This window comes from Schistocerca cancellata, chromosome 1 (assembly GCF_023864275.1).
Source record: "Schistocerca cancellata isolate TAMUIC-IGC-003103 chromosome 1, iqSchCanc2.1, whole genome shotgun sequence".
Lineage (NCBI taxonomy): Eukaryota > Metazoa > Arthropoda > Insecta > Orthoptera > Acrididae > Schistocerca > Schistocerca cancellata.
The window spans coordinates 657,755,036-658,043,393 of NC_064626.1; the positions used below are offsets into that span (position 1 = coordinate 657,755,036).

At 43.9% G+C, this 288,358-nt stretch overlaps 1 protein-coding gene and 1 pseudogene across 1 annotated transcript; both read left to right on the top strand.

The window, feature by feature from the left end:
- The first annotated feature begins 8,111 nt into the window (after nt 1-8,111).
- On the top strand, nt 8,112-217,824 carry LOC126092202 (sodium/calcium exchanger 3-like). The gene is made up of 3 exons (XM_049907729.1): nt 8,112-9,188; nt 203,484-203,882; nt 217,465-217,824. The coding sequence occupies exons 1-3, from the start codon at nt 8,112-8,114 to the stop codon at nt 217,822-217,824; spliced, it is 1,836 nt and encodes a 611-aa protein (XP_049763686.1).
- A 13,462-nt stretch (nt 217,825-231,286) lies between these two features.
- Nucleotides 231,287-231,404, top strand: LOC126105608 (5S ribosomal RNA; annotated as a pseudogene).
- Nucleotides 231,405-288,358: the final 56,954 nt, after the last annotated feature.

Here is a 288,358-nt window from a genome sequence, read left to right on the forward strand (position 1 = left end):
GGTTATGTTCTATCCAATGATCATCTCCCATTAATATTAACCAGAGGAATTTTACCCAATAACCCTTCTTCAGCATGTGAGCGGAAGAACTCCCTTTGTATAAACCGACGATGGCCCACGAATGGTAGCCAGAAGAATTTTACCTAGTAAACTCACTTCTTCCGCATAAACGCCAGAAAAATCACCTTTATGTGGAATGCGACACTAAAAATTGTAGAGCACTTGCCCGCGAAAGGCAAAGGTCCTGAGTTCGAGTCTCGGTCCGGCACACAGTTTTAATCTGCGAGGAAGTTTCATATCTGCGCACACTCCGCTGCGGAGTGAAAATCTCATCCTGGAAACATCCCCCAGGCTGTGGCTAAGCCATGTCTCCGCAATATCCTTTCTTCCAGGAGTGCTAGTTCTGCAAGGTTCGCAGGACAGCTTCTGTGTAGTTTGGAAAGTAGGAGACGAGGTACTGGCGGAAGTAAAACTGTCAGGACGGGGCGTGAGTCGTTCTTGGATAGCTCAGATGGTAGAGCACTTGCCCGCGAAAGCAAAGGTCCCGAGTTCGAGTCTTGGTCCGGCACACAGTTTTAATCTTCCAGGAAGTTTCTTATCAGCGCACACTCCGCTGCAGAGTGAATATCTCATTCTCAATGCGACACTGCCTTACTGCATCCTTCCGATCTAATCACCCCTTCGCCGCCGCAAACAATACCAACTTCTGTTTCTTTCATCCCACTGGAGGTGTGCTCCAAGCTTCCGTCCTCTCTCTTCTGACTTTTCTGTCGATATGACTAACCGCCTCCATCAGTCCGCCTCCTTCAATTTGCTTACAGTATCACTTACGTTGCCCTGTACCATATACTACAGAAATCCCTACGATCTCCTCAGGTCCACCTCAGCGTGTTTATCTTCTGATGTAACCAATGGTTCCTCAAGATCAGTCTTTTCAAACCCAAGGAATAATTGTATGACCAGCCACCTGCATCTTCCATCTCCATGACTTCTAACTCATCATCTACAACCGTCCTATTTAATTAACTAATACACTAAAATACCCCGAACTAACGCTTGACGGCCGCCTAACATGGAAACTCCATGAACAAATTATTCAACATAAAGTCCACACTAGACTAAAACTACTAACCAGCCGAACTTGGGGATTACTGTGACCCATCCCTTCATGTGCAAATATTGCATGGACATCCGTCCCTCATACGTTGAAAGCTTACCTCTCCCTCCCCTTCCTGATACTATGGCCATGCGCACGCATCAAACTCACTTGTCCTTTCCGTCTCCCCACTACCCACCGTAAAACCTGTCTTCATTTCCAGATACCACTCAGTGGCTCATATACTTACATTCACATCGCCCCCCCCCCCTCCCTCCTCGCATCGCCCAAAAGGACGGCCAACATTTAATCTCCCCACAATGTTTCTAACCTGCGCAGGTCTTTCAGCTTTTTCAGTTTGTTAGTAAAACTGCAGTACCCCTCTGTAAAGAAAGTCGCCATTCTTTTGAAAGTCTCTTAAGTTGAAACGTCCCCTTAGAACAATTTTAGAATTACTGTGCCGATAAACCTCTTACATTATTTGCTTTTCAAACAGCTGAGCAAAACTGAACGTACTCAAACATTCACTAAGGTGACACACAATATTTTTAGCGCAACGCAATCTGACTTTCAAAAATCCCTACAAAAGAATGGCCCTGACTAACATTAACCTATACCTTTCACAAATCACTTACCTCACCAAAAATCTTGGTTACTCGAACTACTGCAATACAGCGAGCGCCACTACTGCCAGCTAAATAAAAGATTCAAACTACGGAAGTCACTAACTACTGATAGGCATAGTTAGCAAATGAAAGATTTTGATAGAGAACAAACAATGTATTTACCTCAGTAGTGTTCAAAAGTCATAATGTATATAGCAGTTCATGATATCCAGTATTACAAATTTCAAAACTCCATCTCTCTCCTCACATCCACCACTGCTGGCGGCTCACCTCCAACTGCGCAACGCTACGCGCTGTTCACATCCAGCTGCCCAACACTACAATGGCAGACAACAATGCAATCTAACCACAGACTGCAGACAGCACAGCCAGTGATTTTCATACAGAGCGCTACGTGGAGTTACCAATAAGACAGCCAGTGATTTTCATACAGAGCGCTACGTGGCGTTACCAATAAGAAAACCTAAACAGCCTACTTACAAAGTGTCTGGTTTGTCTTTTTATCTTTTCCTGTTAGACTGTTCACTTCTTTTCTCAATTTTAAATGAAGAATACAACGTTGTATTTTATGAAAATAGCATCATAAAATCGTATCTGTACAGGTTTTTTAAAAAGTTTTTAAATTTTGAATCCACAAATCTTGTAATTTTTTCATTTTTAGTTTGTAAAAGCTTTGGCTGAAGAGCGGTATATTGTACGGCTGCCAGCCCACCTACCACCCATATACGACGAGGGGTATGAAATAATAATAAACAAAATAAGGTGTTAGACAATGTCACAGTTTATCACCTTTACTGTTTAACTGCGTTATAGAAAAAATTATAAGCATAGGCAATTTGGAGCTAAAAAATCACAAATCTGCATCAGTAATTCTATGAAGGGAAACTAATGGAATCAAGATAAACTACCTGGGTTTTCCGGATGATTTTGCAACACTTTCAGAAAATCTGGCGGACACCGCGATTTAAATAAATCTTCTTTAAGAAGTGGCAAATAGAACTGGTCTCAAAATTTCAGTTGCGAAAACAACGTTGAGGGCAAACGCACATAAACAAAACAAAAAAATTGCAAAATCCATAGAAACACAAACAGATAAAATAGAGCGAGTAAGTAAATTTAAATATCTTGGAAAAACTTTGCAACGGAATGGGCTAGAGAAAACTGCGGTAGATGTACGTGTTAACAAAATGGAGAGCACATTTGGCTTGCCAAAGAACATTTACAGAAGACAGTGTATATCTAGAAAAGAAACTAAAACACTATACCACTTTGGTACGACCAGAATGTTTATAGGGATTGAATGCCTGACGATGAACTACAAGCCAGACAGAATAGATGTATTGAAAGACGTGTTATTAGATCAATAACGCCTGCAGTACAAGCTACAGATGGCTGGAAAGTGAGAATAAATTAGAAGATCTACAAAAATATGAAGAACATATCAGAAGCAACGGATAAAAAAAAAGGTTTATATTTTTTGGACGTCTCTACCGAATGAATGAGAACACGTGAACGAAACAGATATTCCTGTATTTCTTGAAGAAGAAATCGACAGTAGGATGGATTATGGAAATAAGAAAAGAAATAGAGAGAAACAACATCAAAGAATCTGTAATAAGAGATGGACATATCTTTAAGAACTAAATTTTTAATTTACAAGGCTTTCGATGCGCAAGAAACGAGAAATGGGGAACAACCTGGACCCAGGAAAGGAATGGACATGAGGAGAAAATGGAGGAGTACTGGAAAGTAGAAAGCAACAATGAAAAAAGAAGAACTGAATTTGTTACGTGTACGTAGTTGATCAATATGAAAAAAATAAACAAAAAAATAAAAAGAAAAATCTTTGACGGCGTTTGGCTAACAGTGAACACCTGAAGATCCTGAAGAAAATACTGAGAGAGTGGTTCAAATGGTTCAAATGGCTCTGAGCACTATGGGACTTAACATCTATGGTCATCAGTCCCCTAGAACTTAGAACTACTTAAACCTAACTAACCTAAGGACAGCACACAACACCCAGCCATCACGAGGCAGAGAAAATCCCTGACCCCGCCGGGAATCGAACCCGGGAACCCGGGCGTGGGAAGCGAGAACGCTACAGCACGACCACGAGATGCGGGCTGAGAGAGTGGTCGAAATTTCGATCGAGTAGAAAAAATTGAAGAAGGACATGGTGTGGCCCTAGAAACCTGGAAGATTTTGCATTTATAAAATTTGTAGTTTACTTAATACAATGAAACATTTCATTTTTGTGTGCAATATTTTCCCATGAATACAGCTTGTTTAAGTAATACTTTACAATAACGTTTCACTTTCATTTAAACTACATACAAAATTATAATAACTCTCCCGATACCAAGGTGAGGATATTTTGTGCCCATCTTTTGAAAATAGTGTAATCTAGTCAGTTACTTTCTGCTTTAAAATTTTGAAACAGAATATCTATTTTTAATTAATTCTTCTACCAGATTCCATAAATACGTCAATTTTTAAAAGTAAACTTAACTCGAAAATTTCAGTTTCGGGATGTTACTTGCGCATCATCTCTTTGAAACGTATACGTCAATAGGTATTTAAATCTATGTTCTGAATAAGGCTGAGCAACGTTTAGCAAATTTTGCATATTTAGTAATTTTTCTGTTTTGTGCATAAAATACACCCCAGTCGGTTGTACACGTTATTGAAAGTACGTTGGTATTTCTAAGAGTGTGCTGAAAGAGATTTTCAAGTTCTGGAAACAGTTACGAGTTAGTATTTCTTTAAAAAGTATGTTTTCAATATAAGTCATGAACAATTAACGTATTTTGTTTATTTTTCAATTTTTTATGGTGGGCACAAGCTTTATGAAAAATGCGTTGGTACTGATGGGGTTAAGTTTGTTAAATCTACCTAGAAAAAAATTGCACGAAATTAGTTATACGAGGAAAAGGGTACAGTGCAGGTTTGTAGTTCCAGCAGGAGCCGGGTTCGATTCCCGGAGGGGTCAGGGATTTTCACCTGCCTCGAGATAACTGGATGTTTGTGTTGTCCTCATCATTTCATCATCAGTCATGAAAGTGGCGTGATTGGGCTGAGCAGAGGTTGGGAATTTGTACGGGCGCTGATAACCGCGCAGTTGAGCGCCCCACAACCCATACATCATCATCATCACCATCATACAGCAGGAGGGCAGGACCTATTGATGGAAAAATCCTGTCGGTTCAGACCGATAACGGTATTGTAGCTCTCAATTACCGGTATTTTTAGGTATTTGTTCAGCCTCAGTCATAACAGGTGTTTTTATTATCTACTAAAGACCGGGTAGAAGAACCAAAATATCAATTAGACATAGCAGCGGTGCTATCTATTTTTGTTTTTAAATAAACCTTTCTTCAATAAGGAGTAATTTTTATTCGTAAAATTTCCATTGCTTCGAAATATTGCGTTATAATAGAAAATGGGGTAAGCTATCAGTGCTATTTTAATAATAACGCAGATAGAAACGAGCAACAAACACGTGCCATAAGAATCGGTACAGAACTGTGGATGGATGGAGAGGGTTGTATGGGCGCACAACGGCAAGGTCTTCAGCGCCCGCTCAGTAAAGATTGAGACGGGTGTCAAGAAGAGACTCAGAACACTAAGATAAAAGAGAACGTAAAACACAGGTAAGAAGCTTGGAAAAATATGTACCCACCCACACCGAAGCGTGGGACGAAGCATGCCGTCAGCAGTAAAACATGGACAACACGGGAAGAAAGTGATAGAGGGAGATAACACAATATAGCAGATGGAAGTGGCTGGCTGACCGCAAGGAAAAAAGTGAGGAGCCAGCCACTTTGCAATACACTAAAGCCTCCAGCCTAAAAGTTTAGGCCAGAGTCCAGACACATCACAAAACTTTAAAACCCTAGACAAACACGTCTCATCATTAGCTAAAACGCAAGACAGATCCCCATCAACTTGTGCTTCTGCCCTTGCATCACGGTACAGGATTGCTGAGATAATACCGCAACCGATTACCAACTATTAGACGGTACGCGTATACATCCAGTACGTCAGACCTGTTCCATCTGGTCTATGTGGTATTTTCTCTCTGACATCATCGGACATCAGTCTTATTACAGAAAGACACAATCCCCAGTCTACAAGTATTTTACGAAGTTCTATATCAATGAATAACAACGTTACATTTGCGTTCAAAGATTAAAAACGTGAGGAGCGACAACAAAAATGCGACATCACGTGAGGAGGAAACTTAAAACTTCACAATTTATTCATAGTTTACGATACAAACAGAGAGCCTGTGTCTACATAATATGCCGTTATCTGTTTATAGCCCGTAAAATGTACAAGTTGAGGCGAGAAATAGTTCTTCAACCTCAACAACTCACTATTCGTGCCCAAACAGTAGTATGTTTCATGGTTAAGACATGATTATTGAGCTGAATTTCAAACAATTTGAATCACAGGCCTTCTTTTTTTTTAGTATTCAACCACTTACCATTTTTCGAAGTTGTTGTGGTCTTCAGTCCAGAGACTGGTTCCATGCAGCTCTCCATGCTACTCTATCCTCTGCAAGCATCTTCATCTCCCAGTACCTACTGCAACCTACATCCTTCTGAATTTGTTTAGTGTATTCATCTCTTGGTCTCCCGCTACAATTTTTACCCTCCACGTTTACCTCCAGTACTAAATTGGTGATCCCTTGATGTCACAGATAATGCCCCATCAACCGATCCCTTCTTCTAGTCAAGTTGTGCCACAAACTTCTCTCCAATTCTATTCAATACCTCCACATTAGTTATGTGATCTACCCATCTAATCTTCAGCATTCTTCTGTAACACGACATTTCCAAAGCTTCTGTTATCTTCTTGTGTAAACTATTTATCGTCCACGTTTCACTTCCACACATGGCTACACTCCATACAAATATTTTCAGAAACGACTTCCTGACACTTAAATCTATACTCGATGTTAACAAATTTCTCTTCTTCAGAAACGCTTTCCTTGCCATTGCCAGTCTACATTTTATAGCCTCTGTACTTCGACCATCATCAGTTATTTTGGTCCCCATATAGCAAAACTCCTTTACTACTTTAACCGTCTCATTTCCAAATCTAATTCCCGCAGCATCACCCGATTTAATTCGACTACACTCCATTATCCCCGTTTTGCTTTTGTTGATGTTCGTCTTGTGTCCTCCGTTCAACACATTGTCCATTACGTTCAACTGCTCTTCCAGGTCCTTTGCTGTCTCAGACAATTACAATGTCATCGGCGAACGTCAAAGATTTTATTTCTTCTCCATGGACTTTAATACGTACTCCGAAATTTTTTTTTGTTTCCTTCATTGCTTGCGCAATATACAGATTGAATAACATGAGGGATAGGCTACAACCCTGTCTCACTCCCTTCCCAACCACTGCTTGCCTTTCATGTCCCTCGACTCTAATAACTGCCATCCGGTTTCTGTACAAATTCTAAATAGCCTTTCGCTCCCTGTATTTTACCCCTGCCACTTTCAGAATTTGAAACAGATCATTCTAGTCAACACTGTCAAAAGCTTTCTATAAGTCTACAAATGCTAGAAACGTAGGTTTGCCTTTCCTTAATCTAGCTTCTAAGATAAGTCGTAGGGTCAGTATTGCCTCACGTGTTCCAATATTTCTACGGAATCCAAACTGATCTTCCCCGAGGTCGGCTTCTACGAGATTTTCCATTCGTCTGTAAAGAATTCGCTTTAGTATTTTGCAGCCGTGACATATTAAACTGATAGTTCGGTAATTTTCACGTTTGTCAACACCTGCTTTCTTTGGGATTGGAATTATTATATTCTTCTTGAAGTCTAAGGGTATTTCGCCTGTCTCATACATCTTGCTCAACACTGACTATTCGTGCGCAAATAGTCGTATATTACTCTCGGTTAAGATATGATTTTTGAGCTGAATTTCAAACAATTTGAACGACAGGCCGATCTTTTCTTCCTTTCTTTTTTTTTAACGTATTCAACCACTTACCATTTTCCGATATAAGCACCGAACTCTCGACTGATTAAGTTTTCTTTTGTTTGCCTGTATTTTTTAATATTTTGGTTCTATGTATCTTGAAACTGAGTGAGACAGGATTTTTCAGCCTTTGTTCCCTTTCTACGTCCATTACAGGAAATAATAGGAATAAACCGGGAAGATCGGTTATTTTATAGAGCTGTTTTTTTTTTTTTTTTTTTTGAGCGGTTCTAACAATTAAGTTAAACTGGCGTTGAAAAAAAGACCGATATAACCGCAAACCAGTTGTTTCAGCGGTAATAACCATCCCAAGCAGTATCGCGTGGATACGGTACGGGTCTGTAGTATGGTCGGGACGAGGTAGCGGCGCGGTGCGCCCCCGCCCGCCGCCTGGACCTATGGCACGGCGGGCGCGCTGGTCCGGCCGGTGCGCGGCGCGCATGCGCGGCCGCCTCGGGCGGGCTCGGCGCGCCGTCCCGGGCGGCAGTGTGGGTCCGGCGGCGATGGCGAGCTGCTGGTGCGCCGCGGCCGCGCTGTGCGCGCTGCTCCCGCTGCCGCTGGCCGGCGCGTCGCACGGCGACGGCGACGCCGGCGACAACGCCACCGCGTGCCAGCCGGGCCTGCTGCTGCCCGTCTGGATGCCGCAGGACAACCTCAGCGCCGGCGACCGTGTCGCCCGCGGCCTCGTCTACTTCTTCGCCCTGCTCTACCTCTTCATCGGCGTCTCCATCATCAGCGACCGCTTCATGGCGGCCATCGAGGTCATCACGTCGCAGGAGAAGGAGATCACGGTGCGCAAAAAGTCGGGCGAGACGCAGATCCTGGTGGTGCGCGTGTGGAACGAGACCGTCGCCAACCTGACGCTGATGGCGCTCGGCTCCTCCGCGCCCGAGATCCTCCTCTCCATCATCGAGATCTACGCCAAGAACTTCAACGCGGGAGACCTCGGCCCCGGCACCATCGTGGGCAGCGCCGCCTACAACCTGTTCGTCATCATCGCCATCTGCGTCTGCGTCATCCCCGACGGCGAGGTGCGCAAGATCAAGCACCTGCGCGTCTTCTTCGTCACCGCCACGTGGTCGGTGTTCGCGTACATCTGGCTCTACGTCATCCTGTCGGTGTCGTCGTACGGCGTCGTGGACGTCTGGGAGGGCCTGCTCACGTTCATGTTCTTCCCGGCGACGGTGATCACGGCGTACATCGCCGACCGCCGGCTGCTCATCTACAAGTACCTGCATAAGGGCTACCGCATGAACCGGCGCGGCGTCATCGTCGAGTCGGAGGCGGGCGACGTCGAGATGAGCAAGGTGAACCACGTGGACGGCGCGCTGCGCTCGCTCGAGGAGGCGGCCGCCAGCGAGGAGGTGCGCGAGTTCGAGCAGTCGCGCCGCGAGTACATCCAGACGCTGCGCGACCTGCGCAAGCGTTACCCCGCCATGGACCTCGACCAGCTCGAGCTGATGGCCCAGGAGGAGGTGTGTAGCCGCCGCCGCCGCGCTGCGCCTGCCCTGCCTAACACACCGGCTGCGATCTGGCCGCCGAGCAGCTCACACTGTCCCCTCGTTCTAACACACTGGAATCGCAAGCGAAAAAAAACCGAGCATCCTCTGACTGCAATGAGTCACAACCCGCAAAAAATTCCTGCGTGTAATAAATCTGAGGGGATACGGAATGGAGCGACCACACAACCCCAACAGACTTCCGTTCGTAAGTAGGATACTAGGAAAACGCAATCAATGTACAAAGGACATTGCTTACACACCCTCGTGTGAACCATCCTAGAATACCACTGAAGAGTATGGAACCCTTGCCAAGCAAAACGAGGGATTACTTTTGAATACATTATGGGAGTAGCAGTGATCAATGAGTTACAAATATTTACTATTAAAAACAGTCTTGATCACGATTTATTTATTAAGGTGAACGGTTTCGACCACTACTGTGGTCATCTTCAGACCATTGAGTAGGAACCTCTTTCTGCTGGAGAATCACTCCAGCAGAAAGAGGTTCCTACTCAATGGTCTGAACATGATCACAGTAGTGGTCGAAACCGGTCACCTGAATAAATAAATCGTGATCAAGACTGTTTTTAATAGTAAATAAAACGAGGGATATTAAACGTACAAAACGAATGGCACCAAGAATGTTTATAGGTTTGTTCGATTAGAGGAGACAGTTATGGAGATCTTGGAAAAACTGAACAGATAGACATTTTAAGATGCGTGCAAAACATGCAACGTATGCTTATAAAGTTTCAACAACCAACATTAACTGAAATTTCTCATAATCAAGTGTCGGAAGGTACGATCTGTATTTGCTTTTAAGAAAATTTTAATAGCCAAGATAGCATTCGATATTATTCATTCCTGATGACTGGTTTCAACCGCTAAGACGGTCACCTCATGATCTTCAAAAAACTTCTTGTCACACGCCCTGTTCCATTGTGACACTATTACCCACGCCATGTTGTCAGTACAGTGGATAGTTCAAAATGGTTCAAGTGGCTCTCAGAACTATGGGACTTAACTTCTGAGGACATCAGTCCCCTAGAACTTAGAACTACTTAAACCTAACTAACCTAAGGACACCACACACATCCATGCCCGAGGCAGGATTCGAACATGCGACAGTAGCGGTCGCGCGGCTCCAGACTGTAGCGGCTAGAATGTTCGGTCACCACGGCCGGCACAGTGGATAGTATGTAGCACATTGCGAACAGGTTTGTTAAAAACAAAAACTGGTTCCGCACAAATAAAAGTAATACGCTTAAAAAGCACCTTGTGTCACTAGCGATGTCCACACACAAAACATTCCACAGTTGCTTGTTACATGTTGAGCTGTGTAGCTGTGCACATTTCTCAACTGCTGCTCGTTTCAGCATCTAACAAGCGTCAGTGAAATTTTATGTGTATTACATTCCTAACTTTATTTGTGACAAATCTGTTTTTACTTTTGACATACCTGCCTGGAATGTGCTACATACTATCAGCTAGTGTCAGCTTGGCATGTGTTATATAGTCACAGTGGAACAGGACGTATACCAACAAGTTTTCTCAAGATCAGAAAATGACGATCTTAACTATTGAAAGTGGTCATCAATAACAAATAATATTGAATACGATCTTGGCTATTAAAATTATCTTCAGACGAACATTAAGTTACGACTATAAGAATATACTGCAACGCACGACCTATCACTCCAGTAGCGATCGTGAAGACAATAACAGCGGGCACGTTTCTTACGTGATTGGAACGAAGGAAGCACGGAAAATTAGGGCTTAGCGTCCCATCGACATCGAGATCATTAGAGACCGAGTTCATTACTGACGGAGTACAAGTTCGGATTATGATAGGGTGGGGGAGCAAATCGGCCGTGCCCTTTCAAAGGAACCATTCCGACTTTTGCATGGAGAGTTTTAAGGAAATCACGGAAAACTTAAATCTGGATGGCCGGAAGCGGATCTGAACCGTCGTCCTCCCGAATGCGAGTCCAGCATGTTAATCACTCGCCGTCTCATTCAGTTTGCGTGCTTGGAATGGGAGAAATTCTAATAACTGTTACAATCAGAAGCAACCTCTACTCTAAATCTGATTGTCTGTTATAGAGTATAGATGTAGTTTTTGGATCAGTACTCTACATAAACTCTACGGATTGTAGCCGAAGGTTCGCATACCACCACCACCACCACCACTACTTCCCCTTTCTGTTTCCATTCATTTACTTTCTGTAGACAGTGCTGCACACTTTCGCTCTACATAAAGAGCTGCCACACTGAATAACCAGACGTTGTTGAAATGTACATTTATTCTCAGACAATCGGTTTCGATCAAACGACCATCCAATGCTCTACATATTATGCATGAAATGTATAACAAACATTATATGATGAACCATTCTACAGAACATACTCGAGGATTAGCACTGAATCAAGATGAATGAAGGCTGCTTGGCATCAAATACATAATGTTTTATAGGTGTAGCATATAAATGAAACAGTTAAAAACTAAGATACGCATAAGGACTTTTCAAAGCATTGAATACATGTGTATACACATTATAGATATACACATAACACGAGTACCTGTTACGTATACATCTTACATCAGTCACCAAGTGCGAAAACCGATAGTCCATTGCAGTGTTCGGTATACTCCCTGGTCAAAAGAACTCGATCAGCTGATGTATGTTTTAATTAGGACTACAGCGACAGTACATGTAAGTTAGCATAGCCAGAGGCTTGTGAGCAATACGGCAGTATTGCTAATTGCTACAAACATCAGCTGATTCAGTTGCTTGTTTATGAAGCAACTGCGGCCAGTCTGTATGCTTAACACTTCCGTGGACTGTCGCTTACAGTGCTTGGTCACAGATGAAAACTTCTACCAGTTATGCGTATATGTGACAGATACTCGTGTTAGAGCTTGTCTATCTGGAACATGCATACCCATTTTTACTACGTTTTTTAATATCTTCAAGTATATTTCACTTTTAATTATTTTACTTTGATGCTGCACCTAAAGGCAATTACGTTTTTGACGCCAAAGAACCTTCCCTCAGCTTGATGTAGTATTAAATCGACAGCATCTTATGTACAATGGTTCATCATCACTATTTTGCGATTTAGTGTTTCTTGTACATTTGATGTAAGTGTAGGTGACTTGAAGGTGGTAGTTTGACCGAAATTTGTAGTATGTGATTACATGTGTATTACAAAAGCTTCTGGTTGTTTCGCGACGTGAATCATAACTGCCGGCGCTTCTACGTATAAATCCCAATCTCCCCCGTTTTCGTGCCAAGGTTATCACTCTAACTGTACGCGAATGTGAAATTGTGCACTTTGCTAAACGTAAAAATATTCAGGACTTTGGCTAAAAGATTAGTGAATCACAGATGTTTCATGAAGACCATGGGTAACAGTGTGTGGTTATATGAAATGGAATGATCACAATGGCTCAGTCGCAGGTGGATTTCCAATTGTTAGTAGGTGACTAGCGCTCTGAGGTCGGTCGACAAACTTGGAAGGTAAAAATCTGTACACACCCTGCTGGAATGCTACACACGTGGATAGAATGCAAATCACATCGGACTAACAGAGGTCGCAGCGCATATACTGAGCAGACCAGGCCGAATGATCAATGGATTGTATACCACGCGATAGACTGTAGTAGTAATACTCAAAAAGCCCAATTAACACTCCTCAGAAGAATAACACCTTATATATTGTGTAAATTTGTCTTGTGTAAAATTGTCTGCCGTTTGCACGGCAGACAATTTACCGTGGAGTAAAAAACAAAAAATTGCATTTGGAAGCACAGAAGTACTCTTTCTTCCCAAGTGCCATCCTTAAAATTGGACGGGAGAAAGCGCTAACATACTTTCACCGCGAATGTAAATGTAGATTCCTTTTGTCGTATGTGCTAGGAAATGTGTTTCTTCAATCGATACGAAAAGACAACTCTTGAAAATGTGGGAATAATATTTCTACACCTTGCCGGTAATGTTTTCCATTGCAGTTATATTATCAGGCGAGTGGACGCAGTGGTTAATTCAACGGACGTTAGTCGCGGAGGAGTGAATTCGCATTCCCCGTACAAGTCTGCTATTTTTTGCTTTATGAGATACATATATTTTTCTTTCAATTGTGTTGTTTATTCCGACAGTTGAGAGAAAAATATATGTTGCGTAATAAATAAAGTAGCAGCTGAAAGCCGAATTTTGTAGGCGGAAGAAAACCAAAGACGTTAGTTTAGACTTTCCGTGGTTTCTACAAACCGCTTCACACATACACCGGAATGGTTCTTAAAGGTCTACGGTTTATTATTTCCCACGCATTGCTTGAGTTATTTTTGTTGTCATATAACTGTATCAGAGGCGTAGTGTCTTTCTTAAGCTATTCATTAATTATAATGGCTCTGTTGTTCTGGGATGGTAAGGACGAAATTCAGCTATGAAAATTAACCACCATGGTTTTCGTCTGGAGTGATTAAGGTAATTACAAAAAACCTAAAAATGAACGTCTGGAAGGGAAGTTGAACTGCAGTCCCCCGAAATCAATTCCCATGCCTTATCCACAGTACTACCTCCCTCGGTGCATTCCCCGTTTTGTCCAGTGGTTTAATTCTGACGACCTCCTTGTAGACGTGGCACGAAACGATATCCTCCTTTCCAACCGTTTCAAGAACATTTCCACGGCGGTTTGGGAACCATTAAGGAAACTCGTGACGAACTGTGCCGCTCTTCTTTGATTCTTCTCCACCTCTTGCACTTATTTGGCTTGCGAAAGGTCTAACAATGTAGAAAATATTTATTAGTCTAGCCGTGAATTCTTCAAGGCACCTCTTTACAGACAATTCATGTTTATTTAGGATCCTTCCAGCCAAATTCAATTTATTATTTGCCTTTCAGAATAGGTTTATGAGATCGTCCCACAGCAAATCGTTCCGGGCTGATATTTCTAGGATTTGACGTTCGAATCTGAATCCAGTGACATTTCACTGATCATGTGGTCAAATGACATTCGGTCTTTTCGTTTGTTTACGCAAGCTACCTTGAATTTATTTGTATCCAGGTTCATCTGAGAATCTGTGAAGCAAACGCATCATCCTATCACTAGTAATTTTCGTAATGATTTTCTAACATCTTGACTTGCCATGTATACAAATGTTGTCTGCGACAGAGATGTATACATATTATATACGAACTGATAATTCTCTAAATACCTACCGTCACCGATTGGGAATAAAGAATAAATGAGCACAAGTAGTAACGTCAATAGCCACTACTGCACTGCCTACTCATGACGTGTATACACACACAAACATGCCATCAGTGGTGGTTTTTACTGCACCTCTTTCAACTCACATGCGGACGCGTTGCCTGGGAGAATATTTCACAGGAATCCTCACTTTTTACTCGTTTCATTGTCCGTACTTTTTATTTGTACCAGTGCACATTTTCCACGTAATTCACACATTTAAAACTGTACAACGTTCACAGTGCTGTGTCGTCTATTTGCTATTCTTTTCCCTCTAAAAAATGCAGACGTCAACAAAACACTAAGCAGCGGAAAACTGATGCAGTATTTAAACGCGTGAATCATGTGGGCAATGTATAGTGCTGGAAATAAAATAAAAAAGAAGTAATTAGCAAGAATACCGATGAAGGAAAGTAAGTATTCCTGGGAAACCAGCACGCAGTTCACACACATTCACATGTAAGCTTAAATAGACAAGGATCCGCCACTCTCGCCGATGCTTAACTTAATAGCACGATATGAACGTGGTGCCATAAAAACGTTTTCATTATCTGTGCGCAGAGTGTCAGCGTTAATAAGATATCTATAAAGCGACTACTGGTAACATGGCCACAAAAAGTGAGAAAGATTTTTAGTTTAAGACGCGTTAGAAAGGTGACAGGTTCCGGCAGCACGAAAACTTTTTTTCCGATTACCAAAGAAAATTGCAGGGAACCTGGATCAATCACGCAACGTATTAACCGAAGAGCTTTTCTTTAGATGCATAACGTACGTGACGTCGAAAGAATTTTTCATTAGCAGAACAAAAGTTTCGTATTCGATCCATCTTTTAATGAGAAATAAGTTCACCGAAATTTCTTATCTATACATAAAAACAGAATGACCGGACGGATTGGTTCATCGTCTCCCAGCACTAACCGCTAAGAATAGAAACTTGAAATTTGCAGAGACGCCGTTTAAGAAGTGATTTTGCGAAATTACACCCACAATGGGGTGAGATAGAGGATGAAAGGTTTTATGAAAATATATCGCTATTAAGGCAATATTGAAGCTAGACCAACGAAAATTGGTATTTGGTTTCTCGGTTAGGAACAAAGAAATCCATGTTTCAGTATTTTTGGGAATTTAGCCCTTATGAGGGTGAAATAGTGGGTGAAAGCTTTTTCGCTAATAAATCATTATTAAAGAGCTACTAATGTATTTTTAAAAAGTATACCAACGAAAACTGATATGTGTCTTCGTGGTTGGAAATGAAAATTATGGGTTTCAGTGCTTTTGGAAGGTGAAATGTTTTATGAAAATATTTCACTGCGAAAGCATTTCTAAAGCTAAATCTATGAAAATTGGTAATTGGCTTCTCGGTCAGAAACAAAAAAATATTTGTTTCACTGTTTTTGGAAATTCAGCTCATAAGGGCTGAAATAAGGTGAAACTGATTCAATGAAACATTATCGACCAGCCCAAATTCCTAAGGATTTGAAATTTGGGGCAGGTTTAGATCTTATACTGTAGGCATCGTCTAAGAAGGGACGAAAATGTTTAAGAAAATATTTCGTGATATTAACAAAATTAAAAGCGAAATCTATGATGACTGGTACTTCACTTCTAGGTTAGAAGTAAAGAAATATATGTTAGGCGATAAAAGTTTCTATGGAAATACCGCCACAAGAACGCAAAAGGCGTGATTAACAAAAACCTTGAACTCCAGTGCTAGAATCGTTTTCGGGTCAGAAGTACATTTGGTTCAGACTATGCTTCTATGGCCTTAATTGACGCACTGGAAACATAAAAAATCGATGAAAAAAAGTGACTGTGCATACCATACAATCTACGCGAGCGAAGCAGCAGGCGCTAAGCTGGTACTTTATAGAAATGATGCTCACCCTAAAGTCACATTAAATGTAACATTGTAACATACGATGCGACCTTCCTGTACTCTGTTTGGTATACGGTGATATGAAGTAACAAACGACGCATTAACTCTACTAGAGAACGACACCGGAAGGAACTGTTTGTGGCTTTGTCGCTGGGACCATCCTACTTCTGTCTGAATGATTTATGGAAACAAAAAAAGATTTGAATCACGGTGATGGGACGGGAATCAAAATGCCACCACTTTCGAATATTGTTACTACTCGGAATTCTCTTAGTGAGAACGAGTACCTATTCCTGATGACCTTTGCACAGAATGGAAACAACAGATCGTTTACTCAGTGTATGACAAAGTATGATGACGCCCTTCAGCGAATGTTTGCAAGCAGCACTTGTGAATCGTGACAGAAAGTGTACTTTGCCTGAAGAATACAGATGCTTTAGTACTGTAGGCACTACTGGAGGGAGAGAATGTTTAATCCAGGATAAATAACATCACTTCCCACTGGGAAAATCACAGATGCGCGGCCATTTTAATGTTGATTTGGCGATTCACTTATTAGAAAGAGATTTCATGCAACCACACGGTATTTTCCACAGTTAAAAAAATCACATCGTGTCTACATCAAATTTGTACATTGGTGATTTCTCAGTACACTACAGTATGTAGTTGCGTATCTTAGAAATTTAGGTTACATTTGCTATCACCAGCGGTTTGAAACTTTTACTGCGGAAGGGGCCTAACTCACAATTAAGAGAAATCAAAGGAACTGTAATTTGTATTTTAATAACTGTTTCCTATATTTTCTCACCAAAATAAACAGTTTAAGTGACAACTGTTTCTGCAACAGTTTTGCTGTGCACGTTTCGCATGTGATAATAATAACTTTCGTATACAATTAGTTTGTAGAAAAATTACTGCAATAAATAAGAAACTAGAGTGGAATTTAGTAGGCTTGAGACAGATTTTAATGACATTACCACTGGACTGTCAAGAGTAAAACGAGCCGTACTATCCATTTAGAAAAAGTCATCAACTCAACTTCGGGCCTGTAACTCATAAATTCAACCGAGAAATGAAGGCAGTGGTACGTTGGTAAAAAGTCAAGTGAAGGAATCGCTTTATCTCCTAATCTCGATAGAGATGTAGATTTCCCCTACTCTTTCATCTTTCTACTTTCTTCATTCTAAATTTTTCAAACGAGAAGAAAGAAAGGTTTGTTCAATGTGTTAAATACGGAATTTTGAGAGTATGCGACAAGTCTTAGATTCGTGTACCTCGAAACAGAAGTAACTGATTTTTCACACTGAGTAGTAAACTGTATTTCCTAGATTTTAAGTATACTGATAACACCCTTAAACGAGTACGTTAGAGCAATTAAAATGTTCCGAAATCTGCCGCTAAACTTCAACCTACGCTTAACAGGCAGAACAGTCTTCGAAGTATTAGCTCATTCTTACTACTTTCAGCAACACAATGACCTTAAGCATACAGAGGAAATTGTTCGCCTGTGCTTGCTGTACCGTACTCCTCTTGTTCCCACGTCTCCATTACAGGTTGCAGATCTTAATCCACGCGAGCATCTTTGAAGTACGCTTGACAGAATGGTCAGAAAATGTGAAGTACAAAGTAAGACTGTTCTGAAACAATGTCTTCACCATGAATAGCAAAATGTTTCCTCAGAGACTCCCAAAACAGGTTCAGTTCATCCCAAAGAGGTTAACGGAAGTGATACAAAGAAGAGTAATGCCCAAAAAGTGCTAACGTAATTATTATATTTATTTAAGTTGTAATTTTATATGTAGGTACGATTACTTTTTATCACTGTGTGACGCCAGACGGTTGTTGTTGTTGTGGTCTTGGTACAGAATATTTAATTGCATTTTGCAGGAGGCTAATTAGATAGTCGTTTGTATGTATATATTAGGAAGGAAAACCTATACGGTTAGTTCACCAAATAACATGCCTGGTTGTAGTCTTTAGTTCTAATAAATACATTTATTCTACATGAACCATGAATACTTTTTTCTATGACTACATTTGTCGTACATTGATATAAATTTGCAGGTAAATTCTGTGCTCTATGTGAACATTGTCAAAAAATGTGTTAGGAGCTGAGTTACTGGACGTGAACAACGAAAATATGGTAAGCGACAAACGAATTTCCTTTTATTGATTTCTGATGAGTGTCAGCGAGCAAAAATTTCGTTAAGGTTTGAAATGAAGTGCACTCATTCTCAAAGACTGTACGGGTAGTCTGAATAGTCCGCGTGCCAGAGTTACCGTGTGACTCATGACGTATACACTGCATCTAACTGTAATACATGACTTATTGTGTTAAACTTTCAATGTAAGATTACACCTCTTCATGAGTAGCTTACGATAGAATTTTAAATTTTGAAATTCGATCAATAACTATACGAAATACTGAAAATCAAATTTTTGTTGCCCCTGGGGACTTTCAGGAAGGCAACTCGCAATTGGAATCGTGCCCTGGCTTAGGCATTATAGTGATATATGAGGTGTGACAATAAAGTAATGAGACTGATTTTCTTTGCAAGATGTGGCAACCCTGCAGGCTTGCTTAGGCACAATATCTTTGACCTTGGTCTATAAATTGCTTCTAGTCCAAGCGGCACATCGATGCAACTGCTCAGTCGTGAGTTGAGTTGTAGTAACTTAACATGTGTTTGTGTCTCTCGTCACGGAAATGGAACCGCATATTATTGCGCAATGGTATGCCATTTCTTTTTGCGTTAAGTTGGGTCAAAACGCGACGACAGCTTAAGGTAAGCTTCAGAAGGCTTTTGGAGAGGAGGTTATGTCAAGAGCTCAAGTTTTTCGTTGGCATAAAATGTTTAGTGAAGGAAGAACGAATGGACGACCATCAACCTCACGGACGGATGTCAACTTGGCCAGGGTGCGTGAACTCATACGATCTGATAGAGATTATCCGTGAAAATGACTGCAGAAGAAGTGAACATCAATCGAGAAACGGTTCATCTAATAATAACTAAAGATCTTGGTACGAGAAAGATTTGTGCTAAAATGGTCCCCAAAAATCTCTCATACTGCTCTGTCAGTACAGCAATTTTTAACCTCAAAACAAATTTCAGTACTACCACAGCCACATTATTCACCAGAAATCACTCTGTGCGACTTTTATATATTTCCAAGAGTCAAAACGGCCGTCAAGGGACACCATTTTCAAACAACGCAAGATGTCCAAACAGTTGTGACGAGGGTCTTGGAGTATATAACAGAAAATGAGTTCCAGAAATGTTACCATCAATGGCAGAAGCGCTGGAAAAAGTGTGTGCAATTAGAAGGAAACTACTTTGGAGGAGACAACACTAAACTCGACTAAAACGGTAAGCTACATTTTTTTTCACATCAGTCTCATTACTTTATTGTCGCACCTCGTAGATGGGTTAGTGATTGACTATGAAGACCATCAGTTGCTTTAATAGTGAGCAGGAAAAAGTTAGCAAGAAGAAAGAATGTGTATTGAAAAACGGACGAGAAGAGTGAACAGTAGGGGAACGTTAACAGGAGGTCGGTGCGGTGTGAAAGCCCGGGTGATTTGCGGGTGACGTGAGCTACGGCGTTTCGTGCCAGTTGGCTGCTAGCGGCTCACTGCGCCCCCCCCCCCCCCCCCCCCCGTAACCGCCGCACACATACATACACTGGAGAGGCACGTCCGCTCTCCACCGCTGCTCTTACTGCTCTACTCTGCTCTACTGTACTGCAGCCTGGCGCACTTCCTTCCACTGCCATGTCCACAGACTTTTTTCTCACGATTTATTCGTCGCCTTTCCCCCAACTACTGAAATTTTCACAAGGATACTTACGAGGAAACCTCCCCATCACACCCCCTTCAGATTTAGTTATAAGTTGGCACAGTAGATAGGCCTTGAAAAACTGAACACAGACGAAACGAGAAAACAGGAAGAAGTTGTGCGGAACTACGAAAAGAATAAGCAAAATATACAAAATGAGTAGTCAATGCGCAAGATAGGCAACATCAAGAATAATGGGAGCTCAGGAGCGCCGTGGTCCCGTGGTTAGCGTGAGCAGATGTGGAACGAGAGGTCCTTGGTTCAAGTCTTCCCTCGAGTGAAAATTTTATTTTCTTTATTTTCGCAAAGTTATGATCTGTCCGTTCATTCACTGTAATAAGTTTAGTGTCTGTGTTTTGCGACCGCACTGCAAAACCGTGCGATTAGTAGACGAAAGGACGTGCCTCTTCAATGGGAACCGAAAACTTTGATCGCAAGGTCATAGGTCAACCGATTCCTCCACAGGAAAACGTGTCTGATATATTCTATACGACACTGGTAACGGCATGTGCGTCACATGACAGGAATATGTTGTCGACCCACCTAACTTGTACACTTGGCGAATGGGTAAAAAGATTCTTCTACCTTGCCCGATTTAGGTTTTCTTGTGGATGTGATAATAACTCCCAAAAAGTGATGAAAACATAAGACTTTTTCACATAAACTGCATATCTTGCGCATGGACTACTCAGTTTGTATATTTTGCCTATTTTTTTCATAGTTCCACACAACTCCTTCCTGTTTTCTCGTTTGGTCTGTGTTCAGCTTTTCAAGTCTGAGGGAGATGCGGTTGGGAGTTAATCTTGTTAGGATACACTATTTCGTCTGTCACTGAAGGGGACCCGGTGGTAGTACAGAAGCACAACAACTACTCGCAGGTTCGTTGTACGAACTATTTTTGATCCATAACTACTAGCGGTTGTAGTAAGATTTTATTTATCACCTCCAAAAATGTTTCTATGGACGCAGTTCCCCCCAGACTCTCCACCACAGACTTCTAGTAAAAAACGTACGGATGAAATCACATCAAGTGTACCGTATTAACTCGCAATTTGGTTATCAGTCTGTTGAACACAACTGCTACAGAGAGCAGCCTCACAGTTACAGAATACATAAATCACGGGTGTGGACTGTCACTGGCTAGCCTACTGTATACTAGATGGGCGAGCTACTTAACCTCTCTGCCCGTTTTTATTTCCTTATCGAGGTTACTGTAACCCTTGCATTAGGTTTGGCTTGGTTCTGGACTTTGTAAGCTTTTTGGATTCCTTTCTACACGAGCTTTCCGAGCACACTTACGAGCCATATGAGGCGAGATCTTCCATTATTTTTTAATTTTTAATTTACCGATTTTCACGTATATTCCGACGAATATTTTTATTATCTCATTTTGGGTCCTAGTAACGCACTGAAAGCTCTTCAGAATGATAGCCGAATCAGTGTCATAGCTAACGGCGTTTCCACGAAACACTAATGTATACTGAAGCGCCAAAGAAAGTGGTATAGGCATGCGTGTTCAAACACAGGGATATGTAAACAGGCAGAATACGGCGCTGCGGTCGGCAACGCCTATATAAGACAGCAAGTGTCTGGCGCAGTTGTTACATCGGCTACTGCTGCTACAATGGCAGGTTATCAAGATTTAAATTAGTTTCAACGTGGTGTTATAGTCGGTGCACGAGTGATGGAGCACAGCATCTCCGACGTAAAGATGAACTCCGCGTTTTCCCGTACGAAATCCGGGAATCCGGTAAAACATCAACTCTCCGACATCGCTGCGGCCGGAAAAAGAACCTGCAAGACCGGGACCAACGACAATTGAACAGAATCGTTAAACGTGACAGAAGTACAACTCTTCCGCTAATTACTGCAGATTTAAATGCTGGGCCATCAACAAGTGTCAGCGTGCGAACCATCCAACGAACATCATCGATATGGACTTTCAGAGCCGAAGATCCATTCCTGTACCCTTGATGACTGCACGACATAAAGCTTTACGCCTTGGCTCGGCCCGTCAACACTGACATTGGACTGTTGATGACTGAAAACATGTTCCCTGGTCGAAGGAGTTTCGTTTAAAATTGTATCGAGTGGATGGACGTGTATGGGTATAGAGACAACCTCATAATTCCATGGACCTTGCATGTTAGCAGTGGCTGTTCAAGCTGATGGAGACTCTGTAATGGTGTGGGGCATGTGCAGATGGAGTGATATGAGGTTTGTGATACGTCTAGATACGATTCTGAGGTGACACGTACGTAAGCATCCTGTCTGGTCACCTGCATCCATTCATGTCCATTGTGCATTACGACAATTCCAGCTGTACAGGGCAACACTCCTCACGTCCATAATTGTTACAGAGCGGCTCCAGGAACGCGCTTCTGACTTTAAACACTTCCGCTGGCCAAAAGACTCCCAAGATATGAACATTATTGAGCATATCTGTGATCCTTGCAACGTGCTGTTAAGGAGAGATCTCCAGCCTCTCCTACTTTTACGGATTTATGGACAACTGTGCAGGATTCATGGTGTTGATTTACTCCAACACAACTTCAGAAGTTAGTTGAGTCCATGCCACGTCGTGTTGCGGCACTTCTGCGCGCTCGCGGGAGCTCCACACGAATGTTAGGCACGTGTACCAGTTTCTTTGGCTCTTCAGTGTATAATTTTACAGGAATTTCACTCTAACAGTAACGCGCACATATAGACATGGTCTGTCCGTTGTGGTCTCAACTAATGTTTACGAATTATTAGCCTCGTAGTTATTAGCAATTCAAATTAACAGGATCTTCTCACATAAGGAAGTTGGATCGGCGGGCGAATAGAAGTTTCACGCCGGAATCAAGCTGCAACTGCGAGACTTGGTGTTATTCTTCCTACACAAAAAAAAAAAAAAATAATAATAATAATAATGTTCAGATGGCTCTGTGGGACTTAACCAGGCCCCTAGATTTAGAACAACTTAAACCTAAGGACATCACACACACCCATGGCCGAGGCAGGATTCGAACCTGCGATCGTAGCTGCATCGCGGTACCGGGCTGAAGCGCCTAAAACTGCTCGGTCAGAGCGGGCGTCTCTTCTTATACATATTTAACCTCAATGTGATACATTTTTCTCATCGATGGGTGAGGTGGCAGAGCTCTTGTTTGTGGTTCCGCGTTTTTGCAGTTCAGGAAACGTTCCATTTTCAATATACATGCCATGCAATGGTTTATTCAACAAGGAAAGAGAAGGAAGTCATTGCATACCTCGTGAAGGAGTGAGGGAAAATTGGATCACCTATACAGGGTGTCCCAGGGGAAAAGGTGAGGGGCTCTAAAATGCATATTTTAAGAGCTACGATCATTTCTTCATCTTCAAAAGAAATCTCTTTTACTGCAAGCTCTTTGCTTTCCATATTTTGGGAAGATGTAGTATGTGTTGTGACCAGACTAAATTACCTTCGTCCGGCCGTAACCACGAGTCCAGTTGTTTAATTGCTTTGGGAGAAGGTTCGTGAAACTAGAACCCATGATATATTTGTTCACTTCATTACATAAATGGGTAAAATATTTATTTGACTTTGACATAGCTTTTTGTCACAGGATCGCTCGATGATTTACAACTATCAGTGAGTATAAAAGCATCATATGATGCACAGATTTTTATTTTCTTATTCGTGGTAAGTTCGTATGGGACTAAACTGCTGAGGTCATCGGTCCCTAAGCTTACACACTCTACTTAGTCTAACTTAAACACGCTGAGGACAACACACACACCCACGCCAAAGGGAGGATTCGAACCTCCGCCGGGGGTAGCCGCGCGGACCATGACAAGGTGCCCCTGACTTCTCGGCTACCCCTCGCTGCGATGCACAGATTATCAAATTTTTCTCTCTCAGTATAAAATAAATCATTTACTAAAGTTCATTTCATTATATATGTTACATGTCACTGTTTTAAACGACGATGTTGACTGTTGTAGCTGGAGTCTCGAACAGGGCTGAGCTGTTTCACACTCGACACTATTTTGACCTCAATATGAGAGCGCTACTTTGCTGAGAGGTAGGTGTGGTCTTCTGTAGAGCCTCCCATTGGTTGTTGCGGGCTTCAGCGAGTCCTCGCTGAACTCTGTGGTATCGATTCGTGTTGCCGACTTTGATGTGGCACCGCGATCATTGGACGGTACTACAGTACGGACCAAAACATAAAAAAATACTAGTGAACGTGGGCTCTAAATCGATTATCTTAAGAGCTATGAGCACTTGTTGAGTAGAAGAGATGTGTTTTACATTACGGAAGATGAACAAGTGCTCTTAGCTCTTAAGATATGCGCTTTCGAGCCTATGTTTACTGGACATTAGTTTCTCGTTTTGCTCCCTGCTACCACCTCTCAAAATATGGAAAGTAAAGAATTTGCAGGAGAGGAGATTTGTTTCATATTATCGAAGATGTGTAAGTGCGCAGAGCTCTTTAGATACAAAGTTCAGTGCCCATGTTCATTAGACAGTTTTGTTTCGAATTGTCGTTACTACTATACTCGTGAATTCCAAGCATTTCTGCAGGGACACCCTGTAAGAACAGAAGGTATGGCTGCATCCCTTGCAGATTGAGCCGAGCTACAGTGGCGGAGCTACATTTTGACCACCTTCCTTTTTTTAATATCGACAAGATATTCCTGTATCATGCTCCAGCGACAGTTTTCCACTTACGAGTGTAATCTGTAAGGACAACAATCGCAAGAATCACTCAGCATCACCTTGCCTCATGATCAGTCTTGGCCTTTTTCAGCCATGGTGATTTCACAGCTCGCCTTCGGCCCTTTGTCTGGAGGTCATGGTGATATACCCAGCACTCGTCTACGGTGATTAAGTTCCCAAATAAATCACCAGGATTGGCTTGATACTTTTCACTACTAACGAGATTAGGCGTGGTCTCGAATGGGTGTGTATTAGCGTTCGTGGAACCCAGCGTGCGGCGACAGTGTCATGCTCAAAACGTCGTGCAAGATGTTGAAGACTGATTTTCACTTTTTCACCCTTTCGCCTCTACTACGATAAGCCGGTCATAGTGCACTTAGTTCTCCGTTTCTTATGTGATCCCTGGTTCTGAACAGAGAGTTACGTTGACACTAAGATTGCTGTCAACTGCGCGAAGAGTGCATCCTCGAGTTGAGGTGTCCTGGTCCTTCTAGGCCTCCCACAGTCGTGAGTAATAGACTTAAACGTCCCATACTCCCTAAAACGACAATCAGTCGGGGGCACCGTCGTCGTGGAAATTTCTTCCTATCAAAAGAGTGTCAGCATAAGCAATGAAGTGAGTCACGTGTCAGTATTACCTTCTTTCTTTTTGAATATCAGACACACTGTCTGTCAATCTAAGAACAACAACCTATGAAGAGAAACAGAAAATGAGCCCTGACATGGAAATAAAGCCTCTCCGGTCTACCGTCCATTTAACACATTTTCTTGCTATAAGTGTGGGGAACGTATCTTGATAGTTTGGCCATATCTTCTTGTTACACCCCATATTCAATACGTGCTTTGTACAAATTCACGATTTTTAAGATTCAAGTAAGTATTTTATTTTTGGTCAAATATGTTAAAGTATGTAAGTATTGCAACATTCGCAAACAATGGCTAGAATTAATCAAAACTGGAAAGACGTGCTGAAGGGTGTTCCAGCATTCAAAGATTAAGATCTGAGGGAGATTGTGCACATGTACGCCAGGCATGGCTGTCAGGTGTTTGGCCGGAAAAGTTATTCGTGCGCGAATCTCACTGAGTAAAGTGGAAGCCGCTGTGATCTACAGAACTCAAAGGGAGCTGTCTCAGAACGGGATTAAGAGTTCAAACGCTGCAGTATGATCTTCATCGCAAAGTGGGTTTGTCATACTCCGCTTATCACCACAATCTGGGCTTGCTGCAAGGGCAGGAAGTCTCCATACATTCTCGAAACAGTACAGATAATTTCATTTAAAGGCGATCGACGATTAACTGCCACACAAAATTTACGACTGGTAATTACAGTGGTCCCCTGCAATAAAAGACGATCCCCACTGAATTCATCTACTAATCTTTAAACACGTAAACGCTCCTACGTCCCTGTCATTCACAGTGATGTAATCGGAGCCGAGTCTTGAACATTTTTCCACACAAGCGACTTATCATTTGGTGGCCGCCCTTGCCACTTTCCCTTCGTATACTTCCACTAATCACTAATGTTATACGGATTGTATACAGATCATGCACTTGGGCACTCCTGACGATCCTCGTACGCTAGCACCCAGAGCGGCACGTATCTTCATACAGGGTGTTTCAAAAATGACCGGTATATTTGAAACGGCAATAAAAACTAAACGAGCAGTGATAGAAATACACCGTTTGTTGCAATATGCTTGGGACAACAGTACATTTTCAGGCGGACAAACTTTCTAAATTACAGTAGTTACAATTTTCAACAACAGATGGCGCTGCAAGTGATGTGAAAGATACAGAAGACAACGCAGTCTGTGGGTGCGCCATTCTGTACGTCGTCTTTCTGCTGTAAGCGTGTGCTGTTCACAACGTGCAAGTGTGCTGTAGACAACATGGTTTATTCCTTAGAACAGAGGATTTTTCTGGTGTTGGAATTCCAACGCCTAGAACACAGTGTTGTTTCAAGAAGACGAAGTTTTCAAAGGAGGTTTAATGTAACCAAAGGACCGAAAAGCGATACAATAAAGGATCTCTTTGAAAAATTTCAACGGACTGGGAACATGACGGATGAACGTGCTGGAAAGGTAGGGCGACCGCGTACGGCAACCACAGAGGGCAACGCGCAGCTAGTGCAGCAGGTGATCCAACAGCGGCCTCGGGTTTCCGTTCGCCGTGTTGCAGCTGCGGTCCAAATGACGCCAACGTCCACGTATCGTCTCATACGCCAGAGTTTACACCTCTATCCATACAAAATTCAAACGCGGCAACCCCTCAGCGCCGCTACCATTGCTGCACGAGAGACATTCGCTAACGATATAGTGCACAGGATTGATGACGGCGATATGCATGTGGGCAGCATTTGGTTTACTGACGAAGCTTATTTTTACCTGGACGGCTTCGTCAATAAACAGAACTGGCGCATATGGGGAACCGAAAAGCCCCATGTTGCAGTCCCATCGTCCCTGCATCCTCAAAAAGTATTGGTCTGGGCCGCAATTTCTTCCAAAGGAATCATTGGCCCATTTTTCAGATCCGAAACGATTACTGCATCACGCTATCTGGACATTCTTCGTGAATTTGTGGCGGTACAAACTGCCTTAGACGACACTGCGAACACCTCGTAGTTTATGCAAGATGGTGCCCGGCCACATCGCACGGCCGACGTCTTTAATTTCCTGAATGAATATTTCGATGATCGTGTGATTGCTTTGGGCTATCCGAAACATACAGGAGGCGGCGTGGATTGGCCTCCCTATTCGCCAGACATGAACCCCTGTGACTTCTTTCTGTGGGGACACTTGAAAGACCAGGTGTACCGCCAGAATCCAGAAACAATTGAACAGCTGAAGCAGTACATCTCATCTGCATGTGAAGCCATTCCGCAAGACACGTTGTCAAAGGTTTCGGGTAATTTCAATCAGAGACTACGCCATATTATTGCTACGCATGGTGGATATGTGGAAAATATCGTACTATAGAGTTTCCCAGACCGCAGCGCCATCTGTTGTTGAAAATTGTAACTACTGTAATTTCGAAAGTTTGTCTGCCTGAAAATGTACTGTTGTCCCAAGCATATTGCAACAAACGGTGTATTTCTATCGCTGCTCGTTTAGTTTTTATTGCCGTTTCAAATATACCGGTCATTTTTGAAACACCCTGTACGTCCTGTATAGAAGTCTCTCAGCTTGCCGACCAAAGCGGCGCCTTCTGTCTTAAACCGGCCCTACAGGTAGTTCACGATGAAAATCAAATTATTCTTCGTATTGGTTTAGTGCGGATCTGCTTATAAATGTACGAGGTGCCTTCAAGAAGTAATGCAACGCTTTTTTTTCTGAAAGCAGGTTCGTTTTATTCAGGATTACAATATACCATATTATTCACCACTAATTTGGCTACAAAACTCTATTTTTCAACATAATCTCAGTTCAATGCGACGGCCTTACGTCACCTTACTGGAAGGGCCTGCACGCGCACGTGGTACCACTCCACTGGTCGACATCAGAGTCAAGGTCTTGCTGCATCAATAACGTCCCTATCATCCACGTACTGCAGAGTGCATCCTTCATTGGGCCAAACAGAAGGAAGTCGGAAGGCGCGAGATCCGGGATGTAGACTGAATGAGGAAGTCCTATGAAATATGGTGAGCTCCTCTTAGGTACGCAGACTTTTGTGAGACCTTGCGTTCTCATGGAGAAGGAATAGTTTGTTTCCATTTTTATAGCGACGAACACGCTGAAGTCGTTCCTTCAGTTTAATGAGGGTAGCGCGGCGTGAGTCACAGTTGTGTGCGGTCGGTCGGCACGTGGGATGTCCGACAGCTTTGCGGGACCTTATTATGGTTCAGATGGCTCTGAGAACTATGTGACTTAACTTATAAGGTCATCAGTCCCCTAGACTTAGAACTACTTAAACCTAACTAACCTAAGGACATCACACACATCCATACCCGAGGCAGGATTCGAACCTGCGACCGTAGCAGTCGCGCGGTTTAAGACTGTAGCGCCTAGAACCGCTCGGCCACCCCGGCCGGCGGACCTTATTGTGATGATGCCAGATACCTCACCCAACCATTCACCGTGATATCACTGCCAAGTTTCAGTAGACATTCTGCAAGTGCCTATGTATATATGTAATACTCTGGTTTTCCGCCAAAAGAAACTCTGCTTCGAAAGGAACTTCGTTAAAGAATACATTTTGAAGGTTACGTTTGGCGCTGCCACATACCGAAATTTCATAAACTTATTGGGGATGCAGCGGGAATATTCCACTATGTCCCACAAAAAATTCTGCATTCTTTCAACCTAAATTGCCAGAGGAAAAATGTGTTACATTAATTGTTGAACACCCCTCGCAGTAAAGTCATCTATGGGTTATTCCGCATACCGTTGTCCTTGCTAATAAAGGGTATTCCCACGAACTGTGTAAGCTGACATCTGGTGCCAGAAATGTACTTCCATGTAACGCAAAAAGTTCTCCATTTCACATCCACTAAGTAAGCTTTATTAGAGGGTGGTAGAAAACAGTCTGGAAAGTTTATAATGGTACTATAGGGTAGGTTGTGTTGTGAAATAAATGTTAAGAAAGAAATTCAATCGTGCGCTGTTTCCGAGTTAATTAGCATTGTAGTTAGCCTATCAGGTTCAAACGGCCGGTCAGATAGAATAAATGTCAGCTGTTTTCGAATATTACTACCGTGCCATGTCTAATTTTTATATCAGTCTCTTGTTCGGTTTTAACAAACCAAACGAAGAAGCTATCCCGACATGTTAACTCAGCAGGCTTTAATTTCTAACGTGAAAACCATTAGTTACTCTGCGTGCTTGCTGCGGTAAAGGTTGTCTCTGCAAAAAACGACGCTCCGCGTGCCAGAAAAGATGCCTAGCAACTTGATTGTAAGGCTTACTGACTAGCCCATACGAAGCCAAAAAGTACAAGTGCCAAAGACGCTGTGCTCTTAAAAGGCGTGTGAGGAAACACTGAACAAACAAGGGTTGTCTACAGTGACGAACATTTTCCGGCTATAGCACGAAGTAACCGCCATCTTGGTCTCATAGCCAAAACGCACACCGTGTTCTCTCTCTCTCTCTCTCTCTCTCTGTCTCTCTCTGCCTGCGTGCGTTCGGTTTCGGTCGTATGGGTCTTAAACACGCCCTGACTCGGCTATCGCCGCAGGACAGGCTGCAGCGCGAGATGTCAGTCAACACCACATTAGCAACTCAATACACCAGTGACGACGTTCACATCTCATTTGTAGGCCTTCCTTGTTTCTAGAAATGAATTCCAACGCTATGCTGATTCATTCCATCAGTTACGCTTGCAGCACACGGTGCTGATCCATCGATATGGAGTGCTGCCGCCGTCCGTTTGCTCTAGTCCAGCGTCAGGCCAAGATACTGGACAGAGAAGAGAGAGAGAAAAGAGAAAGAGTGTGAAACACTCATACACACACACACACACACACACACACACACACATACTCACAGGCGTCACTGGTGTATTGAGTTGCTAATGTGTTGTTTACAGACGTCTCGCGCTTCAGCCTGTCCTGCGGCGATAGCCGAGTCAGGTCCTGTTTAAGACCCATGCGACCCTAGCCGCTGCCTGGGGCTGCAAGCTGAGAGGGGTGCCCAAGTGCAAGAAAATGGTTCAAATGGCTCTGAGCACTATAGGACTTAACATCTATGGTCATCAGTCGCCTAGAACTTAGAACTACTTAAACCTAACTAACCTAAGGGCATCACACAACACCCAGCCATCACGAGGCAGAGAAAATCCCTGACCCCGCCGGGAATCGAACCCGGGAACCCGGGCGTGGGAAGCGAGAACGCTGCCGCACGACCACGAGATGCGGGCCCAAGTGCAAGATTTGTATACAGTGCGTATCACAATTAGGAACTAAGACTGAAACGGGTGAAAGTGTACCAGAGAGAGGGAGGGAGGGGAGCCAATGAGAAGACAGTTGAGTGGAAAAGTGTCCCCGAATAGGCCCTAAGCGGCGTACGTCTAACACGATGCCTTCGAGGAGGAGGATGATATTAGTGTTTAACGTCCCGTCGACAACGAGGTCATTAGAGACGGAGCGCAAGCTCGGGTGAGGGAAGGATGGGGAAGGAAATCGGCCGTGCCCTTTCAAAGGAACCATCCCGGCATTTGCCTGAAGCGATTTAGGGAAATCACGGAAAACCTAAATCAGGATGGCCGGAGACGGGATTGAACCGTCTTCCTCCCGAATGCGAGTCCAGTGTGCTAACCACTGCGCCACCTCGCTCTGTAACACGATGCCTTGGCTACCCAGTCTACTTCATTGCGCCCTTGAGCTAGACAGTGAACTTACTCCAAATGTAATGTCGCAGGACACAACACGTGTTCTCGGTTGTTACGTTTTGAGTGGAAACTTAACAGCAGGGAGGTTTCATTGTCCAGGCACTGGCTCTTCTTCGGACAAGTACTCCCGCTCTACTTAAGCAGGGCTTTGCCTGTATACGTACGGAGGGCTGGCCTTTGTGACCGAGTGGTTCTAGGTGCTTCAGTCCGGAACCGAGCGACTGCTGCGGTCGCAGGTTCGAATCCTGCCTCCGGTATGGATGTGTGTGATGTCCTTAGGTTAGTTAGGTTTAAGTAGTTCTAAGTTCTAGGGGACTGATGACCTCAGATGTTAAGTCTCAGTCCCATAGTGCTCAGAGCCATTTGAACCATTGAACGTACGAGGGAACGTGCGAGATTTCTTCCAAGGACGGATTACCTGTCCTAAACGTTCGGCTGACGTAGGGCCTATCGAAGTCGTTTTAGATGTGACTGGTCACCAGAGCAATAATTCAGAAGTTGTCACTGATGGTTTGTACATTCGGTCACAAACCACGTCAGGGAATTTCCTCAAGCACACACTGGTTCACCTTTTATTGCACGCTGTGGTAGGCTATCCCTGTCACATGTCGGAGCTCCATATCATAGCGAATATTCATAGTCTGATGTCACAGTTCCATAATGTAATTTGTTTCTTCAGATACACGTAATCATGTGAAAGATAATTTATTTCAGTGACATACATCCTTCTTGGTGGTACAGTTCTCAGAACTGTTACGGTCTACCAGATAATGTCAAAAACCAAAACAAAAGATGAATATTATGTGCGTAGCGGTGTTACCTTTATCCTTTGTAAAACGAATTACAGCGAGTTTAATTCACTTTCATACATATGTGCGGAACACATGTGTCCAAATAAGTGCAAAAATCGACTTGTGAAACAAATATGAGATATTAGAAATCAGTACTATCTATGGCTGATTTGTAAACAGCTCATTATTAATTTCTGCCTGCTTAAAAAAAAGTAGTCAGTTTTGGAATGAATCATCCTAGACTGTTTTACACATATTTCAATATACATCTATGATGCCGAATGTGTTCAAATGGTTCAAATGGCTCTGAGCACTATGGGACTTAACATCTGTGGTCATCAGTCCCCTAGAACTTAGAACTACTTAAACCTAACTAACCTAAGGACATCACACACATCCATGCCCGAGGCAGGATTCGAACCTGCGACCGTAGCAGTCGCGCGGGATGCCGAATTGAATGAATCATTAAAATGAAGTCGTTGTTCTAATCGCCAAAGTACGTGTATATTGAAATACGCGTAAAACCTTCAGCGTTGAAAATATCGGAAGGAAAGACTACAGAGGTTATTACGTATTCACCGCAGCAAGCATACCACTCTCGACAACGTGAGATTTCCGAAGTGGCGAAAGAAACGAATTACGAGATTGTCACACGTTTTTACAAAGCTACTCTTTACTTTGACGGGTGGACGGGGTATTCCTTACCTAAATATGTAAAAGGAAGTTTTCAGGTTATCAACAAATGGTATGACAGAATTGCAACACAGTGACGTAGTGCTTGCTGTTTAGACGTAACTTCATGCTTCCCTTACTACAGCCGCAACTCAATCAGGAGAGAAGCCGGCCGGTGTGGCCGAGCGGTTCTAGGCGCTTCAGTTTGGAACCGCGCAACCACTACGGTCGCAGGTTCGAATCCTGCCTCGGGCATGGATGCGTGTGATGTCCTTAGGTTAGTTAGGTTCAAGTACTTCTAAGTTATAGGGGACTGTTGACCTCAGATGAAAAGTCCCATAGTGCTCAGAGCCATTTGATTCGATCAGAAAAAAGAGCGACCGTATGAAATGAAGTACCTTCCACCAACCTCTGAACGCTTGCCGGCTGATTTTTATAAATGCAGAAACATGAGTAATACGTACTTGTGTCGTGTTGCGATTTTGAAAGCTCATCTATGAGTAAGTTCAAGTTAGTTTGACAAGTGACAGTACAGGTAGAAGGCTCAGCCACCTTTCACACCTTACAATAGCGGAAACTCTTCTATGGAATAGTTCTCAAAAAGAAACTTTCTCAGTTAGTTTTCTAGTTTTACTCTGCTATCTTTAGACTTTTACATTGCTTGGCGAGTGATCAAAAATTTTGGTTGTTGCATTAATGTAGAGTAATGGATGCAATTTTTTCTTCAGGTATTGCAGTTATGAACAGCATTGTTCCTTTTGAACTGCAGTATAAGAATTATTACTTCCCTATTGTCACCTATGGTGGAGAAACATGGACAATGAAAGAAAGGGAGTGGAGCAGACTGCAAGCAGGGGAAATGAAATTTCTCAGAGCAGTTAAGGGAAAAACAAGAATGGACAGAGTAAGGAATGTAGAGATTAGAAAGGACTCAAACAAGAAAGTATGAGAGAAGAAATTGAAAGAAAGAGATTAAGATGGTATGGGCATGTTAAGAGGATGCATGGACAGAGACTCCCCAAAATTATGGAAGAATTAAAGATGGATGGGAAACGACCTAGAGGGCGCCCAAGAACACGGTGGAAAATGGGAGTGAGAATATCTGTTGAAAGGAGAGGTGTGACCTGGCAGCAAGTAGAGGAAGAAAAGTGGTGGGAGGACCGAGCCAAATGGAGAGGACTCGTCAGCACCCAGACCCGGCAGTAGCTGGAGCGGGATTCGGATATAGATAGATAGATAGATAGATTTTTTTACAAAAAACTTCATGAGGGAATAAATATACTGTGAAGCAGTAATCAAAATGCCTAGCTCTTTAAACAGAGTTATGCAAGGTAATTCTATGTGAGTACCACGTAATATTCTTTCAGTACGTTCTTCAGCTATAAACATATCTTAGAGATGAGCTACTCCAGGACATTTTTACATACGCCGTTACTGAATGAAAATATGCAAAATGTATTAGCTTACTGATTTGTCTCGCCGCAAAATTTTCAACTACTCTAAGTGCAAATGTGGCTGAACTGTGTTGTTTTATGTGCATGAAAATATACTTCCTCGAGTTCAAATTCTCATCAATGCGGACACTTAAAATTTTGAAATTTCCGCCATACAGTATTTATTATTTCATCACCATGTGTTACACTTATCATTGGTGTGTACCTCCAGATATGCAGAACTGAAGATGTTGTGTCATTTGAAACTGGGAGTTACATCATTCACTGAAATCAGTCGACGATACTTTCAAGAACACTGTTCACAATTTCTTCTGTTGCTGTGTGTTTTCTTGGATTGATGACAGTGATAGTATCATCCTCAAAAAGAACTAATTCTGCTTTTATCAACGTAATCGGAATATATATATGAGGAACTGGAGTGGACCTAAAATTGAGCAATAGGGAACCCCATAAATGATTTATCCCGAGTCAGAAGAATGTACTCTGATTATATTCGTTGAATTTATAGGTACAATCTCCTGCACTATTTTGATTATATATGACATTATCCATTGGTTGGCCATTGCAATGAGTTTCATAAAACCTCAGTTTATTTAGAGTACTATTGTGATTTGCAGTGTCAAATGCGTTAGATAGCTCGCAGAAAATACTAAGCAGTGCTGTTTTGTTATTTAAGGCTTGTAAAATTTGGTAAGTGAACGAGGAAATTGTATTCTCAGTTGAGCAACTCTTCTGAAATCCAAACTGTGAATTCTGAGGATAATATTGTTGCTCAGATGAGATACTATTCTAGGATACGTCATTTTCTCAGACAGTTTGGAAAGTGAAGTCAGTAGTGAAATAGGTTCGTAGTTATTAATATTGCTCTATCATTTTTCTTATGGAGTAATTTAACAGCGGCATATTTCAATCTCTCTGGAAGAATGTATTTCATATTTTGGATACGACAAGGCTTATTATATTTCAACAAATCCTTAGTACTGAGTTGGAAACACCATCAGATCCAGATGAACTTTTATTTTTGAGACGATTTCGAAATGTGATGTTATGGAAGAATGTTGCAGAGTAGATGAACAGATGGAACAACAAATTAGGAGGTACTGAATCGAAGTAACGGGAAAAAAATGGTGCAGCCTGACTAAAAGAAAGATAGGACACATCCTGAGCCATCAAGGAACTTTCAGTTTGGTAATGGAGGGAAGAGAGAGAGAGAGAGAGAGAGAGAGAGAGAGAGAGAGAGAGAGTGGACTGCAGGAAGCAGGTTCAAATGGGTTAAGGCGGGGGTAGTTACACAGTGATGAAGAGACTTGCACAGGACAGACCAGCATTAGAGCTGCATCGAAGCAGACAAGGACACAAAAAGAGCAGCTCCTTTCTTACTTAAAAATACGTCGGACTGCTTGTAAGTAGTCAGTATGCGAATTGGATGTGAAAAATTTTCTTCTGGGATACCGTTTTACATAATATGCTTTCAGCGTAATGTCACTCCAGCAGCAATACGCAATAGATTGTCGATTACAATAATAGGTTTCAAGAGATCAGTATTGAATAATAAATAACATTACTTCAACTGTTACTCAGTGACCATTACAATTTCTTTAAGTGAGGAATTGGTATCTCTCTTACCTTTGAATGGGCTGACAAACTCCAAACAATTATCATTCATGTCTTCTGATATTTTACAAACCAATTACTTTCAATTCGTCTCGAAAAACCTGATATTAGACGCAGTTGTCAGCAACAAGAGATTTGTTTTTTGCCGCATCACTGCATTAGTATGCCTGAAAATAAAATTATTTAACCATTACCTCTTGCTAATCATAGTAATTCAAAGATTCATCGACTCTGCACAGTTACAATTGATGTGGTCCGAGTTAAGGACTTTATTTCACTTAGATTGCTACTTTAATGAAAGTTGTAATGTCGCTAGGAATACAGTGGGAAGTCAGGATGGTGCATGGAGATGGTACAGATGACGACTGTTTAGTCAAGACGGGGCAGAGATAAAAGTCACAGTTTATAAGATGAACTGTCAATATGATTGTAACACATATCAGAATACTAATGACACATGGATAAATATATTTGTAGCATTAATTACACTTATAAAGAAACAAAGAAGATAATTTGTAAACAAGCACTTTAATAATTTTAGTTCGTCACTGATCAGTGAACATTTCCGGTTCCTACCACGAAAACAAATTACGTATTCACCTGATGCGGTGTATTGTCAAAAGGACACATCACGAACTACGTGTTTTAAATTCTGTTCTTGAGTATGGCTATAGTCATAAAGTGTTTTTTTTTCTTTTCTCAAAGAAAATTATCATTCGAATACTAGAATTTATTCGAGGTAAAAAGAGCATTGGGCAGACCAGCGTTTTTCAACTGCCGCGTAGTGAGATTTTTAATGTAGTCTAATCTTTCGCAGAAAAAAACACCTAGAATATAAAAAAATTATGACCAGATCGTTACTTGGAGTAATAAATTTGTAAAATATGCATCTTATAGACGTTCGATAATTTAAAAGAGGGTTGTATGTACTTTGTGTGTTTACTTTCTTCGCATTTACGAAAGCAATCACGTGTAGGGGTGTCACGAAAGTTTAAAACGTACTTTAGAGTTCTCCAAAGAGAAAAAAAGGTCTACTGGTCTATTTTCATAAACGTGTTCACTGATACGTATCCGGCCAGAGTGGCCGAGCGGTTCTAGGCGCTACAGTCTGAAAACGAGCGACCGCTACAGTCGCAGGTTCGAATCCTGCCTCGGGCATGGATGTGTGTGATGTCCTTAGGTTAGTTAGGTTTAAGTAGTTCTAAGTTCTAGGGGACTGATGAACTCCGAAGTTAAGTCCCATAGTGCTCAGAGCCATAGAAACTGATACGTTCTGCAAATAATACGAGTATTTATTATCTTGTTACTTTTTATGTCAGATTTCACAAGATATTCCTTTTACATGTGGTCTGCCAATAAACTAATTTCGGAGATAATATTTTACAAATAATATTGTTGAAACTACGGGTCAGTGTTTGCTCACACAATGAGTCCGAAAGAAATTTTGAAGTATCTCCTCATTCATTTTTCACACGCATAAAGCATCTCTCCGTTCATCTAATGTATCCACGGAAAAAATAATCTGGAAACTATTAACATTAACTGTCCCATTAACGCAGGAGACATTCGTCCATGAAAACAGTCATAGCGCAGCGTGATCGTCAGGGAAAACCATGTGGAACAAAACCAGGTCAATTGGGAGCGCGCTTAAGGTATTTAAAGCATCTCTTTTTTTTGTATTTTTTCTCAATTTCCAATGAATGTTCAGAACCAAATTGTCGCCAGAGTCCTGATTTCGGCCCATAATGACCATCGTCGCATGTGCCAATAAAATGGAAGCAAAATGCAACTGTAGAACAGCACACGTCTTACAAACAGTGAATAGTAAAAAAATGAAAATGTACTCATTTCACGTGAATCGAAAACATGAGCTAAAAAATGTGATGAAACGCACCAAAATGAAACAGAAGAATCCTTGTATTATCTGAATACGGTTAAGCCAAAATGGTGTCTTCTTGATATATGATCAAAAGTTAACTAGATATCGTCTAACAAGTATAATATCGCAGAGCAGGCAATGCCACAGCGCCGGGAGATTCATAATATAAACGGCGCTGCTGAAGCCTGTTGCGAGTGCTAGACACGAACAGTTTATGCTCACATTGAGAAGTATCGGATCTCCATCTCGGCTGGATGATTTTACGCTCATTTATTCCTTGAGGCAGCACCTTTTCGCAGTGATTTGTTTCGTGAGAATCAACCACAATACATGTCTTCACTGTTCACACTCAAGAAGACCGTTCCCTTTTTGACAGACCGGGGTTTTTGCATTGTGAAACTTGTACCCTGACCTTCAAACATCACTTCTTCTTTTCGTAAGACGGTGATGAGAAAAACATGTTTTCTGGCGTATAAAAATGCAATTCACATAGCTAGTTTACCATTTACGGATTATGTTGAGCATTTCTTGTGCCACGGGATGTGGCGCTCTCTCTTTTCCAGGAGCACCCAAACACAATAAAGGTTACGCACTATGACGTTTTGGTAGTGTAGACAGCTCTATGAACTCCGTGGTAAAACAAGGACAAGTGTCATCAGAGAATCAACTATGATACTACGTCAGTTAAAATTTATTTTTCGAACCGAAGCTAAAATGTGTCATCGAGCCACTTGAAAATATATTAAAATCTCTGAAGGAGTGCGTAGACTGAAGGACAAAGAACGTAGAAATTTTGAAATGCATGCCACACTTGTTTCTTCATTAGCTAAAATAAAGTACTGTCCCAAGTTGAAAAAGAACTGATTAGTTGCTCGCTTTTGGGACACACAGCGAGATCTCCGAAGTGTCTGAAGACAGCCGAACGATGAGGATAATACTCCACAAGCGCTGATTTAATGTCCTTTGTTGATGGAAACTATATAAAAAATCACCACTTATCTTTCATTTCCTGCGAGATCTGTTGATGCCGACTCATCGAGAGCTACTACAATTGTGAATCGAGTCGGAGCTATTGAGTGCCCGATGCGTATGGGTAGTTTCCTGCACGCACAGAACAAGTTAGGACATGTAAATCCACAACTAGATGCTCTTGAACTTTCCATGTATTTCCATGTATTTGTTTCTGTTGTTCCACAAACTGGGTAATCGATTTCTCATGTCTCAGAATCCATATAATAGGCAATAACCTACAGAAGTCGAGACAACGACTCTCATTTTCCAAGCATAAATCATCCACATTTCTTCAGAACCGCTTCTGTGTTCGGTTAAGTCCACGAACAAAATACCATAAAAAACGTTAATTTCTTTATTGAAAGTAGTAACTTTTGCACCAGAAAATCGTTTTGGTTCGCTGCACACTGTTTTCCGTTGTTGTAATTTGTAATTAGCCTCCGTTTTCATTTCAGTCATTGAAAGAACCGATTACACTCTCTACCTACGCTAGAGCAACAACCTTTGGAATGCTCTTCGGGAAACTATGATATCGGCGCGCATGACAGGGCCGCATTACGTTCTCCTAATGGCGTCCGTGTTTCTTTTACTTTCCGTGACTGCGGATATCGACTGCAACTTTCATCTGATACAAATCTCCGTTCCAATACGGATTATAATCGTGTAGTGAACTAACATTACCATTCAAGTCAAATTAGTTTCTGCATTGTTCTTACTTAAAAAGAGTACTTTGATTTTAATTTGCCTGCACGCCAAATTAAAGTGGCTGTTTTTCTGATAAAGGAATTTTTAGATCATGGCTGCATTTTTTTAGATTACTTCCATGGTAGAACTGCTAACGATACTATTAAATGCCCTATTCTCATCTTTGTAACAAATTTTGACAAACTGTCTCCTGCAACACTGTATGTAATTTCTTTCCAATGAATCATTACATACAAGGACTGAGTTTGCAACGTTTCGTCTCGATTCGGATTGCTCTGTCAATTTTCTAAAAACCTGTTTGTTCCCCTACGTTAGTGAAAGTTGTCTTGAAGCAGGTGGTTGAAAAATTGTTACAACCCGCGTTTTTCTTACTAGTGCAAAACCAACATTAGCCGAATGCTTGGATGCTTTCTCCAATAAGGCACGGAAAATTATCCCTTCTCAACCGAGAAAATCATAAATTGATCTTCGACCTAATGACCTTGATATCGACGAACCAGTGATCACTAAAGAACTTTTTTTTACCCAGCGTCTATATAAAGCAAAGGATATCACATTGATCTGCTACACAACTTCAGAAAACATCATTAGTTTCGAGATTTCCTACATTGTTCAGTGTAAATTATTCGAATATTTCTTCTCTTATATATTAATAAAATGTCGATAGCGTATTGAAAACAGTCGGAACTTCAAATACACTCCTGGAAATTGAAATAAGAACACCGTGAATTCATTGTCCCAGGAAGGGGAAACTTTATTGACACATTCCTGGGGTCAGATACATCACATGATCACACTGACAGAACCACAGGCACATAGACACAGGCAACAGAGCATGCACAATGTCGGCACTAGTACAGTGTATATCCACCTTTCGCAGCAATGCAGGCTGCTATTCTCCCATGGAGACGATCGTAGAGATGCTGGATGTAGTCCTGTGGAACGGCTTGCCATGCCATTTCCACCTGGCGCCTCAGTTGGACCAGCGTTCGTGCTGGACGTGCAGACCGCGTGAGACGACGCTTCATCCAGTCCCAAACATGCTCAATGGGGGACAGATCCGGAGATCTTGCTGGCCAGGGTAGTTGACTTACACCTTCTAGAGCACGTTGGGTGGCACGGGATACATGCGGACGTGCATTGTCCTGTTGGAACAGCAAGTTCCCTTGCCGGTCTAGGAATGGTAGAACGATGGGTTCGATGACGGTTTGGATGTACCGTGCACTATTCAGTGTCCCCTCGACGATCACCAGTGGTGTACGGCCAGTGTAGGAGATCGCTCCCCCCACCATGATGCCGGGTGTTGGCCCTGTGTGCCTCGGTCGTATGCAGTCCTGATTGTGGCGCTCACCTGCACGGCGCCGAACACGCATACGACCATCATTGGCACCAAGGCAGAAGCGACTCTCATCGCTGAAGACGACACGTCTCCATTCGTTCCTCCATTCACGCCTGTCGCGACACCACTGGAGGCGGGCTGCACGATGTTGGGGCGTGAGCGGAAGACGGCCTAAAGGTGTGCGGGACCGTAGCCCAGCTTCATGGAGACGGTTGTTAATGGTCCTCGCCGATACCCCAGGAGCAACAGTGTCCCTAATTTGCTGGGAAGTGGCGGTGCGGTCCCCTACGGCACTGCGTAGGATCCTACGGTCTTGGCGTGCATCCGTGCGTCGCTGCGGTCCGGTCCCAGGTCGACGGGCACGTGCACCTTCCACCGACCACTGGCGACAACATCGATGTACTGTGGAGACCTCACGCCCCACGTGTTGAGCAATTCGGCGGTACGTCCACCCGGCCTCCCGCATGCCCACTATACGCCCTCGCTCAAAGTCCGTCAACTGCACATACGGCTCACGTCCACGCTGTCGCGGCATGCTACCAGTGTTAAAGACTGCGATGGAGCTCCGTATGCCACGGCAAACTGGCTGACACTGACGGCGGCGGTGCACAAATGCTGCGCAGCTAGCGCCATTCGACGGCCAACACCGCGGTTCCTGGTGTGTCCGCTGTGCCGTGCGTGTGATCATTGCTTGTACAGCCCTCTCGCAGTGTCCGGAGCAAGTATGGTGAGTCTGACACACCGGTGTCAATGTGTTCTTTTTTCCATTTCCAGGAGTGTATATTGTAATAAAATGTTAAAAAGGATTAGACATCGCTTGACGGAAGGGAACCATGTCTTATGGAAATCAGGATCAAGATTTCATCTATTGCATCATGCACATTGAAGAGTTTGGGTATTCTTTGTCCTCAAGTCTTCGCTTACATTGCTGGAAAGAATAACTAGCAATATAGTATAGAATACTAACTACCCACAGCTAATACTACAAAAATTATTGGAAATCTAGTGAAATTATTTTCATTTGTAGCCTTAAAAATTATTTTTGTCACTAATCACGGAACATCAAAAACCTCGTTTCCCAGTCCTCGTTCATTTTTTAATTGTAGAAACAGGAAAATGACTTCTGTGGTCAGATCTAGTAGCCACCCGTCTATTCAATTACAATGTTGTGTTGCGCCAGATGTACAAGAAAAGAGATAATACAGGAAACTGACAGTACTTACGTCTGCTTTGTTTTTTAGGACGTAATTTGTTGAGACAGACTGATTTGTAACGTAGCCCGAGTTGGAGTAATGTGACATAGTGATCCGTAGCGTAGCCCGAGGTATATTAAGGGTGACATATTGGTTATGAGTTGGCAAATGCAATGTCATTAGAATACGAGTGAATGTAGTAATTGTTATGGATTGTACTTTATGTGTGTTAGATTTCGATGAGTAGTGTATGTCCATCATTTTAATGACTTTATCGGTCAAAGCGAAGGAATGACATCAGCAGACTCAATATTTTCACTGGAAGAGGCTCAGGAGGAAGAATATGATTAACTAACAGTCAATATCGATGTCATTACAGCTAACGCACAAGCTCAGATCGGACAAAAGTTAGGAAAAGAATATTATGTGACCTCATTTAAGGAATCATCCCACCGTTCACCGGAAGAAATTTAGAGAAACTCACAAAAATTGTACATCACAATGCCTGTAAGAGTATTTAAAAACCTGTCCCTCCAGAAACAGAGAACACCGTTTCAGCTCCTCTGCTAAATCTCGCGGTACGTACCCAAACAACCTTGATAAAACAACTATGCAAACGTGAAAGGTACTCGCAGTAGGGCACACTGGACTCGCATTCGGGAGGACGACGATTCAAACCCGTGTCCGGCCATTCTAATTTAGATTTTCCGTGATTTTCCTAAATCGCTTCAGGCAAATACCGGGACGGTTCTTTCGAAAGGGCACGGCCGATTTCCTTCCCTATCCTTCCCTAATCCGAGCTTGTGCTCCGTCTCTAATGACCTCGTTGTCGACGGGACGTTAAACACTAATCTCCTCCTCCTCCAATCTCAGTGGAAAATATCAAAAACCGTCAGCAGTGTAATAGAACAACGAGAGTAAAAATTTGTGCCTGACCGGGATTCGAACCCGAATTTCTCGTAATCGCTAGCGGTCGCCTTACCATTAAGCTATCCGAGCACGATTCGCGACCACAACCAAACTTCATGCATGCATGTCCAAGGGAAAATTGCATCGTAATTCGAAATAACACGGACACTGCAATATCGTAACTGTCTAAACGCTCTGATAGCGTGGTAAATGATTCATGCTAATTATATCTCGCGACGTGCTGCCATACTAATGGCCCTAGTTGATCAGTTTTAATTACGTATGTGACATTTTCACTGAGAACTACAGCACTATAGACGTGTTTTATATATGAGACGTACAGGAGATCAACATGGCAACATTTGATGTCGCATATTTTGATAATCAGACGGTGAAAATATGTTAGGTTTTTGAAAATGTTTTAATGATAAAGTTGTACTGTAATGCTGAAAGTAAACCAAACACTGACAGTTTCAGACTGAATGGAATCATTTTAAGAAAGTTCTTAACAACCGTGGAACCAGACTGAGAGAAAATGATTTCCACAGTAAACTGCTAGGAACGTGTAACGTGACGAACCCTTCATAAAATATGTGGACGGCTGATTACGTTACCGTCTTGATAGCTAAACTAGCTTCAGTTAGATCCTAACCTACAATTCGGCGTTAGTTCGGGGAACAGTAGCATATAACAGTGTATTAGCGTATTTGTAACTTTATTAATAAATATGAGAATCTTCGAAGGGCAGTCTCAATTGGGATTAAGATACGTCGCGGTGTAATAAAAGTATAAAATATCGTATAGAACAAATTTAGATCAAAATTGGAGCATATGATTCCTCTGGTGAACGCAACTAAGTCTTAAAACTGAAATGCACATCTCTTTAAAATTGCACTAAGGCGTCGGATTTGCAATCTGGAAGGCAAGAAAGCTTTCATTCCAATTTTCTTTCGGCTTGCTGCTTGAAATTAAATGAAAACGAAAGCGGCTGCTTCTGCCCTTACAGCAATTAGCATAACTTAGTACCGGGCGATTACCGTGCAGCCGCCCCCAGGGGTGAGATGAATGGCGACCGGAGAAATCACGACGCCCCCGCGCCGTGTCGCCTTCCTCCGCTGCCAGCTTTCATCCGCTTTCCGCAGTGGAGGGAAAATGGTGCGGCGGCGCGTCGCGCTGCGCTGACTAATTAGCAGAGCGCAAATTAAAAAGCTCCGCGACCCACCGTCTAAGTCTAGGTTCCGGCAAACTTTTTTCTGCCTGTAATCAGGAATAAAGTTTATGTAAGCGTGCTGCCCTGCATGCCGACAGACACAAACGGAGACGGCCGTTTCCAGAAGTAGCCCCCAGCTGTTACGCCATAAGCTGGGGCGAGTTAATCCGCGCTGGTTTTGCGTAACAGCGGCTTAGAGAGCGCCAGCCGCTACAAAAAGACAGCCTAGCAGGAAAGGTCGGAAGATCCCTCGGACTGACAGAAGAACACCTGCGGCAACGACACACGTGTTTCGTGGTGTCTGAGTAGGAAACATCAACAACCAAACAACTTAAGACCGAACTTCCAGCACGCTGGAATAAGTGTAGGTCAGCAGATTCTGTTAATTAGTACACCGAGAAACCGACTAAAGTTACAAAACCATGTCAAAATAATATACGTGTTATCAGGTGCAATTGAACAATTCCACTGCATACAGATATCTGTATATGCTGTAACTGTTCATTTGCGCTTCATAATACGCAAATATGTTTACATGGTTTTTATATTTTTGGAAATACCACTTTGACTATCTGGCTTGAAAATGGGTCAAGGCCTGAAACTACACATCGAGTAAATAAAAAAGTGGAATTTGTTAATTTGGCTACTTTTCCGTTGTACTGATCTTAATTTAAGGAGAAAAAAGGCAGATTTGACAGATATCAGCTCTAGTAATCGATCTCGCGCGAAAAGTTGGACCATAATTCTGATAGTACACAGTTATTGTAAGCGTACACCTTTAAAAATGCACGCACATCAATTATCACTCGCTCCGCCTCAGTGCAGCAACGAAACTCCCGAGTTGGAAGTGCTGTAGAGTGGAGTGAGTAACAGATTGATGTTCATAAAGTCAATGAACGAAGAGAAGATAACGCGGCGCCACCAGGCGCGGTACAGAGTGACGTTCAAATCGCAACTTCTAACCGCCGAAGGACGAGACGACCCGGAAGTGGTAGCTAGTAAGCGGCTATTCGACTAACTTTTATACAAGGGAAACGAAAGTGTACGAAAGTCATAGATAGGTTCACGAATGAAGTCGTGCTATACACACTGTGGTCAGAGACCGTTTGGAAATCTTGTAGAGGTGTCGTAGGGTAGGTTGTGCTGAGAAGTAATTGTTAAGAAGAAAATTCTATACCTTGCACCGGTTCTGTGCTGTTCAAGTTAGCCTACCAGGCGGTTGCGCACGCAAATTCAAGCGGCGCGCCAGAGGAGGTGTGCACCAGATGTGTTCTTCGTTTGGATTCCTAAAACCGTAACACGTGGGCGATACAAAAATTGAACATGGGGCGGCAGTAAGGATCGAACCCGAGCGAAAGGCTGAGCAGTGTCGTACGCTGTCATCTGCGCTACGAGAACAAAAAATGGTTCAAATGGCTCTGAGCACTATGGGACTTAATATCTATGGTCATCAGTCCCCTAGAACTTAGAACTACTTAAACCTAACTAATCTAAGGACATCACACAACACCCAGTCATCACGAGGCAGAGAAAATCCCTGACCCCGCCGGGAATCGAACCCGGGAACCCGGGCGTGGGAAGCGAGAACGCTACCGCACGACCACGAGATGCGGACTACGAGAACAACTGACACTAATTCTATCTGGCGGCCTGTTTGAACTTGAGCGCTCAACGGCCTGATAGGCTATCTTGAGAACTATATATCTCAGAAATGCCAAAGTATCGAATTCTTTTCTTAATAATTCTTTCTCAGCACCACCTACCTGCGACTCCCTTAGAAGCTTTTCGCACTGGTTCTGTCCACTCAGCACTGAGAAAGCTAGAAGGCTGACGTCCGATATTTCTTTGCGAGAGGATGACGACTACGATAACGAGGCTGCCCTTTCACCACATCCACATTCGTCGTGCAGCGCCATTGATGCAACAGGACAGGAAAAACGACAAAGTATGTGATTTTGGAGCTTGCTGTTGAGCGAGTGACAAGCAACTGTTGCGCGCTACTGTTTAATAGCTTTAAATTCAGAAGGTCAAATTTGCGTACTTTCAGAATGACGGCCCGAATTTTCAAGCGTGATCTATTTCTGGACCCAATTTCTTGCAAGTGTGCTGTTTTTTCCTAAGAGGTCAAGTTTGTGGTATTTTCTTGTGAGTAGCAAACGCAGGATAATTCGACAGTTGTTCTCAAGTAGCGTTGAAGTATGATCTCTACAAGGGTACATAGCAGTAATGAATCAACATTCCACTCATGACATTGAGACAGCAAATATTTTTCTGGACCTGGACTCGAACTAACGAAGGAGATATGGCTTCGGTAGATGAATTTGGTTTTGACTCATGGGATTCAGTTTCTTGACATTTCAGAGACACTTTACCTTTCATGTTAGTTTATTAACCAATGTTTGTAAAAATGGAATCGTTTTCATTAAAATGTTGTTGATGTTGTTTGGCGGGCGTCAGAGCGTCATGAAACCCCAGACTGCCCCCCACCTCCTCCCACACCCCTTGGATCCGCACTTGAGAAGTACTTGACTGCTGTGATTCTAGAGATGTACCGAAAGCGAGTAATCAGCCAGAATTTAAATGCTCATATGGCATTATTGGTCGGAAACCCGCATATGGGATTGTTTGGGTGCGTACTGTAAGTCTATGTACTGTACACTACTGGCCATTAAAATTGCTACGCCACGAAGATGACGGGCTACAGACGCGAAATTTAACCGACAGGAAGACAATGCGTTGATGTGCAAATGATTAGCTTTTCAGAGCATTCACACAATGTTGGCGCCGGTGGCGACACGTACAACGTGCTGACATGAGGAAAGTTTCCAACCGATTTCTCATACACAAACAGCAGTTGACCGGCGTTGCCTGGTGAAGCGTTGTTGTGATGCCTCGTGTAATGAGGAGAAATGCGTACCATCACGTTTCCAACTTTGATAAAGGTCGGACTGTAGCCTATCGCCACATTGCTGCTCTCGTTGGCCGAGATCGAATGACTGTATGACATGACAATATGAGATCGGTGGGTTCAGGGAGGTAATACGGAACACAGTGCTGGATCCCAACGGCCTCATATCACTAGCAGTCGAGATGACAGGCATCTTATCCGCACGGCTGTAGCGGATCGTGCAGCCACGTCTCGATCCCTGAGTCAATAGATGGGGACGTTTGCAAGACAATAACCATCTGCACAAACAGTTCGTCGACGTTTTCAGCAGCATGCACTATCAGCTCGGAGACCATGGCTGTGGTTACCCTGACGCTGCATCACAGGAGCGCCTGCGTTGATGTACTCATCAACGAACCTGGGTGCACAAATCGCAAAACGACATATTTTCGGATGAATCCAGGTTGTGTTTACGGCATCACGATGGTCGCATTCGTGTTTGGCATCATCGCGGTGAACGCACATTGGAAGCGTGTATTCGTCATCGCCATACTGGCGTATCACCCGGCGTGATGGTATGGGGTGCCATTGGTTGCACGTCTCGTCACTTCTTGTTCGCACTGACGGCACTTTGAACAGTGGACGTTACATTTAAGATGTGTTACGACCCGTGGCTCTACCCTTCATTCGATCCCTGCGAACCCATACATTTCAGCAGGATAATGCACGACCGCATGTTGCAGGTCCCGTACGGGCCTTTCTGGATACAGAAAATGTTCGACCGCTGGCCTGGCCAGCACATTTTCCAGATCTCTCACCAATTGAAAACGTCTGGTCAATGTTGACCGAGCAACTGATTCGTCACAATACGCCAGTCATTACTCCTGATGAACTGTGGTATCATGTTGAAGCTGCGTGTTGTACCTGTACACGCCATCCAAGCTCTGTCTGACTCAATGCCCAGGCATATCAAGGGCGTTATTACGGCCGGAGGTGGTTGTTCTAGGTACTGATTTCTCAGGATCTATGCACCCAGATTGCTTGAAAATGTAATTACCTGTCAGTTCTAGTATAATATATTTTTCCAATGAACACCCGTTAATGATCTGCATTTCTTCTTGGTGTAGCAATTTTAATGGCCAGTAGTGTATTTGTTGCCACCTCGGCGACTTGCGCGACCAGCCCCTCCCACCGGAGGTTCGAGTCCTCTCTCGGTATGGGTGTGTGTGTTGTTCTTAGCATAAGTTAGTTTAAGTAGTGTGTAAGTCTAGGGACCGATGACCTCAGCAGTTTGGTCCCTTAGGAATTCACACACATCTGAACATTTGAACTGGGGCGACGGTGAAGATGAGATGAAATGATGAAGACAAGACAGTCACCCAGTTCCTGAGCGAAGAAAATCTCCAAAGTGGCTGCGAATTCTACAGCTACATCTACATCTATATAGAGAACTCTGCAAATCACATTTAAGTGCCTGGCAGAGGGTTCATCGAACCACCTCCACAATTCTCTATTATTCCAATCTCGTATAGCGGGCGGAAAGAATGAAGACCTATATCTTTCCGTACGAGCTCTGATTTTCCTTATTTTCTTATCATTATCGTTTCTCCCAATGCAGGTCGGCGTCAACAAAATATTTTCGCATTCGGAGGAGAAAGCTGTAGATTGGAATTTTGTGAGAAGCTGCCTCCGCAACGAAAAACGTATTTGTTTTAATGATGTCCATCCCAATTCTGTATCATTTCAGTGACACTCTCTCCCTTATTTCGCGGCAATACTAAACGTGCTGCCCTTATCTGAACTGTTTCGATGTACTGCGTCAATCCTGTCTGGTAAGAATCCCACACCACGCAGCGGTATTCTAAAAGAGTACGGACAAGCATGGTGTAGGTAGTCTCTTTGGTAGGCTTGTTACATTTTCTAAGTGTCCTGCGAATAAAACGCAGTCTCTGGTCAGCCTTCCTTCCTCACAACATTTTCTGTGTGTTCCTCCCAGTTTAAGTTGTTCGTAATAGTAATTCCTAGGTATTTAGCTGAATTTACGGCCTTTAGATTTGAATGATTTATCGTAATATCGAAGTTTAACGGATTCCTTTTAGCACTCATGTCGATGAACTCATACTTTTCCTTATTTACGGTCAATTGCCAATTTTCGCACCATACACGTATCTTTTCTAAACCGTTTTGCAATTTGTTTTGATCTTCTGATGACTTTACTAATCTATAAAGGACAGCGTCATCTGCAAACAACTTAAGATGGATGCTCACATTGCCTCCCAAATCGTTTATGTAGATAAGGAACAGCAAAGGGCCTATAACACTACCTTGGGGAAGTCGATGACTTTCTTAGTTACTACGAAGTGTGACCCCTCTTACAGGAAATAATGAATCCAGTCACATAACTTGGATAACATTCAATAAGCATCCAATTTCACCACAAGCCGCTTGTGTGATACAGTGTCAAAAGCCTTCCGGAAATACGGAATCAATTTGAAATCCCTTGTGGATAACACTCAGCACTTCGTGCGAGAAAAGAGCTAGTTGTGTTTCACAAGAATGATGTTTTCTAAATCCGTGTTGACTGTGTGTCAATAGACCGTTTTCTTCGAGGTAATGCATAATGTTCGAACACAGTATATGTTCCAAAATTCTGCTGTATACCTACGTTAATGATAAGGGCCTGCAATTTAGTTGAATACTGCTACTACCTTTCTTGAATATAAGTGTGACCTGTGCAACTTTCCAGCTTTTGGGTACAGATTGTTTCGTCCAGAAAAGGGGTGTATGTGGTTGGTAAGTATAGAGCTGTTGCATACTCTGAAAGGAATCTAACTGGTATACATTGTGGATCGGAAGACATGCTTTTATTAAGTGATTTAAGTTGCTTCAGGACTTCGAGGACATCTATTTCTACGTTACTCATGTTTGCAGCTGTTCTTGATTCGAATTCTGGAATATTTACTTGGTCTTATTTTGTGAAGCATTTCGGAAGGCCACGTTTATTAGCTCTGCTTTGGCAGCACTGTGTTCGATAGTATCTCCATTGCTATCATGCATAGAAGGCATTGATTGTGTCTTGCCGCCAGCATACTTCACATACGATCAGAATCTCTTTGGATTTTCTGCCAAGTTTCGAGACAAACTTTCGTTGTGGAAACTATTATAAGCATCTCCCATTGAAGTCCGCGCTAAATTTCGAGCTTCTGCACAAAGTCGCCATTCTTGAAAATTTAGCTTCTGTTTAAATTTGGCATGTTTTTCTGCAACAGTTGTTTCTGCAACAGTTTTGTAACCCGTTTTGTGTAGAAAGGAGGATCAGCTCCGTCGTTTGTTAATTTATTTGGTATAAATCTTCCAACTACTGCTGATACTATTTCTTGGAATTCAAGCCACCTCTGGCCTACACTTCTGAAAGGAGCGGAGACGTCTCTCGGGAAGACAATTGAAACCACCCTCACTCCCCTTCCCACCTGCCCCTCCCCATCAGATCTAGACCACGAGCTACGGAATAATCCCCTCAATCTGAATGCATGGGAGAACAGCAGGAATTGTGTTTTAAGATTTCCCTATAGTTCTTTAAAATATAGACCAGATAAGTATACAGACATTCTTACTGATACGAGAGAGACGAAATATGTGTACGATGAAGGCTTTGTGTTTAACAAATATAACTACAAATATTTTTTCGTAATATCTTTGCAAAATTGCCGGGAACTGCCCTGTCTGTAACCCAGGATACATTTTGTTTTATGAGAGACTTTAAGACTAAACCAATATTAGTAATGAAAATTCAAGTTTCAAACAGATAATTGTAATAATATTTCACTTGAGTGTGGATCTCAAGATAGCATTTTAGTTCATAGGGGAATGACAAATAACAATTAGTAATGTAAAGTATTTTTGCATCAGTCCCATCACCGTAGTTTGGCAGGAGGATGATGGTGAAAGCCCTTGTGCATGAAGAAGTCCTTCAGCCTCTGAATCATTGTTAAGGAAGGCCAAGCTGTCATCAATTTAGGCATAGCTGACGCCTGAAACGCCGTTATAAGAATCCATAAAAGAAGTTTTAAATCGAAGTTTTCTAGGAAATTTCTTTTCCTCGTCGACTTGTCACTCTTAGCCACCTCGTCATTCTTGACTGTAGATGGATTTTTCTTCTTGGACACCCTTTTAGCCGCGATGTTGCCATTCTTGCCTTTAGATTGATTTTTCTTCTTACCGGCTATTTCAGCCGCGATTCTTTCTTTGATAGGACCGTCTGTTAGAAAAGCAGTAGACATTATTTTTGGCAACGGTTGGGTTGCTGTCGTGATTCGCCTTTGAGGAAAGGACAAATATATTTTGGAGTGATGTGTATTTATTCATTTTGTACAGAAACTGTTTCTTTGAGAATGGAAAGTAATGGTGAGTTAGGTGGGGCGAATTGTCATGCGAAATTAACACCACACAGTGCCAGACACCAAAAACAAAATATTATGGTCTACGTAGGGGAAAATTCGGCTAAAAACTCTTCGAAAATTACGATCATCAGAGGGTGAATTCGATTTACAGGTTTATTAAAACGAAAAACTTTACTCACCCATCACAGAGACGATGTAAGAGGGGTTCTTCCTTCGTGACACTACCAAGCCGACTGATGTTACGGCTGATTGGCTCCAGTAAATACACTCCCCACTAGCACGGTGTCAGTGCTCTAGCTACATGGTGGCAGCAAACACAAACTTTGTAGGCAACTGGCCCCTTAACACAACTAACCCCAGTATCCCGAAAAACATATCACACAAAAACGTATCGATAAACAAGTAGACAGCAGACTTCACAATCGTGTAGGACAATCATTACGAAACATTTCGGTGTATCTTCCTTCTTGTGCTACATCAGTTAGAGTGTGAGCTTCACTTCCTAAAACTTTGAAATACAGGATGGTTCTAATTCAACGTTCGCTACTTGAGCCAGTGGATGAGCAAACCTATTTACCGTACGCGTACCCCACTCTATAGTGATGAGTTCAGACTGCGCCGCAGGATCTGTGTTGTTAATAGTCTTAGTGTCATGATTTGCCATTAGGAGCCGGCACTGTTGGGCGACGTATAGCTGAAACGCGAGCATTAGTGTGCATTACAGTTGCATACAGTCAACATGGATCTGGACATGGTGAGCATGGCTTTACTCGTAAAACGGTATCAAAAGAACAGCTATAGCGCCGCTGCTCTTCTCCGGCGTCGACATACACTCCTGGAAATTGAAATAAGAACACCGTGAATTCATTGTCCCAGGAAGGGGAAACTTTATTGACACATTCCTGGGGTCAGATACAACCACATGATCACACTGACAGAACCACAGACACATAGACACAGGCAACAGAGCATGCACAATGTCGGCACTAGTACAGTGTATATTCACCTTTCGCAGCAATGCAGGCTGCTATCCTCCCATGGAGACGATCGTAGAGATGCTGGATGTAGTCCTGTGGAACGGCTTGCCATGCCATTTCCAGCTGGCGCCTCAGTTGGACCAGCGTTCGTGCTGGACGTGCAGACCGCGTGAGACGGTCCCTCCATTCACGCCTGTCGCGACCCCACTGGAGGCGGGCTACACGATGTTGGGGCGTGAGCGGAAGACGGCCTAACGGTGTGCGGGACCGTAGCCCAGCTTCATGGAGACGGTTGCGAATGGTCCTCGCCGATACCCCAGGAGTAACAGTGTCCCTAATTTGCTGGGAAGTGGCGGTGCGGTCCCCTACGGCACTGCGTAGGATCCTACGGTCTTGGCGTGCATCCGTGCGTCGCTGCGGTCCGGTCCCAGGTCGACGGGCACGTGCACCTTCCGCCGACCACTGGCGACAACATCGATGTACTGTGGAGACCTCACGCCCCACGTGTTGAGCAATTCGGCGGTACGTCCACCCGGCCTCCCGCATGCCCACTATACGCCCTCGCTCAAAGTCCGTCAACTGCACATACGGTTCACGTCCACGCTGTCGCGGCATGCTACCAGTGTTAAAGACTGCGATGGAGCTCCGTATGCCACGGCAAACTGGCTGACACTGACGGCGGCGGTGCACAAATGCTGCGCAGCTAGCGCCATTCGACGGCCAACACCGCGGTTCCTGGTGTGTCCGCTGTGCCGTGCGTGTGATCATTGCTTGTACAGCCCTCTCGCAGTGTCCGGAGCAAGTATGGTGGGTCTGACACACCGGTGTCAATGTGTTCTTTTTTCCATTTTCAGGAGTGTATTAAAGGGATACGGAGAGGTCCTCTTTCGGCACTAGGGTTCATGAACCTGATTCGGAACTTCGAATTAACGGGCAATTTGAAAACTGCTGCTGGGAGAGGCTGATGGCCAATTACATCGCATATTTTGCAGAAGTTACCTTCGTATCCCGCCTGGAAGGCGGCGCGTGGGTCTGCTCCTGTAAACTGAAGAGTAGGCCGAACGTAGGAAGTGAGTTGGAGCAGGAAAAGATAAAACACATCGGTACTCCTTGTCAAATTATAGATGTTTACTATAGGCAAAAACAAGTCTATAAATCGTTACATAACTCTGCACAGATGAGCGTAGCCTTAGACCCGTCATAAGTAGTACATAGTCTCAATAGCAAGCCAACACCCTCGGAAGCTGAAGTGATGTTTCTAGGCCCGTCTGCTCTTGCTCAAACGGGCAGAATCAGAGGCGGCGCTCGTAGAACTCAACTGCGCCGGCTAGAGGGCGCTGTCGTCGGTGTCTCGTAGTGCCAACTTATGAACTAGCACCTACGCCGTGGTATCGTTGCTATCGACACCACAGTTATATTGCCAAGACTGATGATACTGCACGCAGTGAGCGATCTTCAAGCAGTGAGCGAGCTGTGTCACGATAGCTGAGAATCCCATGGCTCACCGTTCGGAAAGTGCTATGAATAATCTTTAGTGCAGTTCCAGGAGGTCGTGAATGCAGGTAGCCATTACATTCAGCAACGTTTGTAACCAGGAACGTCAACATGGTACGTAGTTGACAATTTTCACTTACTCATGTGGAAATGAAAGTCTATTTCTTTCAATGGTTTATTTTCTATTTCTGTTGCGCATCTCTTTGTCCTACGATCACTCTGTTTTCATGGGGACCCTCTGAAGTAGCGCAAGTTTAACTGTAACCACCCTGTACTTCATGATTGTTCTTCATTTACTCTCGGTTTGCTAATAATTAGTAAAAACAAAAAAAGAAAACTCATTCGCTAGCCTACACTGAAGCTACAACAGCCATGGGATACCTCCTAATATCGCGTCGGTCTTTCTTTTGCGCGGCGTAGTCCAGCAACTTGACGTGGCATGGGCTCAACAAGTCGTTGGAAGTCCCCTGCAGAAATACTGAGTCATGCTGCAATTGTGAAAGTGCTGCCGGTACTGGATTTTGTGCACGAAATAATTTATGTCACATAAACGTTCGATAGCTAGCAGTACAATTCGCTCGAATTTTTCGCAGTGTTCTTCAGACCAATCGCGAACAAATATTGTGCCCCAGTCACACGGCGCAGTGACATCCATCAAAACTACATCGGTGTTTCTACATCTACATCTACATTTATACTCCGCAAGCCACCCAACGGTGTGTGGCGGAGGGCACTTTACGTGCCACTGTCATTACCTCCCTTTCCTGTTCCAGTCGCGTATGGTTCGCGGGAAGAACGACTGTCTGAAAGCCTCTGTGCGCGCTCTAATCTCTCTAATTTTACATTCGTGATCTCCTCGGGAGGTATAAGTAGGGGGAAGCAATATATTCGATACCCCATCCAGAAACGCACCCTCTCGAAACCTGGCGAGCAAGCTACACCGCGATGCAGAGCGCCTCTTGGGAACATGAATTACATAAGTGGCTGCAAACGGTCTCCAAGTAGCCGAATATAACCATTTCCACTCAATGATTGGTCCAGGTGGACCAGAGGATCCAGTCCATTCCATGTAAACACAGCCCGCACCATTATGCAGCCACCACCAGCTTGCACAGTCTCTTTTTGACGACTTGGCCTATATCGATGATGTTTCGTTGAATGGTTCGCAAGCTGGCCCTTGTTGATGTCCCAGCACTGAAATCCGCTGCCCTTTTGCGCAAGGGTTGAACTTCTGCCAAGTTGAACGATTCTCTTCAGTCGTCGTTGGTCCCGTCCTTGCAGGACCTTCTTCCGGCCGCAGCGATCTCGGAGATTTGATGTTTTACCGGATTCCTGATATTCACGGTACACTCGTGAAATGGTCATAGGGGAATATCCCCACTTCATCGCTGCCTCGGAGATACTGAGGCCTATCGCTCGAGCGCCGACTGTAGCACCACGTTCAAACTCAGTTAAATCTTGATAACCTGCCGTTGTAGCAGCAGTAACTGATCTAACAACTGCTCCAGACACTTGTCTTATATAGGCGTCGCCGACCGCAGAGCCGTATTCTTCCTTTTACATACACTACTGGCCATTAAAATTGATACACCAAGAAGAAATACAGATGATAAACTGGTATTCATTGGACAAATATATTATACTAGAACTCACATGTGATTAGATTTTCACGCAATTTGGGTGCATAGATCCTGAGAAAACAGTACCCAGAACAACCACCTCTGGCCGTAATAACGGCCTTGATACGCCTGGCCATTGATTCAAACAGATCTTGGATGGCCTGTACAGGTACAGCTGCCCTTGCAGCTTCAACACGATACTGCAGTTCATCAAGAGTAGTGACTGGCTTATTGTGACGAGCCAGTTGCTCGCCCACCATTGACCAGACGTTTTCAGTTGGTGAGAGATCTGCAGAATGTGCTGGCCAGGGCAGCAGTCGAACATTTTCTGTATCCAGAAAGGCCCGTACAGGACCTGCAACATGCGGTCGTGGATTATCCTACTGAAATGTAGGGTTTCGCAGGGATCGAATGAAGGGTAGAGCCACGGGCCGTCAATGCGAACAAGAGGTGACCGAGACGTGTAACAAATGGCTACCCATACCACCACGCCGGGTGATATGCCAGTATGGCGATGACGAATACACGCTTCCAATGTGCATTCACCGCTATGTCGCCAAACACGGATGCGACCATCATGATGCTGTAAACAGAACCTGGATTGATCCGAAAAAATGACGTTTGGCCATTCGTGGACCCAGGTTCGTCGCCGAGTACACCATCGCAGGCGCTCCTGCCTGTGATGCAGCGTCACTCAAGGGTAACCGCAGTCATGGTTTCCGAGCTGATAGTCCATGCTGCTGAAAACGTCGTCGAACTGTTTGTGGAGATGGTTTTTGTCTTGCAAAACTCCCCGTCTGTTGAGTCAGGGATCGAGACGAGCTGCACGATCCGTTACAGCCATGCGGAGGAGATGCCAGTCATCTCGACTGCTAGTGATACGAGGCCGTTAGGGTCGATCACGGCGTTCCGTATTACCCTCCTGACCACACCGATTCCATATTCTGCTAACAGTCATTGTATGTCGACCAACGCGAGCAACAATGTCACGATACGATAAACCGCAATCGCGATAGCCTACAATCTAACCTTTACCAAAGTAGGAAACGTGACGGCACGCATTTCTCCTCCTTACACGAGGCATCACAACAACGTTTCACCACGCAGCGCCGGTCAAGTGCTGTTTGTGTATAAGAAATCGGTCGGAAACTTTCCTTATGTCAGCACGTTGTAGGTGTCGCCACCGGCGCCAACCTTGTGTGAATGCTCTGAAAAGATAATCATTTGCATATGACAGCATCTTCTTCCTGTCGGTCAAATTTCACGTCTGTAGCATGTCATCTTCGTGGTGTAGCAATTTTAATGGCCAGTAGTGTAACTGCTCCAGACACGTCTTATATAGGCGTTGCCGAACGCAGCGCCATATTCTTCCTGTTTACATATCTCTGTATTTGAATGCGCATGCCTATACCGGTTTCTCTGGCGCTTCAACGTATATGGTGCACGAAACTGTAGGTGGCGACAACACCTTTAGATGTTATTTGTTCGCACTACGTTGGCAGTCTTTTGAATTTTTTTGAACTTGGAAAAGCAGAAGGCAGGTTTAGTGTCCGATCTAAATACAGACCGCTGTCAGTCTGTTTGATCGTAATTGGGGAGTGTGCCGCTACGTGGAGGAGCAGGTCGCATCAAAGCGGCGGCAGCCTTGGCCGGCGCTCCCCTGCCCGGCCCGGCGCGGCCCGCCGTGCCTCTCCCCAGGAGTCAGATTTAGACGCCTGCAAATACCGGCCGCGGTCTGGATGCGCCGCGCGGTCGTCGGCTCTGAGAGACGGCGCGCAGTGCGTGCGGCGCAGCCCGGTGCGAAATGTCAGAGATGACGCACTGCGCGGCCAGCGGGGCCCTGGGCCCTCACTGCGGCCACCCGCCCCCGAGGAGTCGGAGGCGCCAGCGAAGCCACGGACTGGCATTCCGGCGCACATCCGCCACGCTCCTTTACTGCTGTTACTTATGGTGAAAGTGTCCTGTGTCTCAGCGTCATTTTCTCGGTTATAATGACGTTCTCCGTGCTTTGAGATGGTTCAAATGGCTCTGAGCACTATGGGACTTAACTTCTGAGGTCATCAGTCCCCTAGAACTTACAACTACTTAAACCTAACGACATCACACACATCCATTCCCGAGGCAGGATTCGAACCTGCGACCCTAGCGGTCGCGCGGTTCCATACTGTAGCGCCTAGAACCGTTCGGCCACCCCGGCCGGCTTCGTTCTGTATTGCGGACGAAATTATGATAGTGTTCGTCTATTACCAAGTGAGCTCAAAAAATTACAGCAATTTACTAATTTTGCGTCTTGTGCTACTGCCGAGATTTTCCGTTGTTGTGTTGGTGAAAATGTCTGAAAAGTCATTATACGGTATTTGATTGTCGACGATATAAAGTGAATAAACAGTCTGGACAAAAAGAGAATAGAAGCTTTCGAAATGAGGTGCTACAGAAGTATGTTGAAGATTAGATCGGTAGGTCACGTAACTAATGAGGAGGTAGAGAACACAATTGGGGGGACAAGAAATTTGCGGCATAAATTCACCAAAAGAAGGGAGACATCAAGCGATCACCAATTAAGTATTGGAAGCAAATGTGTGTCGTAAAAATCGTAGACGGACACCAAGAGATGAATAGTATAAGCAGATTCAGGACGATACAGTTTGCAGTATTTATTCGGAGACGAAGAGGCTCGCACAGGATACAGTAGTAAATACTATGGAGAGCTGCAACAAACCTGTCTTCAGACTGAAGACCACAACAACGACAACAATGTAGAGAGATAATTTTACTACCGGTAAGCCAGTTATATGTACAGCGTTTAACAATCAATTCCCGAATGGAACAAGTAAATTAAATAAAACCATCGTTTCCACGGGGAATGGTTTAACTCTCTTAGGTAATGGCTTTCAAAGACTTCTATCTGAAATACGCCTCCGTGGTACTGACAAGGGTGTGACTGACTCAATAATTAAATCTCTGAAGACTAAGGACTCTCATGGATTTGATGGCACGTCTAGCAAGTTACTAAAGCAATGTCGTGCGTATATTAGCCCAGCATCGTGATACTCAATGTCAGTAAAAAGTGACTGAAACAGTTACGGTTACTTCAGAAAAGATAATTAGAGATACGAAAGAACGAAAAATATGTGGAGATACCGGTTAGGCCTCGACACAACCACCATAATTTGTGGCGTCGGTGTATGTATCTACATCCCAGGGCTGATTGCCAATCAGATGTGATATGTCATCCTGGAAGGTATGTCGCACACTTTTTATGAGGCTTAGTGTAGCTACGTTGTCGACAATGTAGACTGAAACAGCTATCATCACATCAAGCCGCCCCCTCTCGCTCCTTCTCCATTCTCCTTCCCTCTTCCCTCCTTTCTCCTGCCCAGTCTCTACACGTTCACACTCACACACACACACACACACACACACACACACACACACAAACACATACGGTCAGTGGCTGACAGCATGATGTTTCCAGTTCCATGGGCACATCTTTCTGACATGTTTGGACCAACATCAGAATGGGCTACATTATCTAGAGGGTGTATCTTATGACTCCCACACCTACATGTTCAGGGATGGCCCTGTATGTGACAGTCTGTAATGTCTCTTGCAGCGGTCTCTCCGCGATATTTTCAGAATTTTTTTTATAAATTATATAACTCAGTACATATCTCGAAATATCTCTTCTTATCTTACCGATTCCTAAACTGTAATATACGATGATTATCAATGCAAAGTAGTTTCAAGCCGTATTATTCCTTGGAGCGTGCATTTACTCCATGGAATAGCTTCTCTGCTATCTATGTTTTCTCTTATAAAAAGAACGATTGAGATCTTGCCGACTAGCCGTGAAAGAACGAAGATGTATATGTATGTATTGTTGAGCTAGTCGCCATCTTGATGAGATTCTGTATGAGAAGGAATTTAATACATGAACTAAACTAAAGTAAGTGTGTTCGCGTATTATTTAACTGATTATTATTGACAGTATCTGCTTACTACGCTGTGTTGCACGGAATCAGTGGGGAACGTCTGATTTACACTGGACAAACCTGCCGTTTCGTACCCTCAAGATATCCAGTTCATTACTTTCAATAAATGGGCTAACACGGTCTTACCAGCAGATCTCCGGTCTTCCCCATGTGATCACCGAAAGTTAATAATTATTAGAAATGTTTTTAGGAGATCGACTGACAATTTTCGTGGCACCGAGATTTCTAAATTGCTTCACTGCCTTATGGAATTTAAGTTAAGCTCAATTTAATCAGGATAGAATAGTATTGAACTGTGTGAATATGATAAGCCTGCTTTGAGAATGAAAATTCCCTTAATATACGCATGTTTTTTACTATCCTGATCAGTGAAGCTAAATCAGGCGGTGTGAGAGAGGTTTTTAAATTTCAGATCCCACAAAAAATATTAAAATTACCGTATGCTACGTGGTTGTCACTCTCCTAGGGTCACCCCAATCACATCCGGCGATGACTGACACGAAGACATATTATACTCTCATCAATAAACGAGACTTTATGGCATCCATTCCTCCAGCTGTGGCTTTCACTCCATAGTCGGGGACGCCAGCAGGTTGATTAGACGTCAGAGGAGTCCTTGAGATTGAAGGAAAATGTCCCTGACTCTTAGTGCTATACATTAGTTCTCATTTGTTCTGCTCTAGTCATACGATCATCAGTAGCTGTAGATATGGATTCGAAAATAAACTATCAATCAGTTGTCGGAAGTTTATTTATTTAAACTTCACCTAGGTTTTAATACTACTATATTTTCTTCGGAAGTACACGATGTACGAGGTGCATTGAAGTTCTAAGGCCTCCGATTTTTTTTCTAATTAACTACTCACCCGAAACCGATGAAACTGACGTTACTTCTCGACGTAATCGCACTGCAGACGTACACATTTTTCACAACGCTGACGCCATGATTCCATGGCAGCGGCGAAGGCTTCTTTAGGGGTCTGTTTTGACGACTGGAAAATCGCTGAGGCAATAGCAGCACGGCTGGTGAATGTGCGGCCACGGAGAGTGTCTTTCATTGTTGGAAAAAGCCAAAAGTCACTACGAGCCAGGTCAGGTGAGTAGGGAGCATGAGGAATCACTTCAAAGTTGTTATCACGAAGAAACTGTTGCGTAACGTTAGCTCGATGTGCGGGTGCATTGTCTTGGTGAAACAGCATACGCGCAGCCCTTCCCGGACGTTTTTGTTGCAGTGCAGGAAGGAATTTGTTCTTCAAAACATTTTCGTAGGATGCATCTGTTACCGTAGTGCCCTTTGGAACGCAATGGGTAAGGATTACGCCCTCGCTGTCCCAGAACATGGACACCATCATTTTTTCAGCACTGGCGGTTACCCGAAATTTTTTTGGTGGCGATGAATCTGTGTGCTTCCATTGAGCTGACTGGCGCTTTGTTTCTGGATTGAAAAATGGCATCCACGTCTCATCCATTGTCACAACCGACGAAAAGAAAGTCCCATTCATGCTGTCGTTGCGCGTCTACATTGCTTGGCAGCTTGCCACACGGGCAGCCGTGTGGTCGTCCGTCAGCATTCGTGGCACCCACCTGGATGACACTTTTCGCATTTTCAGGTCGTCATGCAGGATTGTGTGCACAGAACCCACAGAAATGCCAACTCTGGAGGCGATCTGTTCAACAGTCATTCGGCGATTCCCCAAAACAATTCTCTCCACTTTCTCGATCATGTCGTCAGACCGGCTTGTGTGAGCCCGAGGTTGTTTCGGTTTGTTGTCACACGATGCTCTGCCTTCATTAAACTGTCGCACCCACGAACGCACTTTCGACACATCCATAACTCCATCACCACATGTCTCCTTCAACTGTCGATAAATTTAATTGGTTTCACACCACGCAAATTCAGAAAACGAATGATTGCACGCTGTTCAAGTAAGGAAAACGTCGCCATTTTAAGTATTTAAAACAGTTCTCATTCTCGCCGCTGGCGGTAAAATTCCATCTGCCGTACGGTGCTGCCATCTCTGGGAAGTATTGACAATGAACGCGGCCTCATTTTAAAACAATGCCCATGTTTCTATCTCTTTCCAGTCCGGAGAAAAAAAATCGGAGGCCTTAGAACTTGAATGCACCTCGTAAATTGATTACAGTTGAATCCTGCCTTGACATCAAATTTGTGGTCTAGGAAGCCTGCCTTCTCGGATCACTAGACAATATTCAAACAAATCGTATTAATGAGTTTTATTACGAAATGAACAATGACAATACTTAACTTTGACAATAGCACAGAAGTATCGCAAACAAAGGGCGACATGCAAATAAGAAATCTCTTCACTATATACAGTTCCTAATACAAGCGAAGTAACACAGTTGATCTTCTAGCCGGCCGGGGTGGCTGAGCGGTTCTAGGCGCTGCAGTCCGGAACCGCGCGACTGCTACGGTCGCAGGTTCGAATCCTGCCTCGGGCATGGATGTGTGTGATGTCCTTAGGTTAGTTAGGTTTAAGTAGTTCTAAGTTCTAGGTGACTGATGACCTCAGCAGTTAAGTCCCCTAGTGCTCAGAGCCATTTGAACCATTTTTGATCTTCTATTCAGGTCGCAAGCGATGAAGCTTCTGTATAAATGGACCACGGCCTGTCGGGCGCGGCGCTTATGTTGTCTTTGCATAGAGACCGCTGCTGCCACGTTGTCGTCCTGGAGAGGGGTTGGTCAGGGTGCAGTTGGCTGACGTCTTCTTCGCAGCCCCCTCTCCTTTGTCGTTCCCGACTGGCGTGCCGGTGCTTGACTTTTGACCATAATAGTTATACTGATTGAAACATGTTACATGAATCACAAGATATACAGCGCATGTCACGCGCAGTCTTTAAAATTAAATGTCTGTTAAAACTACAAGGGTAAACTACATATGGCTGTTGAAGGCAGACATGAATGATTGCTAAGACAGTCCAGGCATGAAACTGTGGGCCTCAGCTGTCCGAATCAAATGTGCGTATCTTCTTCGGACCACCGCCACCAGCACACATTCCTGCTGTGTCTTAATGTTCATTGTGTTTTATAGGGCAGTCTTGAAGCGTATTTGACTTTTTGCAAGAAATGGAAGCTATATTAAGAATGGCACTTTTAAGAAGTTCATTGGGCACAGTAATTGTGAAACGCGTAGCTGAATTCCTTTTCTGAGCCGATGATGGTCGGATTTATGACAGAAATCGATCGTCTTTAACAAAAATAGAAACTGTAGCTGTGTACTACACAACGTAGATTTAAGCTTCGTCAAATTTATTCAGCACTGTCTACATAAAATATAAATTTATGTGCTAGGTCTTCTGAAGGTATTTGTATGGAGTGGACGATAAGCGATTCAGACACAAAGAAAACAGAAGCTAAATGAGGTACTACAGAAGAATGATGAAAACTTGCTAGGAAAGTCGACTAACTAATGAGGTACTATTGAATCTAAGTGGGGAAAAATATGCCATATTTGCCGCTTTCATATTCAGTGAGCTTCATGTCTTCCCCCCCCCCCCCCCCCCCCCAACCCAACAAGCCCCAGGAACCCCCCCCCCCCCTCCCAGCCCCGGCAATCAGGCGACGACCAAGGCAAACTTCGCCGGCTGGTGACAGTCTCCATTCATATTTACCAAATATACCCCCAGATAGGAAATGAACGTCATCTTGAAAAATCTTCATTTACCGCCACAATTTTTGCTTCAAGCTTCCCTCCACCGCAAAACTACTTCTCAGAATGTTCCCAGTCAACTTACACTGAAGCGCCAAAGAAAATGTTATAGGCATGCGTATTCAAATACAGACATATGTAAACAGGCAGAATACGGCGCCGCGGTGGTCAACGCCTGTATAAGACAACAAATGTCTGGCGCATTTGTTAGATCGGTTACAGCCGCTGCAATGACAGGTTTATCAAGATTTAAGTGAGTTTGAAGGTGGTGTTATAGTCGGCGCACGAGCGATGGGACACAGCATCTCCGAGGCAGCGATGACATGGGGATTTTTCCGGACGACCAGTTCACCAGTTTACCGTGAATATCAAGAATGCAGTAAAACATCAAATCTCTGACATCTTTGCGACCGGAAAAGGATCTTAAACGTGGCAGAAATGCAACCCTTCCTCAAATTGCTGCAGATTTCAATGCTGGGTCATCAACAATTGTCGGCATGCGAACCATTCAAAGAAACTTCATCGATATGGGCTTTCGGACCCTTAGGTCCATTCGTTTAGCCTTTATGACTGCACGACACAAAGCTTTACGCCTCTCCTGGAACCGTCAACACCGAGATTGGACTGTTGATAACTGGAAACATGTTGCCTGGTCGGACGAGTCCAGTCTCATGAAACCATAGACCTTGCATGTCAGCCGGCGGCTGTTCAAGTTGGTATATGCTCTGCAATGGTATGGCGCGTGTGCAGTTGGAGTGATATGGGACCCCTGATGCGTCTAGATACGACTGGTATGGGTGACGCGTGCTTAAGCATCCTGTCTGATCCCCTTCATCCGTTCATGTCCATTGTGCATTCCGATGGACTTGGGCAATTCCAGCAGGACAATGTGACACCTCATACTTCCAGAATTGTTACACAGTGGCTCCAGGAACACTCTTATGAGTTTAAACACTTCCGCTGGCCACCAAATTCCCCAGACATGTTCATTACTGAACACATGTGAGATGCGTTGCAACGTACCATTCCACCGCCTCGTACTCTTACGGATTTAAGAACAGCCCTGTAGGAATCACGTCGTCAGTTGCCTCCAGCACTTGTTCAGATATTAGTCGAGTCCATGCCACGTCGTGTTGTGACACTTCTGCGTGTTCGCGGGGGCCGTACACGATATTAGGCAGGTGTACCAGTTTCTTTCGGTCTTCTGTGTATTTCTTCTTCTTATCAATTTGTGACCTGAAGCTCTTTTATCCCCAGTTCTGTTCACCATCTCTTGATTAGATACTCCTTCGACCCACCCTGTCTTCAACGTTCTTGCATACACCACATCTTAAAACCCCGCCGACCGGAGTGGCCGAGCGGTTCTAGGCGCTACAGTCTGGAACTGCGCGACCGGTACGGTCGCAGGTTCGAATCCTGCCTCGGGCATGGATGTGTGTGATGTCTTTAGGTTAGTTAGGTTTAACTATTTCTAAGTTCTAGGGGACTGATGACCTCAGCAGTTAAGTCCCATAGTGCTCAGAGCCATTTTTTCTTAAAACCCCCTATTCACTTCTCTTAACTGTTTAACGTTCACGTTTCACTCTCATGTAAGCACGCACTCGAGACAAATATATTCAGAAGACTTTTCTGACACTTAACTTCCATTCCCCTTCTTGTACTTCCGTTGACGTTCATGTTACAATCTGTTGCGACCCGCGTGCTGTGATCATATTGTGAACTTGAGATCGCCTTTTGTCTTAAATAAAAAAATATTTTGTGAGATTTTGGCTGTTAAATGATTTTTCACACATAAACAGATCTCCCTTCAGTATTCTTGGAAAGAGTTATAGGTGTCTTCCGTGCTGCAATTGGCACTTGTGCGTAAGCGAGCGTGCCGCCAAGGAGGGGTGATACCTCGTCAGTGAGACATGATGTCACTCCTGAATGTCAGTGCCATGGCTGCCTGCTGTGCTGGTACCAGCACAGGGGCGAAGGGGGCGGTGCCCACCCACACGCTCTGTGACGACCCAGTGCACTTCCACCTCAGCGCTCTCGAGGACAGTCGGTCGCACGCTGAAGTTGAGACAGTCGATTGTGCTCTAGGATGACTAGTGTCGTGAAGATCAGGCACTGGTAATCAACCATGGATCGACCAAGACGGCAGCACATGCTCACGAATCAACTAGGCTGCTGTGTGGACCAGCCGCGCTTTTTCGTTGTGTAGGTGGCAGCTTCCGGATAATCTGCAATGACCCTTAGTGGAGGATGGCTGACCACACACCACTCATGCCATCCGCGATGACCCAGTGGACATCAGTGCGTAACATAACTGTGTTATGCATCAGGCTAGCCGCATTTCGGTGCTGAAGTCGGCAAACTGGTAGCAGGCTGGCTATCATCGATCAGCTTTTCACAGTTTCACTGAAACTCAATAAATTGTCATTCTCTCTGGTTCTAGCAACAGGGAAAGTATGGCAGGACGATTGAATGTTTTCTTGAGCTGCGCGGGTCTCGCCCGACCTCGGTTCTTTCTGCCTGCGGCTGCTTTTGTAGTGGCGCTCGGGCGGTGATATTGTGTAGCGTTATATCACAGTGCTTTGTTATGTAGCACAGCAACGCCCTTCCTCTGTTGCGTTGGTTGTGTGATTTGTTGACCCACCGATGGGCACATCAGTCCAGCGATAACCTACTCTGCTCTGAACTCACCTGGCAGAATTTTTAAATATTTGCACATGTACAATAAAATCAATCTGCTACTCAACACTTCTTTCCAAGACACTATCCAGTCCGTACAATTATCTAGTTCTTTGCCGTCTCTGGCAGAAGTACAGTGTTATTGGCAAACCTTAAAGCTTTTAAAGTTATCACCCTTCTCGTCCTCCTCCTCCTCTTCCTCGTCCTCCTCTTCCTCATACTCCTCCCCAGCTCAATTTGGCACTATAGTCAGGGTGACCTCACGCACTGTGACCTCCATCTTTCTTGTGGCTGACGGGGAAGTATCTGGAAACATGATCCCGCAATTTCGTTTATTTCCATCGAGTTTTTAAAGTGTTATGTTACTTCGTCTCCCTCCTCCTTAAGTTTCGCAAAGCAACGTAGTTACCGAAACTTCCTGGAAGATTAAAACTGTGTGCTGGACCGAGACTCGAACTCGGGACCTTTGCCTTTCGCGGGCAAGTGCTATATCAACTGAGCTACCCTAGCACGACTCACGTGTCGTCCTCACAGCTTCAATTCAGCCAGTACCTCGTCTCCTACCTTCCAAACTTTACAGAAGCTCTCCTGCGAACCTAGCAGAACCAGCACTCCTGAAAGAAAGGATATTGCGCAGACATGGCTTAGCCACAGCCTTGAGGATGTTTCCAAAATGAGATTTTCACTCTGCAGCGGAGTGCGCGCTGATATGAAACTTCCTGGCAGATTAAAACTGTGTACCGGACCGAGACTCGAACTCGTGTCCTTTGCCTAAAGGTGTGAGGACGGGGCGTGAGTCGTGCTAGGTTAGCTCAGTTGGTAGAGCTCTTGCCCGCGAAAGGCAGAGTTCCCGAGTTCGAGTCTCGGTCCGGCACACAGTTTTAATCTGCAGGAAGTTTCATATCAGCGCACACTCCGCTGCAGACTGACAATCTCATTCTGGAATGTAGTTACCGTTTTCATTACTTTTCATTATGTGTAGTTACCGTTTTCATTACGTTTCCATTATGTGGAAAGGAGGGCCAGTATTACATGATAGCTGTGTTTCGAACACTGACTGACATTGCTGCATTTGTGGAAGCTTGTTTTGACTGTAAGAACGATTTAAGCGTGGCGTATCCTTGGAGACGGTTACCGGGCGCCTACTGGCCGCGCGCCAGAGGAACGCGCCAGCAGGTACTGTCCAGCGAGCGACACATTGGTCACCCCCGCCGGCCGCTGTCCCGCCTGGTTGCATAACACTGGAATCGATGGCATCGTTTTGCGGCTTACCTCTGTTCCCTGCAGGCGACGCGTTTACAACACTGTTTTTGGTCACTGACAATTCTGTGAAATTCACAACATTCACGCTACGTTTAACAGAGGCACAGTCGGTCTGTTACGCACCTGAAATACGGATTTGTTTCTTGTTTCGTTAGCTCATGCAAAGAGCACCGCTCATGCATATTCACCGTGTGTATATTACACGGTGAAACTTCGCCACAGTGTGAATAGCTCTTCAGATAAACTTTCTCGGTCACCGAGCACAATTTCTTGTGCAGTCGCACGTGACAGTGTCACCTTTTTCTCGCGTCACGTACGAGCGTACATGGACTTCTTTCGGTCTGACTGAAAGAACGCGTTTACGTCAATGAGATTTAGTGTTTATTATTCTTTTACATGTTTTACATCGCCGCGTGGGATTAGCCGAGCGGTCTAGGGCGCTGCAGTCATGGACTGTGCGGCTGGTCCCGGCGGAGGTTCGAGTCCTCCCTCGGGCATGAGTGTGTGTGTTTGTCCTTATGATAATTTAGGTTAAGTGCTGTGTAAGCTTAGGGACTGATGACCTTAGCAGTTCAGTTCCATAAGATTTCACACACATTTGAACATTTTTGTTTTACATTAACGTAAAGTAACTGTCAGAGCTATCGAAGGAATGGTTTGAATCATGCTGTTTCTTAAAAATGTTATTGTGCATGCAAATATAGTTACCGAGTTTCCCGCCAGATAACACGGTGTAAGTCCCACAATATTCCATCGACACAACTGTTCGACATCTTCAGGTGGTGGCAGGTACCTTCATCAACTGCTCACAATAGCGTGGCGATATCGAAATTTATCGGGCCAGAAACTAGAATTGCGCATGCGCGGGGAGCAGCTTACACTTGGATGGGAGTGGCGCTTATACTGTCATGTACCGGAAGCCGAAAAGGGGCCTTCTGCACGTGGGCTGTGGGCAATGACTGCGGTGCCAGGCGCTCCTGTAGTTGAAAGCTGTAATAACTCGCTGCAATACACTATCTGGAGACATACATTGGGGTATCTTGTTTCTCCTCTTTTAAGTTAGTGGCAGCTAGTGCTAAATTCCAGGCAGTGCATAGCTGAAATCGGGTATCCCTTTTGGTAAGATTGTGCGTCTTATGGATATGTATGGCCTGCTTAAAAACATAATCGTACAATGATGATACTGGGGATAGAACTTCCGTGTTGTCGTAGGACATGCATTCTCCTTTATTCAGACAATACTCCACTATCGCTGATTTATCAGGCAGTCCCAGGCATGTACATCGAAAGTGTTCAACACAACATTCTTCCACACTGTGACATGTCTGCTCAGTATGAGATTTGATACACTGCAATGTCAGTTTACATATGCCACGTCTTCTAAGACCAAAATCCTCTTTGACCGAACGCTACTGGTGGACGAAAAAAGCACTTGAACTTGTTTCTCTTGAGGATTCCTTCTATTCTTGAAGGCATAGGGCAAGAAAGCCAGTGCAGTGGATGCCTGAGCATATTCATTCATTTATTTATTTATTTCTTTATTTTACCTGATTTAATAAGGGTCATTACGCCCTCTCCTACATGTGACCAGAGTTTCATACATACAGTACCATGATTACATCATAGTTACACAAGAAACAGCAGTTTTAACATGACAAATTGCATTAAAATGAATTGAGTGTATATGGCGGCTGTATGAGTATAAAATAATGACTATAATATATTGAAGTTAATAATAGCAGTACCTGTAATACCACTACTGCTGCTGCCACTGATAGTAGTAATAGTAATATTATTACTAATAATAATAACAATAATAACACCAACAATGACAATTGCAAATATATAAAGAATTTATAGGTGTACTAAATAAATGTTTCTTGATATAGTGAGATGTGGGGAAGGGAAATTCGAGAAGATTGCACCAGTTAAGAATCCTCGGAAATGAGAAAGATCTGATGGGAAAGAAGGCTGTAAAGAGTAACGAGTGCGTACAGGGATAATGGCAATCATTGTTGTTGATTTGCTCGATACGTCATTAAATGCCTTCTGAAGCTGGATATGTTATTTATTGCTCTAATATAATGATGGAGGTCATTCCTGAGCCGGGTTGCTGCTCATGAGAAGAATTTCGCGAAAATGGCTTAGCGATGGAATGGGACAGAAGGGATTTTGCTCAGATGGGAACGGGGTTTTCTGCCATATTTTTCAGACAAAAGCATTTACAACCTTACATTGAACACGCTTTGCTCGGTACGTATTGCGTATCTGTTTATCAGAACAACAGTTCTTTTGGAGCACTGTTATTGATAGTTGCAGCTCACCTGGCGGGTTTTCGGAATCTGAGACCACGTGTGCTATATGTACCAGGAAACGTAAGGCTCTTCCATGTTGTGCAAGACAACGACAGCTTTCGGCCTGCAAATATAACTCTATATGCAAAAAGGTTGGAATTTAAAGAGATGGGACTTGGATAAACTGACAGAACCGGGGTTTGTAGAGAGCTTCAGGGAAAGCATTAGGGAACGATTGACAAGAATGGGGGAAAGAAATACAGTAGGTGAAGAATGGGTAGATTTGAGAGATCAAATAGTGAAGAAAGCAGAGGATCAAGTAGGTAAAAAGACGAAGGCTAGTAGAAATCCTTGGGTAACAGAAGAAATACTTTATTTAATTGATGAAAGGATAAAATTCAAAAATGCAGTAAATGAAGAAGGCAAAAAGGAATACCAACGTCTCAAAAATGAGATCGACAGGAAGTGCAAAATGGCTAAGCAGGGATGCCTAGAAGACAAACGTAAGGATGTAGAAGCATATATCACTATGGGTAAGATACATACTGCCTACAGGAAAATTAAAGAGACCTTTGGAGAAAAGAGAACCAGTTGCATGAATATCAACAGCTCAGATGGAAACATAGTTATAAGCAACGAAGAGAAAGCAGAAGGGTGGAAGGAGTGTATAGAGGGTCCATACAAGGCAACTGTACTTAAGGATAATATTATAGAAATTGAAGAGCATGTAGATGAAGATGAAATGGGAGATATGACACAGCGTCAAGATTTTGACAGAGCACTGAAAGACCTAAGTCGAAACAAGGCCAAGGAGTAGACAACTTTCCATTAGAACTCTACCATCTTGTGAGAAAGATGTATGAGACAGGCGAATTACCTTCAGGCTTCAAGAAGGATATAATTATTCTAATCCCCAAAGAAAGCAGGAGTTGACAGGTGTGAAAATAACCGATCTATCAGTTTAATAAGTCAAGACTGCAAAATACTAGCACGAATTCTTTACAGATGTATGGAAAAACTGGTAGAAGCCGACCTCGGGAAGGATCAGTTTGGAACACGTGAGACAATACTGACCCCAAGACTTATCTTCAAAGATAGATTAAGGAAAGGTAAAGCTACGTTTCTGGCGTTTGTAGACTTAGAGAAAACTTTTGACAATGTTGACTGGAATACTCTCTTTCAAATTCTGAATGTGGTAGGGGGCAAATACAGGGAGTGAAAGACTATTTAAAACTTTTACAGAAACCAGATGCTAAGTATAAGAGTCGAGGGGCATGAAAGGGAAGTTGCGGTTGTGAAGGGAGTGAGACAGGGTTGTAGCCTATCCCCGATGTTATTCAATCTGTATATTAAGCAAGCAGTACAGGAAACAAAAGAAAAATTCGGAGTAGGAATTAAAATCCATCGAGAAGGAGTATAAACTTTGAGGTACGCCGACGGCATTGTAATTCTGTCAGAGACAGCAAAGGACTTGGAAGAGCAGTTGAACGGAATGGACAGTGTTTCGAAAGGACGATATAAGATGGATATCAACAAAAGCAAAAAGAAAATCATGGAATGTAGTCGAATTAAATGGGGTGATGCTGCGGGAATTAGATTAGGAAATCAGACACTTAAAGCAGTAAAGGAGTTTTGCTATTTGGGGAGCAAAATAACTGATGATGGTCGAAGTAGAGAGGGTATAAAATGTAGACTGGCTATGACAAGAAAAGCGTTTCTGTAGAAGAGAAATTTGTTAACATCGAGTGTAGATTTAAATGTCAGGAAGTCGTTTTTGAAAGTATTTGTGTGGAGTGTAGCCATGTATGGAAGTGAAACATGGACGATAAATGGTTTAGACAAGAAGAGAATAGAAGCTTTCGAAATGTGGTACTACAGAAGAATGCTGAAGATTAGATGGGTAGACCAAATAACTAATGAGGAGGTCCAGAATAAAATTGGGGAGAAGAGAAATTTGTGGCACAACTTGACTAGAAGAAGGAATCCGTTGGTAGGACATGTTCTGAGGCCCCAAGGGATCACCAATTTAGTATTGGATGGCAGTATGGAGGGTAAAAATCGTAGAGTGAGAGCAAGAGACGAATACACAAAGCAGATTCAGAAGGATGTAGGTTGCAGTAGGTACTGGAAGATGAAGAAGGTAGCACAGGATAGAGTAGCATGGAGAGCTGCATCAAACCAGTCTCTGTACTAAAAACCACAACAACAACAACATGAATCGGTTTCCAGCAGACTCTACATCCCAACGTTCCTTTGGCTTTTATTCTAACCATGTCATCAAGGAATGCTAAGCTGACATCTTCAATAGCGTTTGAATATCCGGATGGAGCGAGTTCAAATGTTGGGGCACAAACATTACGGGTCGCTAATGAGCGCCGCTTCCATTCAGCTGTGAGCGTCTCCCCACACATGCGTAGTTCCTGGACAGTTGAAAATGTGTGCCCCGACCGGGACTGTCCACATCGAGGTATATCAACAACACCTGTCGGCAGCTGAGGGTTTCAGTTAGTCATCATTTATTCCAGGGAAAAGCTGCACGGTCATCAACAGTATTCTGTTCTTTCGAGAACAGTTACTGTCTTCACATATATAGGTAAAGGCTTCCCAGCCATTGACCTTCGTCTGTGCGAATGCGCACAGGTTGTCCAAACTCTTACGGGAATCGCCAAAGCGTGAGCGAGTAATGAGTGTCTATAAGGTACATTGCATATTTAGAATTGTGGACAGTTGGCAATGTGAGTCTCACGGGAAGCGTGCAAGGGATAAGTCCCTGCAGTCGCGCTATTCATCTGTGTCCTCGGTGGCTCAGATGGATAGAGCGTCTGCCATGTAAGCAGATCACGGGTTCGAGTCCCGGTCGGGGCACACATTTTAAACTGTCCACATCGAGGTATATCAACAACACCTGTCGGCAGCTGAGGGTTTCAGTTAGTCATCATACACATTATCCATGCTGCTTAACTATACGACAGCTACCGCATAGAGCTACAACATTTAATTTACTTCGGAGTTATGACATGTATTCTAGGACTGTCAGTAGCAATTTCTATGCGACTAACTGTAATAAAATGGCGTCATTAAGTCAACATTATGAAACATTATATTAACGACTGATGACTAGGTCCGACCACGTGTAACGGTTATCTTTAGATGTGATTGTTTACCGCTGGCAATAAGTCAAAATCTTCTGGTAAAGTCTATCACCCTGGAGTTTCACGATAAAGAAATTCTAACACTTTGTAGTAGAATCGAGAAGAGAATATCCCTGACAACTAGCAGTCATTCGCTAGACACTCGATCCTTACATTTAGAATTATTTTCACCAACAACCCCCTCCCCCTTGCTTTCATATTATCAGTGCACACGTCGCTTTAAGTTAGGTATTGCAAGTACTTGACTGTAGAATAATTTTCACGTTAGTAAAAACAGAATTACAGAACTTCCTGGTCGTCAATACAAACGAATAACTTGTTTCTCCCAATAATTCAATAGCCTTTATTTCTCACTGAGTCCAACACATCTCACTCCGTCGTACCGGGATTGTTACCCAAAAGCCGGCCCTTGTGTCCGTGCGGTTCTAGGCGCTACAGTCTGGAACCGCGCGACCGCTACGGTCGCAGGTTCGAATCCTGCCTTGGGCATGGGTGTGTGTGATATCCTTAGGTTAGTTAGGTTTAAGTAGTTCTAAGTTCTAGGGGACTGATGACCTCAGAAGTTAAGTCCCATAGTGCTCAGAGCCATTTGAACCATTCGTTACCCAAAATCTTAAGCACATTTTAACTCTTTAATGTATTTCTATCTTTTTCCTGTCTCGTCACAGTTTTTCATGTTTCTTTCATTATAGTTACCACAGTATAAATGGATAATCTACTCACATGCGTCGCTGTCAGTTACTACATTTATTAAGTAAAATTTGGAATTTTTATGCTGTAAAAAGGGAAGTGCATGGCCTGACATAAGAGAGAGGTGGAGACCGACACAGTAAACTGGCCAGGATAATTAAAAATGAGAAACTACTTCTATGATTTAATCTAACATTTTGGCATAAAAAGAGAATAACCGGTCGGTAACGACTGGCGTGAACATTTATTTAGCCGACCCTGAAACATTTGAAGTAGAATGTATCACCTTCAAAACAGTTTCTCTTGAGAATTTTCACTGCCGAACGAACACTATAAAAATATGACAACTATTTCTTAACAGGTTCGGTCCTCACTTGCACCTTTAGTATCAACGTTGGCAATGTAATGTCGCCCTGGGATCAGCATCTCCGGATGTTTTTCTTACCCTCAGGGATGCTGCTGAGGTGAAATATTTCTGCACTTCCGCAGATAATACGCAATGTCTACAGTCTACTATATGATATAAGGAAACATTTTGTGATGAATCGGGGATTGATACCCGGAGCGTGTCTGGACACACAATCAGTGCCACACAACAACAAAAAAGGGACTGGCATTGTGGCTATGTTATCAGTGCAGCACGCAGTGACACAGTTCCTGAACTTCACAGGTGCGACAGGTAGGATTAACTCCAACAGTGCCGCTAGAGGGAGTGGTAGGACGGGGTTGGGCTGTGAGCGGTTTTCGACCCTTAATAAAACAATTTTTCTTTTAGTTAAACAAGTTTTAAACATTTATTTGGTCACGAATACAATAAGTTTAAGTAAATTTCAGTATAGTTACACTTGCCAGAAAGAGAACTAATTCACCATTAAATAACAAGTCAATCTGTAGGAGATTAATAGTGTTGTTGTTGATGTTGTGGTCCTCAGTCCTGAGACTAGTTTGATGCAGCTCTCCATGCTACCTTATCCTGTGCAAGTTTCATCATCTTCCAGTACCTACTGCAACCTACATCCTTCTGAATCTGCTTAGTGTATTCATCTCTTGGTCTCCCTTACGATTTTTACCTCCACGCTGCCCTCCAATGCTAAATTTGTGATCCCTTGGTGCCTCAGAACATGTCCTACCAACCGATTCATTCTTCTAGTCAAGTTGTGCCACAAATTTCTCTTCTCCCTAATTTTATTCTGGACTTCCTCACTAGTTATGTGATCTACCCATCTAATCTTCAGCATTTTTCTGTAGCACCACATTTCGAAAGCTTCTATTCTCTTCTTGTCTAAACTATTTATCGTTCATGTTTTACTTCCATACATGGCTACACTCCACACAAATACTTCCAGAAACGACTTCCTGACACTTAAATCTATACTCGATGTTAGCAAATTTCTCTTCTTCAGAAACGCTTTCCTTGCCATTGCCAGTCTACACTTTATATCTTTCTACTTCGACCATCATCAGTTATTTTGCTCCCCAAATAGCAAAACTCCTTTACTACTTTAAGTGTCTCATTCCCTAATCTAATTCCCTCAGCATCACCCGACTTAATTCCACTACATTCCATTATCCTCGTTTTGCTTTTGTTTATGTTCATCTTATATCCTCCTTTCAAGACACTGTCCATTCCGTTCAACTGCTCTTCCAAGTCCTTTGCTGTCTCTGACAGATTTACAATGTCATCGGCGAACCTCAAAGTTTTAATTTCTTCTCCGTGGATTTTAATACCTACTCGGAATTTTTCTTTTGTTTCCTTTACTGCTTGCTCAACATACAGATTGAATAACGTTGGGGAGAGGCTACAACCCTGTCTCACTCCCTTCCCAACCGCCACTTCCCTTTCGTGCCCCTCGACCCTTATAACTGCCATCTGGTTTCTGTACAAATTGTAAATAGCCTTTCGCTCCCTGTATTTCACCCCTGCCACCTTTAGAATTTGAAAGAGAGTGTTCCATTCAACATTGCCAAAAGCTTTCTCTAAGTCTACAAATGCTAGAAACGTAGGTTTGCCTTTCCTTAATCTTTCTTCTAAGATAAGTCGTAAGGTCAGTATTGCCTCACGTGTTCCAATATTTCTACGGAATCCAAACTGATCTCCAGAATGAGATTTTCACTATGCAGCGGAGTGTGCGCTGATATGAAACTTCCTGGCAGATTAAAACTGTGTGCCCGATCGAGACTCGAACTCGGGACCTTTGCCTTTCGCGGGGAAGTGCTCTACCATCTGAGCTACCGAAGCACGACTCACGCGCGGTACTCACAGCTCTACTTCTGCCAGTATCTCGTCTCCTACCTTCCAAACTTTACAGAAGCTCTCCTGCGAACCATGCAGAACTAGCACTCCTGAAAGAAAGGATATAGCGGAGACATGGCTTAGCCACAGCCTGGGGGATGTTTCCAGAATGAGATTTTCACTCTGCAGCGGAGTGTGCGCTGATATGAAACTTCTGTAAAGTTTGGAAGGTAGGAGACGAGACACTGGCAGAAGTAGAGCTGTTTGTATCAGGCGTGAGACGTGCTTCGGTAGCTCAGATGGTAGAGCACTTGCCCGCGAAAGGCAAAGGTCCCGATTGCGAGTCTCGGTCGGGCACACAGTTTTAATCTGCCAGGAAGTTCCAAACTGATCTTCCCCGATGTCGGCTTCAACCAGTTTTTACATTCGTCTGTAAAGAATTCGTGTTAGTATATTGCAGCTGTGACTCATTCAACTGATAGTTCGGTAATTTTCACATCTGTCAACACCTGCTTTCTTTGGGATTGGAATTATTATATTCTTCTTGAAGTCTGAGGGTACTTCGCCTGTCTCATACATCTTGCTCACCAGATGGTAGAGTTTTGTCAGGACTGGCTCTCCCGAGGCCGTCAGTAGTTCTAATGGAATGTTGTCTACTCCCGGGGCCTTGTTTCGACTCAGGTCTTTCAGTACTCTGTCAAACTCTTCACGCAGTACCGTATCTCCCATTTCCTCTTCATCTACATTCTCTTCCATTTCTATAACATTGTCCTCAAGTACATCGCCCTTGTATAGACCCTCTATATACTGCTCCCATCTTTCTGCTTTCCCTTCTTTGGTTAGAACTGGATTTCCATCTGAGCTCTTGATGTTCATACAAGTGGTTCTCTTTTCTCCAAAGGTCTCTTTAATTTTCCTGTAGGCAGTATCTATCTTACCCCTAGTGAGATAAGCCTCTACATCCTTACATTTGTCCTCTAGCCATCCCTGCTTAGCCATTTTGCACTTCCTGTCCATCTCATTTTGAGACGTTGGTATTCCTTTTTGCCTGCTTCAGTTACTGCATTTTTATATTTTCTCCTTTCATCAATTAAATTCAATATTTCTTCTGTTACTCAAGGATTTCTACTAGCCCTCGTGTTTTTACCTACTTGATCCTCTGCTGCCTTCACTACTTCATCCCTCAGAGCTACCCATTCTTCTTCTACTGTACTTCTTTCCCCCACTGCTGTCAATTGTTCCATTATGCTCTCCCTGAAACTGTGCACAACCTCTGGTTCTTTCAGTTTATCCAGGTCCCATCTCCTTAAATTCCCACCTTTTTGCAGTTTCTTCAATTTTAATCTGCCGTTCATAACCAATAGATTGTGGTCAGAGTCCACATCTGCCCCTGGAAATGTCTTACAATTTAAAACCTGGTTCCTAAATCTCTGTCTTACTATTATATAATCTATCTGATGCCTTTTAGTATCTCCGGGATTCTTCCATGTATACAACCTTCTTTTATGATTCTTGAACCAAATGTTAGCTATGATTAAGTTAGGCTCTGTGCAAAATTCTACCAGACGGCTTCCTCTTTCATTTCTTACACCCAATCCATATTCACCTACTATGTTTCCTTCTCTCCTTTTTCCTACACTCGAATTCCAGTCACCCATGACTATTAATTTTTCGTCTTTCTTCACTATCTGAACAATTTCTTTTATCTCTTCATACATTTCATCAATTTCTTCATCATCTGCAGAGCTAGTTGGCATATAAACTTGTAAACTGTAGTAGGCGTGGGCTTCGTGTCCATCTTGGCCACAATAATGCGTTCACTACGCTGTTTGTAGTAGCTTACCCGCATTCCTATTTTTTTATGCATTATTAAACCTACTCCTGCATTACGTCTATTTGATTTTGTATTTATAACCCTGTATTCACCTGACCAAAAGTCTTGTTCCTCCTGCCACCGAACTTCACTAATTCCCACTATATCTAACTTTAACCTATCCATTTCCCTTTTTAAATTTTCTAACCTACCTGCCCGATTAAGGGATCTGATATTCCACGCTCCGATCCGTAGAACGCCAGTTTTCTTTCTCCTGATAACAACGTCCTCTTGAGTAGTCCCCGCCCGGAGATCCGAATGGGGGACTATTTTACCTCCGGAATATTTTACCCAAGAGGACGCCATCATCATTTAACCATACAGTAAAGCTGCATGCCCTCGGGAAAAATTACGGCTGTAGTTTCCCCTTGCTTTCAGAGTTTAATAGAACAAGCTATAAAAATAACCTGATACTGAAGAAATCTTTGAAACCAATAGACGATACGTGAAGTACCAATGCTGCTTTGCCATTAAAATCAATTAAAATTAAATCCACAGTAACAAATAACTCAGTAATACCTTTTAAGCTTGTCAATATAATTTCCAAAAGACTGTATAAGAGATGCAGCTGAAACTGTCTGCGCAAGGAAATTACAAAACAGTACCATCACATTAGCACAAACTTCACCAAACACGAAACGAATAAATATTCCGTAATAGACGAGCTTGATAGCCGCGGGGTCTTAGGCGTCCTGACACGGTTCTCGTGGCTCCCCCCGTCGGAGGTTCGAGTCCTCCCTCGGGCATGGGTGTGTGTGTTGCTCTAAGCGTAATTTAGTTTAACTTAGATTAAGTAGCTTAGAGACCTATGACCTCACCTGCAGTTTGGTCTCATAAGATCTTGCCACAAATTTCCAATTTCCAATTCCATAATAATTTGTTCACACATGGCTCAGTAATTTTAATCAGACACGGAAACAATTGCACAAGGAGTAGATTCTACCCAAAATTTTAAAATGAAACACGGAGTTATCTTAAAAGGCGATAGAAACGTCTAACAAATTAGCCACTGAGCTAGAAAACCTTCCACAAAATTTAAGTGAAGTCTGGCAGTTAAATAAGGCCAGAAGCAATTTCTTTTTTTTTTAAAAAAAAAAAAACCACAACGGCTGAATGCCTGAATTACAAGTGGGGAAGGCAGATACACATTAACAAATACTAAGATATTTTCTTCTTGACAATCAAAACAAGTTATAATAACGGCTGAAGGCCTTATTAAGAAAAAATTGCAAATTATTGGTCGGCTGAAGGCCACAAACAATGTTACACACGATCAACGGCTGAAGGCCTGATTAAGAAGGTTGAAAATTATTCGTGGGCTGAAGGCCACGAGCCATTTCATAATACACAAGAGCTGAAGGCCTGAATTACTGATAATTTGGACAATTGCACTTTAAAAATACTAAAACCGTTTCTAATAATCTTAATAACTTGTAGCAAGCCATATTGCGGCTGAAGGCCTCACTAAATCAGGATTGAAAATTATTTGCCGGCTGAAGGCCTCAAGCAATGTTACAAACAATTAACGGCTGAAGGCCGGAATTACAAGTGGGGAAGGCAATAACATGTTAAAACATTATAATAAATGTTAAACAATTATGACAACTTTTGCAAACAAGACGGAGTGATCCACAGACATTGCTCCCTGGATCGCCCTGAGGAAGGTGACTACAGCTGTGTAAGCTGTAAGACAGGCAGCCGGGTATTTTACTCACCTAACAGGATGGTAACTCAGACTAGGGGTAGCTTAAGCGCCGACCGACCAACTAACCAATCCGCCTAAGTTCCAATTCCAATGACCGGTACAACGATGGAATATTTTTAGGCAAGGGCGAAGAGATGGACAGTACCATTCTTCAGAAACACACCCAAGGCCGAAGGAAACGCTAGAACCAAGGTAGACCTCCCAAAAACATATGCACAGTATAATTCAAGAAGCTGTCGAACAACACGCCGTGACGGACAGCATAAACACGACGAGGAAAGGTACGCTGCCGGAAAAGTACGCTAACCTCCACGGCAGGTAACTGGGGCGTTAGCGGCCACAAAGCAGAAAATACCGCTGGTTGCACTTCACTAATAAGAATAATACTAAATCCAAACACTGGACCACGCATTCGGGAGGACGACGGCTCAATCCCATGACCGGCCGTCCTGGTTTAGGTTTTCCGTGATTTCCCTAAATCGCTCCAGGCAAATGCCGGGATGGTTCTTTTGACAGGGCACGGCCGCCTTCCTTCCCCGTCCTACCCTGATCCGATGAGACTGAAGACCTCGCAGTTTGGTCTCTTCCCCCAAACAACCCCAACCCAACCAACTAAATCCAAACTAACATCTAGGAGTAGAAGGAGGCTAATAGCTTCCGCCAACCTGAGAAACTCCACTTGTTGCAGCTGGTCTCATCGACCCTGGGAGCAGCAACACTCAAACAACAGTGGGATATCAAACAGTGGACGTTTCAGTACTGGACACGATTCACTCAACTTCAAACATCCTGGCCTGCCCACACGCTGCGGACCTCCTCGCTGCTCCGTCCAAAGCCAAACTGATCTCCGTTCGCCACTCCTCCTCAAATCCAGTACGCAGACAGCATTAAAATAACCGCTATTCAAAACCACGAGATACACACGGATCCGGGAAAACAATTCCACCAACAACTCACAATACTAAAACCAGGCACTGTGAAACAACACGGACGAATTATAATTCGGCACAAATACAGAGAAGCCAGAAGCGATCGGAAGACCAAATGCACGTCATCCGCTGCGACGACCGACCGAACGACCGACCAACCAACCAACGGTCGTCTCCACTCAAGTCAGGCACGAGAAGGATCCCAGTATAAATCGCCGACTGACAACTTATTGCCATGAGGCCACTTCGACGGGCGGACACACACACACACACACACACACACACACACACACACACAAGTGAAAGTTACACTACTCCAATGTCACGGTCCATTCAACTAAAAATTCGCTGAATCCGGTTCTTGACGTGGTCGTGCACTCTCGCGACCACATCCTTCCGTCGGACAGTGCATGCGTGTCGCCAGCGGTTGGGCGAATACTGGCTGTCCGGCCCTCACTGCTGCTCCGTCCCAACTCCACTCGCTCGAAACACGACGACCCGGAAATACTAGAGGCCGCTCCAAAGATGGTACCACAGTCCGCACTATCGATAAGTGCTACTGCTGCCACTCACGGACAGACAAGGCGAGCGAACGTAGTGGCGCCAGTGAACACACTAAGAAAACGAGACGCTTCTATCGCTATTACAAGATGCCAAGTTATGAACGGCATCAACGCTAGCCGCACACGGCTGACATCAGATACAGGATAACGACTCCCACACCCTGCGGAAATAACAATATCCCAAAGGGTTTACAATCTTTCTTAACAAATGAGTTCTTTCTAGTTTTCGTTACATTATTAATTTCGATTATTATTTCACAAATGAATCCAGAAATAAATACAGTAAACAGTACAGGATTACGTAATTAATAACATAAATTTTACTTATGTAAAAAATTACGTAAAAAATTCTGGAGTGTAATTAGCAGTCTTCGAAAGGGAGGTAAGAAGGAAATGACAAGTATTTTGGACAGGTCAGGAAAACTGCTGGTGAATCCTGTGGATTCCTTGGGAAGATGGAGGGAATATTTTGAAGAGTTGCTCAATGTAGGTGAAAATGCGATCAGTAATGTTTCAGATTTCGAGGTAGAATGGGATAGGAACGATGATGGAAATAGGGTCACATTTGAGAAAGTGGAAAAAATGGTCAATAGATTGCAGTGCAATAAAGCGACTGGGGTGGATGAAATTAAGTCAGAACTCATCAAATACAGTGCAATGTCAGGTCTTAAATGGCTACACAGGATAATTGAAATGGCCTGGGAGTCGGGACAGGTTCCATCAGACTGGACAAAAGCAGCAATCACACCAATCTTTAAACATGGAAACAGAAAAGATTGTAACAACTACAGAGGTATCTCTTTAATCAGCGTTGTGGGTAAAATCTTCTCAGGTATTGTTGAAAGGAAAGTGCGAGTATTAGTTGAGGACCAATTGGATGAAAATCAGTGTGGGTTTAGGCCTCTTAGAGGTTGTCAGGACCAGATCTTTAGCTTACGGCAAATATTGGAGAAGTGTTATGAGTGGAACAGGGAATTGTATCTATGCTTTATAGATCTAGAAAAGGCATATTACCGGGTTCCTAGGAGGAAGTTATTGTCTGTTCTACAAGATTATGGAATACGAGGCAAACTTTTGCAAGCAATTAAATGTCTTTACATGAATAGTCAGGCAGCAGTTAGAGTTGACGGTAAATTGAGTTCATGGTTCAGAGTAGTTTCAGGGGTAAGACAAGGCTGCAACCTGTCTCCACTGTTGTTCATATTATTCATGGATCATATGTTGAAAACAATAGACTGGCTGGGTGAGATTAAGATATGTGAACACAAAATAAGCAGTCTTGCATATGCGGATGACTTAGTTGTGATGGCAGATTCGGTTGAAAGTTTGCAAAGTAATATTTCAGAGCTAGATCAGAAATGTAAGGACTATGGTATGAAGATTAGCATCTCCAAAACGAAAGTAATGTCAGTGGGAAAGAAATATAAACGGATTGAGTGCCAAATAGGAGGAACAAAGTTAGAACAGGTGGACGGTTTCAAGTACTTAGGATGCATATTCTCACGGGATGGCAACATAGTGAAAGAACTGGAAGCGAGGTGTAGCAAAGCTAATGTAGTGAGCGCTCAGCTACGATCTACTCTCTTCTGCAAGAAGGAAGTCAGTACCAAGACTAAGTTATCTGTGCACCGTACAATCTTTCGACCAACTTTGTTGTATGGGAGCGAAAGCTGGGTGGATTCAGGTTACCTTATCAACAAGGTTGAGGTTACGAATATGAAAGTAGCTAGGATGATTGCAGATACTAGTAGATGGGAACAATGGCAGGAGGGTGTTCACAATGAGGAAATCAAAGAAAAACTGGGAATTAACTCTATAGATGTAGTAGTCAGGGTGAACAGGCTTAGATGGTGGGGTCATGTTACACGCATGGGAGAAGCAAGGTTACCCAAGAGACTCATGGATTCAGCAGTGGAGGGTAGGAGGAGTCGGGACAGACCGAGGAGAAGGTACCTGGATTCGGTTAAGAATGATTTTGAAGTAATAGGTTTAACATCAGAAGAGGCATCAATGTTAGCACTGAATAGGGGATCATGGAGGAACTGTATAAGGGGGGCTTTGCTCCAGACTGAACGCTGAAAGGCATAATCAGTCTTAAATGATGATGATGATGATGATGATAAAAAAATCGTAATTTCAAACGTTTCTAAAAAATATTTTTAACTGTCCATTCAGTACTAGTACTTCATCTACTACATCCATACTCCGCAAGCCACCTGACGGTGTGTGGCGGTGTGTGGCGATTATAACAGCGAAACTAAAATTTTTTATAAAGTAAGAAGAAATAAAAACTCTGAGTTTCGCCGATGACATTGGAATTCTGTCAGAGACAGCGAAGGACTTGGAAGAGCAGTTTAACGCAATGGATAGTACCTTGAAAGGAGGATATAAGATGAACATCAACAAAAGCAAAACGAGGATAATGGAATGTAGTCGTGTTAACTCGGGCGATGCTGAGGGAATTAGATTAGGAAATGAGACACTTAAAGTAGTAAAGGAGTTTTGCTATTTGGGGAGCAAAATAACTGATGATGGTCGAAGTAGAGAGGATATAAAATGTAGACTGGCAATGGCAAGGAAAGCGTTTCTGAAGAAGAGAAATTTGTTAAAATTGAGTATAGATTTAAGTGTCAGGAAGTCGTTTCTGAAAGTATTTGTATGGAGTGTAGCCATGTATGGAAGTGAAACATGGACGATAAATAGTTTGGACAAGAAGAGAATGGTGCTACAGAAGAATGCTGAAGATTAGAATGGTAGATCACATCACTAATGAGGAGGTATTGAATAGGATTGGGGAGAAGAGGAGTTTGTGGCACAACTTGACTAGAAGAAGGGATCGGATGGTAGGACATGTTCTGAGGCATCAAGAGATCACCAATTTAGTATTGGAGGGCAGCATGGAGGGTAAAAATCGTAGAGGGAGACCAAGAGACGAATAAACTAAGCACATTCAGAAGGATGTAGATTGCAGTAGTTACTCAGAGATGAAGAAGCTGGCACAGGATAGAGTAGCATGGAGAGCTGCATCAAACCTGTTTCAGGACTGAAGACCACAACTACAACATTTCCTTTTCATAAATTTTAGCTTGAAATATAACATACTGTGTATAAAATTATATGAAAGTTCCAGAAAAGCATCTGTGATAATACTGACCTGTCCAAAATTCGAAAAAATAGTACTGCTATCGACAGTTACTGTTGAGTAAAAGTAATGGTAGAGGAGGATGTCACGTGAGAGGAGGATGTCGAGTTACAGGTTTCATTCTCATTATACTTACCAACCAGTAGACCCATTCGCTAAAGAACAAATACCTATGTTATAAAAACAGCAAGCTCAGCACAAGCAGACAATGAACCAACAAAACCCACTAAAATAGCAATAACTGTTGTGAGTGAATCAGTGTGTTGTCTAATAAACCCGCCACACACACTTTCTTCTTGAATGTCACATCGTCAGATGATGTGAACCTGACTGAAAGCCGCCTACCACATTATCTTTTAGATCCTTCTCGTGTAAAGTGGATATGAATTGTCAGTGGTGTCAACGAAGACGCAACGTGAGTGAATGTTACTGAGTAACTGTATTATGGTTCGCAATGAGAATGAATTTTGCCGAGTAATCATAGTACTACAGAAATGCGAGGTAGAGATGTACGTCGCGAGTCGCGGTATCTACTGAAAAGCATGTATGTTAAACACAAGAGACTTCATATGTCAGTCTGCACATTTCGACAAACTGTCGCGACCTCTCAGCGCACATTTGTCTCCACGCCATAAAATGGCATTGGTGTTTTGATACGCATGAGTACGATTGTCCTTACGGAACGAATTTGGCACTCTTACGAGCTTGTATAGGTGTAGATGGTGGTCACACGTCAGGTTAGTGGTCAGAGACCTCCAAAGGCTCCATTTTATGCAAGGAGATAGTTTATAGTTAAATACAACTTCATGCGCCATTTCCACTATTTCCTTATCTTTTTTTTTCCTTTAGTTTTTATTTGAACAGCGGAGACTGTGCACGTAGACGTAGAGAAGGAATCTGAGAAGAACTTTCACTACGACCCAAAGAGCCATAGCTTATACGTTCTGTCATTGTAAAATGCCAGGACAGAAAACTAGCAAATGCCAGGTACCCAAAATCTCTTAGGAGGGCGATGCTGAGCATCAGGGTAAGGAGACATCTGGAGTATACGTGACTCATATACTCCATTTTCTATCAGAACAGAAACTGAAAACTGTTTATCACTGAACAGTAGCAAAACACCACCTTTCCATCACCAACTGTTAAGAAATTTCACACCAATAATTATTTATAAACGATCTCTAACACCAGAATCCGGAAACAGTTACACTACCATATACGCATCGTTTCATGCAGTGCTGAAGTATGGTAAGTTAGTGAAAAATGTCAGTACCGTATACATAAACTATTTCCATTCTATTAGACACAGAGTTATTGATAAACAACGAGATGTAACTCATAACAGACAAAATCAGAAATACTATCACACGATTCGAGACCACTAACCTGTTGATGGCACGGATATGGCCGAGAAGGAAAATGCAGAGAAACGACACGTTATGGTTGAGCACAGGATAGTATGAGCACAATATAGTGGGAACGTTTTGGCAATTACAATCGTTTACTACATTGGACACTTTCTAAAATTTCATTTGGATGATAGGGATACTGCTAAATGGATCACCTATGACTATGAACGGCTCCTAATGATTTGTGAATGCTGCTCAGATGGTCCTCCACTGGTACAACACTATCCCTGCAGTCAATCAAGCAGGACGTATGTAAAGATCCCTAACTCGACAATGTAAAATATACGATGACTGTTTAACTAAACCCAGGAATTAAGCATACATGATGGATCGAATATGCCTTCAGGGCACCATAAGCATCAGTACACTGGCAGAGGGTTACACTACCGAGAAACGACAGAATTACCGAGGTCGACGCAACGTACAGGCACAGGGGAAATACAACAGTGGATAAGCATCGGGGTTGTCACAAAGACAAGTTGGTTGGGCAAACAAAACTTGTTCCTAATGTCTAATTTGTTCCTAAGACCTTGGTTTTATAGAAGGGACTATTGCACTTCTGGGATTAGCATAACAACGGAATGCTCTACAGTATGAACAATGAAACAAGCGTTAAGCAAAAGTCAGTGAAGCACTTCCTCAGGTACGGGAAAAAAGTCTTAAAGGTCTACTCTTTTCTGCATCCTTAAGTGCATTGCAACATTTAAAAAGATTTTGCATTTGATTATTCGTTAGATTATTCCTAAACTTATGTCGTCTATGTTGGACTGTGCCTAGGTAGCTGTGTTTTTTTTTTTTCTCAACTAGAAGAGCATCCATCACTGGCTTCTGCTCGAAACAGAACTGTTCACTGCCAACAGAGATTGCGTTACCCCTCTGCTGCCAGCTGGAGGGTCATGAGGACTGGACAATCATTGTAGCACACATATAGGAAACAGAGGTGTATTTATCCACGAACTTAACTATCTATGTGCACCGCGTAACAAAGTGAAAAGAAGAACACAAGTGCAGTATGGGAAGCGTCAGCTGTGAGTACCTCCCAGAAAATATCCGAATGATATGTTATATGTTGGCAGTATTGCGCTATTTAGTTTAGCTTTCTGTTCCTAGGGAAATTCGGTGTGTGGCATTCAAGAGGAACAGTGGTCAGAAAATAGTAGTCTAAACTGGTAGGCAAACATTGATCTATCAGTCAATAAAGTTTATTACAGTCGGAACTTGCATGAATATTTCTGTGGCTATAGTGGCTTCAGTTACTCATCAATGAGTCTTTGCGTTTGTCTGCGTCAGAATATGGGAGTGGTTTTATTCACGCGAGCCTTCTGTCTGCTACGAGTAGACTTCTGCTTGTTGTCTGAATATACACTCCTGGAAATTGAAATAAGAACACCGTGAATTCATTGTCCCAGGAAGGGGAAACTTTATTGACACATTCCTGGGGTCAGATACATCACATGATCACACTTACAGAACCACAGGCACATAGACACAGGCAACAGAGCATGCACAATGTCGGCACTAGTACAGTGTATATCCACCTTTCGCAGCAATGCAGGCTGCTATTCTCCCATGGAGACGATCGTAGAGATGCTGGATGTAGTCCTGTGGAACGGCTTGTCATGCCATTTCCACCTGGCGCCTCAGTTGGACCAGCGTTCGTGCTGGACGTGCAGACCGCGTGAGACGACGCTTCATCCAGTCCCAAACATGCTCAATGGGGGACAGATCCGGAGATCTTGCTGGCCAGGGTAGTTGACTTACACCTTCTAGAGCACGTTGGGTGGCACGGGATACATGCGGACGTGCATTGTCCTGTTGGAACAGCAAGTTCCTTTGCCGGTCTAGGAATGGTAGAACGATGGGTTCGATGACGGTTTGGATGTACTGTGCACTATTCAGTGTCCCCTCGACGATCACCAGTGGTGTACGGCCAGTGTAGGAGATCGCTCCCCACAGCATGATGCCGGGTGTTGGCCCTGTGTGCCTCGGTCGTATGCAGTCCTGATTGTGGCGCTCACCTGCACGGCGCCAAACACGCATACGACCATCATTGGCACCAAGGCAGAAGCGACTCTCATCGCTGAAGACGACACGTCTCCATTCGTCCCTCCATTCACGCCTGTCGCGACACCACTGGAGGCGGGCTGCACGATGTTGGGGCGTGAGCGGAAGACGGCCTAACGGTGTGCGGGACCGTAGCCCAGCTTCATGGAGACGGTTGCGAATGGTCCTCGCCGATACCCCAGGAGCAACAGTGTCCCTAATTTAATGGGAAGTGGCGGTTCGGTCCCCTACGGCACTGCGTAGGATCCTACGGTCTTGGCGTGCACCCGTGCGTCGCTGCGGTCCGGTCCCAGGTCGACGGGCACGTGCACCTTCCGCCGACCACTGGCGACAACATCGATGTACTGTGGAGACCTCACGCCCCACGTGTTGAGCAATTCGGCAGTACGTCCACCCGGCCTCCCGCATGCCCACTATACGCCCTCGCTCAAAGTCCGTCAACTGCACATACGGTTCACGTCCACGCTGTCGCGGCATGCTACCAGTGTTAAAGACTGCGATGGAGCTCCGTATGCCACGGCAAACTGGCTGACACTGACGGCGGCGGTGCACAAATGCTGCGCAGCTAGCGCCATTCGACGGCCAACACCGCGGTTCCTGGTGTGTCCGCTGTGCCGTGCGTGTGATCATTGCTTGTACAGCCCTCTCGCAGTGTCCGGAGCAAGTATGGTGGATCTGACACACCGGTGTCAATGTGTTCTTTTTTCCATTTCCAGGAGTGTAAGAGATGCGCTTCAGATGTGTTGCGTGCTGTTGACTCGTAGGCGCTAAAGTTTTAGGCAGTTTATATTTGCTGATACTGAAAGAATTACTTATTCTTAGTGTCTTGCCTGTTTGATGTACGGAACGGTCACTATGTTCAAACAATCCATTTCTAATCTCAAACTTCCGCTAAAGAGCCTGTAAACAACAATGGTCGACATATTTTGCGATACTACTCAGTTTCCGTTTACGTCAATGTAGCGATTTATTACTCTCTAGCTCCGCCGAATAGAGCAAGTACGCTTACGTCAAATAAAACAAAAACTATCGGCATTTCACACGAAGACCTAATCTTAATATATTCATACTGATTGCAACAAAAATTTTTGATACGTTTCCGTATTCTTAGTGAAACTTTCTGCTTGGACTGCAATGATGAAATAGAACGATCTAGTGCAGAGCTAAGTAAGGTAATCAAACATCCACTGTTATCCGTCACCCGGTAACTTACTAAATTCTGTAACACAGATTCCGTTGTTAGATTGGAGCAGCTGCTTTCTGCCAAGAAGCAAGCAGTGAAGCATAAATATGAGAAATGACATCAAATAACTACTAAGTCTTACCAGAAAGAAGTAATTTCAAATCTGTGTTCGTATGGCAGATGATACTTTCACAGTTCAGTGCGAACATCAGACAGAGAAATATCAACAGCTTCGGGCAGACGCAGGAAGGCGGAAATCCTCCTATGAAGCTATCTTCCAACCGACACTTCCTCCAGAATGCAGAACGCTGTTTACTGTCTGTGCATCCGAAGCCTTCATTTTTCATCTTAGGATTTTGTCTCTCGTGCACCATGCTACTTACTTTTTTCCAATTACTATACACCATGCTTGTGAAAAACGTCATTTGAAACTTCGTAACTATCGATACGTAGAATTCATTAAATGCCAGGATTCCCCAGAAAGTAATGCACCGCATTTTTTTTTCTTAGCCGTAAACAATGCTACGAATGCGAAACGTTACGTTATTTGAAGCGTCCTTAGTGAGCACGCCGAGTTTCCGTCACTTCCGACAGATAGTGTAGCTGCAGCACAGTTTCAAAATGGCGTCTGTAGGTGATGTACGCCACAAGCAACATGCCGCCACTGAACTTCTCACTGCAGAGAAAGAAACGGTGGGGAATATTCACAAACGCTTGTGCAAAGTCTCTGGCGCATCTGCTGACGAGAAATAGTTAGCCGCTGGTTACGGAGGGTGAGGTCAACAGAAGACGTATCGGCGGAGCTGCACGATTTGCAGCGGTCGGGAAGACCATCCTCCGCTGTCACACATAAGACACCTTACCTAGCCCCCTCGGACTTATACTTGTTTTGGACCATTAAAGGATGCCATTCATGAAAGACCTTTTGAGGAGGATGAGGAAGTGATTCACACAGTGAAGCACTGGCTCCTCCAGCAGCACAGGATTGGTACCGACAGAGCATACATGCCCATGTTTCGCACTGGAGGAAGGCCATAGAACGATAGAACGGGATAGAGATTGCGTGGAAAAATAGGGTGCGTAGATAAAACACCATTCTTTCGTGTGTGTTATTCTCATTATGTTCACTAAACAATTGTTGAAGAAAAAAATGCATTACTTTCTGGGAAACCCTCGTACATTATTCACTTTCTGAATTTATCTGAATGAAAATCAGTGAACCTATCGAAATACCAGAATATGCTATAAGTGCGCGCGCACACACACCCACACACAAAATCACGTAGAGATTGGGGAAGGCTGGAGAGAGAGAGAGAGAGAGAGAGAGAGAGAGAGAGAGAGAGAGAGAGAGATAGAGAAAGATAGAGAGAGAGAGAGAAAGAAAGAGAGGGAGAGATAGAGAGAGAGAAAGAGGGAGAGAGAGAAAGAGACAGAGAGACGTGCACACTTTGTGTGCAATTATTTTTACACCTCATCCTTCGTACACAAAGCCCTCTAATAGGACCTATATGCACAATTTTCTTATAGAACACAGTTCCCTCCTCATTCATATTAAAATTTTTATCTTCATGTCAACTGGCGCCATTTCGGTTGCATGCGTTCTCGATATTTCAGATGTGTAACTGTATCTTGTCGGTGACTAGAGAATACGTCTAGAGTCTAGTCGAAGTATGTAAGCAAGATCACTGGGGAGCTTCCCTCGCGATAAGCAAAAATTGAGACTTGTCGTTTGTGGCGACAGCAGGGCCGCAGAGAACCAGCTTACTTGCCTCGAGTAGAACCCACGAGGCCGCCGAGCTTCCGTCCGAGCAGTGAATCACCATCGACGGTGTCACATGATTGCACTCCGCGAAGCCGAACGGAGTGGCCGTGCGGTTCTAGGTGCTACAGTCTGGAGCCGAGCGACCTCTACGGTCGCAGGTTCGAATCCTGCCTTAGGCATGGATGTGTGTGATGTCATTAGGTCAGTTCGATTTAAGTAGTTCTAAGTTATAGGGGACTGATGACCTCAGAAGTTAAGTCCCATAGTGCTCAGAGCCATTTGAACCATTTGAACACTCCGCGAAACTCTGCGGATCCAAAGACAAGAAAGCAGACAACGATTGGTAGAGGTTCGTGCTGACCTCAAGCCCAAATGTAACGCATCCATAGGAAGCCATTGTCATAGGAAGTTGGTCCCGAGCAGAGCTTTGCGTCTACATTAGAATTTTTTGTTTTTTGACTCTTTTACAACTGTGAGTTCGCAGCGTATTTCTTCTTCCAAAAACACATTTTATATAATGATCGCAACGATATAACAACATGGATTGAGACTTATTGTATAAGTTGTAAAGACAATGTTCATCCCACGTATAAACCAGAAATAGATAACAGAGAGGTAAGTGATACTTGTACACTACGCATTCTGCACCACAAAACGACTGGTGACTTGTCGCAGCTGTAGATCGTATTGATAACTAACTGAAATCATTTTCTGTAAACTGAAGGTGAAGGGGATAGAAAGGAAAGGGAAGGAGCTATTAATATCAACTGCATCAGAACTTCTTGCGGAATCGGCGGCGACGGGTGAAAACACGTGTCGGACCGAGATTCGAACCCGGGACCTGGTGCTTACGAGGCAGTAGCGTTAACCACAGCGCCACCCACACACAGTGCTGACCGCCTTTGAGCACAATACCTCGCCTCCCGGCCGACCCGCTCTCCCACCCAGAGCCATCTACCCACAGTCCCCATCCATGTCCTCCATGCTTGGTACTTACAAATTACCGCAGCAGGTCGAACGTAATTCTGCATCTGCATTGAAGGAGGTGGATTCATTGCCCGTCAAGGCGAATCAGTTATATGAATGCGTGTTGTCTGTTCTTTCGGACATGTTTGGAAGCCCAGACACCACGCATTCATGTAATATGTGAATTCAGCTTCACTGATATGAGGGAAATGAGGCAACCAGTTTTGGAGATAGTTGTGTAAAATGTTATTACACATTTGCAACCACATGTTACTAACGATGAAGCCGGCCGAAGTGGCCGGGCGGTTCTCGGCGCTACAGTCTGGAACCGCGCGACCGCTACGGTCGCAGGTTCGAATCCTGCCTCGGGCATGGATGTGTGTGATGTCCTTAGGTTAGTTAGGTTTAAGTAGTTCTAAATTCTAGGGGACTGATGACCTCAGTAGTTAAGTCCCATAGTGCTCAAAGCCATTTGAACCATTTGACGATGAATCGTGTTTTTACCTACATTGTCACACTACTTTCAAACCCTCTAAATAGCGATTGAGAAAGCAGACGAAACATCTACAGTAAATCAGAGATGAACCTTCGTAACGAATCCAATGGGAAGGAGACTATCCATTTCATAACATGCAACTGAAATAAATGACCGGGGATAAACACAGGAGATAATTTCAAACACAGTGTAACGTCTCCTTTCCGATACTCTTTGAGAAAACGTTCACAATCTATGTATTTTACTTTTTGTTGATGCTGCTGACTGATGCAGTTTTAGAACTGTAACAGCCGAGATGTGTACCCTTTGAAAGCATCTCAGGTTGCAAAACAGGGAAAGAATAGATATTCACATGTCGTAAGGTGCGCTTCAGCCGTTTGTTGTTGGTGATTTAAACGACAGAGAAACGAGGTATCACAGAGTTACAGGTAAACACACAGGTACCTTTTGCCGTCTTTGATGTGAACACTGACGCAAACTTAAAGTGAGGCTTCCAACCGTTTCCTGCGAAATATTCATCTCAAATAGTTTATTACTCACCGCTAACAGATCTGTTACGTATGTCTGTATTTTGTAGCGGATTTGAACTAATCACAAAAAAAATCTCTAGGTAATTTAACAGTGGATGGTTAATGTGTAGACGGGCATCAGATATATTCCCTTTCGGAATGTGTTTTATCTATGTTGGGTTAAGTATTAGATGGGTTCCCATGCCTTTTCCAAGACCGAGCTTATACACAATTTTGTCTCAAATACTCTACACGCCGTGTACCAGAGTGCTCATTTTGTATATGGTTCAGCGAGGTTTTTCTCTTCCATAGTTAGGCAAGGTACCCACCACTCAGACTGCTGCCACAGTTCACCGGTTGGTGAAAATTTCTTCAGCAGTTCAGACATGTCTCTCTCAGTAACTTAAATAAAGTAATGACACACACCAGCTCAGCTTCAGAAAATCATTGTCTTGTCAGCTTAAACAAATTTAAATTATATCATTTTCCTGTTGTCTATATGCATAAAAATTAATATCTCTTTGTTCAAAATTGTGTAACTCTCGAAGTCCTTGCCCGATTTCTGTGAAATTTTGACAATGTTCCATTCTAATACATACATATTTTTAGGTAGCTATTTCTTAAGGAGAAATGAAAAAAATTGTTACCAAAAATCCCAAACTGTACCTTTCCGATTTACTTCAAATTTTATGCGATACTGTAATAAACGTTTAGGCACATCTGGACTATGTACTTATTTATACACAAATACATTTACAAATTATACAATAGTGAAACGTTGTTAGCAAACAGGAAAGTTCTGTTTATTGCTTATAGGTTTGTGATTAAAATACAATAAAAATGAACAAAGCTCAATGTTAAAGGGGGGGGGGGGGGAGAGGAGATGAGCAGAGGGATGGGAGGAAGTGGACATAGAAAACTGGATGGAAGAGGTGGACAGAGATAGAGAGTAGGAGCAGACAGAGAGAGGGAGAGGAAGAAAAGATGGACATAGAAAAGGGGGGGGGGGACGTGAAGGACTGAGAGAGGGGACAGGAAGCGATGGGGAGACTGAAGGGAGCGGAGAAGACGGACAGAGAGGGGAGGAGAAGGAGATGGAAAGGGAGTTGGGAAGACGGACACAGACAGGGGAGAGAAGAATATTGGGATGTATATGCAAGTTCCGTACATCTCACAAACGCGTGCTTTCTCTTCTCCTTCTTTTCCATTTAAGCAGGCTGAACAACAGGAGGCGTGGCCGGGTACAACTCGTCATTAATGAAATTTAAAAAATAACATCATAGTTATTTCAATTGGCATGCGAAAATCCCTCATTTACTCGATCTTGCTGTAGCATTAGTGTAAATGGGTTATTGCCAGTACTTTGGTGAACGAAAGCAGTCTTCACAAATGTTCCCCGTATGAGTCAATGCACTCGCCCTGATATGGATGGTTAAGCGTCATGGAGTAAATTGCAGGAGACGTCGAGAGCGTTCGAAATTCGAAGGCGAAGGTGAGGCTTATTGTCTCTCTAAACTTAAGTGCGCCTATTTGATGCTATAAGCAAACGAACGGATGCACGTGAACCGATGACAGAAGGTGGCTGATATACCTAGGGTCTCATTTCATCACCCACACGAGACTGAGTCCACCACCAGCTCGAACAGCGAATATGCATTGCGTCAATTGGCTGTCACATTTTAGTATCCTGCCATCCCTATTCATCTTCTTTAACTTACGTTTTACCACATTTAGGAGAAGAAACGGTGCAGGGTAGTAATACTTGTTATCATGCCGCTCCCGGTACTCGGGGAGGTAAGTCTGCCTCGGATTTAAAACTTTCTCACAAGTGAACTTGAGATTTACCGTAGGTGCAGAAAGAGGAAGTAGCCAAATTACGTCTCCGGTGACAGTGGTGACGTCAGCAAGCAATGCCGAAACACAGTGTAACAATGCCGAGCCCATACAGAAACGGTAAAATGGAAGGAAGAAGAAGAAGAAGAAGAAGAGGAAGAACGAAAACACTTCGAGCGTGCATATCGGTAGACGACAGTCAATTGAGGTGGCCGCTACTTCGGAACAAAAGGAATCAAATCATCCAGCGCTAAAAGAGAGAACGCGCCTTTGCACATGTACCCAAGTTATTTTCGCAAGTTCTACTGGGTCCGCCGATAGACCAGTCATTTAACACTCTGAGCCACTGCGTTCGCCGCGGCAACACAACAGATATCTCTCCTTCAGCTGTTCACGCGTGTGTTTTGACTGGCAGCTCGGCAATAATATGCAAAGAAACCATCTCCACTACAGCCTGTAAACTTCTGGAGTAACTGAAAATACGTAATTCATAACGTGCCATATCGTATTAAGTACTATACGATTCATAGTCTGGTAACGTGTGGGGTACGCATTCAGCTACTTACCCTCGTTAGCCGTTATTCCGCCTGACCCAGATATCTCGTACGTGCTCTTGCTGTAGACATCATGTGTGAAATGTGGCTGTTCCTTCTCTAAGCAGGTAACAGTCGATAGTTCAAAGAAAATACATGATTACATTTAAAATTTATAAGTGCCCACTGTTTCTTGAATATGCAAAACATCTGAATATTGGTAGTTACATACTGCACAAAAGAATTAGGGGGAAACGACTTCGGGGTCAGCAATTTTTCATTGAGCAACAATTGAAGACTGGGTGGATCTGCAGTCAAGTCTTCGAAGGAAGCGTCTGAGTTACGAATTCACGATATCCAGAAATATATGGCCGTAGTATGGCAATATCGATTATTTTCTAGAGGTGCAAACGGGGCCTGAAGATGGCATAATGAATTGCCGAAACTGGTGGCGAAAATAAAGTAAAATAACGTCTCAATTGCACATCTGTTTGGTGAATCTCATTGTTAAACATAATTACATCCTTTTTCGTTTAAATAATAAGGTTTGGAATGTCGGATAGGTATCGAATCGAAAACAAAGTAGAAATGATCATTCATCCCGTCATCCATCATCCTGGTTGCCTTTCATTGGACTTTGAGAGCTTCAGTCATGAGCGTTAATCACTGCCCGACTCTGTGGCATGCTTCATATGGAGAGGTCACCCTGTGGTATCCGTCCCCATTCTTTAGTGAGAGCCCATGACAATTCTTGGAGAGCCTGTGGTGAAACAGAACGACCACGAAGATGTCCGCCAAGCAGGTCCCACATATGCACCATGGGACTTGGATCGGACCATTACATCAATGTGCAGGCTTCGCAAGACATCCCTGCTGACGTCTGCCACATGGGGCCTGGGAATTCAGGGGCGTCACCGTATGCGGCATTAACCGCATGGTCCAACACGACTTGTTCGATGTACTGCCTGGCGGTAAGGTGACCATGGACAAAGACAAGATCGATATGGCTGTCAACACTGAGCCCCCGCACCCACTCCACAATGTCAGAGAACCTTGGAAATCTGATGCACATTTCCCATCTACCGTTCACCACGGGTCTCCGCACATGAACACAGCCGTCATCTGGTGTCAGAGGATATCTGGACTTATCTTTGAATAACAAGTTTCGCAAGTGACAAATTTACCAGTTGACGTGGGAACGGTAGAACTGAAGGAGAGCACCAAGATGTCGTGTCAAACGGCTACTAGAACAAGACGTCTGAGTCGTACAGTCCTTTCTCGTAACCTATACATTGCAGTCTGATCGGACACCGTTACACCAGTGGACTTTCTGAGATCTTCTTGCTGTGCTTTGGCGGTATCCGTGCGACAGCACAACTCGGATATCGTCTGGCATCGTCTTCACGTGGGGTTGTAACGCATCGGCGACTGTGTCCACCTCTCCTTGTGTACCGATCTATCTCCCTCCACCACCTATGGATGGGAGATGGAGAGATATTGACATCTGTAGCAACACGGCGTAAGGTCCATTCTTTTGGGACCTAACACACCGCTCTTGCAACTTGCATTACAGTAAAGGTGTCGCATTGCGTGTGTTCGGTTGAATACGACGTTCACAAATGATAACTCCCATTTGTGTACGTCATTATAGGACACTGTGTCACCGATACTCACTTCATTCTGAGATGTCACCTGACACTGTCATGCATAATACAGCCAACAGATGGCAAATGATTGTAGTCGTTGCATACATTTAAAATAATGATCTCAAACCATTCAGTAATACTATAGGTACCGTCTATCAAAACAGATTTATCATACCGTTGAATTACGTGCTCTCGTAACTATTTTGAACAGTGTATTTTGGTGAGACAGTTTATTGTCCTGTATGCGTGAATTTTTCATAGCCAGGAGCTTGTTATTGAATAAATATGGTGCTTAGCGTCCTTTAACTTCCTCTGAGCGCCACGCTGCCCGAAGTATCAAATATATTAATTGAATTTACCCCAGGGTTTTTTTAACATTTTCCGTGAGGTCAGTGAGCACAGGAGGAAGGTTGGTGTGCTGGTACTCTCATTGGGGAAAAATTTAATGAACTATATTGGTGCTTAAAGGACATCACAAGACATTTATCTATAAAGTGAAGCGTATTGCTGAACTCATTGGACATGTAATACGTATAAAATCTTTATAATATGGTTCAATTCCAGCAAACTGTATTAACCATCACTGCTGAGCGGGGATTGGATTGGGTCGGGTACGCATCGTGGACGCGCACATGATCACATGCAAAGACTCAAACACTCACAGAAAACCAAAGACACCATTTTCTTGCAAAACTTGAGTCGTTAAAACTGGCTTATGCATCGCAGCTGAAATAGTCACGAAAATCAACCAGAAGTACGCTGCATGAGCCAGGTAAAGAACAAGTACTGCCTCATCTGAATTTAGTTAACTTATAGCAAAATTATCATTCGAGCGAATCCTACAACGCTACTAAAAAAAGACTTTACAGTTATAGAAACATCTTAACTCGGAAAATCAGACCTAACTCCCATCCAAAATCGCCGTCTCATTGCGCACATGAACGGTACTCACCGCAGACAAGCGCAGCGACTGTTCTGTGACTGACTGATTCAGAAGAAAATCTAACCTTCGTCGCCTCCGTGCACATACACTGAAAAAAAAATGGAGGGGCGGACTCACCAGCCAATAACGGAATTTTTCAGTTGTACCAATCAGAATACATGAGGGATGACACCTGGTTCCTCGTACTCCCAAGTTTTCCGTCTTTTCAACGTCTAAAATTTAAACAAATGCGCCCCTCGCACGTGTCTGAAGGACACACTCCCGAGGGTACCCGGCATCAAAACCCACAGAGGTAACGTTCCTCCTGGGTGACGCCTCAAGCCAGGTTTGAATGATTAACTGAATTGCCCTGTGTCAGGCCTCTGCTAGGAAACTGTGCCAAAGGAAGTCCACCTGATTTCACCAAGGGGCATGAATTTGCAATTACACCCGTATTCGCACAATACAGCAATCATCCATGCTTAGGACAAATTCTTACTGACATATGGTGTGCTGAATATGAAATGTGATGAAAATGAAGACAAAAGACCTACAGTTTCGGTTCTCTGCGTGACCTTCCTTCCAGGTATAGAAAAAGTGAGAAAAGGCACAGGCAGAGGAAAGACACTCTGCAGAACTTGATAAAACACGAAACTGAATGAAAGATGGACTGACTGGCGCTTTTCACACCGTTTAATGAAACGAGAGCAGCCATCTAAAGTGCCAACAAACGACAGGTAGCAGACTGAGCTCGTATAACCAGTGCAGAGCTTCTAAATGTGTCGCCAATTCGTAGAATTCAAAACACAATGGGTACTCTACCACATATAAATCTTTATTTGTTCCTATCGGAAACAAAGATACAATCGTGCTTCCAGTTCTTCGTGGTCATTCTTTGGTAAGTGTAGCCAGGGAGCTGCTTAGGTGACTACCAGGCTACAGATCCAAAGATTCGAGATTCAGTCCCCAGTAGAACTGTAAAGCTGGCGTGGGCTACCGTAGACTGTCATAAATAAATGTACACCACGGTAGTTATCCTGATAGCTTTGGTCAGTTAAGGTAGAATATCTGTACATTAAGTGTGTTGCATATATAACAAGGCGCTGCGTCATAATAACGTTAGGTTACTTTACGTTTGCGATCACTGTCTCACTAGATTCCTCTATAAACCTGTCTCGAAACTGAGTGAGGTTATATAAAGGGTCGCGTAACCTACGGAATGTTTCTGTTCTACATAGTTGTCCTCCTGTCGAAATAAACGGTATTGATAGCAAAATTGGAATTTTTGATATTTAATTAAGGTTCTATTCAAAAATTGTAGACTTGTAAAGAGAAAAGGGATGTAACAGAAAAAAATACAGAGTTATCATACACCGCTAGAAAACGCAATTTCTCCAATAAAAAAAGTATCCATAAAACAGAAATCTATCAAACATCTTTTCAGTACTATGCCGAACTTATATAAAATATGTTTATGTTATGCAGAAACAACTTTCTCTTTATCAGTAATAACAGGAAACTCTAGCCTTTGGCCCTGATGAAGAATTTTCTATTGAGATCAAGATAAAACAAAGCTGTGTACATTCTTTACGTTTGTGTTAGCAAACTGTACTTGCATCAAACGTAATTGCTTTGCTAACATAAGAGTGCAGAAGTTACACAATGAAGTAATTTTTATTACTTACAAAACACAATTTACACTCTGTAAGGAAAGGAGTAACACTGAATGATACGCGCTTGCCGGCCGAAGTGGCCGTGCGGTTAAAGGCGCTGCCGTCTGGAACCGCAAGACCTCTACGGTCGCAGGTTCGAATCCTGCCTCGGGCATGGATGTTTGTGATGTCCTTAGGTTAGTTAGGTTTAACTAGTTCTAAGTTCTAGGGGACTTATGACCTCAGCAGTTGAGTCCCATAGTGCTCAGAGCCATTTGAACCATTTGATACGCGCTTCTAATTATTGAGCAAAACAGACAACCAACCAAACAAACAAACAAAAACAAAACAAAACAAAAAAAAACACATAGAGAAGTCGTCGGCTCCCAGTTTCTCTCTTACAAATTCATTTATGTTCCTTTCTTTACTAATTCTACCAATACTACCGATAACGTATCATTTACAACGTCATTTACGTATTGTACTAAACTACCAAATCATAATTTTGGTAGAGTGTAACTCTAGTCCCCAGTCATTCGTAAGTTTTCTCTGTCACTTATCGCTTCTTTCACCTCCGGGAATCAGTTTGAAAAATGGAAAATAGCAAGTTGTGAAGGAATACCGAGGTCACATTAGACTGTAGGTCCCCCTGTAGCTGGCTGCATAAGACTGCTGACAAGTTGGAGGGAGGCAACTGTATACCACGTCCAATAGCACCATGCCTAATATAGGATTTTGATAGGGGAGAGTCGGTTAAAACAGGGTACTTAATAAACAAAGTGGCATATGTAATGAACTACGCGTACCAATCTGTTGAGTTTTTAATGACTAATTGTCCAATTTGTCTACTTACGATTAGACATGAAAAACATACATTTAAAACAAATGCCTCATCACAGACTAGTTGGATAAAACCGGGTACTACATTACAATGAAAATTAAAAAAAAGTCTCCATTTACAAACCCTTACAATCACTTCATGTACAAAAATCACAATTATATGGTTCATCATCATCATCATTAATGCCGCTCCACTGTTCATGAGCCCATTCACTACACATACAACACTTCACCCAGCCGTCTTCAGACTTGGAATTGGAGAAAAGCTCATTACAATAATGCAAGCTGTATTGTTATCTTCTCCTTCCTCTTATGACGATGTGCTATACTCCCATACTTTTCGAAATTACTTTACTTTGTTCTGTCCAACATTTCTGACCTCAGTAGGCCTAGAACTGTTAGAATGAGCACCCATTTCAAGTTTCCTTTTGGGAGTCTTCCCCTTTTTCATAGAAGACTTTAATTCTTCCTTATAAGGTGAACGTGTAAGAACGGCTGTCTTTCCTCTTCTTCTGTCAGATACTTGTTCCTTTCTTTCAGCTATCGGCACTGCTTTTATGCCGTTCGGAGAGACGCGGAAAGCTGAAGTTGAAGGTTTAGGCCTATCCGACTGGGAAGACCCTGGTGTGGTTGGAAAATATGTTTCTCTGTTTAATGACTCTGAAGTAGGTTCCGAAGATGACTCTGAAGTAGGTTCCGAAGGCGGGACATCACCTTTCTCCAACGGTGGGCCAGTTTCTGTTGTTTCAGCAGGCTGATACATCCAATCAGGGAAAATATCTGCATTCAGTGGGAAGATTCCAGTTTTACGGAATGCATTTACAGCAGTCTCAGTAGAAGCAGTTTTCATGAATGCTGTCCCATACAGCCCTGCAACTTTATTGATGGTTATCACTCGTCCAGGATGACAGTGAAGACTCTTTCGAACCTCTTGAGAGTAATAATTACTCAGTGGGGTCATGAACGCAACATCGAGGGGCTGCATTCGGTTGGTGAGATCAACATAATTTTCTCTAGACATATCAGTAAGTTCAATATTCTTTGAGTGTGTTGAGTGACCATCCAAGAGCAGAAGAACAGAATTCTCTGAAGTTGGTTTAGAAAATTCAACAAATCGTTGAAACCACTTCAGGAAAATTTCTTTCTGCATCCATCCGCCAGGGTGATACACCGCAGTAGATCCTGGCGGAGCATTATCCAGCAGCTCGGGTTTGGCTCTTCGTGTAGGGAACACAAACATTGTGGGCATATAAATTTCAGAAGCGCTTATACAGGCTACAGCAATCACTAAGATGCCTCTCTCCGCAGAAAACAAACCACCAACTTGACGTTTTCCCTCAAGGCAAGTACCTTTGATTGCTTATTAGGGACTGTTGATATTCCTGCCTCATCCAATTATAGCGTCTATCGGCTGTGAAGCTGTACCTATTATAAAGTTCTAACAGCAAACCAACAAACCAAAGAACTGCAATCTGCTTTTCATTAACAGGATATATTCAGCCAGTTCATTTTCCTGCTCCTGATTAAGTACAGGTTTGTAGCAGCTACACCTAAAACAACAACAACAACAATAATAATAATAATAATAATAATAATAATAACTGCAGCAATTTAATTAATTTCTTCTAAAATAGTAAATAGGCCTACCTTTCTTTTGTAGCATCCTCTAAACACATTCCACTCTGGGCCTATTTTACACGTGCTTCCAGAGTACTCTGACGGAGCCCGAAGGACTCTGATGCTTTCGAATAGCCCAGTGTTTGGGCAAAAAGTGCCGCTACAGCTTCTTTTATACTATCTTGACTCCATGACTGTCTGTCAGTTTTCCTTTTATAAGGCGCCATAATTGTGGCTAATTTAAGTTATATCCTGTGAATAATAATAATAACAAATTTTCTAATAGAACAAACTAAATGAACAATTTGAAACTCGCAAAGGGCGATTCTTAAATCAGTTCGATAAAACGGGGTACTACCCGTTTTATCAAACTTAGTGGCACCCTGTTTTATCCGACAACGCTATGTTAAGAACAAGTTGATTTCAACAGCCCTTGAGCCGGACAAACATTTTCAAACATTTAACAATCATTAGTGCACAAAACGTTTAACTTATATCATACGTACTTTACAGTCTTCAAAATAGAGTCTTGCAAATATAACCGCACAACTGACAGTCGAATATTACGACATAAACTGTAAAACTATATTTTCTCACCGAGTGAACTCACGGTTGCTTCCAACAGAGTACATCTGCTCCCAGAATGAAGGTCATCGAGTGGGAAAGAGGTTACTATGTTTACCGGGAGTTGGCAGCACATATTAGATGAGAAAAGTACGATACCCTGTTTCATCAGAGTACCCTGTTTTATCAGCCTCTCCCCTTCTGAACCAAACGTGTGACTGTGGAAACACTTTACTATAACAACCACTGTAATAGAAAAAACCCAGTGATTTATTCCGCGTCTCTCACTGCACATGAACTGAAAGCCAGCGATCATGCAGTATAGCTTAAGTTCAACTCTAGCAAAACTACAGGTCAGTAGTTTTGGGACAGTACATAAATGACGTTTTAAATGGTAGGCTTACTGATAATATCGGTTGCATTGGTAGGGAAACAAACATGAATGAGTGTGTGAGAGAGAGGAACTGGGAGCTGACTACTTCTCTTTGTCTTTTGTTTGTTTTGCACGTAATTAGAATTGCACATCATTCGGTGTTAGTCCATTGTGTACGGTATATCATTACAAAACATAAATTACATTTTATAAGTAAAGAAGTCACCTACTTCCGTCGCTTCTCTTCTTTTATGTAAACGAAAAATTTACATTCGATGTAAGAACATTTTACATGCACAAAAACAAAAAATCTATGTACTTATTGAAGCTTTTCTGTACACAGTAGAATGTTCCTCATCATGATCAAAGGCAAGAGCTTCCTGTTATAGCTGATAAGTCCGAAAATTATTTAGCAATAACAGAAATATGTTTTCTATAAACTCGACGAATTATTGAAGCGATGTTGATGTTGTGGTCTTCAGTCCAGAGACTGGTTTGATGTAGCTCTCCATGCTGCTCTATCCTGTGCAAGATTCTTTATCTCCCAGTACCTACTGCAACCTACATCCTTCTGAATCTGTTTAGTGTATTCATCTCTTGGTCTCTCTCTACGATTTTTACTCTTCACGCTGCCCTCCAATACTAAATTGGTGATCCCTTGATGCCTCAGAATAGGCCCTACTAACCAATCCCTTCTTCTAGTCAAGTTGTGCCACAAATTTCTCTTCTCTCCAATTCTATTCAATACCTCCTCATTAGTTATGTGACCTACCCATCTAATCTTCAGCATTCTTCTGTAGCACCACATTTCGAAAGCTTAGATTCTCTTCTTGTCTAAACTATTTATCGTCCACGTTTCACTTCCATACATGGCTACACTACATACAAATACTTTCAGAAACGACTTCCTGACACTTAAATCTATACTCGATGTTAACAAATTTCTCTTCTTCAGAAATGCTTTCCTTGCCATTGCCAGTCTACATTCTATATCCTCTCTCCTTCGACCATCATCAGTTATTTTGCTCCCCAAATAGCAAAACTCCTTTACTACTTTAAGTGTCTCATTTCCTAATCTAATTCCTGCTGCATCACCCGAATTAATTCGACTACATTCCATTATTCTCGTTTGCTTTTGTTGATGTTCATATTATATCCTCCTTTCAAAACCCTGTCCATTCCGTTCAGCTGCTCTTACAGGTCCGTTGCTGTTTCTGACAGAATTACAATGTCATCGGCGGACCAGAAAGTTTTTATTTCTTCTCCATGGATTTTAGTGCCTACTCCGAATTTTTCTTTTGTTTCCTTTACTTCTTGTTCAGTATACAGATTGAATAACATCAGAGACAGGCTACAACCCTGTCTCACACCCTTCCTAACCACTGCTTCCCTTTCCTGCCCCTCGACTCTTATAACTGCCATCAGGTTTCCGTACAAATAGTAAATAGCTTTTCGCTCCCTGTATTTTAGCCCTGCCACCTTCAGAATTTGTAGAGAGTATTCCAGTCAACATTGTCAAAAGCTTTCTCTAAGTTTACAACTGCTAGAAACGTAGGTTTGCCTTTCCTTAATCTATTTTCTAAGATAAGTCGTAGGGTCAGTATTTCCTCACGTGTTCCAACATTTCTACGGAATCCAAATTGATCTTCCCCGAGGTTGGCTTCGACCAATTTTTCCATTCGTCTGTAAACAATTCGTGTCAGTATTTTGCAGCAGTGGCTTATTAAACTGATAGTTCCGTAATTTTCACATCTGTAAACACCTGATTCCTTTGGGATTAGAATTATTATATTCTTCTTGAAGTCAGAGGCTATTTCGCCTGTCTCATACATCTTGCTCACCAGGTAGAGAGTTGTTGGGCCTGGGTCTCCCAAGGCTGTCAGTAGTTCTAATGGAATGTTGTCTACTCCAGGGGCCTTGTTTCAACTTAGGTCTTTCAGGGCTCTCTCAAATTCTTCGCGTAGTATCATATCTCCTATATCATCTTCATCTACATTCTCTTCCATTTCTATAATATTGACCTCAAGAACATCGCCCTTGTATAGACCCTCTATATACCCCTTCCATCATTCTGCTTTCCCTTCTTTGCTTAGAATTGGGTTTCCATCTGAGCTCTTGATATTCATGCAAGTGGTTCTCTTTTCCCAAAGGTCTCTTTAATTTTCTTAGTGATATGTTTCTCTACATCCTTACACTTGTCCTCTAGCCATCCCCGCTTAGCCATTTTGCACTTCCTGTCGATCTCATTTTTGAGACGTTTGTATTCCTTTTTGCCTCCTTCATTTACTGCATTTTTACGTTTTCTCCTTTTATCAATTAAATTCAATATCTCTTCTGTTACCCAAGGATTTCTATTAGCCCTCGTCTTTTTATTTACTTGATCCTCTGCTACCTTGACTATTTCGTCTCTCAAAGCTACCCATTCATCTTCTACTGTATTTCTTTCCTCCATTCCTGTCAATTGTTCCCTTATGCTCTTCCTGAAACTCTGTAAAACCTCTGGTTTAGTCAGTTTATCCAGGTCCCATCTCCTTAAATACCCACCTTTTTGCAGTTTCTTCAGTTTTAATCTACAGTTCGTAACCAATCGATTGTGGTCAGAGTCTACATCTGCCCCTGGAAACATCTTAAAATTTAAAACCTGGTTCCTAAATCTCTGTCTTACCATTATATAATCTATCTGACATCTTCCAGTATCTCCAGGCTTCTTCCATGTATAAAACATTCTTTTATGATTCTTGAACCAAGAAGATGAATTCATGCTCTGTGCAAAATTGTTCAAATTTTCAAATGTGTGTGAAATCTTACGGGACTCAACTGCTAAGGTCATCAGTCCCTAAGCTTACACACTACTTAACCTACATTATCCTAAGGACAAACACGCACACCCGTGCCAGAAGGAGAGCTCGGAACTCCGCCGGGACCAGCTGCACAGTCCATGACGGCAGCGCCTAAGACCGCTCGGCTAATCCCACGCGGCTGCAAAATTCTACCAGGCGGCCTCCTCTTTCATTCCCCCCCCCCCCCCCAATCCATATTCACCTACTACATTCCCTTCTCTCCCTTTTGCTGCTATCGAATTCCAGTCACCCATGACTATTAAATTTTCGTCTCCCTTCACGATCTGAATAATTTCTTTTATCTCATTATGAGATACATTTTTCTTTCGCCTTTTTTATTTTAACTTGTTTTTAAGAAATTGCGTTTTACGGCGCTTTGTGATACTCTGTATAATTTTCTTATTTTTACTACAATATCCCCCTGTTTCACGATGCAAATCAACAGTTTTCGAATAAAACCTGAATCAAACAATGACAGTTTCAATTTTGTTATAAATACTGTTCATTTTTAAGTAAAGGATAGGAGGCTAAGTTATATATTCATACTCAGTTTCTAGACTCATTTCTGGTTTCAATGTGAATCTAGTAAGACACTGATCGCATGCAAAAAAAAAAAGCAATGTAAATGAGGTAATGCCGGATTATGTATGCAACGTTCCTAACATATAGGTAACATGATTACGATTTTAACTAACCAAAGGTACTAGGAAAACTACCGTTGTTTATGCTTGCTTACGATAGTGTACGGTAGCAAAGGTAGTTTTACAAGGTAAATGGCTCTGAGCACTAAGGGACTTAACATCTGAGGTCATCAGTCCCCTAGAAGTTAGAACTACTTAAACCTACCTAACCTAAGGAGATCACACACATCCATGCCCGAGGCAGGATTCGAACCTGCGACCGTAGTGTTTACGCGGTTCCAGACTGTAGCGCCTAGAACCGCTCGGCCACTCCGGCCGGTTTTTTACAAGGTAAGTAAAGTCTACTGCTGTGGCAAATTTCCGATGAACAGCTGTTTGAACAGGGAATGCCGGAGAGCACTTTTTTCACTTGCTGACAGACGTAGGAAGAAAAATGAATGCATTGCGGCGTAAACGTCACAAGTCACAACCTCGAACGACCGGATGTTGTGCTCATAAGCGTTTCCCACGTTGAAAAGTCGTCAACACGTCATATGCTAACAAATGACAGAGCCTACTGCAGCCGTTAGATTGCCGTTTCCTGCTGTTGACGTCAGGCTTGGCAGATCCGCTGTGGTTGCTTCCGAAACACGACGAAGCGCATCCTCCGTAACAACGACGCAGGTATGTGCAGAACGCGACGTCACCGGAATTAATGGCCCGAGGGCGCATCTCCGGCGCTGGCGGCAGCGGAGCGGCTTATGAGGCGCGGGCTGCGGCCGTCACCGCGAATTAACGACGTCGCGTCGCCGGGAAGCGCTGCGCCCGAGTAATGGGCCGCGCCATCATAGCCGCCCCCGGCAGCGGCGCCGAGACGCTATAAATTCCCGGCGACCGCGCGGGGCGAGCGCCCAGCCGACGGGACGGCTCACTCTGCTGGCGGCGAGCGCAGTCAGTCGGTGTAACAGTGCCCTGTACGGCGGCAGTCTTCGGCCATCTCTTGCTATCCACGTCGATCGCTCTCGCTATCTTTCACGCGCGGTACAGCTCTCGCCGATAGCGTGTCAACAGGCACACGGGTCCATCCATGCGACTAAGGAAACATGACACTGCCCTGTACCACAGTCCAGTGGTAGGCTTAAAAAAGGCCATACGCACGCACCAACCGACCGACCGACCTACAATCTTGACGTGTGTAGACATCTCCGACCGACCGACGAACATTCTTTGTCGGGATGTCGGGCGGCCAGGACAACTCTTCATCTGAATCCACCCCGCCAACAGTCTACCCAACAAACTTTGCCTTGTGCAGCGCTCTTGTGCCCATCGTGCGACAAATCTTCGTCTCTTGTCAGTGCGCGAGGGATTAAATGCTGTTCTAATATGCATGACAGGGTGCAAGGTAGACACAACATTATACCTTCCTTTTTCAAGGCCCCGACCAATTGGCCAACCACCCCTGCCGAGGTGGTCTGTGGCAACACTTTCGCGTTTGTGGTGTACGATTTTACGGCGGTCAGGTCCATGGTCGGGGTGTGACTGCTCCACTGGCGCACCGCTATCTGCCGCCCCGCACTTCGTCCTTTGCCTTCTGTTCTGGCGTATTAAAAGCTGCTAAGCGACTGGACGCAGGTAGGGTCCACCATACAAACGCAGTGTGTCCACGAACAGTCAGACGGGTTCGTGACCCACTCAGCACGGGTGTTTGGCTGACTCCGCGGCCTGTGAACTAGTTTCTGGAGAACTTTAAAGACCGCAGACGCACGTGGGATACGCCCTGCAATTTAAATGCAAGAAGTGAATCAGATTCACCTTTTTTTAATATATCTATGATGTTTTAGTGTGACACAGAGGAAACAGAAGTCTGTCGATCTTCTATATTTCTGTTTTAGGTTTTCCGATACTTATCGGAAATGAAATCTGAAAACCGAAATATTGACATTAAACGGGCGTTAGTTCATAAATATACTTCCTTTATTCTAGTAAGTGTTGAGTTACAAAAAGTTGTTTCAAATGGCTCTGAGCACTATGGGACTCAACTTCTGAGGTCATCAGTCGCCTAGAACTTAGAACTACTTAAACCTAACTAACCTAAGGACATCACACACATCCATGCCCGAGGCAGGATTCTAACCTGCGACCGTAGCGGTCGCGCGGTTCTAGACTGTAGCGCCTAGAACCGCTCGGTCACCCCGGCCGGCTGTGTTGAGTCTTTATGCAAACCCGGTGCTATGAAAAGCAAAGTGTGGCATTTTTCTTACAAGTCTAACAGTTGACAAATGCTTCATGTTTTATGTATCTGTTGTTGTATTTATCACATGATGTACTCCACCATCCTGTGTACTCTTTCTTCTTCGAATCTGAAATGAGCGTCTTAAACTTGCAGGTAATCTTTTATGCTTCATACACGAATTCAGTTACTCCGCAAAGTATTCGTCTAATACATGATTGAATGATTTAAGGGTGTACAAAGGATGGAAAATTGGCGGATTGAAATAAAGCAGGGACAAGGATGTCTTTATTGATCAGTGAAAATGAGAATACAATAAAGAGACACAGGTTACTATGTACATAAACATAGTTAATCACTCAGAATTACAGAAAGGCAATGTAAGACGCAAAATAAGTTTTCGTCTACAGTACTTAAAATCACACTTTGTACATCGAACGTAGTTGATAGTACTTAGCAGTGCCTCCTTTCCTCTTTATAATCACTTGCTTTCTTCTTGGAATGGATTTCACCAGTGATTCTGTTGTTTGCTCTGTAATTTTACGCCATTCCTCTTATAGAGCGGTCTGTAGATAATTTCTACTGGATATCTGACGATTCCTGATAGTTTTGTTGAGTAAATACTACATATTCTCGATAGGATTAATGTCTGGGTATTGTGGTGGTGTCTGCACCCAGTGAAGCGCGAAATACAACATCCACAACTTTGTATCTAGAGCCGTATGTTTTGGATCATTATCTTGTGTAAAAATATAATCCCCATTAAGACCCATATGGTTCACACTACCGGATAGATGTGTTTTTAGGACATTTATGTAGGTCTTGTGGTCCATAACGCCATCAGTGAGACACAAATCCTCCACACTTGTTGCACTGCTGCACCCCCAGACAAGAACTGAACCTCCTCCATGTTTAACTCCAAGTTCACACTTCTCATTTCTCCACACTGTTACGCACCCTTTAGACTTAAACAGCTCAAATCGACCCTCGTCAGTAAATTCAACCTTCTTCCAGAAATCAGAGTCATGTTATTTATCCACCCTCACAAATGCAAGTCACTTTCTTCTGTTGATTTTACTGATGTACGGTTTTCTATGGGCTGTTCGGTCTCCATATCCATGAAGCATATTTCTTACAGTCTGTCCTGAAAAAGTTCTTCCTGTACGCATATGAAAAGTAGTAGCAAGGTATGGAACGCTCAGTTTTGGATTTTTGATGACTTCTCGAAGTAGCTGTCGTCTCTCCATCTTGGACAGAACTGCAGGACGACTGCTTCGTGATTTGTTTTCGTACTTTTTGCTCTGATTAAACCCGTATATAATACTCTTCACTGTACTGGTATGTCTACCGACGGTTTCTCCGAGTTCTTGAACACATTTTCCTTGTCGAAACAACCTGACGCATATTTCTCTCTCTTCCTATGTAGTTTCGCAAAGTTTTCGGCCCATATTACGTAAATATCACTCGACAGCTTTCAGACCGGAGAGACAACTATTCAATGTGCTGGATGGAACACAACTGCGTAACGAACATGAGACGGCGTGTGTCAGTGTGGCCCAATACCACAGGCATTGCTTAGTAGACGAATACTTGTTTGGCGTCCATTACGGCAGGATTTTACACAGCGTGTGTTTGGTCACAAATTAAGCGACGTATGAACCATAAAGAGCGTTTTATTTCCAAGTGTAGAAATCAACCAATGTAAGGAAATAGCTATTATTCATTTCGCAGCTAAATTTTTCTGACTGTGCGTATTATAGTCTATGCACTACGGTCGGACGAATAATTTGTGCAGTCACTGTAAATACATTTTGTTTTATTTATTTTCCTTTGCCGTGGTGTGTTTACTCAGTCAACTGTAAATCACGTTGATGATTTCAGTAATAATTTTAGTTAATAATTGTGGGGACGCAATAGCACTGAATTAGAGGTTCTCTTAACTTCTGCCAGTGAATACAAATCACAATGTAGTAGCTAACAGCCTCCCTAAGCAGATTACAGCCTCTCTCATGACTGTATTATTTCTCGTTAAGACTGATCTGATAATTTACTGTCAAATAAGCACAACTTCTGTGCCCTCTCGATTTCTTTTCTCGTAGTATTGATCTGTAAGAATTGTTATGTAATCTATGTAAATGAAAGTCTCTTACTACACCAGTAAATCGTTAATCGTATCTGCGCAGCATGTACTATACATGTCAGCTAAAGATAATTGCAGCCTACTCATTGAAAATCATTTCAATAAAGACATGTTGCTGTTCAATAGTACATCCTCTTACGTGACAGTCTTTGCCATTCCACTTTCGCAACAACTTCGTTAGAAAGAAGCCTGTTGCCACATCTTTGCACTGGCGTTTATCCTCACCATGGCAACCAGGCAACCACTAGTTTGCCTATCGACTTTGCAACAACTTCAGTGGAAAGAAGCCTGCTGCCTCATCTTTAGAACGGCGTCCAACTTCACCATGGCAACCAGTGGTTCCAAATGGTTCACTAACAGGCCTTGAGAGGGCAACCCATGTACTGGCAAGACGAAATTCATTTATCCTACATATTTGAATATTTTTAACGCTTCTTAATTGACAACAGCCGTTAAATAAGCTAAATTTAGTGTGTGTTTATTTTTCTTTCTTGACAATGTTCTTTTAACTAAGAAATTTTACATTGTTATTCGACCTATAACCTATTGGTTAATATTGACATCATTCCGTCAGAAGTGGGTGGAGCCTCCATTATATATAGTAAGACGTGTACTGGTTTACGCCAGTAGTGATTCTCCAGCAGAAGGAGGTTCTTACTCATTGATAATTCATCGTTTTATAGCTTTATAACTTTATGTATTTTCTTTAATGTATGTAGCCCTCTAATTAAAGCTTTGTATACGGCTTGTAGGTCTGAAGATGATCACAGTAGAGGTCGAAACCGGTCACCGCAATAAATAAATTGTGATCAAGACTGTTTTTGGTAGTAAATATTTGTAACACATCGATCACTTATCACTCCCGTAATGTATACAGAAGTAATTGATTTGATAATGTTCAGAAGCTTCGAAATGCATGATTCATCCATTTTCAGATAGTTACGTAACCATCGGATCGCAGCTGCATAAGTAAGACAACGTGCATCAATTTCTTTCCTTGCATTAGCCACTTCTCTGCCAAGAACATTCTCTCGGCTTTTTTGGCCTTGTTGCCTCTGTATCAGCCAAGGCAAACCTCCGTTTTGTTTCTGCGAAAAAACAAACACAACGAACTTTATCAAAAATGGCTCTGACCACTATGGGACTCAACTGCTGGGGTCATTAGTCCCCTAGAACTTAGAACTAGTTAAACCGAACTAACCTAAGGACATCACAAACATCCATGCCCGAGGCAGGATTCGAACCTGCGACCGTAGCGGTCTTGCGGTTCCAGATTGAAGCGCCTTTAACCGCACGGCCAACGAACTTTATCAAAACTTAACAACAGGCCGGTGATATAATCGCAGAGTGAAGTCGGTCGGGACAGTTGTAGGTTGTTTATAACTACTGCACCACGATGAACTTCTGAAACTTTTCTTTCTGTGCTGTAACTTAACTCATGAAGGCTTCTGCTGCTGATACGTCATTATGTGACGTTTAATTATAACAGGTCGTACCAAGAATGACAAGTGGTGTACTTTCGTAACACGCAATTTATGATACGAAAACAGTGAAGTAGGAAAATGCTTTAGCCACCAGTATGACGTTTATTGTCATTTTGTTATAACAAATCCTATTAATGACTACGCGTTTTCGAGAGATCCTCAATCGGCTGGTCTTTTGTAACGGCATTTATTCGTGAGACATAACTTATTATACAGGCTGAGCATTAATAAAACGATGAACTGTAGTTCGATTTCATGACTGGATTTAGAGGAAAAAAGTCCTATGAACATGTGTCCGGATATGGACGATGCGCATACAATGACAACATATCGTCCTGGAGCATGGTACGGAACTGTGCCGCTTTCAAGTGACAAAAAATGTTCGAAGTGGCCTCCATTGGATTGCACATGGTAGGGGTAGTAGCGGTTGTCATGGCAGGATACACATAACCGTACTTTGGCTTACACTATGTTCACGAGCAACTTGCCTGTAACTTGTACTAAGGTTCGTCTCAACAATATCCTGTAGAACCCGGTCATCCAAAACTAGTGTCAGTCGCTCGGCCGATGAAGTAGTGCCTGTGTAGGGCCCTTAAGCCGCGTCCACACCGGACACGCTGCTGCGCCGCGCAGCCTTGCAGCGTCCACAAACGCGGGGCGCAGAGCGGCGCGGAGCAGCGCAGAACTCCGCAGACTGGAGCAGGCTGTTCGCATGTGCGCAGCAGTATTGCGCTCTGCGCGCGCGACCATCAACAGCAACGGAAAACGTGAAAAGCCGTCCAAATAGAGCCACGCACGAACGAACCATTTTCTTTGATTACAAACACACCTCGGAACTAGTTCGTTGTTGCGCTGATCAGCGCGGTTTGACGTCCACACCGGCTGCGCCGCACTGCGCTGAACCCATCTTCTTGGTTCGGCGTGGTGCAGCGCGGCACGACCGGATTGGAGGCGGCTGCAGAGGACGAGCTTCGAGGAGCTGACACTAAATTTACAAGATCCGGGGAATGAGGTCCACGAGAAAGACACGTCGCGGCGCGTTCATCACAGCACGTGACACTGCCAGTAGCCGTCTCCTGGTGGGAGCGAGTAACTATTTCAGATTAGTTTAATAATTCTTAACTGCTCGTTTAAATGCATGTAAGCTCTCGATAGCACTCGAAAAGAAGCTTAGTGGGTATTTTTTCATTGACATATCGATTTGCTGTAGGTCTTATATGAAAAACGAGCGTTAGTACAGTATGGTGGACGAGGTGGCTAGTGCGACGTCACAAGTTCGTTGCGGGGCCCTATAGTTTAACATCCCAGAGTTATTCATAGGATACAAATGAGCTACTGCTTTATTTCGCCTGCTTTATTTCGCCTGTTAAAGTGGCTACTCATGCTTTCCAGTAACGTACCAATAACTGAAAATAGTTTTCAGGGTTTTAAAAATAAACTTATGTTATTGACACTCCTTGAGCCGGCCTCGGGCATGGATGTGTGATATGTCCTTAGGTTAGTTAGGTTTAATTATTTCTGACTTCTGGGCGACTGATGACCACAGAAGTTAAGGCGCATAGTGCTCAGAGCCATTTTTGAACACTTCTTGATGAACACTTTTGAATATATGCGTTATTAGATTCCGGGCTGGCTGGTTTAAACTCGTTTTGTGATTTTAAATCAGCAAGTCGTCTCACTCTCGGGGCTGATGGATACGTATTAGCAAAAAAAATTGGTACATCTTTTCCAGTAAGTTACGGAATTAATTCTTCAGAAAACTTTAACCTCTCCCTTATCCGCAGACCAGTCGACATGAATGCAGAAGTTTATACAATTATACACAACACTGCTCTGCTCTGTGGTTAACGTATCCTGCAGTAATGAAATATGTGTGACCTCAATTTCTCTCTGACTGAAAAGAATGTTATTGTTCTGAACGTCATGTTCGCCACACGTGTCGTGCACTTAACTATCACGAAAGTCGATAGAGGCCTCTTTCCGTCTTCGATACAGCATGTGACGTCAAAATTACGTCACGTGTCTCTCAGACGGGTCCCAGGTTCGAATCCTGCCTGGGGCATGGATATGTGTGATGTCCTTCCGTTAGTTAGGTTTAAGTAGTTCTAAGTTCTAGGGGACTGATGACCATAAATGTTAAGTCCCATAATGCTCAGAGCCATTTGAACCATTAACAATATCAACAAACTGTAGGGTCGGATTCCTGACTGGAAATAGTGGAAAAAAGGTCCTATGAACATGTGTGCGTGCAATGACAACAAATCGTCCTAGAGCACGGTACGGAACTGCGTCGCATTGACGTCACAATAAATGTTCGAAGTGGCCTCCATTGGATTGCACATGGTAGGGGTAGTAGCGGTTGTCGTGCCAGGAAACACATAACCGTACTTTGGCTTACACTATGTTCGCGAGCAACTTGCCTGTAACTTTTACTAAGGTTCGTCTCAACGATATCTTATAGAACCCGCTCATCCAAAACTGGTGTACCCACAGGCCAACGCCTCTCTGCACGTTCGCTTGTCTGAAAGCACCCATGATCACACAAATGCCTAAAAAGGACTTGAAAAAAAAATGGTTCAAATGGCTCTGAGCACTATGGGACTCAACTGCTGTGGTCATAAGTCCCCTAGAACGTAGAACTACTTAAACCTAACTAACCTAAGGACAGCACACAACACCCAGCCATCACGAGGCAGAGAAAATCCCTGACCCCGCCGGGAATCGAACCCGGGAACCCGGGCGTGGGAAGCGAGAACGCTACCGCACGACCACGAGATGCGGGCAAAAAGGACTTGAAGTGTTGTGTGATGTGGTTGGTGTCTGTGAAGGTAATTGTGTAGCTGTGCTGCCCCTCACGCATTCCTATCTGCTTGGCCATACACAACTCGGCTTGTTCTAGACATTAAAACAGCAACATTCTGTAGCTTACAGTACGCTGCGTCAATCACAAAGCCTGCAACACACAACGAATATAAGACACGTTGTCAGAGGAACTGTCATTCGTCAGCGCCATCTATTTAGCAACGGTGCGTTTCTGGGTGCATGTTCACGGGACATTTTTCCCTCTACTTCCAGTCTGGAATCTGCCCCTGCAGTTTGTCGGTTTCATTAATGCTCACCCTACATGATACGCGCCAAATAAGAGATTCAGGTTAGAACTACGAAATACAATATGGCTTCTTCCAAGCACCCCGCATCGAAAAGTCACGAAAGTTCATAGCATAACCTTACAGCATGTGACGTCAAAACAATGTCACGCCGCGCGGGATTAGCCGAGCGGTCTTCGGCGCTGCAGTCATGGCCTGTGCGGCTGGTCCCGGCGGAGGTTCGAGTCCTCCCTCGGGCATGGGAGTGTGTGTTTGTCCTTAGGATAATTTAGGTTAAGTAGTGTGTGAGCTTAGGGACTGATGACCTTAGCAGTTACGTCCCATAAGATTTCACACACATTTGAACATTTTGAATAATGTCACGTGTGCCGAAAGTCTTACGACTTTTGTGTTACCCGCTTCGACACTGCGCAAACACGCAAGTCCGCGGCCGATGCGCACCCGCGTGAGTTCCTCGCGGGTACTCAAGCTGTCCAGGCGGCTCTTTAAGCGAGGTAGTGTCGGTCATCTTCGGCAACTTCCGCCGAGCTGTGCAAAGTTAATTCGTCCTCTCTTTCGCACACCGCAGCTGAACGAACACCACGTAGATTGGACATGCGCTCACAGCAGTCGAGTATTCATCTAGTTGGTGTCTGACGTACTGAAGTCGACCTCCACAGTTGGCACAGCACACTCCGCAGCTGGTGCGCTACAGGCACGTCGCCGATCCGAGTGGTGTTGGCTGTGGCTTACGACGAAGACGCGAACAGAGTTGTCGTAGCTGGGCTGAAGTTGCCGGAGATGACCGGCTCTACCTTGCCTAATGGAACAGCAGCCTGCGCGACTTTTATGGCAACATGGAATTCACGTGGTTGCGCGTACTCTGCACTGCATTTGTCATGCAACTGACCTTAAGCTGGGTGTTCCCAGCAGCCGGTATTTTTTACCGCGTGAACAAGACAGAGAGTTTTCCGTCGGCGGGGAGCCAAAGCTTGAAACAGGTGGCGCTTTCGTTTACCAGCAAAGCTAACAAATGGTTCAAATGGCTCAGAGCACTATGGGACTTAACATCTGAGGTCATCAGTCCCCTAGAACTTAGAACTACTTAAACCTAACTAACCTAAGGACATCACACACATCCATGCCGGACCGAAGCGCCTAGAACCGCTTGGCCAACGCGGCCGGCTGATAGAGTTCCCCACAGTCGTTTAATGAACAAAGTACGAGCATATGGACTATCAGACCAATTGTGTGATTGGATTGAAGAGTTCCTAGATAACAGAACGCAGCATGTCATTCTCAAGAGAGAAGACTTCCGAAGTAACAGTGATTCCAGGTGTGACGCAGGGGAGTGTGGTAGGACTGTTGCTATTCACAATATATATAAATGACCTTGTGGATGACATCGGATGTTGACTGAGGGTTTTTGCGGATGATGCTGTGGTATATCAAGAGGTTGTAACAATGGAAAATTGTACTGAAATGCAGGAGGATCTGCAGCGAATTGACGCATGGTGCAGGGAATGGCAATTGAATCTCAATGTACACAAGTGTAATGTGCTGCGAATACATAGAAAGAAACATCCCATATCATTTAGATACAGTATAGCAGGTCAGCAACTGGAAGCAGTTAATCCATAAATTATCTGTGAGTACGAATTAGGAGTGATTTAAAATGGAATGATCATATAAAGTTGATCGTCAGTAAAGCAGATGCCAGACTGAGATTATTGGAAGAATCCTAAGGAAATGCAATCTGAAAACAAGGGAAGTAGGTTACAGTACGCCTCTTCGCTCACTGCGTGAATACTGCTCAGCAGTGTGGGATCCGTACCAGATAGGGTTGATAGAAGACATAGGAAGATCCAACGGAGAGCAGCGCGCTTCGTTTCCGGATCATTTACTAATCGCTAAAGCGTTACGGAGGTGATAGATAAACTCCAGTGGAAGACTCTGCAGGAGAGGCACTCAGTAGATCGGTACGGGCTTTTGTTGAAGTTTCGAGAACATACCTTCACCGAGGAGGCAAGCAGTATATTGCTCCCTACTACGTATATCTCGCGAAGAGACCATGAGGATAAAATCAGAGAGATTAGAGCCCACACAGAGGCATATCGACAATCTTTCTTTCCACGAAAACTACGAGACTGGAATAGAAGGGAGAACCGATAGAGGTACTCTAGGTACCCTCCGCCACACACCGTCAGGTGGCTTGCGGAGTATGGATGTAGATGTAGTGCCTGTCTCCGGCGGGCGTTTCGAATTTGCGAGCGCACTGCTATTTCTGCGGAAAAATTCAGTCAGATCCCATTACACCGACAAAGAAACGAAATTTCCGAATCGTTACAGCCGGCCGCGGTGGTCTAGCGGTTCTGGCGCTGCAGTCCGGAACCGCGGGACTGCTACGGTCGCAGGTTCGAATCCTGCCTCGGGCATGGGTGTGTGTGATGTCCTTAGGTTAGTTAGGTTTAAGTAGTTCTAAGTTCTAGGGGACTTATGACCTAAGATGTTGAGTCCCATAGTGCTCAGAGCCATTTGAACCATTTGAACCGAATCGTTACAGAGATGGAAGTGTTGAAGCAACAGCGTCTGTGCTATTCTAGTCACCGACCGTGAATCAACTTGGCTTTCGTCAGCGGCGCTCCTCACACCCACCACTAACACGCCTACAACGCCTCGTAGTGAAGCCACTCGAACAACTTACTTTGTCACTCAAGGACTCGGTGTTTCATAAATGATTTTATTAACAAGCAGTACTAATAGAACAAAAAATACAGAACAAGACAATAGGTTCCATAGTGTATTTGCTATATAACTCACAGGAATTTATGAAAACTGTTTTGTAATTACACGTAGCTCGTTTTTTGCTGCACGTTAAGGACTTGTAAAACTTCCACTTTTTCGTTGAATTTCTTACAAATAATGAAAATTTATTAATTAAACCATAATAAAATAGCCTTCACACAAACTACTTCCCAGGCAGCACGGGTGGACTGAATAGTTAATGCACTTGCAGTTACCTTTTCTGGGAAACGAAAGCACTACCTTTTTCAAGCTTTGGGTCCCCGCCTAAAATTCTGTCTTGTTCACGTGGTAAAAAATACCGGATGTTAGGAAAACCCGGCTTAATGTTAGCTGCACCACAATGCAGTGCGGCGCCGAGTCCCGTGTTGCCATAGAAGCCGCGTAGGCTGCTGTTCCATTAGCCAAGGTAGAGCCGGTCATCTCCGGCAACTTCTGCCCAACTACGGCAACTCTATTTGCGTTTTCACCGAGTCAGCACCACTCGGATCGTCGAAACGCCCGATTAGTTTATTTCCGATACATAAGCATAATAGTGCGACCTCCAGACCAGATAAGAGAAAACGCAGATCACAGCGAACTGTAAGTAACTATTTATTTACATAAAAACGCAATGTGAAATGTTTGATAATCTGAAGATAAAAAAACTGTATCGTTATAGGACCCACTGAAGATGCCTTACAGCAAGAAAAATGCGAAACGCGTCTGCGAAAGCTCGTGGTCGTGCGGTAGCGTTCTCGCTTCTCGCGTCCGGGTTCCCGGGTTCGATTCCCGGCGGGGTGAGGGATTTTCTCTGCCTCGTGATGACTGGGTGTTGTGTGCTGTCCTTAGGTTAGTTAGGTTTAAGTAGTTCTAAGTTCTAGGGGACTGATGACCATAGATGTGAAGTCCCATAGTGCTCAGAGCCATTTGAACCATTTGGAATCGTCTGCGAAAAATAAATTACGGTGAAGCAGGAAAATGCGGTTTTATTTACAAAACGATATCTCTCTTTCTCTTTCACTGCCAATTTCTCTCTCCCACCGTCACTGACTCCCTTCCCTTTCTCTCCCACTGGCACTGTCTCCTCTCTCTTCCACTGTCTTCGTCTCTCTACTACTCTCTTGCAGCACAAAAAGCACGAATATTTTGCATACCAAAAGTTTTGGTGAGGAAGGCGGAATGAGGATTGAGACAGCTGGTCCCGCACGATTGTCAGAGTTTTTTTTACGAAAGAACACGTTCGCTTTTTTGTGCTGCGACAGGAGTATTTTTTCGCTGGTCCCCTTCTGTTTCCTGCGACAGTAGGGTGTCTGCTTATATAAAACGAATTATGTAGGTCAATAAAGTATAGGTAGTTTATTTATATACTTCGACCTATACATACTTTCACACACATATATATAATAAATAAGTATGCATAACACAAGGTTACCACAAAATCGTTTCCTTTACTTTTTTCTAGGTACTTCGCTCATCGACCGCAACTCATCGAAAACGCCCATTTAAGACTTCTATCATAAAAGAGTAAAAATGTTATTAGAAATATTTTACTGAATTTCTAGTATTTCCAGTTTTACTTAATATTTTTAGCCTTCATTTTAAGTTCTTTTGAGGTAAGTTAAGACCGTTTGTCGCCCATTTTTTGTCACCGCAGTACCACTCTGGATATGTATGTACAAGCTTGTGAAGTTTCCATTGTACAGTGACAGCGCATCATAAAGTTTTAATGGTGAAAAATGGTGACTATGAACATAGTTTTATCAGCTCAGAAACGTTTCGAGGAACTTAGATCCGTTGCCAAGTGTTCACTACGTCTGATAAAACTACGTTTACTCCTGAGATCGAATATTACGTGTATATTTTTCGTGCAGAACTACGGTAACTTTGAACATATGGATCTCAGTAACGAATAATGATCTCAAAAAAAAGTTTCATTGTTATCTGAGATCGTCATCTAAGAACATATGATAAAAATTTCGGCGATTTTTCTTAAATAGAAATTACACGAGTGGCCATCCTCACAACTGATAGTTTTGGTGTCCAAAATTCATGATTTTTCGGGTATATCTTGATAACGGATACAAATTTTAGAAAACGGGAAGATGGAATTCCCAGACGAATGTCTGAAGACTGCATGGTTAAGTGGTTAAAATTCGCTTGTTTGCATTTTGGAATTCGCGTGACGCGTCGCTTCCTCCTCTTGTCACGGCCGCGTCTGCATATTCACCACTTCTGTGCTAGAGAGGAAAGAGTGTACAAACCGCCATTACAAGTGGTTCTTCATACGGTAAAAATCAGTAACTTTAATATTTTTAAAAAAGATACTTCCAGTGGTCCTTAACAGCTTCAATTTTGACAATGCGTTCCTTTAGGTGTATTTTTCCTGCATGAAAAATTTCAGGGCAGGGTTTGACATGTCGGGATGGACCGTTCCTTTAATAGATCGGAAATAGCATCTACTATGGGCCTGTTGCTTCTGAATACTTGCGTCTCTTCTGCTATTTCTACGTTATTTTGTATCTGTCTCTAACTATGATGTTACCAGTTTTAAGGTGGTATCAAACACACTAATTCTCATTAATTATCTAATACTTATTTATCTACTTTTTTATATACTGAAATTGTAATACTTCCTTTCCCTTCTCTTGGTATCCTGACTTTGTTCACGATACTGTTAAATGAAGTAGGAAGCTATTGATATGGGGAGGAAGTTGGATTCTTCGTTTCTATCCATTTCTATACTTTAATTCGTCGGCATTGTTTATGAAACCATTTAACAAAAGCTGGTTGATTTCAGTGCTTCGCATTAGGATACCACAAATGCCTGGAAAAGTGACCAAATGAAGTGTGTGCCTGGGGTTGGTGACAGAAGTGTGGCGTATTGTTCTTAACTGTGGAACAAATTGGGTTACTCTTATAATCGTGTCAAAGCACAAAAAGAATATTATTTCTTGCTTATTTTTAACACTGCTCACTAACCGACAGAAAGATGTTTGTTGGTAACTGCTAGGGGAAAAGGAAAAGCAGCATACTGATAAGGCTGCAGATTCGGATGTAATAAATAATTATGACTGCAATCAAAATGAAATTGAGGTAAGCGGAATATTTAACCAGGTGAAAGGATGGTAGATGGACTCAGAAATTTCTTTTCTGTGAGACCTGAGTTTCTACAGGCGCATAAAATCTTCAAATCACGTATGGGAATGTAGCCACGTGACGTCTTCGACAACCGCCGATATTTCGACAGGTTAACTCCCCGTCATTTTCTACGTACAACTGCAACGAAAGAGCGCTGTACAACGAAAACTGAAAACCTCGGTCGGCGCGCGAGACCAAGAAGCATAGTACGGTACATGCAGAAACAGATCTACATCTACATCTACATGACTACTCTGCAATTCACATTTAAATGCTTGGCAGAGGGTTCATCGAACCACAATCATACTATCTCTCTACCATTCCACTCCCGAACAGCGCGCGGGAAAAATGAACACCTAAACTTTCTGTTCGAGCTCTTATTTCTCTTATTTTATTTTGATGATCATTCCTACCTATGTAGGTTGGGCTCAACAAAATATTTTCGCATTCGGAAGAGAAAGTTGGTGACTGAAATTTCGTAAATAGATCTCGCCGCGACGAAAAACGTCTTTGCTTTAATGACTTCCATCCCAACTCGCGTATCATATCTGCCACACTCTCTCCCCTATTACGTGATAATAGAAAACGAGCTGCCCTTTTTTTGCACCCTTTCGATATCCTCCGTCAATCCCACCTGGTAAGGATCCCACACCGCGCAGCAATATTCTAACAGAGGACGAACGAGTGTAGTGTAAGCTGTCTCTTTAGTGGACTTGTTGCATCTTCTAAGTGTCCTGCCAATGAAACGCAACCTTTGACTCGCCTTCCCACAGTATTATCTATGTGGTCTTTCCAACTGAAGTTGTTCGTGATTTTGACACCCAGGTACTTAGTTGAATTGACAGCCTTGAGAATTGTACTATTTATCGAGTAATCGAATTCCAACGGATTTCTTTTGGAACTCATGTGGATCACCTCACACTTTTCGTTATTTAGCGTCAACTGCCACCTGCCACACCATATAGCAATCTTTTCTAAATCGCTTTGCAGCTGATGCTGGTCTTCGGATGACCATACTAGACGGTAAATTACAGCATCATCTGCGAACAACGGTCACACGGATCGTAAAAAACTAATGCCACCACACAACCGAGAATGATCAACATCAAAAGTTATCGACAGAGTAGCATTAATTCCGTTTCTCTGTTGTTTGTCCAGGAAGAGAGCAATATTCGAAGCACACTTTAAGCAAAAACCGCCGTCTCTATTTACAGGCTCCCTTGTTAATTTAATCTCAACTGCTTCTTTAATAATTCTATCCTGTAGCCGAAAGTGCGCGCGAGGATCTGAATATTGCTATATCCCATAGGATGATCGGTACCAATGAAACGTTGTGCAATAGATTTGCTCGGCTATTGTAATCGTGCACCATACACAGGTCTCCTCGGTCCTGGTGGTCTGCCCAGCGCATGACGTGCCACAGCTGCATGGGGTACGGTAGACGCCCGCCTTAAGCAAACCAAGATCGTACTGTACTGGCCCCAAAAAAAACCTAAACTTAGTTGGTGATCTAAAAAATACTTCTCACCGTGTTTCCGCAGAACACGTCCGCATATAATGGATCTTAGTCGGCGAAGCCCCGTCTATAAAGTGTTTAAATTTCCTTGCACAGCCCGTTTGTGCGTTGAAAATGACGGGGTGGTCACCTGTAGAAACATAGGCGATTGTCGAAGACGTCATTCGTCTGCATTCCCAGACGTCTGTAGAACAGTTCTTTTCCAAGAGAACAGAAAATACAAAGACCATGGCATCTTGAAAGGTTGGGCTGATGACATTAGAAAACAGGCAGTATCAGCAACGCGTATATCTAAAGACCGTAATGCATGAGAAAATCTAGAGATATCCTTTATCCGACAATGGGTGTATTCATACCAAATACTGTAGCATACGGTAAGTCATATCAGTGGCTTACGGTACCTCAAGTAGTTCCACAATGCTATGTTTCTCTTTCACAAACACACTTGCCGTAATCGTACTACATATACAAAAAATAATGATCACCACTGGCTTTCGATTGCACCTCACAACCGAAGGGAACTGTACTCATGATAAAGTAAAATCCTCTTATTGTTAAAAGCTTTAATTCCATAGATCACAAAAGATTAAGGTCTGTTGTAACGTGGAAATACTGCTGAGTTGCTACAATTCCTGGCTTGTGCCGCCTAGGAGTGAGACTACAGCTGAACATGCCCCTGATGTGCAAACCAGATCTAAATCTGATGACCTACACCATGAGCAGACCGCTCCCTTGAGCTCAAGTGCAGTGTTAGGAAATAAGTCATGTAACCGACACTAATAAGCATCTGAATTTAAAGAGGGTTGGCCCAATTAAACATGAAATATGGATAGCATAATTAACATAGATATAATAAACGGGTTTCATCCAACTACGAAATAAAACCAAAGGTTACAATTACACATTATTTATTACCAAGGTGCATTAACTAGACTCCACTCACTGTATCCAGTCATCACAGAGATAAAAAAATTAATAATAAAGTACACAAAGTTTCAAATTAATTATAGAAAAACACGTAAGACCTTGGCGCAGGTGGGTAAACTGGAAATGAAATTATACAAGTAGCTGTGCCGGCCGGGGTGGGGTGTCCGAGCGGTTCTACGCGCTACAGTCTACAACCGCGCGACGGCTACGGTCGCAGGTTCGAATCCTGCCTCGGGCATGGATGTGTGTGATGTCCTTAGGTTAGGTAGGTTTAAGTAGTTCTAAGTTCTAGGGGACTGATGACCTCAGAAGTTAAGTCCCATAGTGCTCAGGGCCCCTTTTCAACAAGTAGCTGTGCACACGTAAACCCGAAATGACTGCGCAATTAGTCAACAGATTAAAGAAAAGAAACAGAAAAATACATGCAAGCACCAACAGCCATGCCTAAGTGCCTGTTGAGTTTAACTGGTTGGCTGCGTGATTTCATTTACAGAACTATGAACCTAACTCAAAACAAAAAGCTTTATGGTCTCCTCCTCAAGATTCACGAAAATGCAGCTCATGCTTACTATCGCTCTAAAACTCAGGTGCCAAGGAAGGCTGCAGTGATAGCTGAGAGTTACAGGTTCAGCACCCACATCTGTGATCAACGCTACGACCAAATCCTTCGTCTCTGCATTTTTAAGATGAAGTGTTGATTCTCTGCAGCTCTGAACCGGAGTATTCCCCCTATAGAGATCAGACATGGAGAACCTGTCTGGTTTCCTTGACAAAAATCTTCCTGGTTCTGCCAACAGCAGATTCTCTTTACCCACTCATTGTAGACCTTATGAGTTCTGATCAATGAAGAGTTTATAACAATAACAACAATTTTCCTTCTCTTAAAGAAACTGCAGTGATTAATGAGCAATACACATTTCTCTCTTAGAGAGGGACAGAAAGCAGAACTACTCCCTCACGATGAGACTGGTTCCACGTTTCAGCCAATGATAGGGGCTGCACGTATGCACTCGCGAAACTCCCTCCCCGCTACGAAAATAATTTTAGTAAACCATTCTGGGACTTATGTGAATGTAGGCTTTCCTGGTGTATACTGCTGATGAAATCTTCTCGGGCTTCCATCCGGGTAGCTGCGTCGAAAATCCGCGACGTTTCGATGAGTGTGATTCTGAGTCATGAGTCTTCTGGCGAAGATGATGAGAATGACACTCAGCGAAACCTCACGGATTTTCGATGCAGCTACTCGGATGGAAGCCCAAGAAGATTTCATCAGCATTCTGGGACAGCCTTAGAAAATTTCAGCTCCTGCTGACCTCCTTTAAGTCCCGCAGATTCTTCTCGCTCTGAGTGCATCATGTTTCCTATCCCCTGGCAGATTTGTATCTTCTTCCAAAGCAGTCTTAAGTCGGCTTTTCACAATGGGAGTTAATAGCCTGGCGAATGCTACCTTAAGGCCTCTGTAAGCTTTATATCCGTACGTGGGACATTGTCTCTGACAACACCTGTCTGTCTAGAGTGCCAGGTCTGGCGCCCGGGTTTTCATCTTGGAACACATTTATGGCTCTTTTGCCGTAGGACCCTTGTGTTCTTCACTTTCGCACAGTCAGCCAGCGAGCCGAACTTACAGAAAAACGTCACATGCATCTTTCACTGAATAGAAATGAAACTGAGAAGTACTTGTAATCATTGGTGTTCGTTTAATTTATACTCACATTTTCATGTGTCACTAGTAATTTGAATTCATTTGGTAGTCTAATACGGGTAATGTTTTATTAGTTAAAAATGTCCTTTAACATCGGCATTGGCAAGTGTTATATCTAGGAGTATATGCCGTTGCTATTTACATTAAATGTATCCGCATTTGCGCATACGGACAACCATCAGTCGTATAACAAAATGATGACAGTGAAAATTTGTGCCAGATCGGTACTCGAACCCGCACCTTCCGCTTATTGCCAGCTGTCACCTTATCATTAGGCTATCTGAGCAGGACTCATGGTTGGACCCAGACTTCCGTATGTCGTCAACCATGTGACTACAACCTGCACTCGTACAATCTTTATGTATGTCCTCGTTCAGGGATAACATTTTAATTGAAAGTCACGTACTCGGCGTCAGCGGATAAATACGATATTGCAGTGCCAGTGTTGTTCAAAAGTACGATTCAATGGTCCTTCGGACATTCATGCTCATCCGAAGTAACAGGCACTGCGGTGAGTACAGCCATTATGAAATACATGAAATGTAATCGCAGTTGTGAATACGGACTGTGTAACGGAATGATGACAATGCAAATTTGTGTCGGACCAGGACTCGACCCCGGATTTACTTCTTATCGAGAGCGGTCGCCTTACCATTTGGCTATCCGAGCAGGACTCACGGCCAGACCCAAAATTCATCTATCATGTGTCTACTACTTGCATTCGTGCGTTTATTATGTATACTCCTGCACAGGGCAGAAATTTAATTCTAAGTCACTAGCTCGGTGTCGGGGGACAAATACGGTATGCCAGTGCTAAATGGTTCAAATGGCTCTGAGCACTATGGGACTTAACATCTATGGTCATCAGTCCCCTAGAACTTCTTAAACCTAACTAACCTAACGACAGCACACAACACCCAGTCATCACGAGGCAGAGAAAATCCCTGACCCCGCCGGGAATCGAACCCGGGAACCCGCGCGTGGGAAGCGAGAACGCTACCGCACGACCACGAGCTGCGGACTATTGCATTGCCTGAGTTGTTCAGAAGTACCGCTGAACAACAGAGGCGCTGCAGTATCCCATTTCTTTTTAACCGCAAGCTGACGTTAGTAAGAGTGAACAAACTCACAAGTCTCATCGCTTCGAAAAGCTAGTCACTAAATCGTCTCTTGAATAACGAAATCTGACAGTAGCAGACGTTCACTGCCAGGTATAAGAAAGTTAGAGGGAGGGGGCTAGGCGTTAATAATTGTTCGGAAGATGGGTATGAATCTTCGATTGATGACTTGAGAATTAATATGATGAAACCCGATGTGAGTGTTAAGCGAGACTGAGAAATTAGGTCAAGAGCCAGAGATGCCATTTACAGCGATGTTTCGTTTCATGGTGATATTTGTGTTCGACTTAACGCAATTCTGAGTTATAATGTATACGTGTTGTCATCGTAATCATAGAGAAAAATAAAATGTTTTCACATACTAGACCAGTTTCAAAACAGTGGAGGTAGATACGTCGTTAGGAATCCGATGTACGTGTGTGTACAACATGCAGCACTGGAGCTGATGCACTTCTCGTTGCAGTAAACCTTCGTTCCGCATCAGTTTCTGCCTTCACTACCCCAGTGGTACTTCGAGATATCCACTGTGCTGTATTATGAAAGCTGCATGCCAGAGAACGTATACCGTCAACATGTCAGGCGGAATGCGGTCACAGATGTTCACTTCGTTCCAGGGAGTTCTTGAAACTGTTAACAAGTACTTTATAACTACATCTATGTCCCAAAAATAACCTTACGGCAGAGAGTACTTTGTGCACCGCTGTCACTTCCCCCCTACCTTGCTCCTGTCTCGAACGGTCAGCGAGAAGAACGATTCTTGGTAAACCCCCACGTCAGTTCGATTCTTTTTAATCTTACCTCCGTCGTCTTCTCACGAGATATATATAGGAGGAGGCAATTTATCGGCTGATTCTTTTAGGAACTTACGCCCTCGGAATTTTTGCAGTTCACCACATCGTGATGCACAACGCCACTCGGGTAGCGCTTTCGACTGGAGTTGGATGAGTAGGGCCGTGACGCTTTCGCTCTTACTAAATGAATATGTGAGGAAACGCGCTGCTCTCCTTTGGACCTTCTCTGTTTCCTCTATAACCCCTATCTGGCACTGATCCCAGACTGACGAGCAATATTCAAACGTTGGTTGAACGAAGTTTTTGCAAGTTACCTCCTTCATGGACGGAATACACTTTGCTTATCTTAACTCCCTAGTGCAGTTACAGCTGTCTTACTAAACTAAACTGCGTCAGAACATGCCTCTGAAGGCCCAACTGTATCGACGGTACCGCCGTATCATCCTCTGTCAATGGGCGTCACTGGTTGCGGATATGGATGTACGAGGGCCGTTCAGAAAGTAACCTCCGGTTGATTTAAAAAAATACACCAAGTTAAATAAAAATATTTTAATATATACATCTTACAACTACATCTTTGCACTATTTTTCTACATAGTCTCCATAGCGATTGAGGCACTTATCGTATCTCTTCACAAGCTTTGAAATTCCTTCTGCATAAAAATCACCCGCTTGTGCCTGGAGCCAGCCTGTGACCGCATCTTTGAGCTCTTCGTCGTCATCAAACCGCTGTGACCCGAGCCATTTCTTCAAATGCATGAAGAGGTGATAATCACTTGGCGCCAGGTCTGGGCTGTAAGGTGGATGGTTGATAACGTCCCACTTGAAGGACTCAAGAAGGGCCGTTGTTCTGCGAGCAGAGTGAGGACGGGCGTTATCGTGCAAAAAAACGATACCGGAAGTCAGCATACCACGGCGTTTGTTCTGTATAGCCCGTCGTAACTTTTTTATTGTTTCACAGTACACGTCTTGATTAATGGTCGTACCACGTTCCATGAATTCAACCAACAACACCCCTTTGGCATCCCAAAACACCGTTGCCATCAGTTATCTGGCAGAAACATCTTGCGAGGCTTTTCTCGGTTTGGTAGGCGAATTTGAATGTGCCCACATCTTTGATTGTTCTTTTGTCTCAGGGTTCACGTACTTAATCCAGGTTTCGTCACCGGTCACGATTCTGTTTAACAATGGTTCTCCTTCGTCCTCATAACGTGACAGAAAGTCTAATGCAGAGGCCATTCTTTGAGTTTTCTGGTGGTCGGTAAGAATTTTGGGCACCCATCGTGCACAGAACTTACGGTAACCCAATCTTGCTGTCACTATCTCGTACAAGAGAGTCTTGGAAATCTGTGGAAAACCAGTAGACAACTTCGACATTGAGAAACGTCGATTTTCACGAACTTTTGCATCAACTGTCTGAACGAGTTCGTCAGTCACCAATGATGGTCTACCACTCCTCTCTTCATCACGAACGTTTTCTCGTCCACTTTTAAATAAACGTACCCATTCACGGACAACTCCTTCACTCATAACTCTCGGTCCGTACACGGCACAAAGCTCACGATGAATAGCTGCTGCAGAATATCCTTTGGCTGTAAAAAACCTTATGACAGCACGCACTTCACATTTGGCGGGGTTTTCTATTGCAGCACACATTTCAAACTGCCACAAAAACTAAACTAGCGCAGGTACGACGTTCACTCGACCACGGCTTGATGCCGACTGACCTGTTGAGTGCGTGAACGCACAGATGGCGTCGCTACTCCCCCCACAACCCGCACTGTGACCGATCGGAGGTTACTTTCTGAACCGCCCTCGTATATGAGGTCATCATACCGTTGTTACTTTTCAGTCAAGTAGCTCCTCAACTGGCCTCACAATGGCTGAGTTCACTCCCTCCCCTTGCGAACAGCAATGTCACTCATCCAAGTGCTAGCCAAGCCCAACAGCGCTTAACTTCGGTGAACTGACGGGAACTGATGTTACCACTGCGCCAAGGCCGTTGGCCAATTACAGCCACGTAGCACATAAGATTTTCACACGCACACATTCCTTTCACTCCAGAGAACTTTCTTTGATATCCAACGCTCGATGGTCAGTCAAATTGGTGTTTATTAGATTCCAGAAATAGTCATGAAAATTTTTGCAGACCACGACGCACGCGTTGTGTCTCTCCAGCAGTGGCTATGGAACGAATATTCACTGCAGCATCTCTCCTGTCCAGCCGTATGATGAAGTGAAAAACAGAACTAAGTGGAGGATTCAGTGAAGGCATACCCCTAGTTATGATATTGTTAAGAAAACTGAAGTTTTTTGTCACAAGAAGTTCTCCAGCACAGAAGCAGCAACCATTCCCTGCATAAGAGTCGTTAAATGCAATATGCTGCCACGAATTATCGTTTCAGATACAAGTGACAGAGCCTTCGGTCACTCCAATAGCGAGTCGAGGTATTGTTAAGACAGCAAATAAACAATGTTTTCAGCCTTCAGTTGCAAGGTAATTTTATTCGTTTACCTAGGTTTCGATTCCAGTAATGGAATCTTCTTCAGAACCTATAAATTAAACCACATATGGACATATATTACTCACTAAAATGCATTATCAGTCTAATGATTGAATAATGAAGAAATTGTGATACTTACAACAATGAAATTATTTTGTGAGCCAAACACTGGCCATGTCACAGATTAAAAATTAAAACATTAAAGACGCATAATCATAAGATTGTGTCAGTCAAAATTAAAACCATTAGGGCGAACGTAGACGGAGCTGCGCCGGCCATAAATCAGGACCACACGTAAGCGGCTCGAAAACTAGGCGTCGTGAGCCGTTACGCGGCGAGGCTCGGCCGCGGCCAAGCGCATGCGCAAGCGCAAGCGCGAGAGACAAACTGTCTCAAAATTACTTAGAGCAAATATACATATAAACAAAATGTAACTGAAAATGTTACTGGAATCGAAACCTAGGTAAACGAATAAAATTACCTTGCAACTGAAGGCTGAAAACATTGTTTATTTGCTGTACATTTCACAGTTGCTGACACGCTGCAATATGTTAAAGATTTGTATTGTTAAGAGCCGTTGAGTCTTCACACATTTGCTTTGTCCTTTTCGCCTATTGCATTGTTAGCGGTCATGCTCCATATCTTAGTAGCTTTTACACATTTACTTGGATTAGCAATACTTGCCCATCTCTCTCATAACAGCAACTCGGGAACAATTAACGCAACGTGCTTAGAAATAGCAATCATCACCTCTAGCGGTGACCATGCATCTTCCTTCTTCCCGTTCTAACCCAGTACGCATTCATGAAACATGATGTGCTTTATGAATAAGGTGGTAGTCAGACACAATTACAGTTCGTGCCTATACATCAATTAGCGCCCTTATTTTTTTATTGTGAGAAAAAGCAACAAAATGCACTAAAATTTATGCTGTTTCACACGGCAGAAAATACCGATTATTTTTTATGTATGACATTAACGCCGCCTTAGGAGATGCTAGATGGAAAATATGTTATTTATGCAGATGTGTTGTTATGCATATTTTCTTCAGGGTGACTTTAAAAGTTAACTAGATGCAGACCATTAGAGAAAAGGATCAAGATTTTGCCCTTAGAATAATTTAAACATTCCGAAGTCATCTTACTGAAAACTATTCTCTTCACAATTGCCAGTTGCTTAGGGAATACTTTGGCGTTCAACTCGTGTATGTGGAAAAAGTACTTCAGTGGAAGGAATGAAATACGAAAGCAAGGAGCTTATTTCAGGTTAACTTACAAATAGTAGTCTAATGGATGAGAGTTTGCAGAACGAACCAGTTATTCAAAAATTCCTTTGCGATATAACTATTTGAAATGAAAAAACATTGATCAAATTATTTCGGAGTCCTTTCTCGGAATGTGATGACGTAGCGTCATGTGTAGCCCCAGTCAAGGAAATACGGATTCGTTTATACTTTTGCCATATATTCCAGCGTGTATATTCTCTCTGAACTGTCATGTAAAACATTACTTTCTCCAGGTGGATCCAGTTTCCTCTACAAAAAAATACATCGCCAATATAATTCGTGAATGGCATATAATAGCGGAAAACAAGTACAAAAGATATCTCAAAGGAAGTCGTTGTTTGCTAGCATCTGTATCTGTTGATCTCGTGTGGCTAAAGCTTCCCATAATTATTTATGCTAATTTCTCCACCGCTGCTATCCTTCATGTGCCCGTGCTAGGCATTTATCTGATGTGCTTCACACATGTGCTTCAAGATCAATATTTTGGTTACCAACTGTTTGCCACTGCCTGTCACTCCTTTTTATACGGATCTATTCCGTGAAGCCCTTTGTGTACGCGATGGAGTGTTTTCTTGCCTGAAATGCGCCTACCAGGAAAACCATCCCAAGACAGTTATTATTCTGCAGGATTTCACCTGGCAGGCAGATGTATTACAGACATATCTACCATATGGTAATTTGAAGCAGCTGTGCATTCAAGTGTAAAGCATAACATAATTCTACCTGATCTGAGAACAAACTGATACATGGCACGCACAGTATCTGCTCAGAAACTCAAACGATGTTGAGCATTGTACGTGCAGATTCCCTACATTCAGTACACTGGAAGTATGAATTCAGGCACAAATTTTCTTGTTTTGTTAAATACACCATGCATTTCGGACCTTGTGGTCCATCATCTGCTGTAACTTGTCTTAATACATGATTCATTTTTACTCTTGGATGAGGTGAAAAGCATATTCCTGTCACAAAAAGATTTCATGTTAGGTTATGAATGTCGCATGTCAAACGCGGAAAATATGTTTGAAACAGTGGAAAAAACGAACTGTGTAAACTTACCACATAATCCAACAAAAGCGTTCTTAACTTTTCAGTACTACCACGCATTCTTTTATCCATCTTGTTCTTGCATATCACTTCACTCAACAGGCACATTTGCATACACACGTTTGTAAACACTTCGCAAATTTTTTTATACATGGTATGATCAAAGATGAATTTATTCGTAGTACTAGAGATCTAATTACTAAACAATTGACGTATGCAGGGAATTACTTTAGAATAGGTGTTTAAAATTTGTGAAATAACTGCGGCTTGCGAAATCTGTTTGTTCATTTAACACACACTCTGATTTTTTTTTTATTTTTTGAAGGTATATCTCCATTTGTTCTAGCACATTTAGGGTATAACCATTGCCCTCAATGTGTAATACTACGAAATTGTTTTATAGACTGCTAATGACATGTTTCGTTTCCAACATAAGTTGTGCAATAACTGATTTTTCGAAGTGGTTCAACCTGAAAGCATATACGAGTTCTTGGGAACGGGTTTTGAAATTACTGCCTGCTTTCCTTATATGGTAGGCAAGATAACTGGGGGATGATACCTGTACACTCCACTGTTGTTGTATGTTTGTGTATTTGATTTTATGTTATAGACAAATAAGTTTCCTAATTTTTGTTAGTTGAAAATCCAGCTGTTCCATCTGATATATTTTTTTAAATGTTAGCGGTTTTGTGTGATATGGGACTCAGGTATAGGATAAGGGCAAATACTTTCTCCTTTTTCACAATGTGGCCATTTGTTGTCTTGCTTTTGTCGGATGCGATGCTGGCTTGTATTTGTAAGTTCCGCTGGACCTGTGTGTCACATTAGATCTCTGTCAACCATTCCGACACATTATGTCACATGCTTGGAGAGGGGGTAAACATTATTCCGCAAACTTTACCGTTCTAGCTATTCCCATTTTTGAAATATAAGCCTACGTGACAAAATTGTAAGGGTCGTTTTGGAACATTCTACACTTTATTTATTTAACCTCATGAGGTCTTCGATTCCAACAACATCACGTTAAAAATAACGGCACATCCATACAGAAGGAAGGCTTTTAAACATAATTTTAACTGTACTGAGAACAATTCGGCTGAGTTTGTGTGTGGCAATTTTATGATAAAAGGCTGTCCTATCGCCAGAGACAGTGTAATTAAGGGATGCAAGCTTCTAATTTAATTACATGTAAAAAGTTAATTTAATTTATAGTATGTTAAATGAGTGTTAGGCCTTGTATTCTGCACAAAAATAGGATCATGAGGCGACGTTCAACGTCGCGGTGGGCCATGGTTATAATGTTTTTGCTGATCAATGTATGAGCTAAATTATATGCTAGTGATATGAAGAATTTCTTTTACTGCATCGAAAATGAATAAATTTAAAAAACAAACACGATGTACAGAGTATGTACACAATCATAATAAAGTAAATAAAGAAAGAAAATATTGGGGACTAGATTGGGAGGCATAGTGTGGAAGTAATTGGAGAAATGTAAGAATTTAATTAAGTTTAGAGGAGGAGCCTTATTGGGCTAATAAGTCAGGGCTGTCAGCCAGATGATTATTGATTTTCAGGGCTTCTAAGAGTGAGGTACACCAACTTACTTGCCATGATTGTACTAATTATTGTAATTGTTAGTCGGGGAGAGACATAGCAACGGGATGTTGCAGAATTCCACATTTCCACATTTGTTGAGCATGTACTGCACGAGTATCATAGCTACCTGCCTCGGCCGCATGTCCTCCACGTAGCAAACATAGCTCAAGAACTCAATCTGTTGGAACCCTGGATATCAATCAACATGATTCATAACTCAGAAAAAATTAAGAAAAAGATTTTTATTTAATTGATTGTACCATTACATTTCTAATGCGCATATTACAACATAATTTCCTAAAGCAGTCTGTGAGATCCCAGAGAAAAATAGTGAGTTGTGATCATTTCAAATGTTACTGAAAATACATTTTCATTGCTGTAAGTAGGCGATATGGCTTCTAACATTCCTGCATTCGTGGCGATCGCTATAGACAACTTAGTTCGTTAACGAGAGCGTGCTGAACTGTAGCGCCTCCGAATTTTTTATGCTGGTCTCGATATCGGTTGAGGTGTTACATGTCATGCGTATTACTCAGTCGACTTTCCCTCTTCTTTCACGTAAGTTGCAACCCTCTGCCGGTAGATGGCTCCTAATTATAGCGTGTAACGTGGCGGTGTGTAACGCAACTCTGTCGGTGCGTGAGAGGCACTCTGGAAACAGAGCATCAATTCGAAGAAGTTTTTCACGTCTGGAGCGCCGTCTCCTTCAGCACGAAAATACCAGACCACACTTGAGCGCTGCGACATCTGCAACAATACAACGCCTTGGGTCCACTATCACCGATCATTCTCGATACATCTCGACTTCTTCCACTCTGATTTTCATCTGTTCCCAAAACTTAGAGAACACCTTCTGGGGCTTTACTTTGATAGTGATAGGGCGATGTTAGCGGGGGTAAGCTTGCGGTTCCGTCAAAGAAGGCAACCATTCTACAGCAACAGAATCAAGAAACTAGTCTCTCGTCAGGGGAAATGTGTTCGTAGGCAGCGTGACTATGTTTAGAAATAAATACGTAGACACAAATAATAACGATGTTAAGTATTAATAATGTTTGGTTTACTTTGAAACTTTAAGACTTGTCATTTTAAAAAGTTCAGCAAGCCCCCATACATCTGTGGTTCTCTCCCGTCCTATAGCGTGATACGGACGTGCTCCATTTCCATTTGCATTGAGTATCCAACTAGCCTGCCACCCCCACCCCCCCACCGCCCCCATCGTGATTCTGGCGCCACAGTACAACGGAGCACAGTGGTACCGCCGTCACTGCGCGCCACTTGTGGCCGAGCTACGGCGAGGGATCCCCGTGCGCTGACAGCACTGCGTCTACAGCCCGCTGTTTACTGCTGGCGTCTTGCGGTGACGTCTACCAGTTCCGCGACATGCCCATCAATCACTCACGCACCCGTCTGCGCCACGGAGCACGTTTTGTACCGCCCGGAGAGCGATCTGACGCAGGCAGCCGTAGTCTCAAAATACGGCGCTTTTTGCAGCTGTGCGGTATTTGTTTATGACATACATAAATAATTGATGGTTACAATGTTTGTGGCTATACATTGTTTGTATCTTCACAATACAATATCCTTCAGACACATTATCACTGACGATAACAGCTGAGGTAACATTACGAAATAGGTTCACATACTGAGACTATACTTAACGTTAGCTGTTAGCGACACATGAAAATATGTGTCGGACCGGGACTTGAAACTTAATTTCCTGCTTATCGCTTCGACTATCCGAGCAAGCCTCCGGGACCGATCCAGACTTTCGTATATAATGCAGTCACGACCATTATGCACTCACAAATCGTGGTCCCATACAAGCAGACAAATTTTATATGGTCACTCTTGTCTGTCGTGGGATGGATACATCATCAGTGGCTATAATGTCCGTGTTTGCCGGCCGGAGTGGCCGTGCGGTTCTAGGCGCTACAGACTGGAACCGCGAGACGCTACGGTCGCAGGTTCGAATCCTGCCTCGGGCAAGGATGTGTGTGATCTCCTTAGATTAGTTAGGTTTAAGTAGTTCTAAGTTCTAGGGGACTGATGACCACAGATGTTAAGTCCCATGGTGCTCAGAGCCATTTTGAACCCGATGACCAGCGCACACGTGTTTGAAGACGCTCCGGACTGCGGCAGGATATCATTACTATCGCCCGCCATACGGTCAGACAACCAGGAGCGATGGTCTGCAGTGCCATTTTTTTTCATAGCAGTATACCTGTAGTTGTCATCCGCGGCACCCTTACAGCACAGCGGTACGTCGACGACATTCTACGCCCCGTTTTATTGGCCTACGTAGGAAGCGACCCTGGGTTTACACTACAGCCAGGTTACCCGCCGGCACACAGCGTCACTTTCTACTGCTTGTCTTCGGCCTTGTCAGACCCTACCTTGGCCAGCGAGTTCACCGGATCTCCCCTTAATTGAGAACATCTGGAGCATTATGGGGAGACGATTTAAAGCGTCGATTGAACAAAATTGAGCACGGTATCCCTCAAGAGGACATCCAACTTCTTTGTCAATCAATCCCAGGCCGAATAACTGCTTGCATAGGGACCAGAGATGGACCAACGTGCTAGTAACGTGTTCAATTTGTGAAGTTCTTTCCCTTAAATATATCATCCAGGTTTTCTGAAATTATAATCATTTCTTTGTCTGCACATGTACATCATACCTACCGATTGCCGTCCCATTCGGATAATTCCTTCATCGTGCGTCTCTTTTTCTAAGTCTAATAACAATAAACAAACATAAATATTTCATTGATCCTCTCTTGCTGAAACCTGTCTTCCAATCCAGCTAAGTCAGACGGAATTGGGGAATTTTACAACGCTAAGTATAGAGTGACAGTTACTGTACTGTATGAAAAAATAGATAAATTATTTATAAACTACGGCATGCACACACTTTATTCAACATGTAAACGTCACTACAGATATTCGGGTTTAGGTTGTGACATGTTCGATATCCGTGCCATCATTGGCGAATATCGAAATTCTGCATGACCCGCTAGAGTGTCAGAACATCGCTGCAATCGATGAGCCCCTGAATGACTGTTTCCAGCTCAGAAGTAGTTTTCAGGTTAATAGTGTACACCTTGCCTTTAATGTAGCTCGACAAAAAGGAGTTAGATGAGTTCAGATCCGGAGAATATGGCGGCCAATCGAAGCCCATGCCAATTGCCTCTGAGTGTTCCAGAGCCAGAATGCGGTCCCCAAAGTGCTCCTCCAGGACATCAAAAACTCTCCTGCATCGATAGGGTAGAGCTCCGTCTTGCACGAACCACATCTAGCTGAAATCAGGGTCACTATGGATAATGGGGATGAAATCATCTTCCAAAACCTTCACGTACCGTTCGTCAGTCACCATGCCATAATGGAATACCTCACCGGTTATTCCGTGATTGGACATTGCACACCAAACAGTCGCCCATTGAGGGAGAAGAGGCTTCCTGATTTCGAAATGCAGGTTCTCAGTCCCCCAAATTCGGCAATTTTGCTAACTGACGAACCAATCAAAATGGTTCAAATGGCTCTGAGCACTATGGGACTCAACTTCTGAGATCATAAGTCCCCTAGAACTAAGAACTAATTAAACCTAACTAACCTAAGGACATCACACACGTCCATGCCCGAGGCAGGATTCGAACCTGCGACCGTAGCGGTCGCGCGATTCCGGACTACGAACCTATCCAAATGAAAGTGAGCTTCATCGCTGAACCCAACCATATTCACATTCTAATTCCCATCACACTCAGCGGCCAACGCTACAGTTTGAACGTCCTAACGGAAACCGTTCAGACCTTATGAAGATTTTATTCCATTTACTTCAATAACTGTTACCCTGTATTTGCCTACATATGGGATTGTCATCATGTGATCTGTTACGATCGTTTGTAGCATCGGAAGTTTCTCTGATATCTTTTGTCACCTCACATTCAACCCTTTGGTCAGCCTAACGAAAGGTTTGTATGCATATTCTGTACTCCATGATCACTTTATACCTTCGTCCTTACCATGGTTCAAAATCGATTCTAGTGCAGATGAAATAAATGTTTTGACAACAGTCAAAGAATCAGCTGTGAGAGACGTCTATCCACGGAACATAATTCACCTGTCCGCTTCTATCTTGACCCTGGTCGCACCGATGATCTTGGAATCAAAGGCTAAGGGTAAATGGTTGTGTTTTACCTGAAGATATCTTCAATTGTTTCTTTATTTGCTTACAGTACTTGCCGATTCTGCTACCTCACTAGCCACTTCAGTTCTTGTCCTACTTTTGTAAACGATCTTGATCGTTCCAACGCATCGATATGTTTTCTTTGTGAATACTATTACAGCCATCTCTCATACGTTACAAGCTTGAAACTGCAGGGCGTACACATGATGACGGTACATTCAGAATCCACTGTCACGTCTATCAAAGCAGTCAATTCCGTTACCACTTTTTTCTGAAGTACCGATGGTAGTGCTAGACCACGGTGGCAGACTGCCTGAAGCTAATGCATAATTTTTTGGTACTACGCCCTTAATATATCTCCATAATCCATTGACGTACCAAAACACTATGACCATCCTCTTAATAACGGGTTGGTCCACCTTTCCAACGAAATACTACTTAGATTCTGCGTAGCGTGGATTCTTCAAGTCCTAGGTAGGTTTCTGGAAGTATATGGCGTCGGAGATCTACGCACAGGTCAAGCAATTTCCGAAAATTTCATGCCGGTGTTTTGCGGGATTGTAGCTGGATCCAGATAGCGTCCCCGATGCGCTCCATAGGATGCAGATCAGACGGATTTGGTGGCAAAGACATAAACAGGGTTTCACGACTCTGGTCTTGTGATGCAGTCAGTTATCCACCTGAAAGTCGCCATCCCCTTTGGGGGAGACATAAAGCGTGACGAGATGCAAAAATCCGAAATAATGTTCACGAAGGTCCCATGGACGCCAAAGGAATGTCCCATATAATATAATGGTGCACCCATCGGTCATGGCGCAATGCATGTTTCGAGCTACCAGGCGCTTGAGTTATGGCGTATCGGGACACTACTATCGACCTGGTGTAACAAGAAACGTGATTTATGCGACTAGGCAACACGTTTCCATTGATCCACGGACCAATCTCGATTACTCCGTGTTCACTGCAATCGTAAATCACGATGTCGTTGGGTCATAAGGGGAACACGAGGGGTAGTCTGCTGCGGAGCGTCAGGTTCAGCAACCCCTCTTGTATGTGTTCCGAAACAATTGCGCCGGCACCAGCAATGTAATCCACCGTCATATTTACCAGAGATCACTCGTCCTGTTTTACAGAGCGGGAAAACTTCCAGCCTCTATGTTCCGTGACGGGGCATGGACTCTGTCACCTTGTCACCTACATGTGATTTTATCTTCCGTCATACACTTTCCATATACGGTCACAACACTGTCACTTGAACTATCGACCAGCCTCACCGTTTCCGAGATACTCTTTTTAAGGCGCTGTGTGATAAGAATTTGCCTTTTGTCAAAGTCACTTGTGTCATTCGACTTCCCCGTGTGTGTCGCGAGAATGATTCCCATTCGTTTCTGCTCCGCTTATACAGGATGAATCACCTAAACCTTGGACCGTAAATATTGTGGAAATGGAAGTGCTGTTGATGTGCGGTTTTCACAGAGCAGATTGGTAGATAGGGGCTCGTATTCTTAGCCAATAAGCAGATTGCAATAATACTTCGAAAATATACCTTTTCTGCAAACATGAACTTCTTAAAATTAAGTAATGCCTATTGACCTTAAGGAACTGGATTTGGGTAACTTGGTGTTTGTTGCAGCATTCTGGTGCGAGTCGTTTTCGAGATGTACACATGTCAAAAGTTTTGCTTCGCCTCAGTTCCTAGAGTTCCGTAACCTGTACGTAAAAATGGAATAGAGATCAATATAAACATCATTTCTGCTTATGAAAACCACACATTGCATGTTGTACCATCATACAGCGATACCTTCAGAGGTGATGGTCCACATTCCTCTTGCATTGATACATGCCTGTATTCGTTGTGGCGTACTATCCACAAGTTCATCAAGGCACTTTTGGTCCTGATTGTCCCACTCCTCAATTGATTGGTTGGTGGGTCACGTCGTCCATAAACAGCCATTTTCAATATATCCCAGGCATGTTAGATAGAGTTCATGTCTGGAGAACTTTCTGGCCACTCTACTCGAGCGATGTGGTTATCCTGAAGGAAGTCATTCACAAGATGTGCACGACGGGGGCGGGAATTGTCGACCATGAAGACGAATTCCTCGCCAATATGCTGCCGATACGATTGCACTATCGCTCGGAGGATGGCATTCACGTATCGTACAGCCGTTACGGTGCCTTCCATGACTACCAGCGGCGTACGTCGGCCCCACATAATGCCACCCCAAAACAGCAGGGAACCTCTAGACCTTGTTGCACTCGCTGGACAATGTGTCCAAGGCGTTCAGCCTGACCGGGTTGCCTCCAAACACGTCTCCGACGATTGTCTGGTTGAAGGCACATGCGACACTCATCGGTAAAGACAATGTGATGCCAATCCTGAGCCGTCCACTCGGCATGTTGTTGGGCTCATCTGTACAGCGCTGCAGGGTGTCGTGGTTGCAAAGATGGACCTCGCCATGGACGTCGGGAGTGAAGTTGCGCATCGTGCAGCATATTGCGCACATTTTGAGTCGTAACACGACGTCCTGTGGCTGCACGAAAAGCATTATTCAACATGGTGGCGTTGCTGTCAGGGTTCGTCCGAGCCATAAACCGTAGGTAGCGGTCATCCACTGCAGTAGTAGCTCTTGCGCGGCCTAAGCGTGGCATGTTATCGACAGTTCCTGTCTCTCTGTATCTCCAACATGTCCGAACAATATCGCTTTCGTTCTCTCCGAGACGCCTGGACAGTTTCCTTGTTGAGAGCCCTTCCTGGCACAAAGTAACAATTCGGCGCTGACCGTGTACCTCCTTCTTGGTGGAATAATGACTGGAACTGATCGGCTGACGGACCCCCTCCGTCTAATAGGCGCTGCTCATGCATGGTTGTTTACGTCTTTCGGCAGGTTTAGTGACAACTCTGAACAGTCAAAAGGACTGCGTCTGTGATACAATATCCACAGTCAACGTCTATCTTCAGAAGTTCTGGGAACCGGAATGATGCAAAACATTATTTGATGTGTGTAGTATTGCGAAAAGTTTCTACGCCGACACTTGCTTGTGCCATTCGGCCTCTGTTATTTCCAGGTATGATGTTGTTATTTTTGTTTAAAGGGAACTTGCATGTTCCTTGAGTGCATTGCGACTTGACAGTCACCCTTTGTGTGTGTCATTACATGCAATAGCTTGTGAGTGAACTATGGGATTTACTAGTGCAGAAAAAGCAGGCGTGGTCATGGCGTGTGGAGAAGCCAGAAAAATGCAGCTCGTTCTTGTACGGTGTAGGCGGCAAGATATCCCAATAGACGTGAACCATCTCGGCAATTATTTATCAACCTCTTCAACAAGTAACGTGAAAGTGGTAGTGTAACACGTGCACAACGTAACAGAAGGAAACAAGTGACGGCTGTTCTTGCTGCAGTTGATCCGCACGTTAGCTCCATCGCAGTCGCACGAGGATGTGGCATGAGTCAGGCAAGTGTCCTAGACATTCTCCATCGACATAGATTCCATCCCTATCACGTCTTTCTCCATCAAGGGGCTGCATGAAAGCAATCTTGATAATCGTGTTAACTTCTGCACATGGGCATTAAGATAGGTTATTTCAGATGTATCATGCATCTTGTTTAGTGACAAGGCCACATTTACCAATCATAACTAGGTTAACCGCCGAAATATGCACATTCTACCTTTGACAGTTCCCTTTGGCTTCGTCAGGTGGGACGCCAGCAACCTTGTTGTGTAAACGTGTGTTGTTGGAGAGTAAACCATCATCCCGTAGATCCGCGTTTCATAGTCGGAACACTGAATGCGCACAAGCATCGCAGCCTCCTAACAGACCATCTTCTAAGGACGCCAGAGGACTTTCCTCTGCAGACTAGGAGGGACCTGTGATACTATTATGATGGCTGTCCAGTACATAGTGCACGAACTACCATAGCTTATCTTCATGAATTGTTTCCAAATCGTTGGATTGGACGCCGAGGATCTATACCATGATCGGCCTGTTCCCTGGATTTGACGCCTGCAGCCGTTTTTTCTCTGAGGAAAGCTGAAAGAAGCTGTCTACAATGGCATACCAACTACACCCGACGATATACAACGACGTATTACTGCAGTTTGCTGGTAAATCTCCGCTGAAATGATAGCACGCGTGCAGCAGTTGTTCCATATCAGACTGGAAGTGCGTATTTCCCCTGCTGGTGGTAATTTTGTACACAACCTGAGATGTTTAGTTGTTTCGTTACGGGTCAGACTCCATATAACTAGTGTACGCACTTGTTTTGCTCTTTAGTGTACTCCACAGTAGGTATGGTTCAAAGTGTCATTGTGGGAACTTTTCAAAATACGATATCTCGTAAACGACATGCACTAGAATCTTGCAACAAACACCAATGGGATTCTAGTTTACCCTACTTTTAGTTTGTTATTGTTAGAAGGCATTGTTCTATTTTAAAAGTTATTTTTTTGCATAAAAAATACACTTTCTAATAATTATTTCAGTTTGCTGATTGACAAATAATAATAGCCCCTTGACTACCAATCCGTTCTGTGAGAACCGCACGTCAAAAACACTTACCATTTCCGAAATATTTTAGGTGCAAGATTTTGGTGATTTACACTGTATACTTTCCTTACCGCGTAACGTACCCACAACACCACCACGGTGGAATTCAATCTCCCGATGGGTAGCGGGAATAAGGTTTTGGCACATTAGTATAGACTAGAAGTTCATTGCACGTGCCACAAGTTTTTCTTTAGGCTTGGTGGAGTACAATCCGTCCTTATTATGTGTGATTCACATTTTTGGAGGTATTTTACGGGTTAATTATTTCCGTTGCAGTCATTAGGTTCGAATACAATTCAGAGTTCTCACAACGGTTAATTTTTACCATTCGTGTTAGTTCCTTTTCGCAGCGCATTTCGTTATTTTCACTACTCTGGTTCAAGGAAAACTTACCTCAAATTTCTTCCCATCATCCTGGACATTATTAAACGTACCGGGTAGGGCACGGGAGTGGCTCTCCACCAAAGAATCGGATAGCTTCAGCGGGTGCTTTCGGATGCATTATACGGCCTTTAATCATGTAACTATCCCTTTTTTCTGAAGTAATCTGGTAATGAGCTTCAGATTACAGTTTTCATAGTGCCCAAAGATAAGTCATACAAAAATTGCAATATATTCTGAAGAATATAGTCGTGAAAACGAATTATTTTCTCCCACATTCTAGTGGAAGTCACGAATAAATTTCTACTATACCATGTGTCGGATGCAAAGAATAAAACGAGAAACATCCATGAAAAACCCTAGATTGATCCAGAAGAGATGAAAGAGGCCTCTCTTGTTTTCAGTCTGGGCTGAATTTCCCCATCTCCAGTTTCAGACAGCGATACAATGATGGATTTTCGGCAAGAATGTCTTCTGTAATTCGGCAAACATCCTGCAGAAACTAGAGTAAGAAGTCCTACCTTCATGATTGTAAATGTGTCACTACTGTTGTACTTCCGGAAACTAATAAAAGAAGCTAACAAGTAGAAACTGATCTATGGACATAAGCCTCCTCCTGTTAATGGATGAAGATTTCAAGTGAAGGAAGTCCAAGATCATGTACACCAGTGACACAATGTCAGTCACAGGAGGATGGACAGTTATAGTTTAACGCACCATTGACATGAGGTTATCGCGGTCTGAGTTGATTAATTAGCTCATACTTTTACAAGGATGGGAAGGAAATCATCTGTGACGGAATTGAAGCAATTATCACTTCGCTAACTTGATTTGGCAAGTGTTTGAAACCCATTCCTCCTAGATTCGCATACAGTTGTGTCGTCTTCCTCGTAGACTTGTCTTGCTAGGCACAACACCTCAAGTTAGTTCAACGAACAAGCTGGCACAGTTGCTACGACACTGATCTCGCGCTCACAGATACTGGGATTCAATCCACGTAATGCCCACCTGATTTATGTTTTTCCGTGGTGTAAGGCCAATACAGGAAAAAAGAGTACGTTGACGTTTCTTCCCCGTCTAGGCCAATCACAGCTTGCGTTGCAATCGTAATGATCTCATCGACAGAATGTCAAGCTACTTTCACGACTGGATTGCTGACGTAATGAGCGTCCTCGGGATTAACAATCGATCTGTTGGGCTAGTGTTCAGTTCTCTCCAGTCAGTTCCACAGTGGTAATGGTGCACAGGAAAACCATCATTTAGTGAACAAGTTCGCCAACGTTGGGTGTCAATCGAAAGATAATTAGGCCGGCCGGAGTGGCCGTGCGGTTCTAGGCGCTACAGTCTGGAGCCGAGCGACCGCTACGGTCGCAGGTTCGAGTCCTCCCTCGGGCATGGGTGAGTGTGTTGTTCTTAGCATAAGTTAGTTCAAGTTAGTTTAAGTAGTATGTAAGTCTAGGGACCGATGATCTCAGCAGTTTGGTCCCTTAGGAATTCACACACATTTGAACATTTTAGGGGCAGCTGGATCACACTGTATAACTACTTTTCTATGGACAGGTTCTTCATCTTCAGTAGCCTTTATCTGCTATTTTACTTCTTTGGAGCATGATCATTCTGTGAGTAAACTATTTGTTTTTCGTGAATATGAATTATTTTCACGAGGCCTGATCTTTTTGGAATTTGGCACCTGGCTTAAGGTAAACCAAAGATGCCTTGACTTGAACTAACGAAGTTTTGTTCCACATAATAAATTACTCATTTCGATCAGACGGTAGCAATACAAATGAAAGCTACATAGCAGAGCACACTTAGATTAATAGTGCAATATAGAAATAGTGGATACAGAATCAGTCGACTGAACATAAGAGATCCTGAGAAGCCAATTATAAGATCTGACCAAAATAAATATTTACTAGCAACCTGACTTAACGTCGGTTGAATGAAGATGTGAGTCAAAAGATTTAAATATCTATGTCTTACCAAAATGTGTTAGAAAACAACACTAAAAGCATTTCATTGTGACTGCTTGTGATACACTGAACTAGCACACTTCTTCAGAATCACACACAGCGTCACGTCTAACAATATCAGCCTCACAGCCTACCTCATTAGCTGTCAAAATCATGCAAAGAACGGGAAGGCGCAATGCTTGAAACAGGCAATGTTCCCTGTGATCAGAAGCAGTAGGCAAAATATATCAAATGCGACTGTTAATTGAGACAAAGGCAGTACCTCTTAACACGTCATCGTGTATTAGCGGCAGAATTAAAGTTACACCCGAACACTAAGCATCAAGTCAATGATCAAGCATGTTGAAATGAAATAGATTACGTGATTTCCATGTTATGTAATTTAAAAAGGCATTGGACGGAATAATACATAGCCTCTTAGCAACACAGAGGCACGTGACAAGTAAACCAGACATGCAAACATCAAAGCACCAAAAGCACGACGTACAACCAACGCTCACTTTACTTCCGCCAGTACTCTTTCTCCTACTTTCCAAACTTCGTAGAAGTTCTCTTGCAAACCATACAAGAGTAGCACTCTTGGAAGAAAGGATATTGCGGAGACATAGCGCATGCATGACCTCGGGATGTTTCCAGCATGAAATTATCATTCTGCAGCGGAGAGTGCTTTGATATAAAACTTCCGGACAGATTAAAACTGTGTGCCGGATCAAGAATCGATCTCGGGACTGCTTACCGCGGGAAAGTGCTCGACCGACTGAGCCACGCAACCACGACTCATAACTTGTCCTCAGTGGTTTACTTCCTGGCGAAACTTCATCTCCAACCTTCCATACTTCGGTGCACACTCCGTTGCAGAGTGAAAAACTCAAGTGTCAGTCTTGCAAAGTTAGCGGGAAAACTTCTTTGGAGTTTGGAAGGTAGAAGATGAGGTAGTGGCTTAGGTAGGGCTGGGAGACATGACCTGAGTCGTGCTTGAGTAACTCAGTCGGTAAAGCACTTTCCTGCGAAAGGTTCCTAGTTCGAGTCTCGGCCCGGTGCACAGCTTTTAATCTCCAAGGAAGTTTCATGCTTGCAGCGAAAATTGCATTTTTGGATCAAAGGACCACATTATATACTGATGAGCCAATACATTATGACTACCTGCTTAATACCTTGCTTGTCCGTTATTGGAGCAACATACATAGCTGATTTTGCGTACAAGGGGTCCGACAATTTGTTACGAGGTTTGTGGACGTATATGCCATCGGATGTCTACGCATAGGCCATGAAATTCGAGTAAATATCTGGACGCTGATTTACGTACGCGGTGATGAAGCCCATAACGACACACTTGTTTTCATAGCATTTACATCAGGCGAATTTGGTCGCTGAAACTTCAAACATGAGTTCACTATAACGCTCCTTAAACCACCGTAGCACAGTTGTGGCTCCGAGACACGGACGATTATACTGCTGAAAGATGACATTGCCAGTGAAGAAGGCATTCAATTATGAGGTGATGCAGGTGGTTCGCAGCTGTCAGCGTGTCTTCGATTACTACCACAGGTCCCACGCAAGCGCAGAAGAATGTCACCCATAGCATAATAATGCTCCCACCAGCCTGTGTGCGTCGAGCGTTGCGCGTTTCGAACCGCCGTTCACCTCGATGACGGCGATTGTAGAGACGAACATCGACCTAGTGTAGCAAAATGTGATTCATCCGAAGAGCCGACACGTTTCCATTGATCGGCTGTCGAATTCCGATTATCCCAGACCCACTGCTATCGTAATTGACGATGTCATTGGGTCAACATATGAACGCGGTGGGGCGGACTGCTGGGGAACTCAATCTTCGACAATTCACGATGAACAGTGTACTCCGAAACACTTGTGCTTGCAACAGAATAATACTCTTTAGGTAGAGATGCTACAGATCACTATCTGTCCTACTTTACAGAGCAGACAAGCCTCCGAAAACCATGTTCTGTGAAGACTCGTGGACGTCCACCCATTTAGCGCTGAGTGGTAGTTTCACTGTCTTTCTACCTCCTTCCGTAGAAACTCACAATAGAGATACTCGTTCACAGGCTCTGCGTAATATTAATCTTTCCTTTGTCGAAGTCGCTTATCTCAATGGATTTCCCCATTTGCAGCCCGTAACTTCGCATGGTGATCCCCCGTCCGTGTCTGTTCCGCTTACGTGTTTCTCTTGCAGAATCACGAGCCCGCAAAGCCACCAGGCTGTATCCAACGCCGCAGTGAGCAATGGTCATAACGTTTGGCTTATCAGTGTAAGCACTTCACAAAATGTTTAATAACCTAAACTGAATAACAAGTGGTTCAAATGGCTCTGAGCACTATGGGACTTAACATCTGAGGTCAACAGTCCCCTAGAACTTAGTACTACTTACACCTAACTAACCTAAGGACATCACACACATCCATGCCCGAGGCAGGATTCGAACCTGCGACCGGACCGGTCACGCGGTTCCAGAATGAAGCGCCTAGAACCGCTCGGCCACACCGGCCGGCACTGAATAACAGACTGAATAAGTTTACTGAACCACTTTTCGGGGTGAACGAAGGAACTGGAATCTGAACCCAAGTTCGTATCTGCGGACATCGTAAGACAATGAACTTACAATGCCACATCGAGCATGCAACCGCTCGCGGCGTTCACAGCAACTTTGCTACGTAAATCGGTAACAATCTGACCAAGAAATATAAACATCTCGCTGACACTTAATGAAATCACTTTATAAGTGGGAACTGCCTACGGATAAGCCAAATATCGCGAACGTCCTTACCAAACAGTAAACACTGCGTCCTGCTCCATTTAACATCGCACGCCTCACCTGTACGCGACGGGCCTGGCACAGTATTTCGTCAATAGCTTAACCCAGGATACGTTGCCCGGCGGGACGCTCTACGATTGGCCAGCGCTGTATCGGTACCAAAACACATGACTTCCCGTAAGCTTCAAAGACTATACTAACTAACGAAATTGCATTCGATCCTTGGTACACAATACCATCTTTGCATAGCTTCAGTACTGACTAAATCGCGAGGTAAAGTGATAAAATAATTGAAACATGAATAATCGAAAACTGAATACAGCTTTCAACTTGTAGCAGCATCGTACTTAGTAGCCTTTATCTGATATTTAATTCTGTAGCATGACCTCTTTCTAAGCAAACTACTTGTTTTTAGTGAATTTCAGTTACTTTCTCAAAATGAAATTCGTGGAAATTAGTCAAGTTGCATAAGTAACACAGAGAACAAATTAATTCCTCCAGATATTTAATACTGGATTTGAAAGGTTACATTCACGTTTTAATCATAGTGGGAAGAAGTTTTTTTGTTTTCTTTCAAATCAGTGTGAGGGTAACTGACGATTTTTAATAAATAACAACGAATCAATCTCGATTTATTTTTTCGTCCTGGGATAGCTGATTATTGCAGTAGAAATACACATATATTTGTAATGGTTCATACAGTTTTATTTTGTGGAATATTTTTAGTGTTTTGTTCTTGCAGTGTGGTACATTGACTTTTATTGTTCGTCACACCTTTCATAGAATTACTTCGCAATTTGCTCTAGGTAAATGAGACCAGAAACAAGGAAAATCACACCGAGAATTCGTATTCCAAAGGATACAGAAAAAAATTAATATGATGCCAAAATCTTCAAATTATCTGTAAAAGTAAATAAATATCAAAGTAACAGATTGTGTCTTATTTCTGAAACAGTGTGTACTCTATCCGTATTTACTAGCTTCCAAAACCCGTAAACGAATGAAGGTTAATTTGGGCACATTATATGTCACTGAACGCAAGAAACTGCCCCTCACTGACTATTGCTAGTTCGCACTTATCTACGTATTTCAGCACTTTTTAGTTGTTGGTTATAATGGGGACTCTGCAAATCTATGACTGAGACGGGAATGAGTATCATTAAAAAAATGGCTTTAACGCTGAGAAAGCTCTTAAGGCAGCTCAACACACTGTCTGAAAACTACTCGTTTCGCAGATATGTCTGTCAGGTAAATGTGATTATTATGACATTTTTAACTTCTATGATATTTATGTTAATGAACATAGAAGCTAGTATAAAAGGACTACATACTAATTAGTACAATACATTTTCTAAAATACAGAGGATGTTGTGAAAAAGTGTAGATGGTCACTTAACATGGATTTGGGGATATATTGACCGACCTGTACTTCCACTACAACTGTCGGCTACTGTTCCATTTGTGGTCAAATTTGAAGAACACAACGAAGCTTTGCCAATCCATAAATAAATAAACTGAGCCAAAGGTTTTTTAAGTGCTTTATTAAGCCTCATCAGAGTAAAAGACCTACTACGATACATGAAACAAACAGTCTGGTCCATCGTCAAAATTTTAAATATAATTTAAGGTACTAGGATGGAGTAACACACACATAACTCCAAATTTAGCTGAGCATAATACCTTAAATGTCTTCCATCTTAGACCTACATCCCCGTTTCAATACATCAGTTGCAGTTAGAATTAAAGTTACCTGTTCTTCATTTATCGAGACAATATCTGCCACTAGTGGGCAAACACACCTTATACCCAGTTTCGGGAGACAGTTGATATTGTATGTTATACCTGAATCCCTGCCTGTATGACAACAGTTTGCAGTTTGAGCAGTATATGACTGAAATTTGTTTTTCTTAGTAGTAGGCACATTAACAATTACAAATGAGCCTTCATCCATATATCGATGGTTAACGTATGTGTTCCTTAGTTCCACACTGTCAATTGCAACAACTCTGTGTGATAAATTGTGTATCCGTATTCCTGGGGTGACAATGACCACTGGTCAAAATAGCCCCGAAACAAACAAATCATGCACATGAACTCAGAAATCGTAATACAATAGTAGATCTGTGCATGTGAACCAAAAAACCAATCAGTGGTCTGTTTTGAGACTTAATTGAGGTACATACACGATACAGTTGAAAACACAGATCGCTTTGCCGTTAAATGATAACTGTGAATTTTTGCACAACCAGATGTTGACACACTTATTCGTACGTAATTATAAGTCGCAAGGGTTTCACCAACTGTTGGGCAAGAAAATCGGCACAACATGGCGCCATTTAGTGTACATAGTCTTAACATTTAGCGTATATATGCTTTACACACAACTGAGAGCCAGCAGACAGTTGTAAGACTTTTGGTTTACGACTGGTCAAAGTAACCCCGGCAGTGAAAGGACACCCGGCTTACTGTATGGCTGGTGAACAGAATTTAGAACAACGCAGCAGTAGGGCGTATGTGGCGAAAAAAAGCGGCTTCTGCAAAATAAAGCTGTCAAGAACATTTCGCCACGCGACTGCCCAGTACACACCTACTAGGGTGTAGGAAAATAAATGTAACGACGCGCTTTAGAAGGCGTGCGTTCGTGTGAGTGTTAAGGCCCCCGCATGCCGAGTACAAACGCGGAGCACACCACGGGGGAGTGGGATGAGGTTGTTTACTCGGCTATAGCCCAACCAGGCGAAGCGTGTGCCTGGCGATGAGACATTGCTGCACGGTGTTGTGGGTCTGAGGGAAACAGATGGAGCTTCTTGTGTACTCGGCGCAAATTCAAAGTAGACCTCTCAGTAGAACGTTTTATCGCCCTCTCTGGAGAAGCAATACAAAAGAGAATGAAGAATAAAGACGATATGCGGAGACTACAAGCAAGTAGCCGCAAACTGCATCGCAGCTCTTTCGGGCACACATCTCGCTCATTCACGCTAAACAATGACTTGTTTTACAGATCAATAAAGTGGTTAAGCTTGGAAAGCCGAAAGAAAGGAAACCGGAGGAGTCTGAAATGAAGTACTCCAGAAGCATGGTACATATTAATTACGCAGCTGTACGAAATAAAGCGGTGTTAGGGTTTGTCCGGAAATACGATCAATGAAAAAGTCATATAGCTCACGAATAAGTGAGATACAACTTCAGAAGACTAGGGAAATGCTTTCTTTAACGAAGGAAGGTCCGACGATTCTTTACCTTAAAAGTAAAATTATCAGAAAAGATAAAGCTGATTATAATGAAAGCTGCACGATTCGACACGAGTTGTTTAGTCAGCGTGAGAGCGCCATAAAAAAGTTGCACGAACTGCAGTGTCCACGAGAGTGCATCTCGGAAAAGCGTGTCACTGGTGAGATATTCCGTGAGCGGTAGTTATATGTGAGTCATATCAGTCGGCTCCCTCCAACATGGGGTGACATTAAAAGTAAATAAATTCCGTGTGTGGAGGCAAATCGACTGTCATTCTTCCTGCGCATCACTTTCGTATGAAATATGAAGCAAGAAAATTATATTCTAACGCTAAAGACAAAACCATATCGTAGTATAGTTAGGGACAATAAACGCACATGAACACGCGTGGCAAGTGTTTTCAACAGATATAACATAAATAATACCTCACGCAACATGGATAATAATTAACCTTCATAAATGGTTCAAGTTTTCGGGATAAAGATTTGATAATGCAAGGGGTGGCATTTCAGCAACAATGGCCGAGAAAATTGTAAAATACGAGACTGAAATTTGTCGTTACAGCGCAGTTATAGGCCAACTCGTTTGTACACATAGCATGACAGATCTGAAACTGTTCATCGTCGGCAGAATTTGTCCTTAAATTTGGCACAAATATCATCACCTTCAGTGATGCAGTGAATATTGGCTTGGGCCAATCACTTCCCTCTTCTCTCCGCCAGTTTTCGAAAGCATTTGAAAAGAGACACGCCTTTTCTTTAGGAGATTGTAACAGCAAGAGAAACCATGGTGAAAAGAAATTGTAGAACAGATGTTGGTTATTAAAACTGTTTAGATTCTGTTTGTGCATCTACTTGAAAATGCATATTTATACAACAACGATTCGTTTCATTTTATTTATATAAAACATCATCAATAGTCTGCAATGAAACATGTTTACAATTTTGGTTTACTCTCTAGATTCAAAAACAGTTCATGATAAGAGTATCAAGGTGGATTTTCTGCTTGGGTTAATTTATGTCCAATTTGCTTAATCAGGAAGTCTCGTCTGACAGCAAATTTTTTAGGTACTCCTTTGTTAGGCACCACGCGGCTGCTACGGTCGAAGGTTCGAATCCTGCCTCAGGCATGTATGTGTGTGATGTCCTTAGGTTAGTTAGGTTTAAGTAGTTCTACGTTCTAGGGGACTGATGACCATAGATGTTAAGTCCCAGAGTGCTCAGAGCCATTTGAACCATTTTGTTAGGCACTGATGCTTTTTTGGTTCTTCCTGGTTTATTGATGTGAAATACATGTACGCACCACTAATATTGATTTCCAGATAGCTGACTAGACGTGTCTCTGTGTGTTTTTGTGAGTATATTGTTGCCAACTTTTCCACTAGTTATGGTTTTCACATAATCTAAAAGTGTCCTCCTATCTGTGATTTGTTAGAAGTGTATATCTTGTTTTTGGTTATATTAGTAGATATTTACTTAATATGCAATTGTAATGAAGGAGTAATCTGGATTTTTTCAAATGACTCTGAGCACTATGGGACTTAAAATCTGAGGTCATCAGTCCCATAGACTTAGAACTAGTTAAACCTAACCAACCTAAGGACAGCACACACATCCATGCCCCAGGCAGGATTCGAACCTGCGGCCGTTGCAGCAGCGCGGTTCCGGACTGAAACGCCTAGAAACGAGTAATCTGGAGGTTGAAGATTTAAATGTAGAGCTGGTGAGTGGTGAGGGGAGGGGCAAGGATGAGTAATAGAGTGTACAGTGAATGCTACTATGAGAGGGAAAATCAGTAATGAGATGGAGAAAGGGGAGGAGAATATGGAGGTTAAATGGATGGGAGAGTGGAGAGAGTCCATTGACATTGTATAGTGTCCAGTTTCAACCATTTATCTTTTTAATATCCGTTAGTGCTTTATGTATCTGGTTACTAGAAAGTAGTATCACAGATGATAATTAAATACTATGTTTTAATAACTGCGAAACATCCACGGACACTATCCAGAGAAATGAGGAATTTAGTGAACCTATTTATTTATTCCCCCCCCCCCCCCCATGAACCATGGACCTTGCCGTTGGTGGAGAGGCTTGCGTGCCTCAGCGATACAGATAGCCGTACCGTAGGTACAACCACAACGGAGGGGTATCTGTTGAGAGGTCAGACAAACGTGTGGTTCCTGAAGAGGCGCAGCAGCCTTTTCAGTAGTTGCAGGGGCAACAGTCTGGATGATTGACTGATCTGGCCTTGTAACAAAAACCAAATCGGCCTTGCTGTGCTGGTACTGCGAATGGCTGAAAGCAAGAGGAAACTACGGCCGTAATTTTTCCCGAGGGCATGCAGCTTTACTATATGATTAAATGATGATGGCGTCCTCTTGGGTAAAACATTCCGGAGGTAAAATAGTCCCCCTTTCGTATCTCCGGGCGGGGACTACTCAAGAGGACGTTGTTATCAGGAGAAAGAAAACTGGCGTTCTACGGATCAGAGCGTGGAATGTCAGATCCCTTAATCGAGCAGGTAGGTTAGAAAATTTAAAAAGGGAAATGGATAGGTTAAAGTTAGATATAGTGGGAATTAGTGAAGTTCGGTGGCAGGAGGAACAAGACTTCTGGTCAGGTGACTACAGGGTTATAAACACAAAGTCAAATAGGGGTAATGCAGGAGTAGGTTTAATAATGAATAGGAAAATAGGTATGCGGGTAAGCTACTAAAAACAGCATAGTGAACGCATTATTGTGGCCAAGATAGATACGAAGCCCACACCTACTAAAGTAGTACAAGTTTATATGCCAACTAGCTCTGCAGATGACGAAGAAATTAGAGAAATGTATGATGAAATAAAAGAAATTATTCAGATAGTGAAGGGAGACGAAAATTTAATAGTCATGGGCGACTGGAATTCGAGTGTAGGAAAAGGGAGAGAAGGAAACGTAGTAGGTGAATATGGATTGGGGTAAGAAATAAAAGAGGAAGCCGGCTGGTAGAATTTTGCACAGAGCACAACTTAATCATACCTAACACTTGGTTTAAGAATCATGATAGAAGGTTGTATACATGGAAGAACCCTGGAGATACTGAAAGGTATCAGATAGATTATATAATGGTAAGACAGAGATTTAGGAACCAGGTTTTAAATTGTAAGACATTTCCAAGGGCAGATGTGGACTCTGACCACAATCTATTGGTTATGACCTGTAGATTAAAACTGAAGAAACTGCAACAAGGTGGGAATTTAAGGACATGGGACCTGGATAAACTTAAAGGACCAGAGGTTGTACAGAGTTTCAGGGAGAGCATAAGGGAACAATTGACAGGTATGGGGGAAAGAAATACAGTAGAAGAAGAATGGGTAGCTCTGAGGGATGAAGTAGTGAAGGCAGCAGAGGATCAAGTAGGTAAAAAGACGAGGGCTAGTAGAAATCCTTGGGTAACAGAAGAAATATTGAGTTTACTTGATGAAAGGAGAAAATATAAAAATGCAGTAAATGAAGCAGGCAGAAAGGAATACAAACGTCTCAAAAATGAGATAGACAGAAAGTGCAAAATGGCTAAGCAGGGATGGCTAGAGGACAAATGTAAGGATGTAGAGGCTTATCTCACTAGGGGGAAGATAGATACAGCCGACAGGAAAATTAAAGAGACCTTTGGAGATAAGAGAACCACTTGTATGAACATCAAGAGCTCAGATGGAAACCCAGTTCTAAGCAAAGACGGGAAAGCAGAAAAGTGGAAGGCGTATATAGAGGGTCTATTCAAAGGGCAATGTACTTGAGGACAATATTATGGAAATGGAAGAGGATGTAGAGGAAGATGAAATGGGAGATATGATACTGCGTGAAGAGTTTGACAGAGCACTGAAAGACCTGAGTCGAAACAAGGCCCCCGGAGTAGACAACATTCCATTAGAACTACTGACGGCCTTGGGAGAGCCAGTCCTGACAAAACTCTACCATCTGGTGAGCAAGATGTATGAAACAGGCGAAATACCCTCAGACTTCAAGAAGAATATAATAATTCCAATCCCAAAGGAAGCAGGTGCTGACAGATGTGAAAATTATCGAACAATCAGTTTAATAAGCCACAGCTGCAAAATACTAACACGAATTCTTTGCAGACGAATGGAAAAACTAGTAGAAGCCGACCTCGGCGAAGATCAGTTTGAATTCCGTAGAAATACTGGAACACGTGAGGCAATACTGACCTTACGACTTACGTTAGAAGAAAGATTAAGGAAAGGCAAACCTACGTTTTTGCCATTTGTAGACTTAGAGGAAGCTTTTGAATATGTTGACTGGAATACTCTCTTTCAAATTCTAAAGGTGGTAGGGGTAAAATACAGGGAGCGAAAGGCTATCTACAATTTGTACAGAAACCAGATGGCAGTTATAAGAGTCGAGGGACATGAAAGGGAAGCTGTGGTTGGGAAGGGAGTGAGACAGGGTTGTAGCCTCTCCTCGATGTTATTCAATCTGTATATTGAGCAAGCAGTAAAGGAAACAAAAGAAAAATTCGGAGTAGGTATTAAAATCCATGGAGAAGAAATAAAAACTTTGAGGTTCGCCGATGACATTGTAATTCTGTCGGAGACAGCAAAGGACTTGGAAGAGCAGTTGAACGGAATGGATGATGTCTTGAAGGGAGGATATAAGATGAACATCAACAAAAGCAAAACGAGGATAATGGAATGTAGTCGAATTAAGTCGGGTGATGTTGAGGGTATTAGATTAGGAAATGAGACACTTAAAGTAGTAAAGGAGTTTTGCTATTTGGGGAGCAAAATAACTGATGATGGTCGAAGTAGAGAGGATATAAAATGTAGACTGGCAATGGCAAGGAAAGCGTTTCTGAAGAAGAGAAATTTGTTAACATCGAGTATAGATTTAAGTGTCAGGAAGTCATTTCTGAAAGTATTTGTATGGAGTGTAGCCATGTATGGAAGTGAAACATGGACGATAAATAGTTTGGACAAGAAGAGAATAGAAGCTTTCGAAATGTGGTGCTACAGAAGAATGCTGAAGATTAGATGCATAGATCACATAACTAATGAGGAAGTATTGAATAGGATTGGGGAGAAGAGAAGTTTGTGGCACAACTTGACCAGAAGAAGGGATCGGTTGGTAGGACATGTTCTGAGGCATCAAGGGATCACCAATTCAGTATTGGAGGGCAGCGTGGAGGGTAAAAATTGTAGGGGGAGATCAATAGATGAATACACTAAGCAGATTCAGAAGGATGTAGGTTGCAGTAGGTACTGGGAGATGAAGAAGCTTGCACAGGATAGAGTAGCATGGAGAGCTGCATCAAACCAGTCTCAGGACTGAAGACCACAACAACAACAACAACATTTATTTATTGCTTCATTTAAAATTTACACGGTTGATTCCGTATTACCATTTGTCATAACCTTTGTTAGTAAGTCTTTTAATTGTTTATAAAACACTAGCGGTAACTAAGTTACATACACTCGTCGCATAACTCACTACTAACGTGGGCGATCCGGCAAGTGCAATTACACGATTTTTTGGAAATTTCGTTCAGTTGAAGAGGAGCCAAAACAAGCGACCACAAGTGTCAGCCTATCTGTTTCTGAGAAAACGACCATCGAAGGTTTCAATGTAATTTAGATCCCTTTTAGCATGCAGTAAGCTCAGACCAACTCGTGGTATTACAACGAGGTTTCAAAATAAGTAACATACATTTGTTATTCAGCGTATGTGTGTATGGTATTTTCAGGGGTTAGAATCTTTTTAATTTCTCATATTCTTATGTTTCATTATCATATCCGTTCTTATATTATAATCTTACGTTTATTCTCCAGGAAGATTTGGGGCATTCCCATTGATCACGATCGTCCACTCTTGCTTCCCACGTTCGAAACCTGATTATTTTATTGTTAATTTCGTTTTTATTTTATCCACGTATCCATATAAGTAGAAGGTTGCTAAACGAATATTTCAGATCAAGATATTAATTATAAAATTACAACGAGGTTTCACAATAAGTAACATACATTTGTTATTCAGCGTATGTGTGTATGGTATTTTCAGGGGTTAGAATCTTTTTAATTTCTCATATTCTTATGTTTCATTATCATATCCGTTCTTATATTATAATCTTACGTTTATTCTCCAGGAAGATTTGGGGCATTCCCATTGATTACCGTTTTTTTTTCAGAAACGGTCGAATATCTACGGATAAGCCGAGACACATGATCGCTTTTTCTGATTCCTCTTCCAAAGAGCGTAGTTTTCGACATATCGGGTAATTGTACTTGTGTCCTCCTCGTAAACTGCGTTTATCTTGAGCTGATAATCGGTTTGTATCAGCAGTTTCATATGTCTCACGTCTTCTTCAGTAATTTTTTAAGACATATACCAATGTTTGGCATTTAATACTCAGTTTCAAATGTCGTCACTACTGTGCATAGATGCATGGCTTTGGCAGCAGCTCATGTAACTGTCCGATAACAGAATGCAGACAGTGACTAGATACGAAATCTGATCCCAGCAAATACTTCGAAAGCAGACGAGGACCTTGAGCCATGTTCGGCTCGGATCCGCGAAACAAATAGTGAGCAACACAATGAGTGTAACAGCTTGGAGGTTTCTGGAACATCGTAGCAAGAAAATGCTGCCACGGTTCTTGCATACGCCTTACTGAAATCGCGTCATTTTTGTCACGTTCAAATTGTGAATTTATTCCTTTACTAATTAGTCGTAACACAAATAATTAGGACAGTTACCTATTGTAGAGTGTGTATACATTACTATTTGAACAGAAAAATTTTGGTTACCAATTTTTAGTCCTTACCTTCATTCACAGTTGGGTTTCAGCTATTGAAACTGATAGCTGCTATAAACTATTTAAGGAGGAAACAGGCACTATCACTCTAAGACTAAAAATTGGACGCACCACGAAGGAATTATCCGAACGGGACGGAAATCGGTGAATGTGATTTACGTGTACAAACAAACAAATGATTATAATTTCAGAAAAATTGGATGACTTATTAAAGAGAAAATACTTCACAAACTGAGCAAGTCAATAATGCATTTTTCCATGTCTGGCACTTATGCAAGCAGTTATCCGGCTTGGAATTTATTGATAGTGTTATTGGGTGTCTTCCTGAGGGATATCGTGACAAATTCTGTCCAATTGGCGCGTTAGATGGTAGAAACCCCGAGCTGATTGGAGGGTCCTGCCCATAATGCTGTAAACTTTCTCAATTAGGAAGAGATCCGGCGACCTCTCTGTCCAAGGTACGCTATGGCAGGCACAACAAGAAACAGTAGATACACTCACTGTGTGCGGACGAACATCGCCTTGCTGAAATGTAAGCCTAGGATGGCTTATCATGAAGGGCAACAAGAAAGGTCGTTGAATAACGTCGTTGGACCGCTGTGCAGTAAGGGTGCTGCAGATGACAGCCAAAGGGGTACTGCTGTGGAAGGAGATGTCAGCCCAGGCCATCACTCCTGGCTGTCGTGACTCTTGTTGGATGACGGTCAGGTTGGTGTCACACCGCTGTCCGGGACGTCTCCAGACACGTCTCCGCCCTTTTTACTTGGGCTCAGTTCGAGTTGGGACTCACCAATGAAGACAGTTCTACTCCACTCAATGAGATTCCAGTCTCAAGATGTATATGGAAACGACTTGGTCAGTGGTGGGATACGAACCTGATAGTCGCTCGCCATACAGCCCGACAAGCAGGAGTGATGGTCTGGAAAGCCACTACATTTTCTTTCACAACTCCTTTGGGTGTCTCCGCGGCATTCTTACAGCACAGTGATACGCCGAACGATACTCTGCGCCCCGTTATGTTGCCCTTCATGGCAAACAATCCTGGATTTAAATTCCAGCAAGAGAATGTCCACACGCACACGGCGAGTGTATCTACTGCTTGTCTTCGTGGCTACCATACCGACAGCCGGCCGCGGTGGTCTAGCGGTTCTGGCGCTGCAGTCCGGAACCGCGGGACTGCTACGGTCGCAGGTTCGAATCCTGCCTCGGGCATGGGTGTGTGTGATGTCCTTAGGTTAGTTAGGTTTAAGTAGTTCTAAGTTCTAGGAGACTTATGACCTAAGATGCTGAGTCCCATAGTGCTCAGAGCCATTTGAACCATTTTGAACCATACCGACACTACACCGGCAAGGTCGCCGGATCTCTCCCCAATTGAGAACCTTTTGAGCATTACGGGTAGGGTCCTCCAACCAGTTTGGGGTTCCGATGATCTAACGCGCAAATTGGAAAGAATTTGGTACGATCTCCCTCAAGAAGACATCCAACAACTCTATCAATCAATTTATAGCCGAATAACTGCTTGCATAAGAACCCTAAGAGGACTAACGCGCTATTGACTTGCTCAATATGTGAAGGATTTTCTCTTGAATTAATCATCCACTTTTTTCTTAAATTAATACCGTTTGTGTGTCTGTACATGTGCATCACCTCCACCTTGGCCAACGACGTCACCGGATCTCTTCCCAATTGAGAACGTTTAGAGCGTTATGGGCAGGGCCCTCCAATCAGCTCGGGGTTTCGACCATGTAACGCGCCAATTGGACAGAATTTGTCACGATATACCTCAGGAAGACATGCAATAACACTTCCCATTGGGATGATTCCTTCGTGGTACATCGTGTTGTTTCTTGTCCTAGAGTGTAATTTAAAAGTAGGCAGATATTCTCTATTGCACATTTTGCGGATTTGCCGTGGGAACTGGTAGATGACATTTTAAACAGAACCTCAGATAAGGAAACGGACCGTTTGCTTGATGAGCAGCGTATATTCTCCTCAGTCGTTTCGGTAAAAATCGACAGTAAGACACTGTATCTATCTCTAACTACGCCAGCATCTCCATTAACCTTTGTTGAAGTAATAAAGCACCTTGAGGGCTATCAATGGAAGAAGCGAAACCGAATATAGAGTGTGACGCGTAAATACAAAATATTTCTTCAGAAACGTCTTTCTGGGTGCACTGTTGCGTCATCATATAAAAATGTCAAATGTTAAAGCAATCAACATTTTAACCGTATTGCAACGCTCTTCCGCAGAGCGACGACTGTTTTTCTGCTTGAGATGAGTTCATCTCTACCGATGTCATCGAGTCACCGGTCAACGTTTTAGGCTTTTATCGGCACTAAAATTTCGCTCTCCTGACAGAAGTAGCAAAGGGATGTAATGTAGACTGTTCGTGGATTTCAAAACTTACTAACAATATGTGTAAATCCACTGCGAAACTACATCTGCATCTATACTCATCGAATCTCTATGAAGCCCATGGCAGAAGGTATGTTTCATTGTACTAGTTGTCAAGGCTTCTTCCGGTTTCATTCATGTATGGAGCGCCGGAAGAATGATTGTTTAAACAGTCCTGTGTGTGCTGTAAATAATCAGATCTTGTCCTCACGATCCCTACGGAAGCGATGTGTACGTTTCTAGCGTCATTATTTACGGCGTGTTCTTGAAATTTTGTTAGTAGGGTTTCTCGGGAAAGTTTCCTCCGACCTTCAATTGTGTGCCAGTTCAGTTCTTTCAACGTCTCTGTGACACTTTCCCGCAGGTCAGACAAACCTGTGACCGTTCGTGTGGCCCTTCTCTGTAGACGTTTGATATTCCCTGGTAGCCGGTTTTGTGTGGGTCCCACATATTTGATCAGTATTCTAGGATGAATGGCAATCGTGATTTGTATGCAATCTCCTTAGCAGACTGATTGCATTTCTGTACTTCAAATCAAATGACTCTGAGCACTATGGGACTTAACAGTCCGCTAGAACTCAGAACTACTTAACCTAACTAACCTAAGGACATCACACACAACCATGCACGAAGCAGAATTCGAATCTGCGACCGTCGCGGTCGCGCGGTTCCACACTGTAGCGCCTAGAACCGCTCGGCCACCCCGGCCGGTGCATTTCCGTTGTATTCTATCAACAAAACGAAGTGTACCACCTGCTTCGTCCACTACTGAGACTACTTGGTCATTTGATCATTTGATTTCATGTCCTAAGTGTTACACCCCGTTATTTTTATGAGTTTACCGATTAAAACTGTGATACACTGGTGTAATGTTCATAGGATACTAAGTTTTTTCCTCATGTGAAATGCTCAGTTTTGCACCACTGAAGATTTAAAGCAAGTGCTAAGTTTCGCACCCCTTTGAATTCTTATCAAGGCCTGACTGAATATTTGTGCAGCATCGTACTGATTGTATTTCGTTGTGGGTAACTGCATCATGTGCGCTATGGCTAAGGTTATTATTAATATTTTCTGTAGGGTCATCAACACACATCATGAATAGCAAGGGAACTAAGACCCTTCCGAGGAGTAGACTCGAAGTTACTGTTACATCTGTTAATCGAAGTTACTCTCATATTTGTCGATCCAAGTTAACATGCTGCGTCCTCCCTATCAAAAACTCCTCAATCCAGTCACAAATTTCCCCTGGAAACACCCGAACGATCGTACTTTTTATGATCCGACTCGTAGACAAGTGTGACCTGTGTTTTCTTCCAACTAAAAAAATGCTTCAAATGGCTCTGAGCACTATGGTACTTAACATCTGAGGTCATCAGTCCCCTAGAACTTAGAACTACTTAAACGTAACTAACCTAAGGACATCACAGACATCCATGCCCGAGGCAGGATTCGAACCTGCGACCTTAGCGGTCGCGCGGTTCCAGATTGAAGCGCCTAGAACCGCTCGGCCACATCGGCTGGCCCAGCACGGAGAAAGACAGAGAAAAGGAATTAGGCAAGTAGGTCCGAGTGTGGCTCTTATTCTGTGTTAAAAATGACAGCAATACAATAGGTAACGTTCTTCGCCTCCCAGTCATCAAATCAATTTTCCGGAGAGACTCCAAAACGCAGAATTTAGAAGAGTCGCCCCTCTTCAGGCAAGAAGTGAGTGCGGCTGTAGAGATACACACGAAACCAGGAAACATGATATCACGCAAGTACCAGAAAATAAACGCCAATTGGAGGAGAAAACAGATCGGCGCTAGCTGAACATCATCGCAACTGCGAGTAGCTTGTCGAGTTCCAGGAAATCCGAGAGCCTTGCGAGGCAGCCACAGACACATAGAAGGGAGGTGGCTGAAGTCTTGAAGCAGGGCCACCACTTCAGCAGAGCGGGCGGATACGGGCTCCCGATGACCAGGTACCGGAAATTCCACCATGACAGGCAGTGTACGAGGGTGGTAGGTAGCCCCACCGGGCACTGCCTCGACCACCTGAACAAGGTCCGGCCGCAGCTTGCCGAACTTAACGCAGGGCGAGTATCAGGATCGCAGTCGGGCTAAGGCTCGGCCTGGCTCGGCTTTCTCGTTCCTATTTGAAAGTCCTCGATACAGCACGATACTTCATTTAGTATTGCGGTCTGATATTTTGTTGTCGGTACAACTGTTTGGCACAATCGTGATGTCAGCGCTGTTTACCACTCCATATTTGTTCGTGATGTGGAGGACGTCAACAAATCCGCAGAAAAGGAAGCAGTCTCGTGATCTATCATAACAAGCCTTTAAAAATGAGTGGGAATGACAGAAGAGAGGGATGAGAATTCCCATCATGTATGGTGAAGGCACATAAGCGATGGGTACTGCAAATTTATTATGAAACAACATTACAGTAACATGAAGAAAGAATTTAAACATTTAGTTAAGAATAAAAGAGCAAAATATTTCAAAAATCGACAGATTGATTCTTTGTTCTGTACATCAAGAAGCACTTGGTGCTGAATTTGTAGCGATGGAGCACGTCATGAAACTGGTGTTCTGAATAGCAGGTTATCTAAATTCACAGGAATTATGGAGACGTGATTTCCTACTGCATGGTATGTTGCATACGTTGAATGGCATACCTGGAATGATTTTTAGAGTTGAAACCTGCTATTAGTCTATTTATGTGGGAGAAAAGGAAAGCAGATACCAATATTAAAAGATTCGGAATGGATTGTAGGCCTCGCACCTTCAGTTGATTTGACTGCACAGTCTCTATAAGGCACTGTAAGGTGAGAAAAAAATTATTATCTGATTTAATGGTAAAGATGGATGCATATAAAATGCAAAACACAATGTGGAAGGGATAGCTTCTGCGAAATAATGCCACCGTTCTCCTAAGCTTCCTGTTTCATTTGCGGATGGAACTGATCAATCTGAAGTGTACTTCCCGGTTAAAAGACGCATTCTGTAACGTGAGAAACGTCCCAGAGCACGACGAAGTTTTCCTCAGAAAGCGTTTCACCTCTCCATAATGAGCTACAAAAGGTATACCCATTTTTTGGTTTAAATAATATCTTGAAAGATTTTTTTTCGGTAATGAAGTTAAATAAGTTACAATTAAGTGTCAAACTGAGTGACGACAATCTGATAAACTACCTGAGCCTGTCAGTGTACGCACAGTTTATACCAGATATCAGTATTTTATGTATTCAGCAAACCAAAAGTTTTGTTATTCAAATGGTTCAAATGGCTCTGAGCACTATGAGACTTAACATCTTAGGTCATCAGTCCCCTAGAATTAAGAACTAATTAAACCTAACTAACCTAAGGACATCACACACATCCATGCCCGAGGCAGGATTCGAACCAGCGACCGTAGCGGTCGCTCGGTTCCAGACTGTAGCGCCGAGAACCGCACGGCCACTCCGGCCGGCCTGTTTTGTTATAGCCGTGGCATTGTCAGTAGTGAAATACTAGGTAATTTTTTTACCTTTCACATGCAGTTATGACAATTTATTCCATCCACAAAGAAATGCTATAGAGACTACTTGTTTTTACTTCGCTTTCTATTTCCCAGCTAAAATGTAAGATTTTTACTTGAAACAATGCGGCTTGCACAAGATAACTGGTGTTAAGCAGGTGCAGACTGAGCTTTATTTTTAATTTCTTTCATGTTTGTAGGTGTATGATCCATTACCAGCAGTCAGTATCGGTATAATACCGCTCTACGTGATACATAGCTTAAGTTTCTCGATTTTCCTAATGTAGGATGGTATGAAACCAAGCCGCATGCAAGCCATTCTGCGTTCCGCGCGTCACAGTTCTGCCGCCTAAGCGCGTTTGCAGTTCCCCTACCGTTTCCGCTCAGACAGCTTCGCAGCATGGAGGGAGGAACATGTAATAAGATAGGAGAGAATGGCCCGCGAGCCGAAGTGCCGCCCGCGTGCCAAGTTTCTGGCCATCTCTGGCCTCACCGAACTGCACAGGCGGAACTCTCATCCTGCCAACCAACAGGAAATATCTCACTGAGGAACTCGGTACTTTTATCTCAGGACAGGAGCATGCACAGGAAATACGGCTCAAGTTGAAGCAAAAAGTTGACCATGTAATGGATGTACGTATATGTACCCAGTAGAACAGTTGATGAAGGAGAAACCCTCTGTAGTATACAGTCATTGTAAAGAAACTTCTAAAGAAACAGACTCCCGCATAATACATACAAAACAAAGCATAGGGCTATAGGTAGGCATGCTGAATGAACCGCGTTTGGGTCTCAGGAGAGTAATGCAAGAAACTTTCAGTGAGAGCCATGGCAGACTGTTGTCCAAGGATTTTCCACGAAAAAAGCAGAAATTCTGGTCGTATGTAAAGGCTCTTAGTGGCGCCAGTCACAGGTTCGAATCCTGCCTCGGGCATGGATGTGTGTGATGTCCTTAGGTTAGTGAGGTTTAAGTAGTTCTAAGTTCTAGGGGACTGATGACCATAGATGTTAAGTCCCATAGTGCTCGGAGCCATTTGAATTTTTTTGTTACAACATTTCGCGCCACATGAGGTTTTCTGTTGGACGCTTCTTAAGTTTCAATTTTTATTATTGCATGTTTAAAATATGCAGTGACACGAATTCTAAGACAAGCGGTAATAACACAATGTAACCTTTTCAATAGATTATTACTTGTTGCACGAATCGTGCAGCTTGCGATATAGTAAGTTTTTAAGTGAATTTATCTATGTAATTTTATCGTATCCTAAGTTTATCTACGTAATATAAACTATTTACGTACGTTATTATTATAAACTTCACAACAGTATTTAATATTTCAATTGGCGTCGTATTTATGTTTGTCGTCGTTTTGTATACTTAATTAAGTATTTATAATTATTTTTGATATGTTTGTGTATACAGTCTCACAAGCATATAAATGAAATGTACGTAAATATGAAACGAAAAATTAAAAAAAATGGAGAAAGTTTAAAAAATTAAAAAATATAATACAAAATAACAAAATAGTTAAAAGTAAAAATAAAAATAGTAAAATATTAACACCTAACACAAAAAACCTCCTATGGTGACCTGACGTGGTGGTGAGGCTTGTGTGCTCTGACGACCCAGTAGGATGTACTGGACACGTTCAACCGTATCAGGCAGGTAATGGTAGAGGAACCAAACTAACTATGCGAAACTCGAGCAACGAAACTTTTGGGATTGATTTCTTCCTGGAGACCACTAAAATAGTTTCTTAATTTCAGGCTTGGGGAGGGGTTTATTTCTTTCCCCGAGGGAACCATTTCTCCGCCAAACCTATCCCATGTTACAGGCATGGTGAAGGGTGTAAGAACAAATAGACACAAATTCATGTGCTTCTAGGGAGTGAGCTGCATCTACGATAAGAAGTATCGGAGACTGGGGGTGCATCTGTAATTGGAAGTAGCGCAGAATGACGATGCATACATCGTAAACTTTTATGACACGTTCTGTCATATTGCTCGACATCACAAATGCCAAGTTGGATGGAATGATGATATTTGTCATGGTGTAGAACGTGACATTAAGTATCATGTTATTCTACTTCACACGATGCGCTAATGTGTCTAAGTATTTTGATTTAAATGACTTTGAAGCTACCAGATAAGTCGGAAAGCTGGTTCCCTTCTTTTACATTCCTGACTATGTCCAGGACTTATTAATCTTTTTTGTGCTATGATAGAGCATTTTTCATTCAGTTATAATATTTTGTCTACCAGCATCAGAGCTTCATTAGGAAAGTGCGCGGAATGCATCGAAGTTACAGATAACAGCAGGTTCGGCATATAGTTAAATCGAAAAAGCTTTGTTTTTTACTGCCATCTTGTTTCTACTGACAGTAGAATAGATTGTGATGAAGTGTTTTAGATGTTCTGTTGCTAGTTTTCTAACATTGATTAACAAGATCCAAGGAGCCATAGCAATGGAGGTAATTGTACACATCACAATAACGAAGTGAGTGTTTTCTTTTTTAAGAAAATATGTTACTAGCACACTAACGATCGAAGTACATATTCCATCATATTAGTTTATCCTTCTGTTTCTCCTCGGGATTTCCATAGTACATCGCAGACCTGTAAAGACCAACTTTAGTATCTACGTGTACTTTTTGAACTATTTTTTTTATTCCATTAAAGTCTGATGATGACCTCGAAACTTTTTTCTTTCTTTTTGAAATAATTTAATTGAATCAGCGAAAATTTGTGACTGGTCTCGTGTTTATGAAACAGTCACAGTCGTTTTCACAGTGAACGTGGCTTCAAATTGTAGTACATTGTTCCTGAAGTCTGACAGTATTTCGACAATCTGATACATCTTGCACACCAGGTGGAATTGCTTTGTCACGGTTGGCTCTCCAAACAATCTCAGTAATTTTCAGGGAATATCGTCTACTCGATGGGCCTTGTTTCCAGATAGGTATTTTAGTGCTGCGTCGTGTTATTCTATCAGCATCATACATCCCTTCTCATGTTTACCTAATTTCTCTTCGCTTTCTATAACATTGTCCTCAGATTAGTTTCCTTGTTTTCCATGTTCTGGGAGCCATATCTCTGAATACTGACCATTTCTTCAGAGATACCCTATATAGCCCTTATATATATATATATATATATATATATATATATATATATATATATATATATCCCTTTCTTTGCTTCACACTGGCTTGTCATTTAAGTTCCTGATATTTATACAGCTGCTTTCCTCTTCTCCTATAGGCGGCATCTACCTTTCCACTAGTTACACACGCTTTTTACGTCTGCATTTGTACTCTAGCAGTTCCTCATTAGCCATTTTTCCGTTTCTATCAATCTCGTTTTTTACCGGTCTGTATTTTGTTTCCCCTGCTTTATTTTATGCATATTTGTATTTTCTGTTTACGTCAATAAAATGCACTGTCTCCATGAATTTCTGCAAGGCCTTGTCTTTTGCCTAAGCGTTTCTTTGCTGCCTTCCCTACTTCACCCTTAAAAGCACCCAAGCGCCTTCTACTTTATTCTTTTCCCTGTTTCTGTTAAACGTTACCTAACGCTCCCTCTGAAACTCTTAACAACCTATTGTTCCTTTAGTTTATCAAAGTCCCACATCCCTAATTTCCAACCGTTTTTGCAGTTTGTCCAGTTTTAACTTGTATTTCATAATAAATAAAGTATGGTCAGAATCGACATCTGCTCCTGGAAATGTCTCACAATTTAAAATCTGATTTCGAAATCTCAGTCTCGTTCCATTATCCCCAGGACGCCTCCACAATTGTAACGTTCTTTCGTTATTTTTTATAAAGTATTAGCTGTGATTAAATTATGCTCTGTTCAGGCTACTGTCTTCCATTCCTTTCCCCAGTCCAAGTTTTCCCCTAATTTTCGTTCTCTTCATTTACCTACCATAGGATTCCAGTCATTTATAGCAATTCAACTATCGTCTCCATTAACTATGTAATAATTACTTCACCTCATCATACATTCTTTCAATCTCTTCATCTACGGAAACAGCTAATATATAAACTTGTACTATTGTAGTGGATGTTGGCATCCTGTCTTTCTTGGTTACAATAAGGCGTTCGCTATTCTGTTCGTAGCACCTTACCAGCATTCCTCTCTCTCTCTCTCTCTCTCTCTCTCTCTCTCTCTCTCTCTCTCTCTCTCTTTTATTCATTTGAGCAGAGGTCTTTTTCCGTCTGCTACAGCACTTCACTAATTACCAAAGTATCTAAGTTAAACCTATCTATCAGTTTCTCTTTTTAAATTCTCTAACCTGCTCACCTGATTAAGGGATCGAATATTCCCCGTTCCGATCCGAAGAAGGCTAGTTATGTTTCCCTTGATAATGAGATCCTCGCGAGTGTTCCCTTGCCGGATATGAAAATAGTTGACTTCCTACCAATCGAAATATTTTACCCAAGAGTATGCCATAATCGTTAAGCCTTCATATAGTCGAGCTTCATGCTCTCTAGGAAACAAAAAATAACGGCTGCAGTTTCCTCTTGCTCTCAACCGTTCGTAGTATCCACATGTATCCATGTTGGCGGATAATACAAGACCAGATCAATCAATCCTCCAGACTGTTGCCCCTACAACTACCTGCTAGTTCAGAACCACGGCCTAGTCTGTCCTCTCCACAGATACCCCTCCGTTGTGGTTGCAATCAGGGCACGGCTATTTTTATCTTGGAGCTCGCAGGCCGCACCACCACAGCAAAGTCTATGGTTCATGGAGGAGTGTAATACGACATGGATCGTTTTTAAACCCATTCAAAACACTTAATTTTACAGGAAAAAGTTGTGTAATGACAACCATGGGCCGTGTCCCCATTACCCAAACAGCCGACAGTTTCACCCTTCTATGCATGTATAAATGTACATTATCCAGAGAATACGGCCACACAGCGCTCCCTATGACCATTGTTCGCGTTGTATTCATAACGTGAGTCGCCGCAGAATTAACATTCTCGCTCTACGTTAGCAGTTAACTTTGTTCTACTCTAACTTAGCGCTCTGCGATATAACTACAGGAGTTCCACATTCAATTCTAAACTAAATTGTGGGTCTCAGTAATGATTCTATGAAGCAATGAATCTGTAAAATAGGGGGCTGACGAATCAGTACGGTAATACCTAATGTGGTGTACCCAACGACATGGCGCTATGTTTAAAGCACTGGACTGTCCTTCGGGAGGAGTGGGGTTCAAAACTCCGTCCGGTTATCCAGTTTTATATTTTCCGTGGATTCTCTGGAAACGCTGCTGACGTAGATAGCTTTAACATGAGCATTCCTTTCCACTCAGCAACCACATCGAAAACGAAGTCAGTGACTCACGTTGAAGGCGCAAGTAACACGCGAACAGGGCTCACGAATAACTTTTTCAAAAATGGCTCTGAGCACTATGGGACTCAACATCTTAGGTCATAAGTCCCCTAGAACTTAGAACTACTTAAACCTAACTAACCTAACGACATCACACACACCCATGCCCGAGGCAGGATTCGAACCTGCGACCGTAGCAGTCCCGCGGTTCCCGACTGCAGCGCCAGAACCGCTAGACCACTGCGGCTGGCATATCTTTTTCAGTGGTATTATCTTCTTCTGTATCTATACTAACATGTAACCTATATTGATAATAAATCTGCAAAACTGTCGTCTTTGTATGTTTGAATACTTTCCTCCAAAACAACAAGACGAATTTTCATGGTGTTCTCGCAGGTGACTTGAACGTAGCTTGTGGCACTGTACAGACTTTATTTCATGAAGGTCTGATCACGGAAAATAGATACCGTAATATTGTAAACACGAAAGTAGCTCAATGAGTTACGTTTTAACGACAAACCCTCTGAACCGATTTCGTTAAATTCTGTGTGGAGATAGCCTGAAACCTGAGGAAGAACACAGGGTAATTTAGAGACTATGTAGTACAAGATACTTACTGATTTTATGAATATTATACGATCTAAGGAAAAGCATTTACTCTTTGTTGAAGATATTTATTCGTTAAACTTTGATGTTTATTTATTTTTAAATCGTTTTAATGGTTGACACGCAGTCTAACATACACAGTCGCGACACTCACTGCTGTGAAAATAGTTACCGACTGACAGTTGGTGCGACATTAGCGCTCCAAGCGGCGAGAAAGCAGCCATGAAATTAAAGTTTGTTTTTAATTTATTTTTCTGGTTAATTAGCGAACTAGTTACTACATTTTTGTGTTCCAAGAGGTAGTAAACTATTAAGACCGGTGAATGATCATGAAATACAAGTAAAAACAGACGAACCTCTCTGATTCAGGGACATAAGCTACAACTTAATGATGAAGAAATACATTCCAACATGGGTATAGTTGCAGCCTACTCCACTGAAAACAAGAGAATATAATCAGTATTTCATGCATGAGAAGAATATATTTCTTTTGTTGTCTTTATTATGACAGGCACTTTCCTTGACACGTAATAACTTTGTAGAGAGCCTAATGTTTATACTTTCCCGACTTTCTAGTACATAAATATTTTTGTAAGCGTAATTTCTTTTGCTTCAAAAGCGAATGTGTTAAAGAATCTTGCCATCTGTGGCTCAGAAGCAGCGTCAATTGTGGAACTGATTTCTTGTGTGTTAGTTTTATTGCTACTGTTCTTTTATTGTCACTCATATGTGGTTTCTCCTTCAGCTACCGCTGTAGTAGCCTAACCACTACATGTGAGGGCAGCTGATGGTACTGCATGTAACGTAGCTTACTTTCCACCATCTCTCATCATAGCTAAACTTCTCATAGGTGATTGTAGATGTGAGTAACACTTAGTTCTTAACTTAATTTTTGAAGAGAAGTGGACCCCTTCCACGCCCACAACTGCACAGTGGCCGTCAAAAATCATCCCTGTGTGAAAGGGTTATTATGAGTATTTCTACCAAAGCACCACGCTGGTCAGCGGTGTTATCCACACATCTCTTCGTGATCACCCATTAATATGTTCCCATCTGAGAAACTTTCGAAGAAAGAGCGGAAAAAATTCCACATGAAGCAGTGGGAAAAAACCTCTACGACAATATGGATAGGTGTAGATCTCATGGTGGGTTGATACCTCTAACTGCGACAATAATTATTAATGAAAGGGTGCAAGGATCATTAGTAGTAGCAGAGTTGGGCGAACCACAGCAGTCTCGATCCTGTGATAAGAGGAGATTTTCATTAGAAGTCTCTCAGACAAAATTATTGTATAAGTTTAGTCTCTGAGTCTTGTCGTTTCCCTGTGGCAGTCAAACACGCTGTTATACAGGGGTTCACCAACCCAGTGATTCATTGTTTCTCAATTTGATATGGACATAGGTGTTCAGTTTTTCTTGTTTGTGTGTGTGTGTGTGTCTCTGGTCCATCTATGGCTCTGATCGTACTTTCCCACGTTTAGGACGAAGGAGTTATTCCAATGTGGTACGTTTCTGTACAGGCGTGTGATGCATATAATCAGAAGAAGAGTATTTCAGAATGTTGGGATTGCTGGTATCAGAACCCACTTCTCTTGGTCGGAATAAACAGTGTGTTTCACCTCACTTCCATCTATCAATATTTTCGACAAGTGATGGAACGCAGTGGATCAAGAAATTTGTAATTTCTGAGATATTCCAGCTACTGTGGTTATTGTAAAGGAAATTACGTGAAATATATTTTTCCCTTTTCCAGTTGTTTCTGGCAGGTGCGAAAAGAAGACTTCAGTTCCATAACCAATGTCAGTGTTCGTGGAGGAACATTTCACAGAAATGGCAGAGAAATGTATGTGATAAATGTAAAGCAGGTTGTCAGCACAGTGCAGCTTGTGCTCCATTTCTCAGTAAACGTAGGTTCACAGGGACCATTCAGTGCTACAGTTCTGACAAAGAAGATGGCGAAAGATGGTTTCAAACTGTTAATTGCATTAAATATCCCGTAGATATTATTCATAAACATACAGACGCAGCGGTACAAGTTGGGACCCTCTCATACGACCCTTGACTTCATCATGCTGTATCCGTTGTGGACGCTCTTTGTTGAACAACGATAAGAGGTGATTCGAGTCCACAAATTTTCTTTTGCTCTCTGTTTCGTAACAGATTGCTCAGGATCAATCTCCTGGCACATTTCGTTAAAGGAAAGCATATTTCCCCCTAATAATAATCCAAGTCTCTAGAGTCGTTGTCTGCCATAGTGTTCATAACTTATTTTATTTGCTGATGTGTGATTCATCTTCATTTCTATGGAAATTTCATCAACAATGACGCTCATAAAGGCATGAATTCACTAAACCATCTCCAGTTCCCCTGTCTCATTTTCCACATACTCGAATCTTCCATACTGTTGCACATCAGCAACATTGTATCTTCCATTTCTGAACCTTTCCACCTAACAACATATCTCCGAAGTTATCATTTTGCTATAGATTTTAGAAGAGTTCACTCTCTTTCACAACAAAGAAATAGCACCTCGTGGTTCTTGAGTAGTAGTCTGCATTTAGACACAGGCACGGACATATCAAACGCACTACTGTGCAGGAGGATACAAAGTAGCCGTTGTGAGAGATTTATGGAGTCTTATTAAGGAGCTATGATTGGTTCAAAACTCAGTGTCTCCTTATGCACACTTTTCCACATCCGCTTTAACAAATTTTCGACTTTTTAATGGCATGTACACGAAAATATCGTCGTATGCGGACCACTAATTTATTGTAATTATTAATGAAAGCGACCTCAGCTGTATTATTCCACATTTATTGTCTTACGGGCGGCTTCGTTCACAGAACATTTTCAGATTGCCGAGTTGGGCTAAAATCGTGTTATAAAGGGGCTGGTTGTCGTGTATAATATTAAAGACCAAATCCATAAGCTATGATCACTACCATTCTGTCTAGCACCTGACGGAAGTACGGCCAGCAGACACGGCACGTTGCCTCTTTAACATTATGTACGACAACTAGACCATTTGTATAATGATTCTGGCACAACTCGGAAGTCTGAAGACGTTCTAACAGCGAAATTGGTCGTAAGATAATAAAAGAGAATAATGTAGCTCAGGCATCTTTCATCATTTATTAAAATTGATGCCATTTCTGTGGTGTCACCGCCAGACACCACATTTGCTAGGTGGTAGCCTTTAAATCGGCCGCGGTCCATTAGTATACGTCGGACCCGCGTGTCGCCACTATCAGCGATTGCAGACCGAGCGCCGCCACACGGCAGGTCTAGAGAGACTTCCTAGCACTCGCCCCAGTGTTACAACCGACTTTGCTAGCGATGGTTCACTGACAAATTACGCTCTCATTTGCCGAGACGATAGTTAGCATAGCCTTCAGCTACGTCATTTGCTACGACCTAGCAAGGCGCCATTACCAGTTACTATTGATGCTGTAAAACACGTAGCGTCAAAAGCGACGTTCACCATTTATGGATTAAAGTTAAGTATTCCACCACCTACGTCAGTTTTTTCTACAGTCCAATTTCCTTGACTGTTCCAGACCTCACGCCCGCCTGCGTGAGCTAAAACGCGTGCCTTTCGGCTTCCACTCATAGCGGTGTTGGCTCTCCTGCCAACCCACAACATTTTCAGCTGTGGTCTTCAACACGATCACAAAGACAACTAATTAGTTCTGAAATATAAATCAGCTTACCAGCTCCCTCATTTCGTTTGGATGATCAGTTGTTTTCCCGAATGTATGGCTACACTACCTTCTACAGGGTGTTCCACAATGTTTTGACAATTTAAAACATATCACCCAAACTAATCGCAAAACAAAGGTCAAAATTTTACACAAAGTACAAAATTTATTCAAGTTTACTTATGAAATAGGCCAACGGCCTTGCCGCAGTGGTAACACCGGTTCCGGTCAGATCATCGAAGTTAAGCGCTGTCGGTCTGGGCTGGCACTTGGATGGGTGACCATCCGGTCTGCAGAGCGCTGTTGGCAAGCGGGGTGCACTCAGCCCTTGTGAGACAAACTGAGGAACTGCTTGATTGAGAAGTAGCGGCTCCGGTCTCGGAAACTGACATACGGCTGGGAGAGCGGGGTGCTTCTTAAATAGAGATGGGGCCCCTCCACGCCCGCACCAACGTGGTGACCAAACCAAAAGTTCTACTGTCGCCTCCGTAAACATGTTAGTTATCTAGTAAGTGGAGCACAGGATGCTGGGCTGTGATGTAGTCCGTGCGTCTGGGTAAGGCTACGCATTAACACGGTCCATCAGGTGATAGATAGTGGACGAAACGCGAGTGAGGGTAGCGATTTGAAGAGCAGAGGGAAAAAAGTGCCATGGCTCGTGCCGTGGGAAAAAAACCTCTGCGACAGTGGGATGGGTAGTAAGAGCAGTAGTGGCTTACTAGCTGCGATAGCTCATGCAAGGTTGGATTTGTTAGTATAGGTATCATGCATCATTACCGTTACAAGCGATGGCGATGTGTCCCAGTTGCTGCAGCTGCTACATTCCTGGAACAATCAAGATCGTTATACAGTAGTGGGAATCGGCCATAGATCATCTCATGTGTGGGGGATGTGTGGAGCTTGTTTGCATGCAGTGTACGGTACGGCTTCCCTGTGTGGTGCCAGTTATTCGGCAGTGTATTTCAGCTGGATATCCAGTAAATGCGTCTGATTAACAGGGGCTCGCCTGTGCCGTTATGTTTGCGTATGCTTGGCCATAGATGTTATGTCCTTGTAAGTATGTCTTTTGGTCTTTTATGTTTCCATCTATGGTTGTGGTCGTAGTTCCCCAGATTCAGAATAAACGGGTTCTGCGAATGTCTGGAGTTTCTGTATAGTCTTGTGGTGAGTTTGTGGATTACCTCCGTGAGAGTCTCAAGTCGGTATTCCCGGTGTAGGTCCGCGATGCGTGTGTATCGTGGAGCATTGCTTATGATTTTGAGTACTTTGTTTTGTATGAGCTGCAGACGGCGCAGGTGTGTAGGCGCAGCGTATCCACAGACGGGAGCTGCGTACGTCATAAGGGGTCGGATAAGTGTCATGTACATGGACCTCGACACCCTTCTGTTCAGTGTGCTACGCCTGTTGAGCATAGGATAGAGCTGTTTGAGCCTCGCGCTAGCTCGGTTGGTCATATGTTGTATGTGGTCCCCCCAGAGTAATTTCCGGTCCAGCCAGACACCGAGGTATTTGACTTTCTCACGGAAACGTATTGGACGTGCATGTAGAGTTATTGGTCTGCAGTAGCGGTGTTTGCGCGGTTGCTTCGGTCTTTTAGTGAACAGAACGGCTTCGCACTTGTCGACGTTTACTCTAACACGCCATTTCTCCAACCAAGGCTCGGCCACTCTGAGTGCACGCTGACCACATGCCCCTCCATATCCGCATCCAGTGACGCCTATGGGCTGAGGTTGACACGGCAGCCGGTCGGTACCGTTTGGCCTTCATGGCCTATCGGAGGAGTTACTTATGAAATACTACATCGAACAAATGACGACCATTCGCAGCTACACAATACCCGAGGCATTTCTCCAAGTTTTTGAAAATATCTTTCGTACCCTCTGGAGAAATTCTGGAAATTTAATCGCGAATTCGATCTTTTAACTGTTGTAAGCATCTCGGCCGCTCGGAGTGCAGTCTCGCCTTCGAATAACCCCAAAAGAAAAAGTACGTCATTTTCAAATCGGGTGAGCGAGGTGGCCATACCACACAAGTACGTTTGGAAATGATACGGTTACCAACCGCTTCACGGAGAACTTGCAATCTCTTGTCGAATGTGTGGCATCTCGCGCCGTTCTGTTGGTACCAAGTTTTCGTGGCGAACGACGAGGGCTTGCCAGTAAAATAATACTCACACTTCCGATGTTTTCCGAGGGCCGGTTGACTTTCGATTCGATGCATTGGCAATTGCACAGAACTTTATCACCAAATTTAATATTGTTCCACGAGCAGGCATTGGACATCGCGGCTGAATCTTGAAATGCTTAAGAAAAGTACATTTTACGCGCGCGACAGATTCACCGCAGCGAAAAAAGCACTTCACCGTGAACGCACTACGTTACTGAGAAGTTGACACTCCACACTAACACACAGCGCCACCGTCACTGGACCTTGTTTTTATCGGGCGTTATTCAAATCTGCAGTCGTCAAAGCATTGTGAAACATCCTGTATTAAAATGTGTGAAGTTACCCAGTGGGAATGATAATTATGAAATCGTTGCGTTTCACATACGACACGACTTGCTACATTTCAGTATGCAGCGCACAATTCAGTGAGCTATTTGCGCGTCACCAGTTGTAGCTGTTAGACTGGAGAAAGCCAATGGCTGTAATAGCGGTGAGCGCTCGACACGGGGGACCCCTCATTTACATCTCTTCAGAACGACCTTCGCAGCAGACGTCCTTAACGAAATGAGAAGCCACCGACCCCTGGGGTGGTTGACGACATCGACACCACAGCGTGAATATTTAAGGCCGCTGTTTCCCACACAGCCCTGGCTCCACGCTACAGCACGATCGCTGTCCTTGTACGCCATATTCGTGGCACGCCGTGCTAGTATCGATTCGTTGAGATATATTCTTTTTAAGCCGAGCAATACCAGCGGTTTTTCAGTAACGTATAATACATAGGGAAGAAGGGGAGAGTGGCGTACTTTATGTCCACCACAAAAAAGTAATTCGTAATTATTTTCTGAATTCTATTAACTACGTAATTTTTTAAAGATAAAGTGATCCTTAAAAAAACATATTGTACTTTTCACCGACTGCGTTATTTAAGTTTGTTTACTCTTTTTATATTAAGCAATATGTGCCTCAATTAGTAGTAAAACTCGCTATACACCTCTTGAAGAAAACTTCGGTACAATTCAGAACGATTGCAAATACAGTTTCTGAGGAAAATTATTCATCTATTTCCCCCGGATGTACGTCATGCTTGCAGTAGTAACAGTCTTCTTGTTGTATGTGCAGCACGTATATCTGTTACAATTTTTGCAGATTATTCTCGTTTTGTTTACTATGTTGTACTTCTCTACTTCTGCCTCGCTTTCACTAGCACACAAGTGACGCCTGCCTTTATCACCATGATCTTCTTCTGAACCTTATTTTGGGAAGTGGCAGTATGGACCAAAGCAAGAAAAAATGTCGAGTAAACATGTGCTCCAAAGGGCATTTTTTTCTTGTTTAGATCCGTACTGCCACTTCCCAAAATATGGAAAGCGAAGAGCTTGCAGTAGAAGAGATTTGTTTCACAGTATCGAAGATGAAAAATTGCTCGTAGCTCTTAAAGGTATGTTATTTCGAACTTATGTTTACTGAGACTTTTTTGCTTCTAGTATCGTGTACTTTCAACTGTATGCGTTTACGCCATTAATTATGATACACCCTGTATATATGTGTACGAAGGTTGCCCAAAAAGTAATGCACTGCAAGAGTATATACACATCTACAGGTTCTCCTGTACCTGAGTTGTTTTTGTTGTATGTAGATTTGAAGTAGTTGACTTGCTAGAACTTGAAGATGAGCTATTGAGGATGAGCAACAAATGCGGAAACTGCCAGTTGTTTATTATTAGCAGGGCTCATTGCTTTTATCGATTCCGAAATTGAGACACTGAATTATCAAATGAACAAACTGCGCTCTAGCATTTGGCATAAATCACTTTATGTAAAAAAGCGGTAACCTTATCAGCTGGCAACGTTCGCTGACCTCTGGAGTCTTACCAGTAGTACGGGACATAATATGCCTGGGTTATCTGCAGAAAAGTGGCTGGACGAAATTCTGTGAGCTCTCAACGTGCAGTCTTTGGACAGGAGCCAGACAGGCTGTAGATGGGAATGGGAAGTTGCGTTTACCACTCCGTAATTAGGGGCAGGATCTAGACCACTTATAGTTCGGTGTTGACCGTCATGTCGTTGACAGAAACATCAAAACATTCTGTTTTGAAGTGGTTTAGGGAATGGCAGACAGCAAAGATAAAGATCTCCGCTATAGAGTCTGAAACTTACCACTATCGGATAAATTTTTGGTGTCTTAGGAAGTGCCTCTGTGCTGATAGTAGCGTAAAAGGAAACACCAAAAGGTTAACTGTAAGTTGCGGCCAGCAACAGATCAGAGACGTCTGCAGCCTAACGCTTATTTACTCGCAGGAAGGACGCGAAATAATCGGTCGTCTTCCCACGCGCGGCAACTTTTGCTGGCGGACACCCAGCTGTGCTGGCGCATGCGGTACTGCAGTGGGACCTGCTGTGGCCTCGCGACCGAGATGTTTCTCTTTCGCTATGTATACGGCCGTCAGCTGTCTGCTGACGTCATCACGCTAGCGCCACACACCGTAAGGAGGTATAGATGTAGACTCGTTTTATACCGTGTAGTTTTCTTATAAGAAAATCTCTCTCCGTGTGTTAAAGGGTACTACATTTGTCAGACAGTTGCCACTGTAACACATACATTTTCATAGACAGTATACTGAACTGATGGTGCAAACCATTGAGATCACTGACCTCCGCGAGAACGAATCCCGCCTAGTGGCTCGATTAGTAGTTGAGCAGAGACGAATGGGGGATAATTCTAGTGAGGGTGAGAGCCACAAAAAGAAAAATCCACTAACATAAGCGGCGTTGCCAAAGGACAGGTTCTTATGGCCTGGCGCTTGAGAACGAGCATCTCGAAGACAGTATAGGTGATCCGCTGTTCGCGTGCTACTGTCGTGAGCACCTACGGAAAGCGACAGAAGAACGGTTTAACCGTGAGTGAGCGACAAGCTATTAAACACCCACGCCTCGTCGCAAAAGATGGAGGCCGTAGGCTTGTCTGCTTTTTTAAGCAGGATATCCGACGGTCTGATCAGAGATCAACGTTGTTGGGGGCACCCGACGTTCGGAAACACCGCTCAGCGCACATTGTTGAATATGAGGCGTCTCAGCAGACGACCCCCGCGTATTTCCATGTTGACTGAACGACATCAGTTACGACTTTTGTGTGTACGAAATGATCGAGATTAGACCATGACCTAGTCGGAAGAATCGTGTGTCTTGTTACACCAAGTCGTGTTCGGATACAACATCATCCTGTCTACCGCTGCTTGAAACATGCAGAGTGGTATGCTATGAATGACACTTACTGGGGCTTCCGTTGCATATGTGGCAATAATCTGAGGCCCAAGTAAGACGTGAATAACATGAACATCGTTTTAGACTACCCACATCCCACCTGCTTGTTGTCTCACCTGATCTGAAACCAAAAGGACACGTCAGTTGACACTATCGGCCGTCAACTCCGCGCCGACATACCACACGTACGGGAATTGCGTGACATGTGCAATAAACATGTGATGCCTTATACATCTGGAAACATACCAAGTACTTTGTATAAAACATTCGCGGACTTATTGCCACGTCAGTTCATGTAAAACCGCAAGCTTTCTACGATTTCCACCACCATCTCCATCAGGAGCAACCGACTGTCAAAACTGCTGCTGTGGTGACCTTCTTTATACAGCCCCAAAACGACTTCTGATTGGTCGGTAGTTACGTCATGCTATCGCAGATGATGTAAACGACTGCGCTGGTGGCGCCACCATGCGATAGCATGACGTCACAACCGATAATCAGAAGCCGTTTTTGGGCTATATAGGGTCACGACAGCAGCGGTTTTCAAGCCGCGTCGATTAGAATAAAATTCTCGAGCTTTCGGTGGCTATCTCTGGCATTGTCGTAAGGAGGAAAACTACTGAATGCCGCGACTGGCACGATTTTCCTCTTATATACCCACGATAACGGAATCCCAGTGTGTTGACGCACGAGGCAAGACTCTCGTGTTCTAAAACTGTATTTTCTGTCGGTTTGCCAGGAAATGCTCAGCTAAGACCGACTTGTCGATCTCCCTTTGTATACAATATCTCATGTGTTCGGTACAACATTCTGCAACTGTGCGAATTGTCTGGCCTATATACATGCTGTCCCACTCGCGAGGGACACCATACACACCGGGCATACGAAAAGCTGTGTCGTCTTCAACAGGTGCAGCATGTTTCCTATCTTCGGGACGTCCGGAACACAGGTCTCAATCCATGTCTCTGCAGTACACGTCCTAACTTGCTGCTTGTTGTCCCACTCTATGGCAGGATAGCTGCCGGCTTGGCGCCTTGTGCCGATTCACAATCCGCCCTTCTTCGGAGACACTTGAAAGCGTTTGCAATGTCTTTTTGCTTATAAGCATTCTCTCTGAACACGTATCTCAAGTTCTACACTTCAGACAATAAAGAGCTCTGGGTATTAACGTGTCCAGGATAGCTTTCTTGTGTACAGAGTGGTGAAAACTATCGGCGTTTAGATATCGATCAGCGTGCGTCGGTTTCCAGATAAATTGAATGACCAAGCCGACCTCTTGCCTTGCGCTCAACTAAAACATCCAACAACGGTAGCTTTCAATCCTTCTCCATCTCGATCGTAAATTTAATGTTGGATGGACATCGTTCACGTGATCCACAAACTGCTGCAATGTATTTTCACCGTCGGGCCAGTTCAGAAACGTGTCATCGACGTACCTTAGGAAGCAAGACGGACGCAACACCTCAGACTGCAGAGCCTCCTCCTCAAAGTGCTCCATGGGGAATTTCGCCACTGCCGGAGACAGTGGTGACCCCATTAGTGTGCCATTCGTCATTTCATAATATTCGTCGCGGTACAGGAAGTACGTTGTTCTTAGAACATGACGGAACAACTTGACGTTTCTAGGTGGAAACTGTTGAGCCACACGATCCAGAACTGGACGACGGCTCTGCGGCGCGTTTAAAGTCTTTTCTTCAGTCCCGCGACGTCTGTCAATTTTGGAAACCATTAGCACAATGGAGCAGTGCATTCTGCATCTCTCGCACGACGAGATGGGGACGTCATACTAACAGCCAGCCGCATACTGTCGAAAGCTGAGCCACCAAAATCAAATATTCGCCAGGAGTAACGATGTGGCCTACTCTTATTGCCTGAGAACGACGACTTGGTTTTCATGCCAGCCAACAAAGGAAATTGTCCTGCGGTTCTGAACACTGAAGACTACTATCTGAAGTTGCTACATTTTTTAGAAAATGACGCGTACCGGTAGCTTAGTCGCGATCCGAGACAGACCGTAGTAAGGAAGACAGGGAAGTTATTACGTATGTCTGTGAGAGCTTATGGGACTTAACTGCTAAGGTCATCAGTCCCTAAGCTTACACACTACTTAACCTAAACTATCCTAAGGACAAACACACACACCCATGCTCGAGGGAGGACTCGAACCTCCGCCGGGACCAGCCGCACAGTCTACAGGGAAGTGTATTGGAACTTTCGCTGTGCAAGTTGCATACAGGGTGTTCAAAGATTTTGTGTCCAAACTAACAGGGATGATATAGGAGACAAACGCAAATATATTTCGTAAAGCAACCATGTGTCTGAAACCCAACCACATTGCGTCAGCTCTGGGAATGCGTAGGTAATACGTGAGTGGATCAGATAAAACCATTGTATCTAACGTTGTTATACCAAATGTTAGCCTGAGATACGTAGTACTGAGTCAGTAAACAGCGGTTGCCTGTGTGAAAATTGCAGTGTTAACATGGAGCGCTACACATGAGGAGAACCGCTAGACATGCATGCTGTTTACGGTGCGGTTGAAGCCAATAGTCATAGAACCCAGCTAATGTACCGCGAATGCTTCCCTGCACGCAACTACTGCACACTATTGCACGTTTACTGCAACCTATGCTCGACTGGGAAATACCGGTGCGTTGACGGCAAGCACGGCTAATGCGGGTACACCATGGACGGTACGTAATCCCAAAATAGGGGAAGAAATGCTGTTACACTTTGAGAAAAATGCAGGCACAAGTACACGAGCAAATGTTGCTGCACTTCGAATTCCGTGAACAGTTGCTTGATCTTTATAGTTATAGCTGAGTACAGGCCATGGAACGAGATGAATGTCCGTCTTCAGTACGTACTCTAATTTCTGCAAACAGGCTAACGCGCACCTTCTTTTTCCTGAAGTTGTTATGTTCATTGATGAGGTTCAGTTTACTCGGGAAGGCATTTGCAATAGTCACAATTCGCAGGTATGGCCAGATAAAAACCCACGTATCACAGTCGTCAGAGCCGTGTTGCAGCAAACACACAGGCCGATATCACGGGCGATTATTTACTTGGACCTTACGTGTTGCCTGTTCGACTCAGGTGGCCAATATACTGGGTGCTCTTGGAAGTTCACACGCCAACGGTAATGGAGAAGGTATCCCTAGATATCAAAAAATCTTCAAATGTGTGTGAAATCTTACGCGACTTAACTGCTAAGGTCATCAGTCCCTAAGCTTACAAACTACTAAACCTAAATTATCCTAAGGACAAACACACACACACACACACCCATGCCTGAGGGAGGACTCGAACCTCCGCCGGGACCAGCCGCACAGTCCATGACTCGCAGCGCCTTAGACCCCTAGATATCAGAAGGAGGATGTGCGTTCATCATAATGGGGCCCCAGCGCACATTGCAGAACCAGTCCGATCAGTAAAAACCGGTACTTTTGGCAATAGATGTATCGGACGGGGAGGATCTGTACATTGACCTGCAGAATCTCCGGATCTCACCCCATTACTTCTTTCTCTGGGGCTTCTTGAAAGCCGAGGTGTATTTTCCCCGTGTTTACTGCGAGGCAAAACTGGTTGCAAGAATTCTTGCGGCCTCCACACCATTACAGAACACACCGTGCATTCTCCAGCGAACAAAGGACCTCCTTTATTGTCGATATCGGCTCTGTGCTGAGGTTAATTGTTCCCATATTGAACATCTGTTGTAATGTAATAGTGATCAGAACGATAAAGCAAAAAATACATTTAACACCGTTTTCTTCTCAATCGCACAGAATAACCTGCTGCACACTCGCAAGAGAAACCTCCCATCGCACCCTCCTCAGATTTAGTGGTAAAATGGCCCAAAGGATAGCCAGTCAAAAACTGAACAGAGCTCAAGTATGAAAACAGGAAGGAGGACAGACACGTCAATGACCGCATAGAAAGTTTATATTTTTGTGTAGAACATGGGGTACAAGTGAGATATGAACACGGATCTTCCGCTTTGCAGTCCAACACCGTGACCACACAGCCACGACGCCGGAGTTCTCACAGGTCGATCGATGTTGCACGTCTTGAGCTTGGACCGTTAGCTGTTTCGATTGTTCTTCTTGTTTTACAGTTCAGTACACCTTCTTTCTGTTTTCATGCTTGATCTGTCTTCAGTTTATGACGGTCTACACACTGGGCCATCTTACCACAAAATCTGAGGGGAGGGCTACTGCGATGGGTAGTTTCCCTTGTCAGGTTCCAACAATATCCGTTTCCGACACGTAGTTGCTTTACGTTATATATTTGTCATTGTGTCCCTCATCAGCCCCGTTAGTCCATTCGCTGAAGTTCTGGACACCCGGTATTAGTTCCCATGTACACATTATAAATAGTAAAATACTTGTCGCACATGATACATTTACCAGAAATGAAGTACTGTCGGCGAAAAAGTTGCACAAATACGCAGTCAGACCTTGACAAAATTTCAGAGTGGCGTAAAATCAATGGCTCATAACAGGAATTTGCCAACTCGTATAAATATCTGGTTGTAGCAACTGGTAGAGATACGATGCTCTGCATAGTGGTTGCAGGATGTTGTAGATATATTTGTTCGTTACTGAGGATGGTCACTGTAAAATGAAGAGATGTGGTATACTACATGCGGGATGTTTACTTAACGTAGCTGTAAGTTCGATTTTGTATTTAAAATTATCCTTAAGGTCTGTCATCAAAAAATTAACTATTGTTTTAATTGATGTATTCCAGTTTTGGTTTCGCAAACACTCCTGTAATATTCAACATAGTGAGGTGATACAAGTGGGTAAAGCAATGCACTCTCTGAGAATCCCCGACTGGTCTATTCGACTGTTTGCGTTGGTTCTTTATATCATTTCAGACCATTGCCGACAATTTTCCTTTTGCGAAGAGCTCGCTGATGTCCTTCATATCGTTGATAAAACTGACCTGGTGTTCGGCCTCCTAAAACATCGACGTCAACGAGACGTTCAGTTCCAATCTTCCTAACGATTCTTCATGATATTATTTTTTCAAAAATTTTCTGCTCTTTCGATTTCGTTCCGAGATCAGAACCCACAGCATATTTCGAACAAACTGCGTAAGAGCTCTGTGATTTAAAGTTGCCACTACATTAATGAGTGATGATAAATCGGAAACGCTTAAGCTGTATCGTCAGGTATGAGTTGTTCCGGAATAAAGGTAACTTTATTTCCGAGTGTAAATGTGACGCTGGAAAATGCAGACAACGATGAGCTCTCAGTTTTTGTATTGTTTCTATGGGTAGCCGACCAGAGGGGCCAAGCGGTTCTAGGCGCTTCAGTCTGGAAATGCGCGACTTCTGCGGTCGCAGGTTCGAATCCTGCCTCGGGCATGGATGTGTGTGATGTCGTTAGGTTTAAGAAGTTCTAAGTTCTAGGGGACTAATGACCTCAGATGTTAAGTCCCATAGTGCTCAGAGCCATTTGAACCATTTTTTATATGGGTCTCACTGAATTTCGTCCAGCCACTTTTCTGCAGACAACCCAGGCATATTATGTCCCGTACTACTGGTAAGACTCCAGAGGTCAGCGATCGTTGCCAGCTGATAAGGTTACCGCTTTTTTACATAAAGTGATTTATGCCAAATGCTAGAGCGCAGTTTGTTCATTTGATAATTCAGTGTCTCAATTTCGGAATCGATAAAAGCAATGAGCCCTGCTAATAATAAACAACTAGCAGTTTCCGCATTTGTTGCTCATCCTCAATAGCTCATCTTCAAGTTCTAGCAAGTCAACTACTTCAAATCTACATACAACAAAAACAACTCAGTATAGGAGAACCTGTAGATGTATATATACTCTTGCGGTGCATTACTTTTTGGACAACCTTCGTACACATATATACAGGGTGTATCATAATTAATGGCGTAAACGCATACACGATATGCCACACAATTGTGATGTATCGTTCTATAAAGCAAAATTACATCATGTCCGCCGAGTGCCACACATATTGTCATACGCGTTTTAACTGGGTAATGAAATACGAGTTATGCAGATACCAAACTAATGTTCAGTGGTAACTGAGGTCCCCCGCTAAAGGCATAAAATTCCTCTGATTATTCTGTAATGGGAGACAACTCCTCATAGAAGATGTGAGTTTTTTATCCTAATCCACATGTTATATTTACACTAAACAATCCTCTTTGAGTCAATAGCATGTTGTCCCCTTTCTGATCTACTTTTAGTAGCGCCTAATTTACTTAATTCCATCATTGTTTTCGTTTGTAATATACAGCGTGTTAGGAGTGTAGGTGAAGATACTGTGATTACTCTTACTTTAATATGTACACACTTCAGTGTCCTTTTGTCTTTTTTTTTTTGTTTTCCTCTCCACCTAACAGTCTTCCTGCACGTCACATAATTATCTAAGTGGTTGTTCTGCACGGTCGTAACTGCACAATTAAGCGGACTGTGCCTGTCATTATAGGCTTGTTCCTTTACGTCCACATGTCCACACTTCACCATCTGATCTGCTGCTCAGAGCAAAATAAACTTTAAGCCTTACACTTGTCACATGTCCTTGGACTTACCAACCAACCCAAAAACACATTACACCTAATATCTGTAATTAATAGGCTGCAAAAGAAGTTAAATACTGATGCAATGCGTGGTCGTGCGGTAGCGTTCTCGCTTCCCACGCCCGGGTTCCCGGGTTCGATTCCCGGCGGGGTCAGGGATTTTCTCTGCCTCGTGTTGCCTGGGTGTTGTGTGATGTCCTTAGGTTAGTTAGGTTTAAGTAGTTCTAAGTTCTAGGGGACTGATGACCATAGCTGTTAAGTCCCATAGTGCTCAGAGCCATTTGAACCATTTTGAACTGACGCAATGTTGTTTATTACACTGTCCTCAGTCACTAATAACATTACGTGGACTTATACCCCTAACAACATGTGCATGCTTACGGGAGAGGTGAGCATAAAATGTATTTCGTGTCTGCAATAAAAATGGTTCTCCAGTATTGTGTTAGTTGCTCTTCAAGCGAATCTTGATCGTTGAACTTTAGTGACAAGTTGAAACTGTGCGCCTGACCGAGACTCCGTGCCTACTGCGGAAAAAAGTGATAGTTCTGCAGCTTCTGTGAAATGTGTAAGACGGGGACACAAACGACGACTAACTGTAAGTAGGAGGTAAGGCAAACACGGAAAGCAAAGTTGATGGCTGTCATCCCTCGAATGGCTGGGACCTGAGCGCTGCTCAAGCAGGCAGTTTTAACACTGACTCTGGATACGGCGTGATAGGAAGACAGCGACTGCCTCGTAAACAAGTCAACCTCACTGTGTTCAGGCTTTTTTGTTATCGGGGTCCCTTTATCTGCCGTCTTGCACTACTCTAAAGTAGTTCATCAGTGGTTAATATTGATTCAGCTCGTCCTGTATGTGTACTCACTGACGCCATCTGATCTGCTACTCGCGAATGGAGTCTGCACGAAGGTGCCAGATTTCCTGCTTCAGGTACGCATATAAATTACCTACACTAAAAGTATGAAATTTTCCTGGAAATGGAAAAAAGAACACATTGACACCGGTGTGTCAGACCCACCATACTTGCTCCGGACACTGCGAGAGGGCTGTACAAGCAATGATCACACGCACGGCACAGCGGACACACCAGGAACCGCGGTGTTGGCCGTCGAATGGCGCTAGCTGCGCAGCATTTGTGCACCGCCGCCGTCAGTGTCAGCCAGTTTGCCGTGGCATACGGAGCTCCATCGCAGTCTTTAACACTGGTAGCATGCCGCGACAGCGTGGACGTGAACCGTATGTGCAGTTGACGGACTTTGAGCGAGGGCGTATAGTGGGCATACGGGAGGCCGGGTGGACGTACTGCCGAATTGCTCAACACGTGGGGCGTGAGGTCTCCACAGTACATCGATGTTGTCGCCAGTGGTCGGCGGAAGGTGCACGTGCCCGTCGACCTGGGACCGGACCGCAGCGACGCACGGATGCACGCCAAGACCGTAGGATCCTACGCAGTGCCGTAGGGGACCGCACCGCCACTTCCCAGCAAATTAGGGACACTGTTGCTCCTGGGGTATCGGCGAGGACCATTCGCAACCGTCTCCATGAAGCTGGGCTACGGTCCCGCACACCGTTAGGCCGTCTTCCGCTCACGCCCCAACATCGTGCAGCCCGCCTCCAGTGGTGTCGCGACAGGCGTGAATGGAGGGACGAATGGAGACGTGTCGTCTTCAGCGATGAGAGTCGCTTCTGCTTTGGTGCCAATGATGGTCGTATGCGTGTTTGGCGCCGTGCAGGTGAGCGCCACAATCAGGACTGCATACGACCGAGGCACACAGGGCCAACACGCGGCATCATGGTGTGGGGAGCGATCTCCTACACTGGCCGTACACCACTGGTGATCGTCGAGGGGACACTGAATAGTGCACGGTACATCCAAACCGTCATCCAACCCATCGTTCTACCATTCCTAGACCGGCAAGGGAACTTGCTGTTCCAACAGGACAATGCACGTCCGCATGTATCTCGTGCCACCCAACGTGCTCTAGAAGGTGTAAGTCAACTACCCTGGCCAGCAAGATCTCCGGATCTGTCCCCCATTGAGCATGTTTGGGACTGGATGAAGCGTCGTCTCACGCGGTCTGCACGTCCAGCACGAACGCTGGTCCAACTGAGGTGCCAGGTGGAAATGACATGGCAAGCCGTTCCACAGGACTACATCCAGCATCTCTACGATCGTCTCCATGGGAGAATAGCAGCCTGCATTGCTGCGAAAGGTGGATATACACTGTACTAGTGCCGACATTGTGCATGCTCTGTTGCCTGTGTCTATGTGCCTGTGGTTCTGTCAGTGTGATCATGTGATGTATCTGACCCCAGGAATGTGTCAATAAAGTTTCCCCTTCCTGGGACAATGAATTCACGGTGTTCTTATTTCAATTTCCAGGAGTGTATTTTTACTTAATCTTAGGTTTGGATTTATAAGTTGCCAGTTGTACACTATTACGAAATTAAAAGTGTTGCCTTCAATTCCAATGATCAGACACACTGACAAGACAAAACGTTACGACTACTTGCTTAGTAACGTATTGGTCCACCTTGGAAACGAAATACAATAGAGAATACAAGAGAGATAGGTCATGCAGTTACCGTAAGTCAGTGGCCGGTGGTTAGTTGACCCTGTGCTCTTGCCACAAAGCGTTCTACATGTGTTCCCGAGGGTTCGGATCAGCCGAATTTGGTGGGCACGACATAGAGTTCATTATCGTGCTCCTCAAGTCACTGTTTCAATATTCTGGCCTTGTGATACAGATCGGTATTCTGCTGGTTGATAGCTTCCACGCCAGGGCGAGCATCAAGCGTGAATAGACGCAGGTGTTCCACAATAATGTTCACCTACTACTATCAAAGCTCCCATGGAAGACCACTTACGTGAGCCCCATAACATAATACTGCCCCCATTGGCCTGCGTTCGTGACGCGTGTATGTTTCGCGCAGCCGTTCGCCTAGATGACAGTGCATCGGGGCATGATCATTGACCTGGTGTAACGAGAAACGTGATTCCCAGAACCACTGACCAATGCTCCAGTCTTCATGACCTCATGCCCACTCTAATCGCAATTGACGATTCCGTCTTCTACGGAGTCCCATGTTCAATAATGTGAGCTGAAAGATGTGCTCCGAAACACTTCTACCTGTACTAAAATTACACCACTGGCCATTACAATTGATACACCAAGAAGAAATGCAGATGATAAGCGGGTATTCATATGACAAATATATTATACTAGAACTGACGTGTGATTACATTTTCACGCAATTTGGGTGCATAGATCCTGACAAATCAGTACCCAAAACAACCACCTCTGGCCGTAATAACGGCCTTGATAGCCTGGGCATTGGGTCAAACAGAGCTTGGATGGCGTGTACAGGTACAGCTGCCCATGCAGCTTCAACACGATACCACAGTTCATCAAGATTAGTGGCTGGTGTATTGTGACGAGCCAGTTGCTCGGCCACTATTGACCAAACGTTTTCCACTGGTGAGAGATCCGGAGAATGTACTGGCCAGGGCAGCAGTCGAAAATTTTCTGTATCCAGAAAGGTCCGTACAGGACCTGCAACATGCGGTCGTGCATTATCCTGCTGAAATGTAGGGTTTCGCAGGGATCGAATGAAGGGTAGAACCACGGGTCGTAACACACCTGAAATGTAACGTCCACTGTTTAAAGTGCCGTCAATGCGAACAAGAGGTGAGCGAGACGTGTAACCAATGGCACCCCAACCATCACGCCGGGTGATACGCCAGTATGGCGATGACGAATACACGCTTCCAATGCGCGTTCACCGCGATGTCGCCAAACACTGATGCGACCATCATGATGCTGTAAACAGAACCTGGATTCATCCGAAAAATTACGTTTTGCCATTCGTGCACCCAGGTTCGTCGTTGAGTACACCATCGCAGGCAACCCTGACTGTGATGCAGCGTCCAGGATAGCCGCAGCCATGGTCTCTGAGCTGACAGTCCATGCTGCTGCAAACGTCGTCGAATTGTTCGTGCAGATGGTTGTTGTCTTGTCCCCATCTGTTGACTCAGGGATCGAGACGTGGCTGCACGATCTGTTACGGCCATGCGGATAAGATGCCTGTCGTCTCGACTGCTAGTGATACGAGGCCGTTGGGATCCAGCACGGCGTTCCGTATTACCCTCCTGAACTCACCGATTCCATATTCTGCTAAGAGTAATTGGATCTCGACCAACGGGAGCAGGAATGTCGCGATACGATAAACCGCGATCGCGCTAGGCTACAATCCGACCTTTATCAAAGTCGGAAACGTGATGGTACGCATTTCTCCTCCTTGCACGAGGCATCACAACAACGTTTCACCAGGCAACGCCGATCAACTGCTGTTTGTGTATGAGAAATCGGTTGTAAATTTTCCTTATGTCAGCACGTTGTAGGTGTCGCCACCTGCGTCAACCTTGTGTGAATGCTCTGAAAAGCTAATCATCTGCATATCACAGCATCTTCTTCCTGTCGGTTAAATTTCGCATCTGTAGCAATTCATCTTCGTGGTGTAGCAATTTTAATGGCCAGTAGTGTATATCCTGTCGTCAGATCTGACAGAGATCGCATCGTATCCCTTTTTACAGACCTGCCAACCTTCCGACCACGACGTTCTGTGATGAAGTGAATGTTCAATGTCTCGTTGCCTACTCGTGGTTTCACTGTCCTTCAGCCACTTTCCATAGATCTTGCGACAGTAGCTCGCGAACAGCGGTCAGGCTTGTTGTTTTCGCGATGTAAGGTCCTAGTCACCGAGCCACAACGATCTGCCCTTTCTCGTATTACCTTATGTCTTTGTATTGCACTTTTCGTGGGCTGTGTCGTCGCGAAAATGTTTCCTCATTCGTCCATGCTTCGCTTATATACATTTCTTACCGTGTCACATGAGCGCATGTCACTAGGCAGCTATTCGTCTCGCAGTGGGCTGCTGTCATAATGTTTCGGCTCATCAGCGTATGGTCACATAGAGCTCGCCTCTCCTTCCCTATTCAATTGACGACTTACTACGGTATCCAGTCATATTAATTAGACCACCTCTCAATAGCCTGAATAACCACCTTCTTAGCGCGGACCACTGCGAGACGTGCAAGAAGAAAAAAATGTTCAAATGTGTGTGGATTCCTAAGGGAACAAACCGCTTAGGTCATCAGTCCCTAGACTTACGCACTACGTAAACTAACTTAAACTAACTTATGCTGAGAACAACACACACACACATGCCCGAGGGAGGACTCGAACCTCCGGCGGAAGGGGCCGCGGCGTCCGTGATATAACGCCTCAAACCGCGCGGCCACCTCGCGCGTTTCAAGAAGAAAGTTCGTGAGCTTATGGAGGGTGCCGACAGCGATATGGACCGTGGCGAATCGAGTGTTGCGGCCAACTGAGATATGTTTCTCGGTTGAGGATGACTGGGCTTAAATCTGGGGATTCTGATGACTTGAGAACTACAGTAAACTCACTTGGTGCTCTTCGAACGACGCCCGTACACTGTGAGCTATGTAACACGTCGCATTGTTCTGCTAGTAGATGCCACCGTGTCGAGGAGAAACGAGATGCTTGTGGGAGTAAACGTGGCTTTCAATAGTAGATGTACATTTGTGTTGATTCATAGTATCTTCCAGAATGGTTAGATCACCCTGGGAATACCACGAAAACGTTCCTCAGAAAATGACGCATTCGTTTTTATGGTACAGGCTTGGCGACCCCTGGGTTCCTGAGCTGGCGATCCGTTGCCAGTCCCCTGTCACTATAAGCTCTAGGCCTGTTTCAGTGACCACCGCGCGGTGCGGAGGTGGAATGCCGTGTGTCACAGGGAACGAGTATCTTGGCTTGACTGGCCAGATCTCGAGGATGGTACGAAACTCTGGAAAAAAAAAATCCTCAATCACAAGGTGTGCTGCGCGCCGATGATAAGCGTGGCTGTTGAGGTGGAGCAGTCGTTAGGAGGCAACCTCTGGGAAACCTGCCGCATCTCAGTTGTATAAGGCTTACCCAGGCAAGCGGGTCTCTGTTTGGGTGAACTTTCTTCCATGGCTGCTCGTGGGAACACCATGAAGCCTAATTTTCATGTTTGTACTCACACCCGTAGGAATTCTGGTGGCCTATTGGGCAGTCCAGCTGCGTCACCTCTGATTGTCAACAACAGTAAGTAAAGTAACAGACCACAATCTGAGGTGGATAATGTTTTTGTTGTAATGTAAAGTGTGGACGGTTCTTTTGAAAAATTGTCGCCATTCTACACCCATAAAGCTCTCGAGGGACTTGCAGGGCAACTCAAATCTATCAAGAGGCTACAGAATGACACTCATCTGCTGGAGGCTATGAAGGCTCCCCAGGTACAGAAGTTGTTTAATGCCAAGCTACTTGGAGAATATCCCATTAACAGTGAGCTGCACACTGGGTTGAATAGTGTTGAAGGTGTTGTAACATGCTGGGACATTATGGATATGAATACAAAAGAATTGCAGCAGGAATGGGAGGGAAAGTGCACGGGTGAACGAAGTACAAAACGTTATGAAAAGGGTTGACAGGTAGCTCCAAAAGTCAGTATCATTTATTCTGACATTCAATCTGACGAAGTTGCCAGATTAATTGCACCAGAATTTCTCCGCTTTAAGGTAAGACCTTATGTTCCAAATCCATGGAGCTGTTTCAAATGCCAAAGCTTCAGTCATACCACTATGGGCTGTAACAATCGGGCTACATGTAGACGATGTGGTAGCACGGCACACAAACAGAGTTTCCAGTGCACTGTGCCACCCAGGTGAATTAGTTGCTCCTTGGCCCATCTGAAGTAGGCATTGACCTGTCTTCGTCGACGGAAAGAATATTCAGGAAATTAAAGTCACCCAACGTATCTAATACTCTGATGCACAGGAGTAATTTAAGGCCACTCAGTCACCAAGTTTTGTCAAGTGTTTTGTCTCAGCATTGGAGCAGCCATTCCAGACGGCCATGGCTAGCATTACGACTGTTGAGCAGGGCATATCTACCTGCATCTCCAAATGCAACCGCCAGCCTGCTCAGCCGGTCCTGCAGCCCAGTTATCCTATCACTGAAACATTGAATGGTGCTGAACATAATGTCAGTGTAGGCAGCAAACGCTCTTGGTAGACATCTAAACAGGTCCAGCAGAGTGTTTCCGTTCTATCAGCCAAAATCTAAGCTGGAAAAGAAGGCCAAATGATCAAAGCGGTCCACTCTGAAACCACTGGACCATTCGATGTTGAAGGTACCAGTGAGTCTCTCAAGTGACCCCCCCCCCCCTTCCATTGTGCATTTTAAAGCATCTGCTGTCTTAGGGGTCTTAGGGGCTATACACTCTAATATAAGGATGACATAAGTGGCGAAAGGGCCAAGGGAGGGATCGATTTGTTTGACAACAAAGCACACCACTCCTATCCTCTCTCCCTAGCTCCTGACTTGCTAGCGGTTGCAGCTGAGGTTCATGTACGTCGGAGGATCACTGTTTGCTCGCTGTATTTACCTCCATATGATTGCGATTGACTCTGAAGACCTAATAGGTCTTACAGAACAACTTCCCTGACCATTTCTCCTACTAGGAGGCTTCCATGCCCATCATATTTTACGGGGTTCGATCTCTTCTTGCCCTCAGGATCCGGTATTGAAGGACCTCATGACGTCTCTGGAGCTGTGCGTCCTAAACTCAGACCCTCCAACTCATTTCTGTACTGCTAATGGATCATTATCGGCTATCAACATCGCTTTCTGCTCTCCAGCCCTTGTGTACTCTGCTTAGTGGGAAGTAACTGACTAACTCCATTGCAGTGACTTCCCACTGCGTATTCACCCACTAGATGGAGCGCTCGCTGAAAGGATGCAGTCACAATCGTTGATCAGCAGAGCCAACTGGACAATGTGCTGCAACAGCGTGTGACTCGGTGAACTGATGAGTACTGTGCAGTCATTCAGGTCAGGCGTACAGCCCTGTGACGATTTAAGAGCCATCCAACGGCGGAAAACCTCGCAGCCTCTCGATCAGCGAGGTCAAAGGCTTGATGCATCATCAAGGAGAGCAAGGAAAGGTCATGAAGAACGTTTCTGGACTCTGTCAACCATTCCACCTGTTCTACTGCAGGATGGGAAGCCATCAGGAGGATTTCCAGTAAAGGCAGTCGGTTACCTATAGTAGCCTTGTTAACTCAAGGGTGCCCGAAAAGAAAACCTGGAGACATTGCACAGACAATGGCGGACAACTTGCGCTGACTGCTGCCACTGAAGTCACGATCCAGCTTTTGAGCCACCATGGAAAGGGGTGAGTCGTACTTCAGGTCTAACAATTCAGAGTTCTATAACTGCGCATTCTCCGTGTGGGAGTTAGATTTGGCACTGTCTGCGGCTTATGATACTTCGTCCGATCACGACCAAATCCGATTCAGCATTCTTCGATATTTGTCAGCAGCATCAAAAGAAATCCTCCTCTACTGTTTTACATAGCAGACCGGCAACTTTTCCAACTCGTGGAGCGAAGTAATTCTGATATCTCTCCTTAAACCAGGAAAGTACCGCACAAGACCCAATAGTTACCGGAGCGTCGTCTTAACCAGCTGTGTGGCAAAGACCTTGGAGCGAATGGTTAACCGTCGCCTGGTTTGGGTGTTGGAGATCAGCCAGCTGCTAAGTCGCTCTCAGTGTGCATTCAGGAGATTTCGATACACTGTCGGCAACCTGACCTTTCTAGAGGCGGCTATTCAGCGGGCTCTCCTACGTAAACTGCATTGTGCAGGTACCAAAAAAATGGCTCTGAGCACTATGGGACTCAACATCTGAGGTCCCCTAGAACTTAGAACTAGTTAAACCTAGATAACCTAAGGACATCACACACATCCACGCCCGAGGCAGGATTCGAACCTGCGACTGTAGCGGTCTCGCGGTTCCAGACTGCAGCGCCTAGTACCGCACGGCCACTTCGGCCGGCCTGTGCAGGTACATCTTTTGATATCAGTAACGCACACGATACTACTTGGAGACAGCTTGTTCTATGTCAGCTGCACCAATGGGGCTTTGGTGGTCATATCTCCATCTTTATTCGGTCCTTTTTTATCAAAGCGCTTTTTCGGTACCGAGTTGGTGACATACTGTCGAATAGTTCCGAACAGGAGAATGGTGTTCCTCAGGACAGTGTTTTAAATTTTACCCTCTTTGCCAGAGCGATGAACAGTATCACGTCTGCTGTAAGGAGTCCTGTACAGTGATCCTTACTTGTGGCCGATTTTGTGCCCTGTTCTTCCTCCAGTATTGCAACGGCAACTCGTCAGCTGCAACTTATATTGGAGAGGCTGGAGGAGTAGGCTACAAGGACTGGCTGTATGTTCTGTTCAGAAAAGGTTGTGTGTGTTCATTTCAATAGTGCTAGTCGGATTTTTAATTTACCTGCGTATTTGGGACACCGTTCTGCGATTTAAGCCAACGATCTTGCCGCAGTGGTAACACTTTGGGTGGGTGACCATCCGGTCTGCCGAGCGCTGCTGGCAAGTGTGGTGCACTCAGCCCTTGTGAGGCAAACTGAGGAGCTACTTGATTGAGAAGTAGCGGCTCCGGTCTCGGAAACTGACATACGGCCGGGAGAGCGGTGTGCTGACCACATGCCCCTCCATATCCTCATCCAGTGACGCCTGTGGGCTGAGGATGACACGGCGGCCGGTCGGTGGCGTTGGACCTTCATGGCCTCTTCTGGAGGAGTTTAGTTTTTAGTTTAGTTCTGCTATTTAAAGACTCTGGGCGGGATTTGGGCCTTTTTTTTACTCCAAGCTTCACAAGGTAATGCAGATTCTGAAGAGTCTTATATAGCCTCCACTCGTTTTGCAGTTACCCGCTTTCTTCGAGTGGTTATTGCCATTGACATAGGCGGTGGTCACATCAATTTGACTGGACTGTTTATGTAACGTATTCATGTCATTATATTTGTGTATAGAAGTTAAGTTGATCTGTATTTTAGTTTGCTAGTATTTTACTGCCTCCTTTCTTCTGTTGAAATAGATAATCTGTGAATGACCTACTGCTAAGTCGAAACCGGTCGTGACGTTATTTATGTGATGTGAGACTACGAAGCACAGCGAATGTAATTACAGACACTTTTAATCTGTTACAAATGCTCATTGCAGCTTATACACCGCTAAGTGTGGAGAAATGCCATCTTGACATTGTCACCCATGTACCCCACTGAATAACTGTATTATTTTTTCCAGCAAGAAATCACTAATATTACTAGTAATTGTAGAGGTTCAGTCTATCTTGTCGTTGTAAATATTTATCGAATGACAATTCCGTCTGAGTGGTAACATTTTGCAGATACTGTTCGTCACACGCGTGCCTCAAGTCTGCACTGTATTTTGTAATGCGGAAGAAATTGTCCTGTAGGAGACAGAGTACATCATGGTGTGAAATAACGTTGAGGGCCGTGGAACAGACGTTTCCTCTGAAGAGACGTGTCTTTGGCAGCGGACGTCGAATTCACACTGCCCAGATCTGACTACAGAATCATCCAGAACATGAGTCTAGGTCTTGAGTACAGTGCCTAAGGGCGTGCAATGATAATAGAAACAGGGTCACTACTTATATAAACAGAAAGTGTGCCAAAATGTCTAACATGAAGGGCCAAGTCAGTGAGAGACTGCAGTTTTCTTTGTGGCCAAAAAATCGACAAGTGAATACTGGCTACCTGCTACGATTGTTCAGGAGACAGCAGCGAACATGTCGCTCTCTCTCCTCGCCTGATAACTGAATCTAATAATGCTATAACAGCGCCCGCAGGAACAGCCATTCGGTCGTCATCTGCCCACGTTCGAATCTCATTAATATTTGCTAGTATCGCTACCGCCTGTTGCGGTCCGCGTGTTTGTTACAGTTTGAATCCAGTATGAATATTTACACACAGTAGAGGCAGGGCCGATGCGCCATTAGCTAGGCTCGTAAATTAAGGAGTGGGACACGAAGCGGAAATAAATGGGCTCGCTGGGAAAGGAGTTTAATTGCCTTTGTCATGCGAACACATTGGGGTTAGCTGTTCGATAGATTCCATCCTGTGAATAATCTGTCATGTCAGTGTGGAGGATTACACGAAGTCACCTGTAAAAATGTGGAAACATATCACATCTGGCGTGATATACAGTGAAACTTTTAGCTATTCAGCTTATAAAAAAGTAGCTTTCTCGATTACAGAAGCATAGTTAACCTAACTGTAATGCCTAGAATGTAACAGTTTATTGTCTAGAACAGATTCCCCGAAACTTTAATTAAGTTTCAGTTCCCTGAAAAGTAATAGAACGTCCACGCAGAAACTCGTAGGTTGATGTTCAGGTGAAAGGAACCTACCTTTTCTACAGCTCTTGACTAAAAATGTTTCACGCATTTAGTGAAACAATTATAAACGCATACAACTTCACTTGATAGCAAAAAGACACAGTCCACGCGAAAAACATGGTAAAACGCTATGATACAACCACTCTTCTCCTCACTTCAGCTTTGAAGAATGTTCTGGTTATCACTGGTTCTTACAAAATGCACAGACGTTATCGCAGTGGTAACTTACGAAAACAGAATTCCGGCATGTTTTTGACTCGATTTATTTACTTATTGCTACTAACTAACTGAACCTGCAGTCTATTTATCTAATTTTGGTTTATAATACAAATTATAACTGTAGAAGTTATACACTCTAATAAATTTGCTATAGCTTGGATAATGTACCATAAGAATACATCACCACAACAAGTTTACGTGTAACAGAGCTAATTGTTGGATGTTTTTACCCGCAAACCGATTCTGCTGTTACAGTTCTAGGGTCATTCAAAGAAAGGCTATGGTCAGTAGCGCATAATTCCCATGTCATGTAATACTAACTGCAAGTGACTTTAACCTACCGAATATAGATTAGGAAGTGTATGGATTCATTGCAGTAATGCGAAGTACTTTTGAACAAGTTTTCTGAAAACTGCCTTAAGCAGCTATTTCGGCAGCCCACACTCATTGGAAATGTCTTAGACCTTGTATCTACGAGTAGGCCGGACCTTATCAACGACATCAGTACAACAACGGTAATTAGCGATCGTGATATCATAACAGCAACTATGGTTACGAAAATTAATAAATCAGATAAGAAGGTTAGTAGAGTGTTTCTGCTAGAAACAGCAGATAAACAGTTGTTAGGATCTTACTTAGACTGTGAAAAGACATAACTTACTTACAGTAAGTTGGATATAAAGGAATTACCGACAAAGTTTAAGCAATACCGATTGAGACTTTCCCCACGTAATAATTGCTTCATTGATCACGGGCGTCGCGTCGGATAATATCATGGAAGTGCACAATATTTCAATGAAACATCGCCTCGTCATCTTCAGGTGCTTACTGACGCGTTGCTACAGTGGCTTGCCAATACATACGCTGACTCGCTAGAAAAGCGCTGGCACCAAGCTGTAACGTCATCGTAGACTTGTTATATAATGAGCAATATTTTGAGCAAACTGACGGTGTTGCTATGGGAGCCATTTGTCTTCCGTAGTAGCTAATCTTTTTATGGAAAACTTCAAGGAGAAAGCACTTCAGTCAGTGACGTTGAAACCTAAATATTTCGGGAGATACGTGCAAGACTTTAATGCAGTTTGGCCGCATGGAGCAACAACGCTTTTGTACTGAGCATTTGCTTCACTACGAAAGTGGAGAAATATGAAGACCTTCCGTTATTAGATGTCTTCGTCCACAGTAAAGAAGATTGTTCCTTGGGTACAGCGTGTTTCGTAAACCAACTCACACCTACCTCTATTTATGAGCTACGAGTTGCCATCACCCATCTCAACGCAGTGGCGTATTACGGACTCTCGTTCATAGGACTAGAGTTATCTCCCCCAGGGAGCGTATCAGCAGATCTTAGTCATCTTCGGTCTGTGTCTGTACAAATCGAGTCCTCTCATAAACAGATCCGCAATGCATTTCAACCTGCACGCACTAAAGCTCAATAACAGCCAAAATAAACTGAAAACTCCACGAGGATGGTTTTTGTACCTTAAGTTGGTGGCCTGTCCTTTAAGATTGGCAGGCTGGTCAGGAAACATGAAATAAAATGTGTCTTCCGCCCTCCAACGAGACTGCAAACTAAGCTGGGTTCCGTAAAGACAACCTGGGTATAAGGAGAGCAGGGATATGTAAAATTCCATGACAGTGTGGGAAATCAAACACTGACCAGACGTGCTGCACCATTAAAGATGTAAGTAAGGTGCACTGAACATAGACGTCACACCAGATCGGATCAGCCAGAAACGTGGCTGAACAAAAAAAAATAAATAAATAAATAAAAAATAAAAAATAAAAAATAATGGTTCAAATGGCTCTGAGCATTATGGGACTTAACGGCTGTGGTCATCAGTCCCCTAGAACTTAGAATTACTTAAACCTAACTAACCTAAGGACAACACTCACATCCATGTCCGAGGCAGGATTCGAACCTGCGACCGTAGCGGTCGCGCGGTTCCAGACTGTAGCGCCTAGAACCGCTCGGCCACTCCGGCTGGCGTGGCTGAACACTGTAATGCGTTAACATGGGACAAAGCACGAATTATGGAGGTCCTTTCGTTCGCTTCCACATACTTGGACGCATTCATTTAAGAAGCTGTCAAAATACGTATACGTAACGACCTGAGTAATAGAGACACGGGATCTCAACTCAGCAAGGCATGGGAACCAGCAGTGGCGGTACCAAGGCATCGTCGGCCACAGACAAATGAATCCGAATCAACATAGACGGAGAATCAGAGTCCGCACACTTTAACTGTGCGGCAACGCACTGTCCGTGGGCGAGCTGGGCGCTATATGCGACCGCGCTTTTTCCGCGTCGCGCGTACGACGAGAGTGGCCCGTTTTTCCGGCAGGGGGCATTGGGTGACGCCGTGCTCTACGGTTCGTCTACGATGACGTTATAGTCCAACTCCTTGGGGTCGGCGATTTTCTAACGAGTCAATTCAGAAATGGCTCCAAGCACTATGGGACACTATGGGACATCTGAGGTCAACAGTCCCCCAGACTTAGAACTACTTAAACATAACTAACGTGAGGACATAACACACAACCATACCCGAGGCAGGATTCGAACCTGCGGCCATAGCAGCAGCGCGGTTCCGGACTGAAGCGCCTAGAACCGATCGGTCACAGCAGCCGGCTAACCAGTCAGCGTATGTATTGGCAAGCTCCTGCAGCAAACGTCAGCAAGCAACTGAAAACGTCGAACAGCTGTCTCGTTGAAATATTGTGCAGCTTCCTCAACATTATCCGAAGCGACACCTGTGAACCAATGAATCTAAGTACATTGTAATATGTGGTCTGGGGATTTATGTACCTCTTAAGTGGTTTAAGGACGAAAAAAAACACCATAGCTTAATAACAAGATTCGGAAAATTCTGAGGAAGCAGAGGCTGTAGCAAAAAAAAAAAAAAAAAGTTCAAATGTGTGTGAAATCTTATGGGACTTAACTGCGAAGGTCATCAGTCCCTAAGCTTACACACTACTTAAACTAAATTATCCTAAGGACAAACAACACACACACCCATGCCCCAGGGAGGACTCGAACCTCCGCCGGGATCAGCCGCTCAGTCCATGACTGCAGCGCCTTAGACCGCTTTTTTTTAAATCTCATTTTGTTCGTTTTCGTTCGTTGTATCTGCTCTAGGCGGACATGGAAAGTCACCCGTTTCAGTTCTTTGTTGATTCATTAACTCAGTTTTTTATTACAGAGGGCAGCTAGCCCTCTGACCGAACACGCTGAGCTACCATGCCGGCAAAATAAAAATCGTGTGACGAGGGATCGAACCCGAGATCTTCGTATTCGTAGTCCTGCTCTTTATCACTTTGCCCCCACGTAACAGTTGTCGCTCGGCTAATCCCGCGCGGCAGGCTGCAGCACCCTCGGTTCAAAAGATAGCGCGCAAAGGTTAGTAGAGATTCGGGCGTCTGAGAAAAGAACTATGCGCGAAGGACGCAAGTGCTACCACCGTCATATCTTAGCAAAAGATCTCGCAGAGAAAGCGAGCTCCTATGTAAAGCCGGCCGCGGTGGTCTAGCGGTTCTGACGCTGCAGTCCGGAACCGCGGGACTGCTACGGTCGCAGGTTCGAATCCTGCCTCGGGCATGGGTGTGTGTGATGTCCTTAGGTTAGTTAGGTTTAAGTAGTTCTAAGTTCTAGGGGACTTATGACCTAAGATGTTGAGTCCCATAGTGCTCAGAGCCATTTGAACCATTTTCCTATGTAAAATCACTACCTCGGAGATGCTCTGTCCCATCGCTCGGACGCCCTCTATAACGTCACGTTCAAACTCACTTAAATCTTGATAATCTGCCATTGTAGCAGCAGCAACCGATCTAACATCTAGGGCAGACGTCTTCGATAGGCTTTGTCGACCGCAGCGTCGTATGCTGCCTGTTTACATATCTGTGTATGTGAAAACATATGCGTGTACCAGTTTCTTTGGCGATTCAGTGTAGTTTGAAAGACAACCAGTATGCAGGAAGGCAGAAGAAAGGAGACAGTATTTGCTTATTTCGTTTCTGAATACAGAAAGAAACGCAACAGGAGGTTTTGGACTCACGCAACGGTTTGTTCACGGCTGCATAAAGGAACATTCGTGACGCTATTTATAGATTTAAGAGAAAATGAAAGTAAGTGGTATATTTTTGAACGAATGTACACTCATTTGATGATTAACAGTAAAGCAACAGCTGTAACGTCAACTGTTCATCTTTTCCAAGTACAGGATGACAATTATTGAATTATATGAAATAAAATCGTCATAATTTCTGAACGGTTTGCGTTAGGACTTTCAAACTGTACTGTTGCCCGTGGGGCATAATGGGAATTAGTATGCTCATGTATAGTTTGGTTAAGCGACGAAGCTCACTTTCATGTGGGTGGGTTCGTCAAAAAACAAAATTGGCGAATTCGGGGGGCTGAGAGTCTGGATATCGCGATCAAGAAGTCCCTTCATTCTCAGTGGGTGACTATGTGAAGTGCAGTGTCCTGTCACGGAATAATCGGTGCGATATTCCTTGATAGCACAGTGACTACCGAACGGCACGTCAAGGTTTTGGAAGACGATTTCATCCCCTTTATCCAAAGTGACACTGATTTTGTCAAGATGTGTTTCATGCAAGACGGAGCTCGACACCATCGAAGCAGGAGAGTGTTTGATGTCCTGATATCCTGGAGAAGCACTTTGGAGACCGCATTCTGTCTCTGGGGTACCCAGAAGCCACTGGCATGGACCTCGATTGGCTGCCAGATTCTCCGGATCTGAACATATGTGACTACTTTTTGTGGGGCTATATTAAAGACAATGGGTACATGAATACTCTCAAACCGCTGCTGAGCTGAAAACAGCCATTCAGGAGGTCATCGACAGATTCGATGTTCCAACACTTCAGAGCGTCATGCAGATTTTCTCTATTCGTCTGCGCCATGTCATCGCCAATGATGGTAGGCATATCGAACATGTCAGAACCTAAATCTGTAGTGATATTTACATGTTGAAAAAAGTGTATGCACGCCGTAGTTTGTAACTAATTTATTTTCATATAGTTCAATAATTGTCACCCCCATCTGGGCAGAGGCTCCACTGTAACTGATCTGCATTATCAATACATAATCGGCCACAGATTGCTACCTAAAAATGTAAGGAATGCTTGTGAAGCTCAGTGAGAAGTATTGCACAAAGAGCGCATACTGAAATTAACAGAACGAATGATTGATTTGGAAAGCATACTTTGGGCTCTGGATAATGAACTTGGATCAACCCAAGCAGGAACGTCGCTTAGTGGTAGGAGAAATGTTTTCGCTTATTACTTAATAGAGAATTCCGGCAAAGTACCATGACAAGACAAAATTTTCTAAATCTTGTTGGTAACAATCGTGGTGAACATTGAATCAATGTAATCTCGAACGTGAGAGACTATTCAATTTACATCAGCATTAAAATGCGTGGAATTGAACATTTAGTGTGTTGAACACAATAAAGGAGTGATTTCATTGAACCAGCTGAAACAAGCAGAATCTTTTTAAACTGTTTTGCTAACTGAAGATGTTCATTCAGACGAAAGGGCTCTCGCCACGGAGAAAAGTATTTGCTGCTTAGTGCTGTTTTAACTTTTAAGTGGCCACGTTCGAGCAAAAAGGCCACCTCAAGAGCACTAACGCTAACTAGTTGACTGTGACGTTTACCTACATAAATTCTCTCCCCATTCTGTTTCGCAGCAAAACCCTCACCAAACCTGAAACCGTGTGGCTCTCTTCTTAAGCCTATCGTGATACTCCTTGCGAGATGTGACCCATATTTCTGAATATTTTTTCACTCCTTCCGTGAAAAATTGCAAGTCCACAACGACTGCATCTACGGCAGGCTGACGACGGATGTTACTAGAGTTGCGAACGCTTCTGCGTCGCCCCATTCTCCTAAAACGACTGCTACTTCGCGGCGATCGGCGAGGAGATCGTTGCGATGCAGCACTTGTTGGCGAGCACCATCGACGCGTCTCACATCGCGTTCTCTCGTGTTCGCAGTGTCACCGCCGTAATGTGCGCGGGTCCATTGGTTCACGTGCACTGCTGAAACGCGAAAGACAATGACGCAGCGAACTCGCTATGGTACACCACCCGTGGGTATCGAGCCATTACATCCTCCCCTTACCTGGTTGTGCCCACAGCAGCACCAGAGGCATGCAGCCCCGAGGTGGGAAATGGTCGTAACATTTTGTATATACAATACTGGCCATTAAAATTGCTACACCAAGAAGAAATTCAGATGATAAACGGGTATTCATTGGACAAATATATTATACTAGAACTGACATGCCATTACATTTTCACGCAATTTTGGCGCATAGATCCTGAGAAATCAGTACCCAGAACAACCACCTCTGGCCGTAATAATGGCCTTGATACACCTGGGCATGGAGTCAAACAGAGCTTGGATGGCGTGTACCCGTACAGCTGCCCATGCAGCTTCAACATGATACCACAGTTCACCAAGAGTAGTGACTGGCGTATTGTGATGAGCCAGCTTCTCGGTCACCATCGAACAGAGGCTTTCAGTTGGTGAGAGATCTGGAGACTGTGCTGGCCAGGGCAGCAGTCGAAAATTTTCTGTATCCAGAAAGGCCCGTACAGGACCTGCAACATGCGGTCGTGCATTATCCTGCTGAAATGTAGGGTTTCGCAGGGATCGAATGAAGGGTAGAACCACGGGTCGTAACACATCTGAAATCTAACGTCCACTGTTCAAGGTGCCATCACTGCGAAGAAGAGGTGACCGAGATGTGTAACCAATGGCACCCCATCCCATCACGCCGGGCGATACGCCAATATGGCGATGACGAATACACGCTTCCAATGTGCGTTCACCGCAATGTCGCCAAACACGGATGCGACCATCATGATGCCGTAAACACAACCTGGATTCATCCGAAAAAATGACGTTTTGCCATTCGTGCACCCAAGTTCGTCGTCGAGTACACCATCGCAGGAGCTCTTGTCTGTAATGCAGCGTCAAGGGTAACCGTAGCCATGGTCTCCGAGCTGATAGTCCATGCTGCTGCAAACGTTCGTGCAGATCGTTGTTGCCTTACAAACGTCATCATCTGTTGACTAAGGGATCGAGACGTGGCTGCACGATCCGTTAGAGCCATGGGGATAAGATACCTGTCGTCTCGACTGCTAGTGATACGAGGCCGTTGGGATCCAGCAAGGCGTTCCGTATTACCGTCCTGAAGCCACCGATTCCATATTCTCCTAACAGTCATTGGACCAACGCGAGCATCAATGTCGCGATACGATAAACCGCAATCGCGATAGGCTACAATCCGACCTTAAACAAAGTCGGAAACGTGATGGTACGCATTTCTCCTCCTTACATGAGGCATCACAACAATGTGTCACCAGGCAACGCCGATCAACTGCTGTTTGTGTATGAGAAATCGGTTAGAAACTTTCCTCATGTCAGAACGTTGTAGGTGTAGCCACCGGCGCCAACCTTGTGTGAATGCTCTGGAAAGCTATTAATTTGCATATCACAGCAACTTCTTCTTGTTGGTTAAATTTCGCGTCTGTATCACGTCATGTTCGTAGCGTAGCAATTTTAATGGCCAGTAATGCATTTCTTATTATGCCTAATAAGCATGGAGTATGTTCGCTTGTGTTTCCCCTATTTCATACCTGTTTTGAAAAGCCTGTACGTGCAAAGCCAACAATCTCAGCAGCGCGATTTCTGCGACAGCCAATGCTGCCGCCCTCAGTGCCTAGTCCGAAGTTAGAGGCAACTGATTTACGTAAACTGCCGGTGTCTGTGTGCAGGTGCTGAACAAGGGCCCGAAGAGCCGCGCCTTCTACCGCATCCAGGCGACGCGCAAGATGGTGGGCGGCGGCAACATCATGCGCAAGATCGCGGAGCGCGCGCAGAGCGACCTGAGCGAGGTGAAGGCGGAGATCGCGCGCCGCGACGACGAGGCGCAGGCGGCCGCGCAGGCGCAGCAGGGCGCGCGCGTCTACTTCGAGCCGGGCCACTACACCGTCATGGAGAACGTGGGCACCTTCGAGCTGCGCGTGGTGCGCGAGGGCGGCGACCTGGGCCAGCAGCTGCTCGTCGACTTCGCCACCGAGGACGGCACCGCCGTCGCCGGCGACGACTACGTCAAGGCCTCCGGCACGCTCGTCTTCCAGCCGGGCGTCACCGAGCGCACCTTCACGCTGCAGGTGGGCACGTGAGCGCGCGCGCACGCCATATATTGCCTACCACTGAACCACTGACCGAGCCCAGTACACCACACACACATTTCCAACGGGGTTGCTGTCTGTCCATTGCACTGTGTGTACTTGTCAAAGAGTATAATATGGGAAAACACACTATTTCCACTAGCTTCATTGCCGGCCGGAGTGGCCGTGCGGTTGTAGGCGCTACAGTCTGGAGCCGAGCGACCGCTACGTGATGTCCTTAGGTTAGTTAGGTTTAATTAGTTCTAAGTTCTAGGCGACTGATGACCTCAGATGTTAAGTCGCATAGTGCTCAGAGCCATTTGAACCATTTGAACTAGCTTCATTAATTATTTTTCTGACATAGGTTTCGTATTATTAGCCAGTAGTCTAGCATAAATGACATAGCTGTTACTTGTTGTTGTGGTCTTCTGTCCAGAGACTGGTTTGATGCAGCTCTCCATGCTACTCTGTCCTGTGCAAGCTTCTTCATCTCTCAGTACCTACTGCAACTTACATCCTTCTGAATCTGCTTAGTGTATTCATCTCTTGGTCTCCCTCTACGATTTTTACTCTCCATGCTGCCCTCCAATACTAAATTGGTGATCTCTTGATGCCTCAGAACATGTCCTACCAACCGATCCCGTCTTCTAGTCAAGTTGTGCCACAAATTTCTCTTCTCCCAAATTCTAGCCAATACCTCCTCATTAGTTACGTGATCTACCCATCTAATCTTAAGCATTCTTCTGTAGCAACACATTTCGAAAGCTTCTAATCCCTTCTTGTCCAAACTATTTATCGTTCATGTTTCACTTCCATACATGGCTACACTCCATACAAATACTTTCAGAAACGACTTCCTAACACTTAAATCTATACTCGATGTTAACAAATTTCTCTTCTTCGCAAACGCTTTTCTTGCCATTGCCAGTCTACATTTTATATCCTCTCTACTTCGACCATTATCAATTATTTTGCTCCCCAAATAGCAAAACTCCTTTATTGCTTTAAGTGTCTCATTTCCTAATCTGATTCCCTCAGCATCACCTGATTTGATTCGATTACATTCCATTATCCTCGTTTTGCTTATAATAGCTTAGTCATGACCAGCAAAGAAACTCCATATTTTCTTCTCCTTACACTAAAGAGCTAAAGAAACAGTTGCATCTGCCTAATATCATGTAGTGTCCCCATAAGCAGGCGGAAGTGCTGGAACAAGACGTGGCATGGACTCGACTAATGTCTGAAGTAGTGCTGGAGGGAATTGTCACCATGAATCCTGAAGGGCTGTTCACAAATCCGTAAGAGTACTAGGGGGTGGAGATCTCTTCTGAACAGCACGTTGCAAGGAATCCCAGATATGCTCAAAATGTTCATGTCTGGGGAGTTTGGTGCCCAGCGGAGTAGTTTAATCTCAGAAGAGTGATCCTGGAGCCACTCTGTAGAAATTCTGGGCGTGTGTGGTGTCGCATTGTCCTGCTGGAATTCACCAAGTCATTCCGAATTCAGAATGGACATGAATGGATGCAGATGATCAGACAGAATGCTTACGTACGTGACACTTGTCAGAGTCGAGTCTAGACGTTTCAGGGGTCCCATATCACTCCAACTGCACACGCTCCACACCATTACAGAGCCTCCACCAGCTTGAACAGTCCCCTGCTGACATGCAGGTTCCATGGATTCATGAGGCTGTGTCCATAACTGTACACGTCCATCCGCTCCATACAATTTGAAGCGAGACACGTCCCACCAGGCAACACGTTTCCAGTCATCAACAGTCCAGTACCGGTGTTCACGGATTCAGCTGAGGTGTACAGCTATGTGTCGTGTAGTCATCAATGGCACACCAATGGGCCTACAACTCCCAAATCCATATGGATGATATTTCGTTGAATGGTTCTCACGCTGGCACTTGTTGATGACCCAGCGTTGAAATATTCAGCAATTTGCGGAAGGGTTGCTCTTATATCGCGCTGGACGATTTTCTTCAGTCGCAGTTGGTCCCGTTCTTTCAGGATTCTTTCTACCGGAGATTTGATGTTTTACTGGATTCCTGATATTCGTGGTACACTAGTGAAATTGTCGTACACGAAAATCTCCACTTCATCGCTACCTTGGAGGCGCTCTGTCCGATCGCTCGTACGCCCACTTTAACATCACATTCAAACTCACTTCCATCTTGATAACCCGCCATTATATCAGCAGTAACCGATCTAACAATGGCGTTCAAAATTGTTCAAATGGTTCTGAGCACTATGGGACTTAAGATCTATGGTCCTCAGTCCCCTAGAACTTAGAACTACTTAAACCTAAGGACATCACACATCACCCAGTCATCACGAGGCAGAGAAAATCCCTGACCCCGCCGGGAATCGAACTCGACAACCCGGGCGTGGGAAGCGGGAACGCTACCGCAGGACCACGAGCTGCGGACAACATCGGCGTCAGACACTTGTCTTATATAGGCATCGCCGACCGCAGCGCCATATTCTGCCTGTTTACATACTCTGTATTTGAATACGCATAACTATACCAGTTTCTTTGGCGCTTCAGTGTAAATCGTCAGTATTGCAAGGCTCTCTGCTATTGGAATACCATCCTAGTTTTGTCCGTAATGGGAAAATCCTTTGTGTACCTCAGTTTTAGGTGATCCTTTGACGATTTATGAAGGGGAAAATGAAGATGGTTTGAGGTGTGAATTGATGTTTGTGTAAGGGAGGTCACTGGACGAGGCTAGTCGATGAAGCTACCTTACCCACAATGCCAGAATGGTGTAGTGGACGATACATCTTTCTAGTAAGTGGTCAATTCGGGTTGAAGTCCAGCCTTTGGCACAGATTTTAATTCATTACTTCAGCTCTATTCTTATCGGAGGTAAGGTTGACACTCAGTATGTCTCCAGAAAAATTTAATTTCATCAGAACAAAAAAACTTATCTTTAATACTAAACAGAGACAGTCTCATTTATCTTGGCCACCCTAAAAAACTTTTTGTACAGAAGCAAAATAAAAAATGTATCGAGCAATTGTTGTATAACTACCTGGAAGACAGTATCTTCCTTCGTCACGAGGCTATGAGTAACAGTGTGTCGTTTTAAAATAGGACCCTTTTTTTTTTTTTAATCGGTATGCACCTTCCGTCCCCAAGACCTGTCCAGAAACCCACAGCACTACGTTATCACACAAGACTTACTGAAAAGGTAACACATAACGATCAGTTTAGCTTTAGGAAAGGTAAAGGCATCAGAGACAATTCTGACGTTGCTCTTGATAATTGAAGCAAGGACAACAGAAGATGGAGCAAGATGATCGAAATTGTGAGAATAATAGGAATAAGCCATAGGGTACGACAAGTAATACACAGTATGTACGAGCACCAGGAGCGAACTATAAGATTAAAAGACCGACAACGGAGTACTCGGATAAATGAGAGCTTAAAACGGGGATGCAGTCTTTGGCTCCTACTGTTCAAACTACACATCGAAGAAGCAATGGCGGAAATAAAGGAAAGTGGCTTTAAAATTCAGGGTGAAGGGATATAAATGATAATATTCGCTGATGACAAAGCTATCCTCAGTTAGGATGATGAAAGATTATAAAATCTCTTGAACAGTATGAACAGTCTAAAGACCATAGAATATGGCTCGAGGGTAAACCGAAGAAAGACAGAAGTAATGGGAGTGGCAGAAATGAGTATAGCGAGAAACTTAACATCAAAATTGGTGATTACGAAGTAGACGAAGTTAAGCGATTCTTCCATCTTGCAAGCAGAATAACCCATGACCTACGAAGCAAGGGAGGACATAAAAGATAGACTACCATAGAAAAACAGAGAAGACAAGATATCAAACATTGGCCTTAATCTGAGGAAGAAAATTCTGAGAGTGTACGTTTGGAGCACAGTACTGTATGGTAGTGGATCCTGAACAGCAGGAAAACCGGAACAGTAGAGGATCGATGTGTTTGAGATGTGGTGTTGCAGGAGAATGTCGAAAATTGGGTGGTATGATAAGATGAGGAATGGGCAGTTACTCAACAGAATCGACGATGAAAGCCACATGCTGAAAATATTGACAAGAAGAAGGGATTGGGTCATAGGACATGTACACTCCTGGAAATGGAAAAAAGAACACATTGACACCGGTATGTCAGACCCACCATACTTGCTCCGGACACTGCGAGAGGGCTGTACAAGCAATGATCACACGCACGGCACAGCGGACACACCAGGAACCGCGGTGTTGGCCGTCGAATGGCGCTAGCTGCGCAGCATTTGCGCACCGCCGCCGTCAGTGTTAGCCAGTTTGCCGTGGCATACGGAGCTCCATCGCAGTCTTTAACACTGGTAGCATGCCGCGACAGCGTGGACGTGAACCGTATGTGCAGTTGACGGACTTTGAGCGAGGGCGTATAGTGGGCATGCGGGAGGCCGGGTGGACGTACCGCCGAATTGCTCAACACGTGGGGCGTGAGGTCTCCACAGTACATCGATGTTGTCGCCAGTGGTCGGCGGAAGGTGCACGTGCCCGTCGACCTGGGACCGGACCGCAGCGACGCACGGATGCACGCCAAGACCGTAGGATCCTACGCAGTGCCGTAGGGGACCGCACCGCCACTTCCCAGCAAATTAGGGACACTGTTGCTCCTGGGGTATCGGCGAGGACCATTCGCAACCGTCTCCATGAAGCTGGGCTACGGTCCCGCACACCGTTACGCCGTCTTCCGCTCACGCCCCATCATCGTGCAGCCCGCCTCCAGTGGTGTCGCGACAGGCGTGAATGGAGGGACGAATGGAGACGTGTCGTCTTCAGCGATGAGAGTCGCTTCTGCCTTGGTGCCAATGATGGTCGTATGCGTGTTTGGCGCCGTGCAGGTGAGCGCCACAATCAGGACTGCATACGACCGACACAGGGCCAACACCCGGCATCATGGTGTGGGGAGCGATCTCCTACACTGGCCGTACACCACTGGTGATCGTCGAGGGGACACTGAATAGTGCACGGTACATCCAAACCGTCATCGAACCCATCGTTCTACCATTCCTAGACCGGCAAGGGAACTTGCTGTTCCAACAGGTCAATGCACGTCCGCATGTATCCCGTGCCACCCAACGTGCTCTAGAAGGTGTAAGTCAACTACCCTGGCCAGCGAGATCTCCGGATCTGTCCCCCATTGAGCATGTTTGGGACTGGATGAAGCGTCGTCTCACGCGGTCTGCACGTCCAGCACGAACGCTGGTCCAACTGAGGCGCCAGGTGGAAATGGCACGGCAAGCCGTTCCACAGGACTACATCCAGCATCTCTACGATCGTCTCCATGGGAGAATAGCAGCCTGCATTGCTGCGAAAGGTGGATATACACTGTACTAGTGCCGACATTGTGCATGCTCTGTTGCCTGTGTCTATGTGCCTGTGGTTCTGTCAGTGTGATCATGTGATGTATCTGACCCCAGGAATGTGTCAATAAAGTTTCCCCTTCCTGGGACAATGAATTCACGGTGTTCTTATTTCAATTTCCAGGAGTGTATTAAGACATCAGGAAATAACTTCCATGGTACTAGAGGGGGCTGTAGAGGGTAAAAACCGAGTGAAAGACAGAGGCTGGAATACATTCAACAAATAATTGACGATGTAGGATGCAAGAGCTACCCTGAGAGGTGGAGGCTGGCACAGGAGGGGAATTCACGGTGAGCCGCATTAAACCTATGAGAAGACTGATAAGCGAGAAAGAAAAAGCGAAAACACAACTTGTCCACTTGCTGTAACTGGCAGAAAACAAATGGTAAGACAAGGAAAATGCACATCGGTCATACAGTGAACCATCTTGAATTGAAGTTTTCCATGAGTACAATGTACGCCAATGAAGAGAAGGTAGAAATGTAAGTTAGAAGAAGTGTAACTGCAATAATGATTTCTTACTGACAACAGGGGTCCATGCTAAAGAGGACAGTAGTATTATGTTGTAATAGGGGAGAGCGTGTCACGGATGTGATACGCGAGATGCGATGGCAGTCATTAAAACGAAGGCGCTTTCCGCGAAATTTCAGTCACCTACTTCCCCCTCCGAATGTGAAAATATTTTCTTCACTCACAACTGCACAGGGAGCAGTGACACCGTAATAAAATACGAGTAATCAGACCCTTCAAACCGGCCACACCAGAGTTAGGTGTTCGTTTTGCCAGTGTTTGAAATTGTGAGATTAATAGGAATAAGCCATAGGATATGACGAGTAATACACAGTATGTACGAGCACCAGGAGCGGACAATAAGATTATAAGACCGAGAACTCTTGACTCTAAACTCTTGTTTAGATTCTATCTGGGATTTGGTTTACATTCCACAGTCTAAGGGCACTATTTATGTTTATCTATGACGTCTATCTGAGGGGTAATTAATCCCACAACACTGGCAGTTATTACTACTGAGTAGTTACACCAGCTGCCATACAGCCTTGGACTTTGGTATATGCCCTAGAGTAATGAAGAGAGAAAGTAAGTAATTTACGTAAATTATGTCCCACTCGTGCCCACCGCAAGTGCAATGTCCACCACTTGGGGCGATCTTCAAACTTCATCAACAGCTTGATATTTTATCGGAAACCAATTCTCCTCCGAATACACGGAGATGGTGCACATCACGTAAGTACCCGTACCCACAATGATCAAATGTTGTAGAATGTAGAGGGACTTTATTTCTTCCTGTTTTGGGGGAACAACTATAGCATGTGGGTGTGTACGATGAGGCTGAATATTTGGAAAGCACCACAGATTAAAACTGGTGATTAACTATAATGACCAACAAACCACATAAAACACATAAACCGACATCAAAACACTATCAAAACTGCAAACTCCCTTACTTGCGTGATAATCATGCTTCAATAAAATTACGGGAGAAATCCAGAATAAACGACTTCGGGAGGAAAGATACGAAAACTGGGAGACCGCACGAAGAAGAGAATAATCCTGCACTGACGTTGGAATAGTCATATGCAACATACTGACTAAAAGAGACATCAGTGAACCGCACTGGTGAGACACAATGAACAACGGAGTAACTGCGCTTGATGTCAGAGCTTTCTGACTAAAATTAATAAATTCCGTAACTGCCAGTACGTTTGAAAAACATTCTCATACGTGGCGGTCGGCTCCTCAAAGGTTTTTACGCCAGAAACATAGAAACACCGCAATCAAATTCACCTCAATTCACATCAAAACGACGAGTTGATCGTTGAAGGCGATAACTTCGACTAACAAGCAACTGCAGACTTCTCCTTACTTCTACATGAGGCTCATCACACGAAATAATGAATCGGCTTATTATTTTGTATCAGCATCGTTATACTTGGAAATTGAAGAAAACACTTATTTTAAGTAAAAGCAAAGAGATGCTGATTTAATAGAACACCAGTACTTGTGGCACATGGTCAGAAGTGATATGGCCAAAGGAAGATTTCAGATTCAAATATTGCTCGTGAAAATTAATAGAAAATCTTCAAAATTCGAAATAAGAAACAGGCATGAGCATTTAGTGAAACTAATAAAGCGATTTCCTAACAAAAGACAAATATTTGCTCCAACTAACCGAAGTAGAAATCGTAGCAAAACATTTACAAGGAACATCAAGGATTATTCATGCTTACCAACAGCTCGGAGAGAAAAAACGGGAACACTACGATTCGCAAAGAAACAGCTTTGACGAATCTCTCTGGAGAATATTATTAAGGTTGGCACTACACTGTCAGAGAGAACATGAAAATCTCTTTTTCCTCTACCGGCAGATTTGAATACATACACCCACACATTATTGATTGCGGAAATTATTCTTGGAACGGATGAGGAGAGAATGCAAGATTATTACACAAAACAAATACTTTCGTACCATGCATATACTCATTCCAATGGACTACAACGTAGATAAAAACCATTCGTGTAATATACAGGGTGATTCAAAAATGCATGTAAATATTTTAAGGGTGTATTTGTGAGGTAAATATAAGACAAAAATGTTCTATAAATGTTTTTCCATAAACGTTTAATTCCAGAGTTATCGTTAAATACGAAAGTCATGTCCGTATCAAAACGACGGCAGTGCAAGCAGCAGGATGCCATATTCTGGTACGTAATTCACATACGTATCTCCCAACAGTTGATTCGAAACTGCATGAATAGTGTTTGTTTTTGTTTGCACGTGATGTTTACTCCTACTGTACGGAAGATGGCGCTGATGTTGTTGGTAACGGAAAAGTACGTCCTGTCGTTCATTCATCGTCGGAAGGCCAAAGGTTTCGTGCACATGATGTACTCAAACAGTGAGTATGCTGATATGCACCTTGTGTATGGTGCAGCAGATGGAAATGCACTTGCAGCAAGACGAAGGTACAGTGAGCTGTTTCCAGGACGACGGTTACCAAGTCATCAGACGTTTGTATCTGTGGACAGACGTATGCGGGAGTATGGCATTCGTCCTGGGCCGCATTCAGGTCGACCACTTGAGCATGCAGTGAACGTCGAGGAACATGTTTTGGACCTGGTAGACCAAGATCCATCTATCAGTACGAGACAAATTAGTGCAGCTGTACGACTTCCACAATCTACTGTATGGCGGCTGCTTCGGAGACAACAGTTGCATCCATTTCACCTGCAAAAAGTGCACGAATTGACACCTGAAGACTATCCTCGCCGTCAGCAATTCTGCCAGTGGTTACAAGAGCGTCATTTGAATGATCCAATGTTCATTCGGCGGATATTATTCACAGATGAGGCCATGTTTACTCGTGCGGGTGTAATCAATTCGCATAATATGCACCAGTGGGCTGTCGAGAATCCTGGCGCGAGAATTGTGCGTGGATATCAACATCAATTCTCCATAAACATTTGGTGTGGTATTGTGGGGAATTACTTACTCGGACCTCATGTTCTGCCTCCAAGGCTGAATGGGCACGCGTACTGCGAATTTGTGGAGGGAGAATTGCCTGGATTGTTACAGGATGTCCCTCTTGCAACACGAGCCACCATGTGGTTTATGCACGATGGTGCTCCCGCCCATTACAGCCGCAACGTAAGGGCGTACCTCAATTCTGCGTATCCACATCGATGGATAGGTCGCGGAGGACCAATTGCTTGGCCAGCCAGATCACCTGACCTGAACCCTTTAGACTTTTATTTATGGGGCCGACTAAAGACATTGGTGTATTCTTCTGCAGTACCGAACAGAGAAGTGCTACAACAAAGAATTGAAGGTGGTTGTGAAATTATTCGTGGAGAGTTGAACGGACTGTGTAATGTGCAGAGATCATTGATGCGACGAGCACGGGTCTGTCTGCAAGTTCAGGGACAGCATTTTGAACATGCATTGCATTAAGATTTGTGCAAATACAGTACAGTACAGTACAGTCTGTAAAATGCTTCAATTTTCCTTAGTTATTGTGCATTGCTGTAGTTCAATCAACAGGACCTAAATTAATACAGTGTTCGCGAGGAATTGTTTCAGTTTGTTACGTCACGTTTATTTATCAGTTTGCGTTGTTAGTCCAAATGCACTGTAATTAAACTGTGAACTCTGGGAATTAAATACCTTACGTTGTATTGAATGTATTATCCTGTTTTGTTCATAACTCTGTAATAAGCCAAGTATGGAAAAAATTGTATAGAACATTTTTGTCTTATATTTACCTCACAAATACACCCTTGAAATATTTACATGCATTTTTGAATCACCCTGTATACACGAGGTTACCGTGCAATGTAAGAGAAAAATGAAAGTGGGTTAGACAGCCCCCTTTCAGTTTTTCCTATCTGCTATTCCAGAATAAAAGATAGATAAATAATCTGAAAGTGAACCCTCAACCAAACACTTAGGTATGGGTTTCAGATAGGCATATAGATGTAGTACTTTTCAGCAATACATTGCGTACAATAAAACCAGTCCTTGATCAAAAACTCATATTTTATCGTGATTGAAGACAGGAGAGAGAGTTCACTGAATGACTGGTACAGATTTTCCTTGCGTTTCCATTTGTTTGCTGACAACCCCAGAAAGTAGACGAGTTACATTAACCTGGGTACCTGCCCAATTTGCTAGTACAGGAGAGTCAGTTAATTTTGCATTATGTTTTTAATAACGCCGTATTTATGTGAATAGCATATTTTGGAAGCTTTTGCACAAATCTTGACAAGAGGAAATGGATTACTGGAAACAAATGATAGGGTAACAATGAAGTTACAGAAGAGGCAGTCATGCTCATTACTGTCCTCTGGTAGTTAAACAACATTTGCTGGAAGTATTTTTACTTTGCTTCTGGACAAAAAGGTACTTGGGATGGTAAAGATAAATGGTACACACCATGTACAGATTAATATATTCATAATGATAATCAAAATAAATAACTGACACATCGATTTGTGCTGGGGCACAATTTAACAATATTTGATTGGGTAATCAAGTTTATCAGTATCAGAACATGTATAATAATTGAAGTTAATCTGCTCATATAGTAGGTGTTCAGGATTGTTCTTCTAGTGTCTCTCTGACTCCAGTATTTTTGTCAGATACACTTTTTGTCCATTGAGCGAAGACGGTAGTATTTCTACATCAACTACGTGAGGGGTTTTCAAAGAATGCTGCGGAAAGACAAAGCCTATTTTCTGCAGTTTCCAGCTGCGGTAGTGTTCTTCAAGTTCGGTGCACAATGATCCACACATTTTTCCCATACAGTACGAGCCACAGTCTTTGCAACAGATCTTATAGATCCCACTTTGGTTCATTACGAATACCTCTGATCGCACATTCTGTCGAGCACTTCCGCAATTCTTATGAGTCCACCTGAATCTCAACTGCCTAAACGCTTAGATTCCCTTCTTTTCCAGCTTTCCCACAGTACGTCATTCACTTCCGTACAGTTTTGTCTTCAAAACGTACACTATCTGATTAATGGTATCCACCCACGTATTAGTCGACGTTGAAAGGGGGTGTGTCCATTTTTCACTTTTACGACGGCTGGACTCTGTTCTGCTGGGGACAGCTTCAATGTCGTATCTCAACATCTGTCGAGGAATGGACGGCGATTCTTCCTCAAAAGCCGAAACAAGAGACGGTAGTGATGTTGGACACTGATTTCTGGAGCGAAGTCGACGTTCTGAGTCGTCCGAAAGATATTCCATTGGTGTCAGGTCGGGACTCTGGGCAGGACATCCATTTCAAGAATGTTATTGTCCAGAAACCATTGTCTCGCAGATGCTGCTTTATTATGGGATGCATTATCATGATGATACAGTCAAATATTGCCTCCGAACTTTTGCTCTACTGTACGCAGCAAAAAAAGGGCATAAAATAGACTAGTGTTCTTCCGCATTTAGCGTTTTCTTAAGCAAGATAAGGGACCCTCAACCTAACCACGAAAAAAACACCCATACCGTAAGATGACATCCTTTATACTTCAATGTTGGCACTATACGAAGTGGAAAGTAATGTTCTCCAAACATTCCCCGAAACCGAAACCAAACCATCGTCACAGGGTATAGCGTGATTCTTCATTTCCAGTGAGTCGCTTAGGGCCATGCACTGTCAAGTGGCGTCACTTTCTTCATCATGTCAAGCGTAATGTGTGGCTTATGAGGATCTGCTTGACCATTGTATCCCTTCCTTTTTGACTCCCTACTCACAGTCACTGCGCTAGCTGACTGCTGGTAACATTTTGGACTCACGAGTGACTCCTTCTGTGAATGCGTGAGGTTTGGCTGGTCTTGTGATTTTTCCTTTAAGATTCCACTTCACAATCACACCAGCAGCAGAGAAACTTCAGAAGGGTTGAAATGTCCCTAATGGACTGGTTACTCAGGTGACATGCAATGACTAGTCGACATTCGAAGTCACTGAGCTCTCCTGGTCGACCTTTCTGCTGTCTGCTGTTACTGCTTCTGCTTCTCTACTGACAAGGCAATGCTCTCCGCCTATTATTATACTCTGGCGGTGTCTAGTGGTCAGTTCAGCACTACATAGGGGTGTTAAGACAGTTTTGATCAGATAATTTACATGCTTAGATATTTCTTCTTCAAAGTAAGGCGAATGTTCTATACTAATAGACTTCTTTTGGCCAGGAATGCTCTCTTCGCCTGTACCAGTCTACTTTTTATGTTCTCTAGACTTCGTCCATCGTCCTCAACGTCGTCTATTTCGTGGTCCCCATTTTTGATTTTACATTTATCTGTAATTTAATTTTGGGTGCTCTTCACTACTTTCGTTTTCCTTTGAGTTACACTCAATCCATATTGTACGGTCATGGGACTGTTCGTTTCATTCAACAGGTCCTGCAGTTCTTGCCGAATTTAATTGAGGATAGCAATGTCATCAGCGTATCTTCTCATTGATATTGTTTCGCCATGAATTTTAGTCCCACTCATTAAAATTTATTCCCGTCGTTTCTTCTTGGATGTAGAAGTATCGAAAGACTGGATTAGTGTTGTAAACCCTTTTTAATACTGTTCCTTCTTTGTTCTTGTAGGTATTATATATCACCCGTCTTTGCCTGCAGTTGATATCTTTTTTCCTGAAACATTCGAACATTTGGCAGCATTTTACATTGTGGAACGCTTTTTCCATATCTAAAAATCCCATGAACGTGTCTCGATTTTTCTCAGGTCATGCTTGCGTTGCGAAGCATGGCAGAAGCGCCTCTCTGGTATCTTCATGTTTCCTAAAGCCAATCTGATGATGACCTAATAGATCCTCAGATCCTCAGTTTCTTTTCCTTCCTTGTGTATATTATTGACGTCAGCTGTTTTGCTACACCAGCCATTACGGTTATTCTGCGATATATTTCGTACATATCTGCACTTTCCAGCTTCGGAAATGTGTGGATGATATTTCTTCAAAATCCTAATAGTATGTCTCCAATAGACTCGTAGATTCCAGAATGAGATTCTGACTCTGCAGCGGAGTGTGCGCTGATATGAAACTTCCTGGCAGATTAAAACTGTGTGCCCTACCGATACTCGAACTCGGGACCTTTGCCATTCGCGGGCAAGTGCTCTACCATCTGAGCTACCGAAGCACGACTCACGCCCGGTCTCACAGCTTTACTTCTGCCAGTATCTCGTCTCCTACCTTCCAAACTTTACAGAAGCTCTCCTACGAACCATGCAGAACTAGCACTCCTGAAAGAAAGGATACTGCGGAGACATGGCTTAGCCACAGCCACAGCCTGTAAAGTTTGGAAAGTAGGAGGCGAGGTACTGGCAGAAGTAAAGCTGTGAGACCGGGCGTGAGTCGTGCTTCGGTAGCTCAGATGGTAGAGCACTTGCCCGCGAAAGGCAAAGGTCCCGAGTTCGAGTCTCGGTCGGGCACACAGTTTTAATCTGCCAGGAAATTTCAGACTCATAGATTCTAGAAAACAGTTTGAACAGACAAATTGGGACTTCTCCCAACGATTGTAGAAATATCGAAGGAATGGCTTCTATCGCTTCTGCCTTACTTGATCGCAAGTCTTCCAAAACTCTGTTAAGATCTGAGTCTAACTCTGCCGTGCATCCGCTTCCGCAGCTTTAGCAGTTACCGATAGAGTGTATTGCGGTTGTGCCGCGCAGGTGATCGACGACGACGTGTTCGAGGAGGACGAGCACTTCTACGTGCGGCTGAGCAACGTGCGCGTCGCGGAGCCCACGTCCAAGTCGCCGACGGCGGTGCCGCCGCCGCAGCTGGCCAGCCCCTCGCTGGCCACCGTCATGATCCTGGACGACGACCACTGCGGCGTGTTCGCGCTCGCCGACCGCGACGTCGAGATCATCGAGTCGGTGGGCACGTACGAGCTGCGCGTGACGCGCTACAGCGGCGCCAGGGGCCGCGTCGCCGTGCCCTACTCCACCGAGGACGGCACCGCGCACGCCGACAAGCAGTACGAGGCCGCCAGCGGCGAGATCATCTTCGACAACAACGAGACCGAGTGAGTACCCGAGCGCCGCCTGCCAGACGGCAATGATCAGCCAGAGCGTTATGACCACCGACCTTCTGCCGAGATAAATCCGTCTAGGTGATAGCAGTTTCACCTGACTGCTAGTCAGAGACACCCATGGTGCATGTGGTATCAGCGAGCATGCTGTCCGTGCGTAGAATGAGGAAGGAGCGCAGTCTATCTGGGTTTGACAGAGGGCAAATTGTGATGGCCCGAAGGATCGGTACGAGCATTTCGGAAATTGCACAACTGTCAGGTGTTAGAGGAGAGGTGTGGTGAGTGTATTCAACAGATGGCGAAACAAATGTGAAACACGTCCAGACCTCGTGTGGTTGGACGGCCACTTCTCATTACACTTGTCAGACGTCGAAGGCTGGGCAGATTCGTAAAACAGAACAGGCGGCGAACCGTGGCGGAACTAACATCAGACATTAATGCTGGACAGACCAATGTTAACACCACGACATCGGCGGCTACGACTGAAATAGGTGCTTGCCCATCGGCACTGGACGTTGGCGTAGTGGCAGAACGTTCAATGCTCTGATGAATCCCGATATCTTCTTCAACATGGCGGTGGAAGGGTGCGAATCCGTCTTCTTCCAGGGGGACAGCCGGCCGGAGTGGCCGAGAGGTTCTAGGCGCTCCAGTCTGGAACCGCGCGACAGCTACGGTCGCAGGTTCGAATCCTGTCTCGGGCATGGATGTGTGTGATGTCCTTAGGTTAGTTAGGTTTAAGCAGTTCTAAGTTCTAGGGGACTGATGACCTCAGAAGTTGAGTCCCATAGTGCTCAGAGCCATTTTTGAACCAGGAGAACAGCCCTTTGACACCTGTACTGCGGGACGGAGACAAGCTTGCGGCGACTCCATTATTCTCTGGGGAACATTCACGTGGGCGTCCATAGGTCCAATGGAGCTCTTGCAAGGCACCATAACAGCTATGAAGTATCGTACACTGGTTGCAGACAACGTGCATCCATTCATGACGATCATGTTCCCTGAGGGAAGTGGCATTTTTCGCCATGTCACAAAGCTAGAAGTGTAATGGAGTGGCTCAAGCAACACAGTGTCGAGTTCCATTCGATGTGCTGGTCCCCCAACTCACCAGATCCGAGCCTGATCGAACACATCTGGGATGTGACTGAACGTGGCGCCAGAGCTCATCGACCCCGAAATTTAGGGGAATTAGGTCACTTGTGTGTGTAGATGTGGTGCCAGCTTCCTCTAGCGACCTTCCAAACGTTCATTGCTTCAGTGCTACGATGCTTCGCCGCGGTTATCCAAATATGCCAAATGTGGACCTGCCGGCTCTTAGGTAGGTGATCATAATGTTCTGGCTGACCAGCGTATAGCAGCGTCTAGCGGCGCCACCAGCGGCCGCCCGTCTGTATAGTAAAGAAAACGCCATCAGAACAAATCGACGAAAATACCGATCCACCAAGCCGGTTTTTAGAGTCCAAGCAACAAGTGTTTTCATTTAGTCACACTGAAAGCTCTTTAGAGATTTTTCCAGAAGTCTCTCATCTGCATTATTTCACCTCTATCTGAGTTCTGGAAAACTGTCAGCTATTTTAAGAGCAAATATAATTTGTAGAAAGTAATCAAGAGTGATTTTTATTTATTCAGGTTTCTACCATAGCTGGGTTCAATTAGTTGTTGGTGATTAGTTTTGAAGGTTAACGTTCTCTTTAAAAACCATTGGCTGTATTTCAAGTGCTTGCTAGCGCATAGTTTACTAATACACGTACAAGACATCTTCGAAAAAACAGATTATGCTGCAACAAAAATTTGAACTGCAGACAATAGTTTGAGACCGAACGTTCACTAAATTTATAACGTTAACTTAATAAATAATAGTCAAATATGAGCTTCTGGTACTTTTATAAAAAAATTTTGGAATCACATCGGTTATGCGTTTTCCTTTAATGTCTTTCTTTGATAGGCCATCCTATATTCACGGGGTTCCAGACAAGGTATTTTTCTTCGTAATTTACAAAATAATAACTATAAGAAGTATTTATCAAGACATATAAACTTAAAAAAATGTTTATTACTTTTACAGAATTTATAACCCACTCGCACTTTTGGCATTTAATGACCCACGTAAACTAATGCTTGGTATTCCACAGAAAAGGCATCGATTCTGAAGAATAAATTTTAATCAAAAGACTGCCAGATTGATTATCATTGATTGTCGTCTAAAATTACGTGTAGTGTATGGCAACGAGTGCAAACAACTTTGTATTCAAGTTAGTTAAGTTATCATAGCTAGCTAAATAATTATGTAACTCAGTTTTATTGAAATATTAATCATAGAACAATAAATTACGGTCACCAGCTAATACTTGAGCTGAAATTATGACTCTGTATTCGCTTGGTTGCAGATAATATTACGTGACAGTTATTGAGATGTATATAGGCAGCAACATTAAACGTACAAGTGGAAGCAGAATGAAAATGCCACTATAAGAAGTCAACGATTAATTACTATTTCCTGTATAATAACATGAATTAAAGTTAATTATTTTTATAATAAACAATTTATAATCGGAGAAAACAAAACTCACGAACTACTAGCAACATGTAACGCAGTACGGACTAAGCAACTTTATCCAAAAATGATGTTTTAAAGATTTTGTGAAGCAGTACTTGCAATTATTCCATATTTCAAGCTAGATTTTGTAGCAGTTACGCTCACCATGATTTTACAAATTGCAGCAATAACTACAAATATCTCCGAAATTACGATCGCCAAGATTGCATAATACATAAAACGAAACACATGAAACATAATGATTTTTCTTTAAATGTTGAAATTCATTACACCTAACCAGTTCATGTTAATATGCACGAAATATTTTTTCTCACGTCATTTTAGTACATAGTTAAAGTGCCACAATGAACCATAAATTACTGTTTATTATCACTGCACTTTTATTCTTGAATATGTTAAATTTAAGCTTCAATGGCAAATGCATTTAAGTTCTCTCAGCTCTAGTAATACGTAAAATTTCGCCCGGAAATAATTGTGATACGAAAGCATCCTACTGATGGTTGATGACGTGCGTAAAAAATTAACACTAAATGCTAATAATAGTTTTCCAGAGGTTAATATAATGTTCTAAATTAATGAATCTACGAGACTGGCAAGTATATTACAAAAGTACACTGCTAAGTGGTACAGTCTTACTTTATTGTGGATTCCGTGACAATGATAATTGCCGACATGCTGTTCTTTTCATTTGTATTAAATTTGGCCACACAGTACACTTCTTCCATTATCCCGTGTGAAAACTCGTCTTTATTAACAGTGTACTGTGACCCAGACACATGCTCGCTCGCTAAACATTTACAATGCCTTCCTGCACTTTGGATACCATACAGACAATACACGCAATCCGCGTCCAACCACTGTTCATTTGCAACTCGCTCTGCTAGTCTGCGCGCGCTCGCACCTCAACAATGTTAACTCTTAACAGTGTCTTTGGATTCTATAGAATGCAAGATCGCTGACGTCGCCAGAGTTTTTACTGCAGGAATTTAAAATATTGTTTTTGAATAGTCTCTCACAAATTTATGTTACAGTTCTTCAATTCATAATCGTTGCCAGTAAAATAATAAAACATGTACGTTTCCATTCTTAAAATTCACAGTGTATCCCAGTTCTGTTAGGACAGTGGCTAAGAAAAGTAGAATCCATGGACTATGTTAACAAAATCATTATATTTTTGGAAAATAGTCTCGCCCTGAATCAATACACAGTTAACATCTTTTTGAAACTGTTTTGAAACAGACACTGTAGTCCTTTTTTCGAGTTGCATTTAGTGCTGCAGTGTAATTTTCTTAGATGTCCTCAACTGCATCGTAATTGCGTCCTTTCACTTCCAGCTTCAATTTGGGGAGCGAGAAGCCAGTTTGGGCCAAGGCCGGCGGATACGGTAGGCGAGGCAGGACTGTGATCCATTTGCTGGCCAAAATCTCGCACACAGTCTTCGCTTTATGGGCTATATCATTTTCGTGGAGGAGCGACCAGGAATTTGCTTCTAGGTATTCGGGTCGAATTCGATGAATTCCTGCGCACAAAAGTTGGAGGACTCAGAAAAATTGATGCTGCCCCGCTGCTCCATCGCCGGTTTCCGAACAGCATCAGACGCGCACATTGTCATATTTACGCTCACAAGGGAACCTCCCCCTCGCACCCCCCTCAGATTTAGTTATAAGTTGGCACAGTGGATAGGCCTTGAAAAACTGAACACAAATCAATCGAGAAAACAGAAAGAAGTTGTGTGAAACTATGAAAAAAATAAGCAAAATATACAAACTAAGTAGTCCATGCGCAAGGTAGGCAATATGTAGGGTAATCTGAGCTCAGTAGCGCCTTGGTCCCGTGGTTAGCGTGAGCAGCTGCGGAACGAGAGGTCCTTGGTTCAAGTCTACCCTCGAGTTAAAAGTTTAATATTTTATTTTTAGACAATTATCAAAGTTCAAGCACTCACACTTAATCAACTTCGCTCTCCAAAATTCCAGGACATGTTCAGATTTTCTTGGACATATGCAGCATTTGACGGTCTACACACGGTAAAATTTGAAAACGTTAAAAACATATATTTTGACAGAGCACAGGGAAAACTGTGCGACTGTGAAACTGTTGCATTCATTTGTTGCAGTTTATTTGACAAACTCTTATGTTCTCATCACTTTTTTGGGAGTGATTATCACATCCAGAAGAAAACCTAAATCGGGCAAGGTAGAAGAATCTTTTTACCCATTCGCCAAGTGTACAAGTTAGGTGGGTCGACAACATATTCCTGTCATGTGACGCACATGCCGTCACCAGTGTCGTATAGAATATATCAGACGTGTTTTCCTGTGGAGGAATCGGTTGACCTATGACCTTGCGATCAAATGTTTTCGGTTCCCATTGGAGAGGCACGTCCTTTCGTCTACTAATCGCACGGTCTTGCGGTGCGGTCGCAAAACACAGACACTAAACTTATTACAGTGAACAGAGACGTCATTGAACGAACGGACAGGTCATAACTTTGCGAAAATAGGGAAGACTTGAACCAAGGACCTCTCGTTCCGCAGCTGCTCACGCTAACCACGGGACCACGGCGCTCCTGAGCTCACATTATCCTTCATGTTGCCTATCTTGCTTATGGGCTACTCATTTTGTATATTTTTCTTATTTTTTTCATAGTTCCACACAACTTCTTCCTGTTTTCTCGGTTTATCTGTGTTCAGTTTTTCAAGGCCTATCCACTGTGCCAACTTACAACTAAATCTGAAGGGGGTGCGATGGGGAGGTTCCCTTGTCAGTACACTTGCTGCAGTGACACGGCTGTTGTTGAAGCTTCAAGGATCGTAACGCTACAGCTCGCCACGAGATAGCATTGCAGTTTGGAATTTCACGCAAGCCGTCCTTACGGAACTGGGAAACGTTATATAATATCAAGACCGCAAAATGAAATGAAGTGATAAGTATGAGCACAGTGTAATAAGTTATGAACATGGTTCATTCAGTTACTTTCTAAAGAATTCCAGCAACATGTTTTGTGTTCTCGTATTATGACGTTCTTAGATAATACAAATCTCCTTCATCATAACCAACATGGATTCCGCAAACAGAGATCATGTGAAACTCAGCTCGCCCTATTTGCCCAAGAAATTCACAGTGCCGTAGACACTGGCGAGCAGATTGATGCCGTATTCCTGGACTTCAGGAAGGCATTTGATACGGTTCCGCACTTACATTTAGTGAAAAAAATACGAGCTTACGGAATATCGGACCAGGTTTGTGATTGGATTCAGGATTTCCTAGAAGAAAGAACACAACATGTCATTCTTAACGGTTCAAAATCTGCAGATGTAGAGGTAATTTCGGGAGTACCGCAAGGAAGCGTGATAGGACCTTTATTGTTTACAATATACATAAATGACTTAGTTGACAACATCGGTAGCTCCGTGAGGCTATTTGCAGATGACACGGTTGTCTACAAGAAAGTAGCAACATCAGAAGACTCGTACGTACTCCAGGAAGACCTGCAGAGGATTAATGCATGGTGCGACAGCTGGCAGCTTTCCCTAAACGTAGATAAATGTAATATAATGCGCATACATAGGGGCAGAAATCCATTCCAGTACGATTATGCCATAGGTGGTAAATCATTGGAAGCGGTAACGACCGTAAAATACTTAGGAGTTACTATCCGGAGCGATCTGAAGTGGAATGATCACATAAAACAAATAGTGGGAAAAGCAGGCGCCAGGTTGAGATTCATAGGAAGAATTCTAAGAAAATGTGACTCATCGACGAAAGAAGTAGCTTACAAAACGCTTGTTCGTCCGATTCTTGAGTATTGCTCATCAGTATGGGACCCTTACCAGGTTGGATTAATAGAAGAGATAGACATGATCCAGCGAAAAGCAGCGCGATTCGTCATGGGGACATTTAGTCAGCGCGAGAGCGTTACGGAGATGCTGAACAAGCTCCAGTGGCGGACACTTCAAGAAAGGCGTTACGCAATACGGAGAGGTTTATTATCGAAATTACGAGAGAGCACATTCCGGGAAGAGATGGGCAACATATTACTACCGCCCACATATATCTCGCGTAATGATCACAACGAAGAGATCCGAGAAATTAGAGCAAATACGGAGACTTACAAGCAGTCGTTCTTCCCACGCACAATTCGTGAATGGAACAGGGAAGGGGGGATCAGATAGTGGTACAATAAGTACCCTCCGCCACACACCGTAAGGTGGCTCGCGGAGTATAGATGTAGATGTAGATGTAGATAATTTTTTAAACAGAAAAGTATTTTTTCTATCGTGTAGCTGATGTATTTAAACGAACTGTGTACTAATCATTTTAATTCAGTCACTTAACCACCGAGTCACCGAGTTAGGAAGCTAAAAGTATCTCAAATTTCAGGTGTCCGGAGGCTGTGGTCCTCAAGAATGTCCCGTGTGGTCACCCAGTTTAACACGAGAAGACTGCTTTTTGTAGGGATATCTAAAGAATCGCGTTTGTGCCTCTGAATGCAAAACTCCAGATGAATTCGAACGACGCTCCGTGACAGCAGCAGCTACACACCTCCCCTGCTGGTCATTTAGAAACAGCGTTTAGCAGTGCATTCATCAGAACAGGCACTCTTTAAAGCACCTCAATTTCATCAAAATTCCACCACCACAACATCCGTCTGAACACAGCCAGTTATGTACAGCATGTTGCATCAGCCCTTAAAACTCTGAATGTTTCTAGATCCCTATCTAAATACAACAGAAATTCCTTTTAAATTAGTTTTTACACGTGTAGTTGGTTTAAATACATCAGCCACATACTTGAAAAAATAATGTTCTATTTTAAAAAGATTAGAAACCGTTGCTGTAACTCTCTGTTCGTAACTACGCAGAAAGAGTAACGTTTCTTTCGTCTATCTATTCAAAAGTTGCAGAGAAAAGCACCTTATCTGAAACACTTTGCGTATCACCTATGTATCGTCTGAAAAGACTCGCATGTCTTTTTCTTTATTAACCATACTGAAATTTAAGAGAGTGTTTACCTGATGCACGTAGCTCTTATTTACAAACCAGTAGTGCGAAATTCATTTCATTGTTTCATAAGACATTAATAGCGGCTGTCGACACACTAACCTCGAAGTACGTGTTGGCAAGCGTGTGACGAGCGCTCATGGAAACTTATGATGGTGGAACAGATGTTTTACTTAACAACTGACATAACAGTGTTTTCCTTTCCATCACTGAAAAAATATTAAGTTTTTACGTAAGAGCACCCTCAAATACTAGGTGTAAACTGAATTTCGGCGAGCAATATTTCGTTAAGAGGGGAAAGGCACACAAACGCGAAGTAAATAATTTACAACAGAGTTTTCATTTTCTGCTTTTGCCGCATCAGAGCGTTTCTACTATAGGCATTCAATGTATTCTGCAGGTTATGAATCTAAGAAAACAGAAAAATAACGGAAAATAAAACAGTCAGCTTCCAAGCTAACATAGACGATACACTACAGCTCTAGCTGTCACCACAATCTAGATTCAATATTCAACTTCGCCAAACCACAACAACACTGTCTCCTTCTAATCTAACCTCGGTCTATGCTATAGATTTTTTCCGTCAGTGTATTTGCTTTGTTTCTTCTGTTCTTTTTCTGTTGATGACTGCTTAGCAACTGAATCTGATCAACGCTGTTACCAATTTTTACGGTCAAGGCAACTTCAATCAAATGTTTCCTTGCCAATAAAAATTACTTTACTGATTGACCTACAGATGTTTACTATTTTTGTTCATCAAATCGTGTGCATTTACCATTGCAGGTGAAGCACTTGTGGACGTTCGGAAGTTGAATTCTCGCCCTAATCTACAACTTGTTTGCTTAGAATTTAATACATTTGTGTGTGTAAGAGATGTTCAGTCATTATGACTGCTGACGAAGTCTATTTATTGTTATTCGCTGCAAACAGTTCGAATTTCCATTTTTCACTCCACCGCTTAGTGCTTTTTCACATTAATTACCAGTCGTCTAGAGTAATTCTTAATTGTGTCGACATGTGACCTGTTTATCTAAATATTAACTTCTTTATTATTTAATTGTTCGAACTTATTGTTTCACGAAAAAATAATCCAAGATTAACGTTTACACAATGCAGCTTTCCGAGTTCAGATTGATCAGAGTTCATTTTTCGTGCTAATCTAAGATCAAATGTTTTATGCAGTCGGCCGTAAGCACACTGTTCAAATTCACAACAGAAAATTTCACTTTCGACCGCAAGCTGTCCGCCACTGTGACAGCGTTTCACTTTACTGTGCGTTGATGATAATATCGGAAACGCTTTCTAACTAGGAACATTGTCAACAATATGACGAAGAGGACGTTTATGGAAATTGTTTTCCTATGAAAATAAAAGGAAAAAACTGCGCAACACCTACGAACAAGCGGGAGATATAAATAGCAGCACCGAACAATAAGCAACGACTCGAATATTGCCAGTTGGACAGAATTTGTCACGATGTCCCTAAAGAGGACACCCAATAAGTCTAGCAATTAATGCCAAGCGAATAATCGCTTGCATAAGGGCCAGTAGTGGACCAACACGTCATTGGCTTGATCAACTGGTGAAGCTCTGTCTGTTAAATAAATCATCCAATTTTTCTGAAATTGTACTCGTTTGTTTGTCTGTACATGTACCTGTTTCCGTCCCCTTCGAATAATTCCTTTGATCTTACTTTTTTATGACTTTTCCCGATCTATTAGAATGACTGCTTAAACGCCTCTGTGTGCGCTGTAATTAGCCTAACCTTGTCTTCACGATCTCCACTGTAGCGATTCGTTGGGGATGTAATAAAATATTGCTGTATTCATCACTTAAGGCTGGTTTTGGAGACTTTCTTAGTAGGTTTTCAAGGGATAATTTGTGCCTGTCTTCAAGCATCTGCTGCTTCAGTTCTTTCAGCTTCTTTGTGACACTCTCAAATGGATAGGACAAAAGTGTGACTATTCTTGGTTCCCTTCATTGTATCTGTTCCACATCCCTTGTTAGAGGTGTTGCTATGGGTACCACACGCTAAAACATTATTCTACGATGGGTCAAACCATTGGTTTGTACACAGTCACGCAGAAAGTGAAATAACATCTAACACAGTATTGTAAGACAAGACAGGAACTACAAAATAATTCCAAAGAAGTACGAACGTGACCCAAATCGATAAAGTGATAAATAATGTTTGTGCTTAAGTAAATGGTCTTTCTTGGTTCTTGTCTGCGAAAAAAAATCATTATTTTGGTAAAATCAATACGTCGTCCTCATTCATTTTCTACAGATTCCTTCTTACCTTCATCTATACTCTGTGGATCACTATAATATGCGTGTAAGAGGATATTTCTTACGGAATCACACATCACAGCTCAGTTTGTCTTCCATGTACAGACGTGACGTGGGCAGAATCACTAATTGTTGACCCCCGTGCGCGCTTATTTGCATTATTTTAAATGCTGCTTTCTATGAGATGGATTCGTAGCTGGCTGAAGAATAGTTGCAGTTTATGCAACGAAGACAGGTCTCTGGCAGTATTTCAAGCACGTTCTTGCAAGATGTACTGCATGTTGACGTGAGTTCTGCCAACTATTATAATTCAACATAATATGATGTTTCACAGAAATATCATAAGGGTATGTCGATGAAAAATTTGAGTGCTTCATTTTAGATACAATTGCCGCTGGCTCACAGGCGGTATGTATGTAAAGACGTAGTAGGTAACGTCGAAAGTTCCTCGACGGTTTCCGTGGATGACGGTGGACAGAGAAAACCAGCAGCGCTAGAAAACTATAGCGAACTGCAGGAAAACCAGTAGAGGAACGACGCTTAGTGCACATGTCCCTCAACAGAGACTGATATAAAGCATTGCTAGTGTACAGGGTGGTCAGAAAGAGTCTAAAAAGCTTGTAAGGATTTGGCAGTATAGGTTGTGCTAAGAAATAATTATGAAAAAAAAACAATTCGATACGTTGCGTCATTTCCGATTTAATTCGCATTGATGTTAGCCCCAGGTCGTTGCGAACGCAAATTCAAGAGCTCTGCCAGAGACGGAATCGCCAAACAGGTTGTTTGTTTGCTTTCCTAACCAAAATTAGACATGGAACGGTAGTAAGGATTTAACAGGAGATAACGGTTGAGCAGTGCTGTGCGCAGTCATCTATGGTATGAGAATAACCGACACTAACTGTGTTAAGTAGGTTGCTTCAATTTGCGCAAGAAACGACCTGACTGTATATATATATATATATATATATATATATATATATATATATATACTCCTGGAAATGGAAAAAAGAACACATTGACACCGGTGTGTCAGACCCACCATACTTGCTCCGGACACTGCGAGAGGGCTGTACAAGCAATGATCACACGCACGGCACAGCGGACACACCAGGAACCGCGGTGTTGGCCGTCGAATGGCGCTAGCTGCGCAGCATTTGTGCACCGCCGCCGTCAGTGTCAGCCAGTTTGCTGTGGCATACGGAGCTCCATCGCAGTCTTTAACACTGGTAGCATGCCGCGACAGCGTGGACGTGAACCGTATGTGCAGTTGACGGACTTTGAGCGAGGGCGTATAGTGGGCATGCGGGAGGCCGGGTGGACGTACCGCCGAATTGCTCAACACGTGGGGCGTGAGGTCTCCACAGTACATCGATGTTGTCGCCAGTGGTCGGCGGAAGGTGCACGTGCCCGTCGACCTGGGACCGGACCGCAGCGACGCACGGATGCACGCCAAGACCGTAGGATCCTACGCAGTGCCGTAGGGGACCGCACCGCCACTTCCCAGCAAATTAGGGACACTGTTGCTCCTGGGGTATCGGCGAGGACCATTCGCAACCGTCTCCATGAAGCTGGGCTACGGTCCCGCACACCGTTAGGCCGTCTTCCGCTCACGCCCCAACATCGTGCAGCCCGCCTCCAGTGGTGTCGCGACAGGCGTGAATGGAGGGACGAATGGAGACGTGTCGTCTTCAGCGATGAGAGTCGCTTCTGCCTTGGTGCCAATGATGGTCGTATGCGTGTTTGTCGCCGTGCAGGTGAGCGCCACAATCAGGACTGCATACGACCGAGGCACACAGGGCCAACACCCGGCATCATGGTGTGGAGAGCGATCTCCTAAACTGGCCGTACACCACTGGTGATCGTCGAGGGGACACTGAATAGTGCACGGTACATCCAAACCGTCATCGAACCCATCGTTCTACCATTCCTAGACCGGCAAGGGAACTTGCTGTTCCAACAGGACAATGCACGTCCGCATGTATCCCGTGCCACCCAACGTGCTGTAGAAGGTGTAAGTCAACAACCTTGGCCAGCAAGATCTCCGTATCTGTCCCCCATTGAGCATGTTTGGGACTGGATGAAGCGTCGTCTCACGCGGTCTGCACGTCAAGCACGAACGCTGGTCCAACTGAGGCGCCAGGTGGAAATGGCATGGCAAGCCGTTCCACAGGACTACATCCAGCATCTCTACGATCGTCTCCATGGGAGAATAGCAGCCTGCATTGCTGCGAAAGGTGGATATACACTGTACTAGTGCCGACATTGTGCATGCTCTGTTGCCTATGTCTATGTGCCTGTGGTTCTGTCAGTGTGATCATGTGATGTATCTGACCCCAGGAATGTGTCAATAAAGTTTCCCCTTCCTGGGACAATGAATTCACGGTGATCTGATTTCAATTTCCAGGAGTGTATATATATATATATATATATACCTCTGAAGGACATCCAGAAACTTCTTGAATTACATAACTAAGGAATCTGTGCCAGAATGATGGATTTTAATAAATTTTTCCATTTTCCTGTCCATTTTAATTTTTGCTTATTTTATTTTTTCTTCGTCGTGTTTGTCCTCTGGGGTCCTGGAGCATTGCAGAGGTTCCCCATTCTAAGTACACCATGCTGTTATCGTTCGATATTGTCCTTAATTTTGGAGTAAGTAACTCCGTCTAAGGCGAAACAACAAATCACGACGTTATCAACAATACACGAGGCCTTGCTGCGGCCGACGCCGTTGCTTAGCATCAGTTTGAGTAGAAGCGCTTGACCAGCGACATGAATGTGTCTCTCTCCAGTCTGCAAAAGTTAAGAAAACCGAGAAATACAGTAAGAGCAGTTAACGGCGATAACAGTGAGAAGGTAAGCTGTCGACAAACATCTGACTACTGTCAATCCGCAGCACTCAGAACTCATTCCTTAAATTGGTTGCTCCTTTCTGCGGACGCACAACATAAATTCTCGCAGTCTTATATGTGTATATGATGTCGAGATGTTTTACAAGATAATTATATCAGGGTACTTTTATTCTGCAAAATAGTTATCCGGATTGTTTATCACGGTTATTCTGAAGCATTTTGTGTATGAATATAATAAATCTTGCAATTACGGGAAAATACGTTTTACACGTTCTCCTACGAAATTTCAGTGGATTCATACATACAGATAATGTTCAACAAGTCGAGTGTACCATCGCGGTTTCTTGAAACACATGTTCTCTATCGATATACCATAAAAATTGGTACTTTTTAAAATAGTGAAACTTTATAGGCACATCTTATATCTCTAGATGGCATTTTATTTCAGACAATTTATTTTCCCTTAAGTAACAGGCGTCTAAAAGACGTTTATATTACCGGAATGAAACATATTTTAAAATTACTGTTTCTGCTGACATATAAGTATATAAACTGTATCAGTTTGATTGTGTCTGTGCCAGCGCAGCTAGTACGCTGGATCCTAGAGGGGTGTGCCCGCCAATATTTACGTGGCTTGTTGTCTCCCTGGTACTGGAAAGGTAAACGTTGCTGTAATTCGAGGAACAAATATTTTGAATGTCTAGTATATTTGGTGCCCCGCATCTTTTAGAAATTATAATTGTGTCACATTAATAATTAATTGTAGGCAACGGCCCTGCCACAGTGGATACACCGGTTCCCGTGAGATCACCGAAGTTAAGCGCTGTCGGGCGTGGTCGGCACCTGGATGGGTGACCATCCAGGCCGCCATGCGCTGTTGCTATTTTTCGGGGTGCACTCAGCCTCGTGATGCCAATTGAGGAGCTACTCGACCGAATAGTAGCGGCTTCGATCAAGAATATCATCATAACGACCGGTAGAGCGGTGTGCTGACCCCACGCCCCTCCTATCCGCGTCCCCCACGGAGGATGACACGGCAGTCGGATGGTCCCGGTAGGCCACTCGTGGCCTGAAGACGGAGTGCTTTCATAATTAATTGTAAGACATAAGCTTATAACAAGCAGCTAATTATTAATATAACATATTTACAATATTTTGAATCGTCTCGCCACCAACTTAGCGAGTTAACGATACTATGCTTAATACATATGACATTATAGGCGTAACTGTTGATTCCGTACTTCAATTGCAGTACATTCGAGTTTGTGTCCTAGGGATCGCATCTTTGCCTAGTAATGAAAACGTTGTCGGCCCCGAGTTCAAACTCAACTGCTTTTTAAATTTTGAACAAAAATCTTCAGAAACGGTGGGCGAAGACTCCCGGTATAAGGTGTCACCCTCGTTCTATCAACGGTCTTGTCAAAGGGCGGAGGAGCGGACAGAGTTTCAGAGTGTTGGCCTTGGGAAGAACAGGAATTACGGGAATGAGGATACAGAAGGCAATGGAACCGTTGCACTAAACACACACACAATTTCTACCCGCTTGTGGACTTGTAACAGAAAGGTGTTATGATGATCTCTCCGTAGGCAAAAGATTCCAAATTAGTCTTCTACTCAGATCTCCGGAAGGGGACTGCCGAGTGCGAAGTAACCATGAAAAATATTGAATAACCCACAAAAGGTTAACATACTACAAGTCAGAACGTTGAATGTAAGAATTTTGATCGCTGTAGGGAAGCTATAAGAACTGAAAAGAGAAGTGCTACGGCTAAGTCTGGATGTATCGAGGGTCACTGAAGTGAAATGGGAAGAAGATACGAATCTCTGGTCAGACGAATATAGGGTAATATCATCAGTAGCAGAAAATGGTGTAACTCGTGTAGGATTCGTTATGAATAGGGAAGCAGGGCAGAGAGTGAGTTACTGGGACAGTTCAGTGATAGAACTGTTCTCATCAGTATCAACAGCAAATCAATGCTGGTAATAGTTGGGTATACATGCCGACGTTACATGCACAATGTGAAAAGATAGGGAAATTATATGAGGCTGCTGAACGGGTAATTCATTATGCAAAAGGATATAGCAATCTAGTTATCATGGGGAACTGGGACGTGGTGGTAAGGGAAGGAATAGAAGAAACATTTACACAAGAATGTGACCTTGGTAGTAAGATTGAGGGAGGAGAAAGACTAAATGAGTTCTTCAATAAATTTCAACTCCTAATAGCGAACATAGTTTTCAAAAATCAGAGGAGGATGAGGAGGCCGAGGTTATTTGGAAAAGTTCGTTTACTCCAGCAACGCATAACATTTGAGTTTAGAGCGTGCGTAGTGACTGAACGCTATTCTGTGCGTCCTTGCCATTTTTTGAATAGGGATAACCTGTGTTATTTCCAGCCAAAAGAGAAACTTCACTACGTGAGACGTTGTCTACAAAAGTGAGCTTGGAAAGAAGCTAATTACGCAGCGTATTCGATGTACGATCTAATAAAAACCGAGAGTCAGTTTGCGCTCCAGCCGAGCGGCTGTACCGGAGTAGGATACACATTTACATGTAAAATTTAATTTTTCGGATTTCCGTGTTTCGTTATAAGCTTTAGCAGGAGACTGATGTATGGGAGGCTCCTCCATTTGCTATTCCTCGAAATACATTCTACACTACTGGCCATTAAAATTGCTACACCACGAAGATGACGTGCTACAGACGCGAAATTTAACCGACAGGAAGAATATGAAGAAGATGCTGTGATATGCAAATGATTAACTTTTCAGAGCATTACCACAAGGTTGGCGCCGGTGGCGACACCTACAATGTGCTGACATGAGGAAAGATTCTAACCGATTTCTTATACACAAACAGCAGTTGACCGGCGTCGCATAGTGAAACGTTGTTGTGATGCCTCGCGTAAGGAGGCGAAATGAGTACCATCGCGTTTCCGACTTTGATAAAGGTCGGATTGTAGCCTATCGCGATTGCGGTTTATCGTATCGCGACATTGCTGCTCCCGTTGGTCGAGATCCAATGACTGTTAGCAGAATATGGAATCGGTGAGTTCAGGAGGGTAATACGGAACGTCGTGCTGGATCCCAACGGCCTCGTATCACTAGCAGTCGAGATGACAGGCATCTTATCCGCATGGTTGTAACTGATCGTGCAGCCACGTCTCGATCCCTGAGTCAACAGATGGAGACGTTTGCAAGACAACAACCATCAGCACGAACAGTTCGATGACGTTTGCAGCAGCATGGACTATCAGCTTGGAGACCATGGCTGCGGTTACCCTTGACGCTGCATCACAGACAGGAGCGCCTGCGATGATGTACTCAACGACGAACCTGGGTGCACGAATGGCAAAACGTCATTTTTTCGGATGAATCCAGGTTCTGTTTACAGCATCATGATGGTGGCATCCTTGTTTGGCGACGTCGCAGTGAACGCTCATTGGAAGTGTGTATTCGTCATCGCCATACTGGCCTATCACCCGGCGTGATGGTATGGGGTGCCATTGGTTACACTCTCGGTCACCTCTTGTTCGCATTGACGGCACTTTGAACAGTGGACGTTACATTTCAGATGTATTACGACCCGTGACTCTACCCTTTATTCGATCCCTGCGAAACCCTACATTTCAGCAGGATAATACACGACCGCGTGTTGCAGGTCCTGTACGGGCCTTTCTGGATACAGAAAACGTTAGACTGCTGCCCTGGCCAGCATATTCTCCAGATCTTTCACCAATTGAAAATGTCTGGTCAATGGTGGCCGAGCAGCTTGCTCGTCACAATACGCCAGTCACTACCCTTGATGAACTGTGGTATCGTGTTGAAGCTGGATGGACAGGTGTACCAGTACACGCCATCCAAGCTCTGTTTGACTCAATGCCCAGGCGTATCAAGGCCGTTATTACGGCCAGAGGTGGTTGTTCTGGGTACTGTTTTCTCAGGATCTATGCACCCGAATTGCGTGAAAATGTAATCACATGTCAGTTCTAGTACAATATATTTGTCCAATGAATACCCGTTTATCTTCTGCATTTCTTCTGGGTGTAGCAATTTTAATGGGCAGTAGTGAAGTTGTTCTTATCGTTACACTTCGTTTCCCAAAGCGTGCCTGCTTCAAGCGATGTACCACTGTTGCTCTGGTGCTAAAACTATAGAATTTTTCATCTTTCTACTTCACTTAATGGTACAAATGTGCACATGCAAAGGCAATCTGCGATCGGCTACCCCAACTCAATATTTTTCATCACAATACTTACTCTACGATAATCCTTTCCTGTCTATGGATCAAGTTTTAAGTTGACCTTTTAAGTTTCCTTCGGGAGTTCCCAAAAAGGCGTCAAAGATAATTAAAAAAAATCTTTATTCTTCAAACTACATGACACATGTTAACCCACCACCTATACATTAGTGGGTCCTAATATATATACTTATTTACAATACTGCAGCTCATCTTAATTAGTTACTAGGAAATTTGTTATTTTTATTTTCACTATGGGCAGTTTACTGGTGTCTTATTCTACATATTAGTTTTATTGCTACTTTCTTGGAGTTGATATTATTCTGTATCTACTGCTTTGGTAGGTACTCTACTCTCCCTGTAGCGTTACAGGTGCGCCAGCGTGCTACAAACTACAAACCTACGTTCCCCCCCCCCCCCCCCCCATCTAATCCCAGTTGGCATGCCTGTGGCACCCGGATGGCCCAGCATATTTGAATCGCTGCAGTTCTAAGCTAATGGGATTATTCTATCTTATCCTATGTCTAACCTAATACTTATTCGTACTGTCATGTCCGGTGAGTGTCAGAATCGGGTAAAAGGTACACCCTCCCCATAGTCCGAGACGTGGCGGATCGCAGCCGTGAACTGGCTGGTCAAGTCCACGCCGCGACGGAAGAGCACAGGTGTACGGAGTCTAAATCGGGTTTAGTTTATTATTGATTGTTCATTCTGAATTCTTTTAAAACTTTGCTCGATATTTCATTGGAAAGTTTGTTTAGGGTTTGAAAATGAAAATAGTCCTCTTGCCTGAGCAGCTGGTACGTGTCGTGATTTGGTAGTTGTAGTCTTAATTGTGCCGCTACATCGTCGAAGAGGTGGCGTTCATACACCACATGGTCTGGGGTGCCCTGTATGGCCCCACAGTCACACGTTGGTGTAGCCCGTTTCCCAAACTGGCGTAGGTATGCCGGGTAGGGTCCAAGTCCGGTAAGGAAGTGCAGCAGTCCTCTTGATGGCTTGAAGTATTTGAGCTGTAATCACTCCATAATATTGGGCAGCAATTCGTGCGTTCTACGACCCATATCGTCGTCATCCCGCTATTCCTGCCAAAGTTCCTCCTTTCCTCCTCCCTACGTTTCATTTCAGTTTTCTGCCTTCGTGAATCCTCATTAGTTCGACTATTTTATCCCTCTTCTTCTTTTTTTACCCAGTACCATGCCGCCTGTTCTCTGTGTTTATAGCCGGCCGGAGTGGCCGTGCGGTTCTAGGCGCTGCAGTCTGGAGCCGAGCGACCGCTACGGTCGCAGGTTCCTATCCTGCCTCGGGCATGGATGTGTGTGATGTCCTTAGGTTAGCTAGGTTTAATTAGTTCTAAGTTCTAGGCACTGATGACCTCAGAAGTTAAGTCGCATAGTGCTCAGAGCCATTTGAACCATTTTTTTCTGTTTTTATATCAAGAGGACAGGGTCCCATTAGTACTAATAATGCTCCCCCCCGGAGATCCAAGATAATTTACTGGGTTCTGTCAATCAGAAATACATCATAGCAGACACATATTTGTGAATATCGCCAAGTGTGATTATACCTTTGTTACTAGTCGCCAGCATGGCACAACGTCGAATTCCTATCGGAAATCTATAAATGTAGAATCTGGATGACTGTGTCCATAATTTGTGATGTATTTGGAATTTGCGATAGACGTTTATCTTTAATTAAAGCGTCTAAATCGGTGCTGGTTCTTGGCTGAAAGCTTTCTTTTTTACATGAGTGCACCATTAAGTTCAAGCTCAGAATATGTTTAACATCCTGCAAGAAGGAGACATTACAGCTGTTGCGTTTTAATTTTTTTGCACTGGGTTTTGTGTCTTTCTTATAAATAGGAGCAAACTATATTTTGAAGATCGGGTTAAGATATTTTCAGTGTCTGCTTCACATAGAGATAATTTGCAACCTTAAGTCTCTCAGCATCGAAATTTTTACGCAAAATGAAACTGCCATGTCTACAGCTGAAGGTCTGTGTTATGCAAGAAATATTTCCCTTGAGAACTCACAACAAAGATAGATAACAAAACAGATTCTTTGTGGGGGGTGTTAGAAATGCGGTGAAATGACGCACCAACCTTGGAGAAGAGCGTGTGGAAATACCCTTACACTGAATATACACCTACCGCTCGCAGCAGAAATTATTCCTTCCATCCAGTTCTTCCTGCTGAACGTAAGCAGGCCTCAGAATAATAGGGCTGCTTTGCACCTATTGTACCGCGGTAATCAGACCTCGGAATAACACTGCTGCTTTCGCGCCCTTGTACTGCCGCAAGAATTGCCAGGTAGTGGCATAACATTGGTATACAGCCTGCATACATTGCAGATATGGCACAGGACGAGAATGTTTACGATTGGAGAGCTAGTAGTGCTTTCACGTTTCCCCAGCCGAGATGTGAGTCAGAACGTGAAATATGTGGTGCGCTAAGTAACGCCAGTAATAAAAAAAGCAGGCCTTCTCCTCTAACACGGTTCAGCATGCGAATAAAAAGCTGGTGTTGACGAGGCATAACGGGCACTGAATGGAAAGCTGAGAGTGCAGGGCAGAGAGAGGGAGAAACAGCGGCGAGAGCGAGAAAGGAACTCGCCGGGCGAGGGTAACTGCGCCGGGGGCGGGTCTGCGCGGTATTTATGGGGTGGTCCGGAGCCTCCAGGCTCCAGCCTGGAGGCTGCCAAGTTTGGCCACATATTCTGGCGGCGAAGACAGCGCGGCCGCAAGTTGGCCGGCCGGCGCCTTATCGCCGCTAACGCGCGCCCGACTCAATGGCGTGTGTGCCACCAGCCAGCACCAGCAGATAATAATACCGCGGCGCCGGCCTCGCTGGCCACCTGCCCCGGCTGCCGAGCGGCCAGGTAATTCTCTGGCGCCGCTCTGCGTCCAACACGCACGCGCGCCGCATGCTGGTTCCATTCTGTGCCTAAATTACTCTGTTTTATTAAAGCGTGTCACATTTTGGAGGTATGTGAGTGACACTATTGTAGTGTTACTCCGTGACGAAGAGAAACTTGACCGATGCTTGGACCACCTGAACGCTATTCATAGGAACATCTAGTTACGTAAAGTGAAGGTGAAACGAGGAGAAGGGAAAAAAGGGCAGGAATTATTGATGTCAGCTTGATCGGGACTTTATGTGGAATCTTGGGGCGACGAGTGAAAGCGTGTCGGACCAGGACTCGAACCTAGGTTCTCCTGCTTACTAGACAGCTGCGTTAACCACTGCGTCACCCGGGCACAGTGTTTGTCACAATTGCACCGACTATCTCCGTAAACTCCTCGGCCGACTCACGTTCCCACCAATCGCCACGTATCCGCAGTTTCCATCCATGTCCTCCATGCTCGTTGCTTTGAAATTGCCGCAGGAGGTTGAACGCAATTGTGCATCAGCACTAAAAGAGGTTGAGTCATGGCCCATTAAGGCGAACCAGGTGTATGAACGCATGATATCTGTTCTCTCGGACATGTCCAAAAGGACAGACACAGTACATTTATATACCGGGTGATCAAAAAATTAGTATAAATTTGAAAACTTAATAAAGCACGGCATAATGTAGATAGATAGGTAAAAATTGACACACATGCTTGGAATGACATGGGGTATTATTAGAACCACCCCATATTGCTAGACACGTGAAAGATCTCTTGCGCGCGTCGTTTGGTGATGATCGTGTGCTCAGCCGCCACTTTCGTCATGCTTGGCCTCCCAGGTCCCCAGACCTCAGTCCGTGCGATTATTGGCTTTGGGGTTACCTGAAGACGCAAGTGTATCGTGATCGACCGACGTCTCTAGGGATGCTGAAAGACAACATCCGACGCCAATACCTCACCATAACTCCGGACATGCTTTGCAGTGCTGTTCACAACATTATTCCTCGACTACAGCTATTGTTGAGGAATGATGGACATATTGAGCATTTCCTGTAAAGAACACCATCTTTGCTTTGTCTTACTTTGTTATGCTAATTATTGCTATTCTTATCAGATGAAGCGCCATCTGTCGGACATTTTTTCGAACTTTTGTGTTTTTTTGGTTCTGATAAAACCCCATGTCATTCCCAGCATGTGTGTCAATTTGTACCTCTCTATCTACATTATCACGTGATTTATTCAGTTTTAAAATTTATACTGACTTTTTGATCACCCGGTAAAAGAACATTTAATTTATCATGAAGCTAGGAAAAGACTGGTACCTTCTCTCCTTAGTTGTCCTGGTTCATCGTGTAATCCACATGTACACCTCTGTATACTAAACACACTTACTTACTTACTTCCAGGATAGCGCTGTTAGCCTGTTCCGAACTTACAAGGGAATGGTCCAGGCCTTCATGTCAAAACATGTCCTGAAATTTTTTATTCTTAAAATTCAAACATTTGTGCAGTCTCAGTTTGCATCAGCGCATTTTATGAATTGCTTGAAGTATGTTCGATTTGCAGCTCAACAAGCATAGCAAAAGCCAGTACCATTTCTTACTTCACCACAGTTCCGTCCAAATAAAACTTGTTATCACTGTGATTTGCTTGGAAATATTAATTTTTCTAGAATGAGATTTTCATTCTGCAGCAAAGTGTGCGCTGATATGAAACTTCCTGCAAGATTAAAATTGTGTGCCGGACAGGGACTCGAAATCCAGAGCTTTGCCTTTTTTCGCGAGCAAGTGCTGTACCAATTGTTTAAAATTTTTTTATTTTGTATTTTTTTTTACACAAACGAAAAAAGGAATGCCGGTCCTCTTCGGCGACGTAACCAGAATAATAAAAGTCGTTCGGTTACGACATAAGGATGCTCCATGCTACAGCCGCTGGGATTTTCCGATGAGTGTCGTCTCGTCGCGTTGTTCATTTCGTTGTTTGTTAAATCTTGTTAATAAAAGAAACCGGAAAGAGTTACGAAGGTTATCTTCTCATGTCGTGGATAATCCAGCTGCGAGGCGGGTTATGGAATGCGCTTCAAAGAAAATTAGAAAAATATTGTCTGTATTTAGGGTGCTTGACGATCGCACAATGTTGTTCGTTGAGGTAATACCAAAAATCGGGTACTGTATTTCGCGTATTTCGCGATTGCTGGATAGGTAGTGAACAACGTGACCGCTAATCCACACCACAGAGTTCGTTTTTGCTCTTGGGAAATACACCCCATCTGGGAAAAGAAGTAATCGCGTAGTTATCGTATCGGGAGTAGCGTGTGAGAAAAGCCAATACCTGACGCACCAAATAAAAAACGTCCTTTTCCGACCCGCATTCGAAACGATGTTCATCCGTGTCAGTCACTTGGCATGCGGCACACAAGGGTGAGTCAGCGAGGTGGATGTGATGTAGGCGGGACTGGCACAACCGTTTGCCATTAACAGTTACGTACCATGCAGATTACACGTCAGTATCAAGGGTGATTTCAAGCACTGCCTGCCACACAGCGTGCCACTTTGTAGTGGGGTGTTTGCTTTCAATCACATTAGGCGTCCTGTTCAGTTGCATGGCAGTATACATCGCCCTCGTCATCATCAAGCGCGTGGGTAGTAGAGCGGTGTGGATGTAGCTTAATTTAAGGAAGAATTGGCTAATGTAGCAGAAAGGTGCTGGGATATCCGATATCATCACAGGGGGTGTGAGTGAGGTGAGTCGTAAGGCCTCCAGTAATAGACTTGTGAGGCACGTCGGGCTTCATCGCCACAGGTGCAGGTGACAGCTGATGAACTGGGCCTTGGCTCTGTTCTGAACATGACAAATGTCTAAACCCCCTCTGCTCCTCGGGAGGGTTAGGGAATAGTAACTAATCTTAAATAACATGCCCGTACTAACAAAGGATCCGAAAACCGCCATCATGCGGTGAGCCAGAGAAGGTGGTGTCGGGAGTGTCTGTGCAAATTTGGGGATGCGTGACGCCAAATAGACGTTAGCATATCACGTCCGTTGCAGGAGGTCTAGATTTCTAAGACGGTGGTCACTTATTCCTGCTCTCATCTAATTCAATAAACGCCTGTAGTTATCGGCTGTCGAGCGCTTCATGTCAGATGTGAAATCAATGCCAAGACAGCGGATTGTGTCACTGATTCGTAGCGGTGCGACGCTTTCGTCGGATAGACCTCTTCAATGATTTCCTCCTCCGTTACATCTGCAGTCAAATCCGCTGCCGCTGTCGGAGAGATCGTGCCATAAGTGAGTTGAGAGACTTCGGCTATCACCTCTGGGGGATGTCGGTGTTGCGAGTACAGCCTAGTGTAGTGAGCATGAAGGACGTTACCTCTACCACGCTGGGTATCGAGACGTCGTCCGGCTTCCGCCGTGATAGCTTGGATCAGTGTACTGCGCGGCGTCGTCGTTCTGCAGTGACGTGGTACATGGACGGTTCCTCTTGGGCCAATCTGTCTTACGATCGCACCCTCAAGGTGGCAACGTGCAAATCTGAGGATCTGTGCCTTGACACGGTTCACCATCTCCTGCCTGGCAGATTTAGTTCGGCAATGTTGTACATCCCCTTAAGATGCTGTAATGAAAGTCCATAGCATGTCTCTTCCATGCTGCTACATCTCGACTGTAGCCTATCAAGGTCTTCAGACACTTCTTGACACAGAGTAGCAACCACGACAGCGCAGAGCGGTAAGTGCCACGCTGGCGACTACAGGACTCCCACGTGTTCTGTGTAAGTCGCCGACATTCCTGAGAGGCCAGGTGGGCGACGTTCAACTTCCAAGGACCACGGCTGTGCCATACCTTCTGGCGGCCGAGGGTAACGGCGCAGATATAGGCCTCGTGGTCAGAAAACGCTGTGGGCCAAACTTCGGCAACTCTCGTCCCCGCGGCTATGGAGCGTGAGATGTAAATCCGGTCGATGCGGATGGAGGAATGGCTGGTGTAGTCCGTAAATCCGGGGCGATCGCCGCAAACATGTTCCCACGAGTCCACCGTTTTAAGATTGTTGCAAGTTCTGTACAGGGAGAATGGTGTGGTAATTGATCCCTAGGTGCTTGGCTACAGTTGAAGTCCCATCCTAATACCGAGGCGTCCTGACGGCCCAGAAATAGGGGTGTGACTGTATGGGCGAAAAAGGTGGAACGTTCGCGACGCCGACCAGAACCCGACGGCGCATAGATGTTAATAAGTTTGACTCCTTGGATAGTAAGAGCCCTGCCTCTGGCGTCCGGGAGATACTAGACGTCTTCTTCGGGTATTCCTTCACGGAGGAGGATCTCCACACCACTGCCATTGGCCGACGCATGTGAGACCCAAGTCTTGTAGCCATAGGGTTCCCGGAAGTCTTAGACGTACACCTCTTCAAGGAGCGCAATGTCGATGCCTGCTGCATTTGACAGATCCTGTGGCATGGCTATGTTATGTCGGGCACGTATGTTATTGATGTTAATCGTTTCCAGATGGTATGTTTGGTCAGCCAGGTCGGCGGCTAGGTTGCTTAGGAGGTCAGGATATTGGTGGCAGGGGCGGCCCCACAGAGGCTGACGATACAGCCGTAGTTACTGTGGTTGGTCGGCTCTGGTTACAGCCGAGGGAGCAACTCTCCCCTCGGCATCCTCCGGGCGCTGTGGCTCATCCTCGACATCATCCGCCCAAGAATCAGATGAAGCAATTTGTAACTGTTGATTAGTGCTGTCATTAGAGCGCTCGCGCGCATGTTCCGTAGCAGAAGTGGTGTTGTCAGTCTAAGGTTCAGGAACTGTATTCGCCGTAGCATCGTGACGGGACGGGCGGGTTGTGGTAATCGAGTCCTGTGTGTCATCCGACGCCGGATCTTCGTCCGGGTCACACATCCGAAGCAGGCAATCATCGGATGGCGTTTGGCGCCGTTTCATGCGCTTTCGCGGAGACCGTTGTTTTCGGACATGTTGTTCTGTGTCAGAGTGCAGGCGGCAATCATCTGATGCGGTCTCCATTGGTAGGAAGGCAGAAATCGGGACAATTTCTGTTTCTACTTCCATCTTCTCTTTAAGATCGTCTTAGTGACACAATTGATCACTGTCTAGAGGTAATTCAGCCGATGACGTCGTGGAGGGAGGTATGGTGTCCGCCACACTGTCATCGATCATTGACTGTTTACTACTCAGGACTAAGTAATCTTTTACATTTGCATCTATATATGTACTCCGCAAGCCAGCATACATTGTATGGCAGATAGTACCTTATACCACTACTACTCATTCGATTTGCTACTCCAGTCATAATATGGAGAGAGAGAAACACAACGGTTTATATGCCTCCGTGCGAGCCCTAATTTCTCTTATCTTCATAGCCCTTAGGCGAAATGTACATTGGTGGCAACAGGAGCGTTCTAAAGTCGGCTTTAAATGCCAGTTCTCTCAATTTCCATAATAACGTTCCTCGAAATGAATGGCGCCTTCGCTCCAGGGATTCCCATCTGAGTTCGGGAAGCGTCTCCATAACTTGCGTGTTTTGTTCGAAAACACCGGTAGTACATTTTGCAGTCCACCTGTGAATTACTTGGATGTCTTCCTTCAATCCGACCTGGTGCAGATCGTAAATACTCAAGCAGTACTCAAGACTAGTCGCACTATAGTCGGACCCACGAACGAGGGCGGTTCGCGCATGTCGAGGCACGGACGGGGTCTGCATTGTTGGAAGTTCCAGGCGACAGTTGCGGTACGCGCATGCGCGTGCTTTCCACATGTCCTGCAAATTATGTCTCTCGCTTGCTTACACTGAATTTATCACTTACCACCACCACCACCATCAGCGATGACAACTCGCAACAAATGGAATAGAAATTCACTAAACAACTCGCTACGATCATGTTTATTACGCGCATTAGGTAAGCATTCACATCATAGTGCCCCAAACACTTCGAAATGCTCATTGGCCGCCGGAGAATGCGTGACGTAGCTGCGCAGTACAAGCCCAAACTCGACCGCCACCGTTCTTGACTCCAACTGTAGTGTCGTACATGCGGCCTCCTTTACAGGTGTACCACACGTTCCTAAAATTCTCTCAACTAACCGAAAGCGATCATTCGGCTAAGATGCTACAATTCTTACATGCTCGGCAAATTTCACATCGTTTTGCAAAGTTACGACTAGGTATTTAATCGACGCGACTGTATCATACAGCACAAAACTAATGCTGTATTCGAATATTACGGGTTTGTTTTTTCTACTCATCTGCGTTAACTTATATTTTTCTACATTTAATCCACTTGTATTTTGTCTAGGTCATCTTGTATTCACCTACAGTTAGTTAAAGACGACACGTTCCCGTAAACCACAGCATCATTAGCAAACTGCCGCAGATTGCTGCTCACCCTGTCTGCCAGATCATTTATCTATACAGGGTGGTCCACTGATCGTGACCGGGCCAAATATCTCACGAAATAAGCGTCAAAAGAAAAAACTACGAAGAACGAAACTGGTCTAGCTTGAAGGGGGAAGTCAGGTGGCGCTATGGTTGGCCCGCTAGATGGCGCTGCCATAGGTCAAACTGATATCAACTGCGTTTTTTTTAAATACGAACCCCCCATTTTTTATTACATATTCGTGTAGTACGTAAAGAAATATGTATGTTTTAGTTGGACTGCTTTATTCACTTTGTGACAGATAGCGCAGGAATGGTCACAAACATTTGGCTCATAATTTTAGACGAACAGTTTGTAACAGGTAGGTTTTTTAAATTAAAATACAGAACGTAAGTACGTTTGGACATTTTATTTCGGTTGTTCCAATGTGATAACATGAACATTTGTGAACTTATCATTTCTGAGAACGCATGCTTTTACAGCGTGATTACCTGTAAATACCACATTAATGCAATAAATGCTCAAAATGATGTCCGTCAACCTCAATGCATCTGGCAATACGTGTAATGACATTCCTCGAAACAGCGAATAGTTCGCCTTCCGTAATGTTCGCACATGCATTGACAATGCGCTGACGTATGTTGTCAGGCGTTGTCGGTGGATCACGATGGCAAATATACTTCATCTTTCCCCACAGAAAGAAATCCGGGGACGTCAGATCCGGTGAACGTGCGGGCCATGGTATGCTGCTTCGACGATCGATCCACCTGTCATGAAATATGCTATTCAATACCGCTTCAACCGCATGCGAGCTATGTGCCGGCCATCCATAGTGTTGGAAGTACATCACCATTCTGTCATGCAGTGAAACATCTTGTAACAACATTGGTAGAACATTACGTAAGAAATACGCATACATTGCACCATTTACATTGCCATCGATAAAATGGGCGCCAATTATCCTTCCTCCCATAATGCCGCACCATACATTAACCCGCCAATGTCGCTGATGTTCCTCTTGTCGCAGCCATCGTGGATTTTCCGTTGCCCAATAGTGCATATTATGCCGGACTACGTTAGCGTTGTTCGTGAATGACGCTTCGTCGCTAAATACACTCCTGGAAATGGAAAAAAGAACACATTGACACCGGTGTGTCAGACCCACCATACTTGCTCCGGACACTGCGAGAGGGCTGTACAAGCAATGATCACACGCACGGCACAGCGGACACACCAGGAACCGCGGTGTTGGCCGTCGAATGGCGCTAGCTGCGCAGCATTTGTGCACCGCCGCCGTCAGTGTCAGCCAGTTTGCCGTGGCATACGGAGCTCCATCGCAGTCTTTAACACTGGTAGCATGCCGCGACAGCGTGGACGTGAACCGTATGTGCAGTTGACGGACTTTGAGCGAGGGCGTATAGTGGGCATGCGGGAGGCCGGGTGGACGTACCGCCGAATTGCTCAACACGTGAGGCGTGAGGTCTCCACAGTACATCGATGTTGTCGCCAGTGGTCGGCGGAAGGTGCACGTGCCCGTCGACCTGGGACCGGACCGCAGCGACGCACGGATGCACGCCAAGACCGTAGGATCCTACGCAGTGCCGTAGGGGACCGCACCGCCACTTCCCAGCTAATTAGGGACACTGTTGCTCCTGGGGTATCGGCGAGGACCATTCGCAACCGTCTCCATGAAGCTGGGGTACGGTCCCGCACACCGTTAGGCCGTCTTCCGCTCACGCCCCAACATCGTGCAGCCCGCCTCCAGTGGTGTCGCGACAGGCGTGAATGGAGGGACGAATGGAGACGTGTCGTCTTCAGCGATGAGAGTCGCTTCTGCCTTGGTGCCAATGATGGTCGTATGCGTGTTTGGCGCCGTGCAGGTGAGCGCCACAATCAGGACTGCATACGACCGAGGCACACAGGGCCAACACCCGGCATCATGGTGTGGGGAGCGATCTCGTACACTGGCCGTACACCACTGGTGATCGTCGAGGGGACACTGAATAGTGCACGGTACATCCAAACCGTCATCGAATCCATCGTTCTACCATTCCTAGACCGGCAAGGGAACTTGCTGTTCCAACAGGACAATGCACGTCCGCATGTATCCCGTGCCACCCAACGTGCTCTAGAAGGTGTAAGTCAACTACCCTGGCCAGCAAGATCACCGGATCTGTCCCCCATTGAGCATGTTTGGGACTGGATGAAGCGTCGTCTCACGCGGTCTGCACGTCCAGCACGAACGCTGGTCCAACTGAGGCGCCAGGTGGAAATGGCATGGCAAGCCGTTCCACAGGACTACATCCAGCATCTCTACGATCGTCTCCATGGGAGAATAGCAGCCTGCATTGCTGCGAAAGGTGGATATACACTGTACTAGTGCCGATATTGTGCATGCTCTGTTGCCTGTGTCTATGTGCGTGTGGTTCTGTCAGTGTGATCATGTGATGTATCTGACCCCAGGAATGTGTCAATAAAGTTTCCCCTTCCTGGGACAATGAATTCACGGTGTTCTTATTTCAATTTCCAGGAGTGTAGAACGCGTGTAAAAAATCTGTCATCGTCCCGTAATTTCTCTTGTGCCCAGTGGCAGCACAGTACACGACGTTCAAAGTCCTCGCCATGCAATTCCTGGTGCATAGAAATATGGTACGGGTGCAATCGATGTTGATGTAGCATCCTCAACAGCGACGTTTTTGAGATTTCCGATTCTCGCGCAATTTGTCTGCTACTGATGTGCGGATTAGCCGCGACAGCAGTAAAAACACGAACTTGGGCATCATCATTTGTTGCAGGTCGTGGCTGACGTTTCACATGTGGCTGAACACTTCCTGTTTCCCTAAATAACGTATTTATCCGGCGAATGGTCCGGATACTTGGGTGATGTCGTCCCGGATACCGAGCAGCATACATAGCACACGCCCCTTGGGCATTTTGATCACAATAGCCATATATCAACACGATATCGACCTTTTCCGAAATTGGTAAACGGTCCATTCTAACACGGTAATGTATCACGAAGCAAATACCGTCTGCACTAGCGGAATGTTACGTGATACCACGTACTTATACGTTTGTGAGTATTACAGCGCCATCCATCACAAAGCGAAAAAAGTTGTCCAACTAAAACATTCACATTTCTTTACGTACCACACGAATATGTAATTAAAAATGGGGGTTCCTATTTAAAAGAACGCAGTTGACATCCGTTTTACCTATGGCAGCGCCATCTTGCGGGCCAACCATAGCGCTATTTGGTTTCCCCCTTCAAGATAGACGAGATTCGTTTTTTTGTAGTTTTCTCGTTTGATGCTTATTTCGTGAAATATTAGGCCCGGTCACGATTAATTGACGACCCTGTACAGAAAATAGCAGCGGCAAATATTACACGTCCCTGGAGCCCTCCTGACAATGCCCTTGACTTTGATGAACACTCGCCGTCGAGGACAACGTACTGGGTTTTGTTACTTAACAAGTGTCCGAGCCACTCACATGTGTGGGAGTCTATTCCGTATGGTCGTGCCTTCGTTCACAGTTTGCAGTGCAGTATCGTGTCAGACACTTTACGGAAAACTAGGATATGCCTGTCGCCCTTCATCTACCGTTCGCAGGATGTAATGTGAGAAAAGGGCTGGTTGAGATTCACGCGAGCGATGCCTTCCAAAACCGTACTGATTCGTGGACAGAAACGTTTCCATGTCAAGGGAATTTATTATATTCGAATTTAAGAATTCTGCAGCAAACTGATGTTAACGATATTGGTCTGTAATTTAGCGGGTGCATTCTTCGAATCCTCTTGCATACAGGAGTGACCTACGCTTCCTTTCAGTCGCTTGGATCTCTGCACTGGGGGTGAGATTAGCGATAAACGCAAGCCAAGTAAGGGATCAGTACCGTAGAATACTCTTTGTAAAATCGGATAGGGGTCTACCCGTACCTGTCGAGTTTTTTGCTTTTAACTCCTTCAGTTGTTTCTGCCGGCCAGTGTGGCCGAGCGGTTCTAGGCGCTTTAGTCTGGAACCGCGCGACCGCTACGGTCGCAGGTTCGAATCCTGCCTCGGGCATGGATGTGTGTGATGTCCTTAGGTTAGGTAGGTCTTAGTAGTTGTATGTCTAGGGGACTGATGACCTCAGATGTTAAGTCCCATAGTGCTCAGAGCCATTTTTCAGTTGTTTCTCTACGTCAGGGATGCTTATTACTAAGTCCTCCATAAAGGAGTCCGTGTGACGGTCAAACGACCGTGTGTTTGCACGATTCTCCTTCGTAAACGATTCGTTAAACGTGAAGTTGAGAACTGTTGCTTTGCTTTTGTTATCGTCTGCCTTCAAACTAGACTGGTCAACGAGTGAGTGGATAGAACCCTTAGCAGTTTTACGCAGGACCGGAATTATCTCGGGTTCTTGGCAATGTCTTATGCTAAGGCACGACGCTGGTACTTATTGTGTGCATCGCGCATCGATATTTTTTAGGCTGTAATTTCTGCTAACTGTTGCCTGTCGTCATTTTCGTGTTGTCTTTTGAATCGAGAGTACCATATCTTTTGCTCCCTCAGTATATTCAGAATTTCGTTATTAATCCACGGTGGGTCTATTCCATTCTTAATCCACTTACTACGTACATATCTGTCTAGAGAACGATGTACAGTTGCCCATAATTCCTTTACGTCCATCATGCTAGAACTAAAAGATGTCAATTCATTGCCTAAGTGGGATGCTAACAACTGCTTATCTGCTCTTTCTAGCGGAAAATCTCTCCTAGACCTCTTGATTGATTTATTCACTTTAGTAAGCATAGTTGCTACGATGACATCATGGTTGTTATTACTTAAGAAGTCTTCGAGTCACCAACATATCTGGGAACCTATTTCGTTCGATCGGACCTTCCTCAACAGTATGCAGTGGGGCACCTTGTCAAACGCTTCCCGGAAAAGTACACTACTGGCCATTAAAATTGCTACACCCAGAAGAAATGCAGATGATAAACGGGTATTCATTGGACAAATATATTATACTAGAACTGACATGTGATTACATTTTCACGCAATTTGGGTGCATAGATCTTGAGAAATCAGTACCCAAAACAACCACCTCTGGCCGTAATAACCACCTTGATACGCCTGGGCATTGAGTCAAACAGAGCTTGGATGGCGTGTACAGGTACAGCTGCCCATGCACCTTCAACACGATACCACAGTGCATCAAGAGTAGTGACTGGCGTATTGTGCCGTCAATGCGAACAAGAGGTGACCGAGACGTGTAACCAATGGCACCCCACACCATCATGCCGGGTGATAAGCCAGTATGGCGATGACGAATACACGCTTCCAATGTGCGTTCACCGCGATGTCGCCAAACACGGATGCGACCATCATGATGCTGTAAACAGAATCTGGATTCATCCGAAAGAATGACGTTTTACCATTCGTGCACCCAAGTTGGTTGTTCAGTGCATCATCGCAGGCGCTCCTGTCTTCGATGCAGCGTCAAGGGTAACCGCAGCCATGGTCTCCGAGCTGATAGTCTGAGCTGCTGCAAACGTCGTCCAACTGTTCGTGCAGATGGTTGTTGCCTTGCAAACGTCCCCATCTGTTGACTCAGGATCGAGACGTGGCTGCACGATCCGTTAGAGCCATGCGGATAAGATGCCTGTCGTCTCGACTGCTAGTGATACGAGGACGTTGGGATCCAGGACGGCGTTCTGTATCACCCTCGTGAAGCCACCGATTCTATATTCTGCTAACAGTCATTGGATCTCGACGAACGCGAGCAGCAATGTCACGATACTATTAACCGCAATTGCGATAGGCTACAATCTGACCTTTATCAAAGTCGGAAACGTGATGGTACGCATTTCTCCTCCTTACACAAGGCATCACAACAATGATTCACCAGGCAACGCCGATCAACTGCTATTTGTGTATGAGAAATAGGTTGGAAACTTTCCTCATTTCAGCAAGTTGTAGGTGTCACCACAGGCGCCAACCTCGTGAGAATGCTTTGAAAAGGTAAACATTTGCATATCACAGCATCTTCTTCCTGTCGGCTAAATTTCGCGTCTGTGGCATGTCATCTTCGTGGTGTAGCAATTTTAATAGCCAGTAGTGTAGGAATATGGAACATGCCCGTTGCCTATCATCCACAGTTCGCAAGAGATCGTGTGAGAAAAGGGCAAGTTGACTTTCGCACGAGTGATGCTTTCTAAACCCGTGCTGAGTTTTGATTGCTTGTTTGATTTGGGAGGAAGGGACCGCACAGCGAGGTCATCGCTCCCATCGGATTAGGAAAGGATGGGGAAGGAAATCGGCCGTGCCCTTTCAAAGACATCACCCCGGAATTTGCCTGAAGCGATTTAGGAAAATCACGGTAGACCCAAATCAGAGCGGCCTAATGCGAGTCCAGTGTGCTAACCGCTGCGCCACCTCGCTCGGTGCTGAGTTTTGAAGAGAAGCTTTTCTGTCTCCAGGAAATGTGTCATATTGGAACTTAGAATACGCTGATGAGTCCTCCAGCCCTTCTTTGGGCGCTCACAGCAATGCCAACTTTACGCTGAACCACGTAATCACACGTCTGGCGACGAGTGCCCGCCGGCAGAGTTTACTGGTGTACAGCGGCCGGCTCGGCTGCCTGGGAACACTGTCAAGTTTGGCGCGGCTCGCCTAACAGGATTTGCGCGTATTGATTTCCAACTTAGGGCTGCGTCAGAAAGAACCCGGTCAGAACCAGCCGCCGGCTGACACCGGACACCTGACCTCGGCCCTGCTCACTGTTCGCATTACATCGCCTCCGGCTCTCTGACACGTGTCACGCTATCAGCTAGTGACTTTCTGCACCTGCGGGCCTGCAAACATTTACCTTTACCGCATACAAAGCTGGTTTCGGAAGGAACAGTAAATATTTTGCGAGGTGCTATATAGGCTACTTTGAATGAAACGTTCCATGTAACTTGTGTGCAATTTTTGTTGGTAACAGAGATATAGCCAGTTACAGAGACAAGTTGCTAGTCCAGTTGCAAATGGTTATTTATCGATTGTCACTTTTGCTACGAAATTCAACTGTATACTCGTGATTGAGTTTTCATAATCAAATTTTTCATCTGTGGTTATGATTGCGATTCGTTGGCCAATTTTTCAAAAAATGGCTCTGAGCTCTATGGGACTTAACATCTGAGATCATCAGTCCCCTAGAACTTAAAACTACTTAAACCTAAGAACATCACACACATCCATGCCCGAGGCAGGATTCGAACCTGCGACCGTAGCGGTCGCGCGGCTCCAGACAGTAGCGCCTAGAACCGCTCGGCCACTCCGGCCGGCGCCAATTATACCACCGTACCATAAGAGTACCATGTGTAAACTCTAACGGCGCACGACGAAGGAATTATGCGAATCGGACGGGAATCGGTAGATACGACTTGCATGTATAAACAAATGATTACAATTTGAGATAAAGTTTGATAATTATTCCAGAGAAAGAACGTCACAAGCTGAGCAAGTCAATAACGTGTTGCTCCACGTCTGGCCCTTATGCATGCAAATTATTCGGCTTGGCATTCATTGACAGAGTTGTTGTATGTCCTCCTGAGAGATAGTCTAATTTTGTTCACCTGGGGCGTTGGATCATCAAAATCCCGAGCTGGTTGAGGGCCCTACCTATAATGGTTCAAGTGGCTCTGAGCACTATGGGACTTAACATCTGAGGTCATCAGTCCCCTAGAACTTAGAACTACTTAAACCTAACTAACCTAAGGACATCACACACATCCATGCCCGAGGCAGGATTCGAACCTGTGACCGTAGCGGTCGCGCGGTTCCAGACTGAAGCGCCTAGAACTGCTCGGCCACACCGGCCGGCTACCTATAATGCTCCAAACGTTCTCAATTGGGGAATAACTCGGCGACCTTACTGGTCAAGGTAGAATTCGGTAACCATGATAACAAGCAGTAGAACAGTAGAAAATCTCGCCGTGATGTAAGTCCAGTATGGATTTCCATCAAGGGTAACAAAACGGAACGTAGAAAACTATCGACGTACTATTGTGCTTTAAGGGCGCCGCGGGTGACAACGATACAGGTCCTGAAACGAACAGAAATGGTACCCTGGATCATCACTCATGGTTGTCGGGTCGTACGGGGGGCGGCAGTCAGGTTAGTATCCCAGTCAGACTTCATGAGGGAATAAATATACTGTTAAGCAGCAGTCAGAGTGTCCAACTCCTTAAACAGATGTCTACAAGATGATCGTGGGTGTGCACATATTTATAGAACATCTCTGAGCGAAGAAGACCTCCTTTTTCAAGGATGAGTTACCTTAGAACATTATTCCATCTGAAATTATTGAATGACGTACATAAACTTATTGACTTGCCTCTCCTCAATATTTGCAATTATTCTAAGAACAAGTGTGGCTGAACTAAGTTGTTTTGGGAGTTCCAAAATGTGCTTTTTTCATTTTAAGCTCTCATCAATACGGATACCCAAGAATTTTGAAGTTTCCATCCTAATTATTATTTCCTAACCAAGTGTTACACTTATCACTGGTGTAATACCCCTAGATGTGCAGAACTGAACATGAGTCATTTTAAAATTGAACGTTAGACCATTCGGAGAAAACCGGTCAATGATGCTTTGAAGAAAATTGTTTACCATTTCTTCTACTTTCGATGTGTGCTTGAATTGACAAGTTTAACCATAGCTAGGCAAGGGCGACCTATTATGTGCCAATGTAATACACAAAGTACCAGCTGTTTGCCTTTTTTTTTATACGCTGTTATCGGTTTGTTTGTGACGCTGCATGCCATGCTGCACCACTGGTCGGCAAATAAGAACTACCAACTTAGGATTTCACAGTTTTTTGGATAACTGGCAGTTAAAACCACGCCACAAACGTAGAGTAGTGGATCTGTGAATTAATAATTGCAGATTAACACTAGCCGAAACCCGGAGCCAAGGACGGCTTACACTTGGCCACGTATTATTTTAAGCACTGTCGTTACCATCTACGTCTACATCTACGTGACTTCTCTGAAGTTCACACTGAAGTGTCCGGCTGATGGTTCTTCGAACAGCTTTCAGACTATTTTCTACCGTTCCACTCTCTAAAAGCGCGTGAGGAAACTGAACAATTAACTCCTTTCTTGCGAGATCTGATTTCTCTTCTTTTATTAAGATGATCGTTTTTCCCTATATAAGTTGGTGAAGGAAATTTCTGCAAATATCTTGCCGTAACGGAAAACGCGCTTATACCCTTGCAATCATCGCAGGTGCGCCACCTCACTATTTCCTCCGATGTCATGTTTTATTTATTTAGACGAATTCACATCTTCAAGGGTTTCATTTCTTACTGCGAACGTTGGGTGCGGTTTGGTGTGCGCTAATATGACACTGCTTTCACCTGAAAATGCTGTTTTAATGCAGCGAAACCGATGATGACAATAAAGAAATCATCAAATACAATTGTCTTGTGGTTCATTTTACTTCCATTCATTACTTTGTTTTAATGGTTGCTACCTCAGTTCACGTATCATACCCGTGACACTCTCTCCCATATTTGATGATAATACCAACCGAGCTCACCTTCTTTGGGCTTTTTCGACGTCCTTCGTCGTTACTATTTGGTAAGGATCACATACTCCACTGCAATACTCCATCGGAGGACGGCAAGCGTAGTTTGCGCAGTCTCTTTAGTAGACCTGTTCATCTTGCAAGTGTCGTGCCTATGAAACGCAGCCTTTGGTTTGCCTCCCCCACACCGTTATCTGTGTGATCATTCCTATTTAAGTTGTTCTTAAATGTAATTCTGAGGTATTTAGTTGAACAGACAGCCTTCAGATTTCTGTGATTTATCGTGTAACCGAAATTAAAGGACATCCTTTATTACTCATGTGGATGATCTCAATTTTTTCCTTATTCGAAGACAGTTGCCACTTTTCACAAAATACAAGTAAACTAAACTCCATCGAACAGGACTGGACGGCCCAGTGGTACCTACCAACCGCTGTGTCATCCTCAGACGATAGGCGTCACTGATTGCGTATGTGGTGGGTCACAGGTCAGCACACCGCTCTACCGGCAATTTTCGGCTTTCTCTACTGAAGCCGCTACTTCTTAATCAAGCAGCTCCTCAACTGGCGTCACAAGGATTGAGTGCAAGCCGGCCGCTGTGGCCGATCTGTTCTAGGTGCTTAAGTCCAGAACTGCGCTGCTGCTACGGTCGCAGGTTCGAATCCTGCCTCGGGAATTGATGTGTGTGATGTCCCTAGGTTAGTTAGGTTTAAGTAGTTCTAAGTTCTAGGGGACTGATGACCTCAGATGTTAAGTCCCATAGTGCTCAGAGCCATTTGAACCATTTGATTGAGTGCACCCACCTTGCCAGCGGCGCTCGGTAGACCCGGGCGGTCACCCACCCAAATGATAGCCTAGCCCGACAGCGCTTAATTTCGGTGATCTGACGGGAACCGGTGTTACCGCAGCGGCAGGGCTACGCCATAAAGGCATACCACAAATGAGCATCGCTAGTAATCTTGGAATCACCGAGGAGAGAGTGCAGTGCTAAACGTAGGTACAGGGTGTTTCAAAAATGACCGGTATATCTGAAACGGCAATAAAAACTAAACGAGCAGCGATAGAAACACACCGTTTGTTGCAATATGCTTGGGACAACAGTACATTTTCAGGCGGACAAACTTTCAAAATTACAGTAGTTACAATTGTCAACAACAGATGGCGCTGCAAGTGATGTGAAAGATATAGAAGACAACGCAGTCTGTGAGTGCGCCATTCTGTACGTCGTCTTTCTGCTGTAAGCGTGTGCTGTTCACAACGTGCAAGTGTGCTGTAGACAACATGGTTTATTCCTTAGAACAAAGGATTTTTCTGGTGTTGGAATTCCACCGCCTAGAACACAGTGTTGTTGCAACAAGACGAAGTTTTCAACGGAGGTTTAATGTAACCAAAGGACCGAAAAGCGATACAATAAAGGATCTGTTTGAAAAATTTCAACGGACTGGGAACGTGACGGATGAACGTGCTGGAAAGGTATGGCGACCGCGTACGGCAACCACAGAGGGCAACGCGCAGCTAGTGCAGCAGGTGATCCAACAGCGGCCTCGGGTTTCCGTTCGCCGTGTTGCAGCTGCGGTCCAAATGACGCCAACGTCCACGTATCGTCTCATGCGCCAGAGTTTACACCTCTATCCATACAAAATTCAAACGCGGCAACCCCTCAGCGCCGCTACCATTGCTGCACGAGAACATTCGCTAACGATATAGTGCACAGGATTGATGACGGCGATATGCATGTGGGCAGCATTTGGTTTACTGACGAAGCTTATTTTTACCTGGACGGTTTCGTCAATTAACAGAACTGGCGCATATGGGGAACCGAAAAGTCCCATGTTGCAGTCCCATCGTCCCTGCATCCTCAAAAAGTACTGGTCTGGGCCGCCATTTCTTCCAAAGGAATCATTGGCCCATTTTTCAGATCCGAAACGATTACTGCATCACGCTATCAGGACATTCTTCGTGAATTTGTGGCGGTACAAACTGCCTTAGACGACACTGCGAACACCTCGTGGTTTATGCAAGATGGTGCTCGGCCACATCGCACGGCCGACGTCTTTAATTTCCTGAATGAATATTTCGATGATCGTGTGATTCCTTTAGGCTGTCCGAAACATACAGGAGGCGGCGTGGATTGGCCTCCCTATTCGCCAGACATGAACCCCTGTGACTTCTTTCTGTGGGGACACTTGAAAGACCAGGTGTACCGCCAGAATCCAGAAACAATTTAACAGCTGAAGCAGTACATCTCATCTGCATGTCAAGCCATTCCGCCAGACACGTTGTCAAAGATTTCGGGTAATTTCATTCAGAGACTACGCCATATTATTGCTACGCATGGTGGATATGTGGAAAATATCGTACTATAGAGTTTCCCAGACCGCAGCGCCATCTGTTGTTGAAAATTGTAACTACTGTAATTTCGAAAGTTTGTCTGCCTGAAAATGTACTGTTGTCCCAAGCATATTGCAACAAACGGTGTATTTCTATCGCTGCTTGTTTAGTTTTTATTGCCGTTTCAAATATACCGGTCATTTTTGAAACACCCTGTATTTCCGCGATGTTAATCGGATCTATTACACACGCCTTGTCACCACCGTTTATGATTGCAACGACTGACACTACAGTTGCACCTGAAAGACACCCAGAGTCCTCTTGTTTAAACTCTTCGTGAATAACTGAGCTGGAAGAGTGTTCCAACGAGACATGGCGCAGCTGCAATAGGAACCTGTGGCCATTTACTCCCTACGGCCTACACGATATTCCAGTGATATCTGCACCGTCCAGTACTTACATCAAGTGAAATAAATTCGTACTATCTGAGGTTTCATTCCATTTCTTCTAGCCGCTCACATTATATATAGCTCTCTTATTTTTTACAGTTATCGTATATAGCGAGTGTACGTTTGTCGGAATTATTTCAGTTTTTGACCTGGAATACGATAACGGTGAGGGAGCGCTTAATTTCCGGACGATGACGACCACTGCAGTACTGGGATTAGCGGGAAAGGCAGTGCAGATTAACAGTACAGCTTGTACTCCCACATAGCGTTTATTAACTCAGTTACCACCAGAGAAGTAAAAGCAATCCGAGTCTGCCGAATTCTATTTAATATCTGAGATATCTTCTGACATACGACACAGTCTGTCAGATTGACAGTCGGGCTTTTAGTTGCAATTTTTGCGTGGAGAAAAGCTACAGTGAAGATCTGGAATGGACTGCAATAGTTTGAAATTTTTCGACTTCTATTTTCTTCAAGCTCATCATTTTCTTCTTGCTTATTAATAGATACATGGCTATAAATGTCAAAATTATTTTTATATTAGCAGCTGCGAGGTTCCTCTCCGTTGATAATTTCTCCTTTCCTTCACAATTATGGGTTGATGGATTATAAGTGCTATTTTATAGTCGTTGGGGTGGAATTCATTGAGCACTACGGATTGAGATATCATTAACAGTTTCAAAGGTTGAAAATACCGCTACAGCTCTAAAGTTCTTTTGTTCGGGCTCTTATACGCCCACCCTAAGGTGTCGTACTGAAAATAGCAAGACACCTTACAACTGTAGCGGTATTTTCAACCTCTGGTATAAGGCTCCGTTGCGGATATTCCCCCGACAGAATTATTAGCATTAACAGTTTATTATATTGTTTGTCGAAAGATACTATTGAATCATATTAACAAAATCATGTTACGAGATTATAATAAAACTTTAACGTTCAATTTTTTACAATGTTAATTTTTTCCAGGCACGAACACAAGTTCTCTCTTGTCAGGAAAGGTGATGCAGTGGTTCAATCACTGCATACGTATTTTAATGCGTATCAGATTAGGCGAAAGACCGAAGCGTTCCTAGTGATTGTAAGGAAACGCAGTCATTCCCGTTTTCAGGAAGGTTCGTCCAACAGATTAACCAAAGTATAAGCCTATACAGGCGGTGGACAAAATTATGGAAACGTAATACATTATCATGGCTAACACTGTACAGAAAAACCGTTGACAGTACGTAGTATACACTCTCACTTGGAAGTTAAAAATTATTAATCGCTGGTCCCGAGTATCAAACATCCATCATCAGGTTTCAAATAGTGATAATTTTATCACTTCGCCAATCGGCAACTGCCTAGCGTGAAGTCGATGGCCCTGTCCTTATACGGCTACACTACGAGTTGTCAAATGGTGCTTTTCGAAATAAGGCAATATTTTTGACCCGTGTCAGGCTAGCCCACTTGAGCCTCTTTATGACTGGATCAAAAAGGAACAGTTAAGCTTGGAATCCGGAAGCTGTAGTGAGTGCGACAGTCCTATACAATTGGCTGTGTTAATTGCATACTTGTATTTGGCTTACAGTTCTTCATTTTTGGGGATTAAACACTTCTGCCCTTCAATGAAGAGTATTGTGGCTGCTGATGTGGAGGTCCCGGATTTTATTACCAGTGACCACCTGAGCTTTACTGTGGTGAAAAGGTCTGGAATGGACTGCACTCAACGTCAAGGGGCTAAATGAGAAGCTGACGAAATAAATAAAGTGCTCAGAAATAAAATGAATAGAAAATTTTGTGTAACACACATAAACAACCTTCTCCTATGGAAGTCAGTTTGAACACATTAATTGAAAACAAGTCACTTCTTGAATACTGAAAGAACGATAATACTGTCTAATGGCTGAAGGCCTGAAAATATCACAATTCCAAAATAAAATGCCGATACACTAGGCGTGCCACGCTCAAAGACCAGAGGAGGCGTGAAATACACTCCTGGAAATTGAAATAAGAACACCGTGAATTCATTGTCCCAGGAAGGGGAAACTTTATTGACACATTCCTGGGGTCAGATACATCACATGATCACACTGACAGAACCACAGGCACATAGACACAGGCAACAGAGCATGCACAATGTCGGCACTAGTACAGTGTATATCCACATTTCGCAGCAATGCAGGCTGCTATTCTCCCATGGAGACGATCGTAGAGATGCTGGATGTAGTCCTGTGGAACGGCTTGCCATGCCATTTCCACCTGGCGCCTCAGTTGGACCAGCGTTCGTGCTGGACGTGCAGACCGCGTGACACGACGCTTCATCAAGTCCCAAACATCCTCAATGGGGGACAGATCCGGAGATCTTGCTGGCCAGGGTAGTTGACTTACACCTTCTAGAGCACGTTGGGTGGCACGGGATACATGCGGACGTGCATTGTCCTGTTGGAACAGCAAGTTCCCTTGCCGGTCTAGGAATGCTAGAACGATGGGTTCGATGACGGTTTGGATGTACCGTGCACTATTCAGTGTCCCCTCGACGATCACCAGTGGTGTACGGCCAGTGTAGGAGATCGCTCCCCACACCATGATGCCGGGTGTTGGCCCTGTGTGCCTCGGTCGTATGCAGTCCTGATTGTGGCGCTCGCCTGCACGGCGCCAAACACGCATACGACCATCATTGGCACCAAGGCAGAAGCGACTCTCATCGCTGAAGACGATACGTCTCCATTCGTCCCTCCATTCACGCCTGTCGCGACACCACTGGAGGCGGGCTGCACGATGTTGGGGCGTGAGCGGAAGACGGCCTAACGGTGTGCGGTACCGTAGCCCAGTTTCATGGAGACGGTTGCGAATGGTCCTCGCCGATACCGCAGGAGCAACAGTGTCCCTAATTTGCTGGGAAGTGGCGGTGCGGTCCCCTACGGCACTGCGTAGGATCCTACGGTCTTGGCGTGCATCCGTGCGTCGCTGCGGTCCGGTCCCAGGTCGACGGGCACGTGCACCTTCCGCCGACCACTGGCGACAACATCGATGTACTGTGGAGACCTCATGCCCCACGTGTTGAGCAATTCGGCGGTACGTCCACCAGGCCTCCCGCATGCCCACTATACGCCCTCGCTCAAAGTCCGTCAACTGCACATACGGTTCACGTCCACGCTGTCGCGGTATGCTACCAGTGTTAAAGACTGCGATGGAGCTCCGTATGCCACGGCAAACTGGCTGACACTGACGGCGGCGGTGCACAAATGCTGCGCAGCTAGCGCCATTCGACGGCCAACACCGCGGTTCCTGGTGTGTCCGCTGTGCCGTGCGTGTGATCATTGCTTGTACAGCCCTCTCGCAGTGTCCGGAGCAAGTATGGTGGGTCTGACACACCGGTGTCAATGTGTTCTTTTTTCCATTTCCAGGAGTGTAGTTAAGATCCCAAGAGGTGGCTGCCCTCCACCTGACACCAGGTGGCAGCGCGAGTGCCGCCAGAGGTCCCAAAGGGACGCCCAAAAAACTTCCAATCTATTGCCGATGAAAATCAAAGTTAAATATGCCAAAGTCCAGTTGTTGGTCATGGCGTCGGAGACCGCATCCCTTCAGTGCAGAGGCCACGAATGGGATAGGTCCATAGCTGGCAGCTCCTCCATGTTTAGGACGGCAGTGTCATAGCTCTACAGTGAGATCCTGACAGTAGGAATACTCCCGCAATCGGCGGCTGGCCAAGGAGATTTCCTTAGATCCTACTGTCGGTGTACAGCCTGGCACTGCCTTAAACACTGCCAGAGTGCCAGGACACTCCTGGTACTACTTTTGTCCACAAGATCCGTAAGGGAGAAAGGTCCAAGGGGCCAGTGACCTCTGGCGGCACTCACGTTGCCACCTGGTGGTCAGGCGGAGGGCAGCCACCTCTTGCCTGTCGTCTGAATAGTTGTCTCCTGAGAGGTCTATGCCGATAATACATGTCTGTGTTACTGGTTACTGGCTGAGTAGGTGCAAAAATCGCGTCGCCAAAATGTGCATCAAATGGAAAGGCTTGCATCAGGCTGGGAGCCACGTAAGATTTATTCTGCGTGTTAGAAGTGAAACAATTTTCCGTTGAAATATGTTTATTTCCTCTTTAGCGACGGTGGTGACAATGATGACCTAGTTACTGATAGGTATGTCCGCGAGGATATCTCATATCACGGGCAATTTGGAAACTGTGAGAGGTAGCATAGTGGTAAGACAGTGGATTCCCGTGCTGAGTGGCAGCAGTTCTAATACGCATCTGCCCTTGACAGATAAATCTGGACATCCAGATTTATATCTTCCATAGCTTCTCTAAATTGCTAAAGGCAAATGCAGCAATCATTCGTTTGAAAAGAAAATGGTTGATTTCATCTTCTCTTCTTTCCCAAACCGAGCTAATGCTCCATCTTTGATGACCTCAACATCATCTGGACTCGTATCTTCCTTCTTTTTCATAATGATTTAGATCTAATACCAAGTAAAGCCAGCTACTTTTTTCAGTAGTATAAGTGTAGCGAAGTCTGCTATGTCTCACGAGTACAAGTAAGGAGTTAGTCGAAAAAAATATGGTACGTGGCATGAGCTTGGGTCAGGCCCTCGACACCAGCCAAGGGATTTGCAAGCCAGCCATGAACATAATTTTACCGTTGACCACGACGATAGTGCTGGTACAGCACCCTACTATGTGGTGCTCTGTCGTCTGCGGTGAAGTGTCTTGCTAAATCATGTGGTGTTTCCACAGCCGACTACAGGACAGGAATCTATCTTCTGTCTTAATACATATGGCCAAAGAGAGTATAAATACTGCACGCTCAGCTAGTGGCGGCATGTATTCAGTCTCGTGCAATCGATTGCCGAAGTCTCTCCGCCAGTCATCAGTTATCGAATGTATGGCTAAGCTATTCCAGCCTCAACGGGAAAACAGTTACACGCAGGTGGCGACCTACGAGCTGTCAGCTAATCGTGACGGTACCAGCTTTCGGACAGGATACACAGAAGCAAGGCCGCCCAGTGGATGCCATTGCCTGACACACCAGCCCGTCTCCGGTGGTCTTTCGTTGACGTTTGTCCCGCTCGCTTGCCACGAACCTACCCTGCGTTACCCGCAACGCTCATGACTGATACTAGCTGAATGGAATTCGGTTTTTAAGATGCTTTTATTAACAACAGCACCCTACCTAAGATGTAAGAGCAACTACGTACTGACTCAACCCATATACTTCTCAGCCCTTACAACATAGTGCCTTTAGTACATCGGACTTTTTCCGTCAGAATATATACTTGCGGATGTCGCTAATTCTCGATGAAGTACCCCTAGATCGAGAGTCTGATGACCAAACTGTTTAGTCCTTGAACCCCTAATCAACCAATCAGTCAACTAACTGACAGGACTGTCGCCAGCAGCCGCTGTTGCATAACGCTGGAGAAGTCACCGGTTGCCTCCTTGCCTCAATCGTCTCCATAGCTGCTGGCATCGAAATACTATATGTTTCTATATATCGTTGACCTATATCAACGCCTGTATGCAGCTAGGGATATTCATTTCATTGTAATTTCACTATATGTTTCTGCTCAGTAACCATTATTGGATCTGCATGCACTGCAGTGCTCTGGAAAGCATACCACAGCTTCCTAGGCATACAGCATTCAGAATTTACCAGTCTGTAACAACAGTAAGAAGTGACTGCTTTGCAACAGCAGAAAACATACCTTAGAGGCCAGAAGAGTGTTGTAACCTAAAAACATACCACTCTTATTATTAGTCTGCAGATGAAGTAAATAATGATGTAATGTCGTTGAGTACATTGTCTACTGTCATCTCTAAAAATATGACACTCTGCAGAGGAGAGAGAGAGAGAGAGAGAGAGAGAGAGAGAGAGAGAGACGAAAGAAGAATACACTTCGCTATGTGCTCTATGTCTTGCACTCTTCGCTCCACGCCATGTGAGTAGACTTTCACACCTAGCTGATGACAGTGGTGGGGTACAGAGTTAGCTCTTTCTTCTTACGCTCAAGTGAAACAGATACAGAACAAAGTGACTGCAATTGTGCTTCATGTATAACACTGGGAATGTTTCCGTACTGTCACATATAGTGAACTCTGCTGACAGCCACAGCAAAGACATAGTAACAGGCCGGCCGCAGTGGCCGAGCGGTTCTAGGCGCTACAGTCTGGAACCACGCGACTGCTACGGTCGTAGGTTCGAATCCTGCCTCGGGCATGGATGTGTGTGATGTCCTTAGGTTAGTTAGGTTTAAGTAGTTCTAAGTTCCAGGGGACTGATCACCTCAGAAGTTAAGTCCCATAGTGCTCAGAGTCATTTGAACCATTTTTGAACATAATAACATGACAGTCACCGCTTAGTTTAAACCCCACTTTCAAACTCATAAATTCAAGAAACCATGCGAATGACACCACTGGAATAACGTCACATTGACACCCCCTCCCCCTCAACTCCCGTCTGTCTTGTCTTATACTGCGGTTTGGCCCTTGTTTCAACGTTTACTTTCCGCATCGTCCTCGTTTTTCGGGTAGACACGCGGCACATAACGAACTTAGCGCGGACTAGCGCGTCAGTGGCGCAGGAGGGCGTCGCGTCACGTCCCTCCGCGTCGCGTCGCAGCCCAGTCTGGGGCGAGGGCCGTGACGTCACTGGGGTCATTAGGGCCGGGCCAGGTCGCGTCGTTAGCGCCGCCGCGGCTGCGTGTGGCAGCCGCACAAAGGCCGGCGTCGCCCGCCAAGCCGATTGCAGATATTCGCGCCATTCGCTGTCTGCGGACAGCATGTGGCGGGGGGTGTTCCTGCAGGCCTGCCTGGCACCGGAGGGTCGCGGCGCCACAGCCACGCTGGGGGCGCCGCCCTAATTCTTACGCTCAGCTTCTCACCCTCCGAACTCGTGAAACTTCGTCCACATCTCCGTCTGCGCTCATACAGCTACCACACGCCGTGTCATCCTATTCTGTTTGTGAGTTCAAGGAATGCTGATATTGCTTTATTATCAGTAAGGTCAGTACAGACCGTAGCGGGAACTAACTTGGTCATGTGACAAGCTACAAACACTTTCTACTTGAGAGTAGTGTTTTTGTTACGCTGCAATAGAAGCAACTGAAGTGATAGCGGCAAGTGCTTGAGAGCGCAGCTGCGACTGCCCGCTGGTAATCTTATTGAATGTATTAAAGATGAGAAAGAAGAAAGATACATGCAGCTAATGGGAAAGTCGACGTAACGTGCAAGCAATATTTTGAAGCTGACCAAGTTGATGGTGCGCAAATCACGGAAGAAATAAAAATGTTCAAATGTGTGTGAATTCCTAAGGGACCAAACTGCTTAGGTCATCAGTCCCGGCCGACCGGGGTGGCCGAGCGGTTCTAGGCGCTACAGTCTGGAAGCGCGCGACCACTACGGTCGCAGGTTCGAATGCTGCCTCGGGCATGGATGTGTGTGATGTCCTTAGGTTAGTTAGGTTTCAGTAGTTCTAAGTTCTAGGGGACTGATGACCTTAGAAGTTAAGTTCCATAGCGCTCAGAGCCATTTGATTTGAATCATCGGTCCCTAGACTTACACAGTACTTAAGGGGGGTAGGACGTGAAACAGGCCGACTTGGAGCAGGAGAGGCACCACAGGACATTTTAATTTGCACTGTCTATACTTTTACAAATAAATTCATAACACTTTGTCAGCATGACCAGGAAGGATTCAGGATTCACAATCATAGCAGAGGAAGTTAAAAAACATAACAAAACAAATGTTTTTACATGTGAAATTTCATCATTTTTTTCACTTGGTATTGGCTGCATTTGTTGCTGTAGGTACTCCTTTCTTCATAAGTAAGGGAGATTCTTCAATGAATTTTGCACAGCATACAAACCATACGTACTGGTGTATGAAACTCTACAATTTCCCAAATCTGTTAAAAACTGTGGTAAAAATTGAGATAATTAACTATAAAATTCGAGTTTTCTGTGAACACGAAGTTTAAAACCTAACATCCCATTCATTTTTCCATAGATTAAATAAGTGTGGTTTGTAAGCTGTGCAAAATTCATCGAAGAGTCTCTCTTACTTATGAAGAAAAGTGTACCTATAGCAACAAATGCAGCCAACAGTAAGTGAAAAAAATCATGAAATTTCACATTTAAAAAATATTTTTTCGTCTTTTTGAACTTCCACTGCTATGAGTGTGAATCCTGAATCCTTCCTGGTCATGCTGATAAACTTTTATGAATTTATTTGTAAAAGTATAGACAGTGCAAATTAAAATGTTCTGTGGTGCCTCTCCTTCTCGAAGTCGGCCCGTTTGACGTGCTACCCCTCTTAAACTAAGAAACTAACCTATGCTAAGAACAACACACACACCAATGCCCGAGGGAGGACTCGAACCCCCGCCGGGAGGGGCCGCGCAGTCAGTTGCATGACGCCTAAAATCCCGCGGCCATTCCGCGAGGAGAAGAAATACAACTATGCTGAGTGTAATGGGACTCAAGTATCTATCCCAGAGAAGCAGTAGCATATAACTATGCTAATGGACAATTTTCTGTTATGCACAATACAAATATACATCAACTTTCGACTTAAATGTTTTCTGGGTATGGTTCCTGTGAGCAGTAGGCCCAGAAGAAGACCGCCGCAACCATGGCCGAAATGTTGGTTTTTCTCAAACAGCGGCAGTTTTATACATTATGACGCGGTCCCATACCCAGATAACATTTATGTAGACTGAATCTGGCAATTGCTGTACAACTTTTTTTTTTCTTTGGGCTTAGCCTTTGCAACGTGATCAAATAAACGAGTCATCGTATCTGACCAATATGACAGTTTCAAACAAAGCCCACAACATCGGAAAAAATGAAACATCAGGATTAAAGCGAACAGCGGTTTAATCATACAGCTCACATGGTCAATAAATGTAGTCACAGTACTGAAGTTCCACATGTATTGTGAAACAGGAGTGCCGGTCAGTGCTTAATAGTCTATTTGTGGTGTGCAGCACACTGGAGTGCTACTCGACCATGATATTATTGCACTTGGCCTCACGTGGCCGTTATAGGAAACACGCGGTGACGTTACAGTATACAAGTACACTGATGTCCAAGGAAAAAGCATCGCACTGTGGGTGCTTCCAGAGCACTTGTGCACATGATGTGCTGAGTGCTATTGACAAGAGATTTCAGATCGATTCCGTATTCCTGGATTTCCGGAAGGCTTTTGACACTGTACCACACAAGCGGCTCGTAGTGAAATTGCGTGCTTATGGAATATCGTCTCAGTTATGTGACTGGATTTGCGATTTCCTGTCAGAGAGGTAACAGTTCGTAGTAACTGACGGAAAGTCATCGAGTAAAACGGAAGGGACTCCGGGCGTTCCCAAAGGTAGTTTTAAAGGCCCTTTGCTGTTCCTTATCTATATAAACGATTTGGGAGACAATCTGAGCAGCCGTCTTCGGTTGTTTGCAGATGACGCTGTCTTTTATCGACTAATAAAGTCATCAGAAGATCAAAACAAACTGCAAACCGATTTAGAAAAAATATCTGAATGGTGCGAAAAGTGGCAGTTGACCCTAAATAACGAAAAGTGTGAGGTCATCCACACGAGTGCGAAAGGGAACTCGTAAAACTTCGGTTACACAATAAATCAGTCTAATCTAAAAGCCGTAAATTCAAATAAATACCTAGGTATTACAATTACGAACAACTTAAATTGGAAAGAACACATAGAAAATGTTGTGGGGAAGACTAACGAAAGGCTGCGTTTTATTGGCAGGACACTTAGAAAATGTAACAGACCTGCTAAGGAGACTGCCTACACTACGCTTGTCTGTCCTCTTTTAGAATGCTGCTGCTCGGTGTGGGATCCTTACCAGGTAGGACTGACGGAGTAAATCGAAAAAGTTCAAAGAAAGGCAGCACGCTTCGTATTATCGCGAAATATGGGAGAGACTGTCATAGAAATGATACAGGATTTGGGCTGGACATCATCAAAAGAAAGGGTTTTTTTGCGTCGAAATTCCAATCACCAACTTTCTCCTCCGAATGCGAAAATATTTTGTTGACACCGACCTACATAGGGCGGAACAATCACCACGATAAAATAAGGGAAATCAGAGCTCTTACGGAAAGATATAGGTGTTCATTCTTTCCGCGCGCTACTCGAGATTGGAATAATAGGTTCGATGAACCCTCTGCCAGGCACTTAAATGTGATTTGCAGAGTATACATGTAGATGTAGATGTAGATCAAGTGGTTCAGCGTGTCCTCGTGAAACATCGCGCTAAAATCTCCGGTTAAGTCGACAGAAGCGGCCTCACTCCCAGGTGAAATAATATTGTGGCCGACAAATGCAAACGTGCAGCACGTGGCAGTTAGCTGCCTCTAATGACACTGGAGTAGTATTTCAAATGCCTCTGAGCACTATGAGACTTAACTTCTGAGGTCATCAGTCGCCTAGAACTTAGAACTACTTAAACCTAACTAACCTAAGGACATCACACACATCCATGCCCGAGGCAGGATTCGAACCTGCGACCGTAGCACACTGGAGTAGTACTGTGATATTTCCTCATAAAGAAAGTTACCTGCTTTCAGAGTAAAAAATTGAATGCTACATTGCATTGTGCCTCAGAATACAGTCGATCTGAGGCGGGGAAAATCACAAGGGCTGCAGCGGGATTGCAAACGACTCTGTATAGTTTTTACTGAAGGTATGATTTGAGAAAACTGTTACTGTAACCGACTCTGCGCCTGTTACAATTATTCGTCCCGTTTTGATGAAAGCAGGCGCAGAGAACGCTGTAGGGGAGTGATAACTTGGGTGATCGTTGGTCGTGTTAAAATACAGCACAACGCTATGAAATACGTGGCAGCAAGGATAATTGGACTTTGAATAACAAATAATGTAGACTGCATGTTCACGCTGATGACACGTGTTCGTCACATCACCAAACTTACGCTTCCCAGCGGACTCAGATTTCTGAACTATATAACAAACTTGTACAGACAATTAGCGATATTTTAGGTGCATATTAAATAAATAATGAATCCTCTGAGCTCAAAAATAAAATTATTATTCACAGTTAGCTTCAAGCCTTAAATACGTCGTTTTCAGATGTATTGAGGTAGAAAGAGACGTAAATAGGGCTCTATAGAAGAACAAAATTAACCTATTGATTCCATCTATGTCCGCAACTCGTGGTCGTGCGGTAGCGTTCTCGCTTCCCACGCCCGGGTCCCCGGGTTCGATTCCCGGCGGGGTCAGGGATTTTCTCTGCCTCGTGATGACTGGGTGTTGTGTGATGTCCTTAGGTTAGTTAGGTTTAAGTAGTTCTAAGTTCTAGGTGACTTATGACCATAGATGTTGAGTCCTATAGTGCTCAGAGCCATTTGAACCATTTGATTCCATCTATGTTTTGGCAATCAATGTGCAACGATCACTCACAGACATCAGGTGTCGACTCTGGTAGTGGAGGGTACATCAAGCGTGCAGTCGTCGCAATGCGAAAATATAGCGATTTATCTAACATCCTAACGACAATGATCATTGGCTTTCCCCAAATAGGGAAACGTCTAAATTTGCAAAGTTTTCATGCGCCGCCGTGGATTAAGTTCACGACGCATGACAAAACAGCGCTATCCAAACCCGACGCCAAGGCAACCGTAGTGCACCACGGGCCACTGACAACAGGGCTGAATGACGGCTGCGGAAATGTGTACGGGCGAAGAGACGTGCAACTGTGGAGGGAGTGACCGCCCAGATCGACCCAGAGGAGTAGCAACACTGTATGCTCAGTGACCACTCAGCAAACGTTGCTGCTTATGAACCTCTACAGCAGGCGCCTAGTTCACATACCCACGATGACTAATGTTAATCGGAGACGAAGACTGGAATTTGTACGCCAGTACCACAAATGGAAGTCCAGTGAGTGGCGACAGGTGGCCTTTTCAGACGAATCACGTTTCACGCTCGATTAGGCTGATGTTCGTTGGCGTGTCAAGAGTGAAACGGCTGAGGTCAAACACCGTACAGCAAGGAGGGAGTATTATGGTTTGGGAAATGTTTTCGTGACATTCTCTTGTTGATCTCACCATTCTGGATGTCATACTGGATCAACATAAGTATGCATCTGGAACATGTCCACTGCTACATGCAATTGGTGTCTCATCGGCACAATGATACGCAGCGACCAGTGTACGTGAGTGTTATAAGAGCACCAGGATATTCTCCTGGCTACCAAACTCCCCCAGTCAAGAATCTGTGAGATCGTCTCAGTAGGACTGTAAGTGCTACGCATCCTCAACCGAGACACCTAGCGCAGCGCCGGCCCCTGTGGCCGAGCAAGGCGCTTAAGTCTGGAACCCCGCGACCTCTACGTTCGCAGGTTCGAATCCTGCCTCGGGCATGGATGTGTGTGATGTCCTTAGGTTAGTTAGGTTTAAGGGGGGTAGGACGTCAAACGGGCCGACTTGGAGCAGGAGAGGCACCACACATTTCAATTTCCACTGTCTATACTTTTACAAATAAATTTTTAAAACTTTGTCAGCGGGACCAGGAAGGATTCAGAATTCACACTCTTAGCAGTGGAAGTTGTAAAACATAATGAAATAATTTTTTTTACATGTGTAATTTCATCATTTTTTCACTTACTAAGGGCAGCATTCGTTCCTATAGGTACACTTTTCTTCATAAATAAGAGAGATTCTTCTATGAATTTTGCACAGCATAGAAACCATACTTAAAGGTGTATGAAACCCTAGGATTTTCCAAATCTATTAGAATTGTGGTAAAAATTGAGGTAATTAACTACAAAATCTGTGTTTTTCTAAACATGATGTTTAAAATACAACAACTCATTCGTTTTTTCGTAAATTAAATAAATTCTAGAGTTTCATACATCTGTAAGTATGGTATGTATGCTGTGCAAAATTCATCGAAGAATCTCTCTAACTTATGAAGAAAAGTGTACCTATAGCAACAAATGCAGCCATTAGTAAGTAATAAATCATGAGATTTCACACGTAAAAAAATTATTTTGTTATGTTTTCAAACTTACACTGCAATGAATGTGAATCCTGAATCCTTACTAGTGATGCTGACAGTTTTATGAATTTATTTGTAAAAGTATAGGCACTGGAAGTTAAAATGTCCTGTGATGCCTCTCCCGCTCCAAGTCGGCCCGTTTGACGTCCTACCCCCCTTACATAGTTCTAAGTTCTAGGGGACTGATGACCTCAGATGTAAGTCCCATAGTGCTCGGAGCCATTTGAACCTAGCACAGCTGGCCACGGCACTACAATCTGCATGGCTTCACATTCCTGTCGATACCTTTCAGGACCTCACTGGCTCTGTTGCACCACGTCGCAGCGGTCCGTGTTGCAAAAGGCGGTTATTCAGGCTTTTGACTGGTGATCACATTAGTATGACTCGACAGTGTAATGCATCGAGGTCAAGGACATACACATAACACTGAATAGCACGCAGTTAAACAACAATTAATCTTGACACGCCGGCTGTGGTGGCCAAGCGGTTAAAGGCGCTACAGTCTGGAACCACGCGGCCGCTACGGTCGCACGTTCGAATCCTGCCTCGGGCATGGATGTGTGTGATGTCCTTAGGTTAGTTAGGTTTAAGTAGTTCTAGGGACTGATGACCTTAGAAGTTAAGTCCCATAGTACTCAGAGCCATTTGAATTTTGACACCTTTACTACCTCCCTTTCCTGTTTCGCGTGCTTAAGCACGACGGTGCCGCCATCCTGGTCAGGTTTTGAGTTCCCTTTGGCGGGTAATAACAGCCTCGGTTGTTTCTGTTCTTGTGATCTTCAGTCTGAAAACTAGTGTGGTGCTACTCTCCACTCCATTCTGAGCAATGTCTCCTCGTATCTGCATAACTGTTACAACAGACAGCCCTCTTACTAACGTGCAACGCCCCGCAGCCTAGCTCTGTTTCCAATTCTAGACCGCCTGACAAACAAAGAAGGTAAAGCACTCTGAAGACATGACGGGATGTGAATATAACTTCGTGCGTGTACACAACCTTGATAAATGTGTAACTTGTTAGAGCTGAATTCTCTTTGACAATTACAGCGTCGATTAGAGTGCATTATTGTTGTTAGAGTTTAGAGTCGTTACCAATAGGTAGAGTGTATAACAGGCCTGAACAGTGTCAGGTATTGAGTGATTACTGTGAAGGACACGAAAAGTACTTGTGCGAGGCGGCGTTATCAGCACTTGGCAAAGTTTGAAAGGCGCCCCATTGTCGGCGAGGTACAGCCAAGAAGCTGGACGCAGTTGTCACAGATAAAATGAAATGATAGGTATTTGGTAAGTGAGGAGAACTAGCAACAGAATGTTGCGCTCATTTTTAATGCGCACATTCATAGCTAGCTCAGATCGTCAGGCGTTTGCACTGAACATGCCCTGTTGAATAAAATCACAGGAGTAAAGATTCGACAGGACTAAGGACTCGACTAATGATAGTTTAATAAGTAAAACTTACATAAAATTTAAGGAAGAAGATTAAATTTTGACATGTTGAAAGTATAATATTCAACATTACAGAAATCTGAATCGGCTAAGCTTCTAAACGACAGAGGATGCTGAGATTTTCTCGCATCGTACTGGCGAGGTCCTATGTAGGACACTACTTGAGCGTTGCTTGGGGTGTGGTTTTCTGTGAAGTGGTCAGCGCACCCCCTACACTGAGCCGGATCCATCGCCACCGCTGTGGCTTTGCGGGCGGCCGTTGACGAGCTGTAGGGGGCGGCAGACCGCGTCATTACGAGCTCGTATTAGGTGACCCGTCCGGCCGTCGGCCGCCTGTGTTTAATATCAGCCCCGCTGGGGAGTGCATCGAGTGGCCAGGCCCCGCTACAGATGACAGGTGGAGCGCTGTCACTGCAGTCCATTCAGGAGGAGCAATGAAAAAATCCAATAAATAATAAAACGCATCTTCAGAGGTAATAACGGAAACATGCGTCTGTTGGTCATAAAATTCACTATCATCTCCATTGTATAGGAAGCTGTAGAGCGTATACTGGCCCACCTTGGACACTCACATCCACATACACAGGATGTTGCGAAAAACATCGACAATTCTTAGTATATTGTGCTGGAAGGCACACTGATTCGCTTTCAAAAAGAAACCAGTATCCGGGAAGTACAGCTTGGCGACTGGAGAGCATCGAAGTCTGAGATGGTTGTGTGTTTCACAACACGTCAGTAAACTAATCATACATCTCGCTGTCTAGATTACAAATGTGCTTCGAACTGCTCACCTCCTGCGTCAGTGGAGCCTTCACCGGCCAAGCTGAGCCTAACGCACATGAGCCAACAAGTATGGTTGTCTTTGAGGTATTTCAATGGCTCCGTGGAATCGAACAATAAGGTCCTACACTGACGTTACAAGTGTGCCATATGCCATACTCTTCACACTACCCCACTGAAAACAGTTGACAGATATCAGATCTGGCGACCGTGCTGACCATGAAAGTGATCCGCCCCTACGAAACCTTCTCTGGGATATGCGACGTTGCGGTGATGCTCCACATCGACATCAAAGTGTGCTGGAGCTCCGTCGGTTGCAGCCATATGGCTATCCAAACATTTAGTGGCACTACAGCCAATAGACTAAGCAGGCAATTTGTAATAAATTTGAGGGAGGTCGGTCCTGTTAGTCTGTTTGGCAACAGATATGACCCAGTGACATGGTCACTACTTATCCCGACACAGATGTTAATACCGACAATGTGATTTTAAACCATATATATGCGCACGGGGATTTTCGTCAGGCCAAACGTGCTTTTCATGCAAGTTTAATATTCTGTCTGTAGTAAACGCGCATTCATCCGTGCACAGACCAAAGTTCTGGAATTTTGGTCGGAATTTGCATTGTTGTAAATACCATTGCACAAACTGTACCCATCGTGGATAGCCTTACTCCTGTAATACCTCGTACCCAGACTTCCTGCAGATGGTATGGATGGAGCCAGCCGGCCGCGGTGGTCTAGCGGTTCTAGGCGCTCAGTCCGGAACCGCGCGACTGCTACGGTCGCAGGTTCGAATCCTGCCTCGGGCATGGATGTGTGTGATGTCCTTAGGTTAGTTAGGTTTAAGTAGTTCTAAGTTCTAGGGGACTGATGACCACAGATGTTAAGTCCCATAGTGCTCAGAGCCATTTGAACCATTTGATGGAGCCAGGATTCACGGACAACATGCCACACAGCACTCTTACCGTTGTGCAGCGCCGTTGTCACCTGCGGAGTGCTGTTGGCTGCGTCCTCTTCAAACACTCTCAGCACGTCCTCCTCCAACTGTAATATTCGAGGCGAGCGTGGACGACCCACGTCATGTTTCGGTGCATACCAGAGGACGAACAGTAGACTGGGGATAGTATTCGCAAATACCAAGCACGAAGTGCTAGTACTGTACTTTACAATGGACATACCTTAGGCAGAAAATACGAGTACTTAAGTGCAACTTTGCGGCTCCTCTGAGGCTCTCTCGATGATCGCGAACATGGAATGATGTGGGGAACGTCTGTCTGGGAAACATTCCGCGTACAATCTTGCTGCATCTCTCCTATTGCAGAGGGCAGCTATCCCTCTGATCGAACACGCTGAGCTACCGTGTCTGCGTGCTGTAAGCATTTTAGCGATGTGATGTGCTTTACCTATTCGTCAGTAATATTGACATTGGTTACTATCGGGCTCTACATCTAGGTTATAAGCATTATTTTGGATTTATATACATTTAAAGGGAGCTGTAATACGTTACTGCAAGTTTTCCCCACTGCGATACTTTGCTGTAGCCAACAGCGCCGTCCCTGTTTATTTACGTTAGCGGTGGGCCAGCCACACTTAACAGATAGTGCGTCACAAACAAAGTTTCTTTCCAGACTATTGGTGAATTTTATTGCATGATATGGTAATTGATAAGCTGATTTTATAAGCATCGAACCCCCTTATTTGTGCCGACATAGCCCATACAATCTGAACAAAACTGCTGATGTGCGTTCCTGGTGAATCACCGTACAACTGTAGGTATATATGGAGAGCGTTAGTATGCGTGAACGTCAATTCATCAACACACGAACTGGAATAAGTCGACCCTTTCTCCTTTATTGTATATACAGGGTGGTCCATTGATCGTGACCGGGTCAAATATCTCACGAAATAAGCGCCAAACGAAAAAACTACAAAGAACAAAACTTGTCTCGCTTGAAGGGCGAAACCAGATGGCGCTATGGTTGGACCGCTAGATGGCCCTGCCATAGGTCAAACGGATATCAACTGCGTTTTTTAAAATAGAAACCGCATTTTTTATTACACGTTCGTGTAGTACGTAAAGAAATATGAATGTTTTAGTTGGACCACTTTTTTCCCTTTTTAATAGATGGCACTGTAATAGTCACAAACATATGGCTCACAATTTTAGACGAACCGTTGGTAACAGGTAGGTTTTTTAAATTAAAATACAGAACGTAGGTACGTTTGAACATTTTATTTCGGTTGTTCCGACGAGACACATGTATCTTTGTGATCTTATCATTTCTGAGAATGCATGCTGTTACAACGTGGTTACCTGTAAATACCACATTAATGCAATAAATGCTCAAACTGATGTCCGTCAACCTCAATGCATTTGGCAGTACGTGTAACGACATTCCTCTCAACAGCGAGAAGTTCGCCTTCCGTAATGTTCACACATGCATTGACAATGCGCTGACGCATGTTGTCAGGTGTTGTCGGTGGATCACGATAGCAAATATCCTTCAACTTTCCCCACAGGAAGAAATCCAGGGACGTCAGATCCGGTGAACGTGCGGGCCGTGGTATGGTGCTTCGACGACCAATCCACCTGTCATGAAATATGCTTTTCAATACCGCTTCAGCCGCACGAGAGCTATGTGCCGGACATCCATCATGTTGGAAGTATATCGCCATCCTGTCATGCAGTGAAACATCTTTTAGTAACATCGGTGGAACATTACGTAGGAAATCAGCATACATTGCACCATTTAGATTGCCATCGCTAAAATTGGGACCAATTATCCTTCCTCCCATAATGCTGCACCATACATTAACCCGCCAAGGTCGTTGATGTTCCACTTGTCGCAGCCATCGTGTATTTTCTGTTGCCCAGTAGTGCATCTTATGCCGGTTTACGTTACGGCTGTTGGTGAATGACGCTTCGTCGCTAAATAGAACGCGTGTAAAAAATCTGTCATCGTCCCGCAATTTCTCTTGTGCCCAGTGGCAGAACTGTACACGACGTTCAAAGTCGTCGTCATGCAATTCCTGGTGCATGGAAATATGGTACGGGTGTAATCGATGTTGATGTAGCATTGGGTGGAGGCCGAGCGGTTCTAGGCGCTACAGTCTGGAACCGCACGACCGCTACGGTCGCAGGTTTGAATCCTGCCTCGGGCATGGATGTGTGTGATGTCCTTAGGTTAGTTAGGTTTAAGTAGTTATAAGTTCTAGGGGACTGATGACCTCAGAAGTTAAGCCCCATAGTGCTCAGAGCCATTTGAACCATTTGATGTAGCATTCTCAACAACGACGTTTTTGAGATTCCCGGTTCTCGCGCAATTTGTCTGCTACTGATGTGCGGATTAGCCGCGACAGCAGCTAAAACACCTACTTGGCCATCATCATTTGTTGCAGGTCGTGGTTGACGTTTAACACGTGGCTGAACACTTCCTGTTACCTTAAATAACGTAACTATCCGGCGAACGGTCCGGACACTTGGATGATGTCGCCCAGGATACCGAACAGCATACATAGCACACGCCCGTTGGGCATTTTGGTCACAATAGCCATACATCAACACGATATCGACCTTTTCCGAAATTGGTAAACGGTCCATTTTAACAAGGGTAATGTATCACGAAGCAAATACCGTCCGCACTGGCGGTATGTTACGTGATATACCACGTACTTATACATTTGTGACTATCACAAAGCGAAAGAAGTGGTCCAAGTAAATCATTCATATTTCTTTACGTACTACACGAATATGTAATAAAAAATGAGGGTTCCCATTTTAAAAAAAAACGCAGTTGATATCCTTTCGACCTATGGCAGCGCCATCTTGCAGGCCAACCATAGCGCCATCTGGTTTCCTCCTTCAAGCTAGACGAGTTTCGTACTTTGTAGGTTTTTCGTTTGATGCTTATTTCGTGAGATATTTGGCCCGGTCACTATCAATGTACCACCCTGCATATATTGAGATCGTTAGGGATGCTAGTACTCTTTTATTGTCACGCAAGCTTCGCCGTTCAGTAGGGCCTATCACTTACTTGAATTCACGTATTACGCCGGCCGGAGTGGCCGAGCGGTTCTAGGCGCTACAGTCTGGAACCGCGCGACCGCTACGGTCACAGGTTCGAATCCTGCCTCGGGCGTGGATGTGTGTGATGTCCTTAGGTTAGTTAGGTTTAAGTAGTTCTAAGTTCTAGGGGACTGATGACCACAGAAGTCCCATAGTGCTCAGAGCCATTTTATGACGTCAGAAGTTAAGTCCCATAGTGCTGAGAGCCAATTCACGTATTACATGTTCACATTTTACGCACACAATAATTTTTGGTATGATCACATCTTGGTTACCAGTGGACAGTGGGATGGTACAGCGTCAAAGGGACGGAACATACCCGTTATCCTAACCCTAAGATGTGCAAATTGTTAAAAAAAACTAGTTGTGTCTACGTGTGCCCTCTGAAATTTAAATAAAATTTTCTGCTTGGTTGGCTTCCACGTACCATGAGTATTATGTCTGTCGCAGTGCTATCTGGAGTTACTTCGCTGGCAAGAAGGTTTAACGTAGACTCGCTGAGCCTGTAAATATCTTCATCGTTAAATCTTACCTAACATCATCAGGATTAATGGCGCGGAAACGGATACATTGGCAGGTCCTGGGTAATGGCTAACCTACTCATTAGGAAATAAACAAAGGGGAAAGAGAAATCTGCTCCCGCTTCCTGCAAAATGTAAAAGCACCTCTTGGTGTACCGGCGGCTACTATAAAACTGCATGCTGTGTTGCCAAAACTTTCTTTTCAAAATTTGCTTTAACATCATTATGTGACTTCCACTTTAATTACGCTGTACAACAGTTCAACACACACCAGAAATGTACTATCTGCACAGCAGCGGATGAATCCTTACTTCGAACAGGCGCAAGCGAGTGACTTGGCGCAGGGGTTAAGACACTGGACTCTCATTCGGCAAGAGCAGGCTTCAAATCCCAGTCCAGATAGATATAGATTTGAGTTTCCCACTTTTTCGCCATGCCGAGAGGGATCCTTTGGTAAGATCATGATCGATTTTCTTACGCATTATTATGGTGTCCAAACTTTGTCTCTCTGTCTGTCTCTCTCTCTCTCTCTCTCTCTCTCTCCCCCCCCCCCCCCTCTCGTGTATGTGCGTTTGTGTGTTTTGCCGTTACAAACTTTTAATACTAGTGTAAATAACTGAAATTCCACAACACTAATATTGTAGTCGATGGCTTTAAAATGTGTTTCTGTCTTCGTCCTCATGATAGTAGCGTGTATCATTTTCTGACTTACAGTACAGAAAGCCATCGCTAATGGACAAATCTATGATGATATTTGTTTCAGAGACGCAACAATGTCACCTTAATGCAATTTCCTGATCAATAATGGAAATTTTTTGCTGGTGGTCTGCCCATTTTCAGATGAACGTTTTCCCATACCATCTCTTACAGCAGGAAAAACGTGTCATTTCTGATACGGTGAGCGTATTATCAAAATTGAAGATTATTGCAAACACTCGACACAAGACGTAGTCCGCAGCTTTCGTCGGTCGCTTCTACAGAACTCGAGGCGGCGCCTACCCAAAGCAATGTACTAATTGCGACTGTTGACTTGAAAGCGGCCTGCCTCCTTTCTCTTCCATCCAGCTCGCTGCCCACAGACGACGGACGACTCCGCCGTCGAGAAGGCATTAGATGAAAGCTCCGCTCTGTAAGCAGAAAAGCTGTGTTTGTGTTGTCTCTGCCTTCCCTTCTCTACCCATCCCGTCCCTTCTGGAAAGTTTGGCAACGTCTGTCCGCCAGCAGAGACAAACCGGCACAAAGCAATTAATTTCTGGCAAATTACTCGCTCTTAAAAGAAGCGGATGCTACTGATAATTAACGTTGCCGAGAAAACTTGTTAAGCGAAACTTTCCAAGTTTCCTTCAAATCAACGGAAATTTGGTGTATGACGGTTTCTCCCGACGGAGGAGCTTCCTTTGAACTGCACTTGTAAATAAACAGATTTTATGTAGTGTTGTAGATCAGATGCGGAGAGGTAGTTGTCCAAGTAGAAGTATAACAAGAGACGTGTACATCTGTCACTGTAAGCAGCACTTTCCGGAACGAAACAAATACATCTAATCGTGCGCTCAAGAAAACCACGAATGAACCGATTTATAAATGGAAACGTGTGCACAGATATCTAAATCTGTGCTATGCATATCAATGAAGGGCATGGTAGGGGGTACTATCTGTTATGGTTTCTTGCCCTTCCATTCACAGAAAGTGCATGGGTAGCGTGTCTGCTAGTGCGCCAATGTGAGCTTTTGCCTGAGACTACCTGCCACGTCTCCACTGGATAGATGCGTAGGCCACTGAAAGGTACTTCTAGTTTGTACAGTTGCAAGGTCGTATCCTGACATCCTCTGCCCGTATTAAATTCTGATTCTCCGCCTAGTGTACAGGCTACACAGGAAGCAAGTTCACGAACTGTGATTCATAGTAAAATACTGTTCCACCATGTTTAGGTAAGGTCTGTGGCATGTTAATAAAGAATTTGGTTCAAATTGCTCGAAGCACTATGGGACTTAACTTCTGAGATCATCAGTCTCCTAGACTTAGAACTACTTAAACCTAACTAACCTAAGGACATCACACACATCCATGCCCGAGGCAGGATTCGAACCTGCGAACGTAGCAGCAACGCGGTTCCGGACTGAAGCGCCTAGAACCGCTGGGCCACAGTGACTGGCAAAAAGGAGTCGCCAAATAGGGATTAAAGCCTACGTTTCCTTTAAAGATTCCGTCTCATTTGTGCAAATCGTCCATCGTAGGAGTTACCAGTTTCTCTAAAGAGCCATGTACCACCGATAACACTACAAGTAATACAAAACATACTAGACAACTAACTCAAGAGACCGGTTTGCCCTGCCGCCAAGCGCCATAAAACTCCCACACCCGCTTCCAAGCAGCCACTCTCTAAAACAGAAATGCGCAGAACACTGACCGTAGGCCACAAGCAGCCCGCTATTGATGTGATGGTGCCTACCCCTTTACCATTCGTTCTTGTTATTTTTTTATTTCATTCATCCTTTTTGTCGTTCTTCCAGAAATTGCACCAAAAGCGGTGCTACTGGAACAAGATCGACGCTGCAGACGATGAAACACTGTAAATTACATTCCACGAAGACAATCTTATGGGTCGACAGGAAAAATTATATTATTGGTAGCACTGAATTCAAATGTGTTGATTTCTTTTGGTCAGTATGTATACGTGAACAAACGTTTTTCATAATGAATAGTAACAAACCAAAAATTAGGAAGTGATTGACCAGAAACAATTTAGCCTACTTTGCGGATTTCTTCGACAAAAATTGTGCCAAACATCAAAGCATTTGTGAAAAGTAAAATGATTATATGTGATCTCATGTTTTCCTTGAGTGCACACGGTGAAGGTCTGTGACCCGTGTCTGTACATCCTTTCTCTAAAGGAAACTTTTATACAACACTCGCTGCACAACGGTGCGTAGTAAACCAGGCTCATTATTGAGACCTGAAACAAACAGTAACCTATTCTTTTAACGTTACACAACAGTACATCACCATCACAATCAGCATCATCACAATCATGTAATTTTCTTTTCCTGTTCCGAAAACAAGGAATTAAAAAAAAAAGAGAAAGAAAAGAAAGCTTCTTGCACGATCTTCATAGTGGTCATTCTATCCTTCTGCTACCCATGCGTGCGTCGGGATAGATTTTCCTTGATATTCGGATTTGATTCATACGTAGATGGTGAAGCATACCTTTCTATACTATTCGGCCCTTTCCACTTTTCCTGGAACAAGGAAATTCTCTTTTAGCTCACTGTTCCTCTTATGATCTTCTAATGTGTACTTTATCGAAGGCCTCAGAAGAATGATTTCTGCCGCTTCAATTCTCTATAATTTTTTGGTCGTTGAAGGTCACACATCAGATCTACAGAGCAGTAAACAATCGAAGTGTTATACAATTTAATAATGTCTCTTTCCTGGTTTTATTAAGACGGGTTCTGCTAATAGTACGTACCATTTCTAATACCTTTGTAGTTTCTTTTCAGTGTCATTATCATAATCGTAATAGATGTCTGTAATTTTTTGGTCGTTGAAGGTCACACATCGGATCTACAAAGCAGTGAACAGTGAAGTATTATACACTTTAATAATATCTCTTTCCTGGTTTTATTTAGACGGATTCTGCTAATAGTACGTACCATTTGTAATACCTTTGTAGTTTCTTTTCAGGGTCATTATTGTAAGCGTAATAGATGTCACACAACAGTACATAATTTAGAAGACCAATTGAAATTGCATATACGAGTATACAAGTACATTATGTAGTAAGCTGAGATAAAATATGAGCATTTGAGATACATATATACCTCACTCTTTGAAGGTAGATTCTTGAAGTTTTCTATGTAGTTCCTTCCGTGATGCAGGGCGTTTTGCTAGGAGCATCTGCCAGTAGGCTTCTATTACTCTCTCTTCCCAGATGAAAAAGCCTGCGACCATTCACCCTGCCCTTGGTGTAAACGCTTGAAGTCCCCGTTTTGTCCAGTCTGATATGGATCAGATACACAGGGCAGATTTCACATTTGGACTGTGCAAGTGTTTTTATGTAATCTATTTGTAGATAAACTGTAGGTACCCAGTCTATGTAAAAGCTAAAATCTGTTTTCAAGTCGCTGAGTGGGCTATTGGCCTGACAACCTTTTTTCACCGCTGCAGTTGGAGCAGGTGGTTGGGTATTGTTTGAAGATCGCATAACTCGAGAAGCTGCAGGGCGTACGCACACTACAGTGTTCATATGCAGTGCGCTCAGCGTATAAGCCAGTTACGTACTCGACGTGAAAGCTGAGCACAGCTGAAATTTTTGATTCGCTTCTAAAATACCTATCTCCGCTTAGAGACACTCATATCTATAGTTTTTTTGTTGAAAACCATTTTATCAATTTACTGGGGTGGTTAGTAGAAGCTCACCTGGTTAGTACACCAGCTAATACGGTGAAACCTCGTTGTTCAACGGCTGGCGAATACTAAACGACGTCAAGTGTCACTGCGAAACGTCAACGAACAATTCACTTCTAACACAAAATCGAATTAGCAAGAAGGAGTTGGGCGACATAAACGAAAATTTATAGGCATGTTTCTACGTCCGAAAGATCAGGTCTATTCAAATTTCGGACCAATCGCTTAAGAGTGACACTACTAGCGCCACTGTGAAGATGTAAGTCACGTTTACTTTAAATACACTGTGTAACGTTACGTTTGAGATTGGAGGTGGTGAGTTGATGTTAGTGCAGAATGCCTTTAACATGATAAAGAAATCATTACCAAAATTTCAGTGAGTTTGAACGTGGTCGTGTAATGGGGCTATGGTGAGCTCGATGATCCTTCCGAGATATTGCAGAAGGCTTGGCAGGAATGTAGCAATTCTATATGAGTGCTGGCAGCGGTGATTGCGAGAATATTCGGCCGTAAGATGACTGGGCTCCAGACTGGCGCGTGGCACTGCCGAGAAGGAAGACCACCTTGTCTGGGCCGGTCTGAGTGGCCGTGCGGTTCTAGGCGCTGCAGTCTGGAACCGCGAGACCGCTACGGTCGCAGGTTCGAATCCTGCCTCGGGCATGGACGTGTGTGATGTCCTTAGGTTACTTAGGTTTAGCTAGTTCTAAGTTCTAGGGGACTAATGACCTCAGAAGTTGAGTCCCATAGTGCTCAGAGCCATTTGAACCATTTTGAACCTTGTCTGGCGTATGGCTCTGTAGAATCGTACTGTAACTGCAGTAGCAATTTGAGCAGCAGTGACACAACGAACGGTTACAAATCGATTACTTCAAAGACAGCTCCAGGCCAGACGCCCTGTAGCGTCCATTCCACTGATCCCAAACCATCACCATTTGCGACTTCAGTGGTGTCAAGCGAGAGCTCATTAGAAGGCAGAATGAAGGCCTGCTGCGTTTTCTGATGGAGGCTGGATTTCTCTCTGTGCCAGTGATGACCGTGTGTTAGAAGTTGTGTGTGTGTGTGTGTGTGTGTGTGCGCTTGTGTGTGTTATCTTGCAGACCACATAGCGATTTCTCATTTCTTTGGTACTTCATAGGTTTTTACAGACGAAGTTATTTATAAATTTCGAATTATTTTGATGTAGAAGAGTTACTATATTACTTATGGGTGACGATGTTTATTAACTATTGCACAAGTCAGTTTGCTGGTTTTGTATAGAGTTTACACTAGGAAAAAATGTAAGTGATATCTTCCTCTGTTACTCGATCAAATTCACGAAAACGATTATGTCGAAAGTGTATTCTGTGAAAATGATTGGGGGTCCATGGTCAAATCTCAAGCGAATTATGGAAATTATAAACTTTTACTTGCCTTCATTCTGTGGAACCAGGGGTTTACAGACATTTTGGCTGGATTTATTCATAATATTTCATTTACTGTGTATCAGTGATAGGTTGTCGTCTTCCCACTGGCGTCTTGGTATTCTGTATAATGTAGTCTGGTGTTGGCGACAAAAAGATGTTTTTAAATGTGACGTTTTCAATGGTGGTATTTGGTATTGACTACTTCATTATATTTAATATAAGAGTCTCACTTGAACCACATAAAATTTACGTTCCCATAGAGATTTTCGTTTTTCTTGGTGGCTTCCATAATGTCCATTACAAACGCATTATTTTTCTCGACCGTGCGTTGTTTGTGAAACTGTTCTATGAGGACAGGAGCAATTTCAGTGCTACACTGAGAAAGTATCATCGACGGAAAGGTCTTAGGAGAGGCCCGATGTCGTTAAATGGTATAAAGAAGATGACAGTTAAATTTGAAAACATGTGTGAGCTTCGTGTGGTTATTGACGAGGTTGCTGGTGCTGTAGCTGACCACGCGGCTCCGTACCACGGATAGTGATAGTGCTCGTACAGTGTCACGAGAATTGTCCATCCCATGGTCAACTTGACGGAAAGTTTTGTGGCCTATGTTACACTGGTATCCGCGCAAGTTCAATCGGTTCATCAACTGAGATCTCATGATTCACAGCAACGTTCTGAATTTGCTTTTCGGTTCTGGCACGGATCGAAGATGATGACCTGTGGCCGGACAATATTCTATGGAGGGCTGAATCACATTTTACGCTACTGCTGAATACGGGACACTGTTAAATCGCGTGTTGTATACGAAGCGCCATCTTTCCCGCCGTATGTGACTGTGTGGTGTGGATTCACAAACATCTGTATCCTCCGTCTGTTTTTCTTTGAAATCAAAATGAAATGAGCGTTTGGCACTATCAAGTCCGGCTGCCTTGGTGCAGGTCTTATTACATTCGACGCCACATTGGACCACCTGCGCGCCAGATGTGGATGAAATGATGATGAAGACAACACAACACCCAGTCCGTGAGCGGAGAAAATCCCCGACTCAGCCGGGAATCGAACCCGGGCCACTTAGGACGGCAGTCCATCACGCTGACCACTCAGCTTTCTGGGCGGACTCTTTCTTTGGAGAGAATAGACGAAGAGGGCCTGGCAGGAGTACCGTGACGTCCGCGCGTTATCCAGACCACCTTGTACAGCACGTGATTCCTGCTTTGAAAGTGCGCAATTGTGTTGAAACCAGTGTTTGCCTGCAAGATCAGGCAACACCTTATTTCGCTCGCCCAGAGAAAGATCTACTTAATGCAGCCTACCATGAACGTGTTATCTCCAGAGTTTTTCTAGATCCATGGCATGCAAGATCAAATGATCTCAATCCATGTGACATTCGACTACGGGGATATCTAAACGAGAGCATTTACCAGGGACGCCTGTGGTCTCTATCAGATCTGAAGGCCAGGAACACGTTTCTCAGATTCCACCGAAACTGCTGCGTGCATTTGTTGATCACATCGTTTTACAGATGCAGCATCTCGTCTCCGGTGCTCAAAGTGAACAAATAGTGTAAGCAACGGTTAGTAACAAACTCAACATTATGCCTTTCTCAGTTTTTCGACCTCTTCTGCCCACGTCTCGAGTCTAATAAATGAATAGGGAATAATTTCTATACGTCACGCTTGCATTCATAGCGCAAGATTTGCACTTGGTGACCAAAACTGGAACTATTTTTTTTCCAGAGTGTATCGTTTCTACATTAAAGAATTAAATATCTCCTAAGTTTCGCTGCCATACGTTACTTATAGCCAACACCGGCATTCTGTGAGTAACTGAACTTTAATGATAACCACCTAGTACATACAAAACCCTCTATACAAAACCCTCTATTACCCTGAGGGCCACCACTGTACCTATAGATGGTTCTCCATCCAGTACAACGTGCCGCGACCTTCCTGTCAGGACATTTTTTGGTCCACTCCCAAACCTGGTCAGATTTTTGATAGAAATGTAGTCGCTGTAGCACTGCAGGAAAATGTTTTCGAATGTCTATAAACATCGAATCAACTTAGTTTCCTCTAACCATTGCTCTGAGAGTTCCAGTTGGTGCTCACTTGTGCTTGTGGATGGAGTTTCGTCTGCTGTGACCAGAAGAAGGCGAAGAGTGTGAAGATACAAGTGATAATGCAGTGAGGTAAAGCATTAAACATCTCATTTTGTTACAAACAGCGAGAATCAGCAACAGAAGTTTACGACGTTTGAGGAAAGATACAGAAGCCGAAAACTTATTTGGCTAGTCAAATGTTTTTTGGTCCATCGTCAACAAGCTTAACGACAAAATATATCGAGCATTTGCGACAAACGCCCGCTCAAAATAGATGACTCTCTCTGAGACATGTGTCAGGTAAATGGAGATTAGCAAGGGCACACTTTCGAAGCTGGACGAGGTGCTAACGTGCATATATACGAAATAATTAGTTTTAGATTATACTGAAAATCATACTTGTTTGTTTCCAAAGTAAATTAAGCCTTACTGATAATGATTATAGTAATAAATGGCAAAGAATTTGTTTGCTACTAGTTCATATTGTGCAGGAATTGCATATCGCTTTTTCACTCATAAGCCCCCTCATGATCGTCGACGGCAAGTTAAGCAAACCACTGGAAATCTAAGTTACATTATACATAACTTATATCGAATAACATCGCTTCAGTATACGAGACCAAAACGCCAAGGATACACAACTTCATTCAATAAACAACCATTCAAAGAAAAAGACAACATATTCCGTATTGAAATGCACAGAAATTTCAAAGATAATTCTTATCTGGAGAATAATCCGAAGATTATTAATTTCCATAGGTCCTTCTTAATGGAGACCTCTCTGGCGACTTGCTGCTGCCATTTAGCTTCTTGTTTTACATTTTTCATTCTGTTTATCTGATACATAACTAGCCTCTGTGGATAAAGTGTTTTCCACCAACCGATCTGTTACCGTATGTTTGTAGCGCCACATTCTGACGTGTTTCTCATTACAACTAGTACAAGCAATTTCGTCTCCAATCAGTGTTTCCTTGCATAGCCCCCAACGGGAAATGAAATTTATCGGAGAGTTGCTAAGCAAACAGAAGCAGCTGTAACGAGTTCCTGTTTAATTGGAAAAGTTTAGAGACGATTTAAAACTTCATAGATTGAGATTTATCTGTACTATCTGTTTTGTGGTACTATTTTCTAACTCATCGCGGCCCTTTAACTTAAAGATGCACTGTTCGTTTCCAGTAATTTCTTCGATGCGTATCTCTTCAATTTTACTTTGACAAGGCATATAGTATTCTTCTTCTTCTTCTTCTCTAGTCAGAATTCTGCGAAATTATTTCGCTAGGTTATTGACTCAGGCAATAACCTTTATCGTTTTAGAATCAGAATCATGACTGCTTTTCCTGTACAGCAGGTTTTACCAAAGAGCTATACTACGAATTTGTCAAAGATACGTGAATCGACCATTGCCCTGTTAAGCATTACGTGAACCATTACTGATAGTCTTCTTTTTTCTTTAAAGTACTCTTTTTCTGTTGCTGGTAGCTAGAAGGACGGGACACAGCTGACAAAACGAGCCCTCGAGTCAGAATTAAATGGAAAGGCTGGACGACAGACCCTGAAAGTACTTGGTTTGGTATGGAGTTGGTTTTCGGTTCATCTTTAACAACGTTTAACAGTTGTTGCGCCATAAGGAAACTTGGGAAAAGTTTCCAACTACAAAACTTCCAAGTACTTCCTCTTGACCTTTTCACTGGCTAACGGCATTCCTGGCCAAGACATGTTTACTAGTGCCAAGCAGCCTATAGGAAACAGCCTATAGGCATTAATCTGAGGAAGAATTTTCTAAGAATGGACGTCCGGAGCAAATCAACGTGTGGTAGTGAAACATGGACATCGGAGGAACCTTAACAGAACAGAAGCGAAGCATTGGGTGGGCTGATAAGGTAAGGAATAAAGAGGTTCTTCGCAGAATCAGCAAGTAAAGGAATATATGGAAAACACTGACAAGAAGAAAGGACGGGGTGGTGACATTTGTTAGGATATTAGTAAATAACATCCATGGTAATGGAAGGAGCAGTGGTAGGTAAACGCTGTAGAGGAAGACAGAGATTCGAATACATCCAGCAAATAATTGATGACATAGTTTCCGAAAGCTACTCTGAGGTGAAGAGGCTGGCACGGGAGAGGAATTCGTGGCGCATCGCATCAAAGCAGTCAGAAGACTAATGACTCAAAAAAAGAAAAAAGAAGTCTGTCAGTGTGAATTGAATGGATAGATAATTACAGCTCTCGGCTGGGAAAATAAGAACAATTAAGAACAATACACTTACATTTAATTTTTAAAAAAAAGAAAAAATGCTAGCCACCGTAAACGTGCATCGTCTATCACTGCGTACGTTCCTGTGCTTACACGATGAAATCATTTACGGTGTTGTGAGAAGATCATAAACACAGGCTCTCTTACACAGATTTCATCACTAGTATACTGGTGTTACAAAAAGGTACGGCCAAACTTTCAGGAAACATTCCTCACACACAGATAAAGAAAAGATGTGATCTGGACACGTGCCGGAAACGCTTAATTATCATGTTAGAGCTCATTTTAGTTTCGTCAGTATGTACTGTACTTCCTCGATTCACCGCCAGTTGGCCCAGTTGAAGGAAGGTAATGTTGACTTCGGTGCTTGTGTTGACATGCGACTCATTGCTCTGCAGTACTAGCATCAAGCACATCAGTACGTAGCATCAACAGGTTAGTGTTCATCACGAACGTGGTTTTGCAGTCAGTGCAATGTTTACAAATGCGAAGTTGGCAGATGCCCATTTGATGTATGGATTAGCACGGGGCAATAGCCGTGGCGCGGTACGTTTGTATCGAGACAGATTTCCAGAACGAAGGTGTCCCGACAGGAAGACGTTCGAAGCAATTGATCGGCGTCTTAGGGAGCACGGAACATTTCAGCCTATGACTCGCGACTGAGGAAGACTTAGAACGACGAGGACACCTGCAATGGACGAGGCAATTCTTCGTGCAGTTGACGATAACCCTAATGTCAGCGTCAGAGAAGTTGCTGCTGTACAAGGTAACGTTGACCACGTCACTGTATGGAGAGTGCTACGGGAGAACCAGTTGTTTCCGTACCATGTACAGCGTGTGCAGGCACTATCAGCAGCTGATTGGCCTCCACGGGTACACTTCTGCAAATGGTTCATCCAACAATGTGTCAATCCTCATTTCAGTGCAAATGTTCTCTTTACGAATGAGACTTCATTCCAACGTGATCAAATTGTAAATTTTCACAAGACGAGAATCCGCACGCAATTGTGCAATCACGTCATCAACACAGATTTTCTGTGAAAGTTTGGGCAGGCATTGTTGGTGATGTCTTGATTGGGCCCCATGTTCTTCCACCTACGTTCAATGGAGCACGTTATCATGATTTAATACGGGATACTCTACCTGTGTTGCTAGAACATGTGCCTTTACAAGTACGACACAACATGTGGTTCATGCACGATGGAGCTCCTGCACATTTCAGTCGAAGTGTTCGTACGCTTCTCAACAACATATTCTCTGACCGATGGATTGGTAGAGACGGACCAATTCCATGGCCTCCGCGCTCTCCTGACCTCAACCCTCTTGACTTTCATTTATGGGGGCATTTGAAAGCTCTTGGCTACGCAACCCCGGTACCAAATGTAGAGACTCTTCGTGCTCGTATTGTGGACGGCTGTGATACAATACGCCATTCTACAGGGCTGCATCAACGCATCAGGGATTCCATGCGACGGAGGGTGGATGCATGTATCCTCGCTAACGGAGGACATTTTGAACATTTCCTGTAACAAAGTGTTTGAAGTCAAGCTGGTACGTTCTTTTGCTGTGTGTTTCCATTATATGATTAATGTGATTTGATGAGAAGTAATAAAATGAGCTCTAACATGGAAAGTAAGCGTTTCCGGACACATGTCCACATAACATATTTTCTTTCATTGTGTGTGAGGAATGTTTCCTGAAAGTTTGGCCGTACCTTTTTGTAACACCCTGTATACAGGGTGAGGCGTTTAAAACTGGTTGTCAGAATATTTGGCGAAATACACATCGGATCAAAAAAATGTGGTAATATACTTCGTTCACCTCGAAGAGAGACATCCGTTAACATAACACTCGACCCCGTGACTTTGATATCTTAAATAGGAACCGCTATATTTTGTTGCAGATTTAGATTACCCATGAAAAAATATGCTACTTTTGTAGGAAACATTTATTTCGTTACATGATAGATGGCGCTGTAATCGGCAGACATGGAAATGAGGTG

Excerpts from the sequence above, each read along its gene's own strand:
- LOC126092202 (XM_049907729.1), top strand. The coding sequence starts at position 8,112 with ATGGCACGGCGGGCGCGCTGGTCCGGCCGGTGCGCGGCGCGCATGCGC. Across the intron at positions 9,189-203,483 it reads AGCTGATGGCCCAGGAGGAG|GTGCTGAACAAGGGCCCGAA; the intron begins GTGTGTAGCCGC and ends GTCTGTGTGCAG. Across the intron at positions 203,883-217,464 it reads AGCGCACCTTCACGCTGCAG|GTGATCGACGACGACGTGTT; the intron begins GTGGGCACGTGA and ends TGTGCCGCGCAG.